At 41.9% G+C, this 280,919-nt stretch overlaps 4 protein-coding genes across 13 annotated transcripts; 3 read left to right on the forward strand and 1 right to left on the reverse strand.

Moving 5' to 3' along the window:
- Positions 1–2,866: 2,866 nt before the first annotated feature.
- Positions 2,867–24,220, reverse strand: DDX59 (DEAD-box helicase 59). 4 transcript variants are annotated; one of them, XM_026480699.4, is made up of 8 exons: positions 23,923–24,220; positions 21,907–22,724; positions 20,604–20,771; positions 17,133–17,222; positions 10,957–11,208; positions 9,702–9,854; positions 9,094–9,222; positions 2,867–3,367 (listed from the first exon to the last, which is right to left on the reverse strand). In XM_026480699.4, exons 2-8 carry the CDS (start codon positions 22,711–22,713, stop codon positions 3,104–3,106), a joined length of 1,863 nt encoding a protein of 620 aa, XP_026336484.2. In that variant the 5' UTR covers positions 22,714–22,724; positions 23,923–24,220; the 3' UTR covers positions 2,867–3,103. The 4 variants fall into 4 exon arrangements, with proteins under 4 accessions (XP_026336484.2, XP_026336485.2, XP_044233657.2 ...); XM_026480700.4 differs by having other exon boundaries at positions 24,018–24,205; XM_044377722.3 differs by having other exon boundaries at positions 21,907–22,829; positions 24,018–24,205.
- A 58,271-nt stretch (positions 24,221–82,491) lies between these two features.
- Positions 82,492–194,103, forward strand: CAMSAP2 (calmodulin regulated spectrin associated protein family member 2). Of its 7 annotated transcripts, none has more exons than XM_044377781.3 (19): positions 82,492–83,296; positions 103,234–103,493; positions 143,631–143,792; positions 155,182–155,265; positions 165,299–165,331; positions 168,132–168,273; positions 168,559–168,698; positions 176,014–176,107; positions 177,727–177,820; positions 180,940–181,019; positions 181,307–181,376; positions 181,777–183,761; positions 183,861–183,970; positions 186,061–186,197; positions 186,590–186,810; positions 187,790–187,889; positions 188,625–188,740; positions 190,499–190,617; positions 191,181–194,103. In XM_044377781.3, exons 1-19 carry the CDS (start codon positions 83,158–83,160, stop codon positions 191,484–191,486), a joined length of 4,392 nt encoding a protein of 1,463 aa, XP_044233716.1. In that variant the 5' UTR covers positions 82,492–83,157; the 3' UTR covers positions 191,487–194,103. The 7 variants fall into 7 exon arrangements, with proteins under 7 accessions (XP_044233716.1, XP_048081057.1, XP_044233714.1 ...); XM_048225100.2 differs by having other exon boundaries at positions 187,817–187,889; XM_044377779.3 differs by having other exon boundaries at positions 181,777–183,970.
- An 11,721-nt stretch (positions 194,104–205,824) lies between these two features.
- GPR25 (G protein-coupled receptor 25) lies at positions 205,825–207,306 on the forward strand. The gene has a single exon (XM_026480697.3). It carries the CDS (start codon positions 205,825–205,827, stop codon positions 207,304–207,306), a length of 1,482 nt encoding a protein of 493 aa, XP_026336482.2.
- A 24,439-nt stretch (positions 207,307–231,745) lies between these two features.
- Positions 231,746–244,755, forward strand: INAVA (innate immunity activator). Its single transcript, XM_026480696.3, has 9 exons — positions 231,746–231,894; positions 232,670–232,794; positions 233,330–233,446; positions 234,183–234,405; positions 239,009–239,062; positions 239,913–240,123; positions 240,346–240,519; positions 242,529–243,201; positions 244,517–244,755. Exons 1-9 carry the CDS (start codon positions 231,840–231,842, stop codon positions 244,607–244,609), a joined length of 1,725 nt encoding a protein of 574 aa, XP_026336481.2. The 5' UTR covers positions 231,746–231,839; the 3' UTR covers positions 244,610–244,755.
- The last annotated feature ends 36,164 nt before the right edge of the window (positions 244,756–280,919 follow it).

A 280,919-nucleotide genomic window follows, 5' to 3' on the forward strand; every position in this document is an offset into this window, starting at 1 on the left:
ATCTCGGGGTTGTGGGTTCAAGCCCCACATCGGGTGTGGAGATTATTTAATAAAAAAGAAAAGTTGGTTGAACGTCTGCCTTTGGCTCAGGTCATGATCCCGGGGTCCTGGGATGGAGTCTCGCATCAGGCTCCTTGTTCAGCTGGGGAGCCTGCTTCTCCCTCTGCTCCTCCCTCTGCTTATGCTCTCTGACAAATAAATAAATAAAAGCTTTAAAAAAAATAAAAGTCTGAAGCACAGAAAATATAGATTTTAGAAGGCCTCAGAGAAGTTTAAAGCAAACCCTCTCATCTTACAAATGAGCAAAGCTAAAGATTAGAGATAGTAATGAATTTCCCGTAATTAAAAAAAAAAAAACAGCTGTGGAGCTGTAACTAGAACCGAGTTACCTGCAAACAGTTTTAAGTTTTCATCTTTATGAGATGAAATGAGAAAAGTAAGGATGACATGTAAATTCTTCAAAGCTGAAATTTAAATTTTTTAAAAATTATTGTTTGTAAACGTTTTATGAATTAGTATTTGTAAACACCTTTAAAAAGTAAACATTTGTCTTATATTCACCTTATGTGCAATCCTGTCAAATTAACATCATCTTCACACTAACTTCGCAGAACAAGGGAACTGTGTTTACTTAATATCATTGGTTGGTTTTCATACTGTGGCCCTACAGCCTCTGGGGTCACTCTAAGTGTGCCTGGGAGACAACAAAGGAGTCCTATCTGTCCGGAGTCGGTTTACTTTTGGCTGCCAGGAAAGTCACCTTGAATGACACGTCACCTCTCGCATCAGGCCTGCCTACATTTATGGAGCAGGCTTTGTGTAGACTGTAGTGAGCAGAAAATGTAACGTGGCAATAAGAGGTGTGTTGATATTAATTCCATAGAAGGGGGCAAGCTGAGTAACATTCAGCCTGCCAAAAAAAAAAGTATAGTTTTATCGGGAAATATGACAGCTCATCGATCCAACTTCGATTTATAAAAGTAAATTAATCAGTGTGAGTCAGAGTTTAAATACATGGCAATGTTCTTTGTGAAGATGTGAGGAAGCCAAAAAAAAAAAAACTTTGGCTTTTTAAAAAAAATTCTGATTTAACCCTCATGATGAGCTTGTGCGTTTGCGGCTCGCTCCCCCACCACTGTCTCATTCACCTGCTGCCTTAAGGAAGAGAGAATTTCAGAGGGTGGTCAGTGATGGCCAAGGCAATAGCAAAGTTCAAAATGAGAGCGGGCAGAACTTCGGGTTGTAAGAAGGCAAATGAAGGACGCGAGTCGTGGTGGGAACAGAAGCCAGCCAGCCAGCAAATTAAGCCGACCAGTGCGGTTACATTATAGCCCAATACTATTTATTTTTGATTAAAGATAGTCTTTTAGGGCGCCTGGCTGGCTCAGTTGGTAGAGCACACAACTCTTGATCTTGGGGTTGTGAGGTCAAGCCCCATGTTTGGCATGGAGGTTACTTAAAACAAATGGTAGTGCCCATTGGTGATGGTTTAAAAAGTTCAATAAAGGGGCACCTGGGTGGCTCAGTCAGTTAAGCGGCTGCCTTTGGCTCAGGTCATGATACCAGGGTCCTGGGATCGAGTCCCGCATCAGGATCCTTGCTCAGTGGGGAGCCTGCTTCTCCCTCTGCCTGCCATTCCCCCTGCTTGACAAATAAATAAAATCTTTCAAAAAAAATTCAGTAAAGATTTTTAAAAATACGCAGTCTTCTAAATACGTTGAATTGCAAATCTCTCATAATTATACTGCTTTTATTTATACACAGTTTGAGTCTAATGGAAAAGTGCCCTTTCTCTAGTGAGTATTACGAACACTTTTAAGGTCTCTTTTATATGTTGAGCATCGTGCTAACGCTTTGATTTCAACTCTCAATGTACCTCTGCTACAACACTCTGGACCTTCATAGCTGCCTTTCATCCTTGAAACTGGACATACTTATCACTTGACAGCAAACTTAGAAACAGGGTGGAGAGAGCCAGAGTCTCGAGGGTTCATATTCTTTGGGGAACTTCTGACCCCATGCTTTCCTTTGGGTGGAGACAACATTAAAAAACTATCTACACATGGGGTGCCTGGATGGCTCAGATGGTTAAGCATCTGCCTTTGGCTCAGGTCATGATCTCCAGGTCGTGGGATGGAGCCCCATGTTGGGCTCCCAGCTCAGTGGGGAGTCTGCTTCTCCCTCTCCCTCTGCCTCTCCCCCTGCTTATGTGCCACTACCCCTCAAACGAATAAGTAAAATCTTAAAAAAAAAAAAAAGAAAGAAAGAAAGAAAGAAAGAAAGAAACTACCTACACAGACTCCAGTTAGTTATATGAATCTCTGTCACACCCTTTTGGGGAGGATGTTTTGGATATAAAGCTTAAGTGTCAATGTTTATGTAACATACTATCTAAATCCTGCAAGCAAACAGACACCAGCGGTTTTTAAAGAAATGAAAGTATTGATGCATCAAAGCAAAACATCCATTGTTTTCTTCTAGTATTTATCAGTTGAATTAGCAAACTGAAATTAACATAAAACTCTAAGTAGCAACATTAACATGACTTGACATTATTTTGATAAGACCATATTAAATATAACATAAACTTCTATTTACCAAGCTGAAGGGAAAACAACTAAGAATAAAAGAGATATTTCATATTTATCTTTTAAAAGAAGTACCGACCATTTCTTCCAGCTTCCATCATTTACTTTCTTCCTAACATTCATTTATTCAACAATAATCCAAGCACCGCTGGGCTTGCAGCACTGCGGGGACACTCAACAAAAGCACCACCATTCTGAGTCCGACTCCTTGCTGTGCAGGTTCCTGGTTCTCACAGCAGCTCCAAGGATATTTATTGAGGAAAAATTGAGGCTTTGTCTAGACAGAAAAAAATCTTATTTTATTTAGCAATTCATTTTCTGATTTTTTTTAATTTATGAGAATTAAAAGGGAAATAAATACAATACTGTGGTATAAATTTGAGATTCAATTTAAAAAATTTAAATTATGTTAAATTTTTTTGTTTCACGTACATGTCGCATTTACTCAAACCATATGGTTATACAGAAATTTCACTCATAATACACAATAAAAAATTGTTCCGTGGTATCACAAGTCATTTTTGAGAAGTACTTTTATCATGTTTTCTAATGATGTCCATAAGATTAGCTCCTGTAACCAGATCATTCTGTGTCTGTTTATCTTTCTGTTGTTCCTTTCTTTTCTGGTCATGAAGATAGGGGGAATTTAGTAACTGCGGGGGCAGAATGGATCCTGTGGGCTTCACTCTTTTTGCAATATCCCAGAAGAGTCTTTTTGAATTGTTATTGATGAAAGTAATCGCTGTTCCATGTTGGCCTAATCTCCCCACTCTTCCAACCTGAAATGAAATGCAAAGGACATTTTCAAAATGTTCATATAAAACCTTAATGTCTCTTGAAAGAAAATGTAGATTAGCATTTAAAGAGGCTTTGCTAAGATTAACATTCATTCACAAAGCATGTTTTTGAACTGGACATCTCAATGTACTTTGTGAAATCAATTTAGTAGACTGCCACCGGCATATTTTTAGTGAAATAGCTCAAACAGAAAATATCACAGTGACCACATATAATACAAGTATTGTTTGTGAAACTTGTGTTCCAGTTATGTATTGTGTGTGTGGGGGTGGGTGTATGTAGGGGTGGTAATGACATGAAGATGCTTCTTACTGTGGGTAGGTTAAGGTAAAATTTTTCAAAAGTTACTGCTTTTAGAGCAAGAGGACTATTTGCTTTAGAGTACCTCGGTGCCTTTGAAACGTGAGATTTAAGCAAGTTCATTTTTGCGTATTTATTTCGCATTTTGATAAAATTAAATGGACACAAATTGGTGATGGAAACACATGATAAGAAACAAAATTAACTTGTTTCCAAATATACTGAGAAACTCTTCAGAAGAAGGGGGTAAATATACAGTCATGGGCAATTTCTGCTCCTTAACTGAAATGTAGAATGTAAAGTCTAGATTCAGAGTATTTAAATTAGTTGCTGCCAATATATAGGACATTTTTAATGTAGTAAAAAAAAAAACAAAACAAAACATGGCCCTCTAGGGAATGAGACTGGGAACAAGTAAGGGAAGAAATGTTGTTTTATTTAATTATGTTACTGAATTTTTCCAATAAGACTAAAAATTAATACAAAGTATAGCTGTACTCACATACTGGGAAGAAAATATTTGCAAACCATGTATCTGGTAAAGGTTTTCTAAGAATATATAAATAACTTTTACAAGTCAACAATAAAAGGACAACCCAATTTAAAAATGGGCAAATAATTTAAACAAACACTTCTCCAAGGAAGATACACAAATGGCCTGTATGTACATGAAATGATGTTCATTAGTCATTAGGGAAAATGCAAATCACAACACAAAGGGGGGGGCCTGGGTGGCTCAGTCAGTTAAGCATCAGACTCTTGATTTCGGCTCAGGTCATGATCTCAGGGTCGTGAGATAGAGCCCTGCGTTGGGCTCAGCACCCAGCACAGAGTCGGCTTGTCCCTCTCCCTTCCCCTCTACCTACCCCCTGCATGCTCTCTCTAAAATAAATAAAAATAAAATCTTAAAAAAAAAAAACACAAGGAGATACCTCTTCACACGCATTAGGGTGGCTATAATTAGAAAGATAAATAGGGGGGCGCCTGGGTGGCACAGTGGTTAAGCGTCTGCCTTCGGCTCAGGGCGTGATCCCAGTGTTATGGGATCGAGCCCCACATCAGGCTCCTCCGCTATGAGCCTGCTTCTTCCTCTCCCACTCCCCCTGCTTGTGTTCCCTCTCTTGCTGGCTGTCTCTGTCTCTGTCGAATAAATAAATAAAATCTTAAAAAAAAAAAAAAGAAAGATAAATAGGTGTTGATAAAGATTTGGAGAAACTGGAACCCTCATATATCACTGGTGAGAATGTAAAATCGTGAAGCCACATTGGAAAAGAGTCTATCAGTTCCTCAAAATGTTATACACAGAATTATGACCCAGCAATTCCATTCCTAGGTGTATGCCCAACAGAAATGAAAATGAACAAATGTTGGCAAGGATGTACAGAAAAAGGAACCCTTGTGCTCTGTTAGTTGGAATGGTACAGCCTCTGTGGAAAACAGCATGGAGTTTCCTCAAAAAATTAAAAATGGAATTACCATATGATCTAGTAATTCCACTACTGGGTATTTACTCAAAAGAACAGAAAACACTAATTTGAAAAGATATATGCACTCCTATGTTTACTGCAGCATTATTTACAATAGCCAAATTATGAGTGTCCATCCATAGATGAATGGATAAAGAAGACGTGGTGTGTGTGTGTGTGTGTGTGTGTGTGTGTGTATAGGAGTATTAGTCATAAAAAAGAATGGAATCTTGCCGTTCATAACAACATGGATGACTCTAGACAGTATAATGCAAACTGAAATAAGTCAGTCAGAGAAAGACAAATACCATATGATTCCACTCATATGTGGAATTAAAAACAAAACAAATGAACAAATTAAAAAAGAGACAAACCAAAAAAGAGACTTTTAACTATAGAGAACAAACGTTATGGGGGGGGGGGTGAAATACGTGAAGGGAATTAAGAGTACATTTGTCATGATGAGCACTGAGTAATGCACTGAATTGCTGAATCACTATATTGCACACCTGACACTAATACAACACTATGTTAACTATACCAGAATTAAAAAAAAAAAGAAATGAAAACCTATGTCCACACACAAAAAATTGTACATGAATGCTCACAGCGGCATTATTCACAGTAAACAAAAAGTAGAAACATGCTAAATGTCTAGCAACTAATGAACAAAGAAAGGTGGTATATCTTTTCAATGCACTATTATGTAGCGATACAAAACGTACTGATACATGCTACCACATGAGTGAAACCTGAAAACACTGTGATCGGTGAAAAAAGCCAGAGAAGACTACACACCATATGATTCCATTTATATGAAATTTCTAGAAGAGATAAATCTATAAAGACAGAAAGTAAGAGTAGTGGGGTGTGTGTGTGTGTGTGTGTGTGTATGTGTGTGCGAGTGTGTGTGAGAGAGAGATGAAGAATGGGGAGTGATTGCTGATGCAATGGGTATGGGGTTTTCTTTCTGTGATAAAAATGTTCTAAAATTGACTGTAGTAATAGCTGCACAACTATATGAATATACTAAAAACCACTGAATTGTACACTTTCAAGTGATGAATTATATCAATTGAGACATAATTTATTCTGAGGTATTTTATATGGCGACGTAAGCTTTTTAAAAAAATAACTGCAATAGTCTACAAACTCTAAAAGATTTAACAAATTCAAAATTATTTCGCAGAGACTCCCTGCCCCTAAATTAAAAGCAGACACATGGGGCACCTGGGCGCCTATGTCAGTGAAGAGTCCAACTCGTGATCTCAGGGCTGAGATTAAGCCCCGCATCATCGAGCTCCATGCTCAGTGGGGAGTCTGCTCTCTCCCTCTCCTTCCGCCTCTCCCCCCACTCATGCATGCACCCTCTCTTTAAAATAAATAAATAAATCTTTAAAAGCAGACACATAAGAATACCTACTATAATTTAAAATACACATATCCTAGGTGCCTGGGTGGCTCAGTCAATTGAGCATCTGACTCTTGGTTTCAGCTCAGATCATGATCTCATGGGTCCTGAGAGTGAGCCCCCAGTAGGGCTCTGCACTCAGCGGGGAGTCTGCTTGTCTGTCTCCCTCTGCTCCTCCCCCCACTCATGCTCTCCCTTTCTCTCTCTCTCTCAAATAAACAAAATCTAAAATAAACAAATCAATAAATCTTAAAAAAATAAAATACATGTATCCTAAAAAAACCAAATATAAATAAAATAAAATAATAAAATACACATATCCTTTGACCTAGCAGGTCTCCTACACATTTCTCTTACAAATATACTGCATGAAAGGCATAACTATATAGGGGGATGTTCAGTGCAGCATTATTATTATTTTTCTAAATAGGCTCCATGCCCAGCATGGAGCTCAACATGGGGCTTGAACTCATGACCCTGAGATCAAGACCTGAGCTGAGATCAAGAGTCAGACGCTTAACTGACTGAGCCACCCAGGTGCCCCATGCAGCATTATTTAATAACAGAATATTGGAAACATTTGATTTCCATCAAACTATAAAGGATTTATTCAATACATTATGATAATCCATACAATAGATTACCATGCAGCAATGAAAAAAAATCAAGCCCAATTAAACAAGTAAAAACATTTAAAGAGTTTAAAACAGTGCCTGGCTATATATATGGTAAGCATTTCATATACATTAATATTTTTAAAATGGTACCTATTATGTATGCTAATAAGGAAAGATGCCTAATAAATATTTAATAAAGAAAGCAAGGCATAGACAGTTGGTGTAATACGGTCCCATTTATGTAGTAAGTGTAACAGGGTATGCACGTACAGGTGTATTTGTGCATAAATAGGCATTTATATTTTCTGCACCATTAACTGTCATGACTACTCAAAGGTAGGAGGGCTATCTTACAAAGACCTATTTCTCATTTTGGGGTGCCTCGGTGGCTCAGTCAGTTGGGCATCCAACTCAGTTTTGGCTCAGGCCATGATCTCAGGGTCGTGAGATCGAGCCCCATGTCGGCTCCGCTCAGCAGGGAATCTGTTATAGATTCTCTCTCCCCCTCTGCTCCTCCCCCTGCACGCACATGCGCATGTGTTCTCTCTCCCTAGAATACATAAACCTTAAAAAAAAAACCCATAAAATGAAGACTTATTTTTCATTTTATATCTTTTGTTATTTGCATTATTTCTCATTGTGTATATTCATACTTTAATTACTGAAGCAAGCAAGCAAACAATACCCTGGCTACAGAACTAGAAAAGCAGGATATGGGGCCATTCTGAGTAGAAACTCTACAAACTTTAACATCCCCTGAGGCCATTGCTCAGGGTACATTGTGAGTAACTGAGAGCCACAGGGCTGACCTTGGGATAGAAAGAAAAAGTTAAATAATTATAATCAGCATATTCTATTTAAGAAGCAAAGAAACTTCTTAAGTATCTTAATATTTTACATAACATAATAAAAAGTTATTATAAAAAAGTATCTTAATATTTTAGGAAGATTACCATCCAAAATCACTAAAAGTTTGAAAGAAAGTAAACTTCAGTGATTTGAGCAATCCCCTCCTGAGTGATAATCAACTCCCTGATGCACAGGTCCGTGGAGTGCACCAAGCAAGAGAGGCACTGCTAGATTGCTAAGTACAAATACAACCGACAATGCATTCAAGGCACTAAAAGCGATTCCGCGGGTGATCCAACTAAATGTGGCATTCAGAGGTAATTCTAAGAACATGACAGAAACCCTTTACTTGAAGAGTCTGTAAGTGATGCCGGAGAAGGAAGACGGGTAGCAGTCAGAAAGATAAGGTGACGCTAAGAGAAAGCTCTATTTCTGCTGGAAAGAAGAGCTGCTGTTATCTCTGGCAGCAAAATAAAGAAACAAAACTTTAATAGGTGAAAGTCTAGAACAAAGAAGGATATGAAGAAGAGATGAAGACAAGATTCCTAAAAAAAACCCAAATACTTTGGCGGATCAATTTTATTTTGGCTAGATATATTAACTTAAAACAAAGCCTTTTTTTTTTCCTGATTATAAAAGCCATTTAATATGCTTACTGAATAAGAAATACAAAGGAAGTAAAAATAAACGAAGAAACTACTTAAAAATTTTTTAAACTAACATTTTAGGTTATTATTTCTAATAATTTTTAACCCATTTTAGGCATATAGTTTTTTAAAACAAAATTTAGTTTATATCCATATATACATATTTTTAAAGATTTTATTTTTAAGTAATCTCTGCTCCCAACAGGGGGTTCGAACCCATAACCCTGAGATCAAGAGTCACGTGCTCTACCAAATGAGCCAGTTGGGCGCCCCATACATACATGTTTTAAAAACAAAATGATGTAAGAGCTTTTTTTATGTCTATGATAAAACTTTTTTTTTCCTTTTTAGTTACCGTTCTATTGACAATGCCTTGCCCAAGAAAACTCACGGTGGAAACATATAAAATCTCTTTACCTGATGCACGTACTCATCCATACTTGAAGGCATATCGAAATTGACAACCAGCTTGACGCTGATCAAGTCTAGGCCTCGTCCCAGGACTCCTGTGCTCACCACAACTTCATAGTCTCCTTCAAGTAATCCCTTCCCCACAAAGCAACACAATTCATTATTCAGAATTTATCTTATGTGGTTTTATATAATTCAGATATCTTTTCTTTTTTCAAATCTTTCTTCAATATTGTTGTTGCCGTTATCTTTTCAATATGCAACGGTCTTAGTATACCTGAGAAACGTATGTAGTTTAAGTTCTGCCTGGCCCCTCCCCATCCCCTGCATCAATTTTTTTCTATTAATATACTCTGGCAACCTTTTCCAAGGGTGAATTCCTGTTCTGCCCCAGTCTAAACTGACCCAATTTCAGAAATGGTGGATTCTGAATTAGGAATCTATTTAGTAGATTAATCCCGTAGGGAACAGGCTTATTGCTCCCTGAGCAAGACGAACAACCAGCTCACAAGTCACTGCCTGCCTGAAGTTCTTGCAGTCAGTAAGACAATGTCTGCTTTAGAAACCAGCTAGTAATATGGGGTCCCTGGAAAGGAGAATGCTGAGTGTCGAACCTTCAATATGTTTTTCCTTTCTGTTTGTGATTTCTCCGAATGTATAGATACGCTTTTTAGACCTGTGATTTTCTGCACTGCCTCGCTCAAGAGATCTGCTCCCAGCTTGCAGTCCACAAATACTAACACTGGAGGCTTGAAGAGTTTCTTATCCTGAAAAATGAAAAACATGTATTTAAAATTATTCATAGAACATAAATTACGATGAGAAGTTTTTCTGAAAGCATTAGTATAAGCTAGTTATCAATAGGTTTGTAGAGGAAAAATGAGTGTTAAAATGAGTGTTTTCTTTAAAATATGCAGGAACAGAAGCATAAAAGTCTACTGCCCTTACATTTCTCTATCATTTCACTATTACTGCAAAAATAATTTTAAAGCTTTGAGTGCAATTTTAAATTTTAAATACTGTTCATAAGTAAATACAAACTGTATTTAACTTAATACTTCATTTTTTTAATTAATTTTTTTAAGAGAGAGAGACCACATGCACGAGCTGGGGGAGAGGGAGAGGAAGAGAGAGAATCTTAAGCAGGCTTCACGCTGAGCGAGAGAGGAGCCCAACATGGGGCTCCATCTCAAAACCCTGAGATCATAACCTGATCTGAAATCGAGTCAAATGCTTAACTGACTGAGCCACCCAGGCTTTATACTTTATTTTTAAGTAACTGTGCTGACACATTATCACCCACTTAATAAATCTGTGTTTAAACAAATTACTGCTGGGACACCTGGGTGGCTCAGTCGGTTAAGCATCTGTCCTCGGCTCAGGTCATGATTCTAGTGTCCTGGGATCGAGCCCCACATCGGGCTCATTGCTCAGCAGGGAGCCTGCTTCTCCCTTTGTCTACCATTCCCCCTGCTTGTGCTCTCTCTCTCTGACAAATAAATAAATAAAATCTTACAGAAAATAAACAAGTTACTGCTAAAAAATTCTATTTCTCAAGGACAGAATGGCCAAGAAAGAACCTGTCTTTATCTGATACATAAAACTACTAAAAATTTTTGAAACAAAGAAATGTTATTTCGGAATAATCTTGATATTTCAATGTCTTTCCATGATACAGAAAATAAAGAGCAACCCTGCATCCACACAGCATTTATTTGATCCCCAAAGAATCCCAAAGGAAAGCAATTTATTATTAAATATCTATAGTAAATTCCCCAAAAGCTGCATCTAAAAATCACTGTCTTAAGAACCTTGAAAGAAAGATGCAAACACAATCTACAAAACAGGGTTGACTGCTTTCCTACTCACATTTAAGATTTCAAATAATTTCTTCTTTTTGGCTGGTTCTTCCACCCACAAAATAATCTGGCGCACGCTGGGACAGGGCAGGTTCTTCTCCCCAGTGACGATTCTCACGGGATTATGCAGAAGCTGGCTCGCTAGGTGCTCTATGCTAGCTGGAATTGTAGCTGAAACTAAAATGGTCTGACAGTCATTAGGAACGTTCTCCAAAATGTCAAGCACTTGTTGTTGAAAGCCCATCTTTAACATGGTATCAGCCTAAAATGAAATCATTTTAAAGTTAGTCCTACTTGACATAAAAACCCTGAGCCACTCAAGGAAAAAACAGATATGATTAAGAACCTAAAAAATCAAAAACTTTTACACAGAATATACCACACGATGTCCAAAGATAAAGAATAGGGAAAATATGTATTTATATAAAATTATATATTGTATAATTATATGTCTTTAGTGATATACAAAGATTTTTATGGCATTATTAATAGTGGCAACAAATATATAAACCCTAAATATCCATCAATAGGGGATTTGGTAAATACAATATGGTAGATCCATCCACATAATGCAACCCTATGCTATCATTAATTATGAGCGGAAAGTCCTTTATTAAGTGATAAGGAGTCATTACTAGAAGGAAAAAAGCAAAGTACAGAACACTGTGTATAATGTGATACCATTTGTATATACACTCAAGAAACTTAATTGCTAACTCTGGGGAAAAGGCTTGCAGGCTGTGGGAGGGAATGCAATTTAATTTTTCATTTTACAGCTTTTTGCAAAGCTTGGGGCTTTTTTTTCTACCATGGACATATATTTATAATAAAATATTAAATTAAAAAAATTTAATATTGAGGGCTTTCGCTTCTGTATATACTTCTGCACTGCTAGTTTTTAAAAACAATTTATGTATTACTAAGCAAACAGAAGAAAAAATTTTAAGTTAGTGTTGCTTTAAAAAAATGAAAGATAAAGGCTATCTTGATTTTTTAAATACAATCCAGGTGTCTATAATTTTGAAAACTAAGAGCATTTAGACTAAAGCATTGTATTTTTGTTGTTTTTTTTGTTTGTTTTTTGTTTAAGTAGGCTCCATGCCCAATGCGGGGCTTGAACTCATGGCTCTGAGATCCAGAGTCCGAAGCTCTACTGACAGAGCCAGCCAGGCACCCCTAAAGCATTGTATTTTTAAGTGTCCACTAACATGGAAGATTGAACACTAGTTTTAATATTATTCATTCCATGACATTTAAAAAATCTAGTCATGATGACCTAGGTTTGATCCTGGCTCTACCTATGACCTTAAATTAAGCATGCTAATGAATGGCTGTACGCCTCAGTTTTTCCTTTTACAAATGAGAATGATAATAGGAACTACCCCATAGGGCTGTCATGAGGATTAATGAGATGAAATACATAAAACACTAGGGAACATGCCCACAGCATGTAAGTCTCAATGTTTCAATTTACCTGAGACACAGAGCATGTGCGCATGCACACGGTAGTCTGTCTTGCAAACACCCCTGCTTTTTCCTCAATAATCCCACTAAAGCCCCCCTCATCTCAGGAGATGGCCTTGCTTCTCCTGGTTCAGAAAACAGGCCATCAGAAATAAATCTGCCCAGTTTCTCTTCTCACCCAAGCTTCCCTGCATCTAAAATGTTTACACTAAAATGCCCCAAATCCAGCTGCTTCTCTCCAGCTCACAGTTGAGACTCCTCTCATCCTGTCACCCCCACACCAGAAGCCATCTACCCCAAGCATCCCGAATCTTCTAGAACATAAAACATCTCTGTTACTCCTCTGCTTAACCCTTCCAGTAATTTCCCATCACACATAGAATAAAACCCAACTGGGGCGCCTGGGTGGCACAGCGGTTAAGTGTCTGCCTTCGGCTCAGGGCATGATCCCGGCATTATGGGATCGAGCCCCACATCAGGCTCCTCCGCTATGAGCCTGCTTCTTCCTCTCCCACTCCCCCTGCTTGTGTTCCCTCTCTCGCTGGCTGTCTCTCTCTCTCTGTCAAATCAATAAATAAAATCTTTAAAAAAAAAAAAAAACCCAACTGCTAAGCACAGCCCGAAGTCCTACGGTTTTCATCATCGCCTACCACTCCTCCATGTCAGGCCCCACCTGCTACACCAGCCTTCTTTCTGTCCCCAGCTACCCAACGCTCGCTCCCACATTAGCTCTTGCACATCGGCTCTTCTGTCTGAAGCAGTCTGTCCTCCAGATGGATCTTCGCTTGGCTGGCTCCTTCTTGTTCAGGTCTCAGCAGAAACGACACTCAGCGAGCTCTCCTCTGATACGAACCTAACTCCTCAGTTGTCTCTGTCACACGACCTGTGTACCAACATCTGTCATGGCTTATCTCACTTTCTCTTGTATCCTCAAAACCAAGGACAGTGTCTAGCACATAAAAAGCCCTAAAAATGCATCTGATGAACGAACAAGCATTCATTAATTCTAAGCACTGAGAAAGCACTATCTGTCAGGCAGCTTGCTAATCAGTGGGTCCCAAATCTCCCTAAAGACAAGAATCACCTAGAAGGAGTTTTTAAATATTCCTGGACTCCAACTCAGGCCTACTGAATCGGAATACCCAAGTAAGAGATCTGGTCTTCTACTGCATTCACTCAGCACACTGGGTGATTCTTACCATCAGGGAAACCTAGACCAACACTGTGCTGGACTGTGGGGATATAGCAGGGAACATAATACAAGAGAAAGGATACAGTCTCCACACAGGTCAACAGAGCAGAGAGGAAAGAAGGGCTGAAGTCTATCTGGGGGGCTGATGGAAGGTTTCAGAGCCATGGACACATAAAGAAGGAAAAGCACGTAGATGGGATGGGAGAAAAGTCTAGGCTAACGGACAGATATGCGGAAGACACAGAAGAGTGACAGAGCAGATTTTTCTAATCCTAAAGGAATTACCTTAGTCTCCATGACTGACCATTCTGGTATCTTCACCCTCCTCTCGAAACAGTGGTCTCTCTTTTCAGGGGTATTACTTGTTCTCTGTTCCTTCCTGGTCTCTCAGACTACTTCTCTGTTTACAGACTCATCTTCAAACTCCACAAGCAGACATTTAGCCCCGGTCCCTGTCCCTCTCTAACTTTCCTCCCTTGGAGAAACCAGTGTGGCTCATGGATGTTAATGCCCATTTCTCGTATCCATACAATATCTCCCCTTCATCCACCATTCACAAGAAATCCGACATTTCTAAAACCAAACTTAAATATTATTGTCAAGCCCCAACCCATACCCACTTGTCCTTTACTTAATATCAAAGGCACAACCAGAATCTATGAAGCCCCCTCAACCACCTTCTTCTTCATCTTCTCTCATACTCAGTCATCAGAAGATTCATGAATGATTTACGGCGATTCTCAGATGTACTCATGCCTCCCACTGCCTCCGCCCTGTCCCTGACCCTGCTCACCTCTTGCCTGGGTTGCCAGCCATTCTGTCCCACAGCTTCTTTCATCTTTAAATTCTCGTGCATGGAGCAACAGAATAACCTTGCTAAACCACCACTTTCCACATGTGACACCCCAACTCAATAATTTAGAAAGCCTCATTGTTTCCCACATCAAGTCCAAAATCCTCTGCCTTCCTTCCAAGGCCTCTATAATTTGACCCCACCCTAACTACCCAACTGCACTTCCTACCACTTCTCAGGAAGAATGTTTCAAGCTGGCTGGTCTCTCTGGGCTTGTGCTTGGCCTTTCTGGCTCTGCTTGTTAGCTTCTTCACCTGGAATACTTGATACGTTTTCTAGTTTTCTAAATCCTTTTCCATCTGTGGATGACCAGGTCACATCCCATTACAGCGGAGAAGCCATTTTTTACGGTGCCAATTCACGCATTCTCTCATTTCTCCTTCTTACCTTAATTGTCCCGAACAATTAGCGTATCATACACAGTCCCATTACTTTACTAACAGCTTATATCAGGAGTCAGCAGACTAAGGCTCTTGGGACAAACGCAGACCTTCACGTGTTTTTGTAAACAGAGCTTCATGGGAAAGCAGTCACACCCAATTATTTAACTACTATCTATGGTCGTACTGAGCAGTTGCAACAGAGACCATGTGGTCCCCAAAGCCTCAAATATTTACTATGTGGTCCTTCACAGAAAGAGTTTGCCACTCCCTGGCCTGCATCACACCTTTCAGTACTGTTGTATTTCAGTATAGATAATAATGTTCTTGCCTTTATTTCAAGTGTTATGTCTTTTTCCCCAGTAAGATTTCAGCACTTTGTAGGCTGGAATAATATTTAAAATTTCTTTGTGATGCCACCCCAACTGACCCAGGGTTGGTCAATCTGTACAGCACTTCTGTGCCAACGTCAGTTTCAGTACATGACCAATTATGTTGTTTAGCAGCTCATTTCCTTAAATGCTGAGGAGCTGGGACAGCGGCTGCACAGAGCAAGTACTCAGAACAGGTTTGCTGAATGAATACTCCTTCTGTATTCTGAGCACAGCACTGAGGTGCCCTGTGAAAGTTCGTTCATTGGCCAAAGTGAGAATGTTGTGGAGAGGAGCAAGCAGGAAGGGAACGTAACTTTAAAATCTGTATGAGGGTCATTTTTCAGGCTCACGGCATGGTGAGAACTTCGGAACACATGGGCTTATCAACAACGGGAAGCCCACCCGTACTTGCAGGATGGAAGTAAAGTCTGATGATAATCAGATGCAAAATCAGCTGAAACAAAAGGCACGCCAGGAAAATGCTGACTTGGCAGTCCTTTGTAAAGGACTGAAAAATAGTTCACAATAGCCAAGGTATGGGAACAACCCAAGTGTCCATCAGCAGATGAACAGATAAAGAAAATGAGGTGTATAAATATTCAGACTTAGAATTCCTTCATTTTTAGTAAGGTGGATGGACCTGGAAGACATTATACTCCAGTGAAGTAAGCTAGACAGAAAAAGACAAATACTATATGGTATCGCTTGTACGTGGAATCTAAAAAAGTTAAAAATAAGAAAATAAAAGTCAAATTCATAGAAATTAGGAGAAAAATTACTGCCAGGGGCTGCAGAGTGGGTAAAAGAGGAAGAGGTCTGGGGTTAAAGGGTAAAAACTTTCAGTTACAGAATAGATAAGGTCTGAAATCATAACACGGTTACCATAGTTGACACCACTGTATTGTAGAACTGAAATTTGCTAATGGAGTAGAATTTAAATGCTCTCTCTCACACACACACAAAGTAAATACATAAGAAAAAAAAACAAAAAACTGATAAAGGACTGAATAACATTACATTTATATAGGACCGTTCAGTCTATGAGGCACGTTCACAATCATTACTTCATCCTCGCCACAACTCTGGAAGATGAAATGACTTGCCCAGCGTCCCACAGTGGGCGGAGTAAAGGCTCAAATCCTAGTCTCACGGATCTTACTTGTGTGTCCTTTCCACATCCTCTGGTACCCACAGAAGGCGGGCCGCATTGCCATCACTGGTCAGCCCCTGGACCCCACATTTCTGATCACTGCTGAGCCCCTGCTCTGTCACGGCTGGTGGTGTATGTGTGAACATGGGCGTGCGATGCACGGCAGGCAGAACCGGCCTGCGCCTAGTCTGGGCGGACACGCGGCTTTCTGTCCTCATGCCTGTTCACATGGTGGCATATCATCAGATAATAACGCACTTATTCCACCTTACTAAGCAAACCGCAACTATAAAAATGCCTATATGCTCTATGTCACACTGAAAATCACAACCACGGACACCTATGTCCACATAGAAAAAAATACAGGTCATCCAACTAAGCATTAGCTACTTCCAAAATCCCTCTTAACAGTTACTTGCCACGGATACATTTATTTTTGTAGACAAATGATAGCCAGTGTCAAATGTTTAAAAAACTTATCACTGAGAATATAACAGGTGTTGGATTTGTGTTTTCTGTCACTTAGGAAAAGACAGCTGATTGTATTTATTAACGTGGTTTAATTAGTCGCACTATAGGTTAGCTGCAGTGCCACACAGAAAGCAGCTTAAGAATGACTACTGCAATTAAAAAAAAAAAAAAAAAATTTCCCTCAATTTTTTTCTTTTGGGAGAGAAAAATGCCTGAACACACGGTGAGATTATATAACTATAATATACTTTTCATAAATTATATAAAATTATGTGACTTACGTTCTAACCCACACCACTTACCTCATCTACTACTACAATGTTCATACCACGGAGCTCTACAGAGCTCTGTTTTATTATATCCAGAAGTCGCCCAGGAGTTGCTATGATAACCTGAAGAACAGAGAAAAAGAAAAAAAAATTAGATAATACTCCTTTCTTCTTTCTATCTATACTTACTGAGTGGCTAATATGTGCCAACCCCTGGGTTGAGTACTCAGAATTCAATGATGATTAAGTCATGCATAGTCTCAGCTCTCATGAATCTCATAACACAAAGAAAGGAATAGATAAATAAATGTTCATGAGGTCAGGATAGTATGCAATGAATGGAGGCATCTATCCAGTCCCAGCTAATATATAAGCTAAAATCTAAAGAAGCAGTGGGAGCTGGTGAGGAGAGGATGGAGGGAAAACATCCTAGAACCTTCTGAAGCTGGCAGGCCACTGAGGCTTCCACAGGGTGAAGAGGGGCGGGAAAGCCTTGGATGAGGCCTGAAACTAGGCAGAGGCCAGACCAGGATGGGCCTTGCAGGCAGGCCGGCCGCTATTTGGCTCTGTCAACAACTGCAAATCCCTCAACCTCTTTGGGCCTCTGCTGTTTTGCTTTTAAATTGAAAGGTTGGACTCAATGATTTCTAAAGTTGCTTAAGGCTCTTAACACTTCCATAATATATTAGTTGAAGCAGTGGTTAAAAGCAGGGCCTGTTTAGTCAAACTTCAGTAGGGATCTTAGCTCTAGCACTTAATCATGGTGTGAGTCTCTGTTCTCACATTCATAAAATGGAAATGATAATAATTACTGTGAGGATTAAATGAGACAGCGCCTGGTGTAAAGTATAGTAGAGTTACAAATGATCTAATAAATTCAATTGTATTCCACTTTCCAAGGACACACCAACACAATGGTGAGATCGCGGAGAATGATAAAATTTCAGGGTTGTGAGGATTTTTATCTACAGAAATACAGAGTTCCGCTTAGTTTCTTCATAAATACTGTAAACATTTAAATCTGTTTTAATAATTGTGAACTGAGTTCATCCCTTCTGTTCCTATTCCATTTTCCCCCCTCTGCTGGTTTGGAAATTATGAACGTTTTCCCCCATTCTTTTAGTATGGGAATTCCCTTGAATTTTAATCAACATGTATAAACTTAATAAAGTCTAAAGTAAGTAGACATACTTATCTTTTTTTTGAACAATCAAGGGCAAACAATTTAACACCAATCACAACAACTTACCCGCACTTACATGCTACAGTTGGCCAGTATTTTACTTCTATTTTTTTTAAACCCACAGATTTTTCATCATCACTTTTATTTAGTTAATGTTTGTTTACATTTACCCACACGCTTACTATTTTCTTTGTTCTCCATTCTTTCTTTGATACCACACCTTCCTTTCCAGAATCATCTTTTTTTTTTTTAAAGATTTTATTTATTTGACAGAGTGACAGCCAGCAAGAGAGGGAACACAGCAGGGGGAGGGGGAGAGGGAGAAGCAGGCTTCCCACTGAGCAGGGAGCCCGATGTGGGGCTCGATCCCAGAACGCTGGGACCATGACCTGAGCCAAAGGCAGACGCTTAATGACTGAGCCACCCAGGCGTCCCAGAATCATCTTCTCTATATGCTGAATACTTTAGTTTAGTGTGCTTTTAGATAAATCTACTGGTAATAAGCTCTCTCAGTTTTGTTTATCTGAAAAGGTCTCTATTTTGCCCTGGCTATTGAAAGATCACTTTGTTGGACAGATTTTTCAGTTATTTTTTTCTCAGAGGGTGTCTGTGAAAGACACGGCCTGGCATGGGGAACGGGAGAGGCAGCAGGCTGACAAGGGGGCCTCCGGAGAAAGGTGACACTGCACAGTAGGTTGCAGTCTAAGGGGGTAAAGAGGGTGCAGGGTGGAGTCTAGGAAGGAAGGCATCACTGTGGGGAAGGGAACAGAGATGAGGATGGGCAAATGGTTACATATAAGATGGTTGATCGAGTGAATAAATACATAACAGATAAGAGGTAGCAGGTATAAAATGCCAAAATGAATCTTGCTGTGTTGAATTAGAGTTGGAAGTATCAACATGAACTCATGGTCTACGATAAATGTAGATGTGGAAATACACACTTATGGAATATTCTCTCCTTCTATTACTCAGAGGTTCTAGAAGCAATGATAACAGCAGAGAGCAACAGCAATGAGCCCAACCAAGAGCCCAGATCTTGGTTTCTAAGTACCATCCTCTACCAAAAGGAATTATGGGCTCATGATTCCAGGGTTGAGCCAAGGAAAGAACAATGTAAGCATGAATGTCTTCCTCAGATAGAAAGAAACAAAGTGTTTCAAGAATGATGGGGATATAAAAAAGGACACAGAAACCAGTTTCACAGTGCTTCCACTGCTCAAACTGGAGACAACTAGAGAACAAAAACAAGTAACAGTGATAACAGATTATAATCCTTTAAATATAATACTTAATCATGAGTCATACTGATATATAGATATATATATATAGATATATATAGATATATATATATCTATATATATATAAAAGAATACATTGGAAATTTGGTAAAGCACAAGAAATCTACAGTATGAAACTACTCAAAATACTTAACTAAATACAAAGGGAAAAAATAAACTTTACAGTTACTTTACAGATATATCAACAGTAAAAGAACAAACAAAATGCATATCACCTAAAAGGATGCAATGAAAAGAACAAAACATCCCTTCCATGATATTCCTTTCAAAGATACGTAACTTGAATCTAACCAATTGAGGGACCTTCTTCAAAGTAAGCAGTTTATAATCCTTAAAGTATCAAGATCATGGGAAAAAAGGCAAAGACTGAAGAACTGTTCTAAGCTGAAGGAGATGAAAGAGACAGGACAGCTACATGTAAAATGTGGTTCTGAACTGGATTCTTGTGCTATTAAAAAGAAAAGTTGACGGGACGATTAGTAAAACATGAATGGGCTCTGAGGAGTCAATGACAGCCATGTGAACTCCTGAAGCATTCCAGCGTATCCATGTTAATTTCCTGATCCTGTAACTGTATTGTGGTTACGTGGGATAATGTTCTCATTTGTAGGAATCACACTGTAAAGTATATTAGCTATGGATCCTTAGATAAATGCCATCTTTCTGAGATTCAACTTCTCAACTGTGAAAGATGGGATATGCCCACCCACCCTCAAGAGCAAATGTGATGATTAATAGAGATAATGCACATTGAGAACATCCAACAGTACTTGGCATATGACAGGCACTCAATAAACTGTGTTCCTTTCCGATATAAAACAACCTTTAAAAAAATTATGACTTACTTGGCAAGAATTTAAAGGTCAACCTATAAAAACAAAAACAAAATTAAATAAAGGCTAACCTAAAATCACTCGTCCATGTCCCTTAAGGGCAAAAACAAAACACCACCACCAAAAACCCCAGCTCCCATACTGCTTATAATACTTTTCAAAGGCATTTTATCAAATTGGTGCTTACCTTCACATGTTGTCGCAAACGATAAAGCTGTGGGGGTAAGGGTAAGCCCCCTACCAGAAGCACGGTTTTCATGCGTGGCAGACCACTCATCAATTCTTTAGCTTGGCTCTCTATCTGAATGGCTAACTCTCTTGTTGGTGTAAGGATGAGGGCAGATGGAGTTTTGCTCTGCAAAGATGTGAAAAACAAGTCTAAAAATGCCAGCAATTAATTCCTGCAGATGTGGACTAAATCTTCAAAGTGATTCTGGGAGTGTTTCCATCAGCCCAACTGAATGTGAACCCTCCTGCCTGCTGCTCACTGCAGATTTTCTCTCCAAAACCACCATAAATTGAACCCTTCCTTATATAACAGATATACAGTGAAAGGTCAAAACTGGGGCCAGGGAAAAGCACCCGCAATAACCAGGGTGGGAAAACTGAAGGTCAAATGGACCCTGCAATCTCTAACCACGCTCCTCTGAAGAGAAAACCGTGAAGATCTGGTTAAAGCCTGGTATTCCACCCTTGATAACGCCCACCCCCCACCTCTCCTGTAGATTCACTTCTTTGTCCAAAGAACTTACTGTTATAAAAGTCCTATTTCCTGCCCTATCACTCTATTTTGGACATCCAGTGAGTTTTACTTATATTTTGAACATCTGATGCTTTCTTTTTTTCCTCACATTATCCTCTACAGTTCTTTAGTTTTCCAAATTTTCCTCCTTTACCTCTCGTCTCTTTGCCTACGTTTGGCACTGGTTTCCCTTCCTGCCCTACTTCAGACCTCAGAGACTCACTAGTACTTAGCAAATATGTCAGTGAAATTAATTATGTGTGGGGGTGCTTTGCACACTATACACTAACAAGTGAAGTAAGGTAGCATTATCTTAAGATGAACCATGAATCACACTTAAGTGTGTATTTTAAATTTTTAAATAACATTCCAACTTTGGTATAAATCAGTTTTTTAAACACGAAATCCAAGGAGGCTAAATTGACACAAAAATTGCAGGTCGTCCAGTCAGCAGGATTTTTTTTTCCCCCCAAAGCAAAAGTTTATTTCTCGAATAGAAAATTTGTTGAAAGAAAATATTTTGTAAGGAAAGCGATTTTTAAGACCTTCAATGAAAATATCTTTGGTTCAATCCGATGAAAGAAAAATTCCCTAAAATTCTTTTTCATACAAACTACTATCAGAAGCAAAATCACCAGGAGCGCTAATGACTGAAGTTATAGTTTCAGTTTGTGGTTTTAAGATAGTTAAGGATGAAACGTGGTATATGCCTGACTTGTTTCTGAGAGTAACGCGTGCGAACTCTTACCTCACATAAAGCTCGGGTGATAACAGGAAGAAGAAAAGCAGCTGTTTTTCCAGAGCCAGTATCAGCACTGGCCAGAATGTCTCTTCCCAGAAGTCCCACAGGGATCATCTGCATTTGGATGGGGGTTGGAACTTCATAGCCTGATTTCTTCAAGTTGTGATTCAAGGCCTCAGGGAAACCACAGTGCTCAAAGTCAATAATGGGCCTGGTGACATCTTGCCCTTGAACTACAATTCCTAGCTGCCGTTTAAGATTTTCAATCTGGTCTTCCTGAAGGTTCAAAATAAAGGGGTGCTCTTTATAGACATAAAAAGCATCAAGTGGAGGCTCTGGCCCTGAATCCACTTTCTGCGGATCACTGAGTTTTAATCTTTCTTCCTTTTCCTTTACTTGCAGAAGATGTTTTGCTTTACATTCCAAACTACACACATCTTCATCCGTCTTATCACAGATGTACTCTCCGTAACGACCACAAACAACACAGACAGGTTCCCCAGGTTCTGCCCAGCGCTGTGTTTTGGAAAATGACTTAACAGGCTCTTCAGAAAGATCGCTATCCTTTGCATCCTGCTCAGGTCCAACCAAACCAACCTCAGCCAACTGGCCAGCTGTACCGGGGAAAGGGCATGGTTCCGCGCTGTGCCTGTCTGATCGCGCGGCTTCTTTTGTAACTAACGCATTGGCCGCATCACCTCTGCCTTCATCCAGCTGCGGGTCTTCTGCATCTGGTTTAATTTTCTTAGCTGCACAACTTTTGCCATCATCATTAGCATTCCTCTTGATTTTTAGAGATCTTGGAACAAACATCCTCCAGTATTCTGTTGAGGAAATTATATAATGAGATTTATTTCGCCCTCAATAAAGTTCACATAGGAAGCACCATATGGTTATCCGGCAGTCAGCCTGGTGTCCCTGGGCTTTGCCTGAAAGGAATCGAAGAAGGCATCATGACACTACTTATAGCAAGCTTTTCTTTCATTCACAAATTTCCTCTGGTGGAAAAAAAAAGAGTCCTTTTCCTTGTACATGGGAGTGGTGAAACTGCGCACACCACTTCATGTAGCTTTGTGCATACAGCCTGCTTCTGTTTACTGACTACCTGCACTTTGAAATACCAAATATTATAGAAATTCTGGAGTAAATCCTCTTATTACATTTTCACAAAAGAAAGCAGGAGGTATCGATACTTCACAACTGGGATCTTCAAAATCAAAACCAGAAAGCATAGAGAAAAATGCTATTTTGATGTCATGAGTAACACTTATGTATTGCTATGTTCCAAGCACAGGGCTTAGTGCTTCACACGTGAACCTTATCTTCACAAGCTTGTATATAGTACCACCCCCGCAAAGGCATACATATACGTTATGCTGTATTACGTATCATGATTTTTCACATGAGGAACCTTGGGCAGCTAGATTAAGTGGCTTGTCCAAACTCACACCATTACTGTATTAGAACTCGGGCACTCTTGGGCTCTAGAGCGCAAACTCTCTACCACTGCTATGCCTATTTCCACCAAAAATGTTTTTGCAAAATGACTGTGGATTGTGAAAGGCTTTTTGGGGGACTATTAAATATACTAATAAGCATTTTTCTCAAAAAGAATTCAATTTTTCCAGAAAAATTCCAACAAGAAATGCAACCGAAGATCTAGAATTACGATCCTAATACTCTCCGGGATTACTCAGGGAACATCAAGGAGGTTGGGGGAGGGACGGCTCTATGTCAGCAGGAAGAGCCTGGAACTCAAGGTCCTCAAATGGCGAAACGGAACCGGCTCCTGCTGGGCGACCAGCCACTTCTCCCGCCGCGCGCTCCCGGACCCTCCCCTCGGGCGTTGCCCCTCACCCCCGCCCCGCGGCCCCCCACCCAGAGGCGCGTGCACGTCACGGCGCTGCTAGGAAACGGGGCGGGCGGGGCACCGGGTTCCGCCGGGAGGCCCCGGAGGGGGCGACTGCAAGGGTGGGAGGGGAACTGCCTACGGGGCGGGGGGTGGGAGGGGGTGTATCCTACCGCCGCGGCCTAGCGCCCCGCGTCCCAGAGGAGAGGGAGCACGACGGAAGGAGGCCCAAGCTGCTGGGCCCCGCGGCCCGCTCACTGGCGCAGACCTGGGGCCGCGTCCGCTCCCGCTGGGGGCCGGCTTCGCCCTCCAGGTGCTGGGCCGAGCTTCCTGCCGACAGGCCTGGACTCGCTTGGTCACACTACGGTTCGGAGGGGCCGTGCGGAGCGCAGAATCCACTTCGGGTTTTGGGAAAAGATCGCGGCGCGCCTTAGCGCGACGGGGAAGGCGGGGTACCGCGGGAGGCGGAGCTTGGCTGGGAGCTGGCGGGGGCGGGAAGCGAACGAGGGGGGCGGGGCCTGGGAAGTTCCGCGCCTTTCCACGCCCTCTTCCCGGCTCCTGGCAGCTGGTAAGTTTCGGAGCCTGGTTGGAGCTGGCCAGGTTCTGCAGGGCGGGGTAGGTTTGGGGATCCTCTTGGAAGAATTTACGTAATCGAGTGGGCCGGGACTGGTGAAAAACAGTCTGACGCCCGGAAAGACTGAAGCTGGTGCCGCGGGAGCCTGGTACATTTAGAAAGTGGGAAGTCTGAGTGTAAAAGGGAGGGGCAGAAGCCCCAGAGGCCTGAAAACCCATTAAGCTTTTAGCTCGCAGAAAAACTCTGAAATTAAACGGAATAAATTTAATCCGGTGCATTTGATATACCGAATAATATTTCCATACTACCACACCCCACCCAACACCAAAAAGAAGATAACACAAAGTCACGACTCTTGGTCCCTATGGATTTACATTTCTCTGTTTTGCTAGACTCTGGAGCCACGTGCCCCAAGCAGCTGATAGTTGAGAAGGGATTCGTTTCTTTGATTCATCCAAGTTAAGTGTAAGCAAGCTGTAGAACATTTATTTTTACTGCTATAATACTGTGTGTTGGTAAGACTGTTTTTGTATAGTTATTTATCCATTTTCCTGTGGACACTTGAGTTGTCTCCAGTATTTTGTACTTATTAGAGGCAAATTTACCATGAAGCTAATGAAACTTGAGCTTCAGAGCCCCTCAGTCCCATGGCTCCCTTCCATAGCCCTAAAAGAGGAGCCTTGTCAACATGTTCACATGGTCATATGTTTTTGTAAAATCTTCGAAAGAAGGATATTTAAGCCACAATGGATTAGGACCACTTTCTCTTTACACTCCAGCTTCCCCTCCTTCAACACTTCACAAGTTGGGTGGGTGATAGATAGCAGCAGGCATTTGGGGATTGAGCCAAACTGGGTTGAGTTGCAGATACATTTACTTGAGTTCAGTGGGAAGTCCTTTATGGGTTTGCAGTCTGTTATTATTAGCTATTGCTTTCCATCCTAGAGTAGGAAGATGTAGGGACAAATGTCATATCAGGATCTGAATGTGTCCTATAGCATCCAAAGCCAGAAGTATACACATGTTGGGAGAGACACATAGTTTGAAATGTAGGAAGCTAGAAGCTGGTCTGTAAAAATGTATTAGATCTCTAAAACTGTAAGCAGAGGATCGAGTTCTGACCAATGCTTAGTCAAATGAAGTTCTCTCCCATTAGGAATGTATCCATGATTATATGATTATAAATGCGCTTTACATTTTTTCTTTATTGATGGGAATTATACAAAGTGAAACTTAACCAGAATCCCTAAGTTTGTAGGTCAAAAACCTAGAACAGAACTACAGTGATTCTGTCCAGACTTTTTTTTTTTCACATCCCAAAGATTAATAATTTTAAAAAGCTGAATAAACCATGCTAAAAGAAAGACTTTGTTTTTTTACTCTGTCTATATAAACATTACAGAAATCGTTGTCCTATGAAGAGGGGATCAAAGAATACGCAGGAAAAAAAAAGGAAAAAGTCTCGAAGTGTGTAAACCAATTTAAAACATAGTATGTTACTTCCCTGGGTTTTGGCACGTTTGTAATTTGTTCTGATTTTTCTCCAATTATATAATCTCATGCCCCACAAAAAACAAATCTGCCCTGATAATTACAAGGCTGGTAGGAACATTCTGTGCACACCTCCTAGGGATGAGTTCATTTGAACTCAGGAGCGGCACTACTAGGTGAGAGAGTATGGAGTGTTCAGCTTTCAAAGATAACGCTGGGGGCACCAGAGTGGCTCAGTCGGTTAAGCATCTGACTCTCAATTTCATCTCAGGTTGTGATCTCAGGAGTCTGCTGGCGATTCTCTCTCTCCCTCTGCCCCTCCTTGCCATGCTCACGGTGCTCTCTCTCTCAAATAAATAAATAAATCTTTTAAAAACCTTTTTTAAAAAATGAAAGCTAATGCTGTAATGTTTTCAAAGTGATGGTACCAGCCTGTGCTGCCAGCAGCATTCATCAGCCCTTTCCTGTTACTCCACATTCTTTCCAAACCTTGTTCTTGTCAGATTTCTTAATTTTTGCTAGTCTACTAAAAATAAATCTCAGTGCCCTCAGGTTGAGCAAATTTCATATGCTGATTATCCATTCCTGTTTCTCTTCTTCTTCTAAGGGGTTTTCTTAGAAATACATTATTGATACCAATCTTTTGTCAGTTGTACGTGTTGCAAATATTTTCTCCCTGTTTATAGCATGTGTTTTTTCAAGTATTAAAATTTTTTTACTCTCTTTTGGAAAAAAAATCAAACTGACAGAAAAGCTTCAGGACTAATACAGTGAATTCCTGTATACATACCCTTCATATCAGTTCACAGTTTCCTGTATTTGTGTATAAAACAGACAATATATGCATCATTTTTGCTCATCTCTTTGAGAATAAGTTGCAGTATCTACCCCTGAAAACAAAAATATCCTTTTAGGTACCATTTTCAAATTTAGGTAGTTTAACCTTGATATAATACTTATATCTAATATGTAGTCCATATTGAAATTTGGCCAGTTGTTCCAATAACGTTCTTTAGAGCAATTTTTCCCCCAATCCAGGATCCAGTCCCAGAGCTTTTCACTTTCTTTATGGAGCCTTTCATGAATAAAAGTTCATAAGTTTAATGTCGTTGAATGTGTCAATCATTTCTTCTGTCGTTTGCAACTTTGGCATCTAAAAAAATCCTCGCCCTGCCAGGGGAGTGCGGGGGCAGGTGGGAGGGGAGGGATGAATATGTGAAGCATAGATGAATTTTCAGGCAGTGAAAGCATTCTGTACGATACTATAATGATGGATACATGTCATTATACATTTGTCCAAACCCATAGAATGTACACCACCAGGAGGGAACCCTAAATAACTATTGACTTTGGGTGAAAATGATGTACCAATGGAGATCCATCAGTAGTAGCAAGCATACCACTCCGGTGGGGGATGTGGATGATAGGAAAGGCTATGGATGAACGGGCAAGCCGGTTTATGGAAAACCTCTGTAGTGTCCTCTCAATTTTGCTGTGAACTTCAAACTGCTCTTAAAAAAAAAAAAAAAAAAAAAAAAAAAAAAAGCTTAGAAAAAATCTTTGTCTACCCTAAAGTCAGAAAGGTATTTCCTAGAATTGGGGGGGAAACTATAAGTTTTGGCTTTCACATTTAAGTCATTAGCCCATACAGAATTCGTTTTTGTTTGGTACGAAATAGGAATCCATTTCTTTATTTTCCAAATGGCCAGCCAATGTCCCAAATACCATGTATTGACTAGAATCCTTTCTCCAGTGATCTGCATTTCTGATCATATATCAAGTTTCCATGACATACAAGTCTGTTTCCAGACTCACTATTCTCTTCCAAGCTGTCTATCCCTGTGCTACCATTCTGTTTTACTTAATTACTTTGACTTCATAAGTTTTGCTATCCTTTTGAGCAAGTTTTTTTCCGGAGTGTGTTGGCTATTTTTGGTCCTCTGTTCTTCCATATACATTTTAGAATCAACTTCTCAGTTTCCACAAAGTTCTGATGTGATTGTGATTGGAAATGCATTTTGTATAGATCAACTTGAGGGGAGAATTGACATTTTTACAATATATCTCCCTAGGTCTCTCTAGTTAGTTAAGTTTTCCTTAATGATTTCCATAGAAATTTCTAATCTTCTCCAAAGATGCTTGCCTGTCTTTTGTCAGATACATTCCTGAATTTATTACTTTCTATTATTATTGTGAATGGTCTCCTTTTAGAAACATGTTTTTGAGGGCACCTAGGTGGTTCAGTTGGCTAAGTGTCTGACTCTTTTTTTTTTTTTTTAAGATTTCATTTATTCATTTGACAGAGAGAGAGAGACAGCCAGCTAAAGAGGGAACACAAGCAGGGAGAGTTAGAGAGGAAGAAGCAGGCTCCCAACAGAGCAGGGAGTCCGATGTGGGGCTTGATCCCAGGACCCGGGGATCACACCCTGAGCCCAAGGCAGACGCTTAATGACTGAGCCACCCAGGTGCCCCAAAGCGTCTGACTCTTGATCTCAGCTCAGGTCTTGAGCTCAGGTATTGAGCTCAGGGTTGTGAGTTCAAGCCCTGCATTGGGCTCTACGTTGGGTGTGGAACCTCTTTAAATCAATCAACCAATGACTAGATATCTAGATAGATAGATAAACAAATAGGGACCCCTGGGTGGTTCAGTTGGCTAAGCGTCTGACTCTTGATTTCTGCTCAGGTCATGATCTCAGTCAGGGTCATGAGATCTGAGCCCCATGTTAGGCTCTGTGCTCAGCATGCAGTATGCTTGAGAATTTTCTCTCTCCCTCCCTCTTTGCCCCTCCCCCTACTCCCACGCACTCTCTCTCTATAAAACAAATAAATAAAATCTTTAAAAAAATAACATGTTCTTGAATTGTTTGTTGGTTTATAAAATGAAATTTATATATTTTTAATGAATTTATATAATTACATTTTTACAAATTTTATAAGTCACCTTGCTAAATGCCCTTCACGTTCTAATAATTTTTAGTTTCGCTTTCTAAAAATAAGTAATTTTAAGTAATGATAGTTTTGTTTTTCTTTTCCTTTCTTTCTCTTACCTTACTGTGCCGGCTAGAACTCCATTACGGTTGAATAAATGTGATGTTAATGGACATTGGTATCTAGTTCCTGAAGTCACAAGCCTTTAAAAATAAGTAAACAGGGGCGCCTGGGTGGCACAGTGGTTAAGCGTCTGCCTTCGGCTCAGGGCGTGATCCTGGCGTTCTGGGATCGAGCCCCACATCAGGCTCCTCCGCTATGAGCCTGCTTCTTCCTCTCCCACTCCCCCTGCCTGTGTTCCCTCTCTCGCTGGCTGTCTCTATCTCTGTCGAATAAATAAAATCTTTAAATAAATAAATAAATAAACAAATGCCTTTAATTCACATGACTCCTCATTAAGAATGATGTGGGTTGAAGGTATCTCAAGTACACTTTAAGAGTTTTTCTTCTTCCCTGATCTATCAGTATGAAAAATCATAGGTTTTTCAAATTTTAACATCTTTGCATTCCTGAGATAAACCTCATTCGGCTATGACACATTATCTTTTATATACCTGACATTTTGTGTTAACATTTTGTTTAGGATTTTAAAATTTATGCTTATCGGTGAAATTGACCTATAATTTTTCGTTGTCCTACTTTCCATGGATACACAGTCATCAAACACTCATCTGGGGAATATTTACTCCCCCCTCCATTCTCTGGAATCTTTTATATAAGACTGAAATATTCAGGGGCTTCTGGCTGGCTCACTCAGTAGAACACCCGACTCTTGGTCTCTGGGTCATGAGTTGGAACCCCATGTTTGGTAATAAAACAAAAAAGGTTTTTTTTAAAGACTGAAATAATCTGCTGCAAGTTTGACAGAACTCCCTATAAATTATCTGGGCCTGGAGTTTATTTTGTGTATATGGAAAGATTGTTACCTTTAGATTTATTGTCTTTAGCAGTCATAGGACCAGACAGCATTTCTCAGGGGGTTCTTTAATCAGTTTTGTTAAGTTATATTTTTTAATGCCCCTTTCAACTGTTTTTATAGTTACTTTCACAAAGTTTCTCATTTTATTTTATCTTTTAAAAATATGAGTTTAGTATGTAATTATGCCTCTCTTTCATTCCTTTGACCTTACATTTTTTTAAAATTTTTTTAAAAGCTTTTATTTATTTACTTGAGAGAGAGAAAGAGAGAAAGCACAGAGGGAGAGGGAGAAGCAGACCTCCACTGAACAGGGAGGTGGAAGTGGGGCTCGATCCCAGGACCCTGGGATCATGACCTGAGCCAAAGGCAGATGCTTAACCAACTAAGCCACCCAGGCACCCCTCTCTCATTTTTTTCTTAATCAATTTCACCAGAAAGATCATCTTACTGTATAGTGTTTTTTTAAGAATCAACTTTTGACCTTGTTGGTCATCCTCTCTATTGTTTGTTTTTGTTTTACTGATATCTGTTCTTTTCTCTCTTTCCCTCCCACCTCCCTCTCTTTTCTCTCCTCCTCAGATTATTCTGTTGTTCTTTTAATAATCTCTCTCAATTAATGAGTTTAGTATATTTTTAACCTTTCTATTTTTGTAATATAGAAATTAAGGCTATAAGTTTTCCTCGAATTACTACTTTTTCTGCATCCCACAGTTTTGATCTATAGTATTTTTATCGAGTTCTGGTATTTTAAATTTTCTTTTCTTTTTTTTTTTTTTTTAAAGATTTTATTTATTTATTTGAGAGAGTAAGAGCCAGACCAGGGTGAAGGGCAGTGGGAGAAGCAGGCTCCCCACTGAGCAGGGAATCTGACGTGGGGCTTGATCCCGGGACTCCAGGATCATGACTTGAACCGAAGGCAGACACTTAACTGACTGAGCCACCCAGATGCTCCAATATTTTAAATTTTCAATTATTATTTCTTCTTTAAATTATGAGTTAGAGTATTTTCAATTCAAAATATAATTATATGTATATTTTTTAAATATATGTTTATTGGATTGTGGCCAGAGAATAAATATGACATCAGTTCTTCAAAGTAACTTGAGACTTGCTATGTGCTATGTGTCCATGGTCAATGTTTACAAATGTTCTAAGACAGAGAAGAATGTTTATTTCTAATAAATAGATAGGTGCAGTGATATATATCAAATAAATCAAGCTTAGGTGTTGTTCCGATTTTCTACATCTTTACTAAAGTTCATGTTCACATTTGTCAATCAGTAGGCCTCTCATCCATTCATAGATAAAAGAGATCAGTCGGTCTTCCATTACACTGGTGGATCTGTCTATTTTCCCCTGTAGCTTCTGCAATTTTAGCTGTGTGTATTTTGGGGCTGTTTTGTTTTAGAGTCAATATTTGTAAAGCAACTTCAGCACTAACATGTCATAGAATCTTAAATTTGAATGCATTCACCAGAGTACAACCACCACCCCTGACACTCTCCATGCCCAGACAGGAGGAATGGCTTCATAGCACCCTGCTACGCAACCACCTGACTTATTGAATACACTTATTTGTTTTTTAAAAAGATTTATTTATTTATTTATTTGAGAAAGAGAAAGGGAGAGAGCATGTAGCAGGGAGGGGCAGAGGGAGAGAGAGATTGTCTTAGGCAGACCCCGCACTCACTGCAGAGTCCAATGCAGCACTCCATCTCATAACCCCAAGATCACAACCTGAGCCGAAACCTAGAGTCGGTCACCTAACCGACTGTGCCACCCAGGTGCCCCTCATTGAATACTTTAAAAGGCAGTCAGCTTCCTACTAATAGGCAGCCCAGTTCTTCATTGGAAATGTGTGCTTGATTATAGTTACCATTTAATTAGACTCTAAGACCAGGCATTATGTAAAGCATTTTACAAACATTATCATGTTTAATTCTCAGGACAATCTTAAAAAGTAGGTACTTTATCCCCATTGTACTAATGAGGAAATAGAGGAATTAAGCAACTTGCTCAAGGTCACACAAGTAGTGGAACAGCAGGAATTTAAGCCTAGGTTTGTCAACTAAATCCACTAGACTACACTCCCAAGTTTGTTTTTTTAAAGTAATCTCTACACCCAACATGGGGCTCAAATTCAAGACCCTGAGATCAAGAGTCGAATGCTTTACTAACTGAGCCGGTCAGGTGCCCCTACACTCCTAAGTTTGTTTGTTTGTTTTGTTTTAAAGATTTTTTCACCTATATTTTAGGAGGGTGGTACAGAGAGCAAGGGATAATCTCAAGCAGACTCCCCATCGAGTGTGGAGCCCTCCACAGGGCTGAGATCATGACCTGAGCTGAAATCAAGAGTCAAACACTTAACCGACTGAGCCACCCAGGTGCCCTTATACTCCCAAGTTTTTAATGTTAGGTCTAAAATCATGTCACTCTAACCACCATTTCTAATGTTTCCAGCACTTCCCAATTCCTTGGAAATCTCAGAAGTAATTCCAGCTAATATGTGTTCCATAACCCTGCCCATCTTTCATCAGTTTCTCATAGAAGCTTTGGCCCTTTGCCATGTGCCTTTGTGTATTCTTATTGCTACTTTCAGAAAACCAGTCAATCTTTACATGTGGAATGCTTCATTCTTCATGCACAGTCTAGTAAGTTACAACTCATTTCTGCATGTGAGTTAGGCCTGCTGGATGAAGCCTAATATTTAACATCAAGTCCTTTGTCTTTCAGGGTCTATAAGTCAAACCTCAGAACCACGCAGGTCTCATATGTCTATTCTTTAATAAAGAGCTCAGATTCAGATTTCCTCTTAGGTCTCCTGGCGCACGGTCTGATTAATCTAAACTGCTGGTTCTGTTTTTTTCACAAAAAGTCTTCACCGACATGGTTTTATGATGGTCTTTTCATTGTGGGGCCGCAGAAAACCTTCCCTATAGTAGTTCACCTGGAAATCACAGATGGCATTACTAACACATTCCTGTTATGCATTATGCTTTATGGCAGGGAGGGACAGGAAAATATCCAGGGTGACTCAATTAGACAAGAGTTGTGGAATGCATACATCCTGCATAACCATTCTGAGAGTTTGCCTTAAGCTGCGTCTTAGAACAGGAAATGCTGCAAAAATGTGATCTGACCTGTATGTTATTCTCAAGGTGCTGTTGAGACACGTATAGAAACAATAATGCCTACCATTCTTTCATCCCAGGAATCTTTAGTCTCACACCTATTAGTTTATAGCTACTCCTTACTCTTTTAATATGTGAGGCTTGGAAAACCTGCCCAAGCTTAGGTCAAGGTGAGGAGAGTCGAGCACACGTCCATCACGCCTGGTTGCCACTGATCTTTTTTTCACTCGTAGCATCACCGTGGATCAGACCACGGACCCTACCACTTTCTGCCTTTGGTATCTGTTCCTGATAAGTCATGTGACGACACCTTCGATTCTAAAAATTGGATTATTTAATCATTCAACACATTTGTGGCATCTACCATGTGGCGGGCCTGGCAATATCATGATGAGCAAGAAAGACATAGTCTCTGTTCTCACCCAAGCTTACAGTAGGGAAGGGGAGACAATCTCAAGGTAGTAGGGGCTATGACAGGGAAAGTACAGGATGTCCTAGGAAGGTACAGGAATGGGATGGGGACATAACACGGACTTGGAGGACCAGGGGAAACTTCCCAGAAGAAATCTCTCCTCGAGTGAGATCTGAAGGCTGAAGAGGAAGTGGAACAATTAAAACAGGAAAGGGAAGAGAAGCAAAAGGCCCAAAGTGAGAGTATGGTCCATCCCAGGAATGAAAAGGAGTCCGGCGTCACTCTGATTAGGTTAGATTATGCTGCAGTATCAAATGACCCCAACTCAGTGGCATAACTACAAAGGTTTGTTTCTCATTTATGCTGCAATGTGGAGAAAAGATTGTAGGGGATGCTACGATATGGAGAAAAAAGTGTAGGAGGGTAAGGCTGAGATCAGAAGGCTAAGGCAGTAATTCAAGCTAGAAAAGATGGTAGGCTGAGCTAAGGGAGTGGCAGTGGAGATGCAGAGAAGTGGATAGAATCAAGAGATTTGTAGAAAGTAGAGTTAATAGCTCTTCCTGGTTGATTGGACATGGACGGCGAGAGAGAAGTCATAGTTGACACTCAAGTTCAATACATACTATGTAGCTTTATACTAATCACAAAACATATCTTGAAGATAAAAGCTTTTGTAGATGAACTTAATACAATAGCATGATATTTTATTACTGATAATTTTAGAAATATCTTCCTACTAATCTCAAACCCGTCATGGAGTTTACGGCCTCAGTGATCAACACTATTCTTTCTGCCAAGCTCCTGGTACACATACGTTCACAGAAGTACAGAATTCTTGACAGTGAAGCTTGCGGGATGCCAACTTAGGAGTTGCCTTGCTAAGAGTAGGTCTATTTTGCAATTCTACGTTCATCCTAGAACTTAAACTCACAACGATGTCATTGGGTGGTTAAGAAAAATAGACGGGTCTATAAAGTCTACTTTTGTAAACCTTAGCAAAGGGAAGTACATACAGGTTTTCCTAGGTTCAACACTGTAATGGCATCACACTCTGAAGACGCCATCTGAGAAGTACGACCAGCAGAATGATTAGAAACCTGCTGCCAATATGCATTGATTTTCCATAGGGGAAAAAATGTACTGGATTCTCCTTTTCAAGACTAGGCACGTTGCTGGGTCACTAAATTCTCAAAGAGAAGGAGAAGAGCATCTTAAGTTTTTCCAAGGCAACTCTACATTTCTCAGCAGTGGACAAATTGAGAGCACCGATTCAGATACAGACATTTTAAAATCTGGCAACAACCTCCTTTCCTTTCAGCTTCACTTGTCCAGCTTCTCCCACCCTGACCATTTCTCAAGCACACAGGGACCGATAGTCTGTTAATTTCTCTATTTTCTCCCAACATTTCTGCCATCTCTGTCTTCTATTTCCATCTTATCCAATTTAGATTCTGTATCATAAGGGTTAATTTCAGCATGCCTACGATAAGCCTGAGCTGCTTCACTGAGATCAGAAATGTACCGGAATTACACACACTCCTGTCAAGGCATGAAATGTGCTGATTAATAGTGTTGCTTTATAACCAAGAGTCTGAGAAGTTGGCTCCCTAGCATCCTCCAAAGATGACTTTATGAAGGTTTTTTTTTAAATCTCTCGGAACTCAAAGATTTTAACATATTTGACACATTTCAATTCATGTCACTAATTTTTCTTTCTGAGGCTGAAATTGTGCTGTCTTTGACATGAGAACCTCTTCAAACTGGCTTCTGGTCCTTCAGACACAATCAGTCCCAGTAGTCTTTGTTTCCTTGCTTTCTGGTATGACAGAGCCTAGTCCAGGCTCATCTTGGATATTTTTGCCCCAGAGCAGGAAGCTATTTCTGCCAGAAGTCTGGTTCCCTGGGTTCTCTTTAATGGAAAATGGTATTTAAAGGCCACAATCTAGGGGCACCTGGGTGGCTCAGTTGGTTAAATGTTGGATTCTTGACTCTGGCTCAGGTCATGATCTCAGGGTGGTGGGATGGAGCCCCACATCGAGCTCTGAGCTCGGCATGGAGTCTGCTTGTCCTTCTTCTGTCCTCCCCCCGCCCCCGTCCTGTTTTCTCTATCTTTAAAATAAATAAATAAAATCTTTAAAAAATAAAAATAAATAAAGGTCACAGTCTAGGCATTAGGAATGCTACTTGCTACTAACTTGATTATTGTCTTCTAAACCTTTTTAGTGGACAGAACTAAGTCTTTCTTTCTTTCTTTCTTTCTTTCTTTCTTTCTTTCTTTCTTTCTCTTTAGGAGAAAAAGATCATGAGTTCATTCAATTCAAATTTAGAATTACAAGATTTTTATTTACTTCTTTGATTTTATACTGGTACTGTTTTTATACTGAAAATCTTGGTTTCTAAGAATATTAAGGTAATTATTTATTTGTTCCATATAAAATAGTTTCAGAATAACAACCAAAATTATTACTGACCATACGACTACTGAAAACAGTTTAAAATGTCTTTCAAGTTTTAAAAAAATTTCACATCTATTCCACTAGGTATGTATAATCAAATTATTGTGTTTTAAAGCCGTGTGAAATAATTCCTTTCTGTATGGTTAAGACATGAAATCAGTGAACAGGTGGGCTCATTTGTTTCATTTTGCTTTTGGTTTTTAGGATTTGCTTTTCTCTTCCATTTTGATTCAGTACTGTTTTGTACTTATATAATACATTTACATGGTTTGAAATCAAATCTAAAAAATAGTGGATATTCTGAAAAGGTTAGCTTTTATCTTGGGTTCTTCTGCCCTATTCCTGCCTCCCTCACAGGTTACTTTTTAAAATTAATCAATTAATTAATTAATTACAGGTTACTTTTAAAATTAAAAAAATGTTGTCTACTTTACAGTTTTGAAAATATAAGCAAATATTTTATATATGTGCACAAATACATGCATCTGCCTTTTAGATAAAGAGAAGCTACAAATAGACACTTTTCTCTACTTTTTTTTGCTTAACAACATATCCTGGAGATCACTTCATAGCAGTACATAGAAATATTCTTTATTTTTTTCCCTTATTCCATTGGGCGCTTGCTTGATAGCTCTAGTTTCCTGTTGATAAATATTTGGGTTGTTTCCAGTTCTCTGCTATTTTAGCAATTTTAATAGTGGAGAACTGGATGCAATGTATAGCCTTCCAGACACTTTATTAAGCATTTACAAGTCTGATCATATTTCACTGAATCTGGAACTCCATTGATTATAAGAGGCACCATTATTTTATGTAATACTGAGAAAGAAAAACATCCTGTTGATTACTCATAAAATCTATCTCAGTTTCAGAGATTTAAAATGTGTGTGGGGGGGGAGTGTACATCTTAAAATTGATAAAATTAGAATCTCATGTAATCCTTACAGCAACCTTAAAGGAAGGTACAGCTCTCATGAGCTCCATGATGGAAGAGGCTTTTTCTTGCCTTTTGCTCTATTCCTAACCCCAAGAACTATGGGTGACACATAGCAGACAATACATATTTATTGAATGAATGAATGAATGAATGAATTACCATTTTATGAATAAGGAAACTTTGAGGTACAAAGTTGATCTAACTTGCCTGAGATCAAACAACTATTTACTGGCAGAACCTATATATGGCCAAAGAAAGTCACAGCTCCTCCCTGCAGCACTCCACCCTATGAATTTATGGTCACCAGCTACAACGGGGCCCTCGAGAAGTCTATTGATTTTCTCTCTTCCACTCATAGCAACAATTACTTTATTTTTTAAAAGATTTTATTTTGAAGTCATCTCTACACCCAACATGAGGCTCGAACCTACAAACCCAAGATCAAGAGTTGCTCCACCGACTGAGCCTGCCACGTGCCCTGCCAACAATTATTTTAAACCATCCCTCCCTCTAGGCCTCAAGGGTCGCCCAACTTCCGTTGTCTCGTTCCCTCCCTGTGAGTAGAGAACCTTCTCTTCTATTTCATAGATAACATGAAGACACCACATTAAAAACTGCTTCAGATTCATTTTTTAAAAAGATTTATTTATTTATTTGAGAGAGAGAAAGAGTACAGTGGGGAGGGGTGGAGGAAGAGAGAAAGAGAGTATCTGAGAATCTCAAGGAAACTCCCTGCCAAGTGGGGAGCCCAGCAGGCGGCTGGATCCCACAACCGCAAGATCATGACCTGAGGCAAAATCAAGAGTCAGTTGCCCAACTGACTGAGCCACCCAGACACCCCAGGAACTGCTGCAGATTCTTATCAAACACATAGCCTTCCTGTATCTACACTGATTCTTAACTCCTTTACTCTGTGCCAAAAGATGATGTAGCCCTCCTCCTACCAAAGGTTGATTCCTCCTCTGGGACTTTGGATCCCCGCCTTCCTGCCTTCCCCGAACCCTAAAATTAGTAGTTACCCCTATTCTGCCCTATAAATTCAGTCAAAATCAAACTTGGCTGCTTATAAAGAAGACCCTAATTAATTGTGACTTAAACAAGAGAGAAATTAATTTCTCTGTCATGTCTTTATTCAAATTTTTATTTGTCTGAATATGTAATAGTCATTATATAAAAGTTAAAGGTACAAATTGGAGTACAGTAGAAAGACAATATTCCTCCCCTTCCCTAGCTTTCTAGTTCCTCCTCTTGCAAGATTATAAATGAAGTTTAAAGCCACAGGACTGGAAATGGTCACTAGGGAGCATGTGTATGTTGAGAGAAGGACCCTAGGACAGAGACCTCTGGCACTCCACCATTTAAAAGCTGAGCAGGAAAATACCCTGCAAAAGGTTTGAGGATAAACTTCATTGAGAAAAAGAAAATGCAGAGATTGTTTTGACCTAGAAGCCAAAAGAAGAAAACATTTCACAAAAAAGAGAGTGTGTCCATAATGCTCGGAAATTCAAGACAAGAACAGAGAAGTGACCATTATGTCAGGCAACAGGAAAGTTGTTACTGACCTGGACAAGAGAAGCCTTGAGGGGAAATGGACTATGGAGAAAACACGAAGAAACAAGTTAAGTCAGTTATTAAGATTAGTTAGCTCATGACGTTTTGTTAAGAAGAGGACCAGAGAAACTGGACTAAGAATGAAGAGACAGATGGGGTCAAGATAATTTTTTTCTCTTGTAGGAGGTATTATGGCATATTGAGTTTGTGTGGAAATAAACCATTAGAAAGGGGGCAATTGATGATATATGTGAGAGAGGGAATGACTGCCAGAGCGAAGTCCTTGAAGATGGAAAAACGACACGGGATCCAGAACAGAAGGAGAAGGACACACACAAGGACACTGGATCCGCAGAATTAGGAGGTAACTCACATGGGCACATACGAAGGTAGGCTGTAGTCAGGGTGCTTATGATTGTAGTTTGAGTTGCCTGCTTTATTTTCTAATTTTTTATGACCATAATTTAGGAGATTTCAAAAGGCAGAAGGTGTGACATAGTCTTTCTAAAGAGTGGGAAAGAAAACATCCCAAGAAATACGCTAGCATTGTCAAGCAAGACGAAGCACCCAATTGAGATCTGGGGCCATGAATTTAAGGAAGTCTAGTGGACAGGGCAAGTAAGACCAGCTGAGTTGTAGTCTACCAATTCCCATTCCAGGTTTTTTGTTTTAAAGTAATTACTGATACAAATGTAAGTGTATTTGGGATGTGTTTATTACATTATTTGAAAATAATATTATTCTGGCCTCAATCTAAATAGTCAACAAAAAAGAATTCATTCGACTAACTGTGGTGCATGTATGCAATGGAAAATAATGCAACCACTGAAAATCATGTTGAATATTCAGTGACATGGGAGGATAGTAACGATCCCTTAAGGAAAAAAAAAAACAGGTTAAAAGTTATTTACTTGGTATGATCTGATTGTTTTGAAAAAGACAACATATGAATAAATATACAGAGAGGGAAAAAAGATGAGGAAGGATTCATGGTAAATATTAATAACAGTTGCATAAAGATAGACATACAAATCAGTGGAAAAGAATTGAAAGTCGAGAAAGAGATCCTTACATTTATGGTCGGTTGATTTTCAAGAAGGGTGCAAAGACAGTTCAATAGGGGAAAGAATAGTCGTTTCTAACAAATGGTGCTGAGACAACCAGATATCTACACGCAAAAGAATGAAATTGGATCCCTACTTCACACCATACACAGAATTAACTCAAAATGGATAGACACAAATGTAAAAGCTAGAAATTTACAACTCTTCGAAGAAAACATAGGAGTAATCTTTGTGGCACTGAGTTAGGCAAAACCTTCTTGGATATGACACAAAACCACAAGAGACAAAAGAAAAAAATAGATAAATTTAAAACTTTGTGCTAGAAATGATGCCATCAAGAAAGTGAAAAGACAGCCCACAGGATGGAAGAAATGATTTGTAATGCATATATCTAATAAGACATTTACATCCAGAATATATAAAGAAGCCTTAAAACTCAACAATAAAAAGATTTTAAAAAGGCGAAGGATTTGAATAGACATTTCTCCATAGAAGATATACAAATAGCCAATAAACACATGAAAAGATGTTCAACATCATTAATTATTAGGGAAATGCAAATCAAAGCTTCAATGAGATACCACTTCACACTATTTGGGATGGCTATTAAGAAAAAAAAAACAGACAATAACAAGTGTTGGCAAGGACGCAGAGAAATTGGAACCTTCATGCATTGCTGATGGGACTGTAGGTGGTGCACAGTCACTTTGGAAAACAGCCTGGCTGTTCCTGAAAATGTTAAACACAGAGTTACCATATGATCCAGAAATTCCACTCCAGATTCCAAGATAATTGAAAACAGGTGTTCAAACAAAAACTTGTTTGATATGATATTCATAGCAGCATTATTCATGACAAAGTGGAAACGACCCAATGTCCCTTATACACGGATAAACAAAGTATGGTATATCCATACAATGGAATATTATTTGGCAATAAGTAATTCAAGTATTGATATATGCTACAACTTGGATCTTGAAAACAGTAAGCTAAGACAAAAAGGTCAGTCACAAAATGCAATTCCATTTATATGAAATGTTCAGAATAAGCAAATCTAGAGAGACGGGAAAGCAGATTAACGGCTGCCTAGGGCTGAGTAGGGGGGATGTGTGGTAAAGAAAATGAGAAGTGACTGCTAATGAGGTTCTTCGGAGTGAAGAAATGTTCTAAAATTATATTGTGATGGTTCTTTTTTTTTTTTTTTAAGTAGGCTTCACGCCCAACATGGGGCTTAAACTCACGATCCTGAGATTAAGAGTCCCATGCTCTACCGACTGAGCCAGCCAGGTGCCCCCTTAAAATTCTATTGTCGTGATGGTTGGAAAACTCAGTGAGTATACTAAAAGACATTGAATTGTGCACTTGACATGGGTGAATCGCATGGTATGTGAGTCGCAATAAAGCTTTTAAAAGTGTTAATAGTATCTATTTCTGGATGGAGGGTTTATGCTTTGTTCATCTATATCCTCTGCAATGAACAAGGGTTTCTGGTTGTATTGGTTTAAATGGTTTAAATCTCAACATGGTAATTTCTTAGAATTAGGTATAGAGGTTCATGGGTTAAAGACCATCCATTCTTAAGTTAAGTAACTGTCCCTAGAAGAAAACTGCTCCATTCTCCCATGCCATTTCCCTCATCTTTTTACTGTTCTCCACTGTAAAATAGAGGAAGTAAGTTTTTTTTTTCCCCTTCAAATAATGGAATCTGTGGGTGTTTCTATTTTTCTCACTTTGTGTGGTGATTCATTTCAGGCTGGATGCCTTTCCATTTTTGACTTTTCATTGTTTGCTGCATTGCAAGAACCTTCTGCACTTTAAAGTCTTAATTTGGACAGTAATACATTCAATGTGATTTTGCAAATTGAGTTTAATACTTTAAGCCACTTTAGCAGATTGCATTCTTGTTCTTTCCTTCACCCCATGACCAGTTATCATTCGGTTATAATCCCTTAACAGTGAAAAATATCAACAACAATGAATGAATGTGGCAAATTTGTTAAAAACTTCAATTTGGTAGTATAATAATATACTGTGAGAATTAAATAGGTGTGTTTAAATAGATTATAAACAGTCTGAGAGATTGTATAAAAGTATTTTGAAAGTATTAGGGGTTTTCTCTCTATGAGAGCATATGTTAATAGGTTGATTAATTACTTTGTTGCAAGCAGCTGGATCGATCCGTATTTGACGATAACTGGGCTTAAGGAAAATAACTGTCAATTCATACTTGCTGAGAAGATATCTACTCAGCTGAAGGGCAATACTGCTTAAGCAGAAAAAAAGAATATATTATAATATCAAATGGCTCTCAGACATAGACCATGAAATTAGAAGTGACTACATTAAAACTGGAGAGGACACAGACCACAAAATCTGAGGCAATTCATTGAAAAGTCTTTCCAAAAGTGAAAAGCATTATAAAATACAAGACATTATTATTACTATTATTATTATTATTACATGAAGCAAGATGATGTATGTTCTTGAAGAGCATGAACATAAGCCCCTTGCAAAAAATTCCAAGTTTAAGATTTTTGCTTACGTCTTGGTTATGTTGCAGTCAATGTTCTTAAAAAAAAAAAAAAACAGCAGGAGTTCTACAGAGGTGTCTGGAAATTGGGAATGGGGGTGGCAGCCTTTATTTTTATACCAAGGGTCGATTTCATTTAAACACAGGGTCTGGAGCTAAAGAAAGAAATATTAAAAAAAAAAAAGAAAAAAGAAATTGGAAACCAATGCTGGTTTTCAGTGACCACATACACAAGTGTTTAAATCTTTTCAATATTAATTGACCAATTGAGACTTAACCTGAATTCCAAGGCGGAAAGGTGAAAGGCCTTTTTTGGCAAGCCATTCCCATAACTGCACTGGAAACGCTGTCAGAGTATGAGCTTCGGCCAGGCTTACATGATGTCAAGAGCCAAGGATGTCATTGTGTTTGCATCCCTTGGAGACAAGGCTTAAGCAGAGGAAAAGACAAGCGAGTAGAGAAGGTGTCGGGGATATGTTAATACAGCCGAATGCAAGATATACCTCTCCACTCAGGGTTATCATGTAATAATTATTTTGGAGGAAAAAGAATCACACTCAGGCCTTATCAGGGCTCCTTAGGAAGACTGTCTCCCTGTGTCCTGTCTGCCTCACCACTCTACTGTAATTTCTTGAGGGCAGAGACCCCAGATTTCTACTTTGGCATCACCAGAACCTTTGTAGTACTTGGCACATCAAAAATACGTGTTTGAATGACTTAACGAGGACTTAATCCTCTCGCAAGTTATCAGCTGGATGATTGAAATTTATTTTCCAGCTCAAGATAACTGCTGGCTTTCCGAGTAGCGAAAGCTGCTAGCAGGTGCCGTTTGCAGATTTGGGGGAGGGTAAGAGAACAACCAAAGGGAATGCCTGGCTCCTGATAGTCTTCATCTTAGTCATTTTTTGTCCCTGCACCTAGAGTTTCTATACTTTTTCTGAGGTTGACTCATACAAAAGCTTGCACTGCAAGCCTGGATAGCCTATTTCTCTGGAAGGTAATAGATTTAGATAAGTAGTACGTTTGGATTATTCTGAATATACAAACATGTCTGAATTAGGATTAGATTTTGAGAAATGTGAAGATGCTACATTTCTTGAGTCAGATAAAATTTTACTAAAAAAAGGGTTTTGTTTTTTTTTTTACTATGAATAGGGCTGGGGCATCTTTACCTCACTTGCTTTCTAAGTAGGCAGCTTTCAATTTGTAGATCTATAATTTCTTAATTTTAATTTTTCATCTCATTGTTTTAAAAAATCAGTATTTAGCTTACCTTTCAATTACTTAAAAAAAACACATTCATATGCCACGATCTGCATGTCTGTGTCCTCTTAAAATTCACGTGTTGACAACCTAATACGCAGTGTGATAGTATTAGGACGTGAGGGCTTTACAAGATGCTTGGGGCATGAGGGTAAAGTCCTCATGAGTGGGATTAACGTTCTTATAAAAGAGACTCTACCGAGATCCCTTGCCCCTTTCAGCATATAAGAATACAGCGAGAGGGCACAACCTATGAAGGAGACCCTCACCAGACCCTGAATCTGCTGGCGTGAGGATAACCTTGGACTTCTAGTCCCCAGAACTGTAAGAAATAGATTTCTGTTGTTCATAGTCTACCCAGGCTGTGGTATCATGTCATAGCAGCCGGATTGGACTAAGACACCATATCTTAACTGTGTTACCCAAGAGGATGTGGAATTGATTTCCTTTTACAATGTAAAAGTTGAAAAAAACACGATGTATTAATAATAATTTCACCTAGCCTTACTTATGTTCATCTTATTGGTAGATAGATTTCATGATGATAGGGAAAAAAAGAAAAGACAAGAAAAAAAACCAAACCCCTGTGAGTCACCTTTGGAAGATGCTAGGGAACTGTGATATAATAAGAAATATGTATTTGGGGGCACCTGGAGGGCTCAGTTGGTTAAGTGTCTGACTTTGGCTCAGGTCATGATCTCAGGGTCCTGGGATCGAGCCCCTCGTGGGCCTCCCTGCTTAGTGGGGAGTCTGCTTGTCTCTCTCCCTCTGCACCCCCCCTGCTTGTGCACGTGCTCTCTCTCTTTCATAAATAAATAAAATCTTAAAAAAAAAAAAAAAAAGAAATATGTATTTGGTCTCTGCACCAGGTTCCTGGCACAGAGCTCCTAAAATCCTAGAAATTTCCTGAGCAATAGGAGCAAGAGAAGTATCTTTTGCTATTTATAACAAGCCCATTTCAACCACACCTAAATTGATGTTCATGACGTGGCTTTGACAAACCCCTACCTATGGGATTTAGGAGGACTGGTTGTCAGGGGAACCAACCACTTGATTAGAGGGTCGGAACTTTCAGCACCACCTCCGGCCTCTGGGGATGAGAGAGAGGCAGGAGATGGACTTAATCATCAGTGGCCATTTAATCAAGTCTGCTCGCAGAAGGAAGCCGCCATTAAAAACCTAAACAACAAGGTTCAGAGCGCTCCTGGGTTGGTGAACACACCAGAATGCCGGGAAGGTGGTCCACCTCCCTCCCCACCCCTTGCCGTAGCTATGCACCTCTTCCCCTTAGCTGTTCCTCAGTTGTACCCTTTATAATAAAACAGTAACGGTGAAGGCTTCCCCGAGGTCTGGGAGCCATGATGGCAAACTATCAAACCTAAGGGGAGGCTGTGGGAACCCCTGATTTGCAGCCACTTGGTCAGAAACACAGGTACTGTAACCAAAGGAATGTGAGTTCGCTCCTTGGCGAGTCACAGATGGCAACGACACCTGGTGAGTTGTCGTGCAAAGGAAACTGCAGCAAAGAAGGAGATCACAGGGAATAACTTCCAAAGCTGTGACTCTCCAAACAGAGATAGAGGGCTTCCTTTTATCCGGGGTTAGGCTGAATATTTAAATAGGGGAGCCTTGTCATCGGATGTAGACGCAGGCATAAGCTTACACCTGAGCCCCAAGGAAACGTGCCTATTACGTACATTGGATGTTATGTAAATGAGGGTTGTGCTCTTCCTTGGGCGGAGATTTTAATACTATAATAAGTTAAAGGAAATTGTGGGTCATTCCAGAGGTCACTCCATGGTCCATCTGCACAGCACGAGTTGGGGGTTAGATCAAACTAGTCTGGGAGGTCTGGGCCACTAGAGCCCTTCCTCCTGGCTGTCGTTACTGCTTGAGAGAGAGTTTCGGTTTCGGTAATTGGATGTTATGCCCATAGGGTCCTTTGCCTGAGTAAAGAGATAAGGGCGAAAGAAGAGCTTTAAGGAAAAATGTGGGCCAAGGGTTGGTAGGTACATGCAAGTGAGTGATGAAGTTGAGTCTTGGGGTTTAGCTGGTGGTGGGACCTGAAATTTGAAACTAGCATGTGAGGTTGGGGGCAGTCTTGTGGGGCTGAGCTCCTAACCTTTCTGTGCTAACTCTGGGTAGTTAGTGACAGAATTTCCCCCCCCACATTTGGCCTTGTTGAGAGTAGAAAGAAATAGTATTTTTCTTTTAGGAACCAACTTACAATTCTAAAACGCAAAGCATCAAACAATTGTCTGTCTGTCCTGTTCAAACCATACGTGAATGCAACCATTAGTTGTTGAAGTTTCCCTTTATAGAGATATTCTAGTTAACATATGAAGCAGGCATAAAAGAATTAGCATATCACCGTGTGGGGACCTCTAACTGAAATAATGGACGTAAGCAAAGATCATCAATGGCTCTTAAAAAGCATTAGGTGAAAAACTGACAGAGAACTTGATATGCATGATTTCCTGGCTTTGCCTGAATCCATTGATCAATCTTAGCATCAAAGAAAGAGACAATCAAATATTTTGTGCCTCCTGATGAAACTATAAAACCACTCACAAAGTACTCAAGCCAACAAGTGGAACCTAAATCTGATTGAGCCTCAAGATGTTTCAATTTACAGAAAATATAAGAGACAGGAGTCTTTTAAACAACATTGCTGAGACGCAATTAGCAAAATTCAGATGTTGGAAAAACAGAAAAATGACAAGGAAAAGAAAGGGAGAGCAACAGAAACAGAGGAGGAACCCATAGTTTACAAGAGAAATATAAGTGGGGCGCCTGGGTGGCTCAGTCAGTTAAGCATCTGACTCTTGATCTCAGCTCAGGTCTTGATCTCAGGGTCGTGAGTTCAAGCCCCACATTGGGTACTTAAAAAAAGAGACATATAAGCTAATTGTAATATGCAACCCTTATTTGGTTCTTGATTTAAACAAACTGATTGTAAAAAACAAACAAACAAAAAAGCAAGATCTGCCAAGATGGCCGTCCCTACTAAAGGCAAAAACAAGATCACAATCCCACCCACTCTCATTAACTTGTTGGTATAAATCCTATCATTAAAGAGATGTACCTTTTATTTTGTTTGTTTATTTATTTATTTTTAAAGATTTTATTTATTTATTTGACAGAGAGAGAGACAGCCAATGAGAGAGGGGACACAAGTGGGGGAGTGGGAGAGGAAGAGGCAGGCTCCCAGGGGAGGAGCCTGAACTGGGGCTTGATCCCAGAACGCCGGGATCACGCCCTGAGCCGAAGGCAGGCGCTTAACGACTGCGCCACCCAGGCGCCCCTATTTTGTTTATTTTGAGAAGTTTTTTGGAAGGTGTACCTTTTAGTTAAACCTTCTTGTCTTGAGTACAATACTCCTAAAGGTCAGCATATAAAACCTTATCAGTCAGTGATTCTCAAACTTAACTGAGTTCATGAGCTCATTTTCCCAAGGACAGGCAGCAGTGAAAGACTGAAATCTTAAAGATGATGATTTTTTTTAAGTGCCCAGAAAAGGGGAAATAATGCAAAGAAACGGAAACTCCAAAATCCAATATCACGTCCTTCACAAATTCGCTGACTTCCTGGCCTCTAGACATTTAATTTTTTATACAGTCAATTCCAGATCATAGGCTAGTAGAGGTGGACAGCAGCGCGGCTTGGATTGAGATGGTGACATTTGGTTTTTTGTTTGTCTTGTCCTTGGGATTTTTTTTTCCCCAGTACGTTTTAATATGAATGACTGAGAGTTTCAAAAACCAAATATTTCAAATCAAACAGTGAAGCCATTTTGTACAGTTTTGACTCCGAAGTAACAAGAGAGCCTTCTGGCCTCCCAGCTTCATATGCCCCAGGATCACTTTTCAAATGAATGTGAATCTTGAAATCCAAATTAGAGGTGGAAAGGTATCAGTCCCTTCGACAGCGTCTCTAATAAATAATCATCCACTGTCTCTTTAAACACCTCCAAAAATAGGAAATCTCAGCCATATTCTGTATTTGATGAGGTTTGTGGTGAAGGGTTTTTTTTTTTAGTTTGTTTTTGTTAAGTTTTATTATTGTTGCAGAACAACAAGTCTGCCCATGTCCTGTGACAGCACTAGAATTCTTAAAGATCAGCTTTATCATCCCGCTAAGTCAGTGACTCTTACCTGGAATCTAGCGTATGTGAAAGCGGAATGAGGAGAATCCCCACCTCTTGGGCAACATCAGCACCTTAGAGCAGGAGAAGCTAGTAGTTTGGCAAAGCGTTAAATACTGTGATGCCCCATTGCGGTTAAAAATTTACTTCAGTGGTTAAAAAGAGAGAATACATACTCAAATTGTTTAAAAATGGCTATAGAGCCATTGTCTGAAGTCTTCCCCTGTGTAAACATTTCTTGCTCTTTGAAATGTTGGTTATGTGTATTAAAATATATTTAATATAATATATACTAAAGTATCTCATTTAAAAATATATAATAAATAAAATATAGCATATATATTATTAATATAAATATCCATGTGTGCAATAAGTATATATTGATATAAAAGAGTAGCCCAGCCCACTTTCCCTTTTAGGATTTGACATGGAAATTGTATACATCACTTCTACTCACATTTCATTGGTTAGAGCTTTGTCACATGGCTACGCATAGCGTAAGGGAGTTGGGAAACGTAGTGTTTATTCTGGGTAATGATGTACTTGGATAAAAACTCCCTTTCTCCGGAAGAAGGGGAGGATGTATGGTAGGACACTATTGACAGTCTATGTTCCCATAACTCTGAATAGAAGCTATCACCATATATCACGATGATAATGTGTCCTAAACTAAGAGTTTTAGTGAAATACCCAAATACAAGTAATATATATGTGATGGACATTTGTTCTTGGCTGCCTAACATCCATTCCCTCTACTTCCAATAATACTTCCAATTTTATTTGGGCTTCCATTCTTCCTCTCAGTCCATGTGGTTCTGTGGGTGTGCCTCCATTCTTGAATCCAGGGGTGACTTGTGACCTAACTAGCTTAGCTAGATGGAATATCACATTCCTTAGACAACAATGACTGGTTCAGGGATGGGCACATGATTTCATTTCAGCCACTTGAAGGGTAGACTCTCTTTTAATTCTGCAGCCATCTTGCTACATGAAGTGTGACAGTAAAACCATTCTTTTTTTTTTTTTTAAGCCCAGGACCCAGCCATGTTTGGAGTCTCCTCTACCCCGGGGCTTCTAAGCTACAAGATCCAGTAAACTCTCGTCTCCATTTTTGTTTTGCTTTATTTTTATCCTTACACTAGTTTGTAGTGAGTTTTCTGTAACTTGCAATAAAAACAATCCTAACTGATATATTTGAGATTATTTCTAAGTCTCCAAAATGTAAAATTATACAACGAAGAATTAAAATAATTTTGAAAAACCAAAGAAGATATCTGACTAGTTCATATATTTAAATGAATGAGCTATTATCATATAACAAAGATAGACACAAAGCATCATTGTTCTACACTGTAGTTCCAGAATTTGAAGCACTAGCTTGATTACAGGCTTCAAGAATTCTTTCTCATACATTATTAAATTCTAATATTACTGTGGACTCAAGAGCTTAAAAATTTGGTGATTATCTAGAAAGCAGCCTTAAATCTTTCTGGAATGAGGTGAAAGTATAAATAAGTTATAAATTGTATCAAGCACTTTCTTTCTCTTTCTAGTAGCTTCTCTTCTAGGCAATTAACTCTCCTTTTACACAGACTTCACATTCTTATCTTGTGGCTCTTAAAAAATGCCAACAATACTTCTTACCACTTAGAGTAAATAAATAATTCAGAACAAGATAATACCAAATGTGACCTAGAACTAATCACATCTCTTTCAAATCCCTTAAGAAATATCTTCAAAGGAAAATATTGAAGGGCAATTTTGTGGATTCCTGTATCATTTCTAATAATGTCAAAATAATAAGCATCACTCACGCTTCATTTTGTCTCTTTGGAAAAGTCCCATTTGATCAACAGGGTGGTGCTGGTGTTCAGTCACGTTACATGTTGCATGGCGGCTCCCGCAGGAGGCCAGATGAAAGAAGACAGGCTGAAAGTCTTCCAGCGCATCTCCTCTAAGGAGTGATTACATCAGAATTAGCCTAGAAATAAGGGATTTTATCTCATCTTAAAGATTGGCAGAGGAGGGAATTCCATTCCTTTTCAGTAACCCATGTCAGTACATAACAAGCTTCACAAGAAATTAATCAACTATGTTTTATCCAAATCCTTTGGGCTGAAATTCTTCTGTTCTGGAAACAAAAAGCTGCTGATGACTGTCATCAGTGTGCGAGCCCTTCATATATTTGGACACTGTAATTAAAAGCTCTTCTTTACGCTGACTACTTTAACTCCTTTAACCCAGTCATTTTCAACAGGGTGGGGAGGTGATTTTACCCCTAGGGGACGTTTGGCAATGTTTGCAGACTTTTTTGGTTGTCACAACTGGAGGGGAAGTGCTACCTACTGGTATGTAATGGGTAGAAACCAGGCATGCTGCTACACATCCTGCAATGCACAGGACGCTTCCGCACGCACGCACGCACACGCACGTACACAAACACACTACACTCCAATTATTGCGCAATGTTAATAATATCAAGATTGATAAACTTAACCTTTCTTTTTTTTTTAAGGGTCATTTATTTATTTAGGGGGGAGGGGCCGAGGGAGAGGGAGAAAGGTGTTTTGTTGGTTTTTTTTTAAAGATTATTTATTTATTTATTTATTTATTTGGGAGAGAGAGCGAGCATGAGCAGAAGAGAGGAGCAGAGGGAGAGGGAGAAGCAGACTCCCCGCTAAGCTGGGAGCCCGAAGCGGAGCTCCATCCCAGAACCCTGAGATCATGACCTGAGCCAAACGCAGACGCTTAATGGACTGCACCACCCAGGAGTCCCTCTACCTTTCTTGACACAGTCCTATTTTCCAGACCTTTAAATAATCATTTCAATTTTTTTCCAACCTCTACTCAAACTTACATGATCCCACTCAGATTTGAAGCTGTGAATTACAGGTGGGTCTGACTACTCCTGAGCGGTAAGGACAAATGGCTTCATAGTTCCTTCAGTCTGTGGTACTTGTTAGGAATAACCTGAAGGCACACGTCCTGTGTGAAGACTATAAACACGGAACTTCACTGGGGATATAAATGCCCACTTCGAATGTCTGTAGGCTTGTGATGAACTACAAGGGCCCACGCGAAGTTCTACTCAAATAAGATTATGGAAACATCCCAGCCTGGTGGAAACCGAGAGGGGCTGAGGGTGTGGGCAGGGGAAGGAAGATCTTCCTGAGCTGTGGCCAAAGCAATAACAGAGTGATGTAAAATGGAAGAAGGAGGTCCCTGGGGCTTGCTCTTGCAACTCTCAATGTAGGCAACCAGAGAGAGAGGCTGAGTAAGGCCTCCTAGCCACAGATACGTTTTACTGTGGCCTAGGGACACGTATTTAAGATAACTTTTGGTAAATTCTTAAACTTCTGTAACTTTTCCATTGTTTGTTTATTTGTAACCCCCTGTTTCTCAGTGTGGAGCAGTGAAAACCCTTAAAATGAAAAGGCTTGTGTGCTTGCTTCAAAAGTAACTGGAGTAGCCCCCTCTGAGGCCAACCTTGGGGGAAAAAAAGACTTCTGGAAGAAAAATTAGACTGGTCATGGCTAAGAAGAGAAGCAATCTGGGGGAAGTCCTGAGGTCTGCAAGAAGAAATTTGGGATCTATGAAGGACTAATGCTGGGGTTGGAAAAAGTGCTTCAAGTGTTCAAAGATGGACGCTGAGTTCTGTTTTACATAGAGCCTCACTCACGTAATACATGGTTTTCTGATTTTGATTAACATTTTGCTCCTAACTACTGCTCTTAAATTCAAATTATAGCTTTCCAGAGGATACAAAAACAAGAAGAAGAAATATGCTGAGGTTTGCATAGAGATCAAATAACCATTCCATTCTAAAACCATAGATTCTGCCATTTGTTGAGATTTCATGCCAGGTTTGACATTTCTCATGCTTGATGTCTACATACACATTTTCACATCGGAGAGCCTAAACAAAAATCAGTTGGTAGGCTTGAGTTCTGTAAGAATATATAAAATGTTCCCTGAGATTTTAGTTCCAACTACGTTTTTATGTTTACAGGACTCACAAAGACTTTATTTGCACACTATTCATTGAGCGTGAAAGATGATCTGGATAAATATGAAAAAGTAATTAATTTCAAATTTATGCAAGGGGAAGACGGCACTTAATGTCTCTCACATTCCCTCTACTTCCAACTCTAAGGAGATTCCAACTCTATCTGCCAGCCCGCTCAGGAGGCAGGAGGGACCTGGGCAATGGGAGTCAGAGGCCTGAGATGATGCTTTCTCAACTGTGGGCAGGACAGAAGCTGGGGGTCAAAGTAGGGTAGTCCTGATGCAAAGACCTGAGAATGGTGGTTCCTAGTACTTGGACCTCTTGATGGTGTCGTGATATAGTTGGCCTACCAGCAGGTTGATTTCTGCCCTGTGTAAATATGCATAGTCTCCATGACCCCAAGGAACTGGGTAGGAACCAAACTGAGGCCAGGAGAAGTTGAAGAGATCAGGAAGCAGAAGGGCTTCCTTTCTTCTTGAGGACGTGTCTGCCACTGTACCATCATCATACCATCAGAGACCACTTCCCTTCTACTCTCTGAGGGCCACTGATACTTAAGCTACAATGAGAACGAGAGAGCACAAATCACACAATCAGACTGAGTTCCCTTATGAACTAGAGCTGCTGGCAGAGACAGATAGCAATTGCACACCAAGAAAAAATTAATAAGGACCCAAAGGAGGTCTCTGTGCAACATAAAAGAGACACTCTGAAGATAAATTAAACCAAACCATGATTTTCATACTAAAAATTTAATAAAATGAAGGTCATTTTTGAGACTCAAGTTAATGGAAAATTCAGCAGAAGAAAGATCTCAGATGACAGGGCAAAAATACAAAAAGAAATCATAATAAACAGACAATCAAAAAAGATAGCAGATTTGGAATATAGACCCTAAAGGATTGGTTCTAGGTGGAGGAAAAGGAGCAGATGGAGGAGAAGTAATAGAAGAAAATATTTTGTGAAAATATTTTGAAAAATTTTTGTGTTAAAGAAATTCAAGAGGCTTTCTAAGTTCCAGGCATAATCAATGAGAAACATAGTCAGGCATATACTGGTAACAGTCTTCAACTTCAAGAGAAAGGGAAAATCTTGAGGTTCCGGGGGGAAAATGGATAAATTATAAAGAAAAGGAATCAGACAGGGAGGTGATTTATCTTCAACTTTGGAGGCAAAAAGACAGTGCAGAAAACTACAAAGTACTGAGAAAAAAGTATAGAAATCCAAGAATTCTAGACCCAGGCAAGTTATCACTTCCCTCTTAGTGTGGGAACACATTTGTAACTACACAAGGATTCAGACAGGATATCATAGACATACCACCAATTGAGGAAAAGACTTGAGAAAGAGCATTAAATAACAAATTAATCTGAGTAGAGCTAATATACACGGCATTAGCTATCTACGACTGTGTAACAAATTACCCTGAAACTTAGTGGCTTGAAACAACGTTAAGCATTTATTATCTCTCACGGTGTTTGTGGGTCAAGAGTGACTTAGCCAGGAGGCTGTGGCCTGAAGTCTCTTGAAGATGACGTAGGGCAGGGCTGCAGTTATCCGAAGGCTGAACTGGGGCTGCAGGATCTGCATCCAAACTGGGTCACTCACCTGGCCAGCAAGTTGCTTGGTATTGGTCAGAAGCATCAGTTCCTTTGCTCAGCTCCACTAGGACTGTGGAGTGTCCTCATGATATTGTGGCTGGCTTCCCCCAGAGCTATATATCCTCAAGAGAGAGCCAGGAGGAGCCTCAGAGGTCACATAGCATCATTCTGTTAATTAGAAACAAGTAACTAAATCCAGTCCACATTCAAAAATAGGGGAATTAGAAGTGTCAAAAAATCTGTGACTATATTTTAAAGGTACCACCTAGATGAAATAAAAACTAAGGGACATGCAAGGGAAACCTCATAAAAATTCAATTATGTTGAGAAATTTTAACATCCCCTTTTCAGAATTAGACAAAATAAACAAAAATATGTAAGGAAATTAGAGGAAATAAATCAATGCACTAGATTTAATAAACATACATAGACCATTATATTCCTCAAAAAAAAAGGACATATATCCTTTAATCCATGAAATAATGTTTTTAAAAAAGTGACTCAGGGTAAATTTTTTTTTTGGTAATAAAACTTTAAAGAAGGTAGAATTGCAAAAGAACTGACTACATAACAAAGACTATCCCAAACTAGCAAATATTATTGTAAACTGTTAAATACTAAAACCATGTTGATTACAATTAGAATGCAGCAGGGATGTTCACAATTCCAAGTATCATTCAGTGTTTTCTTTGAGGTGCTATTCAATGAGAAAAATAACATAAACATTGGAAAAGACAAGGTAAAGTTTTGCTATTGACTTGATTTGCATGCATGCACTCTCTCAAATAAATAAATAAAATCTTAAAAAAAAAATAATCAGTAGCTTTGCTCAATATTACCAATAAGTGCCAGAAAATGGAAATAGGAAAAAATGTCTTCCACAATAACAACTACATAAAATAACCAGTAATAAACTTAAAAGAAGGACACTCTCCCTCTCAACCACTGAAAGAAGTACTAGACAAAAAAGCAGCAAGGATATTGGAGATCTGAAAAACATAGTCGATCAACCAATGGAGCTAATTGAATACATAGAATATTTCACCCAATAATAGCAGAATGTACATTTTGTTTTCAAGTACCCATGGAACACTCACCAAGATAGACCGTATCTTGGGTCGTAAAACAAACCTTAGCCAACTTTAAATAACTGAAACCATATTAGAATCAGATTGAAGTCAGCAGCAGAAAAACAACAGGAAAACATGGGGAAATAGGGCAACATAATTCTAAACCCACCGGTCAAAGAAGAAGTCACAACCGAAATTTTAAAAAATACAAATAATAGAAAGAAAGTAAAAATATGTCCCACGTATATCAAAATATGTGGGATGCAGGTAAAGCAGTGCTGAGAGGAAAATTTATAGCACTAAAAAACACTTAACAGTAGAAGCAAATAAAGGTCTTAAATCAGTCATTTAAGTTCCTACCTCAAGAAACTTAAAAAAAAGAAGAGCAAAATAAATTTTCAACCAAGTAGACAGTAAGCTAAAAAACAAAACCAACAAGGGTGTCTGACTGGCTCAGTCAGTAGAGCATGTGACTCTTGATCTTGGGGTTGTAGAGTTCAAGCCCTACATTGGGCATAGAGCTTACTTTAAAAAAGGTTAATGAAATTGAAAATCAGAAAACAGAGAAAAATCAGTGAAAAAAATCTGATTCTTCAAAAAAAAAAATCAGTAATATTGATAATCTTTAGCAAGACTGACAAAGACTAAAAAAAGATGACATAAACCAGAGTAGCAAGGATGATACTACAAATCCTACAGGGAGTACCATAAATAGCTTTGTATCCATAAATTGGACAATTTAAAAGAAACGGACCAATTTCTTAAAAAATCATCAAATTCCAAAACCAATCAAGATGGAAGAGACAAAATAAATCATTCTATAGCCATTTAAAAATTGAAGTTTTAATTTAAAATTTCCCCCCAAAGAAATCCTCAGGCCCGGATGGCTCCACTGAAGACTTTTATCAAATATTTAAGGAATTAACCAGTTTTAGACAATTTCAGAAGGAATACCTCCCAACTCATGTCATGAGGCCAGTATTAGAGATAAAAATTTGAACAAAATATTAGCAAATTGAATCCAAGATGTTATTTAAAAAATTATATACCATAACCAAGTGGGATTTATTTTAGGTATGCAAGGTTGGTTCAACATTTGAGAATTAATACATGTAATCCATTGTATCAACAGGCTAAAGAAGAAAAATCATATTATCATTATGATCACATCATTTAATAAAGAAAAGACATTTGACCAAGTCCAATACCCATTCATGATGAAAAATAAAATAAAACCAATTCTCAGCAAGATAGAAATAGAGGAGAATTGTCTCAGCTTAATAAGGAACATCTGCCAAATCCTATAATTAAAATGATACTTAATGGTGAAAGACCAAATGCTTTCTCCTTAAGACTGGGAATAGGAAGGATGTCTACTTTCACCGCTATTATTCAACATAGTACTGGCAAATCTAGTCACTGCTAGAGGACAAGAAAAAAATTAAAAAACATACAAACTAGAAAGGAAGAAATAAAACTATCCCTGTTTGCAGATAACATGATTGTCTATACAGAAAATCCCAAGAAATCTCCAAAAACAAACAAAGAAATAAAAAACCTCCTACAACAGAGTTCAGCAGGATCGTATGATACGAGGTCAATACACTAAAACCAATCTCATTTCTACGTGCTAACAATGAACATGAAAATGAAGTTTGAAACACAGTACCATTTGCAATCACTCCGAAGAAAATGAGATCATTAGATATATATTTAGCAAAATATGCACATGGTCTGTATTTTGAAAATTATAAAATGCTGATAATATAAATCAAATGAAGCGGCATACTGTGTTCATGGACAGGGAGACTAAACACAGTAAAGATGTTGCTTCTCCCCAGATTGATGTATAACTTTAATGCAATTCCTTTTTTAAAAAATATTTTATTTCTTTATTTGAGAGAGAGAGAGTGAGAGAGAAAGAGAGAGCACAAGCGGGGGGAGGGGCAGAGGGAGAAGCAGGCTCTCTGCTGAGCAGGGAGCTGATGTAGAGCTTGTTCCCCGGACTCCGGTCACGACCTGAGCCGAAGGCAGATGCCCAATCTTGAGCCACCCTGGCGCCCATTTAATGCAATTCTTATCAAAATCCCAGCAAGTGTTTTGCAACCATAGACAAGCTTATTCTAATATTTCTATAGAAAGGAACAGGTCCTAGAATAGCGGAATCACTCTGCCTGATAGTAAGGCTTGTAATAGAGCTACAGTAACTACGAGAGTATGGTATTGGAGGGAAAGACACAGAGTTCAATGGTCCAAAATAAAGAGCCCAGAAATGGACTCACGCAAATATGCTCAAGTGAGTCTTGACAAAGATGCAAAATAAATTCAATGGAGGAAGAATAGCCTTTTCAATAAATGATGCCGGAACAGACAGACACACAACGGGAAAAAATAATCTGGACCTAAATATCACACGTGATGCAAAAGTTACCTTAAGATAGATTTCAAACTCGCATGTAAATTTTAAAACTAAAAAACTTTTTGAAAAATATTGGGAAAAGTCTTTGGGATTTAGGGGTGACCAGGTTCTTATGCTTAACACCAAAAACATGAGCCATAAAAGGAAAAGTGAATGAAATGGACCTCATCAGAATTTTAAAAACTTTTGCTCTCAGTGCGCCTGGGTGGCTCAGTCGGTCAGGCAACTGACTCTTGATTTTGGCTCAGGTCATGATCTCAGGATCGTGGGATTGAGCTCAGCATCGGGCTCCGTGCTCAGCCCAGTCTGCTTGAGATTCTCCCTCTGCCCCTCTCACTTGTGCTTGCTCTCTCTCTTTCTAAAATACTGCTCAGCAATAAATAGGAATGAACTATTGATTCATGCAAACAACCTGGGTAAAACTCTAGGGAATTATGCTGAGGGGAAAAGAGCCAATTCCAAAAGGTTACATACTGTATAATTCCATGTATATTTCATTTTTGAAACGACAAAATTACAGAAATAGAGAACAGCTTAGTGGTTGCCGGAGGTTAGGGAAAAGGGAGTAGATGGGTATCTGTGGTTATAAAAGTGAAATATGAAGGCTCTTTGTTGCGATAGAATTGTTCAGTATCTCCCCCCCCCAGTTTTATTGAGTATCTGGACTATGATAGTAGATATGTGAACTTAACATATATAATAACATTATATATGACAAAACACACACACACACACACACACAAATAAGTAAATACAGGTAAAACTGGGGAAATCCGAATACAGTTGGTGGATTGTACAACATCAATGCCCTGGTTCTGATACTGCACTATAGTTCTGCACTATGTTACAGGGAATCTGGGTAAAAGGCACACAAGATCTCTCTGTATTATTTCTTATAATTGCATGCGAACCCATAACTATCTCAATTAAAATTTCAATGTAAAATAACTTCTGAATTTTTTTCAGTATCTCAAACAGCACTAAACATGAGAGGAAGTAAGTACCATTTGTTATTGGAGATATGTAGCTATTTGTTTTTTCAAAAGACGTAGGGCCTGAATGAAGAAAAATAAAAGTCTTATTGAAGGACTTAAAACAAGATCTGAACAAAAGGAAAGATTTACCACATTCTTGGAATGGGAAGACATTTTTAAAATGGCCACCCTCTCAAAAGTAAGATACAAGTTCAGTGCAATTCCAATTTGAATTCAACTGGATTTTTTAAATGGGTGTGAGAGAATGTTAGATCAAAATATCTTAGAGCTCGTATGGAAGAATAAAGCTCAAGAACAAAAAAATAAACATATAAAAACAAAGAAGAGTGACAGAGAACATGCTTCATGAGCTATCAGAATGCGAACATAAGGCCACTGCCATCAAATTTCTGTGGCATTGGTGTGGGACCAGACAATCAAGTCAGCAGAACATCAGAGTCCAGAAATAGACCTCAGGGCATGTGTGAATTTAATGCAAGACAAAGGCGGCATTTCCATTTGGAGAAAGAGAATAGTTTATTACCATCTGGTGCTGGTGTGACTGGTTATCCATCTGGAAAAAAAATACAGGCATACCCTGTGTCATACTATACAAATTATAAATCAATGAAAATTGTGGGAAAATAGCCAGGCAACAACATATGAACTTAGAGTAAAAGATCTTCTCAACTAAGATTGGAGATCAAATTCTGGTTTTCAAAAAGACACGTTTGGTAATATAAAAAATAAAAACCTTTTGAACGGCAAACTATGGCAAATATAAACCCAACAAGTAAATAAATGATGGAGTACGAAAATACAGTGTTTACGACTAGAACAGGGCTCGTGTCTATAATATGTAAAGAACTATAACAAATTGAGAAGGAGCCCCCCCAACACACACACGCACACACACATACACACACACCCTAAATGGGCAGAGTGTGTTCATAGAAGAGCAAATACAAAATGCCAAAAAACATATGCGAAGATGCTCACACTCACTAGGAGTCAGAGAAATGCAAATTAAAGTAACAATAAAATGCTCTCTTCATTCAATAGATTGTCAAAAGTTAAAAGGAGTGATAGTAACTATTTCTGGTTGGGACTGGGAGAAAGAATTACTCTCATACACTTCTGGTGGAAATGTAGTCTTTTGGAACGGAATCTGGCAATATTGATTAAAATTAAAACTACATACATGTCTTCAACCCCATAATCCTTTTGGAAATCTATTTCCTGGAAATAAAAGTCCCCAGGGTATATGTACCATGATGTTCACTGCAGCAGCGTCCATAGTGACAAATACTGAAACAAAGTCAATGTCCATTGAGAGAGGACTGGGCAGGTATATAACATGCGTTCACACTGTGAAATACTATGCGGCCATAAAGACGAACACATTAGCATTCTGCCATTCAACAGAAAGAGATTTTGGTAAGGATTGCAGGAGAAAATTAAGATAGGAAAGCAGCATATATATAATATACTCTCATTTTTGTAAAGCAAAAAGTGATTTTTAAATCTATGTATCTGTGTATAGTTATATGAGTCTGGAGAAAAACACAAAAAAATATGTATCGTATTGTTCCCTGGAGGAGAAAGGGGGTTGGGCAGAGGAATAGGGGAGTAGGGGAAGAGACAGAGAGAATGTAAATAAATAAATAGATAAGATAGAAAGTCTAAACAAAATGAGCATACCTTCGTATATATGGAGTAAAGTCTGCCATGTAAAATAGTGTGTGTGTGTGTGTGTGTGTGTGTGTGTGTGAGAGCGAGTATGCATAAGTTAGAAAATATTGTTGTAGATAAATATCCGCGAACTTGCAGAGAAATCTATGTTACGCTGTCAAATGAAAAAAGTAAGTTGGAATACACAGACTGAGGGTCCTTAAAAAAATTTCGATGCAGTATTAAAACTCTAAAATCTCTAACTGTATGGAGTTTGGTTATATCTCTATGATAACAGATGAAGAAATCCCAGTGTATCTGAATATATTGTTGTATGTGTGTTAACAAAATATTAAAGTTGGTTACCCCAGGGGAGCGGCAGTGAATAAATAGTAGTGGGAGCAGAGGTGGAAACAGAGGGGATAATTAGCTTTACTGGGGGTTTTTTTGTTGTTAAGATTTTATTTTTTTAAGTAATCTCTACACCCAACATAGGGATCGAATTTACACCCCGAGATCAAGAGTCGTATGCTCTACAGAATGAGCCACCCAGGCACCCCAGCTTTATCTTTTATATATGTTTCTTCTATGTTATTTCATTTGTTATTAGAACTATAGGCTACCGCTGTAATGTTCAAAAAAATCAAATAAAGAATTAAAAAAAAAAGTAAACCCCAAGTTTTCCCACATGGCATCTCAAGTGTATGCTACAATCCACGTAGAGAGCGCATAGCAAAGAGGAATACACTAAATGTTCATTTTGGAGACAGTAGACAGGCATTATTTGCTTAAAATGGATTTGCTGTACGGAACACGACTTTAAAGAGAAAACAACACCCAAATTTAGGCGCATGAATAGTTATCTAAGCTCATTTTGGAAGATTATTAGATAGTAACTGACAGGAAATGAAGCATCACAATGATCCCTAATGCAGAGCAGGAAAGATGTAGATTGACTCCATGGGGCTGGAAATATGCTACCAATGGTGCAAAGAGATAAAACTGCAATCATTAACTGCTACAAGCACTAGCTAGAGTTAAGTTCGGGCAGCCACTGCTCAAACAAGCCAACAAGCCAAAGTTAGTATTTAAAGTAGTTTGCTGAGGCTCATAAGCAGGCCAGGAGAGTCCTAGACAAACTGTAATGCTGAAATTGTAACTGTGTTCTCTTTCCTCACGCCTTCCTCTTCCTTGGATGCCCATCGCCCATCTCACGGGGTCTGGAATGAGATTTTGTCTCAAAATTTCAACCAAAGCCTCAAAGCTGTGGACAATGGGTGATGAGTGTACCTATATTTAAGAGACATACTAGACACATCTGTGCAGGACTAATAGGCAACCAATCTGATCTGTAATAATCAATACCATCCCCCTATTTCCAACCTTGATAGAAGAAGAGATTCATTAATGAGACTCTTAGTAGTAAGAGAATCCATGTGACTAGAGAGTTTTTAACATGCTTCCCCTCCTACCTCCAAACCAAAAGAAGGGATCCCAATGGACCCCTTCCCTACAAGAGGGAAGATTGGTATCTGATTTTCCAGTTGCAAGTTTTGCTACCATAATGGAACATAGCATTTTTGGGAGAAAACGTCTCTAGGAAGTTGGGTCATACAAGATGAAAGTAGTGACTGGTGCCTAAATCTCCCCTGGAAAAGTCGTAGAGTGGAGAGCCTAGCTAGAGGTGCCCATGGAGTCAGGACAAAGAGAAAAGGCAGCAGTGACAGCGTTCTGCTGTTCTGGGGAATGGTCATTCATTCTAGAGTAAGGATTTGCAATGCTTCCTATGGACCAAGTGGATACTATGACAAGTATTTGGGGAAGGATTTCCTTGAAAGAATCTCATCTAAGAGAACTGTCTGCCTGGGTCAGAAGATCCCACCAGAGAAGCTGTGGGTGATATACCAGAGGATGGAGCTGATACAGGCTGGGCCACAGTGCTGGGTCAGGATATCCAGGGGGAGTTCCAAAGACCCCACTAATGTGCTCTGTGAAAGGGCCAGCATTGGATGCCTGCCATGCATAAAATAGCCAAAACAGAATTTCAAACATTAGATGTGAGAAACAGCCTTTGCTTCTTTTCCTCTAATCCCTTCTGCCCCACTGTCTCCGATCCTACAGAAGCCAAGAGCAGTGGTGGGGAGGAGGTAAAAAAGAACAGACCAGTCCTTCACCCACTGGTGGTTCCCAAACCATGGGTCTGGCCTGAGCTGAGAGCAAGAGAGGAACCCCTAACTTGGACGAGGGATTGGAATATTTACTTAGATTTAGCAAAAGCCTTAAATTTGCCCTGAACACTATGGACCCTGCTCAGGCTAACAACAGTCAGAGCTAATACAAGAGCTCCTCATTTTTCCTGTGCCCCTACGAGTATCTTCTTGCTTTCAGAATCAATACTTTATTCTCCGTTCTCTAATACTTATGTCTAACATGATCTTTCTGGAAGCAACATCTGATTCCATTCCTCTTTTGTTTAAATATGTTCTGTGGCCCCTGTGACCCACAGGCCCACCTCAGTGGCCACTCTTCCAAATGGTGTTGTGTTTCAGTTAAGCCAAGATTTCCCAAGTGCATGCAGAAGACATTAGGTTATTTTAATTATCTGTCATATGGATGAATTATTTCATTTTAATGATCACGTGCTAGGATGAATGATGTGTGCTATAGGAAAATAACACTAGCACATCAAAACCATGACTTCGTGGATATCACTGCTTACAAGGAGGCTAAAGCAGACAGCACCATGGTAACCTGCCTATCACAGATATCAGAAATTACGGACCTGGTGTTCAGGTGCCAAGTATCAAAGCTTTTACACCAGAGGAAAACAAATGAGTGTTCTCACTGTTTTATACACATATATGCATTTACCAGCATATACATGACAACCTAGGAGAAGTACGTAAAGAAACTGTTCAAATTGTCTATAACTTTAGGAGATAATGGCTGACAACGGTCACTACCAAATACTGAAAGACATGAATCTTCAGATTTGGACATCACAAAGGAGTACTAAGAAGGTAAATAAAAATCCATAGAGACACACAATAGTGTAATTGCAGCATACCCTATCATAGAAAAGTAATCAAAGGAAAAAGGAAATTATACAGAAGAATGACAATTAGACTAACAGCAAACATCTCACCAGCAGTAGAAACCTTCATGCAGGGGAACAGGATTTTCAAGCTGCTGCAAAGAACAATGAACCGGAAATTCTCTTTCCAGGTAACTACTGTCGGAGTGTAAGGATGAAATCAAGAATTTCTTTTCCAAGCAAAAATAGATGGAATTTATCAATCCAAGAGCTTCACTGAAAAATCTATTATTAAGCGATGTCCTTCCGACCAAAGGCAAATAATCCCAGAAAGAGGACCTACAATGCACAAAAAGGAATGGTGAGCAAAGACATTGGTAAACAGTGGTTAAGTCTACACAGATACTATTTTGTAATCAACAGCAATAATAAGAATAATAACTAATTTGGGAGAATAAAACAGTGTGCAAATGAAGTCTTGGACAACATTAACTTGGCGAATGGAAAAGAACAATCATGGCTAATAGATTCTAAGGTGCCTACGTTCAGGAGGATGGTAAAACACGGGTAACCCTTAGACTTTGTTATGTAAGGTATGTATGTTGAAATTTTAACCCTAACCACTAAAATAAAAGAAAGAGATATAGGTCTCAAAACAGGAGAGAGGGGGAAAGGAAATTGTATAACCTCAACCAATTCAAAATAAAACATAAAAGGAGGAGGAAAAGACATAGATAAAGCAGAGTAAATAGGAGGCACAAAATAAGACGGTAGAAATTAATCTAAATGGAAATGGAAACAAACCGCTCAATTAGAAGATACAGATTGTCAAATGAGACTTCAGAAATCAACTGGATACGGCTTATAAGTGTTGGGCAAGGTGACGTGGAGACATACATCATGCTGTAAACCAAATGGTGTGTCCCTCCAAAATTCACACGTTGAAGTCCAGCCTCCAGTAGAAAGAATAAGGTTAGATGAAGTTATAAAGGTGGGGCCCTGATGTGATAGGATTAGTATCCTTATAAGATATATCCTTATAAGATATAGTATAAGAAGAGACACCAGAGAGCTTTTTCTCTCTCTCTCTTTGTACGTGTTTGTGTGTTTGTATGCACACACCAGGGAAGGGCCATGTGACAGGACAGCAAGAAAGCTGCTGTCTGCAAGCCAGGGAGGGGGTTCTCATGAGACACTGAACCAACTGGAGTTTTTTTGATCATGGAATTCTAGCCTCCAAATCTGTGAAAAAAAATATTTTTGTTGTTTAGACCGGTCAATAGTGTTTTATTATGGCAGCCAGAGCAGACTAATTATACCACTAGCAGCTGCACGTGATGAAAAATTAAAGCACTGTTCGTTGCGGAGACTTAGAGGCGGAGAATGGTGGATGGTGCATGATCTTCCTGTCCTTCATTATCCCACAGGGAGTTGTGCTAAGTGGGGACATTGTAAAAGTGTCCCTTAAAAAAATCCAAAGAGAGGGACTCCCTCTTTATCATTCTACATGTTTCCAGGGAAGCTGGAAGGAGAGACAAGGAACAGCTGGTGGACTATATAACTATGGGAACTTCTTTTTTATTAAAAAAAAATTTTTTTTAAGTAATCTCTGTATCCAACGTGGGGCTCAAACTCAATCCCCAGATCAAGAGTCGCATGTTCTACTGACTGAGCCAGCCAGGCATCCTGGGAAAGTTTTAAAAAGATTTTATTCATTTGAGAGAGAGAGAGAGAATGGGGCGGGGAAGGGCAGAGGGAGAGGGAGAAGCAGAGTCCCCGCTGAATGCGGAGCTTGACACCGGCTCTATCCCAGGACTCCGAGATCACGACCTGAGCCAAAGGCAGACACCCAACCTATTGAGCCACCCAGGCGCCCCCTGGGAGCTTCTGGAAGAAATGGCTGTATTAGGAAGGTATTCCTGAGATGCTGGTATCAGCCTGTCCTTCCACTGAGCTGTTTCACTGAGCTATCTTCACATTAAGCTACCAAATATGCGGAGGGAATGAGCCTCAAGGATAACCTATTTGTCTCTTATCAATAAGCAAGAAACTTAAAATATAAGGACACCAAAAGTTTGAAAAGGTAAGATGGGAAAAGATATGCCAGGTAAATGCTAACAAAGAGAAAGTTCCACAATCAAGCCAAAAAGCATTATTAAGGACAAGGAGGATAATTATCCAACGATAAAAAGTAACAATTTCCAGAAAGCTATAATAACTCTAAGCTTGTGTGCACCTAATATCATCATCTCAGATTATACAAAGCACAATTATCCAAACTACAAGGAGAAACTGAGAAATCAACAAACGGGGGAAATTTTAATATTCCTCTCTCCCTAATTGGTATTTAAACAGAGAAAATTTAGAGAAAATACCGATATTTGAAAAACACACGTAACAAACTTAATGATTAATCAAATGGACGTATAAATAACCTTGCAACAAATAATTGTGGGGCATCGCAATCAGGTGGAGGCTGTAATGTGGATGGTGAAAGAATTCACCCAAGGCAGGACAAAAGCGATAGAAGTTTATTGAATAGATCGCTATAGGCAGGACAGCAAAGGAGAGAGTGTCTGCGACGAGGGGGTGGTGAGGGATCACAGCTATAGGGCGGAGTGAGGGAGTACGGGGACGTGTGGAATTTTCTCTTTCTCGGTCATCTTAGGAACTGTGCCTGGTTGTAACTGGTCAGTTAGGGCCTATGGTTATTCCGAGGTGAGTTGCTTACGGAGCCGGTTTGCATTCAGCTTGGTGGTCCCTGTGGGCCCTCCTGCCTGATCAAGTTTCCATTGCTTGAGCCTGTTGCCTAAAGGTGGTCTCTCCAATAACTAGATAAATTTCATTCTTTGCAAGTATACATGGAGTGTATATAAACTACATCGCATAGGAGGCCACAATAAAAATCTGAACAAATATCAAATAATCAACATCATACATAGGACGTGCTCTCTGAACATAATGCAGTTAAGTACATATCATTAACAAAACTAACAAAAAAGGACAGTAGAAATCTCAGACATTTGGAAATTTAAAAACACACACCTACAAATCGGGCAGAATTTTTGATAGATTTTGGGTGTCATTGTTCGTTGCATGTTTAAAATGTTTCTTAATAAAAACACACTCTTAAATAATTCCAGTGTCAATTGACAGACAATTCTTATAACTGGAAAGCAATGAATTTTTACACATAAGAATTGGTGGGCCAACGACCGAGGGGTTTTTAGAAGAAAGTTTATGGCCTTAAATGTCACATTAAAAAAGAAGAAAGAAGGGTGCCTGGGTGGCTCAGTCCATTAGGCGTCTGCCTTTGGCCCAGGTCATGATCCCAGGGTCGCATCAGGCTTCTCCCTTTCCCTCTGCCCCTCCCCCCTGCTCCCTCTTTCTCTCTCTCTCTCTCTCTCTCTCGAATAAATAAATAAAATCTTCTTAAAAATTACTAAAATAAAAATTAAAAAAAGAGAAAAGTGCAAGTTAGTGAGCTGGAATCAATAAATGAAGAGAACAGTGTAAACCCAAAGAAAGTAGAAAGAAGGAAATAAAGCACAAGGATTAACAACATAAAAGACAGAGAATAGATTAATAAAAACAGAAGTTGGTTTTTAAAAAAGATTAACCAGATAGTCATTCTTCTGGCAAAACTGATTAGGTAAATAAGAGAAAAAGAACAAAGAAGTGTATTGGGAACAAGAAAAGGAGACATAACTGCAAATAAAGCAGAGATTGAAATAATGAGAAAATGCTATGAGGAAGTATATACAAATTTGAAAACACACATGAAATGGAAAATTTTCCCAGAAAAATTTTACTCATCAAAACTGTCTTGAGAGAAATAGAGAGTCTGACTAGATTTTAACCTTTAACTACATTGATTCAAAGGTTAAAGTTCTTCTTATAAAACCACTGTCAGAGGACACCTGGGTAGTTTCGTCAGTTAAGCGTCCGCCTTCAGCTCGGGTCATGATCGCAGGGTCCTGGGATAAGCCCTGGGTCGGGCTCCCTGCTCAGTGCGGAGTCTGCTTTTCCCTTTCCCTCTACCCATCCCCCAGGCTCATGTGCTCTCTCTCTCAAATAAATATATAAAATCTTTATTTATTTTTTTTATTATGTTCAATTAGCCAACATATAGCACATCATTCGTTTTTGATGTAGTGTTCAGTGATTCATTAGTCGAGTATAAATATAATCTCAAAAAAAAAAAAAAACCCAGCAACATCGTCGGGGCACCTGGGTGGTGCAGGTGGTTACGCACCCGACTCTTGGTATCAGCTCAGGTCTCGATCTCAGGGTCATGAGATGGTGCCCCACGTGGGGCTCCCCGCTCAGCATGGAATCTGCTTGAGATTCTCTTTCTCCCTTTCCCTCTGTCCCTCCTACTCATGTGCACGTGCTCTCTCACGCTCTCTCTCAAGTAAATACATCATTAAAAAAATAAAATAACATAAAATCAAGCAGTGCTTTCTGAAGTTGCTTCACTAGGGTAAAAGTGAAGACAGAGCAGTATTTAATGAAAACGAGGGAATGATGGAGGAAATTCAAACAGGCTGGGGTGGAGAATGGGGATAGAGAGAAAGGACTCTGCTGAGGGAACAGGAGGAGGTAGGAATCAGAGGCAAAAGGAAAAGAATTTAGAAGAATTATGCCCAGGACCAACAATAAAGAGAGTAAGTTGAAAAGTAATAGAGCGGATAATTCTTTCTGTAATTCTAGAAACTACTTTGAAAGGCAGATTAAGATGCCAGATGTGATTTAATTTCCCTCAGGCCGTGGAATTATACAGTTACTAATGTCTTCTTCTACACCCTTATTTCAAAACGGGGAAACTGAGTCCCAGTTAAGTAAGTTGGCCTGTGGTTCAGTGCAGAGCTGGAAGTAGAACCCATCCCCTGAGGACACCTTGATGTGGTGTCCCATACCCTTTGTGGGTGGTCAGGTCACCATCTCCGGATCCTGGGATGGAGCCCTGCATCCTGGAGATGCTCTCCCACTTCACTGCATGGCCTCATATCACCTGGGGCCGCAGGTGGCTGGAACCCAGGGGTGGGTGGCAGTGCGGGGTGTGAGAGAGCCCCACAGGGATGTCACCCGGGGAAGGAACACAAAAAATGATGGCAACCAAGTGACATAAACAGTTAACTTGTTATGCCTCTAAGATCTTCCTCTTGGGTTTAAAACCTTTTAAAATGGGGGCATGCTGCTTCTGCTTCCGGTATTTTAATAGACAGGTGATATGGGGAATATAAAAACAGGGAGTGGAGAACTGTTGTATGAATCCATTCTTACACTATTTTTATGTCTGCTTTTCCAGCAGAACGTTCTCTGTAACACATTCCTTAAAATCACGTAGAGAAAGTATCGAAGAAGAATCTTCTCTAATTAGGCCCTAAAATAAGATTGCAGCCCACAAAGGAAGAACCGGCCTACACACAGCTCCGCTGCAATTACTGTGATTTCCTTTCTTTTCTTTTTTTTAAATTTAAAGTGAATTATATCAAATTTAAATAGTAAACTGTGGGGGGTTTGCGGGGTAGATTTTACTTATTTATTTATTTGAGAGAGAGAGAATGAGCAGTGGTGAAGGGCAGGTGGGGGGTTGTGGAGAGGGAGAAGCAGACTCCCTCTTGAGCATCTCCAGGATGCAGGGCTCTATCCCAGGACCCGGAGATCATGACCTGAGCCGAAAGGCAGACGGTTAACCGACTGAGCCACCCAGGTGCCCCATAAACTGTGGTTTTTAATGGTTGGTTGACTTTTCTAGGCAGGAGGTAGTTAGAGAAAACCAACAAGCAAAAATCAAATTGGTTGTGTGATACATTAAGTTTGAAGTTTCTTAGTTTTGTTGAACTGTCAATGCACATATTACCTAATGAGATATATGGGCTGGAGAGACCTCACTAACAGCTCTAGGAACCTTGTGTTTAGCTGGTGACAGACTGGAGCATTAAGTGACTGACGAGACTCATAAATGCTTCTTTGTTCACAGAGTCGTGCTGCAGTGAGGGCGCTGTCCCGCCTGGCACTTGTCATTTAAACCTCTCTTGGCTGAGATTTATAACTTGGCTGTAGCACTTTATTCATCATACAACTTTGTGTCAAGGGATTAGGGTGTTTGGTTGGTTGGTTTTGTTTGTTTTTTACAAATTCTGAAAACAACACATGCCAAGTAAAACAAACCACACAGGTTATGGAGAAACCGATTTTCTTCCTTCATGAATTATGTTCTCACCTTTTAAGATGTTTGGGATGCATGCAATGAGAAGAATGGGTGTTTCAGTAAGATCTTTGATCAAAAACCAGTCATACTCTTTGGCAAGTATTTGTTACATGGTGTAGTTTTAGTTCTAGAATTTGGACTCTAGAAAGAGCTAAGGCATTCGCTTGGAAAAAGTGTGGTAATGTGTTTCCTTTTAGAGAATGTTCTCTAAGAAAAAGGATCTGGAATCCTCCTGAATCAGTTAAAAAACACCTTGTAGTGAAAGCCGCATAATGTTTTCTAAAATTAATGTATTTTTTAAAAAAGGTGACAGCAAAATAATTTTTTGTGTGTTATATGAAACTGTGCCTAGCCACAGAAGTGTCACAGAACTCAAAGATTGAACAAAGCCTCAGAGATCACTTGGCCCATCTTTCTTCCAGGCAGGACTGTCCCTTTCATTGTTTTACTCAGCACTTTCTCTAGTCCCTTTGGAATGTCTAAAGCAACACAGTACAGTCCTTTGAATTACAGTTGTTATTTTAACATTTCTTCAACCGGAGCAACACTGAGTAGAAATGGTTTTTCTAAACTGAATGTTGCTTCTAATCTTCTTTAGATTTAAATTTAAGGCAGTGGCACTCTTTTATAATATTGGAATTCTGGGGGCGCTTGGGTGGCACAGCGGTTAAGCGTCTGCCTTCGGCTCAGGGCGTGATCCCGGCGTTACGGGATCGAGCCCCACATCAGGCTCCTCTGCTATGAGCCTGCTTCTTCCTCTCCCACTCCCCCTGCCTGTGTTCCCTCTCTCGCTGGCTGTCTCTATCTCTGTCGAATAAATAAATAAAATCTTTAAAAAAAAAATATTGGAATTCCGTTTGGGGGTGGGTGTTAACCTGCTATGCAATTTATAGACTAAGCATTAGTTCAAACATTTTCTGTGATTAGTTTATTACGTTTCAGAGGAGATAGTTCTGTGTAGAGTCATGTTATCATGAGGTCATTATATTTTGAGTTTTTATTGCTTTATCACATACAATTATGCCACAAAATAATATACTATCCATTTAGATGTTCAGTTGGAAGTGTCTGGTAGAAAACAGTTTATTAAAAGAAAGAAATCAAGACACAAAACATATTATAGCTGATGGATCCCAGAGAGTATTTGCCAAGAGAGTTACTTAAAAAAAAAGAGGTGCCCTTTTTTAGGCAGGGACTCAAACTGAGACTCTCCCCCTCAAATTTCAGCCCCTGTTCTCAAATTTGTGTAAAAAAGTGGGCATAATTATAACAGCAAATGAAGTAACCCAAATGTCTCTCAAGATGGTGACACTAATTCTGTGGAATATTAGGTAGTGGATAAAAGGAGTGTGTTGAGCTGGGGACGTCTCCAACAAGCATATCAAAGAACAATACATACATCATGATTCCAGTTACTAAAAGAAACAAACCTCCACCTCTACCTCCACTCCCCCCACAAAAAGTAAGAGGCAATTAAAATGCTTTATTTGTGTGAGTGACAGGAACAAATAAACAAATTGAAAATCTGATTATTACTTAAACTATAAACTACATCCTGTCTTTTATAATTATTGCTCTTTCTTGGAGAGAGAATCCTCCAGGTGAATTCCGCTGCCACGTTGTGAGGACACTCAAGCAACCCATGGAGAGACCCACTTAGTGAGGAACTGAGGCCAAAAGAGTTCTAAGTAGAATGGACAATTCTACTTTGGTAAGAAATTTTACCAAAATCTCAAAATGCAAACTTTCTGAAAAGTGAGGCAAATAGCCTTTACTTCTGTGTTTTCAGCTGTTCAACCTGTCTCTGTCAGCAAATTTGCTTCTTGGCAAAAGACATTTAGAACTGTGGATCCATTCTCTTGGTTCTGTTTACTAATAAAAAAAACCAAGTATCTATTAGACTATTTAGAATCACTGTTTTTATATTGTAGTTGATTTTAAATATTCCCTAAGCTATAAAGAAAATAGCTACTTCCTGAACAGTTCACTTGAAATCCCGTGGTTCCCCGCCACAATGGGCACAAAATGAGTATACGTTTTAGGGGATGGGAGTATCTGTTTATCACATATAAGTCTGCACCATGGAAATGAATATTTCTTAGAGGGGGTAATATGTAACCATCAAAGCTGGGTTTTTCTTTTTTTTTTTAATTTTATTTATTTATTTTACAGAGATAGAGACAGCCAGCGAGAGAGGGAACACAAGCAGGGGGAGTGGGAGAGGAAGAAGCAGGCTCCCAGAGGAGGAGCCGGATGTGGGGCTCGATCCCGTAACGCCGGGATCACGCCCTGAGCTGAAGGCAGACGCTTAACCGCTGTGCCACCCAGGCGCCCCAAAGCTGTTTTTTTCTTACCAAAGATCCAGAGTGGTTTATACAACCCTTCCCATTACTCTCTGATTGGAAAGAGAGAAGTAGAGAGAGAGAGAGAGAGAAGGAGAGAGAGTGAGAGGATAGGGAGGGGAAGAGGATAAGGACAGGAGGGTAGAGATGTGAGGTTGAAAGGAGAAAGTGTGTTGAGGGGGTTGGAGAAGCAATGCAGAAAGGAACATTTGCTATAATGTCATTGGGGAGAGCAAATCACTGCCCAGTTACCATCTCCAGGAAGTCTTTTGTGACCATTCCCTCAATGCATTGTCATATCCTCTTTACTACTGCTGCGTAATGAATTAACCCAAAACTAACTCACACGGGCTTCTAAGGGTCAGGAGTCTAAGAGAGGTCTAGGAGTCACTATGAATCAGCCTCCCAGGAAGCTATTGGCTTCTTCTGATGGCCTGCCAGGGACTGGAGGATCAGCTTCCAAAATGGCTCACTCACATGACTGCTAGCAGGCAGCCTCCGTTGTTCCCCAAGTGGACCTTTTCCTAAGCTGCTTGAGTGTCCTTACAACATGGCGGCAGGATTTCCCCAGAAGTAGAGATCTAAGAGAGAATAAGCAGAAAGTCGCAATGCCTTTTATGAACTTGTCTCCAGTGACTAGGTTATAGACCTGTCCTTTGCGCTTTTTTTCTTATTCTTTAGAATTGAGTCCCTTTTCCCAAGGGAAGGGGAATCAAGCTCTATCTTTTGGATGGAAACTCAAAGAATTTGTAAACATAGTTTAAACAACCATATCACCTACTCTCTCTGGGCTGCAAAGGGGTCCTACTCTCTGCTCTCTTGTGTGGTATGGTAGCCACTGTATTTACAGCACTTGTGACTCTGTCATTCTTTCATTTGATTCATAGTAAAAATTACTAGTAGAAATAACACACACACACAGAGACAATGAGCTGGACTGTATACAGTCAAAGCTGTAATAAACAAAAAGCTGCTTGGAGAATCACATCTTTTTAACAAAACTGGAAATATAAAAATGTGACTCAGGGAAATCGAACCTGTTAAAAATAATGGCCACAAAAGAAAACTTACAGTAGCAGGTTGCTGTTAGAACTTGATATGAGCAAAAGAGTCATAAAAAAAATTAAATGTTGGTTGTAAATTTACATGGAAGAGAACCAATTCCAGTGAAAATAATCTCAGTCGAACAGCAAAAGAAAATGAAAAAGCAAAACAAAGCAAAACCAGGAATAGTTTAACTACAGAGTAGAGAAAGTTGATCAAAGAATGAAATTAGCGTAATGACACTCTCTCCGGAAACACTGTCTTCACAATCAACATTGTTGGTATAATTCTGATTAAAATGCTTGTGTTAGTACATACAGTAAAAATGTTCTTGAGATCAAAACAGTGGAAGGTCAGTATCTCTGCAGACAAAATGCCCGTGACAGGGGCGCCTGGCTGGCTCAGTCCACGGAGCATCTGACTTTTGATCTCAGGGTCATGGGTTTGAGCCCTATGTTGGGTGTAGAGCTGATTTAAAACAACAACAACAACATCATGCCTGTGCCAATTTGTGTGTTACCTCATGTATACATTAAATAACCTGTCGGTCGAGTGGTCTTGGAGGAATAGCTTTTTAAAGTTTAACATCTAAGGCGGAACCTAGAAAAGAAAAGATTGACAGAATTCAGTAGGGAAAAAACAAGTACATTCAAAAAACGCTATAATTAACATTAAAAGAAAAATGATAGCTTGGAAAAATGACTGTGTTGGATACATAAAGAATTCATATATTTAGTGTGTATCTCTCACAAATCAATGAGAAGATGAACAGCCTAAAAATAAATGGGAAATTCGTCTCATAAGAGAAAAACAAGCACATAAAATTATGACAGAAAGTTTAACATCATTAGTCATTAGAGAAATAAAAAGTAAACAACAATGTATACTCCAGCATTGCTAGTATGAATGAAAATGGGTACAACTTTTCTGAAGGGCAGTGTCACATATATACAAAAAGACTGACAAAAATGACTTGGCAATTCACAGGTATTTACCCAGCTCTGGGGCACCTGGGTGGTGCAGGTTAAGCATCGGACTCTTGATATCAGCTTAGGTCACGATCTCAGGATCCTGAGGTGGAGCCCTAAGTCGGGCTCTGTGCTGAGTGAGGAACCTGTTAGGATTCTCTCTCTCGGGCGCCTGTGTGGCTCAGCCGTTAAGCGTCTGCCTTCGGCTCAGGTCATGATTCCAGCCTTCTGGGATCGAGCCCCGCATCAGGCTCCCTGTTCGGCGGGAAGCCTGCCTCTCCCTCTCCCACTCCCCTTGCTTATATTCCCTCTCTCGCTGTCTCTCTCTGTCAAATAAATAAATAAAATCTTAAAAAAAAATCCTCTCTCTCTCCCTCTGCCCCTCCCTCCACTTGTGCTCTCTCTTTCTCTCCCTCACTAAAAAAAAAAAAAAGAATTTATCCATATCTAAGCATAATCAGTAAAGTAGGCAAAGATATATGTTTTGACAGCAGTATTAATAAAAATAAAAAATATAGAAATAGCAAAAATATTCTATAATAGGGGGGCTTGGTTAAAATTAAAAAAACACATCCATATGATGAAATTCTATGATGCGTTAAGTTGATGTTTTAGATGAATATTTATTAATATCAAGGGATATTAATAATAGTATTATGTAAAACAAGTTATAAATGGGGTGTACAATATAAGCTCCTTTTGGTACAAAATGAATGAAAGGATATACAAAGCATATCTCTGGGTGGTGAAATTATAGGTGTTTATTATTTTTTTTTTAAGATTTTATTTATTTGAGAGAGGAGGAGAGCAAAGCAAGAGAGAGAAAGCACGGACGGGGGTGGGGTGGGGGGAGGGGATGGAGGGAGAGGGAGAAGCAGGCTCCCCACTGAGCAGCACCCTGGGATCATGACCTGATCTGAAAGTAGACCCTTAACCAATTGAGCGACCCAGGTGCCCCGGTGTTTATTTTTTCATTTGCTTTTTTGTATTTTTTAAAGTAATGAATGTGGATTAGTTTTATCACAAGAAAAAAAATTGTGAGTTTTAAGTATAAAAAATGCACTCAATTGCAATTAGAAGAATGTTTTCTAATTTTTTTTAAAAAAGGTTTTATTTGAGAGGGAGAGGGGGCATGAGCAGGGGGAAGGGGCAGAGGGAGAAGGAGTAACAGACTCTCCATTGAGCAGGGCGCCCCATCCTCGGCAGGACCCTGGGATCATGACCTGAGCAGAAGGCAAATGCTTAACGACTGAGCCACCCAGGCGCCCCGCTTTTTTGTTTTGATGTAGGTTTCCTTAAGTTATCTATAGTATTTTCCTGCTTTTTAATGAAAAAAAATAACATACTTAAAAAAAAAGTGCAAGCCAGGATTTGGGAACAGGCTGTGGTTACTACCACGTCCTTCCGATCCCCGCCCCCACATCTTTGCTCCCATTTCCCACTCCCACTCTAAAAAGTTAACCGAACTAACTAAGTGGCCCATGGAAGATAAATAATAAAATTTATATCCAGTGAAATAAAAATTTAAATGGTGTACTTGCTTGAACCCTTCTATGTGATTACTAACATAAACCTCACGAGACTTGATGGGGAGGTAATCGTTTCTATTTGCACACGTCCAGGTGGTTCCTAGCATTTCCAGTTTTGGTTACAAAAAATAAAATATCCTGTTTTATTTGAATTCTGAATTGTGTCTACTAATGTAATATAACAAAAAATGTTTTAAAATACAGTAAGAAATAGGTTTAAGCAGATTTTAAGTGGATTAGTAAAAGAGCCAGAGTATTGTTTCTATTTTTAAAGAAACCTCTTTTATTTTGGAATCGTGGAGGACTATCTCAGCACATTTTTCACTCACTAGACCATTTGTTGCTTTTCTTTCCTTTCCAATTCCAGCTTTCATTTTGAGTCACCTAAAAGTAAAGTGTTTCTTATGGCAAAAATAATGTTCTGATGTATCTAAGTTCCATAAAGAATATCATTTTGGATGCCACAAGCTTTTGCCTTTTCTAATTTCCAATGTCAAGCTGTAATTTTTCCTCTTCGAGTTTTATCCAGAACCTTTAAATTAACAACATAAGAAACTAAACAGGAAGTTACATTTCCCTGATCTAGAAAGTTAGGAGGAAGATGGGGAACAGATGAGAAAACTAATCAGGAGAAGAAAGCCACCATATTTTGTTTCCATTAATCAAAATTATATATTCAAAATTCTGCTAGTATCCTGACTGAAAAGATCAAACATCAGAAACGAGTAGTGTGTTTTTTCCAGCTGTTTGTAGGTCATAATGAAAGGAATGATCGTTTCCTATGTATACTGATTATTCCAAATCTATTTAGAAAGAGATTCACAAAAGTTTAAGCATAGCTCCTAACTAGAGCTTTAAAGGAAGATTTGATTTATATATTTAGTGACCAAAAAAAAAAAAAAAAAACCAAACCCAAAAAACCAAACAAACCCCAACAACTTAGCCCATATGCCATGACTTTTCAAATACCAACATATTTGAAATTACAATAATAACTGTTTCCATAGCAAATGTGATACACAAAAACAACAGATTTTGGCTTTTTCTGAATGCTATTTGGAGCCAGTTTTGTTTAAGAAGCTAATCTAGACTAACTTACTTAGTTCAGTTGATTAGAGCAGTGGCCTCCAGACTTTGGGATTTCACAAAGCAACCAAGTTTCCCAAATGAACGCATAAATAAATAAACTGGAGAGTAAAGAACATAGGGTTATCAACTTTTTATTTTACCAATGAGGATACATAAAAGCTCAACCATCACCAATGATAACTATTATTTCACAAGAGAAAGGACATTTTAACAGAAAAAAAAGCAAGAAGGCAATAACCTTATAACAAAAAATAATCCTTAAGAGAAAAAAAATTGGTTTTATGAAAAAATCACTACATTTTCTATGTATAATTTCTAATAAACCGTAATAGACTAGTAGTATTCAGGAACCACTGGGAATCACTATAGTATTAAGAAGATCAACACTTCATTTTTAATTGCCATATAAGCTAGTTAAATTCTATTGATCTGTTTCAAGGCCCTAGAATGTGTTTTAATATGGTTTTTTTTTTTTTTTTGGTTATTGTTGCCAGTTAATTCACTGATTCTTTCAACTGTTCAACAAATACTTTATGTGGTCTATTATATATTAGGCACTGAAGGCGATTATAAAGCAAAATAAGATTGCCTCTTCTCTTATGGTGCACAGAAAAAACTATAATTCAAGACAAAACATACCATATAAGGGCACAAATAGATCAGGGAAACCTGGAGGAAGGGGGCAGTGGGGAGGCATAGGTGGCATCTGAGGTTTATTGTAAGGTGACATTTCAATGGTTTATGCTGGTCTCGTGGAGGGCATTATGGAGGACAGTTAATAAAATTACCCAAACCAATAAGTCTCGTGAAGGATTAAATATGTTGACAATCTTGAGTCATTTGGCTTGATGTGAATAGGAGAGTACTGGGGAAATATAAATAGGCCATTTTGCAGAAGACCTTCAAAGTCAAGGCAAATGTTTAGACTATATCTAAAAGGCAAGGCATCACCACTAAGCAGGTGAGTGGGGATGGAAAAACTCTTGAACTTGAAATGAAGAGCCATGAGTTTGAGTGTCAACTCTATTCTTCCCATGAAAGCTTGAGAAATTCTCTTAATCCCTCTGAGCTTCCTTTCTCCATCCGTAAAATGAGATTAATTCCTATGTTACATGCTACTTTATAATTAAATAAGATCCAGTATGTAAAAAGTCTAGCACAGTCTTGGACGTACAGTCTGAAATCATTAAAGTTTGTTGACTGTGACTATTGTTGAAGCATCAAAATTCAGGTTTAGGAAGATTATTGTGTTAGTCTGTGGGTTCAAAAAGAGAAGCTAGAGAACAAACCAATGGTTGCCAGGGGGGAGGGGGATGGGGGGATGGACAAAATGGGAGAAGGGGAGTGGGAGGTACAGGCTTCCAGTCAAGGAATGAATAAGTCACAAGGATGAAAGGTACAGTATAGGGAATCTAGTCAATGTTATTGTAATAGCGACCTATGGTGACAGCGGTAGCTATACGATAGTAAGCATAGCATAACTAATAGACTTATTGAATCACTATGTGATATACCTGAAACTAATGTAACATTGTGTGTCAACTGTGCTTCAATTAAAAAAAAAACCAAAAAACTAAAGAGAGAAACAGAAACCGAGTGGGAGGGAAAGAGAGGAAACGAGAAATTCATGGGACTAGAAACGAGTAAACGGAAGTGAGAGATATGAGCGCTCCAGGATGACACATTTAAGCATGGAATTGTGTCATTTGTAGAATTTGGGAGACTGTGACTAGAAGCCCAGTGAGAGGACAGTGTGAGGAGTTTGGTTTTGATTACTGAATGTGAGGTCCTAGGGCTGTATCTGGGTGGAAATGGCCAGCAGGAGAGGAGTCAGAGTCAGGAGTCAGAAGCTGAGATATAGATGAGGGAATCACCTGGATAGGGGTGAGATTGAACCCATGAAGACACTGTTGTAATGCCAGGAGCTGGAGTATTGAGGTAGCAGGGGACCAGGGACTGAGTTTTGAGTAGCTCCTCTACTGGGTGGGTGAACAAACAAAGGAGATTGAAGGGCATCAAAGAGGGGATTCAAAAAGTGAGAAAGACCAGATGTTTCCAGGAGGGCCATGGAAACCGAGAGAGAAAAGGTAGTTTTAGAACAAAGGGGCACTCATAAGTGCCACATGCTCCAGAGGCCAAAGACACAAGAGCGGAAGAGTCAAAACAAGGAGCTCATTAAGGACTTTTTTTTTTTTTAAGATTTTATTTATTTATTCGACAGAGATAGAGACAGCCAGCGAGAGAGGGAACACAAGCAGGGGGAGTGGGAGAAGAAGAAGCAGGCTCCCAGCAGAGGAGCCTGATGTGGGACTCGATCCCAGAACGCCGGGATCACGCCCTGAGCCGAAGGCAACCGCTTAACGACTGAGCCACCCAGGCGCCCCCCAGGACTTTTGTGAGAACAGTTTCAGGAGTGCGGCAGGTGCAGAAATCACACTGCCGAAAGGAGTGAAGAAGTTAGTTAAAGTATATATATTAATTTATATTTTGAATAAGTAAAGATGCTTATGAATCAAAAGCTACCAAATGCGTAAAAGGAGAAAATTAGGTCTCTTGACTGCTCCTCCAATTTCTTGTGCATCTTTCGAGGAATATCTAGGGATATGCCATAAATATAATGATTCTTAAACACCATACTAAAACATACTGCTCTGCATCTTTCTCTTTTTCCCTTGACCACATGACGTCTTTGAGATCCTCCCCTCGATGCCTATGTGATCCTTCTGTGAAGCATAATTTGTTGGATCGGTCCTTTCCTCTGCTGATAGACATCAGGTTTTTTCCATCAAGAAGTTGATAAAAAGAACAAAGTTTTCCTGGTTGATTAGGTGACACTCTAAAACTCTACATCTGGATGACTTAAGTGGCAGGACTCCTATACTTACCAACAAAAAATGACATCCATCCCCTTCTTTCATCCCAGTTTTGATTTGGTTCCTGCCTTCACGGGAGGATTCCATTTCCTGCGCTGTAACCTCCCCTAGCCTTTCCACACAATCCCATCATAAGGTTTTCCGGAAATAAAAAAGTAACTCCTGCTCAAAAGATTTAAATCCTGAACACTAGGCATCTGACTGATTTAGCCTTTAGTTACAATCGCATAAAAAGTATACAGATGGCAGCCTCCCGTTGAAGACTGTTGGTGTTGGAAGTATCTTAGAAGTTGCCCAATTCCACCCCTTTGTTTTATAGCAGTGGAAACCAGAGAGCAGTGACATATGTTCCCTCAAATCATGTGGCAAAACAGTAATGGAACCCAGGGTCTTTACTCCCAAACCAGGGTTTGACCTCAGACCAGACCTTGGATTGAGTAGGGAATAAATAAAGGAAATGTCTTTGGGATCTGGGAAAATATAATGCTGTACCTGGGAACATGAGAGCCAGGTTTCACTTTTCAGGTTAGACTGATTCACAGTATGACTTTGGGAATCATGTGTCCTCCCTGTGTTTTAATTGCTCCAGCTACATTTTTGGCCTCCTACCACACAGGCCTTGCAGAAATTATTGTGAAGGTTGAAGAGGTAATCCTTATAAAATTCTGTTAGCTATTCAGATGAAAGCCGCACCTGTGTCTAGAGCTGATATTTTGTCGGACATGTAGCCCAGACTCTTCTATATCGTATTGATTTATCAGATGCTGTGAAACTTCAGCCAACCAAACATCTTATTGTCACCAGCTAAGCCCCCCCCCCCCCCCTTGGTCATCCTTAACCTGGTTGATTCAAAGTTTACTTATTCTAGTTCCTTGAGTTTCAAAATAACACAAGGTCTTCACCATTTACTGAAATCCTCTGTTTCACCATTTACTGAAATGCCTCAGTTTCTCCATTTGCCAAATGAAGATACGGGGTTGAGGAGTTGCGGTAAGGATTGAATACATGTAAAACAGGGCCTGATACATACAAAGTGCTCAGTAAGAGTTCGCTACTATTAGTGTAACCTTTGAAAGTGGATGATAGTATATGTAAACATGCATTCAATTAAAAAAATAACTGCAGCGCTCAATGGTTTCTTTGTTTCTCTGTTTTTGAGGGGACACACTGAAGATTTCTATAGGTGAAATAACAAGGCTTCTAGCCTACGGAGAGAGAGACATGACAACGAAGAGCTAGGCCGGTCAGGCCCTCGGATCCCTAAGTTCTCTCATTAAAAATTTGCTTCCTCAGCTGTCTTGTTCAACGTTGCATCCTCAGCACCCAGGTGCTCAATCAATATTAGCTAATGAATGAATGAATATATTTATGAATCTATCCAAAGACAGAGAAACAGAGGACACCCACAAAGAAGGAAGTCTGGTTTACATTGTAGATTTTCCAGGAGAAAGGAAATATGGAGAAGGAGAACTATATATGTAGGAATTGTGTAACTGTTGCCTGATGGATAGTGAGTCTCTGCCTGGAGATAAAAAAAATAGAGAAATAGCTGTGTAGTTGGATAAGCTGGCCCAGAGAATCACTGGATTTTGTTTTTGTTTTTAGTGAAGTCAGATATCTTAAGAAGGTAGTGGAGAGCGTTTCTTTTGCCAGTGGTATTCTACAGACAATCATTTTAAAAAGAGATCATTCTGAAGGTGTCACAAAGAACACCCTATTAGAGTGTCTGTCTCCCTGAAAATGAATACTTCTTCTTTGTACTCAGGGTGTTTCTCTGTTAATAATAGCCTCCTACTATGACCCCAAGTTTCACAGCCTCCCTGAAAGTAAAAGCTGCTCTTTGTGTAGGCATTTTTTTTCCCCATTCCTAAACACACGCCTCCCCAACTGGGGTCATTGTAATGCCATTGCTACTAAATGCATCACTACTGAATCAGAGGACAAGTCAGAGCAACTGTCTTTGTTTTCTTCTCTTCCTCATCATGTTTATTTAGGTTGAAATGGTTTTCAATAAAATTCAACACGCATTTACCCAGCATCCATTGGGGACAAAGCACTCTGCTAGGTCACACATGCAACATAAAGTCAGTTAGGCATGGTTTCTGGCCTTGAGAATCTTGTATTGGCTTGCAGATTATTTTAACGATGGGCGAAATGTTTCAGTATCTCTCTTCAACCTTCCAGGCTATAGGTTTCTCTTAATTTGACACTTTGCTCTAGAACTCAGTTGAAGGTGAATTTGAGTACATCGGGTTTAACAGAAGTCCTGAAAAAATCTTCCTGATCCCTCCACCTAGATGTTTTCCCCGCACTTTTTAACTCTTATAGCACTTACCTCTTTTACATTGTATTGGATTTATTTATGAACATGACGGCCTCCATAATCTAGGGAAGGAATGGGCACAGGGAAAGCTGCCTGAGGAGTGGAGCCAGAAGACTTGTCCTTGTTTGTGAAGGCAGACCTCGATATTAACCAACCATGAAATCTTGGCCATGCATCTTAATTTCTATGACCCTCAGTCCTGCATCAAGAATTGCTAGATAATAATGCCTATTTCACAGAATGGATATGAAAATTAGGTAGTCATATGAATGTGCTTTGTAAACTATTATTCATATGTTAATTTTATTACTCCCTATGACCTAGCAAAGGGCCTTGCCTCTGAGGAATACTTTCTTAATATTCATTAAATTATTGAAAAATGACATTAACCACCTTGTGGTGTATTCTCACTCACATTCTTTTCCTAGCCCACACTGTTAGCAAGACTTACATCTGTAGTGCCCTGGTAGGTTCAGGGTAGGGTAATTGCAGGGATTCAACAGGATCAAAAGGGCCTGCTTGCTGGCGGAGCTAGGGTCCAATGCCCTTCCCCTCACACTTCATATGTCTTGCTTCTGTCTTAAGGGCAGGTAATATCAGGGAGGCCCATGTAGTACAAACATGGGCTTTGAAGTGAGACCATCCTAGGTTCAAATCTTGGATCTGCCAGTTTACTAGTTGTGTGATATAAGGTAATTTAAATTTTTTTCTGAGCTTTTGTTTTCTCATCTGAAAAATGAAGATAACACACGATTTTTCAATAATTAAAATTAGACGCTTTAAATGAGAAATTGTGAGGAATTAGTAGGTACATCACCTTAAGTGTTAACTACAATGACACCCATGCTTGGTCCCTAAAAGTTAATTGAGCATCTACTATAGGCTGAGCAGTAAACAGGTGCTGGGGATAGACCTTGTCACCAGTAGGAAAGACAGATGATTAACTGATGATACAGTGTGGCAAATGCTATGCCAGAAGTAAGAACAGGGTGCTCTGGGAACAGTAGAGGAACCTATGCTACAGCACTGACTGGGGTGTGTCAGGAGCTGTCTGGGAAGGCTTCTTGGAGGAAGTGATTACTATAAAGTAGGAGTAAGCCAGGTGGACATGGGTACCATACTTAGGAAGAACGCAGAGATCTTGTAGAAAACATGCCCTTTCGGGAAAATGGAGAGCGGCTGTGATAAAATAAAGCCATACAGGTTTGTAGATACCAGATCATGGTAAGTGGCAGTTTGCTGTGTGAAAGAATTTACGTTTTATTTGGAGGAAACGGGGAGGCATTGGTGGATGCGCTCCCTCACTTAGTGAGAACGCTTAAATGGAGAGCATTGAGTCAAGAAAAGTATCTTGATGTAATGAAATTAATAACAGGTTTGGGGCTTCGCAGGTTCTCAGTCCTGGTTAAGCCCCCGTGTGTGTGACTCAATCAACTCCATCAACTCAATTCATGTACTTTCGTGGTCAATCAACGATAACACCTAACCCGTGAGCTACTTCGAGTTCTAAATAGGCTTTATGCACATCAGCCTCGCAGCGAAGTGTGTGTCCCACAGCAAGCATTTTAATAAATATCAGTTCTCTCTGCTTAACCGCTGTGTAGCTGAAATACGAGAGCTATTGCTAGGCCCTTCTCTCCCCTCCCTCCCTTCCCTTTCCTCTTTCAGCAGTGTAAGCAGCAGCAGCCAAACGCCAGGAACGAGGAGGATGTCCACTTAGCCGAGCACTCCCAAGTGATGATTAAAAAACAGCCGCACCGGAGCCCGGTCGCGGGCGGGGAGCGAGGCTGGGCATGCTCAGAGGGCCGGGCGGGCGGCCGCGATTTCGGCGGCCGGAGGGAAGCGGGGCGGGGGCGCAGGCCGGAGCGGCGCCGGGGCGCATGCTCAGTGCCCGCATCTGCTCACTCCATCCAGTGCGGCAGCCGGAAAACCGCAGCGGCGGCGGCGGCTGACGGGGAGCGACCGAGCCGCGCGGCAGAAGGGGGGAAAAATACAAGGGCAGACCTGATAAGGGCAGGACTGAGAGCGTGGGATTTACGGCCTCTCGCGGGCCGCCGCCTTCGCCGTCCGCAGGGAGGAAGGCCCGAGAGGCGGCGGCAGCGACGGCGGCCGGAGAAGGAGGAGACGGCGACGGGAGGGGAGCGCAGAGGAGGGGCCGGGCCGCCGGCGGCCTGGGAGCCGCAGTGATTTTGACGTTTTCCTCCGCTCCGTCTCCGGCGGCCCCCGACCGGGCTGCGCTGGGGGGCGGGGGGCGTCCCCGTCCCGCGCGCCCGGCTCGTCCCTTCACCCGTCGGGGCCTGTGGGGGTCTCCCCGCTCCGAGGGAAGGGAAGCGGGAGGCGGGGGCGTGCGGGCACCGCGATGGCGGGGACATTTTCCACAACGTGATTGTTAAAGCCTCCCCCCCCTTAAAATTCCGGGCCCTTCTAGCCTCCCCCCTCCCCCCAAGCCCGTGTGACTAAACGGAGACAAAGGGGAGGCGGCCTCGCTCACACGCGCGCTCGCGGGGCGGGTGGCTCGGCGGGGCGCCGGCGCGGGGCGGACGGACGGACGGACGGACGCTGCGCCGTCACATTCCTATGCCCGGGAGGAGCGGCGGCGGCTCCCGCGGGAGGCGGCAGGCTCGCGGCGCGGACAGCTGAGCTTCTCCTCCCTCGTCGCCGCCCGGGCGGGCCTCGCCCCGGCCCCGATGGTTTGAGCTCTTCCCTCCTCCCCTCCCGACCCCCGCGGCGGCGAGGCCACACCATGTGAAGGTTAGAGCCCGGACATCCCGAGGAGCCGCCGTGAAAGATGGGGGATGCTGCAGACCCCAGGGAGATGAGAAAGACGTTCATTGTTCCAGCCATCAAGCCCTTTGACCACTATGATTTCTCCAGGGCCAAAATCGCCTGCAATCTGGCCTGGCTGGTGGCCAAAGCCTTTGGAACAGGTAAGTGGTGTCTTCCCTTCTCTCTTCCTCCTTAGGATGTACACATGCCGGTTTTTTGTTTGCGATCATAGGATCCCCCTCGGTGAGTGTCTTCTCGCACAGGTTTAGGGAGATGATGGGGGACTGGGAAGACAAGAAAGAAAGGAGAAATAAAGCAGCTTTGGTCTTAAATCAGGTGCCCTCGGTCAGGTGGGATTTACCCAGATTTCTTTTATTGGATAGCAAACGTTTTCAGTAAGCTATTTTATCATGTTTTTACATAGGGTGGTTTTATTTTGTGGTATTTTCCTCGTTGTGTTGCATACATTTCCCCCTCAGTCATAATTGTGACTACACCACCAAGAAATTTGAGTTGGTTTCTTTATTATTGGCAGAAGGTGGATGGCACATAGTAGTATAAAGATTTTTGACAATTGTAATGATGGCTGCTGTTCAGGCTCCCTAGAATGTAAGGTGGCCTGTGTCGAAGTACAGTGTTAATTTTTGTTGTCATTCTTAAAGCCTGTATCATCCTTCCATACACATTCCAGGCTCTATTAAGGCAGTTATTTAAAACCAATATTTAGCTTGCTGATTGTGGGATGCCATTTTCATTTCCTGTTATCAGTGAGACGTATTCCTTTTGCGAAACGTATTTTGGCTTCATAAATTAAGAGAAATAGTGCCTACTATGGGATTTTTTTTTAAATAGTTTTTTTGAGGGCATGTGCTGTTGACACAGATTGTACAGTGCAGTAGCAATTAAACATTCTCTCCGTTACCCAGTCTTTGCAAAATAACAGGAAAAGGGCCTCCTGTTGTAATTCCTTAGCTGTTGCTTTAGGAGCCCATGTTGTAGAGCTCTGAAAAAAATTAGAGAGCTTTTCATAGGAAGATGCTGGGGTAAGGAAATCTTGTTTGATAACTTTAAGAATCATTTTGTAAGATTTCTGTGCCCTAGTTAATAAGTTTTAGGTGTGTAAAATATTTTTATAAAAGTTTCTTAGTACTTGCAGACTTTTCTCCACATGTTAAATGTAAGGGTTTTGTTTGTTTGTTTTTGTGGGAGGAGAATGGCTTATTTCCACTTTAAAGACTGAAAATGTGGGAGTTAATGGTTTAATTCATTCTTCTTAAACATCATCCAGTAGCTGAATATTGTCAGAGCTGCGCATGTTAGTTAACTAGCAAATGCATCTCAGGTTTGGAAAATTATTTGAGTTAGTTTGAGGAAAATTTTAACATGATTTTGTGTTTATGACAACTTTTGTTTTATTTAAATTCTCGTATTTTGATATTGAAGTAGAAAGATGTTAAGGTTTTAAAACTAGCATCAGGAGTAAGGATAATTAAAAGTCATTTTGAAATAATTTACATTTTAAAGATTTATTTGGAACGAAATGTGTGGAGTGACACAGGAGGAAACACAAAGTGTCAGTGTATTTTTATTTTCTGGCACCACTGATATCAGCAGTGAGAGTAATAGATGTATTTTGGTTTTAACATAAGCAGCATACTGAAGCTAATATCCATTTGGAGGAGAAATGAAAGCTATTTAAGTATTTTGAAAAGATAGAGGGAAATTTACGTAATGACCTATGTGGAAAAGCGATGCGTACAAAATGGAAGGAAGAGGGAACAACACAAATATTTTCTTCTGAACCTGAGAGGATGCTTATAGTACAAGATGTCAAAATGTTGCCCTTGATTCACAAAGGCTACTCACCAGAAAATGGCCTACTTTCTGGATATGTGTGAGGCAAGTTTGCTAGATTCTGGACCACTTGAGGAACACATATTGAACACACTTGAAGAAAGAAAGTGAAAGGAATCTAGTATCAGTGGAATCTGTTGTGTGCCGGGCACTGTGCTAGATGCATTGCATTAAATTGTAGATTAGGAATTCACAGCAACGTTGTGATGTAGGTAGTTTGTTCCCCATTTCCCCCAGTGCACAGAGAGGTTAAATAACTACGATCACACTTTTAGTAAGGGCGGAGGTAAGTGTTTTCATTTGACTGACTCCCAAGGGTATGGCATCGGTGGAGGCAAGGCATACCTGTTATAAACTCAGTACTTTATTTTTTTTTTTTAAAGATTTTATTTATTTATTTGACAGAGAAAGAGACAGCCAGCGAGAGAGGGAACACAAGCAGGGGGAGTGGGAGAGGAAGAAGCAGGCTCACAGCAGAAGAGCCTGATGTTGGGGCTCGATCCCATAACGCCGGGATCACGCCCTGAGCCGAAGGCAGACGCTTAACCGCTGTGCCACCCAGGCGCCCCTAAACTCAGTATTTTAAATACGTTGCTTCATTTATTCCTACGGCAACCCTCGAGGTAGATACTGTTCTCACTTTGCAGGTGAGGGAACAGGTTCAGAGCTTTTAATTTGTTTAAGATGAAACATCTGACAAGTGGTGGATTCTGCATGCCAGCTCAGGTCTTTATGACTCTGAAGACTGCTCTTTGCGCCAGTCTGCAGAGTGTGAAAAATGTGCACATAGTACATGTTAGAAGTCTTATTTATTTATTTTCTTTGAAGAGTGGGCAGATCTTGACACACTCTCAGATGGTTTAGATGAATATTGTTGGTACTTGGTTACATTCGCCTTGGCAACAGTTGGAATGAATAAAAAGATCATATTCAAAATGCAGTGAGAACCAAACTTAGAAGACCTTAAGAGGGTAACTTAGTAACAGAACTTAATATGTTATTGAGAATGTTATGTTTGTACATTTTATTATTTAATCAACAACCTTTCAAAGGTTCTTTTCACTCCACATTTATATGGAGTGAATAGAGAAAAAGTTTCATTTCTTTTGATGTAAATGTTCTTAATTTGCTGCGGACACTTAAGCAGCAAATGTTAATAGACAACGTATTTCAAAGGTATTACCTAATTCAGTTAATCATTCAAAAAATTAACCCAACTTTAAGTTGTGATTTACGAAAATCACCTTATAAAAAAATAAAGATTTATTTATGTATTTGAGAGAATCAGAGCGCCTGCAATGGGGGGAGGGGCAGAGGGAGAGGAGAGAGAGTCCCAAGCAGACTCCCTGCTGAGTGCAGAGTTTCATGAAGGGCTGGATCCCAGGACCCTGAGATCATGACCTGAACTGAAATCAGGAGCTGGAAGCCCAATCGACTGAGCCTCCAGGTGCCCCATCTCTCTATCATTTTAAATGAATTTTTCAATACATACAATTGTAAAATTTACTACTTCTTAATATATCAGGAGTTAGAAAGTTTCTCAGAGAAAAACTAAATCAGTACCTGAAGACCCTATGTATGATCGTTAAAGGAATGATTTTAGTGGGGGCACCTGGGTGGCTCATTTGGTTGGGCTTCTGATTCCTGATTTCAGCTCAGGTCATGATCTCAGGGTTCTGAGATCAAGCCCTGCACCTCGAGCTCCCTGCTCAGCAGGCAGTCTGCTTGTCTCCCTTGCCCTCTGTTCCTCCCCCTGCTTGCGGTGCGTTCGCTCTTTCTCTTTCTCTTAAATAAATAAATCTTAAAATAAGTAAAATGATAGCTAGAAATCAATGATGGGCGTAGAATGAAGTTATTGAACCATACAAAATAAATCACTAGTATTGCAATACCTAGAAAGCAGATGGAGTATTTACTTTATTCAAAGTCTTACATCGGAAGCTTTGAGTCTTGTTCTTCTCATTACACTAAAAATATTCCAAATAGCCCAAATCTTAATAGTTGATTTTGTAGAAGAATGCAGATACAGTTTTGATCAAACGAAGAATAAGTTTGTTTAGATGAATTTTAATAAACAGATGCTCACTACTTTAAGCAAATCGCAAAAGAGGAAGTTGAGCTATGCTGTCTCTACTGTATTTGAACAGCTTAACCCATTTAAGCAATGATATTGCTGAGTTTGCTTTCAGTGTTCTCCTTTAAATCTTTTAGGGAAAATGGTGGGTACAAAACGTCTTTATGAAATTCTTGAATTCGGAGTTCTTAACATGGAATTTAAGGCCCACTTCCTAGTGTTAATATATCACTTCAGCTTTATCGACTATTATTCTCTTTTTAAAAAATCCTTCTCCTCTTCATACCATTTAGTTTAGTAATATAAAATCATTTACTATTATAAATACACCTTGTTACATTTCTTTGTATGTCTGAACACATTTTGCTGTCAAAATCCTACGTTACCTCTGACTTAGGCATGTGGGAAGGTTGTGATGACAATGGGTAGCATTGTGGGTGAGAAAGACTAATAGAGAGGCGAGTTTGGGAAGTTATTGCCGGAGTTCAGGCAAGAAAGATATCAAGAAAGCTTATTGTAGAGTGGAAATGATAATAAAGCTGCTTATATTTATTAAGTCCTTGCTGTGTATCAAGCACTTTGCGTGTCATATCATTTTAATTCTCATGGCAGCCTTAAGAGGTGGAAACTATTAATCATTCCAATTTTACTGATGAGGAAAATGAAGCTCAGAGGTTTAGGAACTCATCCAAAGCCACTCAGTTTATGGAGCTGGGATGTGAACTTGTGAAATCTGACTTCAGTCTATTCTCTTAACCACTGTACTATATGGGTAGAAGTGAAATTAATGGAAAAGAGGCAAAAGATAGAAAAAATGTTGCAGAGTTATAATCCCTAGTATTTCTAAATGACTGAATTTGGGGTACATGGGAAATGGTTGAAATAAAAAGGTAATATATAAAAGGATGAGGTCATCTGAGGTTTTAAGGAGGATGAGGTTACCTGAGCTTTTGAGATTTAGTTACTGAGAGGATGAATTACTATGCCATTGGCAGAGGTAGAGAAAGCAGCACGTTGTAATGGGAAGTCAGCTTTGTTTTGGAAGCCTTGGACATGATGTATTGGCCAAATATCTAATCTGAGAAGTTCAATGAAGTTGATAGGTAAAAATGTAGGTGTGGAGTATGATTGGGAAGTTGAGGCTAGAAATAATAATTTCAGGGTCTTCTGTACATAAAATGCAACTGAAATTGGAGTAGATGTGAGGGTGACAGAATTTAGGGTTATGAACACTTACAGTGTTTTGGGGGAAGCGCTGGGGGAAGGAGACAATTAAAGCAGTTAGAGACTTAGGAAGGGAATTAAGAAAGTGTAATAATACTGAGGCCCTGGAAGGAAAAATTTCGAGAGGGTGTTCTTATTCACAGTGTCAAATGCTGTGGGTTTTTATTTTATTTTTATTTTCTCAAAGAGTTTATTTTTTTAAAGGAATCTCTATAGCCAACATGGGGTCAGACTCTCAATCCCAGGATCAAGAGTTACATGTTCTACAGACTGAGCTAGCCAGGCACCCCTACGGGTTTTTAAACGATGCCATTCTTTTAAAGGAGTTCATGCTCTAGTAAGGGAGATGTGATACATGTATGACTATAGTAAAGTTCAGGAAATCTATAAGGGCCGTGTAACTGGAACAGTGACATGCAGAGGGAGGGAGCAGTAGCAGGGGGGCGGAGAGAGGACACTCTCAGCCTCAGTGAACTGTGAAGGAAGACCTCTGAAGTGGAGGTGGTCAATGACCACGAAGGGAGTCAGGCTGAATGGAAAGTAGGCATTGTGGGGGGGGAGATAGTTTGTGTGCAGGCATGGAGTTCTGAAACCGAGGTAGCGTTAGTGGAACAACACAGACCAATAAGGTTAGAGGAGGTTTATGTGATGAAGTAGGGGGAGATCCAGCTTGAAAGGTAAATTGTTCCAAGAGCCGGTTAAGGCGTTTGGCATTTATTTTGTAGATAAATTATTCTAAGCACATTGGATTAAAAAAAAAAACGCTATGACAAATTTATTGAACACATACTTTTGCTAAGTAGAGTTTTGAATATTTTATATTATTTTTTTAATTCCAAGAACAATCCATTTTATTTCTTCCATTATAACTCTAAATCAAGGTTTCCCAGCCACAGAACTATTGTCTGGCTAATTCTTTCTTGTGGAGGGCCATCCTGTGCATTGTAGAATTTTAGCAGCATCCCTGGCCTCCACTCACTAGTTGACGGTAGTATTCTCCACCCTCACTTCCACTCCAACTGTGACAACCAAAAATGTCTCCAGACCTTGCCTATGTCTCCTGGGGAGCAAAATGAGAACCATTGCTATAAAGATTATAAGATACACCTGCAATTTAGAAAGGGGTTTTGTACATTAAAGTCCAAGTTAATTGTAAGACATCCTGATTTCAAAAGTATTCAAATGGAAGATAAGAATTTAGGAAATTAGGTGGTTTGCCCTTTTTGTTAATGAGGAAACAAAGGGGTTAAATAACTTTCCTTTGTCATCCAGCTTCTAAGTGGTAGAACCCCAATTGGAGTCTACTCCTTTATGATACTAAAATTTAACCTTTGTATTATATGCTTTCTGTAGTTCATTGCAATTTTATGGTATAGTATTGGAAGTGAAGACATAAAGAACGCATGAAAACCTTTCAAATATAAGTCTTAAATTTATTTTTGCAGAATTTAAAAGTATGCTTTATTTTTCTTATATTTGATAAATTAGTACAGGGATAGAAAATATATTTAGCACTGGTGTGTCATTTCAGAGTCTCCTCCCACCCCCAGTGAATCTAGTTTTCCATGTAGACTAGGTTATGGACCTTTTCTATAGGTAAATTACAAATAATAATACTTAAATATTACACATTTATTAGTAGTGACAAGCTTAGTGCTTTAGCTGAGATAACAGTTGTTTTCATTTATGACATTTAGCACTTTGCCTCCTAAGCCTTGCATAGTTTTTCCTTTTCTTCTTAAACATTGACTCTTCATCAACGTAATATTTTAAAGGCCTGCCCAGTAGTATCTTTCCAGGTCTTCTACTACTTGCTCCTTTTTTTTTCTGGGGCATTTTCCTGAAGTACTCTTTGTTCCCCTACTTGCTGAATAGTCATGAAAATAAACATTTGTGCACTGCTTTGAGTTCTTTAGAAGAAAAATAAATTGCAAAGTGTTAGAATTTATCAGTCTCACACTTAGGCTACCTTTAGATATTCTGTTTCCCATTGTAGAATGGGATTATATTTCTTATAATTTCAAAGACTTCTTTTTATTAAAAATATTTTTCACTACAAACTAGACAAAATAAAACAGAGACTAGGCATATAGCAATAGAGAGGCCACGGAGCTCTTTCTGTAACCCTTAAGCTGTACTCTGCTGTGTTATGCCTAGTAAGGTTTATGAGGTATCTCTGTCCTATTTTCTTGAGATAAAGAGATGGAATTTCAGTAAATGGAAATATGCATTCATCTCCCCGCTCCATATTTCACAAACATAGGCTCCTGGGAATGTATGTGTGTGATCTTAAAAAGTTATTTTGAATGTGCTCTCTCCTTCACACCATTTTCTGTCTCTAAAATAGGAATTGCATGCAGATTCTAAGTACTTTAGGCTCTTGGAATAAAAGGCATTTGATGAAACTTTTGAAATATTTTAAAAGACATTTGTCCTCAGCAAATGTAAGTTTCAAAGTACAGTTGAACCTTGAACAACATGGATTTGAACTGCATGGATCCATGTATACATGTATTTTGTTTTTCAAGAATTATATTGGAAAATTTTTGTGAGGTTTGTGATCATTTGAAAAAACTTGTAGATGAACTGTGTAACCTGGAAATACTAAAAAAAGAATTAAGAAAAGTTAGATATTGTGAGAATACAGTATATAATAAATATAACATGCAAAATGTGTTATCAGCTGTGTTATTAGTAAGGCTTCTGGTTGACAGGCTATTAGTAGTCAGGTTTTTGGGGAGTCAGAAGTTATATGCAGATTTTTTGACTGCATGGGGGCTGGAGTTGGCACTCCTAACCACCTGGTTTGTTTGACAGTCAACAGTAGATGGTTTCATTTTTTTCTGCTGGCATTTTCTACTGCTCTCAAGATTCTCTTTTTTAGCTGTCTTCTTGTCTTCCCTTCTCTTTTTTGATGACATTCAAATAAAGGGGTTGCTGACCTTGTTAATTTTTCTCTAATTCATAGTTTTGTAGAACTTTATGTAATGTAACATTTTAAAAGAGCAGAAATATTCTTTTTTTTTTTTTTAGCCTCCTCCATTTTTTTTTACATAGGTGCTAGAAGTTGTGATTATAAGATCTTGAAAATTTACTTTTTGACACAAAAATATTTTTTGAATAGGTGAGACAGGCACAGATTGAAAACTCAAAATATATATAATGATAAATCTAGTGAAAAGTCTCCTTCCCATCTGGACCTAGAGCTACTCAGTTTGTTTTAAGCTAGGTGACATCATTGGAAGTCTGTTTTTTAAAAGATCTCTTGGAGTACGTTAAAAATGGTTACAAGAAGGGGGGGCTGGGTGGCTCAGTTGGTTAAGCTTCCTACTCTTGGTTTCGGCTCAGGGTCATGAGATTAAGCCTAAGATTCTCTCTCTCCCTCTTCCTCTGCTTTCCTATCCCCACTCTCTCTCTCTCACTCTTAACGTAAAATTAATCTTTTTAATTTTTTTTATGTGTATTTTACCACATTAAAGAAAAAGGATCTCTTGGAAGTAGAAAATGTATTGGAGGGAGACCAAGGGTTACAAAGAGGGAAATAATTAGGATGCCATAGTCCGGGTGAGAGATGATGACACCTTGAATTTGGATGGTAGCAGTGGATATGAAAAGAAGTGGATGAATGTGAAAGGTAAGACTTGGTGATTGATTGGACAAGTAGAAGCAAAGATGAGATTGTGGGGAGTGTTGATTGCTTCTGTTTGCTGAGAAAGGGAACAATGGAAGAGAGGTTGTGTGTGTATGTGTGAGAGAACAGCGTTGGATTTGAGGAATATCTAAAATGGTGGTGTGTGCATCAGGCCCTTGAAAATTCATATGTGGAATTTAGAAGACCTCTGGGATGTGACACAAATGGCTATAAAAAAAAGTGAGTAACTGCCAGTCACTTTAAAGGAAAGTATGGAAGAGAGAAGGGGACCCAAGACAGGAGAGCTAGCGAAGGAGCTGGATGGAGAGTAGACAGAGAGGACGAAAGAGGGCAGACGAGTGTGGAATCTCAAGCATAGGGAAGAGAACATGAGATGGAGGAGAATAAGGTACAGCTAAGACAGATTAAGCAGGAAGTCTCATAATATTCTATCGGATTTAGCAATGATGAAATTATTTGACTTGGCTGAGAACGTGTTGAGGGGAATGTAGAGGCAGAACCATGACCAGAGTAGGTTGAAAGTTAATGGGAGATCATGTCAGAGTATCTTCACTTGTAGTAGCAGAAAATTCATCTCAAATTGGCTTACAGAGAATTTATTGGCTTATATAACTGAAAAAGTTCTGAGGTAAGATGAGCTTTTGATCTGATTTGATCAAGGATCCAGTTCCATTTCTTTGTGATTCTCTTAGCTATGCCCTTCTTCATGTGTGAGTTTCATTCTCCCACTGTCTTCTGTCATGGAAACAAATGGCTGTAGTAGTTCCAGGCCTCATATCCACGTATCACAGTATTCGGAGCTCTTTCCTAATCACTGAATGAAGTTCTGTACTCTTCTCTTTTTTCTTTCTCTTTAAACAAACAAAGCCATTTGACTTTAGAAAATACCAAATACATGCAGTGACAATAAACTTTCATGTACTCTTCACCCAACCTCATGACCATCAACTCATAGCCAATCTTGATTTATCAGTTACACTGATTTTTTTTTTTTCTGGCCACACTGATCATATGAAGCAAATCCCAGACATTGTATCATTTCATTTATAAACATATTAGTATATATCTCCAAAAGTCAGGAATTCTCTTTTTAAACATAACCATGGTACTGCCATCATCACGACACTGTCACAGCACTCTGTATTACCAGTATTAGGATTTCTCTGTCTCATTAATCTTTGCTTTTATTTATTTTTGTGTTTTACAGTTCATTTGTTCCAGTCAGTATCCAAATAAGGGTCATATTTTGTAATTGATATGTCTAAGTTTTTTTTAAATATATAGGCTCCTCCTCCATGTCATTTTGTCTTGCTTGCATTTATTTACTGGAGGAACCAGAGTATTTGTCCTTTAAAATCCTTCAAAATTTCCTGCAGTCTGGATCTCTGTGGTATCGTTTAACAGGTTTCTTATAAACTGGCAGTGAGATCTAGAGTATTATGTAGGTGAATGTTTGTTTGTTTACTTGTTTATTGGCATACTTCACAGGTGGTGCGTATTTCTACCAGCAGGCCCTTAATGTCTAGTTAGCTCTCTGTCATGATTTCATTTATTAGCTGGAAAGCTCCTTTAAAAAGAAACTTCTCTTTGTTAAGTATATGGTTACCTTATGTGGGAAATTACCTTAATGAATGGTAGCCTCCAAGTATACTACCAGGCGAACTACTCCAGAGGTCACAGAAAAGAACGGCTCACAGACCAAATTAAAGTGCTTAAATCTTATGGTTTGTTAAATCAATTTACAGTGAGAAGCAAAGAGAAAGAGATGAGGTAAGTTAAAACACTGAAGATAGGAGCGCAAGTAGGGGGAAAGAACCATGCTCCCTGAATCCTGCAGTGGACAGAGTTTGTATGTCCGTCTCTTTCTGCTGCATCAGCCTTCCCTAATGATGATGGTGTGGTCACAAGGACCAGAGTTGAAGTTTGAACAAGGAGGCCCATAGTGACACATAGGCCAGTGATATACACTTGCTCTATCAGAGAGACACAGGGAATAAGAATGCCTGCCACGGCTGTAGCTTACCAATAAGCCTGATGAATAGCCATGGGTTTTGTGTTACTTGGTCAGAGGACAAATAGGCTGGAATGGGTATCACCAGTGGGTGGCCAAATTAAGGACTCAGGGATATTAAGTATTCATGTATATTTACTCTTCATTGCCTCTTTTTTTGTTTAGTCTCATGCATATTCAATATATCATGAATATTTAGTGTCATATATATTTCATGATTATATCATGAATATTAAGTGCCTAGATACCTCATGAATATTAGGTATCTTTTGGGGTGTTTTTCATCCCTTTAAATTTAGCGTACACATTACTAACCCCTTACCTTTATTTAACACATTCTTTGGATTCTGTATTTAACAAACTTCTTGTTTACTAGTACTTATCTGTACTTTCACCTATGTTTTACAAACCAAAACTTATTCTTTTATAATTGAATAGACTAGAAAGTAAAAAATATTGCACTGAGGTACAGGGAAAGAAGGCCAAATGCTATGTTGTTCCCTTCATTGGGGAGGGGAATTGTACCAAACTGAGTGGATCACTGGCCCCCAAGAAACTGAAAGGGTAAAGAATGGTGAGAAAGAACATTCTGAATAGTGACCAGAATATACAAGGGCAAAGGTTCTGTATTGGAGGGGTGTGTGATTGTCAGGAACCGAATGTGACTAGCAGGGATGTCTAATACAAGGTGGTGGGTAGGGACAGGATCTTTTTTTTTTTTTTTTTTTTTTTAAAGATATTTATTTATTAGAGAGCACAAGCAGAAGGAGGGGAGGAGAGAGAGGGAGAAGCAGACTCCCTGTTGAGCAGGGAGCCCAATATGGAGCTTGATCCCCGGACCCCGGGATCATGACCTGAGACAAGGCAGATGCTTCACCAACTGAGCCACCCAGGCGCCCTGAGGGTTTTAATCCTTAACGGTGCTGAAAGTCATTGAAAACCCTAGGGTTTCATGGTGATGTGTGACATGATCAAATCTGATTATGGGAAATAAGCAAATTCTGGCTGTAGTAGAGAATGGTTTGAAACAGGGAAAGGAGTGGTTGTGTGAAGATGATTGGGAGTAAATGAAGTAATTCCAGTGAGAAGCACTGATAGGCTGGACCTGGGAGATGTGAGTTGAGACTGTGAGAAGGGGATGGATTTTATCTGGGTGTTGAGGGAGAGGGAGGCATTAAGGATGACTCCTAGGTTTCTGGCTTGTGCAACTAGATGGATGGTGGTGTCATTCATCGATGTGGGGAATACTGGAAGATGATCAGGTTTGGGGGAAAAGACTGATTTGGAGCATTTTTAGGTTTCATAACTTTTTCAATATAACTTCAAACATGTAAGAATGGTACAAAGAACTCCCCAGTACCCTTTAGCCAGATTTACCAGTTTTTAACATTTCGTCCCATTTATCATTTTCCCTCTTTCCCACCCTCCCACATAAACGCGTATGTATGCATACATATATACATATTTTCTGAACTATTTGAGAATGCATGAGAGACCTTGTGTTCCCTATGCCTAAATAGTTCAGTCTGTCCCCTAAAATGAAGGATCAGTTTCTTATATATAATCTCAGTAAAATTATAAAAATCAGGAAACTTAACTTTGATACGATATTATCTAATCCACAGTCCAGATTCAAATTTGCTGATTGTCTTAATGTCATTATTGATTTTTTTTTTTTTTTTTCTTCCCTCCATTCCAAGATCCAGTCCAGGATCAATGCATTGCAGCTAGTTGACTTATCTCTTTACTCTCCTTTAACCTGGAATAGTTCTTTGGTCTGTCTTTGTCTTTCATGATACTGACACTTTTAAAGATTGAGCACCCTGAGCTGCGAGCTGAGCTGGGCCTCTGGCTCCTTCCCTGGGCATTGCTTTAGCCCTTGCCAAACTTCCTTTACCCTGTGGTACAAGCAGCCAGTTTTCTGCAGGAGCTGACTGGGCTGCTTCCCCTCTTGTGTTAATACCCAGCTCTGGAGTGTGGGCCCTTATATAGCAGCTGCCCCCTCTGCTTTTGGTCTGAATGAGTGGGATGATGAGGAGATCCTGGCATGGGTGCTGGCGCTGGCAGCGTCCCAACAAGAATACCCAGACACTATGAAGTGAAACAAAGTGCACAGAGACCTACCTGCTCCCACACAAGGACTGATGGAGATCTAGACACTGGAGACCATTTCCCAACCCACTCCTCCTCTTGCTCTTTTCTTTGGCTTTCTTTTTTCTTGTCCTTTTCCGTTCTCTCACTTCCCTTCCTTGGCTGACCCACCTTGCACCCCTTCACGTCACTGCTACCATCGCCACCTGTCTTTCCATCAACAGATACACCCTGTTGCCCCCTTATACAGCTCCATCCCTGCATTGTACAGGGGAGGTGGGCAAGAGTGCCTGGGAAGCACCCAGAGACGAACCAGTGACATCTAGGCAGCCCCAGAGGAGAGCTGTTTAGCCAGAGGGAATTTCCTTACCCTCTGTTCTTCCTAATATTGAACAACTTGACATCCTCCCTAATATATAATGATGCTAGGGAGTGGCTGGGGCAGAGGGAGAGGAAAAAAGTAGAGATTCCTCTTCTCAGTACCCCATAAGGTATGAGCCTGCAGTGTTGATTTTTTCTTTTATTAAAATTTTTGTCTTATAAATACAGTAGACCAGGTATTTTATAGAATGTCAATTTGGATTTGTCTAAAGTATCTTCATGATTAAAGTTATGCAAATCTGGCAGAACTACCACAGAAGAGATGCTGTATCCTCAGTAAATCATATCAGGAGACACATAAAGTTTGTTTTGGTATTGGTGATATTAACTTTGATCCCTTGGTTAAAGTGGTATCTGCCACGTTTCTGCACCATAAAATTATTATTCCATTTTTAATTAATAATTTATGGGGAGATAAATTGAAATATCCTGTTTATCAAACTTCTATCCACCATTTTAACATACAATAATGATTCTTGCCTAAGTCAGTTATTACTATTGATTATTACTATTATTTTTTCCCATTTATTAGTTGGTGTTCTACAACAAGAAAGAGGTTTTTCTTCTCTTTTGCTTATTTTTTCATTTATATCAGGATGGACTCATTGATTCTTGTTTTATTCAATGGTTTATAATCCTTTATTATCATATATTTTGATGTTCATATTGTCCCAGATTTGGCCAGTGGTATCTCCTTTCATCTGGATCCTGTATCTTTCTAACGTGGCCCCATTATTTGTTGGCATTTTCTTTCTTTTTGGCACACATGCACACCGGCCCCTCTCCCCCGCCAAAAACATACAAATACACTCTTCGCTCATATTGTACTTTGTCTTTTCCAGCTCTGGAAACCACCTTTTCTTTCCTTTTAGTGAGAAATCAAGATATAGATGCCAGGCTAAATACTACTGGGGGTTTGCAGTCAGAGCTAGGAAACACGTGCATACATAACATAAAGTACATCTATTTCTTTCTCTGTATATAGACAGATATAAAACACCATGTGTTCATACTGACAATTTGCATTTTAGTCCAACACCACGGAGTTCATTCTAGTCTTTCTAGTTCATTTCTAGTCCCTTCCTGTATTTGTAACTCCCCTTGTCATGAGAAACTTGGCACCCATTTTGAATTTGGGGTTTCTTTGTGACATCCAAGTGAAGAGTTGAGTAGGCTAGCTGGCTTATAAGGATCTGGGACTCAGAAGAGGGGCTTTAGTCTCACAGGGTAGTGGGAGGAGTGGAGGAGGTAATTTAAGCTCAGGAATGCCGAACAGCACTTAACACATCATTTGGTAAGTGAAAGGGTAGAGGGAGTTGACTTTTTTTTAAAGATTTTATTTATTTATATGACAGAGAGAAAGAGCACAGGCAGGGGGAGCGGCAGGCAGAGGGAGAGGGAGAAGCAGGGGCTGGATCGCAGGACCCTGGGATCATGACCTGAGCCAAAGGCAGATGTCCAACCAACCAACTGAGCCACCCAGGCACCCCAGGGAGTTCATTTTTAATTGGCATCTCATTTGAAGGCAAAGCTGCTCTGTGTTTAGGTACTTAACGTTGTTTTAGTAAACATTTTGAGTGCCTGCTGTGTTCCAGGCACCGTTTTAGGTGCTAGTGACACAGGACAGAGAAGTATCCTGCTCTCCTTGAGGTTACATTGTAGTGGGAAGAGGCAGAAATAAACATACATATTATAGGATAGTAGTAACTGTTATATAGAGGATTAAAATAGGATGACTATTTTAATAGTCAGGGAAGGTATATCTGAGGAGGTGACATTTAGCTGAGATCTGAATGGAATGAGCTATCCATGTGAAGGTTAGAGGGGGAGCTTTAGAAGCAGAAGGAAGAGTTAGTGCACAGGCCAAAAGGCACAAACTAGGCATGCTGTAGCAGCAGAAAGACTTGGATGTCTGGAACATAGTGGGCCACTGGAGGAGGGGAGAGGGGGAGGAGAAGGAGGAGGAAGAGGAGGCTGAGGCACATCTGCAGGCTATGGAGAAACTTGAACTCAGAGAAATTAATTACTGCACACAAAATCCCGTAGCAAGTAACTGGTAAAATTCAGACGACTCTTTTTAAATCCAAAGCCCGTACTTTGAAAAAGCCCTAATTTTTCCCACTATGTCATGCTGCCTCCTAATGGTAGTGAATGTAGGTTAACTGAAAAGAGGTTTGGTTTTGAAGGTTTTACTACTTTGCATAAGTAAAGAGTGGCCTGGGGAGATAACTCTAAAGTTTTTAAAGACAGGTACAAGGAGTAAATTATGACTAGCGCAGAATCTGGGAGTTGAGGGAAGGTTTACTAGTGTCCTTTCAGGACAAGGCTAATGACTAGTATATTTTTTAAATAACATTTTCATTCATTGATCAGATATGTATTGAGTGCTTACCATGTACTAGGCATTAAGTTAGGAGCTGGGGATTTATATCCTCTTGAATAAGACAGGCATGGGCCTTGCCCTTTAGTCATGTGTAAGGGTACATCTTTGTCAACAGTGGGCTTTTAAAATTTTTTCCATTTTTGTAGGTAAAAAATGACTCATTATAACTTTTTCTGATACTGGTACTGTTGGTTTTTTTTGTGTGTGTTATTGACTATTTTCAGGTCTTTGTTAATTTCAAGTTCTATGTCTTATTTTCAGTTGGAGTTTTTGAAACTCACTAGTTCTCTCTCAGTAATTGTTTTTGGAGAAAATTTTTTAGGTTTGGAAAATAAGGTAATGTTCCCATGACTGAGTATGGTGTTATTTCTGAAATGCATTCCCCTCTTACCTCTCTACCCTTTATTGTTTTAAAGAAATCTGTATCATTTGCTGGTATATGTATGCAACTAGTAACTAACCCATCTTTATAGAAAATTGCCTTGAGCAATTCACTGTCTACTCCCTTTACTTGTACTTCAAGCATTTCAGGTGATTATTAACTTCAAAACTTAGATCTAGTCAGGATTTATAATAACGTGATTAAGGTAGGTTCTGCTTAAGTCCTGGTACACAAGAAAAACTTGTCTCTTATCCTTTGCAATTCTAGGAGTGGTGTTCCACTCATCCATTCCTTACGTATTAATTTCTTAACTTTTGTATTCTGGAGGTGAGGGAGAGGGTGAAACCTCTTATCTTTGATTTTGTCTGTTTTCTAAAATGCTGTTTCAGTTCATTTGTTTCACAGCGTGATACGATTTCAAACTTAAAGTAGTTTTGGATAGTTGGCAAAATGAAGCGTGGTTAGTGCTTAAGACTTGTTTTTGCAAGTGCCCTACTTTATAATACTCAATATGCAGTTTTGCATTCTTTTAGGGGGTGGGAAAATCTGTTTTAGGCTTTTTTTTTTTTTTGGTCATATTTGTGAAACGTTCTTTGGCTTGTTATGGATCCTTTCCCTTTTCCTTGCTTTAGGATCTTTTTAAAACTTGCACTTTCCTAACTTAGGTTTGTGGGTATACCATAAGAAAACAGAAATAGTCCCTCAGCTGCAGGTCTTCCACCTTCTAGCCTGTGATCTTGGCAAACCATTGTTACTTTTTAAGCTATTTAGCTAGGTGTTTTGGAGCTAGGCCTCTGCATTTATCAGCTATGTGCCCTTGGCAAGATAACCTTTCTTGGGTTCCTTTCTTTAAGATGGGGACAAGAGAATTGTTAATATTGAATGACAGAAGGCATGTTTAGGACAGTGTCTTGGCACATAAAGGTCCTTAGTACGTATTAGTATATTCCTAATATATATTCGCGTTTTATCTGATTTGCCACTTTCACCTAGTTGTTACAAAGATCAGTGTGAGAATGGATATAAAAGCAGTAAACGAATGTTAGGTGGATGTACAGGTATGGAGAGAAGTTTGTAATCCTGATAATTAGCAGTCACTTTTCCTTGCATAGCTAATGTTCGGATACCAAGTCACCTATATTAGTCATTTTTTTATTATTACATAGAATAAAAATCCATTAGGCCTTCATTTTACAATAATCTTAAAATCAAATAATTTCTCTTTTGAGTTGTTGTACTAAATAACTTCTATATAGTTCCTATGATACTAAATTTGATTTACCGATACCATATTCTGTAGTTTATACCTGTGCTTATATATCATGCTGAGGCAGCTGTTAAGTTTAAGCCTGGCTCACTACTGGTTAAGGTAGCTATGAAGGAAGAAAAGTGTTTTCAATTATTAAATGAGAATGATATTTTTAGATGTCACCAGAATCCCAAATTGATATATCCACTCTTGACCTCTTTCCAGAGTCCTATATCCCCAGCTGCTTTTTGGATATTTTTGCTGTCATTTCAAATCAGCATATCTAAAACTGAGTTTATGATCTTGCTTCCAGAATTAATGTTTCCTCTGATTTTCTTTTTTCTATTAATGTTACCAGTGTTTCCCAGGTAACCCAGGCCTAATGGTCTTTGCCATCTTCACCTCCTCCCTCCTGGTCCTTTTGTGTTTGTATCTTCTTGGTTTTCACTACTGTTTTCCAATTTCATTTCCTTATCTTTATAATCTGTGTCTGATTTTTACCACTGTCAGTACTGAAGACCATATTAATTGTCCCCAAACATCATTTTTTTTTTAAGATTTTATTTATTAGAGAGAGTGAGTGTATGAGCAGGGGGAGGAGCATAGGGACAAGCAGACTCCCCACTGAGCAGGGAGCCTGACGTGGGGGCTCCATCCCAGGACCCTGAGGTCATGACCTGAGCCGAAGTCAGGTGCTTAACCAACTGAGCCACCCAGGTGTCCCCCCCTCCCCCCAACATCATTCTTAATGTGTTACTCTTCTTCTTTTAAACAGTAAGCAATTCCTTGCTAGTTATTGTATAAAGCCTTCATATTTAAAAGAGATACTACTTTTGTCTTATCCCCAACCTCCCATTCCAGCTTTCCTGCTCACTCTTATCCTACATGAACCCTTTTCTCCACCCAAATTGTTCAGTTTGGTGTCTCTTCACATCTTCTCTTCCTCTCTTTTTCTCCCTGGCTCTCCACTTCTGTTTAGATACTCTTTTTTTTTTTTTTTAGCTAAATAAATTCTGCCTATTAAAGAGGAAGTCATCTCAGCCTACTATGATGCTTCTTGCTTTGACCTTTAAGCACGTAATTGTTCATTTCGCACTTAATTTCTTTCGTTTCGTGCCCAATTATTCGTTGTTTCTGAATTGCTTAATTTTATTTCTCTGTCTAGTCTTTTTGTAGATTATTGGCTCCTTGAAGATAGGGATTATTTCTAATTCTCTGAATTTCTCCAGAACCATGATGGTATATAAAATGAACATGCAATCATTACTATAATATTGTTTGATGAAAAAATATTTCTTTAAAGATTTATTTATTTTAGAGAGAGAAAGAGAGAGGGCGCGTGTATGCACATGTGTGGAAGGAGGGGCAGAGGGAGAGACTCTTCCAGCAGACTCCCCACTGAGTGTGGGGCTCAGTCTCATGACGCATGAGATCATTACCTGAGCCGAAACCAAGAGTCAGATACTTATAACCCACTGAGCCATCCAAGCACCCCTGATGAAAATATTTTTCTAAATAATAAAAGCTCTTCAAAAACTTTAGGGTGGAAGTTGCTAAGGAGTATATTAATATTTTGTGAATACATTTTAAAATGCTCACTTTGATTAGTACTGTGGCTTATTTTGAGCTTATATTACAGCTGCCTATTCAGAAGCCTCCTAAAATCAGTGGCTGGGGATGTCTGGCTGTGAAACCTCACTTTTAAAGAGAAGGCAGGCAAGGGCCTGGCTAGGTGTCAGGCCCGAGCTATCAGGTTCTATGATTATAGCTCCATGTTACTTCTAATTTAGATGCCTGCCTTTCCTTTTGGAAGAAAAACCTCTTTCTTATCTTGGCTTTGATTAAGAGCGCAGACCCCAGGTAAAGAGAAGGGAGGAAGAGGAAGAGATACAAGGTAGAAAAGACAAGAAAACTTGTAAAACAGAAGTTTTTTGTTTGTTGTGCTTTTTGGGTAATCTGGCTGCCATCCGATACAAAAGCAGCTCCTAAGATTGATTTAGAAGTGAACATTGGGAGAATGAAGCTTGCGTTCTTCAAGGGAAATGGCTAGCAGAAAAGAAACTGAGAAGAATTTGGTTTCTTTCTCATGTCCCATTTGTAAACCCTCCTTTCTGTGTCTTCATGCAGTGTGTCAGGTGGGTGTCCAGGAGGGCTTCTTGATGTAGGATGGTGAGTGGTAAGGCGGAGGTAACAGTGATTTACGAGGTTAAGGGATTTTTAACAGTAGTCCTCCCCTAAACTGTAGCTGTAACTGCCCCTAAATAGCTTCAGCAGGCTAAGCAAGAGGGGCGAGAGACCGGGGACCCTGAGACAGAGGACAGAAGAGTTAAGCAGTTTCTGTTTTGCAAGTGCTTCGCTGTACAGCTTTGGGCAGATGATTTTATGCTGTCAGTTGGCAGTGGCTCGCATTCCCCTGCAGTAGCTGTTACAGTGCATTTCCTGGTTGGCTGCTTGAATGTGAGGGGATTCACTGAAATTAGTTTTTAGGAATCTTTTAGCACATTCTGTGGATTTGAGTATGTATGTGGGAATACTTTCCCGAGAGTCACTGGACTTAGAAAACTTTTCTCTGTTTGCTTTGTAGTCCCTTCTTAGAATATACTTGGGACAGTATCTTCTGTAAAGGAAATTTCTATCTCCTTTATTCCACATTATCTGCCAAGCTCTAATAAATTACCTTTTTAGCTAAAGGGTTATTATTTTTAAAAGGGCTCTTCTGTGACATAATAATTATTAAATAAATTGTGTTTCTTTTATAAACATATTCTAAGGATTTTTTTCCCCTTAATCTTTTTAGAAAATGTGCCAGAGGAACTTCGAGAACCATTTTACACTGATCAGTATGATCAGGAACACATCAAACCACCTGTTGTTAATTTGCTTCTGTCGGCTGAACTATACTGTCGTGCTGGGAGTCTCATTCTCAAGAGTGATGCTGCGAAACCCCTTTTGGGCCATGATGCTGTAATTCAGGCTTTAGCACAGAAAGGTCTTTATGTTACCGACCAAGAAAAACTGGTAACTGAACGAGATCTCCACAAGAAACCCATACAGATGGTGAGTCTTTATTTATCCAAGATTACTTTGTTTGAAGTGCATACCTTTGAGTGTGAATTGTATTATAAAATGGAGTGAAATATGTTTTGAAATTGGATTGTCATCTCTGCCTAGAGTTTAAAGACTATCATTTTCTTCTAAACCTCATTTCCACACGAAGGAAGATTTTAATAAACTATTTTGGAATGTTTGGTGCCATTCTAATACCCAGGAGAAACATTTACATTGTTTCTAGCTACTTTAAAGTGATTTTTATTTAATTTAAAAACTTATTTTTTCTATCATAGAGACTATCTAGAAGAGAAAGTGTATCCTTGATTTTATTCTCATGAGGAAAGAGATGAGATTTTTAAGTGTTCATTTACATGCTTGACTGACCTCTTGGTAAATTTCGGCATATCATATATTTTAGTTTATTTAATAACTATAAATTATTCTGTGAATGAAGGGCTCTGAGCTGGCCTGTGACAAGCATGCAGGAGCTTTGTCATGCTAGTCTCTGGAGACAGATCCAAAGTTTAGGTTCATTGTATGCTGCTTCAGTCTGGTGTACTACTTTAGCTTAAGGTCACAAAATGCTGAGCATCATCAAGAATGGTATTAGAAGGAAAAACAGATTTGTACATTTGATTAAATCATGCTCTTACATCAGACTAGTTGGAGAAGGGGAGAGATATATGTAGAAGAATATATTTAGAAATATATGAAATTATGAAGTTGAAGAAGGATGAACAAAAATTAGTTTACCAAATCTAGTACTAAATGATGTGATGACCTACTTTCTGCCTGTTTTCCTTCTTTAAAAAAAAAAAAAAACACAACTATTTTGTTATGAGAAATAGAGAATAATATCTCAAGAAAAATTTAATGCATTTATAGATTTATAATAGAATTATTAAGGATAACTAAGAATGTTTATTATCAGATATGAGATTTTCAGCTTTCATTGATGGCTTTAAATTCACCTTATGATTACCCTCTGATTTTTGTATGTCTGTGTTGGAAACATATCATATATTGCGAACACTTTGCCAGCACCAGGGGTGAGCAGAATTCTACTTAGGTGTCCTAGCAGTATCTCACGTTCAACCTCTCTCCAATCACTGCACTTGATTGGATGCTCCTGCTATGATTATTTCCACTTCCATTACTTCAAGGCCAAGTAGATCCTTATAAAGCACATCAATGACTTTGTGAATCTATGTTTGCTTAGTAGCTGCTCTTTCAGATACAGTTAGATCTGTTGGGTAACCTATTACCTATTTTAGGTCCTCTTTAATAAGAAAAAAACAACATTTTCTGGATTATTTTCCTAGTGCAGTTTAGTGCATGTAAAGATAAAACATGAAGATACTTGTAGAATTAATTTAAAAATGAGGGGTTTGGAAGACTGCTAGTTACATTACTATAGAGTTTCTTTCACACTGTATTTGATCCTGGTGATAGCGGTGAACACATTTAAATTCGATTGTAGGAAATGGTATTTGAAGACTGTGATTTAGGTGATACAGAATTGCTCTTTGTCTGGTTCTGACTTCTTTGGGTTTTTAGAACACTTCATGTTTGACTACATCATCTTGACCCTTTGCAGTGTCACATTTATTGACCTGTGTTTTAAGTGTATACTTTCAGCTTTTGTCACAATTTGATTTAAAGCTTCTCAATTGCTGTGAAATTTTGATTGGTGACATTGTAATATTATATTACAATTTTTCTAAACCTATGTGAGAAAATTTATCAGAGTCCTTAAAAACTTTGTTCCTTAAACTGTTTTGTTTGGTTTTAGAGTTAATAAGAGTAGTAAGCTTCACTTTTCTTTTTCGTCTTTTTGGGAAGTAAAATGAAAAATAGTGTGTTTAGTTGCACTGAATATATTGATTTCCAGTCCTACCCCCTGCTTTTATCTCTAAATTGTCTTAGTACTTTTGGGGTCTTTATTCCTTTTGGGAAAGTCACATGGTGATAACAAAAGTATCAACATAAGTATAAGCCAGGTTTGACTAAGCAGATTTTATTAATTTTGGGGTGGGTGGGGATTGGGAGGAATGCCTGTTTTTTGTTTGTTTTTTTAAATTGAGAACACATGTTGGAGAACATATGCTTTTTTATCATAGTGCTTTTACAGGCATGTTTTGAGAGTATAGCCTTTAAAATATTTTCTTCTGTATTTATATCAATGGGAAAATATTTTAGACACTGTGCTTTAAAGACAATTAGTAATTATAATGTATTAAGGTTCATTAAGTACATTATCTGTAGGATTGTGAGAAGGGATTGTAGTTATGGTCTGCCTATTTAATATTACAAATATGTGAGTAAAAGATAAATGCAGGTAATACACAGTTATGGTGCTGAAATGCATACTGTTCCGAGAACTAAGCTTAATGTGTGCTTCAGTCAGCATTAAGTGTATGACTGAGTAGTTACCAGAGGAAGTGTTGTATACGTTAAAATCACAGGGGAACATCTTTCAACTGAAAGTATGCTGTAGCCCAGATCACGTTATCTATCAAATTATTTGTGAAAATAGTACTGGTATCTAGGATGATGTGAAAATTAAGGGACTTGTAGCAAATGGAGTCAGATACTGAAAAAAATAGCTTAAGTGTACAGAGAAGATTTCGAACTTTGTTCCATAGCGAAATGAATTTGCATGCGTATTACATTCAGTATCACCAGGATAGGCTGGGAGATTTGATCAGTGTCATAAAATCTTAAATTCATAGAATTTTATAGCCAGAAAGAACTTTAGAAATCAGAAACCAGTATGTATAAAACTTTCCAGTGTTGAGGAACTTGGGGGAACATGAGTACCTGGGAACTTTGAATAGATTCTCCAGTCCTCTTGTCAGAACTATGACATTAGTACCTTTAGAAGAGGAGTTTGGATATGTATTTTTCAACAGGTGTTCTGGGTGATTTTTATGATCAAGAATGTATGGGAAATTTGATCTGATCCAGAGTCATTTTATGTATGTGATAATTATTTAGAAAGGTTAAGTGATTTGCCAAAGGTAGAAGTGTTACACACTAGCAAAACTAAAATTAGAATCTGAATGCGCTAGAATTGTTGCTTTCTAATTTACAGTGCTATTATCTGAAGCAAATTTATGCACTTAAATATGCAAAGTCATGTTTACTTAGCTGTCTAAACTGTAGTCTAGTTACGAATTAAACTCTTGGTTGTGAATCAGCTTTCCATCCATGTTTGCATATATGGGAAATAAGAGTTGATATTTGTAAAAGTCAGTTATTTAAGTAAAGTGTGTGTCTGTAGTATGTGTGGTTTGAAATAGATTGATTTTCATATGATTGCAAAATAACATTTTTAAATCAAATCTTGTTTTGGGACGATCATTATTATATAAACAAAAAATTTATTTTGATGTGCTTTCTTTTAATGACTACCAAAAAAAGATTGAATATCCTGTTTGTTTAATGGAAATTAAAGTGGGCTGTTAGGTCATTTGATAACTAAGGCATAAAATGTTCTCTCATGAAGTGTCAGTATTGCTTATGGATGTTCTCGGATATTCAGAAAATATAAGCGAAAAAGTTGTACATTTGTGCTACTGGCCAGTAAACTGCTTTGTTATAATGGAGGGCCAGTAAAGCTGTGGTTAAAACATAGATGATGGAAATGTTTTTTTACTCTCAAGAAGGATGTTCCTACATGTAAAGAAGTGTTACTTCATTTTATCACATTTGATCTCAGGGTTGTAAGTTTGAGAGCCCCATGTTGGGTGTAGAGATTACTTAAAAATAAAATCTTTAAAAAAAAAAAAATCCCATGTTCCTTAACCACCACATTGTATTTTTTTTTTTTTTTTTTTTTGTCTTTGAGTAATAGGAAGGTAATTGGAATAGGATAACAGGAATAGGTAATAGGAAAATGGGAAGTGGAGAGGTAGAAGGAAGAGAAATGGCATGCTACCAGGAAATCTGCCTGGTGGTTTGAAATCTTGGTAATTTGTCCGCACTTCTTTTCGGAGCAATTTACCCATAGTTCCTGTCTTGAAGGTTCTGTTAATTTCGTGTGCTACGAGTAACGGTAGCCTTTGACTTGTTTGTTAATAGATGATGAGCGGAGTTATGACAGAGTCTGTCTGGGTGGATATGAGTTTCTTGATTTTAAGAATGTACAAGGTAATTCCCTTGTTTCCCTTATTTTTGCTGGATATATGAAAGGTGTTGACAACAGAGAAGCTGATCTCAAGAACATTGTGCTGTTCCTTTTTTCTTTGTCTTCCTTGCTGACCTTCTCCAATATATTGGTCTTGTTTGGCCGCTATTCTTAGGGATTTCCACGGTGCCATCATCTTACTTAAAAAATTTCCCCCCTATTTAAGAAGATTAAAAATTGCATGTTAGAGGAAGAGAATTATATAAATGTAAGCATTGCAGTAGTAGTTGAGATATTAATTTCTGGTCACCCTTGTATAATAATGCCTTGCAGAGTTACAAGCAGCACTTGTCTGTAGAGGGTTTTTACCCATGGTGCTGGATCTCAATTTTCTCTATCCTATTAATCATGTACCTAATTTGGATTCCATTATTTCTAGGTAACATATACACCTTAGTTATCAATTCATGTTATCTTTTGATATTTTACAACCATGTTTATTATATTTGTAATAATTTATTTAGAACTCCAGGCTTACTTTCTCATAGGAATATAACTTGATGACTGGTGTTTATTTTGCCAGATGATCTCACAGAAACCTTTTTATATTTATAATAAAACTGAACTCAGGCCTTTTTTTTTTTTTTTTTTTTTTTTTTTTTACTTATTTAGTTTATAGAACTTCTGTGTACTGTGTATTTTCTGCTGTGATTAAAGAGTTTCTACCCTTCAGGGTCTTGCTTTCTACTGGGGATTATAGAAAAATAACCAAATTATAATGCATGTCTTTTAGGTGTACAGAGGCACCAAACTTAGTCCTACTCTTATGCTGAGTTTTGAAGGAATATACCAGGGAGGCAAAGACGGACATGTTATAAGGTAGTGTATATGAAAGTATAACAGGATGTTAAAAGGGAGTGTGAGAGCATTGTGATGTGCGTAGGGAAAAACAAGGAGTTTGGTTGTAGCTTTAGAATTAAGTATGTGTTAGGGAGCAATGAGAAATGAGACCAGAGAGTTAGATGGGAACAGGGCATGAATGACCTTTTATGTCATGCCAAGTGTGTACTTTATCCTGAAATGATAGAGAGCCACCTGTATAGGGTTTTAAACTAGAGGGGATACCATCAGGTTTGTGTTACAGAAAGTCAGTTGGGTGGTATTGTGAAAGAGATAGCACTTAGGAGGCTGTTAAAATAGCCAGGGACCTGAAGCAGAGGCCGTTGACATGCAGAAGAGAGTTCGTTTGGGAGAAGCATTTTTGAGATAGAGTTGAGGTGATTTTTGACTCATCAGAGCTGGGAAATGAAGCTAGAATAGGACTGGCAAAAAGATTTTATCCCTTATGCCAACTCTGATTAATAGGTGGTTAACTACTAGAAGCTGGGGAAAAAAATAGCTTCTTGGTTTCACTCTGTTCTTCTGGGAGACTCGGGGTCTAGATGTTAGCTTCCCCATTCTCTGTTGCTCCTGGTGCTTGTGAACCCTGATATTTTTATTTAATAATGATAAAAAACTAAAACCCCAAATAAGTAAAGGGTCAGCTTTATAGTTTAAAAATCTTGAACTGTGGGGCGCCTGGGTGGCACAGCGGTTAAGCGTCTGCCTTCGGCTCAGGGCGTGATCCCGGCGTTATGGGATCGAGCCCCACATCAGGCTCCTCTGCTATGAGCCTGCTTCTTCCTCTCTCACTCCCCCTACTTGTGTTCCCTCTCTCGCTGGCTGTCTCTATCTCTGTCAAATAAATAAATAAAATCTTTTAAAAAAAATAAAAATAAAAATCTTGAACTGATATTCTTAAATCTCTTTTTTTTAAATGTTTTTTTATTATATTATGTTAGTCACCATACAGTACATCCCTGGTTTCAGATGTAAAGCTCGATGCTTCGTTAGTTGCGTATAACACCCAGTGCACCATGCAATACGTGCCCTCCTCACTACCCATCACCAGTCCATCCCATTCCCCCACCCCCCTCCCCTCTGAAGCCCTCAGTTTGTTTCTCAGAGTCCATAGTCTCTCATGCTTCATAAATCTCTTATTTTTGATGAGAAAGATAAAGTTGACTCTGTCTTATCCTAAGTTTCTCTTTTCTTCTTAGTTCCTTTTGGAAAAAAAGAGTTGTATATAAGTGAAAGTGGGTCTCTGTGTAGAGAAATGAAATACTCATTTTGTTAGAATGTCCTGTTTTTTAGTTTGTTATTCTTATATTTATCACAAAGATGGATGGGAATTCCTTGATATAATAAACTTAGTTCTACTTTGTACACTAGGTGAGGCATTGATGATGAAGTAGATGATCTTTGCCCTGAAGATGCTCTTGGAGGACGTTAGGGGTTATATGGGATCAAAGAGTTGCAGTGTGGAGACTTGTCTAGACTTGTGGGGATGAAATGAGGTATGAGCAGAATTAAGCATACTTGACAAATGTTAGTTTTTAATGCAATATAGGAGAGAGGTCGTAGTGTTCCTGTTGTATATAGGTGAGGAAACTGACATCCCCAAAAGGTGCATCAATTTGCCCAAGGCCAAACAGGTGATGAAACATGATGCTAGGATTTAAACTTGTATCTGCTGCCTCCAAAGCCATGCTTAGCCCATTTACACCAGATGGTTTTTCAAAAAATCTAGCTAAGCAAACAAATAGGAAAAAAAGTGAGATTGTATGTGGAATCTAAAAACAAACAAAAAAACCCAACAACAACAAAAAAACCAAGCATATAAAGATACAGAGGACAGATTGGTGGTTGCCGGAGGCAGCAGGTAGGTGTGGGCCAAAGGGTTGAAGAGGATCAGAAGGCACAAACTTAGAGTTATAAGTAAGTCATGGGGATGTAATGTAAAACATGGTGACTACAGTTAATAATACTACAATGCATATTTGAAACTTGCTGAGATAGTAAATCTTAAAAGTTCTCCTCACAAGAAAAAAATTCTGTAACTGTGTATTGTAACAGGTGTTAACTAAACTTACTGTGACCATTTCACAATATATTGTCATTATGTTATGCACCTGAAACTAATATGTCAATTATACCTCAGTTAAGAAAATAATATTTCTATGGTGCTTAATCGTTTATGATGCATTTACACTTTTTTTTTTTTTAACACCCAGAAAAGATAAATAGGGTAGTTGTTATCATCTCCTTTTGACAAGTGAGGAAACCTTATGGATAGATTTATTTAATAAGATACTTATTTAGTTTCTTCTGACGGGTATAGAAAGAGGCAGTGAATAGATCATGATTAAATAGCTAGTTAGTGACAGAGCAGAGGTGGTTCCCAGATCTTCCTGACTCCTAACCCAGTGCTTATTCTACAGATACATTGCGCTGCCATCCTTTTTCCTGTCCTTGTGGGTTATGATCTGCATTGATTCTTGGGGAGACCCACAGAGAATGTCAGCATGAAGTAGGATGTCACATGGAGAGTGTGCAGCAATGAAGGGGAATCCCAAGAATAAGAATAGTAGGGAGAAGAGGGAATTGTTTTGGTCACCGACTGAGGGTCCTGTCTTAGACTGTTCAGGTAACAAAATACCGCAGATTGAGTAATTTATAAATAAATTTATTTTTCAGTTTTGGAAGCTAGAAAGTCCAAGATCAAGGATCAGCATGGTTGGGTTCTGGTGAAGGCCTCCTTCTGGGTTGTAGACTACCAGTTTCTCATTGTGTCCTCACATGGTGGAAAGGGCAGGGATTTCTCTGGAGCCTCTTTTATAAGGGCATTAATCCCATTCATGAGGGTATAGCCCTCACGACCTAATCATCTGCCAGAGGCCCTGTCTCCTGATACCATCACCTTGGGCATTAGAATTCTAACATACGAATTCTGGGGGAGCACAAACATCCAGACCATCGCAGGTGCTCTTTTCTCGGGTAAGGGATGCAGCTCATTTAGTGACCACTAACATATAAAGTTACAGATTTAAAGAAATAGAGTGATTCACTTTGCAAAATAGTGTTTTAATTTAAAAAATATTTTCGGTTTCATTTTCACAATTTCCCTGGTTTAAAATAAATCCTGGTTTAAAAAAATAGGACTTATAATAACTAAGTTTTTAAGAATACATGTGAAATGAAAAATGTTTATTATAATGTTCAGTGTATGTTTGTTTTTGTTCTTACATAAAATCTAGGTTCTCCTGTATCTGTTGAAAACATATTTTATATTTCTTTTTTCTAGCTTTATTGCCAAAAATTGCATATATTTATGGTGTACAGTGTAATGTTTTAGTGTACATATTCATTGTATATATTTATCATATTGAACCAAGTATTGTGTCTTGTACAGTAAGGGCTCAGTAAATGAAGTGTTAATTTCTGGCCAGAAAAATGAGCTATTTTAGACAAATTGAGGTGGTGGACAGTTTCTTATTTCCCCAGAGACCATTTGTATGCATCTTACCGTGCTGCTGGCCATTGCTGATTTATCCAAAGGTTGAGATACCTGATGCATGGTGGGCTAATTGGACTGTTTACTGAGAATCTGAAAACCCAACGGAGAGTGAATCACAGCACAGTGATAGTAGGTGATTGGAGCCACCCTGTCTTACCAAGGTGGTACCCTAGGTGGAAGTCTGTGAACTCCGAGGCTGAGGGAGCTGGCGCTGCTCAGTTTCTGTCCTTCCTAAGCTTAGTGGTTCAGCTCTTCCATAGATGCTGTAAACCACTCTAGTGCCCTCCCAATAAGCCCCAATTTTTGTTTAAGTTAGCATAGCTAATTCAGCATTTATATTCTGTTGCTTGCTATTAAAAGAACTGTAGCTAAACATTAAATAAAGAAAAAGCCGTCCATTAATTCCCCCCCCCCCTCGCCGAGGACACATTTTAGCTGTAAAGTTTAACAGCTGAAAGACCCTGGCAATCATTTGGTCTGGAGTTCTGAAATTCTTTTGACTGTGACTCATGGAAGTACATACTGCAAATGTATTTACCACACCTGGTTTACTTAGTACACATATATTATAGAAATGAAAGTATTTATCATTTTAACTTGATTTTTGTTCTATTCTAGTTGGAAAAAATATTAGTTATGACTGAATTGACTTCATATATGACCCATGAGTGGGTTATAAGCCCACATTAAAAACCAATTTAGTTAAATTGCTTTATTTTCTAGAGAAGAGCAGTAAATGATGGTGTTGGTATTGAAAACTAAGTACACACCCATGTTTTTCTTAAAAATGTATTTTAATATGCAATTACCAGTAGCTTCTATCTGTTTTAATGAAAAGAACTGTGGGAATAGAGTTTGTATGTGGACTTGCCTCCTTAAGATTTATTTTATCTAAAATTTCTGTGGTATACTGCTGTCAGATGAATTTTCCTGAAATGACACTTTGATAGCTGTCTTATTTCCCAATTCAAAAAATTTTAATCATTTTATTTGACTTGAATACACTACAGTTTCATGTGCAATTCCTTTTTTTTTTGGTTTGGCTTTTCAGAGTTCACCTCTAATGATGATGGAAAAAGTTGCTTCAAACTTTGTCTATAAAATAGATAACTTTTTCAAATGTTTTTTTGTTTTTTTTATGAGGTATAATTGACATATTACATAATGGTTTGTGTTTGTGTGTATTGTGAAATAACCACAGTAAGTCTAGTTAACACGCGTCACCATACGTATTTACATACTTTTCTTTTTCTTGTGATGAGGGCTTTTAAGATTTACTCTTAGAACTTTTAAATTTACAGTGCAGTACTATTAACTCTAGTCACCATGCTGCGTATTACATCCCCATGACTTATTTAAGTCATGTAAGTTTATACCTTTTGAACCCCTTCACCCATTTCACCTACTCCCCACCCTCCACCTCTGGCAACTACCTACTTGTTATCTGTATCTGTGAGCTTGTTTTTTTGTTATTGTTTAGGTGTCACATATGAGTGAGATTGTATGATATTCGTCCTTCTCTGACTGATTTCACTTAGCATATGCCCTCAGAGTTCATCCACGTTGTCAGAGTTGGCAAGATTTCATTCTTTTTTTATGGTTGAATAATATTCTGAGTGTGTGTCTGTGTGTGTTTTCACATTTCACACTTTCTTTATCCATTGATGGACACTTAGGTTGTCTCCATATTTTGGTTATTGTAATATTTACAATATTGATGCTGTAATGAACATGGGAGGGCATATATCTTTTCCAGTTAATGTTTTGATAACTCACTTTGGAATAATGAAAGTTTTATATTCTTTTTGTTTGTAATCTTCATAACTCATTCAACGTAGCAAAAGCTAAGATACTTAAGAAGTTGTCTGATATTACAGACCTGCCAGCAGTAATTTTTGTTGTTTACTGAAGATGAATTAAACATCTATTAACTAGGGCTTTTCATCTTTTTTAAAACAACAAAAAAAGATAACCATTCATTGTAGATTACTAAACTTCTTCAGTAGGTGGTACAGTAGAAGGTGGTTTATATTTATATAGGATACATAATTATTGCTATATAATTATATATACACACATATATAATTAGAGCACAAAGATTGAGATGTTTTGGTAGGTTTGATACAGAAATGTAAATTTTTCTAATTTGCACAGTTACAGTCCATTGCTGTGGAGCAGTGGGTGGTCACAGCAGTTGTCTGTAGCCATCTATACCCCCAGTCTGTGTTGAACAGATTGATCTCCCACCTCAACCCTATGATACCAACCCATTTTTGCAGCTTGGTAGATGATAGCAGTTTAATAAATTGTTTTTAACTCACGTCAGTGATATGATTTAAAGAAAGAAAATAGATGGTCATTAAAACAAAAGACTTTAGAAAGTGTTCCATTTGGACACTTGCTTGTGTTCATACACCTGGATAAATGAGCTTCTATAACAAAAAAAAAATCTTTGTTAGTCGGATTCCTTGTGAACCTGTAGTGTTCTGTGGTTGGAAAGGGGGTTACAGTGAGCTGTTACAGAGTGAGATATGTTACAGAGCTGTCCCAGGGGTCCATCTTTCTTTTCAGGAAGTTCTTTTAATAAACTTGCTGGGATGTAAGAATGCCGATTATTGTTTTCCTGAATTTATACATTTTACTTTGTTGGTAAGCAAACAAGTAAACAAATTTTAAAAAGGTAACTTTAGAGAATGGTAAGGACTATGAAGAAAGTAAAAGCAGGATAATGGGATCGAGTGATCCGAGGCGATCGTGTGCTATTCTCTTTAGTTAGAATGGTTAGGGGCATCCTTACACGGAGTGTATTTGAGCAGAGATGTACATGAGGAGGAGCCAGTCAGGCAAAAATAAAGGGGTAAGAGCATAGCTGACAGAACAAACTCAAGGCCCTGAATTGGTGGGTCATCCACAAAATAAATAAACTTCATGTCTGGATGATAAGATTCCTAACAAGAATTTCCTGGAGGGAACATTTTCAGGAATTAAAGTTTCAGGGTTACATTTATTTACCAAAAATTATATAATTTGTACAATATGAAATGCTGATTTCTTTCAGTAAATATTTGTTGAAAATTTTTTTGGGCCTGGGGAATGGGATGCAGTAATGAGAAGATAGACCAAGCCTTTGCTTTCATAGAAGTAATATTTTAGTAGTAAAGACAAACAGTAAAAAGCTAAACAGATCATGACAATTTCAGACAGTGGCAAATGCTGTGAAGAAGATAAATCAGAAAGAAGGGGCTAGAGGGAGTGGAACGTGCTATTTTCATAGGATGTGGTTAGGGAAGTCCTGTCTAGAGAGCTGACATTTGAACTGAGACCCAAACACTAGAAGGACAAGCATGTGAAATCTGGGAAAAGAACATTCCAGGCAAAAGGAACAGTAAGGTTAGCGGCCTTGATGTAGGAGTGAGTTTGGTACGTTTCAGGAACTGAAGGCCACTGAGGTTAGCCATGAACAAGATTGATAGGGAGAGTAGATAGAGATAAAGATTGTAGCCAAAGCAGATAGAGCCCTGTAGACCATGATAAGAAGTTTGAATTTTATTCTGTGCATGGAAATCACTGGAGGATTTTAAGTAGGGCAAGGAGTTTGATTTGGTTTACTTTTTAAAAAGTAAGTGCTTTCAGGTTGCTTTGTAGATAGCGGATGTAGAAGGTGAGGTGGGGGGAAGTGGGGTGGGGTGAGGCAGCTGAAGAATCAGGAATTATATTTTAGACCTGTTGGGTTATCAATGTCTTCTGGCTGTCAAGTAGTTGAATATATGAGTGTGAAGTTCAGAAGTCCTGTGTAGAGACTTAAATTTGAGCGTCATCAGCGTTTGAAGTCCATGGGCCTGAATGAAAGCACTTAGGAAAAGAAGGTGGGTAGATAATCATTAAAAGCCATTATAGTAATTATAGTGTAGCAGAGAAGCTTCCCTTCTTAGGGTGTCAGTGTTTTAGTATAGTAACGTCATAGTAAGACAAAATAATTTGAGAAAAGACTGGACAACATATGTGTGATAACTTCAGTAAGTACAAAGTGCTATATATTAATATAAGATCAGTATTTCTTGCGTGGTGAAACAGTAAATTATTAGGTAAGGACATTCAAAAGCTTCTTCCTAATATCAAAAAGTTCTACCAAACTTTTTTGAAAAAATTAGTTGTTTTGGGTGTTAAAAATACAAGAAGTTGGGTGCTCTTATCACAGTGTTTGGTCAGGGAGCTCAGAAATGATTGTCTTGTTCTTTGACTAAGACCTCAGGTTGGTTTATGAGAAATACTTGAAAGAAAAGGCAGAAAAAAGCAAAGCAAGGCAAATCATTTTAGCGTCAGCTCAGGTTTGGTTCTTAGCCCCCAGTGCAGAATTTTGGTAAGCTACGCTGAACCAAGTAAAAGGGCTCTTTTTGTCCTCCATTACATTGGCCTAGAACCAAGTAGTAAGAAGATGTCCTTTATGTTCCTGTAACAGCCAGATGTGGGACTTAACTATTCCAGTAGGGTCAATGGCTATCCTGCCTGTTTCAGAGGAAAAAAAAAAACTTGAGAGTAGAAGGGAGAAGCCTGGGTGAGCATGCAGGGAGGGCAGGAGAAAATAGAGAACTGGTCAGTGGTGGGAAGAGTGAGAGAAGTTGGGTTAGAAGCAGAAGGAGGGACAGGCAGTGAAAACTAAAGGTGGGGAAAGGAGGAGCTGGAGTGAGGAGAAGACCAGGTCCAGGTAGGTGCTGCTCTATAGCCCTGTTACTTGGAAAACCTTTAAAGGAGAGAGAAAGAACTTGCATTTCTCATAGATCCTCTTAGTATCTTACTGGTCATAGGAAAGAGAGAACAAGAGAAGGGTGACTGGCCTTTTCTCTTGAGGGAGCAGGTCCTGGGCTCATGAACACTGCAGCCACATGGACAGATGACAGACAAGAGGCCACGCATGACTTGGTGCTGACCTTAATATTTAAATACACCATCCCTGCAAAACGTGGGGGCCCAGTCAGTGTTTTGGAGTCTGTTTCTTACCACTATTTCTTTCTCGGGTATGTAGTAAGGGGAAGGATGGGGTTGCTCAGAAGAGAGTATTTCCTTTTCCTTAAGCCAAAACTTTGTGATTAAAAGGATTCAGATTTTCAATTTTGTCTATATGATGAAGCCTCTTCAAAAACACACTTAAAGTTAGTTGGAAGACACATGGTGAGACATCTTATATAATATAATATCTCCACTTTTTAAAAAAATTTTATTTTTATATTTTGAGAGAGAGACAGAAAAGGAGAGAGCATGAGGAGGGAGAGAAGCAGACTCCCCTCTGAACAGGGAGCCCAACGTGGGGCTTGATCCCAGGACTTCGAGATCATGACCTGAGCTGAAGGCAAACGCTTAACTGACTGAGCCACCCAGGTGCCCCAGTCTCCACTTTTTCTTTTAGTGTTTTATTTTTATTGAGATATAACTGATACACACACACACACACACACACACACACATTTTAGGTGTACATCATAATGATTTGATGTATGTATATATTGTGAAGTGATTACCATGTTCAGTTTTATCTCCATTATTGAGACTTTTGTTTCTCTGATAAGTGAAGAAAGATGGTGCTGATATACTACAAGTACCAAACAGCTTTACCTGTTAGAGCCTGTTTTTGGAAACTTCATTTTTTGGAAAAGGTGGATTATACATTTTAGTGTGTGTGTGTGTGTGTGTGTGTGTGTGTGTTGGAGTCAAGGTAAATGTCCTCAAATCAAATTCTTAATAGGGAAAAAACGTCAACTACTTTATAGTTGTTCCTCCTAAGCAAGGCTAATGGAAAGTGTGCTTTTTATTACAGAATCAGTTTCACAAAGACAGGGCCACGATGATCATGTTTGTCGTATTTCCAGCATCTGGCCCAGAGAAGATTCTGAATCGGTGAAGGATTAAGAGATGTTAGTGAATATTTAAATTGAGAATTAAGTGTATTTTGAAAGGGAAGTCATTTATAATTACAAGAGAGTAGCGAATATTTGGTTTTGATTTTTGTTTTCCTACAGATTTGAGTAGAGTGAGCTGTCATTATTCCTAAAGTACATACTTATTAAGCTTCCAGTAGTAGCTGTTCTGGAGGAGGCTCCTGAACTCATGGAATTTATAATAGAATCTGATTAAGTGGTTAAGTTGTTAGCTTTCTACTTTTTCATTTTAACATAATAAGTGTCTCTGCTTTCAAATAATCATGGGGAATAGAGTATGTAGACTTTTGGTTTCTGTTAGCTCACTTGCTGACTCCCCTTTGCTTTTTATGTTCAACTGTGGTGTTAAAATGTAACAATTATAGGTATGTCTAATCACCTTGATGTACACTTAAATTTCTTATACTTTTATGTCAATTATACTTCAGTAAAGCTGAAATTTAAAAAAAATAAAATTTAATAATTTTGTTTCATATTTACACCTGTATTTTTATCAGTTTTCTTGAAGTGAAACATGCTTATTAATACTAAGGATGTATTTTAGAAACTAAATCCAATAGATTTTAGATTTTTGCTCATATTCTTTAATTATGTAATTGCATTGAATTGACCTAGAAATATTTCAGTTATAAAAGTTGATTCAGAGTTTTATTGCATTTGGCCAGAGCCATTTTTTGTCAGAGTAGATAAAATTTAGAGAGTAGCAAATGATCTATGGCTTCCGCTCAGGTGCCCTGCACAAAATGATGAACGATGCCAGCCAGCTTCTTTACCTCAGAAGTCTGAGCAAATCATGGGAGGAATTTACTTGCTAGCAAGTTTGGAAATAAAGCAGAATCCTGAGGTAGAGCTAGGGCTGGAGGAGCCATGGCAAACTATGTTGCTAGCTCTTAAGGCTTCATAACCATCTTTCCATACTAATAAATACAGATACATACAGTCATTTCTGAAGGCTTCGCAATACCCCGAGGCAAGAAAATACCACAATTTATTTGCCTAATCCTTCGTTGATGGATGTTTTGGAACTTTTTGCACCAAAGGGTTTTTTTTTTTTTTTTTAAGATTGTATTTATTTATTCAACAGAGATAGAGACAGCCAGCGAGAGAGGGAACACAAGCAGGGGGAGTGGGAGAGGAAGAAGCAGGCTCATAGAGGAAGAGCCTGATGTGGGGCTCGATCCCATAACGACGGGATCACGCCCTGAGGCGAAGGCAGACGCTTAACCCCTGTGCCACCCAGGCACCCCCACCAAAGGGTTTTTTTTTTTTTTTTAAAAGATTTTATTTATTTATTTGACAGAGATAGAGACAGCCAGCGAGAGAGGGAACACAAGCAGGGGGAGTGGGAGAGGAAGAAGCAGGCTCATAACGGAGGAGCCTGATGTGGGGCTCGATCCCACAATGTCAGGACCACGCCCTGAGCCGAAGGCAGACGCTTAACCGCTGTGCCACCCAGGCGCCCCCCCCACCAAAGGGTTTTTAAGCAAAACAATGACATGATCAGAGTTACATTTTAAAAATATAGAAATAATGAGGCTACATTACCTAGACTAAGCAAGCTGAGTATATATTGTAGTGACCTTTATGAGATAGGGAAAAGAGGAGAGGAGGGAATTGAAGTGCGGGAAATGGCCATGGTAGAGTGAGTAGGTAATTTAGTTGGGGACAGCTTTAAGTTTCAGATGCCTTACCACCATCCACTAAGAAGAGATGCCCAATGAAGTGTGGGCTGAAGATAGAGATTTGGGAATCACCTGAGTAGTAATGGTAGTTGAAGCCATGGGATTGAGATGCCATGGGGGGGATGTTTTAGAATAAAAAGAGAAGGCCATGAATAGCAGCACAAATATTTTAGTAATGCGTAGGAAATACTGTGGAGAACAGTCAGAAGTGTAGGATAAAGAATTGAACAACTCTGAGTAGTACCAGAGTCTTTTTGATCTATATGATATCTATTTTCTTCTGAATTTTTCTGCCAGTTTGCTAGTTAATAATTTTTTGGTCTTGTATCTCAGGGAAAATATCTTAAGAGTCTGTTTAATAAATACAGAACATCATGATATATTTAGGGGGCTCCCATAGATTTTTCTAAAGTAGTTTTAAAATAAAAACTAAAAGCACCTTTTAATATAAAATTTTGAGGTATACAGGTTTAGAAATTCTTTGGATATTGTGACATTTTAATTAATTGTAATACCGTGCCTTGGTACCACTTGTCTAAAATAAGCTTTTCCTTGGGCGCCTGGGTGGCTCAGTAGGTTAAGTGTCCAACTCTTGATTTCTGCTCAGGTATGATCTCAGGGTTGTGAAATCGAGCCCTGCATTGGGCTCTGCACTGAGAGTGGAGCCGGCTTAACATTGTCTCTCTCCCTCTCCCTCTGTCCCCCCAACCCTGGCTCATGCGCCTACACACACACACTCTCTCTCTCTCTCAAAAATTTCAAAAAATAAATAAGTAAAATAAGCTTTTTCTTTCCATCTTTAATAGAGTTTATGCCATAGCAGTAGCTTCCATGTAATTATAATATTACTGGAAAAGGCCTGAAAATGCAAGGAATACTAATTTTTTTCAGTCTTTCTTTTGTTAAATAGCATTTTAATTAATAGCATCATTTAATGAATTTTTAGTGATCTAAATTAGAATTTAGGTTTAATAATGCCAATAGTTAATGATTCATTAGTGAATTAATGTTTTAATGGATTTATATATATCATGGTCTACCAAAATTATAGAGGTGCCATTTTATGTGGCAGTACTTGTCTGTTTGAAAAAGTCAATGCTAGTAAGGTGTTGCCAGCCGAGGGGATAAAAAAATTTGACAGTCCTGATGTCTTTACATTTTTTTTCACCTTAGAGTTCACAGAGTGAATCTTTGACAGTTTATTGTAGGTAGGAGCATTTCTTGAGAATTATGTCAACAGGTTATTTTGGGGGGCAAGGAAAACAATTGCTTCATTGCTGATGAGCATCCATTTAAAGCACACAGGTTCATAAATTTGAACTTTTTTCAAGTGTGCATACATTTCCCTGCCAGTTAGCTGGTGAGGTACCTCCTAGATCTTCAGCTCTTTATTTTTTCTGATAGCTGCAGCTTTGTGGGCTCTGGTCAGTGTCTATGTGTAGAGGCCATGCAGCCGGCTTAGGGAAAGTGTGATCTTTTAGTTCCACACTGTGGCGTGTTAATCTGGGCACTGCTTGCCAACAGGCATTTGTCTAGAAGGAAGTGGGTCCCTTCAGATACTTGGTCGGTTGGAGAAAAGGTATTCCTACTTCTTACTGTGCTGTTTGAGTTTCTGCCATAGCTGTGTTCAAATGTTGTGAAACTCCCTGTTGTTATTCAGTTTTAAATTGGCTTGTATATTCTACAAACCTAGGATGAGTAGCTACTTTTAAGGGAGGCATCATGACCCTCCTTTTTCTCTTTCTCATAGATAGTGTTGGGAAATGAAGCCCGACTGGGTGGTAGAGCCAAATTAGAGAACAGCTATGATTGTGTCGCAACCTTATGTTTCTTTTTTTTCTGGTAAAGTGAGTACTGTCAGGAGCATTTTTCATACACACCCAGCTGAAAGAAATCTGCTGACAAACTTCCTTTCAGGCAATTTTTTCATTGTTAAGGGGAGCCTTTACTGATGCTTATTTTTATATGATAAAGCATATTTCAGTGTATTTTACGTAGCTTGTTTTAGATTTTGAGATTTGAAGCAATTTTTGACTCAGCATCACATATGCTTGGGAAACTTTCAAATCTGGAAAGCTGTAACGTACAAACATACTTTGAAGTACCCCATATGTGACTGGTTAAAATACACTAGGGATGTCATATTGGTTAGCAAATGAAAGAACATAGCTGTCATTTTACATTGTTGGCATAAAGTAGCAGCAATTATGTTGAGTGGTGGTGGACAAGCCTGAGCTGCCATATATAAACTATCATAAAAATAAATCTTGCCCAGGTCACTATGGTTAGGACATTTGGAAAATATATATGTCTATACTTAAATCTTGATTTGTTGGATATAATAGTCTATTTTATTTTTTTCCATAAAAACCTGGTTTTATTTTCTTGGTGGTTATTGTTTTTTTCCTGCATACATGTCTTTGATGGCTCATTGGCAACTCCTTTCTTAATGGACCAGGCACATGAAGGTGATACTATAGAAATCTCCTGATTATTGTTCCTTAAAGTATTAATTGATACAACATTTGTTTGGGAAAGCATAAAAATAAATGATGACAATGAAGTTTGAAGATTATCTTTAAACAATAGACAATTCTGTAGGTTAATCCCATTGTCATACACTGTATAATACCTTAAGTATAAAAACACTGTAAACCTTTATATCAGTAGAACTTTTTAGAATACTTTGATGTACACCTTATGCGATGGTTGCCTTGTGAGGTGAGAAATAGGTAAGGTATTATCCACATTTAACAGAGGAGGATGAAACTCAGTGAAGTCTGAATGACTTCCTAAGGCCAGATCTTTCTTTTTAAAAATCAACTTTGTTGAGGCATAATTTAAAGATAATAAAATATATGTATTTGAAGTAAATAGTTTTGAGTTTTGACAAAGGTATGTATTCATGTAAGTACTAGTCCAGTTAAGATATAAAATGTTTTTATCACCCCCCAAAATTCCCTTGTATCTCTTTGCTGTCAGCCCCTCACCCCACTCTAGGCATCCATTAATCTCCTTTCTGTCACTATAGATTAGTTTTGCCTGTGCTAGAATTTTATGTAGATGAAAGCATAATGCATGAACTCTTTTTATTATTTTTTTGAGAGAGAGAGAGGGAGAGCACATGTGCTCCAAGTGGAGGGGGGAGGGGCAGAGGCAGAGGGAGAGAGAGAATCTTAAGCAGGTTCTACACCCAGCGTGGAGCCTGATACGGGGCTTGATCCCAGGACCTTGAGATCATGACCTGAGCCAAAACCAAGAGTTGGATGCTTAAGCAACTAAGCCACCCAGGTGCCCTACATGAACTCTTTTTGAATTGGATTCCTTTGCTCATATTTTTGAGATTCATGCATATTGTTATGTATAGTTTTTCCCTTTTTATTGTTTTGTATTATTCCATTGTATGAATACCACAATGTGTTTATTCATTCACCTGTTGTTGTTGGACATTGATGTTTCCAGGTTTTGGCCTATTATAAATAAAGCAACTATGAATGAACATTTGTGTACATTTTTGTGAGGACATACATTTTCATTTCTCTTGGGTAAATACCTGGAAGTTGAATTGGAGGGCCGTATTTGTGTAAGTGTATTTAACTTTTAAGTAGCTGTCAAGCAGTTTCCCAAAGTGATGGTTGTACTTTTTATTTTGCCACCAGCAATGTCTGAAAGTTCTGATTGCTCCATATCCTTGCCAACAGTTTTGGTATCATCAATCTTTTTAATTTTAGCCATTCTAGTGTGAATTAATATCTCCTTGTGATTTTAATTTGTATTTCCCTGATAATGTAACTTAGTGTTTTTCTCCTATACTTATTGATGTCATTATCAGTGATCACTGATGTATGTCATTCATACATCTTTGGTGAAGTGTCTGTTTAAGTCTTTTTCTCATGTTCTTATTGGGTTTTTTATTTTATTACTGTAAGAGTTCTTTGTATATTCTGACTACAAGGCCTTTGTCAAATACATATATTGCAAATATTTTCTCCTAGTCTGTGGTTTCCCTTTTCATTTTCTTAATGGTGTCTTTCAAGCGATTTTAAATTTTGATGGAGGCCAATTAATTTTTTTCTTTGATAGTTAGTACTTCTTATGTACTAAAAAATCTTTACCTACATTGTGGTTGTGAAGAATTTGTTCTCTTTTTTTTCTCCTAAATGTTCATAGTTTAAGCTTTTACATTTAGGTCTATGATTCATTTTGTATTTACTTTTATTTATTTTTGTATAATGAGAGGGAAGAGTTAAGGCTTATTATTATTATTATTATTATTTTAAACAAGGATATCTAGTGGGTGAAGGCTATTCTTTCTCTACTGACTTATTTTGATATGTGTGTCTGTGCCATTGATTTATATGTTTTTTTAAATGTTTTTTTATTATATTATGTTAGTCACCATACAGTACATCCCTGGTTTCTGATGTAAAGTTCAATGATTCATTAGTTGCGTTTAACACCCAGTGCATCATGCAATACGTGCCCTCCTTACTACCCATCACCAGTCTATCCCATTCCCCCACCCCCCTCCCCTCTGAAGCCCACAGTTTGTTTCTCAGAGTCCTTAGTCTCTCATGCTTCATTCCCCCTTCTGATTACCCCCCCTTCTTTATCCCTTTCTTCCCCTACCAATCTTCCTAGTTCTTATGTTCCATAGATGAGAGAAATTATATGATAATTGTCTTTCTTTGTGATTTATGTTTATTAGACCAGTACCACAAAGTACTACTTCGTATTGTAGTTTCATAATAAGTCTTAAAATTTGGTAGTGTAAGTCATCCAAATTTGTTGTTCTTTATCAAAATTGTTTTAGGCATTTTAGGTTCTTTGTGTTTACATATACATTTTAGAATCACTTGTCAGTTTCTACAAAACTTGCTGGGATTGAGATTGGAATTGTGTTGAATCTAGATCATTTTGGGAAGAATTGATATTTTAGCGAAATCGGGTTTTCCAGTGTAAACATGGTATCTGTTCCCATTTACTCAGCTTTTCTTTAATTTATTTCAATAGTGTTTTAGTTTTTAGTATATGAGTCTCATACATATTTTATTAAATTTTACTCTGTTTCGTATTTTTTATTTTGATTTTAAATGGAATTGGTTTTAAATTTCCAGTTCATTGCTCATATGGAGAAATGCAATTGAATTTTGAACATTGATTTTTGTATCTTGTAACCTTGCTAAATGCATATTCCTTAGTAGGTTTTTTGTGGATATGTCCAGATCTCTACATACACAATCATGTTGCTTGTGAATAAACAGTTTTACTTTTTCCTTTCTAGTACGTATGTCTTTTCTCCCCTTCCGTTATTGCACTAAGACTTCCAAAAATGTTAAACAAATGTGGTGAGATCAAACATCCTCGCCTGTTTCTGATCTTATGGGGAACAGATTTGGTTCTCATTGAGTATGATGTTATCTGTAGGATTTTGAAGATTCCCTTTATGAAGTTTAGAAGTTCCCTTTTATTCCTAGTTTGCTAAGAATTGTATGAATGTATATGTTTCAAATCATGAGTAGGTGTTGTATATTGTCACATGCTTTTTTGGGGGGGTCTTTTGAGATGATCATATGGCTTTCCTTACTTGTTCATATATGAATTACATTGATTGATTTTCAAATATTAAACTCATCTTGAATTACTGGAATTAAACTCATTTGGCCATGATGTATTATTTTATGTATTGGTGGATTTATCTTGCTAATATTTTCTCGAGGATATTTGCAGCCACATTCATGAAAGATGTTTTTCCTTTCCTTCTAATTTCTTTGATTTCAGTATGAAGGTAATACTGACTTTATATAATGAGTTACAAAGTGTTCCTTCCTTTTCTATTTTCTGAAAACTTTGTCTAAGTTTGGTATCATTTCTTCCTTAAATGTTGGATATAGAACTCACCAGTGAAGCCATCAGGGTTACATGCTTTCTTTGTTTTTTAATTACAGATTTGTTTTTAAAAATTGATTTACAGCTATAAAGATGTTTTGTTTCTTGTGTTAATTTAGGTTGTTTTGTAGTCTTTCAAGGAATTTGTTTATTTCATCTAAATTTGTCAAGTTTGAGGCACTTGGGTGGCTCAGTCAGTTAAGCTTCTGTCTTTGGCTCAGGTCATGATCCCAGGGTCCTGGGGTAGAGCCCCACATCGGGCTTCCTACTCACTGGGGAGCCCATTTCTCCCTCTCCTGCTCCCCGTGCTTGTGCTCTGTCTGTGTCAAATAAATAAATAAAATCTTTAAAAATAAATAAATAAATAAATAAATAAATTTGTCAGATTTATTGGCACTAGGTTGTTCATAATGTTCCCTAATTATCCTTTTAATATCTGTAAAACATGAAGTGATGTCCCCTTGTTCTTTCCTGACATTATTATTTGGGTGGAGGTTTATCAATTCTGTTAACTCTTTTCCAAGTACCAGCTTCTCATTTTATTTTTTAGTATTGTTTTGGTTGTTTTCTATATTGCTGATTTTTGCTCTTACCTTTATTTCCTTCCTTCCTTCTTTTTTTTTCTTACCTTCTTATTTTGATTTAATTTGCTCCTTTTTCTAACTTCTTAAGAATGGCATCTTATGTAATTGATTTTTAAACTATCCTTCTTTTCTAATATAAACACTTAAAGTCATGAATTGCCCTCTCAGTTCTGCAGATTTTGACGTGGTGCTGAACGCAAGTGACTGGTGTTTCATTACTGTTCAGTTCAAAATACTTTCTAAATTCTCTTGTGATTTCTTCTTTACTCATTGATTATTTAGAAGTATCTTCTTTAATTTCCAGATATCTGGATATTTTGTAGATATCTTTTTTTGTTATTGATTTCTAATTTATGTTTCTTGTGGTTAGAGAGCATACTTTGTATGATTTCAGCCCTTTCAAATTTCCTGAGACTGTTTTTGGCCCAGCAATTTGATCTATCTGGATGAGCATTCATGTGCACTTGAAAGGTATGTGTATTGTGCTCTTCTTGGCTGTAGTGTCCTATAAATAAATATCAGGTCATTTTGCTTAATAGTAATGCTTTTCAGGTCTTCTCTATCCCTTCTGACTTTTTGTTCCCTTGCTCTCATAATTCTTGAAAAAGGAGTATTGAAAGCTCCAAATAATTGTGGACTTCTCTATTTCTCTTTTTAATTCAGTCCATTTTTCTTTTTGCATTTTTTACCTTAAGATTTTCTTTCTCTCTTTTCAGAAATTTGACTATGAGATGCCTATGTGTGGTTTTCTTTATATATTTTTTTTCTTTATATATATATTTTTTCTTTATATATATATACGTATATATATATACATATATATATATACATATATATGTATATATATATACGTATACATATATACGTATATATATATACGTATATATATATATTTTCTGCCAAGGGTTCACTGAAACGTTTGGTTTTGTGGGTTGGTATCTTTCATTAATTTTAGAAAAATCTTTTTTTGGCTACTGTCTTTTAAAATATTTCTTCTACTGTACTTTTCTGTTTCTTCTTTTTCTGGTACTTGTGTTAGTTTAGACTTAGACCAGTAGTGTGCAGCAGAAATATAATGTGAGCCACACATGTAATTTTAAGCTGCCTAGTAGCTGCAGTAAAAAAAAAAAAATAATAATAATAAAAACAAGGGAAATTGATTTTAAGACTATATTTTGTTTAACCCAACATATGAAAATGTTATTTGAACAGTTCTTCTATTTAAAAATTATTAATGAGTATTTTTTATTCTTATTTTTGTATTAAGTCTTCAAAACCCAGTGCGTATTTTATACTTATCAGTTCATGGGTATTGTAAACATCACCATTATTTCTCCCTTTTGTCCTTTGTACTTGAACATGTTTTATATACCCCAGAATCTTTTTTTTTTTTTTTGAAAGAGTTTTAAAAAACGAGAGAAGCAAAGTCTTTCATATTTGTACATATATAAACTTTTTTGGTGCTCTTCATTTCTTTGATGAGATTTTAGTTTCTGTTTCGTATTCTCTTCCTTCACCTTGAAGAACTTCCTTTAACATTTTTTGTAGTATCTATCTGCTGATGTCAGCTTTTCTCAGTGTTTCCTTATTTATCTAAAGATGTCTTTATTCTTCCTCCATTTTTGAAGGATATGTTAGCTAGTTATAGAATTTTGGGTTGACAGCTTTTTCTTTCAGAACAGTAAAGATAGCATTCTGTCTCCTGGTTCACCTTGTTTCTCGAGAAGTCAGATGTTATTCTTACTAGTGTTCCTCTGTATGTACTGTGTCATTATCATTAGTTACTTTTAAGATTTCTTTCTTCATTATTGTACAGTCTGGTTATGATGTGCCTTAGTGAGCTTTTCTGTTTGGGATTTTTTTGAACTACTTGAATTTGTGAGTTTGTAGCTTTTACCAAAATTGGAAGAATTTCAGCCCTTATTTCTTTGAATATATCTACCTGTCCCCTGACCACCTTTTTTGGACTACATTTACATAATTGCTTGCTGTTGTCCCATAGGTCGCTAAGGCTCTGTTCTTTTTTGTTGTTGTTTTATGCTTTTTTTTCTTTTGGTGCTTTAGTTTGGATAGTTTCTCTTGGCTGTGTCTTCAAGCTTACTTCAGTGCTTCTGTTGCTGTTAAGTTCATCCAATGAATCTCTAATTTCTCATACATTTTTAAGCTATAAAGATTCCATTTGTTTTTTTATAACTTACATTTCTTTCCTCTATATGTTCATGTTCTATGATATTCTAAAGTCTTTGGCAATTCTGTTATCTTTGTCATGTCTGTCTGACTCTGAATTATGAGATGATTACTGGTATGTCTAGTAGTTTTTCTTATTTAATGGTAGACATTGTAATTATCACATTTATGAGTGTCTGATTTCCCCCCTCCTTTATAGTTTTGAATTTTGGTAAGCTTCTTGTGAACCTATAATTATTTTAAGATAAAAAAAATTTAAACTTTGTTTTTCTAGGCAGTTAAGTTACTTGCAAATCAGCATGGATGCTTTTGAGACTTGTTTTGGAGCTTTGTTAGTGCGGGTGTAGAGTAGCCTCATTCTAGGGCTGTTTTAAACCTACTACTCAAATGTTACCATCTAGGGTCCCTTATGAAACCCTGGATATTCAGTGTGGTCTCTCCATTCTTGCTGGTTGCAATTTGGATGATTCCAAGCCCAAGTGAACTGTGGGAATTATTCTACTTATATCTCCTTTGTAGTTGTTTTTTCCCTGGTAGATGATTTTTGTCTAGCCTCGTAGAATCTTACCTTGCTCATGTGCAGGTCAGTATTCAACCAAATGGGACCCCATACAGATTTCTCTGTGTAGCTTCCTCCTCTCTGGTACTCTTCCCCATAAGTTTTAGCAGCCTGACCCCTCTGTCTCCCAAACTGCAGTCTTGTCTCTTCAACTCAGTGAGACCACCATGGGGAGGGTGGATTTCCTTTTTCTGTTCAGTGTTTCAGAAAGTGCTTTCAGGCATAAAGGTGAAATGATTGTAGAGCTCTCATTATTTCCTTTCACTCAGGGATCACAGCCCTTTGTTGTCTGTAGTCTAGTGTCTGAGAATAGTTGTTTTATATATAGATTGTCCAGTTTTTGAGTTGTTTGTGGCAGGGGGGCAAGTCTGGTACCATTTACTCCTTCATAGTCAGAAGTAATTGTATTTTAGAGAACGAGAGATAATATTTGTACATTATTAGGTATAGATACTGCTCTGTGCCCTTTATATTAATCCATTTTAACTCTAACAATTCTTTTGAGGTTGGTAGTGTTATTATCTCCTATTTTGTAAATGAAGAAAATGGAGCTCAGAGGTGTTAAGTGCACTATTCTGAGTCACAGAGTTGGTGGAGTGAAGGTTTTCCCCAGGCAGCTTGACTCCAGAGCCTACACACTTAATCAGTGCTTTGTGTTTCCTCCATGCTCTGGGGCGCTAGACCTGGAGGATCCATCTTGGAATAGAGTTCTGGGAGCTAACTGAATCAGGTGGGTTGTCTAAAGGAAACTAGTCAGAAGAGACATGATCCAGGAGGTGAATATGAGTTGTCATTGAGGAAGGGAACCAAATGTTAGAGTAATATTAAATACAAGGCTTGAGAAGATAAGGATAAAGCTATTAGTGGGAGACAAAGCAAGATCAAGGATCAGTGCCAGGTACAAGCAGGATGAGACAGAATGGTTCAGAACAAGATACAGGTTTCTTTGGGGTTGAAAATGTAGTCCTTCATTCAACACTGTTGTGTGTTAGGCCCTTTGTAAACTAGACAAGGCACCTGTTTACATCAAGTATGCATTCTGGAGTAGCAGAGGTAGGAGAAGCAGAGGGTAGGAGGGAGAGTAGGAGAAGCAGAAATATGAGTGAATTAGATAACATCAGGTAGTGCTAACTGCCATGAAGAAAATAAAGCAGGATGATTTGATAATAATTTAATTGGGAGGCAGGCAGAATCTTTAGGGAAGATCTCTTTGAGGAGATGATATTTTGGCTGGAACCAGAAGAAAAAAGAAACAAACGAATTAGTCATGAAAAGATTAGATGGCAGAGCCATGTAGTCCAGAAGAGCCAGTAAGTGCAGAATTCCTAGGCCAGAATAGGCTTGTCAGAAAAAAACATCATGGCTCTAATAAATGAGATCTGAGAGGTAGTCAGGAAGCAATTGTGTTGGATCTAATGAATTGTGATCAGATTTTTATTCCACGTGCTGTGGGAAATCATTGAAAGTTTCTTTATTTTTTATTTTTTTTTTACAAGATTTTATTTATTTGAGAGAAAGAGCACAAACGGGGGAGGGGCAAGAGGGAGAGAGAAGCAGACTCCCCACTGAGCAGGGAGCCCAACTTGGGGCCTCCATCCCTGGACCCTGGAACCGTGACCCAAGCCCAAGGTAGACGCTTAACCAACTGAGCCACCTAGGTGCTCCGGAAGGTTCTTTAAAATATAGAGGTGATGTGATCTGATTTGTGTTTTAAAAAGATCACTCACACTGCTCTGAAGAGGATGTGGTGATTACTACACTATTATTTATTTTAATTTTTCTTTTTTTTTTTTTTAAAGATTTTATTTATTTATTTGACAGAGGCAGCCAGTAAGGGAAGGAACACAAGCAGGGGGAGTGGGAGAGGAAGAAGCAGGCTCCCAGAGGAGCCTGATGTGGGACTCGATCCCAGGACTCTGGGATCACGCCCTGGGCCGAAGGCAGATGTTTTAATGACTGAGCCACCCAGCTGCCCCTATTTATTTTAATTTTTAAGTAGGCTCCATGCCTAACGTGGGGCTTGAACTCATGAACCTGAGATCAGGGAAGTTGCACATTCTAGTGACTGAGCCAGCCAGGCACCCCACTGTTTTTTTATTTTAACAGTGCCATATAATCCGGTTTCTTCTTTTTAAGAGTGAGAACTTTAATTTAGTTAGAACTTCAAATATTCATAAGAAAGGTAAATTGGGAAAATTCAGCCACCCATTACATTAAATAATTTAGTACTTCAGTTTAATATATTTTAGCAGTCTTCTACAAGTATAAGGGAGATAGTTTGTGTTACATGTTTAACATGTAGGTCAAGCGGATGTATTTACATTTATAATGTATTTACATTATCATAATCAGTGTTTTAAGAGGTTTATTGAAATACTACTCAGCAGTAAAAAAGTAACAAAACTATTGCTACATACAACAGTTTACCTGAATCTCCATAGATCTATGCCGAGTTTAAAAAGTCACCCAGAAAGTTTCATACTGTATGATTCCATTTGTGTAACATTCTTTAAATGACAAAATTATAGAAATGGAGAGCAGATTGGTGGTTGCCAGGGTTTAAAGAGAGGGAAGGGCAGGAGGGAAATATATGTGGCTAGCAAAGGGCAGTGGAGAGAGATTCTAGTGATGATAAGTTCTATAGTTTCATTGTATCAGTGTCAGTATCCTGACTCTGATACTGTGCTATGGGTTTGCAAGATGTTACCATTGGGGGAAACTGGGTAAAGGATATATGGAATCTCTGTGTTTCTTACAATTGCTTGTGAACCTATGGTTATCTCAAAATAAAAAGTTTAATTACAGAAATGTTTAAAGAGTCGATGTTCGAGATTAAAAGGGAATGCTACAGTTTGGAGCAGAAATGATTTCAGTGTCTTTTGGTGAACGCTTCACTGCCAATGAGGCAGAATTGTAGTGATTGAGTTACTTTGTAGAGTAGGACAGATGGGGTTTGCAACAATTAGCTGTTTGTCGTTGGACTAGTTCTGAAACTCTAAGCTACAGTTTCTTATTGGTAGTAAGGAATGAAAATATTGTCCACCTTCTATGATTGTGAGGATTAAATAGAATAGTGCTTGTGAAGCATCTAATGTAGTACTTGACCTATAATAAGAGATCAGTAAACTTTAGTAATTATGATGGGTTTATATTGCCCGACTTGTATTCCTAGGGGTTTTTAAGAGTTATTAGTATATAAATTATTAAAAATAATATATTTAACTATGTATTATATAAAAAATGGTTACTTAAAAGTCCAGGATGAGATGGCTTTACAGGTGAATTCTATCAAACATTTAAAGAAGAGTGAATGCCTATTCTTCTCAAACTATTCCAAAAAAATGGAAGTGAAAGAAATGTTTCCAAATTCATTTTATGAGGCCAGCATACTCTAGTACCAAAATCAGACAAACACCCTGCTAAAAAAGGAGAATTACAGACCAGTATCCCTGATTAAACATAGATGTTAAAATTCTCAACCAAATGTTGGCAAAATGACTTAAAAAATACATTAAAAGGATCATTCACCATGACCAAGTGGGATTTATTCCAGGGAAGCACGGATGGCTCAGTAAATGCAAATCAACCAATGTGATACATCACATTAACAAAATGAAGGATAAAAATCATGATTATTTCAATAGATACAGAAAAAGCATTTGAGAAAATTAAACATCCATTCATGTTTAAAACTCTCAACAAAGTGGACATAGAAGGAACATACCTCAACATAATAGAGGCCATATGACTTGTAGCTAACATACTAATGTAATATTATATGTCAACTATACTTTAAAAAATTGTGTTATATATTTGAAGGTTGTTGAGAGAGAAAATCTTAGAAGTTCTCACAAAAAAATTGTTACTTGTATATGATAAAGCAAAATGATAACAAAGGAATATGATTTCTCTTCACTTGATCCTAAAATTTCTTTCTTCCTATCTGTCTGTCTGTCTATCAGAGGGAGAGAGAGCATGCATAAGCAGGGGGAGTGGCAGGCAGAGGGAGAAGCAGGCTCCCTGCTGAGCAAGGAGCCTCTGTGGGACTCTGATCCCAGGACCCTGGGATCCTGACCTACCTGAAGGCAGACACTTAACAGACTGAGCCACCCAGGCGTCCCCATCCTAAAATTTCTTAAGAAATACTTGGAAGGGTTGCTGCATTTGGATGTTACTGATGCCAGGACAGTATTCTGACTTAAAAACACTTGTGTCTTGCTTTCCATGTTTATGGTATCAGTAAAGTGGCTTATATTTGCTTTGAAACCCTAATTGAAGGCATTTCATTCTTAAAGGTTTTTTTCTTATCCTTTTTTTTTTTTTTTTTTTTTTTTTTTTTTTGCTTTTTGGTTTATTGAAACTTTCTCAGGTGCTGTATCTGATTGTAGCAACAGGACTGGCAAGTGTTGCTTAATTAGAACTATATTAAGGCTGTGTATTTTTCAGTAGCCATCTAATGACTTCTTTACTGAACAAATAAACATTCGAAGTACACTCCTTATGAGGTAGGGCTTGGGAAGAAAGCCACCAACAACATAGGACTCAAAAAGGTAAACAGAAACAACTTATTCTATGGATGTATTAGCAGCTCCAGTTTGAGCCAGCCATCCCTCAGAGTTTGCTCTGTAACGTAATTTTGGGATAGGAATATCAATACAAGATCTGTAAATTCATCTCTAGACCTTAGCTGACTTAGGTATAGCATATATAAGAATGTTGTAGAAAATGTACTTACCGATTTCTGTGGAAAATAAATATGAGCTTTGTTTCTAAATTATTATTCTGAAGTTTTTCTGCTAAAAAGTTAAAAAATATTTGACACTAACATTCTGCCATATTTGCTTTTATTTTCTCTCCTCCCTTTCCCTGCCTCCCCCCCCCCCCACCCCATTCTCTTTGCTGGCGCACACACGCGCGCACACACACACAATCACTTCAGAATCTTATGAAAACAAGAACATTTTTCTGCGTAATTACAGTACCATGATCACACCAAGAAATTAAATGTTGTTACAATAATATTATCTAACATGTAGTCCATATTTATATTTCTGCAATTATTGTACCTAAAATGTTCTTTATAGTTTTTTTCTTTTCCTTTCTCAAACCAGGAAACAATCAAAGATCATTTACTACTTTTTGTTAACCAATGTGTTTTTGTTGTCTTTAAGTCTAGAACAGTTGCCTCTCCCTACCTTAGTTCATTATTATTTCATGACATTGACATTTCTGAAGAATGCAAACAACTTAGCTTGTAGACTATACCCTAACCCCCTCTTGTCTGGTTGATTCCTCCTAATTAGATTCAGATTAAAAATTTTTGCCACAAATGCTGCATAGGTGATGTTGTATACTTTCCATTGAATTTCATCAGGAGGCATATCATGGCAGATGGTTCCATTATTGGTGATACTAAGTTTGACCATATTTTCCTTTGTAATTAGGAAGCCTTGTGTGGAGTGATACTTTGACATTGTTTGCATATTGTTTCCCATTAATGCTCCACCTAGTGGTTTCAGCATCTGTTGATGATCTGTGCTGAATTAATTACAGCATTGGTGGTTGGAATATGGTGATTTTTAAAGTGCTCTCATTCCTTCTACATTTCTTACTTGGCATTGTTCTATAAAGAAAAGCTTTCTCTTTCTTTCCCCTGTAATGACTATCACCATGGACTTATGGATTCTTTTTGTTTTTAATTCCTTGTAATATAACTCATTATTGTCATTAATCTTTTTTATATTCAGTTGGGCCCATATTTGGCCAGAGGGAGCCCCATGCACACTGGCTTCTATAACGTTTTGACATCTCTCCATCAGTCTTTTTTTTTTTTTTTTAAGTTTTTATTTATTTATTTGACAGACAGCCAGCGAGAGAGGGAACACAAGCAGGGGGAGTAGGAGAAGAAGAAGCAGGCTCCCAGCAGAGCAGGGAGCCAGATGCGGGGCTCAATCCTAGGACCCTGGGATCACGCCCTGAGCTGAAGGTAGACCCTTAACGACTGAGACACCCAGGCGCCCCGCTCCATCAGTCTTTGAATACTTTTTTTCTTTCTGACACAACTGTATATTCCAGGCTCACTTTATACTTTTTCTGTCTCTGACTTGGATTCAGCCATTTTCTAAAGAGCCTTGGTTTTATTTTAATGGAGGAAATGTTATTTAGATACCAAGATCTGGGCACAGATGTATTTATTGCTACTTTAGTAGTTATTGCTTCTAGGCCCTTTTGTCAAGTTAGGGCTAGGAAAAATACATGTATATAATCATGAGTTCTTACTGATTACCTGTAATTCAAAACTGGAATCATAGAGTTTTTCCATATTTGAATCTTAAAATAAGCGTCTGCCCCCAGGACTCCTTCCCAGAGAGGTGCGTCCCCATCCTAATGCAGCTCTTGGCTAGGGACAGTTGCACTGCCTCCTGTGCCCATCTTAATATGGCTCTGCTGGCTGAGATCCACCTCCATCAGCAGTATCTCAGCAGTATCTCAGCATCCTATTCTGGACAAAAACCATGTTATTTTTAGAGCACAAAATGCTTTGTACTATTATTGTCATCCCATTTTACAGATAAGAATATTGAAGCACAGAGAAATTGAGGACTTTGCTCAAAACCACATAGTAGATGGCATAGTCAAGGTTGAACCTAGGTTCTCCACTTAAATAGTCCTTGCTCTTAATCTACACTACTAGACCATAGGGTTTAAATAAGAAGTAGTGGAAGATGTGACCTGAAAGAGTGATTATTTTAAGATCATGAAGAACTTCATTAATCAAATAATTTTGGACTTGTTTGGTAGGCCCTGGGAAGTCACGGAAGGTTTTTGCTTGTAGAATGTTGTGATTAGAGATGTGCTGTAGAAGGTTAATTTCTTGTGGCTGTGGGGACTATTGGAGGTAAGATTCCTGTTAGGATGCTATTCTTGGGCCTCTCTCTGGGGATCTAAAGAATCACCATCTCTAAGGTTTGGGGCTAGGGATTTTGTTATTTTTATGATCAGCTAGATTTAGAACCACTGTGATAGACTATTTTCTTTGTTTACCATATGTATTTGGTTACTGTTATGCAGTTCCTATATGTGTCTACCCAGTAGATCCTCATTTCAATACACTTGTCATTAGAGTTTGGACATATTTCAGATGAAGTTGGTAGAATTGCTCAGGAGACATAGTATCTTTCATTGGTCAGGAACTCTTAATAGACATTTGAGCTGTACTATTTTTTGTATATATTCCTTTTGCAATAAAGCTTAGTATCAGTTTGATTCAACATTATCTTGAAAATAGTTCTCCATTGGGTAGTATGATTGTCAGATTTACCAGATGTAAATGACAGGATATAAACCAGATGCCCATGCAACCCTTATAGAAACAGATTTAAGAGAACTCTCAACTGTTTTGTGGTGTGTTTTATTTGTTAAATTTAGGCAGAATTAATATTGAAACTCAGGAGAGGGATGTTTTGAATCCCATGGCCATCACCTCCCTTGTCGGTATTGCCATTTTCACATTATCTGGTGATAGCAGAGCAACAGTGATGCTCTTTGGTCCTCTGTTTAATACAGGTTGGGTACAACATCAGTAGGTCATGAACAGCGGGCCGTAATTCTCCTGTGGGTTACAACTAAAATCTTTGTTGGTCAATGTATACTCCTGACTTTGTTTCTAAGGCCAACCCACTTTTAATAGGCTGGATTTTTGCTGTGCTGAGATTTCCTTACACCAGAAGACAGAGATGATTAGAAGTGTCTATTTTTTCTGGAAAATTTCTATTTTCATACCAACTATAGAAATCTCTAAGATTCTAGCTACTTCAGGGAGAAGGGTGATTTACTTTTCTAGACAGTGGGTATTTTAGATATTGTTGAAAATAAATTAACACTTATTTCCATAAGTTTGCATTCTGCATACCTTTAAGCAGGAGATACCTATATATTGATGGTAGAAAGAAAAATAAGTATGCTAAATTTTGTTTTCCTTTCACAGATTTTTATTTCCAATTTCTTATGGCTTCCAACTAATCTGGATAAAAAATAGTTTATTTTTAAAGATCATTTATGATCTTTCTTAGATATTACTTAAAATACCCCACTATCTAGAAAAAGAAATCACCCTTCACCTTGAAGTATTTATAAAGATACTTCACAAACATATAGGTAATGGCTTATTTAGAACCAGAAATGGTGATATATGAGGTATTTATACTGGAAAAGTGGGAGGAGAGCATCACAAATTAATCTGATTTTTTTGAGTAACAGCTTGCGATATAGTTGACATACCATATAATTCACCCATTTGAAGTGTACAATGTAATGGTTTTTAGTATATTCAGAATTGTACAGACATCTCCACTACCAATTTTAGAAAATTTTTATCACACTGAAAAGAGACCCTACACCCTTTACCATCACCATCCTATCTCCCTATCTCCCACCCCCAACCCTAAGCAACTGCTTTTGTACTTTCAATCTGTTTATATTGCCCATTTTGGACATTTCATATAAATGGAATAATATGTGTTTTTGTGTGTGTGTGGGATTGGCATCCTTACTTAGCATATTGTTTTCAAGGTTCTTCTGTGTTGTATATATCACTCTTTATTGCTGAATTGTATTCCATTGTATGGATTATCTATATTTTGTTCATTCATCAGTTGATGGACATTTGGGTTGTTTCTACCTTTTTGGCTATTATGAATATTTGTGTACAGATTTTGTGTGGATATATGGTTTTATTTCTCTTGAATATATATACCTAAAAGTAGAATTGTAGGACCAAATGGTAACTGTTTCATTTTTTGCGGAACTGCCAAACTGTTCCGCACAGCAGCTGCATCATTTTACATTTTCACTAGCAGGGTATAAGGGTTCTGATTTCTCCACATTCTTGCCAACAGTTGTTATTATGTGACTTTTTAATTATAGCCTTTCTAATGGGTGTGTAGTGGTATTTCAGTGAGTTTAGTGCTATTTTACTTTTATCTCCATGTAAACTAAAGATAAAGTAAACATACAGTAAACCTGTTTTGAAAATAAATAATATGCAAGGTATACTTTTCTGAATTGGAATTTGACAGACCACAGTCTGATATGTACATGCTGTGCATATCATTTTAGCAGAATAATTCAAATTCTTCATGATTGATTTGTTAAGTCTTAGATCCCTCCTGTATCCCTCTAGGACTGCTTGGATGTGGTAGGTGCTAGAGCCGCTGTACCACAGTAGGCCAGGAAGGACCTGGGTTCTTTTTAGGAATATTTTTTTAGTTCTGTGTCTAAATCTGATACAAGAGTAATAAGAGGCATACAATACTAGAACTTCTGTCTTACTGATTTATGAGGCTTAATTAAACACTTCTTTATGTCATAGCTTTAACTTTATTTCTAATGCATAAATGTAACTTATTTTATCTAGACTCCACTGATTGGAAGTAACAAAAAGATAACTTTTGTAACACAGATATAGAACCTACTATTTATTGGCCTTTGTATGATACTTTAAGCTCTGTTAAGTAAGTTCATTAGGATTCTGTATCCTTTCCTTTTTAATTGGAACTGCTTTTTATTCTGTAAGCAGTCTTTATACTGCTGCTCTTAGATGGCCCATTCTGCTCTGCCCCCTGGCGGTCTCGATGTACAACTGTTGCTTCTGCCGCTGCTGCCTTGCCTCCTCCTACCATATGCAGACTCAAAAGAGTGGGGTATTTGCAGCAACATGACCGGGACTGGAGGAGATTATGCTAAGTGAAATAAGACAAGCAGAGAAAGTCAATTTTCATATGGTTTCACTCATTTATGGAACATAAGAAATAGCAGGAAGATCACTAGGAGAAGGAAGGGAAGAATGAAGGGGAGGTAAACAGAAGGGGGAATGAACCATGAGAGACTATGGACTCTGGGAAACAAACTGAGGGCGTCAGAGGGGAGAGGGGGTGGGGGACTGGGATAGGCCGGTGATGGGTATTGAGGGCACGTGTTGCATGGTGCACTGGGTGTTATATGCAAATAATGAATCATGGAACTTTACATCAAAAACTAAGGATATAATGTATGGTGACTAACATAACAGAATAAAAAATTATTAAAAAATAAAAAATAAAATTTAAAAAGGAAAAAAAAAGAGTGGGGTATCGGGATGAGTCTGCAGTATTCGTGTTAGGTGGTATGGGCTCTAGAGCCAAACTTCTAGGTTTGAATCCCAACATCACTACCTCCTTGCTGAGTAACCTTGAACAGGTTACACAGCTTTCTCATCTGTAAAATAAGTATAATAATAGTCCCTTTCATAGGTTTTATTAAATGAGGGTAATACAAATGCTGAAAACATTATATGGCACATAGTACTCTGTATTAGCTGTTATCGTTATTCTGATCTCATGTTTTACGTAAGAAATTACATATGTATATTTTATTTAGAGATATAAATTATACTGATTGTAGCTTAGAGGGTTTTTTTAACTATTGATCTTTTCTAGATTCATTGTGTATATACTTTTCTATTTGTAGCTTTAAATGCAGCTTTATTTACATTATGTATTAAGTTTTTTATTTGTAGCTTTTCCCTTTCTTTGTTTCACATAATTTTTTTTTTTTTTTTAGATTTTATTTATTTATTTGACAGAGAGAGACAGCCAGCGAGAGAGGGAATACAAGCAGGGGGAGTGGGAGAGGAAGAAGCAGGCTCCCAGCGTAGGAGCCTGATGTGGGGCTCGATCCCGGAATGCTGGGATCATGCCCTGAGCCAAAGGCAGACGGTTAACGACTGACCCACCCAGGCGCCCCTGTTTCACATAATTTTTAATTTACCTCTATCTCATATTGTAAAGTTAAAGAGTAAAAAAAAAAATACTAAAATTTGAAAGTCTTTATTTACTTATATATTTTGAAAGTTTTTAGTTTAAAAGTGGCTGAATATCATATAGAAATAACTGTAAGGACAGGAGTGGAATTTTTTAAAATTTGTTTTTGAATTTGTAGAAGTGATCAGTGAATTGAGAATGTTTTTGTTTTGAAAATGTATTACTAATTAGTTATACTTAGTGTTTACTATCTTAATTTTTGAAGTAAATGATAGATTTTATATGCATTTTTTTGCATACTATAACAAGGTAGTTTCTAAGTTTTTTTTTTGCAGCTTTTCCTGTTTTATATATGTTCTATGTGTATATCCATACATGTATGTGTATACATATATGTATGCATATATATGGGTATGTGTCTTGAACATTATTGTGTGCAGTGTTGTTTTTTCCACTCAGTATTGTATTGTGCATATTTTCTCCTACTGTTAAATAGTTTAAGGTACCATAAATTACTCATTATGTTTGTAACATTGTTTCCTTCCTTTTTGTTATATATAATGTTATAATGGTCACTTTCATTCACATAGTTATTATTTCCTCTCAAATTATATCTGTAGAATAAATTGCCGAGAGGAAGAATCTTGATAAAGAGTGCATGAATGGTTTTATAGCTCTTGAAATGTTTTCCCACATTTTTATTCAAGAGTTAGGCTAAAATTTTTTAATTCTCTTAAATACTGATTTCTTTTTTTTTTTTTTTTTTTTTTTTAAGATTTTACTTATTTATTTGACAGAGATAGAGACAGCCAGCGAGAGAGGGAACACAAGCAGGGGGAGTGGGAGAGGAAGAAGCAGGCTCATAGCGGAGGAGCCTGATGTGGGGCTCGATCCCGTAACGCCGGGATCACGCCCTGAGCCGAAGGCAGATGCTTAACCACTGTGCCACCCAGGCGCCCCTAAATACTGATTTCTAAGAGCTTTCCTCCTTAAAACATTGTGCTAGGAACTAAGATAAAAAAGATGGGATCTCTGCTCTCTAGGACCAGTGTTTATTAATAGAGAGGACACAAACAGATAAATGACTTGAGTGAAAGGAAATGCTAGAATTGATACGGTGTGCCACTTCGAGTCTGAAGGAGTAACTGGGCTATCTGGGGAATAGCAGTCTGGAAAAGACTTCTCAGATAAGGTAGAATATGAAAATATGACCTGAATTTGAAACAGTTATTGATGTTTATTTTTCTTTCTTGTATATGATGTTTATTTATCATTTCTAAAACATATTTCTTGCCTAACTAAATGACTTGATTTCTGCCAACTGCTTGATACAGTAGAAAGAGCACATTAGGTTTGGACAAACTATTTGTCTGAGCTTCAGCTTCCTCACATATAAATGTAAATGATACTTCCTTTAGAGAGTTGTGAGGGTTATAGTAAGTGTATATTATCTCCAGCTTTATTTCAGAAAAGATTTGAAAATTTATTAACGAAGTACTCAGCATGGTATCTGGCACATAAGTTAGACTTAATAAGTAGGAGTCACCATTGGTTTTATGATTATCGTTATTAAGATAAAGTATCTGCCTTTCTATAAATAGTGCTGACTTTTTGATAGGCTAGTCTATCACCTCCTAGTCAAAACTCTCTTTCTTAAGCTTCAGTGTAAAGTTAGCTCTTCATTCCTTATGGTGACCCACAGACTAGCTTCTTTCTTTCTTTCTTTTTTTAATTTTTAATTTTTTTGGAGCTTGTGTGAGCAGGGAGGGCAGAGGGAGAAGGAGAGAGAATCTTAAGCACGCTCCAGTCTCATGACCCTGAGATCATGATCTGAGCCAAAATCAAGAGTCGAATGGTTAACCAACTGAGCCACCCAGACACCCTGCTTCTTTCCTTCTTTCCAGTTCTTGCTAGTTGCCAGGTACCATGTTAGGTATAGGAAGTACGAAGATAACTAAGATCATGTCCTTGCCCTCGAGTCGTTCTGTCTCACTAGGGAAATAGTGTTGTGTACAGGTGACTGTACTATGGTGAAATAAGTCAGTGATGCTCAATCCTGGTTTCTGGGGAGCTTTTTAAAAATACCAGTGCCCAATGCCCTACTTCACATAAGTCAGAATTTAATGCAAGTACAAACACTATTTTGTAGGAACCTGTACTCATTCTGTAGGAAAAATGAGGCATTTTGATTGGAAAATGACTTGGAAAAAACCTTTACAATGAAGGTGACAATCAGGCCAATGTCGGGACTTAGTCTATATTGTAAGGAAGATGACAACAGCAAGGGCATGGAAACCTGAAAATTGGTGACAGGTTTGAGGAACAGCAGTCTTCTGTGGCTGTTTTGAAAGAAGTGTGGTTGGGGGAAAGAAATGGTAAGTTATTAGGCTAAACTGATAGGGACCAACTGTTAAAGAACTTCACCTCTCTTAAGGAGTTTAGACTTTTATAAAGTAAATGAGGTAGACTTCATGAGAGAATGATATTATGAAATCTCTGATTTGGAAAAATGACTAGTCCCTAGTTTATAATGTCTTCAAAAACAAATTCTAGATAGATTTAAAGTAATAGAAAAAAATAGATGACAATATTTCCATGTTCTTGGGGTGGGAAAGCCTTTTGTAAACATGGGGCAAATTCTGAAGGAGAACGCTGAGATTGACAGATATTACCAAGAATATGTTTAGCATGTCCCTATAGCTTACCGTACTCTAAACAAAGTTTAAAATTCAAAGGCAAACTAGGAAAGTGTATTTGCTATCAGAATGACACAGAGCTAATGTTCCTAATATAGTAAAAGCTCTAACAAATCAAGAAATAAAGAAAGATGAACATCCCAAAGAGAAAAGTAGGCAAAAGATATCAGTAGGCAGTTTTCCAAGGAAAAAATACAAATTCCTTGTTTAACATGTAAAAAGATGGTCATTCTCATTCAGAAAAATGCAAAGTCAAACGAGTGGGGGTTTTTTGTAACCTTTCAGACAGATACATATGATAAAAGTGAAAGATATCAAATGCTGGCAAAAAATGTGGGGAGACAGGCACAGTGATAACATTCTTGGCAGGAGATAAAGGTTGCCACAAACTTTCTAGGAAGCAGATTAATGGTTATTTATGGAAACTTAAAATGTGGCTGTTCTTGGGCCCAGTACCCCCACAGTAAAGAATTATTTCTGGAGAAATATAATGTTGTAGCATTGTTTGTAATGCCAGAGAATAGTAAACAATGTGAATGTTTACTGTTTGGTGTGCATTAAATTATTTTGTAAGAATACATATCAGACTGTACCCATTGCTAGGGAAGGAGGACTAGGAGAGAGGTAGTTTCTACTTTATGTACTTTGTAATGTTTGGAACTTTTAAGAATCACCATAGAACAAGCAAACTTTTGTGTTTAAAAACAAGCAAACATGTGAAACATCAACCAACAAAAAAGGCAAAGGAACGATTGGAAGTCTTGGGCTGCTGGGTGAACGGGATGAGGAAGCTGAAGCCAGGAGAATCAGTTAGTTCTTTGTCTCCTTCAAGTGTGAGAAATGTGGCAATCAGTAGATTTGAGAGGTATTTTAGAAGTAGAATCCATAAACTTCTACGTGGATGTGAAGCCTTAGGCAAGAGCATAGTCAAAGATCAGAAATTGACTAGTACCATTAATAATCAGCGCACCAGACATAGCATTTTGAAGTTTGTAAATTGTATTGCTGAGTAAATGATTACAACATTATTAAAAATATGAAAAACAGGAAAAGGAACATTCTCTGAGTAGAAAATAATGAGTATCTTAAAGATCCTCAATAATTATTTCAACAATAAATTAGTTTGGTTCAGTTAGCTCATCTCTCATTTGTGCTTTCTTATTAAGGCTTGTCTTCTGTACTCTTTAGTTCTGTTACTCTTTGTTAGGAGTTATTAATATTTTAAAATATATAAACAGCAGTTTTTAAGTGTAATTTTTAAACTCTGTGTTCTTGTTTTCTATTTGCAGAGTGCTCATTTGGCCATGATAGATACCCTAATGATGGCTTACACCGTAGAAATGGTCAGTATAGAGAAAGTAATTGCGTGTGCTCAACAGTATTCAGCTTTTTTTCAAGCCACGGATCTGCCCTATGATATTGAGGATGCTGTCATGTACTGGATTAATAAGGTAGGAATATACTCACTTGAGTAAAAATGAGTCTTATAACCAGAAAAAGTGAAGTCCTCTATTATGCATGGCTACTCCGCTACAGATTGCAGGTTTTCTCTGCCCAAAATCCTTATGTCGAAATCTTAACCCCCCGATGTGATGATATTAGGAAGTGAGGCTTCTGGGAGGTGATTAGGTTATAATGGGATTAATGCCCTTATAAAAGAGGCCCCAGAGAGCTCCCTTGCTCCTTCTGCCATGTGATGTCACAGCAGGGAGATGGCCAGGAAGCAGGCCCTCACCAGACACCAAATCTGCTGGTCCCTTGGTCTTGGAATGTCCTGCATCCAGAACTATGAGAAATAAATTTCTGGATGGAACTAGAGGATATTATGCTAAACAAAATAAGTCAGAGAAAGAGAATTATCATATGATTTCATTCATATGTGGAATTTAAGAAACAAAATAGATGAACATAGGGAAAGGGAAGGAAAAATAAGATAAAAACAGAAGGAGACAAACCGTAAGAGACTCTTGACTATGGGAAACCAACTGAGGGTTGCGGGAGGGGAGTTGGGTGGGGGGATGGGGTAACTGGGTGAGGGACATTAAGGTGCTCATTTGATGTAATGAGCACTGGGTGTTATATGCAATGGATGAATCACTCAATTCTATCCCTGAAACTAATAATACACTATATTAACTAAATTGAATTTAAATAAAAAAAGAAAAAAGAAATTTCTGTTGTTTATAAGCCACCTATTCTGTGGTTATTGCTGTTACGGGAGCCTGAACAGACTAAGGCACACTCCGTTACTGTTTTTGTTTTAAATCAAAATGAAAGCTAAAGTTGTTTAAGTTACTTAAAATTTCCCATTACCTTTTGACTAAGAAAAAAATTCTGTTAAAATGATTAAAATAGATTTCTATATAGTCTGCAATATCTGTAATGACATTTAATAATGATTTAGTTCATAATAGATAATTATAAAATTCCCAGCATTCGGAGTAGGATATTATACACTGTGAGTGTTGAGTAAATATTTTTTGAATCCAAGAACAAAGTAATTTTGTCCTGTTTCCTATTATGAGTCTTAGATTTGCTTGACTAAGTTGCATAAGATTGTATCAATTGCAGATTCCTCTTGGAAATTTTTATGGAACTGTGATTAGTTATTTGTGCTCTGAAGATGCTTAAATTGCAATTTATCACTCCCTTTGGCAGACTGAGTAGTTAATTCTTCTTGATTTGCATTCATTTGCAACTATTACTCCAGAAAAAGTGAAACATTATCCATGAGCAAGACCTGAACAGATCTAACAAAGTTATATCTTCAGGTATCCTTTCTTGAATGCTTGCCTAACAAGAAGCTATAAATGTAAAAACTTCATTTATCATCATTATCAATATCAACGTAGAAGGCCCATTTAATACTCTGCCCCTGGAGTTCCTTTTTTTTTTTCTTCATCTTTAGCCATCTTTTTCTGCACTCCTCCTTAGCTATGGAGAATTATGGTCACATCCTAGACCTGTTCATCATGAGGATATAACCTTCATATCCTCTTGCAGGCATCTCATTCTTAAATAATCCCTTCACTTACTCTAATACCCCCTACTCTTAACAGTGTTCAGCTTCATCATGAGTTCCAAACCATTGAGCCTGTTCATTCCTATAGGCTCAGTTGATGTTTTCTTTTTTGAACTAGATTCTTGCAAGTACTGTCGGTTATTCTGCCTCCTATCCCTCCCTGTGATATATCCAATAAAACCCTGGTTGAGCACAGTTACCCACCTTCTCTCTAGGGTGAACCTATGGAGATAAATATTGCTAGAGAAATTTGCACAAGGAAGCCAGTTTCATTTTAAATTTATAAGTACAAACTTCAAGTGGACCTTCAGTGCTTTGCCAGGCCAAGAAGTGTGTCCCTAAGAAGTTCACTTTCCCACGTTTCAAGACGATTTCATCCTTTCTTCTCTAGTCCTCAGACTTTCCATAACCCATCCCTTGTTACTGTCAGTTGAGGACCTTGCTTCATCCTTTTTTGAGACCAGAGATGGGGAGCCATCAGGTGGGAATTTTCTCTTCTTGCCACCAAATCTGTAAACCTTTCAGTGCTCCTTAGCTTGCTTTCTTTCCTGCTGTTAAGGTGGAGAAAGTCTCCCCCTCCCACATCCTATCAAAGGGCAGTTTCTCTTTACTTACTGCTCTGGAACTCTTTCTTCCTTTGTCGTGGTCGTTGATCCTCTGTTTCAGTTCTTATCAAGCTTTCATGTGTGAATGAGTCACCTGGGAACGTGTTAAAATGAAGGATCTGACTTGATGGGTCTGGGGTGTGGGTGGAGAGCCTGCATTTCTAAGGAGCGTCAGGTGGTGCTAGTGCTGCTGGTGTGTGGACCCCTCGGTGTTTTTCCCTCACTCTCCTGCATCATCCAGTTCTCCCTCCCTGCTGGCTCATTCTCACAAGAATACAGACTTACTGTAGTATTTCCCATCCTGATAAACAACATTTCCCCATCCAGGTACAATCCCACTCCTCCATACACAGAACCTCTGGCTTCCATTTTGACAAGTCCAGTAATACTTCTCTATACTCATCCTAAATTCAGTCTTTACTTGTAAATCATGTGTGACCCTTCTGAAGTTTCAGCGGAGAACCGGCGGTGTTGGTAGGACTCAAGCGCCACACCGTGTCCTCTGCAGCAGGCGGCTTCTTCAGTGCGCTGGCACTTGTTCCCCTCTGTGCTCCTTGGAGTCTTTCCCGCGCTGCATAGCTCAGGGCTCAGCCAAGGGTTTGAGTGCAGTTTATACATGGAGCTGGGGTCTCCCTCGTAGTGATTCCTTCTTTCCCAGGGTACTCTTCCTCAAAGTCTAGCCATTCTCACAGTCTCAGATTTCTCCCTCAGTTCCTCATTCCAACAAGACTCGTTTTCTGCTTGAGTTCAGGCCACCGTGCATTGTGTGGATTGAGGAGAAAGCCATAGAGACATAGATCGCCCTCAGCATGTTCCTTTCTTTCAAAGGTCATGTCCTTTCCCATTTCTGCCTGCTTTTGGTTGTTCTCCAGTACCTTCAACAATTGCTTTTTATATTTTGTCCGATTTATAATTGCGGTTCTGGCAAGCTTACTGTAATATATGCTATTCCACTATTACCAGAACCAGAACTCTGTAAGAGTATCTTCTTACATTGTAACTTGCATCATGTCATTCCTTTGTTAAAAACTCATAGGGGCTTCAGTTTACACTTAAAATGCAGAATGTGCCATGGCCTACAGAGTACCATCTAATCTGGCCCTGTGTACTTCTCCATCCTCGGCTCATGGCCCCTGCTCTCCTTTCTCACTGCTCTCACTTCATTCCAGCTGTATGCCTCACCCCGGGCCTCTGATCTTGATGTCCCCTGTTCCTGGGCAGCTCATCTCTCAAGGTTTTGTGTGGCTTCCATTCCATCATTTCTCAGTTTACATCGTACTTTTTCCTCACAACCTTATTTGAAGTGGGCACCTGTCATGTCTTATTTTCTGCTATAACATTTCATTTCTTTACATCATAGCCTTTTGAGAGTTTGTAATTACTTAATCACTTAAACAAACTATAATAATCTATGTGAGGACAGGTCAGTGCCCATCTTTTTTTAGTCTTGGTGCCTAGACTAGTGCAGTGCTTGGCAAAGAGAGGATGTTTAATAAATCAAAGAGGTAGGTAAAGTTGCAGAATTAAGCTAGGCCTGTTAGAACTTTTGGATTCTCTAGAAGGATAAAGAAATCACTTAAATGGGAATGCTTAGCACCATTATGCAGTCATATCCACCCTATTCAGTTTTTAGATAAAGGTTGAAACCATTTGATTCAACCTGAACCTCCCAGTGTATTTTTTTCTTGCTCCAGTCTACCAATACCAGCTTCATTATTTATTCTCTCATCGTGACTTCACTTCGCTCTTGCCTCTCAGATTTAGTATGTATTTGCTCCTTTTGGCTCTTATTTTGGTTCACCCTAACCTAAGTTGCCATTTTTTCTGGATAATAAACCCATAGGTATAAAAAACCTATCATAGAAAAATGGGAATAACATGGCTAACTTCAGTATAATTGGCTAAAAATGAATTTGAACTTAAAAACAAGCAAAACCACAGAAGACAAGATTGTACTAAATGACTAAATCATGCAGGGGTACACAGACGTTATGAACATATGAACCTTACATTATTTGGCCCTACCTCTCTTTCCAGTTTCATCTTGTAACGCCTCCTTTGAGTTCAACATGTTTCAGCCATACTGTTTTTTCATTTCCTCAAACATACTGAATTTTCCCTGACCACAGGGCCTTTGCTTATATTGTTTATTCTTGTCTGGAATGCTGTTTTTTCTATTTTTATCATGGCCAGCTTTTTATCCTTAGATCACAGCTTAAGTTACGTCTCTGATATATCCAGCCTTCCTAAAATAGGTCCCCCTGTCCCTGTTCTATTCTTCTCACATCTTTATTTACAGCTCTTTTAATGAATTGCATTTTTTTTTTTTTTTTTTTTTTTTTGTCTTTTGCCCCTGTTTTTGGTTCTGTGAGTATAGGGACCATTCTGGATTTATGTATCATTGTATCTCTAGTCTCCTGATACAATGTTTGGCATATAACTAGCATTCAGTAAGTAGCTGTTTGAATGTGTGAATAAATAAATGAATGAATAGTGGTTTAAAATGTTGATATGTGACCAGTCTGCTTTTTGAACAGAATTAGATAAAAACTTTTTAAAACATCATGAAGATATTTCCAAACTGATAGATTAATTACAACTACATGATAATGAATTAGAGAGTATTTCTTTTTAATTAATTTTTTTTAAATTAAAAAAATTTTTTTTAAGATTTTATTTACTTATTTGTCAGAGAGAGAACAGGCAGGGGGAGCAGCAGGCAGAGGGAGAAGCAAGCTCCACACTGAGCAAGGACCCCGATGTGGGACTCAATCCCAGGACCCTGGAATCATGACCTGAGCTGAAGGCAGACACTTAACCGACTAAGCAACCCAGGTGTCCCTGAAAGTATTTCTTTTTTTAACTTAAAAAAAAAAAAAAAGGAAAGAAAGAAAGAAGAGAAAGAAAAGAAAGAAAACACACACACAAACCCCCAAAGCAACAGAATAAGATAAATGTTCCCAGTTAGAAAACTGGCTTTAGGGGCGCCTGGGTGGCACAGCGGTTAAGCGTCTGCCTTAGGCTAAGGGCGTGATCCTGGCGTTATGGGATCGAGCCCCACATCAGGCTCTTCCGCTATGAGCCTGTTTCTTCTTCTCCCACTCCCCCTGCTTGTGTTCCCTCTCTCGCTGGCTGTCTCTATCTCTGTCGAATAAATAAAATCTTTAAAAAAAAAAAAGAAAAGAAAACTGGTTTTAGTCCTGTCCCCCCTCTGTGCCTCACCCTCCCCCCACACAATTGTAAATTGACCAAAATGCTTCAAGATGCACATAAGTTATAAAACTGCCTTATAACATATATATCACCAAGACAGAAAATATTTGTGATTTTGGCAACATGTCGGATTAAGACTAAGCTCTCCTGGTTATAAACACCTAGACATGTTTGATAAAATGTAATTAGAAAAGTTTATATTACACAGCTGTGTTTTAAAGACAAGGATGTTCTCAGGTGCAGAAACAAAGTGGGGACTGAAAGTTTTGCTGGCCTTCTCAGTGGGCTACCAAGCCTAGACTGGAGTTTTAAAGTCACTTGGACACAAGATAACGTTAGCCTTAGTTTTGCCTGCTGTGGGGAGTTGGAACTGGAACCTGTTTAGACCAACCAAGCTAAGACACATGAAAAGTTGTACCCTCAGTAAAAGGGAGGCGTCAGCTGTGCTTTTAAGTGCCAGAAGACCCAACTATAAGTAGCTTAAAGGATTTATTATCTCACATAGCAGCATGTCTGGAGGTAGGGCATATCCAAGGTTAGTTAATTTAGGGGCTCAACAGTGTCAACAAGAATGCAGGAGCTTTCCATCTTTTCTCTTCTGTTATTCTTAACTGTATATGATATTTCCATTCATGGTTGTATAATGGCAGCAGTGTATAATGATTCCAGGGATCATATGTAATTATAATAATGTCTAGCAAAGATGAGAGGGTCTTCTGGACTCTTCTGTTCACAAGGAAAACTTTCCTTCAGCTGGTCCTCCCACCAGGAGGTCCCATTGACGAAGATTGGTTCTCATGCCTGTACCTAAACCACCTTCTAGCAGGAAGAATGAGGCTCTCGTGATTATTAGGCTGATTGTGAGTCTCTGTCTAGGTCTGGGAAAGAGGCCTCCTGGACTGACCACGTAGGAGCATGAGCACCCAACTGATGAGCAAGGAAAAAAGGGAGAAAGCAACACATTAACAGAATACTAGTACCAGGCCAGTGATCTCTTTCTGACACCTGTCAGAGAAGCAAATTTAAAAATACTCTGAAAGTTCACTTCCATATCCAAAGCCATGAGTCTTTCAGGCGGTGGGAGAGGGAGAACCTTCGCTGCAGATGCGGAAGTGCTGACAATCAAAAATTATGAAACACGTGAAGAAGTGGGCTAGCACGTATAAGAGTTAGTAAACTAACAAATGAGAACTTGAGAAAGTAGAACGGTCTGAAAAAGACTACAAAAATAAATGTTTAAATGACCAAAAATATAACATGGAATAACATTTGTAGGAAAGAATAAGGCACTGTGGGAGGGAAGAGGTGGGGGATGGACTAGATAGGTGATGAGTATTGAAGAGGGCACCTGTTGTGATGAGCACTGGGTGTTGTATGTGAGTGATGAATCACTGAATTCTACTCCTGAAACCAATATTGCACTGTATGTTAACTAAAATTAAAAAACAAACAAAAAAAAAACCACCATGGAGGGCATAATGGAAAAAAAACCAGATGTAACTTTAGGAATGCAAAATTTTAGTCATTGAAAATCACAAAAGTCTAAAATGGAAGATTTGACCTAGTTAAAGAGGGAATTAGTTAACAGAGGAAATTACCCAGAATGAAGCCCTGAGAGGTGAGATGGAATATATGAAATCAAGCTTCATAGATAGGTCTGCAGGCCTAATCGGAATTCCAAAAAGAGATTTTTAGAGAGAAGTGGGGGAGAGAGAGTATGTTTGAAGAGATACAAAATTTTTTCTTTTTCTTTTTTTTTTTTTTTTTTAAGATTTTATTTATTTGTTAGAGAAAGAGAGCAAGAGCAGGGGGAGGGGAGGGGCAGAGAGAGAGGGAGAAGCAGATGCGGGGCTCCATCTCAGGACCCTGAGATCATGACCCGAGCCAAAGGCAGATGCTTAACTAACTGAGCCACCCAGATGCCCCAAGATATAAAATTTTCTACAGCAAAGATAAAAACTTTCAAATTCAGGAAGCACAGTGAGTTCCAACCAGGATAAATTAAAATAAATCCACACTGACACATGTATAGTAATAAATCTGCAGAACTCCAAAAATAAAAGACAGAGTCTCTTAAAAGAATGGCAGTTAGACTACAGTAGACTTTTTAACAGTAATGTTCGCAACCAGAAGACAGTGCAGCAAAATCTACAAAGTGTTGAAGAAAAATAACAATGAACCTAGGGTTCTAGACCTTTTATTCAAGATTAAAGGTGAAATCAAGATTTGTTCAAAGAAAGGCAGTACATCACTTCCGTTGCAGAAAGAACTAAAAAGGTGGTACTGCAGTAAGAAGGAAATTGAACCTTAAAGAGGTGGGATATAGGAAGGAATGATGAAAAGCAAAATCAGACATGTGAGTAAGTGTAAATAAGTATTACAAAAAATCATAGTGTCTAATTTTGAGACCCGTAAGAAGAAAGAACTATAATTCTAGGTGAAATAACATGGAGATGGAAGAAAGCTATTTGATTTAAAGCGTTTGTAAGGTTTTTGTATTGTTCAAGAGGAAAGTAAAATATTGACTAACTTTAAACTTACATTAAAGCAAGGACACACATTACTATTTTGTATTTTAATTTATTTCTAATTAATTTATTATTTTTTTTAAGTAATCTTGTACACCCGGCCTGGGGCTGGAACTCACAACCCTGAGATCAAGAGTCATGTGCTCTACCGACTGAGCCCACTAGGAGCCCTACTATTTTATATTTAAAAAAAAAAAAAAAGCTAGTGTATATTTTTAAATTAGTATTTTAAATTTAATACATCATTTTAGCAAATTTATTTTTACCTAATTCATATTGCTAAATCTAATTATTTGTTATATTCTCTAGCTCACTCATCCTCAACACTGGTTCAGGTGGTGATCTACCTCGAAGTCATCATGAGCTCTGTGTACCTTCCTTTAACTTTCATCCTTGAGTTGCACAAAAAATACCGTGATTCAGCTTCAGCGGTAGAACTTAGTAGCCAGCATTTGGGAACTGGTTTGAGAGTCACTAAGCTAATTACTTCATTTCTCTGTGTTGGGTACCCAAGTAGGTTAATAGCATAGCATGTCTTGTCACGTCTACAACATGTCACGAAGTTTTCTCTTATTCTCCCTATTAGGATAGTTTATGAATTATCAACATGTAAAATTTTCTTATAATCATGATTTTGGTATTTAGGATGGTTGGTACCATTACGTCAACTTACAGTATTTTATTAGGGTTTGTTAAAGCGCTTCCAGACATTCAGCCATCTGGTGTTGCTTTGGGGATATATTGTTTATAAGCAAAGACTGTAGTTCTGTCTATGGTGTATGTGCTGTGTATCATGTACTTTACTTGGTACCTTTTATACATTATCTCTTTTATTCTCTGTATTATCTCAGCTACTTATTTAATTGCTTATCTATTATTATTTCAGTATTAGCCAGTTTCTGTGGGTTATAAAACCAGGCACTGCTTAGCTACATCGTCTATCTCAGAGTCCGTGACAAGGCTGCAGACAAGGTGTTGGCCAGGCCTGCTGTGTTATCTGGAAGTGTAACTACAGGAGGATCCACTTCCAAGTTCATGTGGTTGTTGGCAGGTTCAGTGCAGGCAGTTGGACTGAGGGCCTCAGTTTCTTACTGTCTCTGGGATGGGGACAAGGCTGGCAGTTCCCTGCTGTGTGGGCCTCTCAGTAGGGCAGCTCACAGCTTGCTTCATCAAGCAAGAGGGAAATTAGAATGTTATGTAACATGATCATTGACGTGATATCCCATCACCTTAGTTGTATTCTGTTGGTTAGAAGCAAATTAGGTCCTGCCCACACTCAAGGGGATCAATGGGGACCATTTTAGAGCCATAATACCCCAAACCTCCTTATGAAGTAGCTTTTATTCAAACTAGCATCTGAGGCTGAGAGGCATCAAAAAATTATTAAGGTCATAGCTTGTAAGTGCAGGTTTTGATTCAGACCCAGGTCTTTTCTAATTCTGCTGTCTCTTAGAGTATATTATACAACCAAATTGATGATCTAAGAGATTAACTAGGAAATCTTAGAGTGCTTCAGATTCACATACCAAAATAAATCTGTTGATTAAATCCCTTATAACCCGTTAGAAATATCATGAATAGAGAAGACTCTTAGTGATTATTGTTAATTAAATTTATCATAAATTGGGTGCCTGGGTGGCTCAGTCAGTTAAGCGTCTGCCGTCAGCTTAGGTCATGATCCCAGGGTCCTGGGATAGATCAGGGAGCCTGCTTCTCCCTCTGCCTCTCTCTCTGTCTCTCATGAATAAATGAATTAAATCTTTTAAAAAATTTATAAATTAAAAGTCTCCATTTGTTTTTAGCCACTAAACTGAATTTTAGGCAATAGAAGAGTTCAGAAAATTATGGGTTTAATTTAGGGTTATGGTGGTTGATAATGGCTTAATGTTTTCCAGAGTGCTATAATTAAACAATCTGAACATTTATTTTTCATTACCAGAGTGACCTTAAAATCATTAGCTCAAAATCCAGAATTTTTTTAACTATTCTTAAGAAATATTTTATGTACTATGTAGACTGTTTCTTAACCTTTTTGGATTATGGGTGTTTTGAATAATCTAATAGGAGATAAATTAGACCTTCTTCTAAAAAAGTTCTCATAGGGAGAATTTTTTCATCTATTTTAGCTGTGGCCTTATGACCACGATAAAACCCACTCATGATTCAGGGGCATGTCTATGATTAAGAACTTGATTTAAAGTGTTTTCTATTATATGGTGTACACACACACACACACACACAGAGGAATATTATTTAGCCATTAAAAAAGGAAATCTTGCCCTTTGCAACAGCATGGATAGATCTAAAGAGGATAATGCTAAGTGAAATAAGTCAGAGAAAGACAAATACTGTATGATTTCACTTATGTGGGATTTAAGAAACAGAATAAACAAAGGAAAAAAGGACACAAACCAAAAAACAGACTTTTAACTATAGAGAACAAACATGATTATCAGAGGGGAGAAGGTTTGGGGGGATAGTTGAAATAGGTGAAGGGGATGAAGCGAGTATCTTGATGAGCACTGATCTTACACAGAATTGTTAAATCACTATATTGGGCGCCTGAAACTAACACAGCATTGTATGTTAGCTATACTGGAATTGAAATAATAAAATAAAAAATGCTTCACGCCATTAAGAAAAAACACCTAAAGTGGGGGCACCTGGGTGGCTCAGTCGTTAAGCATCTGCCTTTGGCTCAGGGTGTGATCCCAGAATCCTGGAATCGAGCCCCGCATCAGGCTCCCTCCTCCGCTGGGAGCCTGCTTCTTCCTTTCCCACTCCTCCTGCTTGTGTTCCCTCTCTCACTGGCTGTCACTCCCTCTGTCAAATAAATAAAATCTTAAAAAAAAAAAAACAAAAAAACGGAAGTGTTTTCTATTGATAATGAAAACATTAATTTTAAGGAAAATAATTTCTATTTACAAGTCCTAAAATAGATAATAAAATTTTTATTAAAAGTTTGTTGGGGTGCCTGGGTGGCTCAGTCGGTTAAGCATCTGCCTTCGGATTAGGTCATGATCTGAGGGTCCTGGGATCAAGCCCTGCATCCGCCTTCCTGCTCAGCGGGGATCCTGCTTCTCCCTCTCCTTCTGTTGCTCACCCTGCTTGTGCTCTCTCACATTCTCTCTCTCTCTCTCTCTCAAATAAATAAAATTTAAAAAAAATTAAAAATTAAAATAGTTTGTTTCCTAAGTATTAAAATTGGAAATTATTGAGTACCTTTTTTCTCTAGAACTCTAACCAGCTCCTGACATACTATAGTAAGTATTCAAGAAATTTTTAAATTAACTTTAGAATATCAAATAAAACACCTGTAAAATACATTTTTTCTGGTCGGGAAAGTGAAATTTTCTCATTTGAGTGGTACTGATATTTGACATCAAAGATCTGACCACAGGCATTTTATGGTGCATGTTATTTTATTGTCATATTTGAATATAAATTCAAATTAATGTTTTTATATTTTAAGGTAAATGAACATTTGAAAGACATTATGGAACAAGAACAGAAATTGAAAGAACATCACACAGTTGAAGCTCCAGGAGGTCAAAAGGTATATATTTCAAAGAAAAAAAGTGCCTTTATGAATAGACTATGTAGGTTCATATATATGTATTGTTTGGGAAATACATACATTAATTAATAGATATATTCATTAAACTATTTTTTGGTGGTGGTAACTGTGTCCTAGAAAGCATGTCATAGGTGCCAAGTAAGTAGAAGTACAAAATGAAGGTTAATTGGATGAAGGTGTTTAGGAAAAACTGTTGATGATTAGAACTCAATTTCTAGAATACTTTTGGCGAAAATAATGGCTTTGCCTTTGGTAAAATGTATGAAACAACAAGCAAACGTTTTCAGTGTATCAGCCTTATAATGACTTGTAGTGAGACCAGCCTTTAAAATATATTCCGGGAATTGTAAGTTGTACATATGGTTATTCTATGAAGAAGGAAGAAACATTAATATAGATTCATTCTTTAAAAATTCTTGTGGCTTTTCGAGTTTTCTTCTTTGAAAATTTGTGTTTTTGTTATATACTAAGACCAGAAGTGTATTTCCTGCGCTATAGTATATCACGTTTTTAAAAATGTATCCTAGTGCAAGCTCTTTAAACATGTTCTATAGCATTTGAATTGAGGTGAAAGAAATGGTAAGTATTGAGAGATCTTATTTTCCAGTTGGGTTAAAGTTTCTTTATTATTATACAGTTTTTCTATTCATTTTGGTCACCTGGTCACCGATACCTCTATAAGAAGAGAAAGAGAAAAAAGGAAGGAAAGGGAAAGGGGTTTTGTGTATTATTAACTTCAATAGAAAACTTGTGGGAGACCACCTGAAATTTTGTCTTAATTTGTTATTTTGGGATCACAGTGATTTCCCTCATTAGCTTACTGACCAGCTGCTGAAAATACTGTCCATACTTGATTCTTTATCCTAACTTTGTTGACATCTTTCCCCTAAATTAGGTACATCAGAGTGGAAATCTTTTTTTTTTCCCATCACCCCAGATCACATGTTCCATTTCCCTGACTTCCACCAGCTTCTGTCCCTGTCTCTTCCCTCCTTCCCCCAGTCCTTTCCTATTAATTTCCCTTCTTTTCTCTTTCTCATCCTGTAGGAGTTGAAACCTTTGCTCCCACTTTTGCTCCTGGCTCTAATCAGGAATAAGCTAAAACGGTATCATCCTAAGTTATAACACTGATGGCCTTTTTCCATAGAAATCTTGTTTATTAAATATAATGATTAAATTCTGTAGTATTGCATACATATCATGAACTAAATGTGGATTTTATTTGGTGACAATAAACATAATTTTATGGAATAAAAAATGCCATTTATATTCCAAACAGAGTAAGTGACCTTTATGAAAAGCTACATATATAGAATCTGGACACTATTTGTATTATATACCACTTCAATGTTTAAATAGCACTTAGTCTCATGCAGTTGCACATATTAACTCACAACCAATATTTGTTGCGTGAATCATTGACTAAAGGAAGAAATGAATGTGACTCATTTTTAAATATTTGGATTAATACATATTTTTATTTTCAAATGAATTTTCTTTTTTCCAATTGTTAGAATCTTTGTGAAAATTTCATAGACTATGCTAATTTTACATAGTCTTGCTGCAAAGTGCAGGTGTCATCATTATGAAGAACCACTCTGTGACAGCGTAAACTAGGGAAAGAAATCTATTCCCTAACAATGAGATTTTTGGCATTCGAACTGGTTGGTTTGGCTGGAAATTTAATCACTTCATTCTTGATTTTTATTCCCAATAAAGCAAAATTCTTGATCCTTTTCTCCTTTTAGGGATGAGAGGTAGAATGACTTGTTCTTTCTTATTACTATGTAAATGGCAAGAAGTTGCCACGCCTCCCACCTGCTCAAGCTTGCTGGCTTAGTGACCCAGATGCTAGCCTTGTTGTCTGTGATTTATCCCCCTATAGACAGAGCCCATGATTTGGATGATACCTTTTGTACTGGCCCACCTATTCTCAACTTAGATGTCCAGTAAAATCTGTTTAATGAAACTTTTTACAGCCATCTTCTTGGTGTAAAATATATGCATATGTTGAGGGATACTTGCACTGTATTTCTTTTTTTTTTTTTTTTTTTTTTACCACCTCTTCAGACTTTAGTTTAGTGAGCTAACATTTCCTCATTACCAAAAATACTGCATAATTGTCCATGTAATTTCTCCTTCTTTTTTTTTTTTTTTTGGTCTGCAGGTTTATTCCTGTTCATTTTTTTAAAACATATATTTGTTTCAGGGGTACAGGACTGTGATTCATCAGTCTTACACAATGCCCAGCGCTCACCACAACACATACTTTCCCCAGTGTCCATCACCCAGTCACCCCATCCCCCACCCCCTCTTCTCCAGCAAACCTCAGTTTGTTTCCTATGATTGAGAGTCTCTTATGGTTTTTCTCCCTCTCTGGTTTCATCTTGTTTCATTTTTTCCTCTCCTCCCCTATGATCCTCTGTCTTGTTTCTTAAATTCCGCATATCAGTAAGATCATATGATAATTGTCTTTCTCTGATTGACTATTTCACTTAGCATGATACCCTCTAGTTCCATCCACATCGTTGCAAATGATAAGATTTTGATTTTTGATGGCTGCATAATATTTCATTGTATATATATACACCACATCTTCTTTCCATTCATCTGTCAATGGACATCTGGGCTCTTTCCACAGTATGGCTGTTGTGGACATTGCTGCTATAAACATTGGGGTGCAGGTGCCCCTTCAGATCACTACATTTCTGTCTTTGGGGTAAATACCCAGCAGTGTAATTTCTGGGTCATAGGGTAGCTCTATTTTCAACTTTTTGAGGAACCTCCATACTGTTTTCCAGAGTGGCTGTACCAGCTTGCATTCCCACTGACAGTGTGGGAGGGTTTCCCTTTCTCCGCATCCTCGCCAACATCTGTCATTTCCTGACTTGTTAATTTTAGCCATTCTGACTGGTGTGAGGTGGTATCTCATTGTGGTTTTGAGTTCTATTTCCCTGCTGCTGAGTGATGTTGAGCGCTTTTTCATGTGTCTGTTGGCCATTTGTATGTCTTCTTTGGAGAAATGTCTGTTCATGTCTTCTGCCCATTTCTTGATTGGATTATTTGTTTTTTGGATGTTGAGTTTTATAAGTTCTTTATAGGTTTTGGATACTAGCCCTTTATCTGATAGGTCATTACTTGCACTGTATATTGTTAGTGCTGGACCAAAATTAGAATTCCAAAGGTATTTCTTTAGATTTATTAGATCTGATGATGTATTTCTGTTTGTTGAATTGATTGGTGTCCTAAAAGGAAGACATTTTAAGTAGTACCATGTCCTAGGAAAATGTTTTGATTAAGCAGTTTACTAATGTTATTTTCTCAGGATTTTTTTTCAAGTTGCTCTTTTTGCTTCTAATATTCCTTTTTATTCTAAAGTAGGATGCCCAGTTAAATGTGAATTTCAGAGAAACCCCAAAAATTTTTGGTGTAAGTTGCATGAGCATCTCATATTTTTATTTGCTAAATCTGGCAACCCTACTTAAAAGATCTCTAAAATTATAGCCAATGACATTGAGTCCAACATTCATTCTTTCAAGGAATTTGTAGAAAGTGCTATGGTAAAATGAATGTGGACTTAAAGTCAGAATAGTTCTGCCACTAACTAGCTTCATAACCTTTACCAAGGCACTTGACCTCTCTGGGCCTCATTTTCTTTATGTGTAAAAATTTAAAAGTTGAATTAAATGGCTTCTAAATTCTATGACTAAAATGATTCTCAAATTTTCCTTTCTTAATATATTGGTAAAAGTAAGGGATTCAAAGCAAAAAGTTAGTGAAAATAGTAAGTAGTTGGTTATTATAAACTTTCATGTGTGTAAATATATAATATATATTATACATAATGTGTATATATACATGTGTGTATATATAAACTATATAAACTATAAACTAACAAAAAGTTAGTGAAAATAGTAAGTAGTTGGTTATTATAAACTTTCATGTGTGTAAATATATAATATATATTATACATAATGTGTATATATACATGTGTGTATATACACACACATATATATGTATATATACATATATATGTGTGTATATATATGTATATATATCTTGAAGATTTATGATAACCGTGGGAGTGAAATATCTACGAAGGTTTTCTAGACGATGTGGAACTTGAGCAGGGCCTTAGTAGGTTTTATGGTATTTGCAAAGTAGGGCACTAGGTCATAGGGGATAGCATGAGTGGAGACATGAAGTTACAAGTAAAAGACATATTTGGGCATTAGTAAGTAGATAGTTTTGAAATAACTGCAAATTCATGGGTAGGTATTCTTAAGTTTGCAGTAGTAACTATATAGAGTAAAGTTTGTTTCTTACGATATTAAAGATAAATGTCTATTCAGTGTAATATTTGCCACTTTTAAAATAGAAATACTGGTGAGATATTTTACAGAGGGTTGGGAATTGGATGAAGGAATTACCTTTGGAGAAAGGATATTAACTGAGCTCTAATTGCTTTTCATTTAAAGGTATAGTCTCAAAACAGACTACACTTTTCCCAGTGAGACAGTAGGTGAATGCTTATACATCTTAGCTTGATAACCTCAGCGAATTTCCATTTTTGCCAAAGTTCCTTAGCAATTAAAAACTACGACCAACTTTCTGTTTTAAATTCTGTTTCTTCAAACAGTATCTGAGATGCTATTTGAAAGATTCTTTTTTTAATAACATCAATTTTTTAAAAGTGTTTATTGAATCCAGTTTTGTTTATTTTTAAGTAAGCTCTGTGCCCAGTGTGGGACTTGAACTCATGACCCCGAGATCAAGAGTTGCATGCTCTACCAACTGAGCCAACTAGGTGTCCCAAAAGAAAGATTCTGAAGTCAAATACATTCGGGAAATGCTGCTTTGTTTGTGCCCCTTTAAAAATGTTACAGCGCATTTTAGCACTCTGAAGGCCCAGCTAAGAAACCTGTCTAGCTGTTTCTCAAACATATTTAATCTTTGACCTCTTTTGTGAATGACATGTACTAACATCCTGTAGAATGAGTGTTATTTGGAACATGCTTTGAGAAACATTGATTTGTAACTTATAATTTTGTAATTGTCGGTTTCATATATATGTGAGAAACATTTAATGTTCTAATACAGGACATCATTTTCAGATACATCATTTGCATTGACTCTTAGATTTACCTGGTTTCTTTTTCATACCATTATTTCAAATAATTGTGAAGACTTGACCTGCCTAGATTAGATCATTTTAAAAGAATTCTACCCCTAAGATTCTGTTCTGTAATTACAGTTTATTCTTCTGTGGACTTTTGTGGTCAGTGCAGATTCATTTCTTTCTTTATACCTATTGCCAATATACCTTTTCTCTTCCGTAGTCATTTACTCACCCTTACTGGTAAAGTAACTTCCCAATCCAGAATATGCCCCTTTTGTATTATCAACTCATTTAGTATGAGGAACTTGGCATTTTAAACATTTTTAAAGTTCAGAGATGGTGCCATGATTTTTTTTTCTCCAAGCAATATTTTATAAAGATGACTTGCCCTGGAGAGACTTAAATATTAGATGTCCTAGTACTGTGATTTTCATCTTTGCTTAAGAGGGCTGTAAAAATTAGATTTCGTTAACAGCTCTATAGATCTTATGCATTTGGACACAGACTCTACAAGGATTTGGATTGGTATAGACTTAATAAGGCTTTTTAAGAATATTTATTTTGAAATACTTTAGACTTATAAAAAAATTTCAAGATAGAAAAAGAGCCCTATATACTTCTTACCCAGATTCATCAGTTTAACATTTTGCCACATTTACTTTCTGTTTGTGTGTGTGTGTGTGTGTGTGTGTGTGTGTGTGTGTATGTACACAGATATATATATCACACACAAACACATATGTATGTAAATGTTTCTGAAACATTTGAAAGAGGGTTGCATATACCATATCCCTTTACCCCTTAACTTAAATGTGTATTTCCTAAGAACAAAGCTGTTTATTTGTATAACCAAAGTACAGGTGACTTAATGTCAGCATAATTCTTTGATCAGTCTTATAGCCTGTATTTCAGTTTTGTCACTTGTCCCAGTTGTACTCAATTGTACGTTGTAATATTTTTTTTCAGTACAAGATCCAATCCAAGATCATGTGATATATTTAGTTTCATATCTCTAGTCTTCTTTAAACTGGAATAGTTCCTTAGCTTTTCTTTTTTGCTCATGACCTTGACATTTTAAAAGAATACAGGTCATTTTAATCCCTTAATTTGTTTTTTTCTGGTATTTACTTACAATTAAATTAAGGTTGTGCTTTTTAGACTAGAATTGTGTCCTTCTCACAGTATATATCCGGAGGCACATGATATCCATTTGCCCCAACTAGGTGATGTTAATTTTGATCAGTTGGTTAAGATATTGTTTGGTTTCTTAACTTCATGGTTATTATTTTTACTTTTATAATAAGTAATTTGAGAGGACACTGATATTTACAGTTGACCCTTGAACAATGTGGTGATTAGGGTGCTAACCACCCATGCAGCTGGAAATCTGGTTATAACTTTCGACTCCCCAGAAACTTAACTACTAATAACTTACTGTTGACTGGAAGCCTTACCAATAACATAAATAGTTAATTAACATGTATTTTGTATGTTATATGTATTTTATACTGTATTCTTACAGTAAAGCTAGAGAAAATGGTATTAAGAAAGTCATAAGGAAGAGAAAATATGTTTCCAAGACTATAAAAAAAAAACCCTATATTTATCTGTATTTATATTAAAAAAAAAACAAAAACCCTACGTGTAAATGACCTGCGCGGTTCAAGCCTGTATTGTTCAGGGGTTGTAACTGTACTTATTTGCCCAATCCTACAATACTATAAGATAGTTTCAGAGTTGCTATGTGTATACCAATATGAAAAAGAAACCTACTAAGGAGTTTAAGATTTGTTTGCAGTCCTTTTTAATTTTTTTTGTTTTACCTTTTTAATGCTTTTATGTTCTAGTTTTATTGAGATATAGTTGACATACAGAACCGAATAAGTTTAAGGTGTACAACATAATTATTTGACTTAACACATACCGTGAAATGATTACCACCATAAGTTTAGTTAACGTCCATCATCTCATATAGATATAATATAATTCCTTTTTCTTCAGGTTGATAATATATGGTCAAAATGCTGTGTTCTAAAATTACTTGGGTCCCCCACCACCATTTCATTGTAGTTCTCTTATTCCTTTGAAATGTATTTGATTTTATTGGTTTCTGTTTTCATTTAGTTTTTGTGGGCTTTTTTGCTCCATCCTTGTTGATTTAATTTCATCTTTTGAATATGTAAAACATTAATATAATTCCAAAAGTCAAAACTACGCAAAAGTTATACTCAGAGAGGAATCAGTCCCTCCCCTTATCTCTTCTACCTCTTTCCTGTCCTTCACTCCCCGCCAACCCTTGTAGGTAACTTGTTGGTTTATCCTTCTTGTTTTTGTTTTTATAGAAGTAAACAAACACTCACGTTTGTTTTTTCTCCTTTAACAAAATATAGTTAATCTTTCACAGTTTTTGTTTTTGTATATCCTGGAAATAACTCCACATAGTCCCTAGATATCGTCCTCATTCTTTTTCGTAGCGCATAGTACTCTGTTGTGTATATACCATAGTTTCTTCAACCACTTTCCTGTGGGCATTTAAGTAATTTCCACTATCTTGCAATTACAAATAATGCTACAAAGAATAATATCCTTTTGTATTCTTGAATTTTCAGGGTAAATTCCATAGAAATTGGATTGCTAGATTGGAGGGTAAATGCCTATATAGTTTCAGTAGCTAGTGCCAAAATCTTCTTCAAAGGAGTTTGTACCATTTTACATTCCTATCAGCAATTCAGGACCTACAGCAGTTAAGAGATTCTTAAGTCTAATGGGTTATGAAGTGACAGGTCACACTATGATTAACTCCTTAAAGAATTCTAACTTCGTGAGGTCTCCAGTAAACACCAGGTCAAACCAGCATCCTCCCAGAGTGTCTTGAGAGCACCTAGAAGAAGTTCAGGAATTATCCCAAATCCCAGAGTGATTGTGGATACCCAGAGGAAGACATAGAACTGTTCGGGGAGTATTAATGGCAAGACCTAAAACAACTAACCAAAATTTAGGATGAGTCAGACATGTGTGATGAAGACAGTAGAAAGCAATACTAGAAATTAGAATTATTCCAGAAAATCTGAACTGCCCAGGGTGGTCTTTGTCATCAGTAAGGACTTAATAAAAAAATTTCCGCCAGTCATCTGTGGCCTTGTAAAAACATTTTGGTCTCATAATTACATCTTAAAACAGGATTTGAGGTTGCAGTTTGCCTAGTTGTTCTCTGAAACTTTAAAGGAGAGGGGAGTTGCTGTTCTCTTCAGAAATACAGGTATCCTTCAGCACGGAGCTTTTGCTATATATTTGAGCTTATGGAAGCATGAGTTTATAAGCATGAATAGCATAGATATGTATTTGTTCTTTTAGTATATTTACTTTTTTTAGTCCTATTTCCTTCAACTAGGCAATCTATATCATTTTCCTTTTTCGTCAAATAGGATTGCTATCACTAAAATAGGTCAGCGGAGAGGTGGGAGGAGGGCCAGAGCATCTGAATTAGTAAAAAGTCCTATTGAATATTTTCCAAGATACATAGAGGTATAGATATAGAGAACCATAAGAGACTCCTTTGCATATCTCCTGTTTTAATAGTTCACAATAAATTTCTTGTTATCAGTTTGTGTATAATGAATTTTTCTAGTCTCAAAAACAAGAAAACCCCTGTTTTTGAAATTTCTATTATACATTGGGATCCTGACACATTCTCAGTGGCTTCCCTTGCTCCTGTTTTTGTACTTTCTATGGTTATCATAACTGCAGCTGCCCAAAACTTCTGGTTAAATGAGAAATTAAAATACAACAAAATTATGAAGGTTATTCTTCCTGATGCAATAAGGAAAACTTATTGGACATGTTATCTCTTTATGGAAAGTTGGTATTTTTCTGATTCTTGAAGTTCTTGGAAATACCTTATTTATATTATTTTCCAAATAATCTTATTTTTAGTTAATTTTGTGTAAGAAAAACTTTTTTAAGAAAGATTTTAAAGTAATCTCTACACCCAACCTGGGGCTTGAACTCACAACCCCAAGATCAAGAGTTACACAGTCTACTTACTGAGCCAGCCAGGCACCCCTATAGAATAAACTTTCTACATAAAAGTTGAGTATGAATTTTAACTCAGACCGCATTTAGTTTGGTTCGTTCATTCGGGGCTGTTACAAATAGTGCTAGGAAATACAAAGATAATCACAAATTATTCATATTAACTGAAATTATGAGTTTATTCATCATTTTAAAGAAGTAAAGTTATTGTCTTTGGGATACCTCTAGATAGTAGTATTAATAGCACTTATATTCTCTTTATGTAAGTAGCTACATGCTTTAGAGACTCGGTAAAAATCTTAGTAAGAATTACCAAATACCCCATTAAGTAAAAGAAATTCTTCATATAGTTGAAAGAAATGATTATCTTGTTCAAATCTACAATGCTGTTTGCTTTATTCGTACGCTTATTGATACAGTCTTTCTTTTCTCTTTGGAAAGAAACACTGCCATATCAGACTTGGTTTACTAATGTCTAAGCATTATAATGACTGCAAATCCAGCCCTGGAATCTTTCTACTTCCCTTTTGTGATACAGATTTATTTTTTAATATGATGTGTGATTCTAGAACTTGGAAATAAAATTCTTCACTGCCAAAGTATACAGAATATCCTGAGTATCTGCAAAAAATTGAATTGTTGTGTTGGGAGAGGAGATGAGGGGAGGAGAAGGTGGAGGTCTTTATCATTAGGATCCTATATATTTGAAAATATTAATTAACATTAAAAAATACTATGAGAACTATAAACTTGGAACTCCGCTATCAAGAGCTTTACTGTCACTTGTTAATCGCAAATCATTCTGATGAATTTTCCCTTTACCTTTTGCTTTCCCTTTTTTCCCCGCTGCTTCCTCTGAAGTCTCCTTCCAAATGGTTTTGGAAACTGGTTCCAGTAAGTTTGCCCAGCTACTTCAATTTGCTCTCCAGAATTGTAATTGTAGAATGGTATTTATGTTTTGCTGGTATAGTCATTTCATATAATTCTGTTAGTTGCTGCATTGAGATTGAGTTTTAAGGTATTTGATCATAATATAAAATAAAAAGATAAAAATAATGTAGCCAAAATTTGGATTAGAAGCTTTAAAAATAGTTTAAAGCATAAGCATTCTTTTGTTGGTCCTGTTGATATTTACAGACTGTCAGTAACTAGGTTAAAAACAGGTATGGATAGAGATTCTTATTAGTTTTAATAACTTTAGGAAAAGTACATATGAATTGCATATGTAAATTACTTGTATTTTTAAATCTTTTTTAAGGAATCATTTCCTGAGTTGTAGGGTATACTTTTTGTGTGATAAAAAAGTGACATTTTCTTAGTGGCCATCCTGGTATTGGACCTAACCTATATTTGGTTCTGATTTGACCTGAAGGGTTGTTCTTTAAGGATTAAATCTGGGTAGTTAGACCACTTAAGAAGTATTTTATACACTCAGAAATAAATATATAATTTAGAAATACACCATAGTTTTGGAAGATAGAAAATATGATGCCCCTTTTAAATACCAGATTTCTCAGTTTGTAGAAAGAACAGGGAATGTTTCCATACAGCAAGTTTATAAAACCATATAATAAGATCAAGTATAAAAGGTGACAACTTTCATGAACTGCAAATGGGAGTTGTACATGACTTCAGGATTAAAAGTTGATTTACCTGATACATCTTTTAGGATATAATCTTCAGGAAAATGTTTTAGCATGCCGCTCATTAATCCCCGATAGTCTATTCTAAACCATCTACATTTATTGCTAAAGCCTCATAAGGGTCTGTGTGTGTGTATGTATGTGTGTGTGTGTGTGCGCGCGCGCGCACGCCTTGTATAGAAGTGCTACTGGGCAGAGAGCAGTAGGACAAATCACAGTTCAGTTCTTTGTGCCATGACGCTGGGCACTCAGATCAGTCCAGTTCAGATTATAGGCTGAGAACAGGCTATTCCTAGAGATCTGGGAAGGTCGGGAATGAGCCCAGCCAGCCAATGTAGAGGATTTCTAAGAGGGAGACTATTTTGTTTTTAGCTGGCCAGAGAAAGAAGTGTAAGGATCTAGAACTATGGCTTACCAAATGGGAGAAGGGTAACTTAAGGCTAGAAGATGCTACTGGTTGATTTCTTCTTTCTCACCCTTCCCTTCACCTCTTCTCTGCTCTTTTTTCATGGTTGAATTTTAAACTCTACTAGCAGCAAAGTAAGGAGGGCTTCTAAGGATATTAAAATCAGTAATCAATTAAAGAATTTATATAGTGCATGAACGTAATTTTTTCTGAATATAGGTACTCTTGAGTTTGGAACATATCATTAAATACAGATGTCTAATGTGCACTGATTAAAAAGAACAAGCTGAATATCTTCAAGAGGAAAAAATGTTCCATGAATCTTGTTCCTGGGTAGCCAGAGAGAAATAGGAATAAATATTTCCTTCTTCATTAATGCATATACTTTTCTGAGGGATATCATTTAAAGGAAGTTTAATTTCACCACCACATAGTAAATGTTCTCTTTCATTAAATTATTTTTCTGTTTTTATTCCCACAGAAGTATTTTATTTCATAATTACATTTTAATTATAAAATATAGATAACCAGTTCAGATGGAGTTAGAAGAAAAATTAGTTTTGATTACTTTAAAAAATCTAAATATCAGTAACCAATATAATCACAAATTTTTTAATAAAATACTTCAGTACGCATTTTCATTACGTCTTCAGCATTATTTTCTTGGCTTTAGGAGAGCTAACAGCTAATAACAGACCAACCTTTAGTTATTGCTTGCTGTGTGCCCAGCAGCGTGCTTAGCACTTTATGGGCGTCGCCTTACTTAATCCTTCAGTGGTCCTATCAAGTAGGTACTATTATTACCCCCATTTTACAGATGGGGAAACTGAGAAACGAGAGTTTAAGTTATTTGTCCAAGATCACAGAGCTAGTAAGTGGCAGAACCAGGATTTGAGCCCAGGTAATCTGACTTAAGAGCATGTCTCATTTTTAGAGAACTGTCTTATAAATTTGTATCTGGTCACACCAAGCAGACTTTAAAAAACAAAGATTTCTTTTGTTTTTCTGAGGGGGAGCAGAAATCCTTATATTTGCTCTGTTATTAGTGGAGGAAACCTCAGTTGGGTTGGTTTTTTCAATTTCACTAAGTTGTGACATTGTATTTACGTTATTTTAACATGCAAATGGTTTGGTGATATTCTAGTTCCTCAAAGAGATATTTCTTATTGCCAAATTTCCTGTAAGAATAGTATTCTTATACCTGCTCCCCAATTTTGAGAACTCATAATTCTTTATGCTCAAGTAGTACTCTTGCTCTTCACATGAGAACTTGTGGTCTAAATTAAGTCCAACATTAAAATAAATGAATTCTTTATCAGCAAAAGAACAGAACTGATGCTTTGGATACAAAATGTTCAGAAGCCATTTGTGATGCTTTTATATTTAAATATTTAGCCTAAATGTCATTTCATGTAAATTGGCAATATAATTTTATATTAAGTACTTTGAAACGATAATGCTGTTGCTCTGTATTTTACTTTGGTAAAGTAATGTCTAGTATTATTTAGAAAAGAAGGATGTTGCTGAATAGTTCTCATTTCTCTTGGCATATATTACTGGTACATTAGAATCTACAGTGCTGGTTTTTCCCTGTATGTTGTTTAGTATTTATTTTCATCTTGCTCTCTTTTTTTTTTTTTTGTAGGCTCGTTACAGGAAGGAGCAAACATTGCTCAAGCAACTGCCTTGCATTCCATTGGTAGAAAATTTGTTGAAAGATGGCACAGATGGCTGTGCTTTAGCTGCTCTTATTCATTTTTACTGTCCTGGTGTTGTCAGATTAGAGGGTAAGTGTTCAGTGACAAGTATACTTGGTGACAAGTATTGACACAACAGTACTTAATAAGTAATGAAGGCTTAAAAAAAAATTTTTTTTATGTATAATCCTGAGGAAGATAGTTGAGTAAAGTAGTGCTAAGTCTTTCTGTGTAGCAGCTCCTATATTTGTATTTGTGTGTAAAACAGAGTCCATGTAATTGTGTATTTGTACTAAGCCACTAATTATAAAATGCATGCGAAATGTATATTATCAAATTAACCTAGTTATCACCTTGCTCTTTTCCTGTTTGAAGATATTTGTTTGAAAGAAACCATGTCTTTGGCTGATAGCCTGTATAATCTGCAGCTGATTCAAGAATTTTGCCAAGAATATTTGAACCAGTGTTGCCACTTCACCCTGGAAGATATGCTGTATGCTGCTTCATCCATAAAGGTAAATTAAATAATTCTTGGTGTTTTCGTTTTGTTTTGTTTTGCTTTCAGTTTTTTGAAAAAAAAATAAAGCTAGATATATAAATGGCATAGTCACTGTAAGCTTACAAATTAACTGTAATGTCAGTCAAAAGAGCATTTGAAAAAAGTTTTATTTTTCTGCATATTTTAGGTTTTAATACACTGTTAGCTACAGGTTTCTTTTACAATACAAAGCTAAATTTAAAAGTTGTGGTACAAAACTGACGTGTTATCCTAAAATTAGCAAAATAGAGGATAAGCCACTACATGTTTCTGAATCTTAGATGTTATGATAATATGCTGGGAAAATAAAGGAAGATCTGATCACTTCCAGCATTCAGCAGGACCCTGGAATATGGGAAGAAGGAATCTTAAGGTCCCAGGACTTGAGACAAAACCTAGGGAAAGAAAGGGGGAAGGAAAATGTTAAAATAGTCTGGAAATGAACCTTTTAAAAAGGAATTCAATTTCATGAATTTGTCCCCTTGCTTCAGAGTATCACACACTGCCTGTGAGCTGTCGGCCACTGCTTGCTGCATTCTTTCAAGAAGTAGTTATTGAGCATCTAGTCGTGTTCGGGGTGGTTGGGATAACTAAGTGAACAAAACCAAGCTCCTGCTTTGGTGGATCTTACCTTGTAGTGGTGAAGAGAGACATGTCACGAGTAACTGCTTCTGAGCTGCAAGTTAAAAAGCAGCCGCTTGTTCCCGAATTTTGTGATGTGACCTCATACCTCGGTATTCCCAGCAGCTCATAGCTACAAAGTTCCTTTATATCTCTTACAGACCTGCCTAAAGTTTACCAGTTCTGCTGTAGGGTTTTAAGAATAGGTAATCTTATAATAGATTTTTTTTTTAAGTCTGGCTGAGAGGAACAACTTTGTATCATTCTACTCACAGTTCCAGTGTCAACTTTAATAGAAACTGCTAATGGACCCTTCTTACCATGATACTAGTGCCTTGTGGTTCTCGACATTTTTACTCTCTGATCTCTTTTTCCTTCACTCATTTCTGGATCACCACAGGTAGAAGACAGAGCCAAAGGTAAAGGCCTTTCCAAAATAAGCCGCTATTCCTATTGACCCAAAATGGACCCACTCCCCACTATGTGACACATCAGAAGAAAAACACTGATGTATTTTGAAGGCTTCTACCTTGCCATTTTTATCAAAATGGAAGATAGGAAATAACTATTTCCATATATATCTTGTTCATGCCTTTTTTGGCACTTGCCTGTTAAAAAACTTAAATACTACCTCTGTCATCTCAAGGAATTCATTTCATTAAATGCGTTGAGACATAAGATCGAGTACATTTATTTAAGTTGCTTACCTTGGAATTGCAATAAACATTATATAGCCCTAATGTTTAAATCTACTTAGTCTGGGCATGATCTAGATATAAAGACATTTTCTTAAATCAGGCATATTTAAAATAGATAACTGACAGATACATCTGTCAAAATGGCTAGAATCAAAAAGAAAAATAACAAATGTTGGTGAGGATGTGGCGAAAAAAGGAACCCTCTTGCACTGTTGGTGGAAATGCAAACTGGTGCAGCAGCCACTGTGGAAAACAGTATAGAGGGTCCTCAAAAAAATTAAAAATAGAATTCAGTAATTCCACTACTGGGTATTTACCCAAAGAAAATGAAAACACTAATTCGAAAAGATACATGCACCCCTATGTTTATTGTAGTATTATTTACAATAGCCGAGATATGGAAGCAAGCCAAGTGTCCATCCACAGATGAATGGATAAAGATGTGGGGTGTGTGTGTACACACACACACACACACACACACACACACAAATATTACTCAGCCATAAAAAAGAATGAGATCTTGCCATTTGTAACAACATGGATAGACCTAGAGGGTATAGTGCTAAGTGAAATCAGTCAGAGAAAGACAAATACCATATGATTTCACTCATATGTGGAATTTAAGAAACAAAACAAATCGAACGAACAAAGAGACCAAAAAAACAAAAAAACCCAGGCTCTTAAATACAGAGAACAAACTAGTAGGTTGTCAGAGGGGAGGTGGGTAGAAAGATAGGTGAGGTAAAGGGAATTAAAAAAAAACCAGGTGTCTACAGAAAAGGCTTTGGTCACTTTCTGTATTATTTACTAAATTACTAGAACCACGACTTTGACTTCCACTGAATATTTTAAGACTAATAGTTGGAAACAATTCATCTCAGGAGGGACACAATAGAAATGTTTTGTAATATAGTAGAGCTGTTTAAAAGAAGAAGGTGTAGGTATTTTTTTACTGATCCGGAAAGCTCTCCAAGATGTTATTAAGTGAAGAAAGTAGGTAGCAAACATTATAGCATGATGTAATTTATATATTAAAAACAGTTTTTTTCTATTTGTATGCAAATCTGTGCATAGAAAAAGGTTGATTAGAAGGATAAACACAAAACTTGTTAACAGTGGTTTCTTCTGAGTGTTAGGTATTAGGATTTGGGGGAGAGTAGTTAAAGCATACTTTATATTCCATGTTCTGTATATCTGTATTCTTCTGTATTGTTTATATTGTTTAAGAATGTTAATATATAGTTGCATGACTGTCTTAACTAAAAGGAAAGAAAGCTTTTAAATGAAATTTATTTGATATCATGCCTGGAATGTAGTAACAGATTTATTGCTGTTTCATCATCATAAATCCAGAAAGAAATGATCTTTGTAAGCTTTGGTTACTTGGGAAAACTCTCTCTTACTATGCTGACATCTTGTGGCCAAACATAGTATCTTACCAAAGTATTTTTTTCCAGCTTTATTGGATATAATTGACATCCAACATTGTATAAGTTTAAAGTGTGCAAAATGATTCCCACCAGGGATTAGCTGACACCTCTACCATATCACATATTTACCATTTCTTTTTTGTGGTGATCTCTTTCAGCAACTTTTGAGTATACAATACAGTATTTTGTTAACTATAATCATTAGATTCCCAGTTATTTACTTATAACTGGAAGTTTTTACCCCTTGACCAAAATCTCCCCATTTCCTCAGCCTCTCAGTCCCTGGTAAATACCACTCTATCCTCTGTTTCTGTGAGTTCAGCTTTTTTAGATTCCACACATAAGTGAAATCATACAGAATTTGTCTTTCTCTGACTTATTTTACTTAGCATAATGCCCTCAGGGTCCATTAGTGTTGTTGCAAATGGCAGGATTTCCTTCTTTCTCCTGGCTGAATAATATTCCACTGTATATATGCACCACATCTTGTCTGTCCATTCATCTATTGACAGATACTTGGGCTGTTTCCATATGTATCTTGGCTATTGTGAATAATGCGGCAGTGAACACAGGAATGCAGATTTCTCTTCAATCCTGTTTTTAGTTTCTTCATATAAATATTCAAAAGTGGAATTGCTAGATCCATGTGGTAATTCTGTTTTTAATTTTTTGAGGAATTGCATACTATTTTCCATAGTGGCTGTACCAGTTTATATTCCCACCAACAACGTACAAGGGTCCTCTTTTCTCCACATCCTCGCCAACACTTGTTTCTCTTATTTTTGATGATAGCCATTCTAACAGGTGTGAGGTGATATCTCATTGTGGTTGTGATTTGCATTTCTCTGATGTTTACTGATATCAAACAACAGGGTCCTTAAAATATTAATGTATCAATTGATAATTTAGTTGAGCCCTTTAGTTGAGTGTTACTGTTTTTCCAAAAGATATAGACAGCTTTCAGTTAACTATACTAGTAGAGTGGAACATAGGACCAATACTTTAAATAAAATTTTATACTTTGGCTTTTGAAAATATCTTATGGAGAGAAGTATAAAGAAAAATTATAAATCATGATGATCGTATTACCAGAAACATTCCCTGCCCCGTCAGCAGTTTGGTATTTTGCCAACTGATCTTTTTTGTTACACATTTTTTCATTCATTTATACATTCATTCAATAAGTATGTATTGGCCATCTATTATGTACCAGGCACTGTTTTAAAAACTGAAGATATATGGATATGACGCCTGGGTGGCTCAGTCAGTTAAGTGTCTGCCTTTGGCTCAGGTCACGATCCCAGGGTCCTGGGATTGAGTCCTGCATTGGGCTTCTTGCTCAGTGGGCAGCTTGCTTCTCCCTCTGCCTGTTACTGCCCCTGCTTGTGTGCTCTCTCTAATAAATAAAATATTAATAATTTAAAAAAACCTGAAGATATAATGATGAGCACCAGCTTTGTCCTTCTAGACTTAATAGTCTGATGGGTAAAATGAGGAACTCTGGAGAATGTGGTATTGAATGAACTGGAGAAATTAAAAAGGGACACAATCATGTACCCTCTACGCTCTTGTAGCCCATAGTCAGTTTCCCAAAAGCAGTGGAAGTGGGGGGAGGGGTGTTGCATTTTGAAAAGTTTGTTTGGCCTATACTAGTCAAATAAAAAGCTATTGTGTTCTAAACAAGAAATGGAAACAGTTTCAATCAGAGTAATTATAAAAGATGGAAAGAAGTGGGTGGATTCCAGAAATACTTAGGATGCAGAATTTGCAGGCTTTGGTGATGAACTGGATAGGTTTCCGGTGTGCACACTGTGGATAGTGATGCCTGCCATTCAGTGATGTAAAACTGGAATAAGGTCGGATTTGTGGGGAAGATCACTAGTTCAATTTCGGACATTTGAGGTGCCTTTGAAATATCCAAGAGAAAACTCTCTCTAGGCCACTGCATATGTAAGTACAGTCAATACATTTGGTAGCTGATGGGCATGGACGGCAGTTTTCAATGAGGGGAGACATCAGGAGTATCAAATGCTGCTGAGAGCTCAAGTAAGATGAAGACTGAAAAATCTGTTTGATTTAGCAATAAATGTAAGTCCTTGGTGACTTGAGCAAGTGCTGAATTGGAGGAATGATGTGCCTGGATGCCAGACTGGAGTGGATTAGGGAGCCAGAAGACTGAGAGGAGATTGTTAGCATAGGCCTACCTTAGGGAAGTTTATGAAGAGGTAAGAAGATGGGAGTGGGAAGAAACTGGAGAATGGTGAATTACTGAGTGAAGGTTTCATTCTGTTTTTGTTTTTTTTTTTTAAGATTTTTTTATTTATTTATTCGACAGAGATAGAGACAGCTAGCAAGAGAGGAACACAAGCAGGGGGAGTGGGAGAGGAAGAAGCAGGCTCATAGCAGAGGAGCCTGATGTGGGGCTCGATCCCATAACGCCGGGATCATGCCCTGAGCCGAAGGCAGACGCTTAACCGCTGTGCCACCCAGGCGCCCCTCGTTCTGTTTTTCATATGGGAGATTTGAGCAGTTTAAAAGCTAAGTAGGGGGCACCTGGGTGGCTCAGTGGTTAAGCGTCTGCCTTCGGCTCAGGATGTGATCCCAGAGTCCTGGGATCGAGCCCCACATTAGGCTCCTCCACTGGGAGCCTGCTTCTTCCTCTCCCACTCCCCCTGCTTGTGTTCCCTCTCTCGCTGGCTGTCTCTCTCTGTCAAATAAATAAATAAATGAAATCTTTAATAAGTAAATAAATAAATAAAAGCTAAGTAGGAAGGATTCAGTTGAAGGGAAGAGTATATAGGAGAAAGAAACATAATTAAGAATATAAAGTTTCTGAGGGTAAGCAGGGGTAGGATCCAACACACAGCCTTTGGGATTGTGAGCATTCTCATTTCCTTTCTAAAAAAAAAAATCACAAATTATAACGACTGCTTAAAATATATGTATTGTCTATAAACGTTGGACTATTCTGGGAGTTTACAGTTAAAAGCAAATGCTGAAAGTAGGAAACCTACCAAATTCTGTTCACCATTATGCCTTATCTTCTATAACATTCCAGACTCCTACATTCAAACACCTACCTGACAAGTCCACTTAAATGTCTAATGAATATCTCAAAGCTTAACTCAGGATTTCTTCCACTGCCTATTTATCCCAGTCTTTTCCATTTCATTAAATGGTACTGTCAGTTGCTAAAGACAAAACCCTGAGTTACTCTTGATTTTTCTCTTTCACTTTCTACATACACAATAGCCTTCTGGAACTATCCGGTAAAAGATGAATATTTGAAAGTCACCAGCTTAAATATGAGAAAACAGAGTAGATGAACTCTGAGAGTATATAAAGCTTTGAGGATTATTCATAATTAACAGGTAGGAGTGGGGCGCCTGGGTGGCTCCGTCGTTTTAGCATCCAGCTCTTGATTTTGTCTCAGGTCATGATCTCAGGGTTGTGAGATGGAGCCGCTGGACAGGCTCCTCGCTCAGCAGGGAGTCTGCTTGAGGTTCTTTCCCTCTGCCCTTCCCCTACTCATGGCTTGCTCTAAAATAAATAAATAAATCTTAAAAAAAACAAAACAGGAGGAAGGCATGGCATTGGAAAACACCCATATTTCCAATGATAATTTTGAAACCTAAAATTTAATATGAAATAAGACCTTGCTCATTGAATATTAATTTGATAATAATTTTATTAGATGCCAAATTCAAAGGCGTATTATTTTAAGTAATTATAAAACATTTTGTATAGTGCTAATTTTTAAACTTACCAGATGCCTGCAGTTAAAGTAATTCTTCATGTTTATAGCTTTTATGATGTATGCATCCTAAAATATAAGCTTATAGTAGAAATGTGCTTTTGAGGACCCTCAGTCTTTTCTTATAATTTTAAGCTGTTTTAAAATTTATTCACATTTTCAAATATAAATCATAAAAGACAAATGACATTGTTAACCTATAACTTTTCAAAGGTTGATATAATAAATTATATAATGTTTCTGTATGTACATTTCAAAATTATTAGTAATTAGCCATAACAGTGTAGTCTTTTTGTTATTTAGTGCCTGGATTACTGTTGAGTTTAGCATCATCAAGCACATAGATACCTGATTAAGTTTTGGAGAAATTTCTAGGGATCTGGAAAGACTTTTTTTTTTTTTTTTTTTTTTTTTTTTTTTAAATAACAGCCACTCTTCAGAGTGTCAAAGGCTGTTTAAGTTGTTTGTATCGACTTTGGACAAAGAGTGCCTTATATATTATCTCAGAGTTCTACAGTTAGAGGTACCCACGCCTGTCACATAAATTGGACTACCATTCTGGAAATACAGAGAAAAGCAGCACAGAGGTCTTGAATAGCTGTTATAAATGTTACCGAGAAGCATTAATATTCTATCCCAGATTTAATAGCCTAGAGTAGATACACTCCAGTGATGAAGGAATATGACTTAAACCTCTATTTAATAGGTAAAACAGTAAAATTGTATTTATCATTACTTTCTGGTCAAGTCTTACCTGATTTTTCTCCTTTCCTTAACTCTCTTACACAGAGTAATTATTTGGTGTTCATGGCAGAGCTCTTCTGGTGGTTCGAAGTTGTGAAGCCCTCGTTCGTGCAGCCTCGTGTTGTTCGTCCACAAGGAGGTAGTAGGTGTTCCTGGAAACAAAATGGAGAGTTTATCGAACCTCCCCTGGTTATTATGTTCAAGGGAATCCTATTATTGTTATAAAACAGCTATTAGCCTTGATAAATTCTGAATATTTTAATATTTAAAGCTGCTAAATTCTCTGTGAGACATGATGTAGGAGAGAACAGCTCTGAATTTGAAGCCTTATGTTGTGGAATTTCTAGCTTCAACTCTTAGCCTACTTTCTTCTCTTTGCATCTTTTACCCCCATCTCTAGCTTTTATTCCCTGTTAGATGCTGAGTTTTTATTACTGTTACCCAGAATCCACTTAAATGATGGCTTGGCTTTAATCTACAACTTGAATTTACCACTAAACCAACCATAAGAAGGTTTATATACATATTTTTAAGCCCCATATGTTTTATGATTATTACATATCATGTTCTATTGATTGCACATAAGAAAACTAATACAAAATAAAGGGGTTACTGTAAAGACCCCTAGAAATAAAGAACAAAAAATCTTCCTGCATTTTCTCTAAAACAAATTTTCCTTTGGCTTCCATTATGAAACCAGAGGTTTATTTCTATTGGGGGAAAAAGGATTCTAAATTGTAAGTTTAGCTCCACTAAAGAACTTCTCTTCCAGCATAACTACGGGACCAGTTCCTTCTACTGCCAGTGGCTGTCTTGCCAAACACAAAACACGATTATTGTGCATCCCAGCTACTTAGCTGCTTTCCTTGGCTCCACATTTTGGTATTTTTCTCACCATTACCCTTATTTCTTCTCTATCTCCTCCCTCTCAGAAAAATTTAAAAGATCAGGAAGGAGGAAAAAATGTGTAGTCAAGGGAAAGGCATGTCACTGTAGTGAGTAGAATGAGCTTGCTTCCAGTGTGCCCACTGCATCTGAGGCAAAGTTCTGGGAACTGTGCAATAAAGAGTATTTCATCTGTTCCATCTCGAAGCTGCTTAGGGCAGATTCTGATTACTGAACATAATGTATCAAAGAATACCTACAAAGAAGTTAAGATCCTTCCGTAAGGCCCTGTAATAAAGTCAGGTGTCTTCAGTAATTATCATAACCAATATTTGTACAGTTTTTTACAATTAATATAGAATTTTCACTTACATTGTGTTCTGTGATTTTTTTTTTTTGCCCACTATTCAAAATATTCAACAGCTATTACATTAGATCTCAAAGGCAAAACGTACATGGAGTCTTCCCCAGAGTTATTTACAAAAATATAAATTCTGGGGTGGGGGGTTAATTATTGACCAGTGAAATTCTGTCTTAATTGATTACCAAAATACCAACTATTTCATAAAGAAACAAAAATTACCATATGTAACTGAAGTTCTGTGAAAGCTTTAGTAAAATTAGACACTTGGATTTCTTTTTAAATATCTGTATTTATTTTATGTTAGGCCTTCTCCCTTCTTTCCCCCCAGTTAGCCTTAATCAAGTGAATTTTTTAAGCCAGAACTTCAAGAAGGGTTTTAAATTTTACCCTTGAAAATTATTTAAGAAGAAAATTTTCATTATGCTACAATAAAGGAAAATGGAAATTCTTGAAATAGTGGTGGAAATATGCTAAATACATAATTTTGAGGCTTTTATCTTTTATTGTAGCTGAACCTGTGAACGATATGCCTTCAATTTCTGTGTTGAATGCGGCCAAAACAAACATCTTGGACAGTTCGTGTAGTTCTGACTTCACTTCAAGGTAGAGTCCAGAATGACCTCATTTTCACTGTTTCCATTTCCATTTGCTAATGAAATCAAAATAAAATTCTGTTAGTTTTTAAAATTTCTGTTGGACTTTGAACTAAATAAGTTTTAACTAGCTTATGGTATGTATTACACAGCTTGTTTTAACTTAACTGTAATAGAATTTACACAGAAAGGAATGTTTCATAAACAGGCTTTAATGAATCACACTCAGAAGTGGGAGAATACATTCTGAGCTTAAAACCAAACTTTTGCTGTAGAACTTGTTTGTCATTGAGAATTGCTAAGTGATAGGCCTCGAGGTGGGGGGAATTTTAAGTTCCTGTTTAGGTTTTTTAATTTTTTTTTTTCTTTAATCTTTGAGGTAGTTTCCCCTGCTGTTTGTTTGTTGGTTAGTGTAACTAACCAAAGATCACAATAGAATGTTTCTTGTAATACTGAATCTTTATGTCTGATGCTTTAGTTCTTAATATCAGGAACTGAATTGAAAGCAAAGAAAAATTTAATATTGGGATAATCCTGACTTCTGCCCAAACATATGATAGACACATTAGTTTGTTTAAAAATGTTTTTCAGCAGATCCTGTATTTTTTTAGGTATATTTATTAGAACCTAAAATTTATATTGACTATGGACTCCCTCATTTATGTTTTTTTTTTTAAGTTTAAAATTGTATTTTGCGGTGTTTTAGAAATCCAAGCAGATCCATTAAAATTTTTAAAAATGATGAACAAGCAATTGAAAGTACTTTATGAATTCTTGGCTTAACATAAAACTATGAACTTGTACTGAGCTGTCACCCACTTCACACATTTAAGAAGTTTTCTCTCTCAAGTGGGTGCTAATGGGTGTGAAACTGGAACCTTGACAGAGCCCTTATAGTACTCTTACTGCCTTCATAGGGCTTCTTACCTCTGAACTGGCTGATGTCTGTAAAATACTTCCTACAGATTAAGAAAGCATTTTCCTTCCCTTACCCTCTGGTTTACTGTTACGGATTGTCTTACTACACCCATTCAGTTTTCTATTCTGTAATATGCCTGAGATTTTACAAAAAGAGGTTCAGTTAGGATATGGCTGATCTAGGAGCTTCTCTATATTTTTTCCCACGGGAAACTTTTTTCTACGTATTAATTTTCTTGGTGTTTTCCTGGGTTGATTACATAGTGACATTTCGTTCCTTGAAAATTCAGAAAACATTCAGTATTCTAGGTTATGACTCTTGTACTATTAAATCTTTAAAATCTCTGAAACTTTCTGCCTCAATGCTAGATTATCCCACAACTATTAATTCTAGGAACCTTATTTGGAGACTGTTCACATTTCTGACCCTGGAAAATGTCTTAAGGCCCTCTGGAAGACTCCTCTGTGTTTCTCAGATATCTCAGTGGCTGCCCTTACTCATTTTCCCTAGCAGATGGATGTCTAAATTATTTTCCTTGAAGAGACACTGTATAGCTGTCATTCTAGGATCCTACTAATCCTCTCATTTCTGTAAGTCTCCAGGTGGTCCACTGGAGTTCTCTCATTGTAGAACATTTCAGGAAGGAGTCAAAAGTTTCCACTCTTCCTGAGAAAAATGCAGTCACATGTACAAATGTGAGTGCCCCTAAATAATGAAGTTATGAGGGGAAAACAAAGGAAGAAGACAGGCCGAGCAAAAAACATTTGTAGCAGCTAATCCACACACTTGACTACTAACCTGCTGAGCAGTTAGACCAGATCAAAATTTTCTATGCAAATGTGAAAGTGAGGCAATTAATAGGAATTTAAAATACTTTAGCCATTATCTGGAGAAGAAGAGAGTGAATATATTTTAATTTCTAACTTATGTATCTTCAGGATTAGCCTCCTATCATAGATGTAAGGGAGAATACAAACAGGGGCAGTGATTTTAGAGGGAGGGATAACAGAAACAAACATGACGGGGCAGGTGAGTATTCCCTGATAGTCCTCTGAGAGAGAATGTGATGGGCAGTTTAGGGGTAAAGGCAAACGGAAGCAGATAAGCATTTGCTTTGGAGACAACAAGGTCATACAAGTTCTTCAAGTATTGTTGCTTTTAGAAGAGCTCACTGATGAAGCTTTCATTAAATAGTAAGAATACAATATTGTTTCATTTGAATTTTTTGATCGACTTGTTCATGTTCTCAGTTTATAATAGCCAAAAGATAATGTGATTTGAAGGGGGACTACAGAAGTCATTACATACATCCTGTTCCCCAGTTGATTCTCAGCTGATTGGGGGTGGGGACGTGTAACATTGGCACTTGACTATAAGGTAGGCTACAACAGACTTGAAACTTGAAGAAAAATTAAATTTGGCCCAAATGGCATGATAATTTGAGAAATAGACTACCTAATCCCCTGCATTAATTCGAATGAGGTGGAATTAAGAAATAGGAAAGTTTCATATCTTTATAGGCATTGAGGTCTTCAAGGTGCAGCTCAATATATTAATATTAGGGGCGCCTGGGTGGCACAGCGGTTAAGCGTCTGCCTTCGGCTCAGGGTGTGATCCCGGCGTTATGGGATCGAGCCCCACATCAGGCTCCTCTGCTATGAGCCTGCTTCTTCCTCTCCCACTCCCCCTGCTTGTGTTCCCTCTCTCGCTGGCTGTCTCTATCTCTGTCAAATAAATAAAGTAAAATCTTTAAAAATATATATATATATATTAATATTAATTTTGATGTAACTGTTAGAGATGTATAGACACAGGTCTGTGAACAGGGAGGCGGCCAGGATCTTTTACAAGGGTTTATTATACCTGTAGTTTCTAGAGATTAAATATTTCCAGCTGATGACTTTAACTTACCTATTTCTCAGTATTTCTGTTTGTAAAATGAAAATATGCCATATCTTATCTCACAAGGATGTTGAGGTGTGTATGAAAATATTTCTCTTTGACTAAAAGACATAAAATACATAGACATACATATACTTAACAGCCATTTTTGGTTTAAACAATATATTGTGTTTCCTTTTTTTTTTGTTTGTTTAATTTAGGGTGGAGAGTCAGAGGTGGTAATGTTTCTAATTTCAGCCATTCTGTGTAAAGTTTATATTAAAGAACTAAAACATAATAAAACATTTTACATTTATTTTACCTTGCAGTGGGGAAGGAGCTGCATTTACACACACTCATCATTTGCCTTCTAGATATTCACGCCCCCAAGCTCATTCTTCAGCTTCAGGTAATATTTTTGAAAAAACCTAGGTTAACTGGGAAATGATTGAGAATAAATGTATATAAAAATGGCCAGGTTTTTTTTTTTTTTTTTGGAAAAGTGTTATATATACACTAAAATGTTGATCTGTTTCTCTGTGCTTGCTTTTCTTAATAAAATGATCTTTATTTCTCCATATATACCTACTTACTTTTTAGTGCTCTTAATGAATCCTGAAATATTTGAAATCTGTTAAGCTGTAAGTTAAAATTTTTTACATACTTTCAATGACTTTTTCTTTTTCACATTTGAAGGAGGAATTAGAAGGTCTTCATCTATGTCCTATGTTGATGGTTTCATAGGGACATGGCCCAAAGAGAAAAGGTAAACAAAGGGAATTATTTTTAGTATATTCACATTATAAATGTGAGAATAAATGCTATTTATTGAATTGCTATATTGTACAGCTGCAACTAATATAACATGGTCACCTATACTTTAGTAATTAAAAAAAAGAGAAAGAAATGCTGATTCTCTATTTTGTTGGTAGCCAAATTGCAGTTAGTACCTCACTTTGAAAAGGGCAATGTAGGCAGATGACTGAGAGTTCAAAGGGGCTAAAGTTAAAGGTAGTCCAGTAGCCCTACGCTTACCTTGAGCACAACAGGATTATGAGAAATGGGAAAAGAAGGGAAGTATAATTTTAAATAATTGTTAAAGGGTATCAAATCATTTCTTTTCTGGGCATGTTTAAGGTTTTTCATTTTCTCTAAATGTTTTTTAGATCATCAGTGCATGGAGTTTCGTTTGATATTTCTTTTGATAAAGAAAATACTGTACACAGATCCACTCCAAACCGAGGAATCACTCGTTCTATTAGTAATGAAGGACTTACTCTGAACAATAATCGTGTATCTAAAAATATTAGGAAAAATTTGTCCTTTAAGCCAGTAAATGGAGAAGAGGAAGCAGAAAGCATTGAAGAAGAACTTAATATAGACTCTCACAGTGGCCTCAAATCTTACACTCCCCTTAATACAAATGAACTAAATTCCAACGAGAATATTCATTATAAGCTTCCAAATGGAGCTCTACAAAATAGAGTACTTCTAGATGAGTTTGGCAATCAGATCGAGACACCAAGCATCGAGGAAGCGTTACAAATAATTCATGACACTGAAAAATCTCCCCATACCTCTCAGCCAGACCACATTGCTAACGGCTTCTTTCTTCATAACCAGGAAATGAGTATCCTAAATTCAAACATCAAGCTGAATCAGTCTAGTCCTGATAACATAAATGATACAAAAGGTGCCTTGAGTCCCATAACTGATAATACTGAAGTAGACACTGGAATTCATGTTCCTTCAGAAGATATCCCTGAAACTATGGATGAAGATTCTTCTTTGAGAGATTATACTGTAAGCCTAGACTCTGACATGGACGATGCATCGAAATTTCTTCAGGATTATGATAATCGAACCAGCAACCCCAGAGAAGCTTTGAGCCCTTGTCCGAGTACTGTAAGTACCAAGTCTCAACCAGGCAGCAGTGCGTCTTCTAGTTCTGGGGTGAAAATGACCAGCTTTGCCGAACAGAAATTCAGGAAACTGAATCATACCGATGGGAAAAGTAGCGGGAGCAGTTCTCAGAAAACTACCCCAGAGGGCTCTGAACTTAATATTCCGCACGTGGTTGCTTGGGGACAAATCCCAGAAGAAGCAGGCCTTCCACAAGGCCGGGACACTACCCAGCTGTTGGCCTCTGAAATGGTGCATCTTAGGATGAAACTGGAAGAAAAGAGGCGCGCTATAGAAGCCCAGAAGAAGAAGATGGAGGCCGCTTTCACTAAGCAGAGGCAGAAGATGGGAAGGACAGCATTTCTTACTGTGGTGAAAAAGAGAGGGGATGGCATTTCCCCTCTTCGAGAGGAAGCAGCCGGTGCAGAAGATGAGAAAGTGTATACTGATCGAGCAAAAGAAAAGGATTCACAAAAGGCTAACGGACAGAGGAGTAAGTCTCTGGCGGATCTGAAGGAAGGCATGGAGAATCCTCAGGCCAAATGGCTGAAGTCTCCAACCACACCCGTTGACCCAGAGAAGCAGTGGAACCTGGCGAGCCCCTCGGAGGAGACTTTAAATGAGGGAGAGATCTTAGAATATACAAAGTCCATTGAAAAGTTAAATTCCTCTCTCCATTTTCTACAACAAGAAATGCAGCGCTTGTCACTTCAGCAGGAGATGTTAATGCAGATGAGGGAGCAACAGTCCTGGGTGATCTCACCTCCGCAGCCCTCTCCACAAAAACAGATCCGCGACTTTAAACCTTCCAGGCAGGCAGGCCTGTCGTCAGCCATTGCACCCTTTTCGTCAGATGCCCCCCGTCCTACCCATCCGTCCCCGCAGTCTTCCAACAGGAAGAGCACATCTGTTTCTGTTAAAAATCAAAGGACTCCTAGGCCAAATGAATTAAAAATAACGCCTCTGACTCGAACGCTGACGCCCCCTCGGTCTGTGGATAGTCTTCCTCGGTTACGGAGGTTTTCACCAAGTCAAGTTCCTATTCAGACTAGGTCATTTGTGTGTTTTGGGGATGATGGAGAGCCTCAGTTAAAGGAATCCAAACCTAAGGAAGAAATTAAAAAGGAGGAACTGGAAGCCAAAGGGCAGCATGTACATAACCCGGAAGAAAAGGAGATCAAGCCTCTTGAGTCAACAGTTTCTGAGGTCCTGTCCCAGCCCATCACAGAGACCATCCGACTGACACCAAGTGAGGACCAGCTGAACCCGCCCGCAGAGCCTCCTCCTAAACCTGTTTTTCCACCCGCTGCTCCTAAAAATGTTAATCTGATTGAAGTTTCGCTCTCAGATCTGAAACCACCTGAAAAGGCTGATGTAGCTGTTGAAAAATACGATGGAGAAAGTGATAAGGAACAATTTGATGATGACCAGAAAGTGTGCTGTGGATTCTTTTTTAAGGTAATACCAGTCTTCGTCATTTTGGGCATCATCAGTAGATGGGTTTGGTTTTAGTTAATGTGCACGCCTTTCAGTAGTAGTCCCTTTTGTTATGAGCCTGCCGCTAACCCTGAAATACATTTCGGGGCTCCCCTTGGTGGACTGCAGTAACATCCAAGCACACTGAACAAATCTTTCCTTCACCAAGGTCACGGTACATGTTTAGATGCGCTGTTTTGCTCCTCTGCCTCTCTTGCTTGCTTTCATAAAAGCCTTTTAAAAAACGTTGAGCTGTTTGGATCTCTTCAAAGAGTTGACTGTCAGTTTGTAAAAAGCACATAATTTGGCATCGTGTGTAAGTATATTTTAGATTTTTTTAAATTTTCAACATCTTTCCTTAATGTTTTGTTAAAAAATTTTTTAAGGGACGCCTGAGTGGCTCAGTTGGTTAAGTGTCTGCTTTCGGCTCAGGTCATGATTTCAGGGTCCTGGGATTAAGTCCCGCATCGGGCTCCCTGCTCAGCACGGAGCCTCCTTCTCCCTCTGCCTCTGCCTCCCCCTGCTTATGCTCTCTCTCTGACAAATAAATAAAAGTCTTAAAAAAAACTTTCAAAAAATTGACCAGACATAATCTTGCAAGGTGAAACATTTAAAAATAACATACAGATAGCTCCTTTAAAAGCACTGGATAAAGGTCTAACATATGATTCCTAATCTCAGTCTTGATATTAGATATAACGTACTATAGCCAGCCAACATAAATATTGAACAATATCACCTCTTGATGGTCAAGATCTTAAAATTTATCATAGATATTAGAAAAACAAGAAAAGCTTAATTAAAAATTTTTCTAATTATCCATTTTATTCATCTTTATGTTTTCCTGTATTTTCCAAATTACCTTTAGGAAAGAATATTTTTTTAATAATCAGAAACATGTGGGTGTGTTACTCATATTTCTTTTTTGAATTAAGGAACTAAAGTAAGATCATCTCTAATCCTGTCTAGCTCCACAATTTGGAACACAGAGGAAAAAGACAGTACTCAACAGCATCAGTTTATAATTTAAGATTTTAAATTGAAACCACAGTTCTACTGGAATAAAAACCCAGGAATATCAAAGTGATTACAGTCGATAGTTTTACTTTTTGTCATTTAATACTGGAAATTTGTAATTTATTTTAAAGTTGATCTCAGGGTGATTGTCCTTTAGCCCCTTTTAAAGTTTAGAAATTTGAATGTGAGTCATGTTTTGTCTCTTAACCATGTAAAATGACTAATTTTTAATAGAATGCTACTGTAGACATGAATAGATACAGTTTACTAATTTTAGAGACCCCAGCTACCTCTGTTTCTTGCAAAGAAAGGAGAACGGAAGGGAGAGAATGCTTCAGGGCGAAACAGGCGGCACATCTACGCCCTCGTGTCCACTCTGTCATGCAGCAGTGGTTTCGTTTATGGGATATAACCATGTAGCTAATTTTTGGGTACTTTTACTTGAGTTTTCTTTATTGAGCATGTATTTTAAATACAATTTTAATGAATTTTAAAAAATAAGTAATCTCCACACCCAGCGTGGGGCTCAAACTCATGACACTAACATCAAGAGTCACGTGCTCTTCTGACTGAGCCAGCCAGATGCCCTAGTGTGAATGCAATTTTTTAAAATTGAGGGAAAACTCCTTACTTTTAAGCTATTTATTAAGGTCCAAAAAACCTCCGCCCTTCTTTTTTCCTTTTTATGGTTGTTCTTTCCTAGGTTTTGAAAACATATTAAGTTTAAGTGCCCTTTGGCAGTTGATAGAACTGTTACCACTTTAATTCACTTTTTTAAAAAAAAGATTTGAGAGAGAGCACAAGAGGGGGGAGGGTCAGAGGGAACAGCAGACTCCCTGCTGAGTGACCTGAGCTGAAGGCAGACAGACGCTTAACCAATGGAGCCATGCAGGCCTAGGCGTCCCTGATTCATTTCTTCCTTCATAATTTCTGGAACAAAATGGAATAAGGATGACTAGATAGTTCGTATTTTCAGTTATAAATGTGACCACAATTGAAAATGAGAGTATTGGTGCCCACAACATTTCACGTTTTTCAATGAAATCCATGCTTAGGATGATCAAAAAGCAGAAAATGATATGGCAATGAAACGGGCAGCTTTGCTGGAGAAGCGACTGCGGAGGGAGAAGGAGACTCAGCTTCGGAAACAGCAGCTGGAAGCAGAGATGGAACATAAGAAAGAGGAAACAAGGTAAAGGCTACAGCTGGGCCGGCCCTGGATCTGAGCGCCGAGGGTGCGCTGCCGGGCTGTGATTTCTCAGGGGTGCTTAACAGCCTGTTCAGACGTTTGCAGCGTATGGAGACAACTGAATTAATGCTGATTTCTGGTGCTTTCTACAAGTTAACTTTCCCAAAGTATTGGTCGCTTGTACATTTTAAAGGCATTTTAAAGTAACGTTCTCTAGAAACATTAATCTTAAATCTTCACTGGTTTTTACACACGTATTTTTTAAAAGCAGTCAAACCATTTTTTCCCAAGGTACTGAAATGTAATAATTCTCTCTTCTTGTATCAAAGCCATACTCCCCAGTGTCTGGTTTCTTTAGTGTGCAGAATAAGAAATGCAACCATTTGGTTTCTTAGGCGTAAAACTGAGGAAGAGCGTCAGAAGAAGGAAGATGAGAGAGCACGCAGAGAATTTATCAGACAGGAGTATATGAGGCGAAAACAACTGAAACTAATGGAAGACATGGATACAGTAATTAAACCCCGTCCTCAAATAGCAAAACAAAAAAAACAGCGCCCAAAATCTATTCACAGAGATCATATCGAGTCTCCCAAAACACCAATAAAAGGTCCTCCAGGTAACACAGCTTATTATGAAGAGTCTGTTCATAAAAACACCAGCCTGGTTTGTCATACTAACTCAACTGCGCTTTGGTATGCTAAATTGGGTACACGATTTGAGATGATGCATGCTCCTAATTTGGAAAACCAAAATGAGCAAATTTTTTTTTTTTTTGACTTAAGTGTGTTATGTGTGCATGCATATATTCAGTAGAGCCGTGTGAGGGCTAACGCAGCCAGTATAAATACTAACCTAGCAGGGAGCTCTGCCCTCAGATGTAATCGCTCTGAATTGTTCATACCCTTTCCATACTTGTCCATTTAAGGGTAAACATTGTGTGCATGGAAATACATAAACATAATAGTCAAATAAGGAATACAAAAGCAAGAGTTCATGAGTCCCTCCTTTAAGACAAGAAATGGTCAAATGTCCAGATCTATAATTTTTGGAGTTGAGAGAATGTATCCTAAAACTCACACATACTCACTTTTTTAAAAAATATAAATTTTATTAAAACTAAACCCCATGGAAAATTTTAGAAAATTCCTATAGTTACTCCAAAATTGAGGAAAAATAACAACATAACATTGACTGTTTAAAGAGAACTCTGCCTTTTCTAGACAACAAAATTTTTTGATACCTAGTACTGGCTAAATTAATTAGTAAATTAATTTCCCACATAGGAATCAGATATTCCTAAATATATTTTATTCTTTTTGTTAATTTTAGTTAACTTTTTTCTTACAGTTACAATATCAATGTCTCATATTATCACTTTCCTTTTGGAATAAATCCTAACAGCAATTAGTTTTATTATTTCTTAAAAGTAGGTATACTGCTAATTTTAAATTGTGCATATATGCATGCAAGCATATTATGTGTTTAGATTAAAAAAGAAAAACTACGGAAGCTCAGTTTTCATATGCTGGTGTTATCTAATGAACAGACTCTTTTCTAGTTGCTCCTTTTAAATTTCTAATTTTGTTTTCATTCAGGATCACGAATTTATCGTGTTTTTTCAGTCTCTAGCCTTTCTTTGGCATCACTGAACACAGGTGATAACGAGAGTGTGCACTCAGGCAAGAGGACACCAAGGTAAGTCCGTAAGGTGAACATTTTTCACGGAAAAGAATGTTTCCAACAATTATGTTGTATTTTATAATAAATGAATCATAACACAGATTTTTATAGTTTAGCTAACTGGGACTGTTTGTGTTTCTGTTAAAAGAAATTTACGTATAAAGAGGCTATTCATATTTGGTTTTTTATCTTTTAGGATTTTAGGGTTCCTGACATTGATAAGATACTTTTCATAAACTATAAGACATTAACAGGAATTGCTGATACAGTTGTGGTAAAATCATAGTGTGCAGAAGTAGCACATTGTCTATATAAGTGCCAGCCTCTCTACTTTTTTTCCCCTAGAATAATTCCCAAGTAGGCTAACTTGGGAAAGATCCCTTTTGTACTGTCTCTGTGTAGATTAGAAACTGAAAGTCCTATTTCATTACATCACACTATAATACCCATATAGAAAGAGAATGTTTGTAGTGACAGGCATGAGTTTTGAGTTCTGATCTTTGTATCACCATCCTTTTGTAGTAATTGCCAGTTTTCATGTGGAAAAACATTCATCCTCTCAGTGAGCAAGGATGTATGGAGTGCCTGTTGCGTCCAGGCACCTGGATATTTAACTTGAATAAGGCAGTTACACCATCTTCTGATTTTTAAGCTTCTAGCTCTGTTTTGGTTGGCACTTTCACATGTACCCCTTCTACCCCCAAATATTCTTCTGTTTGAGACATAAAAAATGTTTTATTTACCATTTAGATCCGAGTCTGTAGAAGGCTTCTTGTCTCCAAGTCGTTGTGGCAGTCGAAACGGGGAGAAGGACTGGGAAAATGCATCAACAACTTCTTCGGTGGCTTCTGGAACAGAATACACAGGTCAGGGTCTGTATTTTTAGAGAGACGTTTTAATTTAACACAGTCATGAGAACAAATACAGGCTATCCTAACGAAAGTTTCATGGGCTCTTCTCTCAGTCTAGACATGGGGGAGGTCTGATCAAGAACACGGAGTGCAGATGGTCCCTTTCAGGGAGGGCAGTTCCAGTGATACGGTTGCACCTAGGGAGGTAGTTGACTTGTCCCAGATGAATTGAGATCAATTTCTTAACAAAAGTAGCAGTACCACTTAACACCTCATCCCTCTGCTACTTTAAGATGCTGACCATATCTGTGTTGTGGTTTGGGTCTGAAGAAGTTTTAGAGAGGTTCTGTCAGGAATACATAGGTCCTGAGTACCGAGAAAAGGCTAGAATCCACAAAGGCCCCTCTAACATTGGGATTTCAGGTATCTAGAGTTGTGCTTCTTTAAAATGTATTAAGCTGGGCGGAGGGGGGGGGGCACCTGGCAGGCTCTATTAGTGGAACGTGCAACTCAATCTAGGGGTGGTTTGACCCCCATGGTGGGCACAGAGCCTACTAAAAAAACAACAACAACAAAGTGTTAAGGGGCTCTAAAAGATAAGAGGACTGCATTGGATCTGGGAAGGCATCCAGCCTCACATCAGATCCTCTTCCAGCCTTTGTCTGGGTGGGCATTACTGAAATAAAAGCAAATTGCAGAATAGAATGTAAGACACTTGTAAAGAAATGAAGCAGGAGAGAAAATGAGAAGGGATGTGAGCAGCCACTGGGATCTAAAGTGGGGGGCACAGGAGAGCATGTAGGCGGGAGCAGGGGGCAGTGGAGACTGCCTCCGACCTCATGTGACCTACGGAGGCCTGAGGAGGTTAGAACTTGCTAAATTCCCATGTGTACTTTACTCCGCCTGTAGCCAGTTGGATAGCCGTTAGTGCTGGGGATTGGATGGTATTTCCTTGTTTTTCCCTCTGCTTCTCTATATAAGTTCACCTAACAAGCATCTGTGCCAGGCACTGTCTCAAACCTAGAGCTCCAGAGTCGCAGCGGTGTGCTAGACTAGCTCCTACCCTAGGCCTCTTGAAACTGTTAAACTTCCAGGAATTGTGCAAGCTGCAGAGCCATTGGTACCTGGATACTAGCCACGGTGGGAGTGATTTAGATCACAGAAGGAGGTAAATGCTGCCAATCAGGGCCAATTTTCCCCCAGAAAACTGGTTTCTCAGCTCACTATGGAGGGTAAGGACAGTCCTTGCCTTCCAGGACGGCGTTCGGTTAGTACGAAGTAGAGTCTGCACTGTCCTGCCTTCCCAGTAGGAGTGTTCCAGGAAAATGGCAGAAGGTGCTTCTGTTGCTTTGCAGACCGAGGAGCAGAACTGGTTAAAGGAAACAAATGGTTAAAAAACTCAGATATGTGGATGAAGAAAAAGATGAAGCTTTTTCTTGTCTTTTTAAAAGCTAGAATTACTCATGGGCCCATTCTGCTTTAAGTTCACCAGTAACCTTAGCAGACTTGAGAAAGAAGGTGAAGCAGACAGTGTGGCAATTATGACACCGTCTGATTTCCAGCACTACTGTCTCGGAGCATCCGTGGGAACACCCTGAAGATGTATCCCTGTGTGGATAAAACAATGTTCTGATTGGAGTATAGCCACTCAGAGGCTTTCAGGCACAGATTTTGACTTTTTCCTCAATATAGGAACAATTATATCATTTAAACATAGTAGTATTTCTGACTTAGGAATGGTATTTTTATTTTGCTGCTAAATTCTTACCACAGGACCAAAGCTCTACAAAGAACCCAGTGCAAAATCCAATAAGCACATAATACAAAATGCTTTAGCTCATTGCTGTTTGGCTGGAAAAGTAAATGAAGGTCAGAAGAAAAAGATACTGGAGGTAAGCATGTTTGCATGAGGATTAAATCTGACAGCATTCTAAAATTGTAGGGGTCTTCTCTGCTACCAATTCAAGAGAAAATACCCTGCATCTCCTCCTAGGATTTCAACAATATATAAACTTTCAAATAGAGTTTTAGAAGACTACGGACTTAATTAAGACTAAGATAGACTTAGATAATAATATAAAATTATAGGTTCTTTTCTTGCCCAGAGCTAATTGTTTATAACGTAATTTTCCTTTTTTAAAATGAGGCTGTATCACAAAGTTGAAAATCAGTGCCTGGTTTGTTAATGGTTGGTTGACTAACATCCAGATTTAGCAGATATTTCATCCTGCACGATGATAATATCCACACAGAGCCAACAAAACCTCAGAAGTGAAGTGTTCGCATACATTAATTAAAGCGTCCTTTCATAATACACATTTTATTCTGGTTCTTCAGAATTTATATTTGAAATCATGTCATAATATTTGACCAAGATTGGTTTATATCTGTTATGTAAATTTTATACAGTGAAATGTTTAAGAGTTTTTATTGTTTTTTGTTTTTTATTCTGAAGGAAATGGAGAAGTCAGATGCCAACAACTTTTTAATCTTGTTCCGGGATTCAGGCTGCCAATTCAGGTCTTTGTATACTTACTGCCCAGAAACTGAAGAAATTAATAAATTGACTGGGATAGGCCCTAAATCTATCACTAAAAAAATGATTGAGGGACTTTACAAATATAATTCTGACAGGAAACAGTTTAGCCACATACCTGCTAAAACTTTATCTGCCAGTGTCGATGCGATTACCATTCATAGTCATTTATGGCAGACCAAGAGACCAGTAACACCCAAAAAACTTCTACCCACTAAAGCATAGGAGTTGGGAAATACTTGCTTCAGAACATTCGTGGTAAATTTGCACTTCATCTTTCCTGCCTATAGAAGATCTTTCTAATTGCCAACAAGACTTTTATTAATTGAAACTGAACATTAAGCTCTGTTGTCATGAACAACTGGAATGTAAGCCACAGTATTTTGGAGTGCAGAAGATTCTCACCTAGGTGGTAAGTCCAAGTGATGAAGGAAACATTCGGATTTGCAAACGGAGATGTTCGTGGTCGGGTTCACCTGCTTGACCTTAGACACATTGAAGCACTGAATTCTCATGGACACTAGTTGGACTTATGGTTGAAATACAGCTGAGATTACAAATTAGGTGTTTTATTTGTTCCTTTTTTTTTAACTTTTTAATGTACATGCTTGTCTTCAGATGGTTTATTTTGCTGTTTTTCTCTCCTGGGGGGTTATTCTGAGATACCTTTGTATTTTGTTTCATGTGAAGACCACGAGTGTAGGAAATGCGCCTTCAGAGGTAACTTGCACCTTTCTTATGATGCTAAGAGAAACACTAGTGTTTAGTTTTACAATAACCCTCATGTTTTAATGGTGTTAGAGCATTTGCAAGAATTATTCTAAGTATTTACAATTCTGTATTTATTATTCACTCAAGTATTAACATTTCTCTATTAAATAAGAGGAGGTATTGTAAAGAGCTGCTAGTAGGTTCGCTTTAAACCACATGAGCTTAACCAAGAATATGTTATAAGAAGTTGCTGATTAAATCAGTGCTGTTTTTACACCACTTCTGGCCAACTCAGAATAATTTAGATTGTTCTTTTAACACAAAAGGCTTTCTATCTCTTTTAAAGTAAGTCACTTTATAAGCTGGCAGGAGTGAAGGACACTTTGAGAGTAGTCTTTCAGTCTGAAGATGTAAGACTTCCTGCCACATGGTCTCAAGAGGTCTTTACATTATATTTATAACTGATATAAAAGTTATATTTAGAATTTTTAAACATGTACAAAGGGCTACATTTTAATTTTAAAATAGCTTCACATTATTTTACTTATATTGAGTTTTTCTTTTTTTATCCTTTTCAAGTGGAACAGCTTAAAGTACACACTTGAAATCTTCTCTACATGATCTTTATTCCTTTAACAATGTATATCAGAGGGTTAGTTGGGGAAAAACTTCATTCTCAGGAAAAGACTTGAATGATTATGTGACCCTGTTATGTTTCAGTGTTGTGACAACTGTGTAAACGTAGAGGGGAGAGACAGTATTGTTTCATAAATGAGATGCGGGGTTGGTTTTCTTTTGTGGGAAGTAGAGACTAAAATATATACATTTCTCTGAGTTGTTTAGAGAAATAACTAATATCTCATATGATGTATTTACTTATTTTAAAAGAGAATAGGAATGAGATGTCCCTGAACTGTACTTTTCTATTATTATAAGGCCTTTAGGCATCAGTGCACCTGGGTTATCAACATTTTCTCAAATGCTGTCAATATTTTACTGTAATTTATGTTCTTATATTTATGTATATTTGTTAAAACTGTAAAAAAAAATTTCACAGATTTTTTTCCAATACCTGTGCAAGATATACGTGTAGCTCAAAACTATTTGTGATCTGCTGTTTGCATGTAAGAGACCAGGATATGTAACTCTTATATTTTAAGTGTATACATACTGTGTATATAATATATGACTATTAAGAATGGGGACTTGCACATTTTACCTTTCAGACAACAGTTTCTATCACAGAAGGAGATGACTGTCAGATACATGTTTAGATTAAGCCTAGTTTAAAAAAAATAGTAAATCTAATCAAAATATGGTAAATAGTCAAAAGGAGAATTAAGAAGCACTTTACATTACTAAATTTGTTCTTTTCAATCAAATTTCCCTTATCGAATCAGCCTTCTTTGTGATATTACTTGGCCATTAAATTTTTTTAAATTGGATGCAAGACAATGGAGGAACTATTTAAAGCTAAGACCACCCTTTCTTAAATTTATGTGTGTCCAACAATGGATGTCCATAATGTCTAAAGGTAGAATGTGAACATTGCCACAAAAGTTCATTCCTCTCAGTATATTTTACTTTATCAATATAGAAGGAATATGGATATATTTCTTTAAGTCTGCAGATTTTTTTTATTATGGTGCAGCTTTTTAAAAAAAAATTATGTTTTAAAAATTCTACAAATGAAAATTATGGCATTTCATAAAGTCTGGAGATCTCCATCAACCTTATTGAAACACACTGGTGCTTTCATCGTTAGAGGTCAAATTATGATGATGATTCAGTTAAGTTTGCCAAACACTTGTCGTGGTTTCCAGTGCAGCCTGTCAAATTCTGTTTGACGCAGCTTTGGAAAGCTTTTAATTCCTCTTGACTTTTCAGTTTTGTTTTAGAATGACTGTTACAGTTTTTATTTGGCTGTTTAAAGCCAAATTCAGCTTTTTAATTATGGTTTCATGGACACTGTTGGGCAATGTCCAGTGTATGATGTGCTTACCTGTCCACTCTAGAGCATTGCTTACAGGTTTTTAAAGATGCTGTGCTGTAAAATACTGTCATATTTGCTATTTCCTGGTACAGTGTAGTTTTTCCCCTTTCATTTGAATAAAAGCATGGCACCAAATGACTCCTTTTCTGTTTCTTGAATTGTGTTTTTTCCCTAATACTTGAACTTGGGTGAACTCATCATATAGTTTTCCTACCTCTTAACATGTGTTTAAATGTAACAAACAGTTTGAATATTCACAAGAGGAAACTTTTGATAGTAGTAGACATCATCTGAATACTGACTTAGACTTCTTAACATTGCCTTAACTTTCTGTGCTTAGCTCAGACTATCTACATAGTGGTGTATAAGTGTTTGTGCTCATGATACATTCATTCTGTCCATGTTAAATCCCTTTTGGTGAATGATTGATTAAAAGGTGCCAGAATTAACACTTTATACCTTTGAAATTGAATGGCGAATGAACTTACTGATCTACAGTAGCCAAAACAGTTCTTGATTTACTGTTTCACTTTGATTTTGCAGATTATATTCATTCAGTCCAGAGCAATTAAGATCTAATAACAAAACAGCACAATCTTCATACACAATCACATGCCTGAAGCAGTATCTGCTGTTGCCAAATACAAGTGGGGTTCTCTCCCTTTAGATCCTCTGATGGGGTGCCCCAGCTTCAAACAGAGCTGTACTTCCACGGTATTTTATAGTGCTGTAATTTTCAGAAATATATTTAACTGTAAGACTCATGCAGCATTAGAGAAGTCTACACAAACCACGGTACCCTAGAACCCACTCATAATTCGACAGTGTGTTCCCTGATCCGGCTGCTTGATAGTTCTCAAGTAAGCAGGGGGAGGGATGCTTTCTGGGCAGCTCGGTCAGTTACGGGTCTGCCTTTGGCTCGGGTCATGGTCCCGGGGTCCTGCGATCAAGTCCTGCATCAACTCCTTATCAGGGAGCCTGCTTCTCCCCCTGCTTGTGCTGTGTTGCTCTGACAAATAAGATCTTAAACAAAAAACAAAAACTAGGCAGAGGAAAATGTTCTGTAGTGAATAGGAACATTTTTATTTTGTAACCTTGCACACGGAGAAATAATAAAGAATAACATCCAGCGAAAGAAAGGTAATACTCTGACCTAGGAATCAGGCATTGGAAAAACACATCTATAAACTGAGTGTGAAGTTCGCTTATCCCTCAGAAGTATATCGATGCTTAAAATATAGATCTTATCTAGGGCACCTGGGTGGCTCAATCGGTTAAACATCCGACTCTTGGTTTCGAGTCAGGTCCTGATCTCAGGGTCGTGAGACTGAGCCTGGTGTCAGGCTCTGCACTCAGCGTGGAGTCTGCTTGTCCCTCTGCCACTCCCCCTGCTCACGAGCTCACTCTCTCTAAATAAAATCTTTAAGAAATATATAGAGATCTGTATCTCCTTAAATGGCAGTTTTGCTTTTAAAAGAAACAATTCTGTATCATTTGTCTGGGTTGGTACTTCCCAACCACTCTTCACATAAGGCTATCTAGAATCTAGTTTCGGGCGTCTGCTTTTGGCATCTGGGGTACAGGCCTTCTAGCACCTCGGTATTCCAAGTCCAGGTGCGCAGACAGTGAGAAGTAGTTTGTGCACGTGTTTAATGTCACTGTGGTGTCTAACTCAAGTTACCTCTATCCACAGTGGCTTCTAGTTAGGTCAGAAAAAGAAAAAAAAAACGAGTTCTTTCACTTTCCATTGAAGAAGATAAAAGCAAACAAGTTAAAAAAAAAAAAAAAAGTTTTAAGACCCGCTCAGGCTTTTGTTCTTTTAACATGGTAGGCACAGCCACTGTGGTACTTAAAATACGGATGTCTCCTGCTCAACCTCAGTCTGTTGTCCTAGGCGGCCGACCTGTTCCTTCAGTAGCACCTGTCGGCGTTAGAAGCACGCCAGGGCAAGAAGACGCGCAGGACAGCGCGTGTGGGCAGCGCCGCTAGGTCACAATTCAGCTGCCGTGATTCCCGGCCCCACCCGGTCAGTCATACTTCACGGTTTGCACGTCTATGTGAGAAAGCAACTGTGGCTGTCAACCCTCAAGCAGTAGAAACCCTTCACTTTAATAAACTGCTTTATGCCCGTCTGCGAAGAGATACGGAGCCCTCCGTTTCACAGGTGGGGATGATCAAGCCTCACGGGGCAGCCGCGGCCGGGGCACGGCGCTAGGACGCGGCAGCATCGCGGCCAGAGTCGAGACCCGACTCCACGCCCCTTCGCTGTGCTTCACAGTGCACGTCTTCCACTGCTGTGGCTGTTGTGGAATAAAACTGCCTGAAGTCTGATCATTGTGCTGGTTAGTAACACATTCACCATCGATGGACAACTGAGAACTTGTCGTTAAAGTGGATTTTGTTCTCTTGCCTAACAACTGTAACCAGCATCAACACAACAATGGCTAAGGTCAGACTCGTGGGTCCCCATCCTCGTAAACATCTAGAGTCCTAAGAGAAGAGGGATCTCCATCCAGTACAGATGTGGTAGAAAGAAATGAATTCTGCTAACGGGTTGATCAAATTTACCCAGGAAACAGTAATCAGGTGCAAGAGACTAGGTCACAAAGACTCGGGGGCTCTTTTATCAAGGAGCCGCCCGTCTTGAGGCCAATGCGGTTAGACCTTTACAAGCATCTGATAAACTCTACTCTCCAACAGAGGTGTGGGCCCGAAGCACGGGGCACATGAGCCCCTGATGAACAGCTAAGAGGTTCTTGTTAAGCGTGCTCACGCTTACCCAAACTGACTTTATAAAGAACGTAAGACTGTGTTGCATCGTCAGCCGATAAAGGGTCCATCCTAGTTTTCTTCAGACTTGAGTTTGGAATTGCAGAGACATCGTTCTGGTGATAGAGCATTGAAGGCCTACTTTATAGGATTGTCGACATCTGACAAAGCTAGCTGACTGTACGCTGTGTCCTCTTCCCTTTCGTAGCCAGAGACAGCTGCATTGCCCTGTGTTTGCTGCTCTGCTGTCCCCTCCTACCACGTAGAGAAAAGCCAAGTTTGCAGTCTCATCAGAGGGCTGCCGTGGAACACGTGGGAGGACCACGGATACATCTGTGCACATTAGGCAGGTCATGCTTGGATTCTTTCTCCTGACATTCGGGACCTAAGTACAGTAGGTATTCAAAAATGATCTGTCAAATGAATAAGTGTAAGGAGGACTGCTTAGTCCAGATTCGAAGTCACACCCAAAACTTCATGTTCTGCTAGGCCACCACTGATTCCTACTGTAGATATTTTTGCCCTAAGAATACAAGCCCCACATTGAGTTACCTGGTCTGACTCCCTGTGCTTTACACAGACCATCCCCCCGGGACCCAGGTGCAGCTTGAAAATTCAGACCATCGGTGACCGTGGTGCAGTGGTGGTCCGATTCCCCCACCTTCTCTTCTAGCTCCTCGTGGGCCCCCCACCCCCAAATCCTGGGCCAATCCCAAGGCTCAGTTCTTCATGCCCTGCTCAACCTCTACCTCCCTTCTAAGGCAGCCTTCAATACCAGCTCCGAGCGGGACCTCTGCGCAGAGCCTCCATCTCCAGCCCGAAAGCCCCCTGCGGCCCCCACTCCCGCGCCTGACTGCCGTCTCGGCCTCTCACCTGGAAGGTCCACTGTCCCCAACGCAACCTGTTTTTTTCTTTTTTTTAAAGATTTTTATTTATTTGACAGAGAGCATAAGCAGGGGGAGCAGCAGACAGAGGGAGAGGGAGAAGCAGACTCCCTGCTGAGCAAGGAGCCCGACTCCATCCCAGGACCCTGGGATCATGACCTGAGCTGAACGCAGACACTTAACTGACTGAGCCGCCCAGGCATCCCTCTTTCTTTTCTTTTCTTTTTTTTTTAAGATTTTCCCCAACTCAACCGGTTTAAAAACCAAGTGTCGACCTCCTAGTAAAACCAACTCCTTCCTGGTATAAACCTAGCTACCACGGCTGGAACCTTGACGGTCTTCTCTTATCCTTCCTCTGTCCAACACGGAGGGCACCTCCTTCTACCTGCACGACCACCAGATCCTGTCCGTGTTCACGCTTTCCAGCCGTCCCTCATCCTTACTGCCACCAGCCTCGTGCCCAGGCGCCACAAGCCCCTGCTCAAACTGCCAGAGCTTCCAACTCGTCCTTCCCTAATTCCACTTCTCCCCCACAAACAGCGCTGCCCATTGGTACTTGATTTTCCTAAAGCACTGCATTCGCCCTGTCCCCCCACTAGTCAAAAACTCCCCGGGGCCTTATCACGGCCGTGGAAAACTCAGACCCCTGAGCTCAGCATTTAAAGCGCTCACAGGCTTGCCGCAACTTGGCTTTCAGCAACATCGGAACATCTGATAGCCGAACATCCAGCAGGCATACCAAAGCTCAGGAAAATTTGACGTTTCAAAATAACTCATCGCAGTAATCATGAAAAAAATCAAACTGTAAGGACTTTCTTATATTTATCTTACAGTTCCTTGTTTTTGTTTTCGGTTGCAGAGAGGATGGGGCTGCGGTGTTGTGGTGATTTGTGACCTTCTGGTGCTTGGGACCGCTTACTCCTGTCCTTCACGTCCCTCCTTCCTGTAACACAGACCTCTTCAGAGGGGCTGGCCTGCTTTGACCTTGCTAGAACGCAGGATAGCACAATCGGCCTCACGTCAGATATTTGTACATCACAGCTCATTCTCTCCAATAATGTGTGAGCTGCTTGAGAGGAAGCGCTGTGTCCATAATGTTGCCCCAGCGAGGGCTTGCCCCGTGGTAGCAAGGGGCTGTTGGCACAGTCAGTCTGAATTGAAGGTGACCTTAGAAACTGGTTTCACTGATCCGTGTCAGAATCGCGGCAGCGTGTGGGGGAGTCCCCATCAACCCACAGGGAACACTGCCGAATTCCTGCTGCAAATTACGGAAAATTCGCACTAACTTTCCCATAAGCAACTTTCTGTAAGATCACTGAAAAGTAATTGCAAGTCCTAGTTTAGAAGCTTCTGTGGGCAGAATAATTACAAAGAGAAAAATGCTACTTCCTTTCCAAACAAATTCTGGGGCCATTTTTATATCGAGGGACTTCCCTACTGCCTTTTAAGTTTCTGATGGGTTTGTTCTGGCCTCGAAAAGAACCTCTGAGCTGTGCAAACCTGCAATGGAGGACAGATGGGAGCCTTACTTTCCTTGAAAGCCACACTCTTGCCCTCACCCTCCACTTCCATCCTAACTCCTCCCCCAGGCCTCCTAAAGGCCAACAACCAAGTCTGGGGTACATCCCAAGACAATCACACAGCTGCGGGCCATGGGCTTTCGCACTGACTCAGCCCTCAGCAGTGTGGGCTGAAGCCCAAAGGCTCGTGGCTAACTCAGGTGCTGTCTTTTCCCAGCCACCCCATATTTAGCACCCGAAAGTTTCGGAAATGATCGAACATCTGAAACATTCTGCGAGGCCTCTGGCATCCAGGGTGGGGCCCCTTCCCTTGTGTGTGCCCTCCCCTAGGTGGTGAGGCTGCAGGGCAGGGGGCAAGAACTGTCGTTGCCTTCCTTAGTCTACGGCTCCCTGCCTACTGACCCACCCACCCACACAGAGGGTCCCCTCTGGGGCTCAGGGGTTGTGGTCTACAGGAAACCTCATCTTGGCAACCAGTCAGTAATAGTGAATAAAACAGAAGACTCCCCATTCCCAATTCAGTACTTATCAAGAAGGGGTGTGGACACACAAGGACACATGGTTCTGTGAGGTTTTCCTCCCACTCAGGTCGCCATTACTGCTAACCTCCCCGTCGACCGCAACTGAACTGGCGGAATGCCACCTGTGTGCTTGTCAGCAGTTTGTCTGCAGCCTTGTCGCCCTGTGAAATTCACTATCTGTGACACCAGGTCCAGTGAACTCAGGTTGTCCAAGACTTGAAAAGCCCCCAGATGGGGATAATCTCTTTCTGGATTCCGAGTGCAATTCCAAAACCATTTACTGCTCACCCACTATGTGCAGAGAAAGCCTCATATCCTGGAGGGGAGGAGGGGCGGCGCAAGCAGGGGAGTCCGGCGGCAAGACAGGTGGAAAGGAGCAGTCCTCCATGATGCAGCCCTGGCCAGGAGCGCTGGGGGTGCAGGTGCAGAGCCCGTAGAGAAGGGACGGCGTCTACTGGATGCCTGCTCCCCCCCACTCGGGGACAGGGCCTTCACTGCATTGGGGCTAACAGGATCTCCACAACACCCAATCAGGTAGATGCAGTCACACCCATTTTAAGAGGTGGGCACTGGAGCCCAAGATCACACCGCTGTCAAGCTATAAAGCTGAATCAGAAGCCAGACTCCTGTCATTAATAATCTGACTAAAATTCTGTTCATTCACTGACCACAAGCAGACACAATCACATACAAGATACGTATTTAATAAACTCGGCATCTGTACAGGGAGAATGGGGTTTTTAAAATATATATATTTTTAACCTAATAGTGTTGGGAAAGTTGGATAGAAATCTAAAAAAAAAAAAAATTACTACACTTTGGGTGGATTAAAAAAGACACTAAAAAATTATTATTATTTTTTAAAGATTTTATTTATTTATTTGACAGAGATAGAGACAGTCAGCGAGAGAGGGAACACAAGCAGGGGGAGTGGGAGAGGAAGAAGCAGGCTCATGGCGGAGGAGCCTGATGTGGGGCTCGATCCCAGAACGCCGGGATCACGCCCTGAGCCGAAGGCAGACGCTTAACGACTGCGCTACCCAGGCGCCCCTAAAAAATTATTTTTTAACAAGAATACAGTTAAATGTTTTTAGACCATTAAAGAAAAAGTAACACTCTAAACTCTGGAATTGCTAAGACCGATAAACTTGACTATATGAAAATATGAAACCAAAAATAAAGGGAAAGAACCAAGAAGAAAGTCTGGAAGAATATTTGAATTATATGGGACATATAAAAAATACAGCAGATAAATGTATGAAGGACATGATGAGACATTCACATAAGAATTAAGTACGAAGACTTTCAATCTTATACTCAAAAAAATGTACATTAAAATGAGGAACCATTTGACCTCATTACCTATTAAAGTGGAAAAAATATATCTTACTGATGAATATTTCTGACAAGATTGCATTGAACCCAAAAACTCTCATGATGCCGGACACTAGTCATTATAAGCATCCGTATGGAGCCACTTTCATAGCCCTTGACCTTCACAAGGGCATTTATAAGAAGAGCGTGAAAGAAAAAGTTCGTAAGTGCAGTTATTTGTTACAAATTTCTATGACGGCAAAAAAAAATACTGGAGAAATCCGAAATGTTCAAAATCAAATTATTAGAAACATTAGAAATATAAGTATTAGGCAACATAGAAAAATGTGGATTTATATGGCATTAATTGAGACAGACTATGAAATAGCACATTCTAATTACTAAAGACTCTGAAACTGTTGTGTTAAAAAAAATATGTAGAGAACCTCTGAAATGGAATGTGAAAAAAAATAGAAAATCCAAGAATAATGGGAGTACAAATAGATTCTGTCCTCTGGTTGGAAAGAAATTCACCGAAATGCTACATATGGCCGTGCCGCCGCGCCGGGACTGGGTGGACATACCCTATTCTACAGTCTACAATCTGCTTATATGGCCTTTATGATGAAAAAACCAAATATAATGTTCACAATGTTTCCTAAAAGGTTAAGATCATGTGTACAGAAAAATTAAAACTGGGGGAAGAAGCTGTAAGAACTTACATATATAGCTCATAAAGGGACAGAAATAAAATAAACCCATTCCTAAATATTAGATATTTATTAAGTGTCTCCTCTGTTCTCAGGCTTGTGCCAGTCGTGGTGAGGGACAGAGAGAAGCTCTATGGGCAGGGCAAGGCTGACCCACATAACAAAGTCGGTCCAGAGAGAGGATCTCGGGGTCAGAGAAGGCTCCTGGGGGCGAGATGGGGAAAGCGGGAAGACCACCTCTGCTCTGCTCTGTTGGCACCTGTCAGAGGGTGCCAAGATTCTCGGGGAGCAGGATGAGTGTTCTAGTAGTTGACGTGGTTCTAATCCTGGGGGGAAGAGGAGAGAGAGCAGAATCGTAGAGTGGACCTTCCTTGGTCACTGAAAGTTGGATAGAATCTATCCAGCTCTGGCCTCTGAGGCTTCCTCCCATCCAGACAGGTTCACAAAGGCCCACAGGGCTCGGCTGTGGCACAGAGAATCCACCATGTGCTCTGGGCCACACGCTTCCCTTGGTATGAGACCACAGCCCCAGGAAGCAAGAATCTCTGTGTTTTTAATAAACAACCTACTTCTCTTTCCCCTTCAACCCCCTCCCTAGGCTTCCCTCTCAGTCCCTTGCCCCATTCTTCTTTTTCACCTGGCGGTTTCCTGGCTGTTCACCTCTAGCTTTCACAATCACTCATGCGCTCCGTGCCCCAGACTGACGTGTGCCCGAGGGGAAGTGAAGTCCAGAGGCACCGGGCCTGTCCCCGATCGCCCCCAGGCTCTGGCAAGCAAGCACTGCCCCTGCTAGCCTTCTAGGGAAGGAGGCTGCAACCCCCTACCCCCCACCCCAGGATTGTGTGTCACTCATCAGACATGAGAAAAACTGCTCTGAATCTCCAGCAGCCCCTACAGGTTCCCACCGTCCGGCTGGGTCTTCAGAGGAAACTCAAGCCTGAGGGCTGGGATGCCCATGGACGGACGGGCCAGAAACCATTCATTACCCGGCCTCTCCTCTGGCGTGCCTGTCCGCCTCTTGTAACTGGCCGGGGGGAAACAATCTTGACAAGAATGGCCTGGACATGGGCATGCCCAACTCTCCTTAAGCTTTCCCACTCCCTGGGGATGCCCATGGACCACAAGGACCTCAAGCTAGAGTGACCTTATGACGCAGTTTGCCCAGAACAGTCCTGGTTTATGGCCCAAGCTAATTACCATAGACCCTCTTGCTCTCAGAAGTACCCGGTTTGGATCATACATTATTTCATCACTCGACCTCGAACCAACAGGAAACAGAGCACCTACATGCACAGGCCTGTCTGTGCTCGCTGAGCCCAGTGAATGGGACGGCATTCACAGAGTTCCCAAACACAGCCACCCTAGGCCCATCACCGACTCCTCCCTGCTGAGACCCACAATGTCACAATGATCTCTTGATCCTCACCCTTCTGTCCCCACTGCCAGGAATCTATTTCAGATGCTCCCGATCCCCCCACAAATAATTACAACAGCCTACTCTGGGTCTCCTTGGCCTGACCCTCTACCCTGCCCAAGCCACAGTTCTGCCGGCGACCTTTTCAAAACAGATAGAGGTCACGCCCTCCGACAAATGTTCAGTGGCTCTCCACCAGCTCCAGAATGAAATCAAGATCGTGCTGGGACCTGCTCCCTGCTACCTTTCCTGCTTCCTCTCCTGCCACCCGCTTCCCACCCTGGGCTCTGGTCACACTGGGCCCACGTCCTGCTGCTCTAATTCAGCCTCCAGCTCCTCCCTGGACCTGCACTCAACGGTCATCTCCTGGAAGGTCTTCTCTGATGTACTCTTCCCATCAGAAGTAACTGCTCTTTCCTCTAACCTCCAGAGGACTTTCGCCTTCATCAGTTTGACTTCTGGCACGCTGGCCGTCGTGTATGCTGCATCTGTGTCTGTCCCCCTGCCCCAAAAGCGAGCCTCTAGGGTCAAGAATGGCCTCTCTCTCACAATGCTGGAAACACTGCCTGCCCCACGAAGGAGCTCATTGTTAAGGGAACTCAATCAAAATTGGTAACCCACCTCAAGTTCTCAACACCAGAGTGCCCACCAGGGTCAGTCACTCATTCCCGGTGACGGCGTGGTGGGCTCTGGGCGGGCACACACACAGAAACGTTGGTCCCAACACAGTATCTCCTGGGAGGGATGTCTGCTAAGAATTCGGACCCAGAACAAAAGCAAAAATTAACCATCAGAACCACACCAAAATAAAGAGCTTTGCACAGCAAAGGAAACCATCAACAAAATGAAACGGCGACCTACTGAACGGCGGAAGATATTTGCAAATGACGTATCCCATAAGGAGTTAATATCCAAAATACACAAAGAACTTAGACAGCTCAACACCAAAAAACCACAAATAATCCAATTTAGAGAATGGGCAGAGAACCTGAGCAGACATTTTTCCAAAGAAGACATCCAGACGGCCAACAGACACATTACAAGATGCTCAACGTCACTCATCATCAAGGAATTGCAAAATTAAAACCACCACGAGGGATCACCTCACACCAGTGAGAACGGCTAGTATCAAACAGACAAGAAATAACAAGTGTTGGCGAGGATGTGGTGGGAAGGGAACCTCTGTGCATTGTTAGCGGGAAGAGAAACAGGTGCAACCATTGTGGAAAACAGCATGGAGGTTCCTCAATAAAAACAGAAATACCATACATTTGGGTATCTACCCAAAGAAAATGAAAACATTAATTCAAAAAAAAAAAAAACTGCACCCGTGTGTTCATTACAGCATTGTTTACAATAGCCAAGATATGGAAGCAACCTATGCTCACTGATAGATAAACAGACAAAGGAAATGTGCATATATGTGCTCTCTATTCTATATATGCCCTAATTATATATATTATATCCATATAATATATATAATGGAATATTAATCAGCCATAAAAAAGGACCAAGATCCTGCCAAGCGAAATTTTCAGAGAAAAGCAAATGTCATTTGATTTCACTCATATATATAATCTAAAAACACCAAAATGAATAAGCAACAAAAATAGACTCATAAATACAGAGAACTGGTGGTTGCCAGAGAGGAGGAGAGTTGGAGGGTGGGGAAAACAGGTGTAGGGGATTAAGAGGTACAAACTTCTAGTTATAAAACAATTCCCAGAAATGAAAAGTACAGCCTAGGGAGTATAGTCAATACTGTAACCATGTTGCATGGTACCATGCAGACATTAACTATACTTATGGTGGTAAGCACTATGTAATATATAGAATTATCAAATCCCTATGTTATACACCTGAAACTAATATAATATTGTATGTCGATACTTCAATATATAAAATTAAAAAAAAAAAGGATCTGGACCTAACTGGAGTCGCCCAGAGTCCTTGCTGTAGAAACAGCGCACCAAAATAAAAGGCTTTTGCACAGCAAAGGAAACCATCAACAAAATGAAAAGGCAACCTACCGAATACCAGAAGAAAGGGTACCTTCTGGAGGAAGGGCAAGCTTTCTTTCACCCATCCTCTCAGGGGCCACGACCCCCTGCAAGGTCAGGCGTCGTTCCCATCCTTTCACGAATCCTCCCCTGACTCGGTCAGTAAGGGATCTCACCCTCCACTAAACTTCTGACTCCTCATTAAAAACTAAACTGCTGCTAAATGAGGTACCATCTTGAGTCATCTTCTGCCCTGAGTTTACATCTGTGTTTGACTTAATAGGTAGATTGGACCAGATGAGGGCAGATAGAGAAGAGCTGGGATTAAATCCCAGGCCCCTCTCCTTTTCTGTCTGGATACGTCTTTCTCTCTAGCTTAAAACCTTCCCGTGTGGCTCCAAGAGGACCTGATTTGGTCAGAAAAGCCACTCTTTGAGTTAGGACATTTAGCCTGGCGCTTCCGGAAGCTAACAACAGCTGGAGAGCTCTGTTGGCCAATTCCTGATTAGGAGGTAGGCCCCCAAGTGCGGGCTCCCCCATTCACCCCGACCCCGTTGTGCACCCCACAGCAGAAACCCTTTTTCCTAGAGAACAGGTGAACCCGCTGCAGGCTGAGACAACCCTACCCGCCCCCCCAACAAAACCCTCAGCCGGGGTTCTAGCCCCTCACCTCTAATAAAACTAGAGAAAACAACCGCGCAGAGCCTGGGCAGGAGCCCAGTGAGGGATGCAAACAGACAGGGGCTCTCGGGCACCCGCCACCTCTTGCAACCTGACGTCAGACGGCTCCCAGTGGGAGGCAGGGCAGGTCTCCCAGCCGCAAGGACCTTTCCTCAAAGAACCCTCGAAGCCTCCTCGGCCGGCTCGGGTCCCGGCCCTTCCCCGGGACCAGCCCCAAAACGTAGGCCTCTACCCCAGGAGCCTGCCCCTCCCACACCACCCCCTCCTCCCTCACCTTCCTGCCCACCCATTTGCCTCGGTCTGGGTGGCAGGAAGGGAGGTGCTGGGCACCGGCCGTGAAGAGCAACCCCCCCACCCCTTGCTCAGAGCTCTCGCCGCCCGCACCCAGGCAGCGTCCCGCACAGGCCTCGCGGCCCCGGCCATGCGTCCCCCCACCGAGCCCTGGATCCCCAGCCCGCGGACGGCGTCCTGGGACTACTCGGGGTCCGGCGACCTGGAGGAGCTGGAGCCGTGCCCGGTCCGGGACCTGCCCTACGGCTACGCCTACGTGCCCGTGCTGTACCTGGCGGCCTTCGTGGTGGGCCTGCTGGGCAACTCCTTCGTGGTGTGGCTGCTGGCGGGGCGGCGCGGCCCGCGGCGGCTCGTGGACACCTTCGTGCTGCACCTGGCCGCCGCCGACCTGGGCCTCGTGCTCACGCTGCCGCTCTGGGCGGTGGCGGCGGCGCGCGGCGGCCGCTGGCCCTTCGGCGAGGGCCTCTGCAAGCTCAGCGGCTTCGCGCTGGCCGGCACGCGCTGCGCAGGCGCGCTGCTGCTGGCGGGCCTGAGCGTGGACCGCTACCTGGCCGTGGTGAAGCTGCTCGAGGCGCGGCCGCTGCGCACCCCGCGCTGCGCGCTGGCCGCCTGCTGCGGCGTGTGGGCGGCGGCGCTCCTGGCCGGCCTGCCCTCCCTGGCCTACCGGCGGCTGCAGCCCCTCCCCGGCGGCCGGGGCAGCCAGTGCGGCGAGGAGCCCTCCGACGCCTTCCAGGTGCTGAGCCTGCTGCTGCTGCTGCTCACCTGCGTGCTGCCCCTGGGCGTCAGCCTGGTCTGCTACTGCCTCATCTCGCGCCGCCTGCGCCGGCCGCCGCACCCGGGCCGGGCCCGGAGGAACTCGCTGCGCATCATCTTCGCCGTCGAGGGCGCGTTCGTGGGCTCCTGGCTGCCCTTCGGCGTCCTGCGGGCCGTCTTCCATCTGGCGCGTCTGGGGGCGCTGCCGCTGCCCTGCGGCCTGCTGCTGGCGCTGCGCTGGGGCCTCAGCATCGCCACCTGCCTGGCCTTCGTCAACAGCTGCGCCAACCCGCTCATCTACCTGCTGCTGGACCGCTCGTTCCGCGCCCGCGCCTGGCGCGGGGTCTGCGGGCGCGCTGATCGCCCCGGGCGCAGGGGCAGCTCGGCGTCCTCGCTCTCCAGGGACGACAGCTCCGTGTTCCGGAGCCCGCCGGGCAGCTCGGAGCGAGCCCGAACGGCGAACGCTGGCCCGGCCCTGCCGTAGCTGTCCCCGGGCCCGGCGGAGGTGGCGGCCCCCGAGCCCGCGGGGGAGGGAGGCCCGGGGGGCGGCGTGGGGGAGACTCCCCAGACGTGCCTTCTCTGCTGCCCGCAGCCTGCTTGGCCGGCACTGCCTGGACTCCCTCCTTCATTAGCTTTCTCAGAACCTCAGCGCTTTTGGAACTCCCGCCCCCAAACCAGCCTGCTGAGAACAGCTGTTCACTCAGCCCAGTGGGCAGGGGGGCTAATTTTCTCCAGTGCAATAAAGGTCGTATGAGATGGAGCAGACAGCAGTCTGGACACCCACAGTTTCGCCAAGTAGAAGAAAGGGAAGTGGTTTCCTTCTCTGCCCCATTGGGAATAGCGCTGGCCCGAATACCAAACTCAGGCCCCCCCAAAAGCTACTGTTGTCTCCGGCTGTGCTTTCTCTGAACCCCTACAGTAGCCACTGTCTTCTGAGAAATACCTTCTCGAAGTCAGACCCTCTGCCCTCTCACTCTCCAAAAAATTCTATAGAATATGGGAATTGACAGCCCTTTTATATTAGTGATCTTTGTAGCTGTCTATGCTGTATCATTAGTCACTATCAGCTCAGATTTGCATTTTCAAAGCTCACCAAAGCCATAGGAACCAGCCCCAGGGTGCGCTGCCCTGTTTATTCCCTCTGATAATTTCCCCGAAAGTGCTAGGCCTACCCTACTTTGTATCTTCTCCCCATTCCCATGAAGTGGACGGACTCACCCTGGAAATTATATTGGCCCTTTCCTCTGGACAGAAGATTCTGAAATCTTTCACCAGGCGTTCGGATTCTCTATCACTCAGGGACACCAGAATCATCTGTCAGTTCACCTTTCTCAATAAAAACTGTTGCTAGCCTGAGCTTGACAATCATGTCTTTCTTTACTTGATCAGTGGGAGTGAAATGAGTGTCAGGAGGAAAATCCAATACTGGGTCAGACAAAATTCAACCCAGTAGTTGAGGTTAACCTCAGTGATCAGGATTTAGTGTGATGTCAGGGACCTAGACAGTTAGCTACACCATTGCAGGTGCAGTGATCCTACAGAAAGGCAGCAAATCCTTTGCTTTTATTATTTTTAAGAACGTTTCACATTTTGAAGGTTACAGAGAAAAAAGATGTAAGGGCACCTGCCAGTCAGGTGTCACTTCAAAGAGGAAATGAGTCACTGTGATTTTTTGAATATGTACTGGGCATTTTTTCCTATCCTTTTTGAGACCATCTATCCATTTTCTGACTCTGTGACTTACCCTTTGAGGTTTCTGGAGGGTTTGGGAATTCGGTGTTTATACTTTTGATTTAAGAGGATTTGGCTTAAAGGAATGTCAGTCCTTGCAGGGAAAGGAATGTAATTCTCCTTGAGAACCACCTCCCAGCCAGATCTCCACCAGGCCCATCATAAAGTTGCAGGCTTTGGTGGTAGCAACCACTGAGATCAGCACTTCAGTGCTAGGTTGGGTCTGAATCCTGGGCATTCGTTCTCAAGCTGCGTAACCCCCTACCTAACACCACTGCGTTTGTCTCTAGCATTTGGGGCTGCTGGATTCGAGTGGACTGAATGTCCCAGCCCACCGTGACCCCACCTGTCAGCTGCCCCTTGTAGGTGAGGCTGTTAAGAAAGGTTAAGCACATTCCTCCCACCCATAGAGGCAAGACTTGCAGCCTGTGGGGTCCCTGGTTCCAGTAGGACAAATTTCAGACACGCTTATGATTTAAGAGCTCAAGTCTATTATGGCTCTTCTACCCTCACCATTGCTCTCGGAGGCAAGAAATGCTTCACTGGGGTGCCTGGCTGGCTCAGTCAAGGAGCATGTGACTCTTGTTCTTGGGGTCGTGGGTTCGAGCCCCATGTTGGGTGAAGAGATGACTTAATAAATAAATCTTGAAAAAAAATTATTCTGTGTCGTATGGCGGGCATGCAGGATAGGGAAGCTAGCTCTCACGTGGGTTGGGATGTGGAGAAACCTCAGCTTACAGACTGGGCACTTCTGACTGAGGCTTCCCCTCTACTCCCACCAATTTACTTCTCCTGACTTACTGACTAATGGAGCTCCCTGAAGACAGAGCGGAAGAAGGCTTCTCCGTGCCCGGGTGGGCTTTCATAGCCCTCCTGGAGTACTTACTGAAACTCAGCATTTCCCGCCCGCTGCAGAACTCCGGCTGATGTGATGACGTGATGGAAACTTCCCTCCCTTTGTTTGAGTAGGTCACTCAATTAGTCTCCCTTGTGTCCCTTGGAAATTTTCTTTTATACTCACCCAAGAGTGAACGAGGACCAGTAAACTTCCAGGTGTGTTCAACTGAGAAAGACGAGGCACAGGTTCCGGAAATCTCTGGTTAAAGAGCACTCCCGCATATCTTGCTGGCAGGAGTGTTAAAGGGCAGAATCTTTTAGAAAGCAATTTGTCAATCCATACCTAGAGCCTTAAAAAATATTCATATCCCATCCCTCCAACAGGTTCATTCCCTGTGACCCCATGTCTGCCACTCTCTTCTAAGACAATAATACTAAATAAGAAAAATTTGATGTCTAAAGTTCTAAAACTGTAAAGACTTAGCCTGAAAGGGAACAACTTGAATGTCTGGTGGTGTAATGCCCTCATTAATATAATGGGCTGTTGTTATGCAAATTTTAAGACAATGCTTAAAGGAGAGATTGGAAAATGTCCATGATAAAAGAAAAGAAGGTAACAAAATTGCACGTGTTAAACACCCACTCACTTCAAGCTCAATAATTGTTAGATGGGTTTTGGTAAAGCAAAACATTCCATGCCACGACATCCTATGGATAAAAACCATCTCGTGCTCTTTTCTTTCTCCAGCACAAGTGTGAAGCATCATAGGTATGGTTCTTCTCTCTTGATGCTAACGAGGGAAATGCCATCTGTCTTACTTCTTTGTTCATTGTTCGTCTCTCCCATCAGATATGGGCTCCATAGGTGAAGGGTTTGTCTGCTTTATTCAGTGCCCGGGACCCTGCCTGGCGTGCAGCAGGCACTCATGAACTACCTGTCAAAGGAAAGATCATCATAATATGATATATTGTGAAGAGCAGGAGGAAGGATATGACATTTTGTGTATGTTTGATAAAAGGGCACAGAAGAGAGTCTAGAGGAAATTCAATAAATGTGAGCAGTGATTGTGTTAGAGTAAGGGAATTATAAATCCCATCCCCCCTCCATCTCTTTATTCTCGGAATTTGTGTAATTTTTTTTTAAGGGCAGTTATCAAAGGGCTGTGAAACTGCCGAAGCGCTGGGGCTACCGGGCCTGGGTCCTGCCTCCCGCAGCCACCACTAGCTGCCCGTCCTGGGGTGTCTCTCTGTTGCGTGAGCCTTGCTTTCTTCATCTGAAGGATGGAGATGATTAGGTCTGCTTGAGCTGCCTGGTAGATCAAAAGAAATCATGTTCTTGAAAGTACTTTGTAAGCCGAGGTGTTTTAGACAAACAAACCACAGGAGCCCCGCCTTGGGATTATCTCGGTCCAGGCCAGGCTGCCCCGTACCCATCCCCCTCGACACCCCCTCTCCTGCCCTCACCCTCGCCCTCACTGTGGAGGCGAGAAGGGTGGGGCTCCTCTGGGTTTTTTAAAAGGTCAGCACCGCTATACTCACATTAAAAAAACAGATTAGAAAAAAAAAAGATCAGCATCTGGTCAAACGCTGGGCACATTTGCCATGTGTGATTCTGACTTTATTCTTGTGACTAATTCTGTGCTTTTTTTCCTCACCTCCCTTGACCCCCAGGGTTCTTTCTCAGGGCACAGTGTGGGAACCCAGCGCCCCCCCCGGGTGATGAGTGATCTGAGGAGTTCAGAAGAATGGCAGAGCTGGCAAAGCTACACTTGGTGATATGACTCAGCCCCCGTGTCACTCCGGGGGTAAAGTGAGGACTCTGGACACTTGTGAGGGCTTCTCACGTGGTCGACCTTATCAAGTCTAAATCCCTCCCTTACCGGGGCTGAGTGACCCGCAGGAAGCTTCTTACCACCCCCTGCCCTGCACCGAGCCCCCCAGCCTCAGGCAAATGCGGCAAATGATAGGAAGACCCATAGCCCCCAGACCGGGGAATGCTTGGAAAGTGAGAGGAAAAGAGGAAGCAGAGATGTGCAATCGCTCTTCCTCTTCATTCTCACCAAGGTCAAGCATGGGCGCTGGGTGTGGAATGACATCTTCCGTGAAAGTAGACACTGTCTGAGATTCACACTACATCACAGAGCTTCAGAGCTAGAAACCATGTGTCCGTTCTAAGAAGAGGACACTGAGGATCAGAGATGGGAAGTCACTTGTTTAAGGTAATAATGACACCACTTATGTCTGTGTCACACGCCACAAATGTTTAAAAAGCACACACCCATGATTTCATCAATTCTCATGACCCCACAGCAAGCGGAATGATTAGCTTCATTTTACTGACGCTGAAACTGACAAGTATCAAGGTCACAGAGAAGCAAACGTTGCCACGCAAACCTTTGTCGAAGCCTCCTGATCTCTCTTCTCCTCCTACCCCTTCCCGTGTGACATCCAAATATGGTGTCTCATAGGCACCACAGGCCAAACAGGCACTCTCTCCATTCTGAGCCCAGCTCACGCTAGGCGACTCCCTGGCCCAGGCCCGCTCTTGAAAATTTTAAGAATTTCCAAGACACCTACCATAAAATCTCACTTATATGTGGAATCTAAAAAAATAAGATAAATGCATAAACAGACAAAAAGCAGACTCAGACTCGAAATACCGAGAACAAACTGGTGGTTGCCTGAGGGAAAGGGGGATGGGCAAAATGGGTGCAGGGGAGTGGGCGATCCAGGCTTCCGGTTAGGGAACGAATAAGCGAATAAGTCACGTGAATAAAACGTACAGCACCTGGAAGCTAGTCGATGATATTGCACTTGTGTTGTGTGGTGACAGATGGCAGCTACGCTTGTGGTGGGCACAGCGTAACGTAGTTGTTAAATCACTATGTTGTACACCTGAAACGAATGTCCCATTAGTGTGTCAACTCTACTCAAAAAAAAATTAAAAACGTTTTTGAGAGTTTTCTTCTTGTTATTAAAGTAACATCAGTTCTTTGTTAATATAAAGTGGAAATTACCGGAAAATACAAAGGAAACGATGAAAAACACCTATCATTCCACCATGAAACGATATCTTAGAATATTTTTCTATGTATGTAATAGTACACACGAGTACATTTTCTTTCAACTAAGTTGGGGATAATCTACACGAGACCATAGACTGAGTCTGTTGTGTTCCCAAGTGTATAACCAGTGCCCGGCACAAAATTGGTCCTCAGTAACTGTATGTTGAATGTATACGGTATACATTATTTTGGCACTCGCTTTTTTTTTTTTTTTTTAATTAAGTAGGCTCTACACTCAGCATGGGGCTTGAACTCATGACCCAAGATCAGGAGTCGCATGCTCTATCAACTGAGCCGCCAGGCGCCCCATATACGTTATTTTGTAGCCTGCTTTCTTCACTTAGCAATATGCCATATTTTATCACATCATTAGATATTTTTCTAAAACATGTTTTTAAGGTTACATTATATCATTATACGAAATACAATTTCATTTAGGTAACCAAGCCCTTAATCTTTTTTTTTAAGCTTATTTATTTTTTAAAGTAATCTCTACACCCAACATGGGATGTGAACTCATGGCCCTGAGATCAAGAATTGCACACTCTTCCAACTGAGCCAGCCAGGCAGCCCCAAGTCCCTAATCTTGTTTCAATTTTTCACCCTTATAAATAATTCTATGATGAACATCCTTGTACAAAGATTTTTGTAGCCATTTCTAATTCATTTTTTAGGACAAATTCCTAGAAGTGAAAAGTATTCATCAAAGATTATAAACAGTTTAAGACTTTGGGTACATTGTGCCAAATGGTTGGAGAACACCCTTAACAAACACCACCAGGAATTATTATTTTTAAAAATATTCGTCAATTTGGTATCTGCCCAACTTTAAAAGAACACAAGATTTCCATCTTATTATATTATTTCAAAGACTTTTTAGATATAATAGGTGATTACAACATCCCTCTGAAGTAGATGTTAAAATGATAGCTAATATTTATTGAGCACAGACTATATGAGAGGCACGGAGCTAAAGGTTTTATACGTATTATCTTATTAATCCTCAACAACAATTTTATGGGGTATAGAATTTATTGTCCCTGTTCTAGAGATTTAAGAGTTGAGTCTTGGAGAGTTTATGTAACTTGTGCAAATATCTTCCCTAAAGAACTTGTATTATTATCCCCATTTTACAGATGAAGGAGCTGAAATACCACGAGCTCTGTTGCCTTGCCAGGCTCACACACACATGGCAGAATTTAAATCCCATGCACCCTGGCCCACAGCTCAAGTCATCTTCCATCTTCCACTGCTTTACTAGCACCTGCCTTACCTCGTTTATCACTCATCAGGACTAAACCAAATGGCACACTGAGGTCAAGACCACCATTACTGCATAGAATTACCCTGCTTCTGTTTTCAAAAGATCAATGGTTAAATGATGGCTAATTTTATGTGTCAACTTGACTGGGGGTCACAAAGTGCCCAGACATTTGGTCAAATGTTATTCTGAGTATGTCGATAGGCATGCCTGAGATTAATATGTGAACCAATAGACTGAGTAAAGAAGATTGCACTCCCAAATGTGGCTGGTGGGGGGAGGGGGAGGTGCAAGGCAGGGGGCTCCATCCATCAAAGGCCTGAACACAACAAAAAGGCTGTGTAAGAGGGAATCCACTCTCTGCCTGAGTGTCTGAGTTGTGACATCAGTCTTCTTCCTTTGGACTCAGACTGGGATTGGAATTTACATCATCGACTCTCTCCTGAGTCTCCAGCTTGCCAACTGCCGATCTTGGGACTTTTCAGCCTCTGTAATGGTGTGGGCTAATTTCTTATAATAAATATCTTCAGATAGAGAGATGGATGGATTTAGATATGTGTATACACACACATATTATAATCCATATAATAATCTATATAATCTATCTCTCTATCTATATAATAGATATATTTCTTTCTTCTATTGGTTCTGTTTCTTTGGAGAACCCGGACTAACATAATCAGGGTCCCCTCACTAAGGAGAGCTTGGGCATCAGAATGAGAGGATGAATGGGGCTCTTTGCAGGTGTGTTGAGGTAGGGGATCAAAATGGGGAGAAACAGCACCCCCCCCCCACATTGCTGGGTAGTCCTAACTGGCAAGTTAGGCAGTGAAAGCAGAGGGGCTTGGCTTCGGTGGGTAGCAAAGCCTGAAGTACAGATCTGAGACAACGGCTGCTGGTGTCTGGGGGGAGGCTGTGGTTTGCCCCAGGGAGATGTGCTAGACACAGGGTGATTAATCTCGCGCACCCTGCTCTGAAAATGACTGTCTTCACATGTGCCTGCTTTCATCTCCTCTCCAATCCAATATGTCTCTTCGCCTCAGCTCCCAACCACCCTAAAACAAGCCTTGTGCTGTCCCCACACTGGATCCTATGCACACAAAGTCACAGCACAGTAGAGGACACAGGGCTTGCTGAATTCTGTCTTTTTAAGCAAAGTCTTGGGTGTTATCTTTTTTTTTTTTAAGATTTTTTTTATTTATTTGACAGAGATAGAGACAGCCAGCGAGAGAGGGAACACAAGCAGGGGGAGTGGGAGAGGAAGAAGCAGGCTCATAGCGGAGGAGCCTGATGTGGGGCTCAATCCCAGAACACCGGGATCACGCCCTGAGTCGAAGGCAGACGCTTAACCGCTGTGCCACCCAGGCGCCCCGGGTGTTATCTTTCTTTAAAAAAAAATAACCTATTGTTCCAAATCTTCTTGGGTTTCATTTTTAAATTCTAATTCCATAAAGAGAGAAAAATGTCATATTAAGAGTTAAATAACTCCAGACCCTCCACCCTTATTGCAGTAATTTTCACGTTGGCACATTCTCTTTCCAACATTTCTCTATCGCGGTCATATTTTACATGGCTGGTCATGACATGTTCTGTTCTTTTTTCCCTCAGAATATACTATACCATTTTTCTGTGCCACTATATAGATGTCATAATGGTCACTTTTGAAGGTTTCCCTCTCCCTGTGGATAAACCGTGGCGTAGCTGACCGGTCCTCCCTATTAGACTTTCACGTTGTTCAGGAGCTTTTGCTTTGATAAATACACTGCAGCGAGCATCCTTCCCATCTCGCTCAGGACTGGTTTTGAATGTTCCGAACCGAACAAAACTCCCTGCCACCTGCTCCCCCTCCCGTAGGCTCTTCTTCTCCGCTGCCCTGCATGATTCTATCACCTCCGATGGTCTGTCCCCCCCCCCCCCCCACCTCAAGCGCAAGAGCTGTGGACACATAAGCCATGTGTTCTGGAAGCCCTTCGAAAAGCAGCACAGCACGCGAATGTAATGACATGCACATCAGTAATTATTTATTATTATTTTAGACCCTAACGGACCAACTGTGAGAAACAGCCTAACACAGGACCTTAATGCCTAAGCTGGGGCCACAGCCTGGGTTCAAGTCCCAGCTCTGCATCTCACTTCTTTGTTACCCAGGTAAGGTATTCAGCCTTTTCCGCTTCAAAATCCTTATTTGTAAAATGGGAAGAATGCTTCTGATCTCAGTGGGCCCGTGAAACAATTAAACGTGCTACTATATGAAGGGGTTAGGACTATGTGACACAGATGAAGCATTCGATGTTTGCTATCATCATTGGGAGTAAAATAAATGATACTAACTATTTGTTAGGTGGAATTGAATTATACCACGGCTTTGGATTTCTCTTCTCAAATTCATTGATTCAACACATTTCTATTTTGCATTTGCTATGTGTCGGTTAGTCAACAAGGCTGTGGAGCTACAGAAATTAAAAAGATTCCCGGTTCCCCTGAAGAACCACTGCTGACGACTTAAGTCTCCATCCCACACACACAAAAGAAGGAAAGTGTGGGCTTACGGGCGTAAAAGAAATAAAAGTCGTGCAGACCTTTAATTTTGGGTAAAGTGAGATTTTTCTTCTCCTCTTTCTTAAAACTCAAAATTATACAAAGAACTCTGTACTATGTGAATACATCACTTTTGTATATCATTGATTTCCAGAGACTTGGTGGATCACAGGGTCCCTTGCGTGAAAGTCTGTGAGTAGACCCTGGTCGTTTGGTCTTTCAGGGCGGGGACTGGCCTGCAGAGCCCGGGGCATTCCCTGGCATGAGTGGGACCGGCAGCCTTCCACGCAGCAGCAGCTCTGCTGACGTGCCGTGTCCGGCAGGGGGCGGTCAGGCTGCTGCAGACAAGGGCCCAGCCCTGGGTGGGGGTGCGATGAGGGAACCGCTCTGGTCCACAGTCCCATGAGTACACGCCCAGCCTGTTCTCCAGAGACAGATCACATGTATTGCTTTAAAAAATATTTTAAGGGGCGCCTGGGTGGCTCAGTCGTTAAGCGTCTGCCTTCGGCTCAGGGCATGATCCCGGTGGTCTGGGATCGAGCCCCACATCAGGCTCCTCTGCTGGGAGGCTGCTTCTTCCTCTCCCACTCCCCCTGCTTGTGTTCCCTCTCTCGCTGTCTCTCTCTCTCTCTGTTAAATAAATAAATAAAATCTTAAATATTTAAAAAAAGGCACCCACCAAAAGGCTGGAAGCATATATCCATCAATTAAAAGTCAAACAATCATGGCAAAACAAGCCTCACACACACCAAGGCAACAACTCAACCGTGCCTCCATTACCGCAAACGAGGCAAGACAAACACGTAACATCAAGTCAGAAAGTAAAACTCATTCCTCGGCGCACTTAATAAATGCTTTTTGAGGGACGCCTGGGTGGCACAGCGGTTAAGCATCTGCCTTTGGCTCAGGGCGTGATCCCGGCGTTCTGGGATCGAGCCCCACATCAGGCTCCTCCGCTATGAGCCTGCTTCTTCCTCTCCCACTCCCCCTGCTTGTGTTCCCTCTCTCGCTGGCTGTCTCTATCTCTGTCGAATAAATAAATAAAATCTTAAAAAAAAAATAAAATAAAAAAATAAATGCTTTTTGACACTTAAGAACCTGCTTCTCTGTGGTCCAGTCCCAAGAGAGACCCACACGTACAGGGTCTGGGTACTCTCAGAGGTCAAAGTCTTGAACAACTCCTGAGCAGAGCCTGCCCCCGCCCCCGGCAGGCTGCATGCACAGGGATGTTATTTTAAAATATAATAAATCAACAGGGACATCTTTGGGGGGTTTTCCTATATGATAACCTGGATTTGGAAGGTAGGTCCATAAGAAGGCGAATGCCCACACCATATGAACTTTACTGCTTTTTAAGAAGAAATTATTTTAAACAGAAACAGAAAATCACTTTTTGCAACCTCGAAGACAATAACTGATTCAGGCAACGATCACTGGTGGATGCCGAAGCCACGAGGCGAGAGCTGGGCCACTAAAGATGCTCACAGAGCATCCCCAGGGACTGGTTCCCAGTGAGAGGGGAGAAAACACAACGTGACAAACATGGCGGTCAGGAGCAAGTTAGCGACAACACGAGGAGGCAAGCAGATAAAACAGAATGTAGGTCATTTCATGAGACAACTGACCTGATTTCAACAAGTCACTGACATGATTAAAAAAAATCAGGGTGAGGGGAGGGGACCCACACAAGAAAAAAGAGCCAAATTCCATGTGTAGACCTTACTTGAATCCAGATAAACACAGACCAACTTTAAAAGACAGTGTTGGGACAATTGGGGAACTTTGACCGTGACTTGGTATTAGGTGATATTAAAGGGCTATTGTGGGGGCGCCTGGGTGGCGCAGTCCTTAAGGAACTGCCTTTGGCTCAGGGCGTGATCCCAGAGTTCTGGGATTGAGCCCCACATCAGGCTCCTCCGCTAGGAGGCTGCTTCTTCCTCTCCCACTCCCCCTGCTTGTGTTCCCTCTCTCACTGGCTGTTTCTCTCTCTGTGTCAAATAAATAAATAAAATCTTTTTAAAAAAGATAAATAAAGGGCTATTGTGATAATGATCATATGATTCTGTAAAAAAAGTGTCCAGTGTTTTTTTCAGAGATGCTTTCTGAAACATTTAGAAGTTGTGTGCCGCCATGTCTGGGACTTCTTTAAAATATTTTGCTAAAGAAAAGATAAACTAAGGAAATATAGGGAAATGTTGATAAATTACTAAGTCTAGGTGATGGATAAATGAGAGTTCATTATACTAGACTCTCTCCTTTTATTTATGTTGGAAAACATTCATAATACAAAGTTTTAAACTATTAATTTAAACTATTAATTTTAAATTGCAGAAATTACATAGCAATAAAGAATATATTTTCACAGCAAAAAGTCCACACAGAAATGATAAAGTTCAACTCCTCTTCGTCCCCCAGTCCCTAGGCCAGCCCCCTTCCCAGAAGTAATCACAGTTGGTATTTGGGTGTATAGAGATTGCTTTTCAATTTCTTGGCTGTGCCTGCTGGAATCCCAGCTCTTAGCAGTGGGCAAGGATAGAAAGTAAACATCACCCACTTTTCAGCATCCAAGACATATTTGAAGTTTCTTGGGCAATCTGAGTGGCTTCTCCTCCCTGGTTTCTTAGGGGGTTTTTGCCCATCACGAACACCCAGCTAAACTTTGTCTCAAGATCCGCCATCAGACCTTGCATGGTGTCTTTCAGCCATTCCACAGAACCAACTCCAACCACTAAGCCCCCTCTCTCTGCCCCCCCCCCACAGAGCTATCAAAGCACCTAGAACACTTTAGCGCATGAATTTATGAACAAGTGGATGGAAAAGCACTGACCAGTCACAGAGGGGTTGGGACAAGAGCTTTGGGGTGGGAGGTGTGAAGAGGTCACACAGAGCTGGGTTTATGGACCATTTCAATTGATTTCAAAGAGCATTGTACCTCAAGGTAAACCATTCTCCTTTCTCTTCCTTTCTCATCACATTGAGTATTTTAAGAGGAGACAGAAGTGTGAGGTATGAATTTGTTTCTAGTTAATCCATGCCAAGGCCCCAGACCCAGGGCTGGTCACAGGAGGAGGGTGGCCTTTTGAAGCCTCGAGCTGCTAAACCACAGGAAGTGAAACTTGGTCACCAGTAAACAGGTTTGGGCTACTGAAGATGAAATTATCATGCAGAAGTTTCTCTCTTTCTTTCTTTCTTTCTTTCTTTCTTTCTTTCTTTCTTTCTTTCTTCCTTTTTCTCCTGAGAGTTGGGTGTGAGGAAGATGAACTTATTTTTCTTTTAAGACTAGGAATATGGAAAAAAAACATCTTTAAAAAAAAGTCACTACCAGGATGCCTGGGTGGCTCAGTCAGTTAAGCATCTGCCTCCAGCTCAGGTCATGAATCCAAGGTCCTGGGATCAAGCCCCGCATCGGGCTCCCTGCTCGGTGGAAAGCCTACTTCTCTCTCTGCCTGCTGCTCCCCCTGTTTGTGCTCTCTCTCTCTTCTGTCAAATAAATAAATAAAATCTTTAAAAATAAATAAATAAAATTCAAAAAATTAAAAAATCACTACCTTTTCCCAGGTGCCTGGCTGGCTTAGCCCATGGAGCATGTGACTCTTGATCTCGAGGTCATGAGCTGCAACCCCGCTTTGGGTGGAGAGATTACTCGATAATTACATAATGCTAAAAACTGTCTTACCTACATGATTTCACGATCCTCCCCACAGCCAACCAGTGGGTCCACCATCCCCATTTTACAGATGAAGAAACCGAGGCTAATTTGAGTCCAAAACACATACTTTTTACGTCTCTCCTAAATTATGTCCCTGAGCTGGTCAATAACCACCTATCAGGTAAAATGAGGAAAAGGCCCCAAGGAGGTCAGATGCTACTTTGGGGGGCACCTCTATCTCCAGGCCTTTGAGAAAAGCAACCGGTTATGGGATTTCTAAGAATCTAGCCCTGATCAGAGCAGCAGACACCCCCACCCTCACCCTCCACCTTTCCCTCTACCTCCCCTGCCAGCTGCTCAAACTCATGACCTGAGGTGTTTCTCAGACAGGGACCTGGGGGCCAGGGGTCTGCTCCCAGGGGCCTGGGACTTCTCCACCACACATAACCCTGCCAGGGAAGAAATGCGGCGGAAACCAGGCTGACAAAGTCTTAAGACGCGCCATCTGACTTCAAGCAGATATGGGCTTCGTGGGCACTGGAAGGGGGGGTGAAGAGAGCTGGGAGCAGAGGTCCTATCTGTCCTATCTGTCGGGGTGCTGGTCTCTGCCATATTTGAAAGCCCCCCCAAAATCACTGCTTTCTCTGCTCTGGTATTTAGCTTTTTATCTTTGCAGTTTTATTGTTTTTAACATAATTCACTCTTTTCTTAAATTTTCAAATTCTCAGGGCACCTGGGTGGTTCAGTCGGTTAAGCGTCTGCCTTCAGCTCAGGCCACGATCCCAGGGTCCTGGGATCAAGCCTGGTGTTGGGCTCTCTCCCTGGAAGGGTGTCTGCTTCTCCCTCTCCCTCTGTCCCTAACCCCCCTCTCCTGCTTGCTCTCTCGTTCTCTCTCTCAACTAAGTAAATAAATAAATACACTTAAAAAAAAATTTTTTTAAAGTTTCAAATTCTCTGGGTCTCTAGAAACAGAAGAGAGAATGGCTGGAGACCAGAGCCTGAGGGTATGCTGGGCAGTGATCCCAGAGCCAGGGAAGGTAGACTGGCGGCTTGGGGCTTGCAGGGAAGGAGGGGGCAGTTCAGCCCTCGGGGGAGGAGAGGTCCACGGCTTCCACCAGCTGGGCTATAGGAAGCAAGGAAGTCTCAGGCTAGATTAGAGCCTAGGACAACTCCACTCCACCCTCCGTCACTTTCACTCTCAGGACTTTTTTCCCTCCGGGGCACAGGGAAGAAGGACCAGAACATCAGATCCAAGAGCGATCAACTCTCGCCCCCTGGTGGTCCCACTAGGGAGAGCAAGCTACAACTAAGGCTTGAGCAGTAGGGGAAGAGGGGAGGATGGCGTCTCAGAGGCCAATGCTCTGTACTGGAGGTGCTCAGACACATGTGGCCTGTGGAATCCTATGGGAACCCTGGTGGCTAGGATGGAGAAGGTGGAGAGGAAGGGGCAGGAAGAACGAGAGAAGGCAAAGGAAAAATTAAAGGGAAGACAGAGAAGGTGGGGAGGGTAAGGGGCAGCACTCTAAACAAGGTGGAGAGGATCTGGTGGCATTCAGAAACCAGCTGAGAATTGCTGGCCTGCAGGATGCTGGTGTGTCCTGGGGCAGTGGGCTCCTTTTCCATCTCCTGCAACTCAGGAGTCTGAGCCCCGATGATGGGTCCGCCCTGCATTCCAAGCAGCTCTCGAAACTCAGTGTCCTGGCCCCATGTGCTCTTCCCTTGAGGCAGCTGAGTGAAACCCCCTGGCCTGACCCCCTAAGGTGGTCGTATGGATTTCCCATAGCTACTCACCTGCCTGCAGCCAGCCTGCGCCCAGTCCAGAGGGTTCTGGCCCACACAGGCAGATGCCAACAGGCAGTGCCCCTCCTGTCCCTGCCCCCATCTGTGAGCTGCAGGATGCGGTCAGGAGAGGAAACAGGGCCTCGGGCTCCGAGTCATTCTGGGGTTTCCAAAAAGCTTCTTGCTGAGGGCATCGACAGGGCACTGTCTGGGCCACTGAGAATCCACTCTTTCTCTTCACCCAGCCCACAGAGGAAGGGGGGAGGGGAGGGAGGACAAGGTGAGCGAGCCTCATCTCTGCTAGGCCCAAGAGCCTGAGGACACCTGAGTCAGCAGGACCAGGGCAGCTCCCATGGGCAGGGAGGGTTTTGGGGCACCCCCCCCCTGCAGTATGTGGGGGAGGGCTGTTCCCAGCATAGACCTGCAGCTGCCTAGCCACCACGAGGCTTTCAGAAGCTAAGCTATGGGGTTCCCAGCTTATTCCCCCTTCTCCTCTCCAGCAAGAACTCAGAATGTTTTTCCCAAGACCCCTCCACCACTTCCCAAGACTAACCATCTGATGGAGAAGAACTGTGGCCCCCTCCCACCGAAGTGAGAAGGACAGAAACCTGTTGGGTGCTTGGTGGCCTCTCCCAGTGAGCACCCCTCCCCCTCCTTCCATAGTCTGAGCTAGTTGGTTCCCGTGAGGGCTCTGGTTTCTGCTTCCAGAACACCTGCTTCCCCAGCCCTGGCTTCTTTAGACCCTGCTCAAACCAGTCCCAGGCTCTGTGCTCAGAGCCATGTGGCAGCAACTCAAGCTACAGCCTAAGGAGTGCAGATACATTTTGCTCCTTTTGAATTTTTTAATAAAAGAATCAAATGTGTACAAAGCAGAAGATTTCATATAAATATTTGGAGTTCTAGCTTTTGTTTTAAAAATAGAAGCCCTTTTCTTGTGACCTTTGCAGTGATGGCTGCCCTGAGATAGAGCCTCAGTGTTGGAATTTGCCATAGTCTCCACCATGCCCTTTTGTCCACCACACACACACGCCAAGGCCGGGTCCACAAATCAATCTGATTCTGTTCTGGGCCTGCTGGAATGGCCAAAACTGCTATTTTCTCAAGCAGAATCCTGAAGGTTCAGGGGAGCTCCAGGGAGCAGGGCATCCAGCTGCTCTAGGCCGCAGGGGTCTCACGTAGCCTGGGCTCCTGCTTCCTGGCCATGGGTGGTATGCGGTTACGTCGAGGCTAGAAACTTGGGCCTGAGCATCCCCCCTCGCAGCCCTGCTGAGGTCTCACTACCGCTCCAGAGCACTGCATGAATAGTGTTCAGGGTCCTGGCTGCTCAGGACGCGCACTAATTTCCTTCACATTCCCAGGTCATCACACCTCTTTTTCCTGGCCTCCAAAAGCCACACCTCTGCCCTTGAACCTCAGGACCCCGGCATTGTCTCAGGAGGCTTAGGGCTAAGACCTTCAGGAAGCTTCTGCTTTCCTTCCAGAGAAGAGGGAGGGGTGAATGGGAAGGGAGAAAGAATACAAATCAATGTTTCAACAAACTGTCCCGTTTCATGAGTAATATAATAATGCTTACCTGCAAAGGCACTTTACCTTCTGTCTACCCCTTAAATGTTCCCAGAATTCCACGCCCCCCCCCACTCCCTGTCCTTTTCTCATTTGACACACCCTTCCTGGGTGATTTCACCCACTCCCAGAGCAGCAGCTCTGTAGCGGCTCCCAAGCCCCTTTCTCCAACCTCCCTTGTGCTTTAGAGCCCTCTCCCCATCCCCCACCAGGCTGCTCACTGGACATCACTTCAATGTCCTCAGGTGAACACATCTTATGCTGAAGCTGGGAACCCCTTGACTCATCCCCCTTCCTACCTGCCATGTCTTTAGTCAGTCAGCTGTGAAGTCAAGCAAGGTCCATCTCCAAACAGCTCTGTTTCTAAACTCTCCCCACTCCATTTGCTCATTCCTCAAAGTGACCTAAAAGTGAGTCAGCCTAGGTTCTGGACTGACAGTTTTCAGTAGTGTGATGGATAATTTTATGTGTCAACATGGCTAGGCCTGTGGTACTCATATATTTGGACAAACATTATTCTAGATGTTTCTTCGAAGGTATTTTTATTTTAAAGATTTTATTTTTAAGCAGTCTCTCCACTCAACATGGAGCTCAAACCCATAAGCCCGAGATCAAAAGTCACACACTCTACCAACGGAGCCAGCCTGGCACCCCTCTGTGAAGGTATTTTTAAATGAGATTAACATTTAAAGGAACAGTAGACTCAGAGTAAAATGGGTGAGCCTCACCCAAACAGTTGAAGGTCTTAATAGGAAAAAAGACTGACCTCCTCTGATGAAGGAATTCTGTAAGCAGAGTGCCTTTGGACTCGAACCGTAATCTTCTCTGGGTCTTCAGCATGTCAGGCCACCCTGCAGATTTTGGACTTGTCAGCATTTCCAATAGTGTGAAACAATTCCTTAAAATAAATCTTTCTTTTTCCATCTCTCTCTCTCTCCTTCTCATACACACACACGCACACACACACACACAAACACACACACACACGTATATCCTATTGATTCTGCTTCTCTGGAGAACCTTGACTAATACAAGTAGCCTCTCTTCAGTTTCAGGATAAAAGTCTTAAATCTTAGCTAGCCCACACAGCTCTTCAGTCAACTTAGCTCATACAGTACCTTTGTATAAATGAGAGAAAGTCACTGCCTCTAGGCATGACCAAGGCATACAATTTGGTGGGCAGAACACGGGTGAGTCCTCCCTCTTAGTATGGTACACAACCTGGACAACCGTACAAAGCTACTCTGCTTCCTGAGGAGCCTCTGCCCACCACTTTAGCCGTGGCTTTCTTTGTTTTCATTCTTTTCCCTCTTCCTCATCCTACACCCTAAGTTCCTTGCAGCTCCCAGAACCTACTGCGCTTCTTTGCCATTATGCTTTTGTATATCGCGTCATCGCTGCCTCAAGATCCTCCTTACATCTCCCAAATGCCCTTGGCACTGCCTTCTCCCGCTTTGCGACCCTCCGTCTGGCCCAGCCTCCTCTCCTCTTCTCTCTCTCTGTCTCTGTCTCTCGGCCCTGGGTTCCAGCCCTTACTTCATCGATACTATTGCTACTTGATTACTCGCCTCAACTGGGGAAGCATCCGGGGAAGAATGTGAACTGTGATCCACCGTGCTGAGCACTAGTAGGTGCTCATTAAGTTCCCTGCACAGCCGAAAGCGGGAAGAGTTGAGTGAATGAATGGATGGCTGGAGGCGCACGAGGCTAGCGCTAACAGTAGGAGGCGCTCACCAGGAGCGGGCTCCTCTCCTTGCCGGGCCTGAGTTCCACCAGCCGGCGCCCAGGAGGAGGACTGGGCTGGGGCCGGAGGAGGGGGAGGCAATGCCGGCTGCGCCAGCGCGCTGCTGCGGTGCACAGCGAGGGAGAAGGAGGGGAAGGGGCCTGCGAGGGAGGGGCGCGGCGCCCTCTTGCCGGCTTCTCTCATTCTTTCACCCCGGGGTCTCCAGGAATGGAAACGGCCCCCGGCCAGGCGGGAGCGCGCGGATGAAAGGCGGCCCTCGGCCGGAGAGCGGAGCCTCCTCCCGCCCGGGCGGCGGAAACTGGCAGCGCCGGGGGTGTCCCGCCACGCCCGCGTCCCAAAGCGGGAGAAGGGGGCAGCTCGCCCCCTCGGACGGGGGTCCCCCAAGGATACTCATTCCTGCTGGCATCTTACCACCCCGACACGGGGCCCCGCCCCGACTCCTGGCTCGGAATCTCGAATCCCTTCTTGAGTCTTTCCCCTCTTTCCTCTGGACCTTGGTATGCCCCAGGGGACAGATGTCTTGGGATCTTTAACATTTGGGATGCTGCAAATGCCGAAGTTAAATGAAATACCTCCCGGGAGGGAAGGCCGGGGGGAGACTCGGGGAGAGAGGAGATGGCCTGGACAAACAGGTCCTGAAGCTGCGAGGCAGGAACGGGGGGCGCGGGGACAGGCGGGCGGCGCCAGAGCTCCATGGGACAGGTAAGGGGGAAAACTTAGGGGGACGCAGCGCGGGTGAACTGGGGGGTTCAAGCTCCTGAACCCATGGTCTTCGGCCTTAGCGGAGCTGGCCCTACAAGGAATGGAGTAATTTACAAAAGGGGTGGGAATTTCAAGTTCCTACCCAAAGTGCACATTTCCGACTCCTCAGCCCCTCTCCTTCGACCTTCCCCATGCCTGTGGATCCCCTGGCCAGGTTCCGGGAAGCCAGAAAGCAGCCAAACAAAAGGAGCAAAGTCTGGGGCCGCCTGGATGCGGAGGGCGCGGTGGGGGAGGGGAGCAGGGTGGACCGGACAAAGGGGCTTTTTTAAGGAGAGCCTAGAGGTCTGACTTCAGGGCGCATTCCAGGCTCGAGTGGAGTTCTTCTGTCTAGCCCACTCCACCAGCGCCTGCTGGAGGCGAACACCTTTCCCAGTGGGAAGAGAGAAGAGCGGAGAAAGGAAACAGTTCAGGAGCCCTCTCCCACCCGCCTTCGCCTGGAAGGTCCCGGGCTACTAGGCTTCTTTCTGCTCTGTTGACTCCCGCGGCTGACCATTCCTTTGTTAATTCATTAAGTGGGATTTTAGGAGTGCCTGAGACCGGACTCGGCTGGGTGCTGGTGGCAATGTCAGGACGGTAGGATGGGGCCCTTGCTTTAAACAACTTCCAATATCATGTATTAGAAGAAACTTAAGGAATGGACTTTTAAAAAATGTTGAAGTGGATGGCTACAGAGTGTGGAAGTTTCCTGATTGGGGGTTTGTCCTTGGGAAGTGAAAACCCGAAAGAGATAGAGTTTTTCTCCTTTCAACAATCAGATTCCAAGTACTCTCTGTTCAAGGAAACCACTTCCTCACCACCAAGTCGTGGTCTTGGTGTTGATGCTTCTGGGGTTTGGGGCAGGGCATTCATCAGTCCCCCAGCTCCCTAGGCCGGCTGGGAGGGAGGCACTGAACCCCAAAGTTCCCAGCCAGTTTCTGGGGTTCCCACCTCCCTTTTGGTATTTTGAGTTGACAGGCATGGCAGACAGTGAGATCTGTCCCATTGGAGCTGCGGTTCTTGGGAGAGTTGGTTTGCTATTCCCATCCCAAACCTCATCTTCTGCTGGTCAGGAAATGCTGCATGTGAATTTGAGGGAATGAGGGGGTTTTGAGAATTCCAGGGACTCAATGCAGTGAGTGGATTATCTGTGTTTCTCTCCTCTGAGCTCAGAAATGGGGGGGTTACCTGATGGCGGGGTTCTTAACTGGGTCCTGAGCACCAAAGCATCTATGGATAGAATTCAGAGGATTTGTGAACTTAGATGGGAAAAAAAATATTTCTATTTCACACCAACCTTTAACAAAAATTTAGCATTGCCTTCAGTTACAAAGGCAAGAAACCATAGGCAGTACCTGTGACTTTGCCCTTAATAAAATTCACAGTGTTACATCACATTGCAGTCGTCATAACTGTGTTGAAGTATTGTTCACATTCATCACTTCTATGAAATTACCCACTGCTGGATCCTGTTTAATGTTAATAAAGAGGCATATATATTACCATGTTTTTCTGTTTTTAGAACTGTATTTCAATATAATTGGTTCTCGTAATGATTCTCTTAATTTCATTTTGTGCATTAAAATACATGCTGTCAGCTGGTTCTAGAAACTTCCATCAACCCCCACCTGGAGCTGGGGGATGGGCAAGGTGGAGGAAGGGGACCAGTTACACTGAGTCAATCTCTCTGTGCTTGTCATTGAAAGAATGTGACAAGGCTATTGGGGGATGGGGAGGACTAGGGGGAGGGAAGGGCTGCAGGCTCTTTGGGAGACCAGACTGAAAGCTGGCTCCACATCACAGGAGGGGTCGCCCCCTGTTGGGGCCCCTCAGTCTCAGCTTGGGGAGAGAAGGAGGTGGTCAGCCCGGAAGGCTAGCGCTGTTTGGAAAGAGGGTGTGCACAGGAATGTAAAGGTGAGCGGGGTCTGTGTAGGGGCTGGGATGGGACATCAGTGACGCAGCTCAGCCCCACAGGAGATGTTTGGTGGAGCAGACTTCTTCCACCATCCCAGCCCTGGGGAATGGGGAAGGGGATGGGGTTTGGAGGTATGGGGCTGGAGGAGGGAAGCAATCCAGAGAGATGTGGAGGTGCCGAAACCCCAGGGTTAAGGGGCACAGTGGGAGTAGCAGAGAGTGGGAGAAAGGGAGGTGGTGGGTTGAAATGTTGAGGGGTGTCGTCCTTAATCTTCAGTATGTCTCTGTGTTGTCTGTGGCGTAACAACAGGTGGCCTTAGCCCTTGCCTCTCCCAATGAAATGCGCCAAGTTCTGAACTGTTTTTGGTTTGCTTGAGGATCAATGTGGTGGGAGACCTGGAGGCTTGCCCCTCATGTTTGGGGAGTGGGCTTAGATGCTGGGGTCACAGTGGCTCTCCTGTGGAGCAGGGTCCAGGACTGGGGTTCAGCATAGTCCTCCAGGGACCCTATTGAGGGATGGATGTAAGTAATAGGTAGGCCTTGGTGATCCTGGGGCGAAATGTCTAGGATGGAAAGAGAACACCACCCTTGCTTTCTTTAGGACCCTAGAGCCTTCCCATAGGGAGTTCCCTAATTACTGCCTTGCCTGAAGCTTTCTTAAGCCTGATTTGGGAGAGACAAAACTCAGGCCTTGGTTTCCATTTCAGTGTGTGGAAAGAGCAATGACCTATTCTTGTCACTTTGTCAATTTCCTGCTGGTATCCCCATGGACAGCGGACTTTCACCCTACTTCTGGGGTCTTGCAAGCCTTGATTTCTGGAAAGGGAAACTGAGGGTCAGGAGGGCAATTGTGCACCTAACAGCTCACCACATTGCATTATTGTCCCTCGAGGCCATGAAGATGTGACCCCTGTTGCCTTCTTCTGGGGTTCCTCCATGGGGAGCCCCTTTCTCCCTACTCACCACACACACACACACACACACACACACGCCCCCCCGCCCCCCCGGAAGTGCAGAGGCCCAGGAGCTGCCTGCTGGCAACAGCCACAGCAGGATTAGTTCAGGGAAGGACTTGCTCACCTGCTCCTCCCCTCTGACTCAAGTCATAACAAGTACCTGGTTCCCCTGGCCCGGCAGGCAGCCTAGGAGGAAAGGCAGGCAGGCAGGCAGGCGGGACCAGAGGGAGGGGCGGCCGTCGGCAGCAGGCAGCGAGTGGAGAGCTGGAGCTAGGTCAGAGAGAGCACAGGGGGGCTGGCCACTGGCCTGGGACACCCTGAGGCGGCATGCGAAACCCCTCAGCCCCCTGACCTGGGAACCGGGGGTGTTTCTGGAATCCTGGACTAAACCCCAGAAGCAGGTGAGGGCAGGGCAGGGTGGAGCAGGTCTTTGGGGCTGAGGGGCAGGCTGGCGGTGGGGGGGGGGGGGGCGGCCTGCAGTAGCCGTCACCAACACTCCCTTCCTCCTTGTGTCTCGGGCACAGGATGATCGGGGGTGCTGGTGGGCCCAGATGAGGAGCCCCTTGCCGTAGTTTTGCTGTAGTTCCCAGGCCTTAGTCTCTACTGGAGAAAGGGAGAGGCCCAGGAGTGGCTTTGGGGGCACACTGTGATGGGGGAGGGTCCTCAGTGGCTCAGCCTGAAGGACGCTGCGCTGGTGTTTCCCTTCCTCCCTCTTCGCTCCTTCTTTTCTCCTCTGCCTTTTTCCCAGGGACCTTGTTCAGTCAGGTGGACTGCTTCCTAGGACCCAGGACTGGGGCTTGCCGCAGGGGGCTAGAGGGCAGGGAGGGATTCCTGCGTTGGGAAGGGGTTGGGCATGGGCCCCGGAACTGCCTTTATCTGAAAGCAATGCCTGATACATCAGGCTCCAGAGACTTCTGTCCTGCTGGTGGAGGTGGGAGCTGCGCAGGGTCCCCACGGTGAGGAGGGCGACGGCTACACGACCGTGTGGAGTTCCTGCCCAGCCCGACATTGTCCACAGGGGTCCAGAGCAGGGAGCCGGAAAGGGCTTTCCCTAGACACTGTCTAGTCTTTGTGCCTATGAGGGAAGAAGGCCCAGCCAGGCCGGAACTAAGACTTGACCCTCCCAACTTTAGGTCCTGTGCTCTTTGCTCTACTTGGAGCCTTGAGTTAGCCCGGAGTGTGCCCAGCATGAGATTGGGGCCACTGTGAATGCCAGGGCCAACCCCTTGACCCTGGCAGTGAACGCTGGAGGAGAGGGGGTGTGTCAGGGGGCTCTCCTCTCACACCCACCCCTCTGTTCCAGTGACCCCATGCCCGGCAACAGTCAAGGAGGGAAGCAGGGCTGAGTTATCACAACTTCTCAAGGGAACGCCTTCGTGGTTAATAATTAATTAGCAAGTGTGACTAATTAATGGCTTCACTCCCACATTACCTCCTTCCTTATCCAAAGCAAAATGCGTTCACGGTGCTAGCTGAGAGGGCCTTGCTTCCTAGCTCTGGCAGGGCCCTGCCCCTAGCTGCTGGGGAGGGTTAGAGGGTACCTGTGGCGGGTGGGGGCTGGGTGAACTGCCTGCCCCTCGGGCCAGCTCTCATCTCTGGAGGGATGAGGGTTCGGGAGCGATGGGCCATGCACTGGTAGCTCTCCCACTAAGTGCCCTGTTCTGGTTTCCAGAACATGGGCCAGTCTCTCTCTTCAGCATGTTTGCAAAGGCCCCACATAAACTTTTCTTCTTTCTTTCTTTTTTTAAATCCTATCATCCATTCTCTAGACTTTCCTGGAGATTTGGAATTCCAAAGTGCAGGTCCATATTGTTTCCAGGGCTATGTTTTTAGTGCTGCTCATGGTACTTCGGTGGGCTCTGTGGTTTACGGAGGTCTGTAAACGTGCTCCATCATTCCGGCTCTTCCAGTCTCAAGAGGCAGAGGTCCTCCTGGGGACCGGGCTGTCAGCAGTCCTCTCTCCCTCTCCTTGCCTTGCTTTCCCAAGGCCTGCCTTCCTCGCCGTTGGCTGAGGGTGGAGGGGCGGCGCCCACCGCCTCCACCCTGTGGCCCTGTGCCGTGGGGAGGCAGGATAAGCTCCAGACAGAAACTCAGAAGGACTTTTGGACTGTTGCTCAATGGGCTGACTCAGTGAGGAGGTGGCTGGGCTCTCCTTCCAGACCGCCTGCCTCGGCTCCACCCGCCCCTCCCCACCCCTGCTCCAGCCCACAGCTGCCAGGCCCTGGCCAGCCAGGACCCTGAGCAGAGGTGTGGGTTCGGCGAGGAACGAGAGGGCGAGCATCAGGTGTTGTTTTGGCCACTGGTGCCCAGCCGGGCCGATACACACTGTGATTGAACTTGTGCCACCCGAGTGCTCTCAAGCCCCAGGGAGCCAGAGGAGTGGGTGGTCTCAGCTCCTCCTTGTCCTCGGGCAGCTTCCGCTCTAGTCACAAGTCCCACCCTGCCCGTGACCCTCACACACACACACACACACACACACACACACACACACTGGGTCTCCTAGACATAGTGGCTTGGGAAATATTTCAGGGCTCTGGGACAGCTCTCTGGCACCTGCCTTTGGATGAATACCCTGGTCCAGAAGGCAGGGCAGCACGGGCTTTGAGGACCCTGGAGCAGGGGCTTGGCTGAATACCCAGTCCCCGCCCACTTCTTGAAGTGCTGTCTGTCACCCACTGGGGCAGCAGGACAGGCTTCATGCCTCCTGGGTTCTCGAGCTGAGGATAGCCCCATGGGGACAGTTGTGCCCCAAGAAGACATCTCCCCCTCTGCTTTCCTTTCCTCCTTGCTTTGTCCTCCCACCCATTTTTCTTATCATTTTCCTTTTTTTTTTCCTTTTCCTCCTCTTTCTTGCTCTTTTCCTCACCCTTCTCCGCAGTCTCAGTGGTCCCTGTGGCCACTCGGAAGGAGGCAGCAGGAGGCTAGGGTGGGCCCAGAGACCCCACCCCCCCACGAGAACAGGTTTGCTGGTGAGGCCCACCGAGTCTTCTCTGCAGCACCCCCAGCACTGAGAACCTCCCCCACCCCAGACTATCCCAGAAACCTGGCCCTCACTTCTCCCCCTGCCCTCAAACATCGGATCCTAACTTAAGCTCTGTGTGGAAACAAGGGGTTTCACCTACAGCTGGTTTTATTGTTCTCTCAAAAGCTGGGGAACCTGCAGGCCACCGCCACATCCCGGCTCAGGTTGGGAACGGTGTTACCCCTTCCTACGCTGCTCCCCCTCCTCCCAGAAATCCACCATGGAGAGTAAGGATGAGGTCAGCGACACCGACAGTGGCATCATCCTGCAGTCTGGTGAGTGGTTTGGGAAATCCCGCCCTGTGGGCCCCTAGCCCTGACTCTCCGAGGCCCCAGGCCCCAGGGCTGGCCAGGCTGAGTGGCTAGAAGATGAGTCGGGGGAGGTGGGAGGGGTGGGAGAGGCCTCTGCTGGGGGCTAGATACCCGAGGGGCTGCAGTTTTCCTGGATCGTCTGGCCTGGAGGTCTGATCCTATCTGGATCAGGTCTCTGCAACTCTGGCCCCTGTGATTACTAAGAAGTAGAAAAATTTTATCTGGCTACTAGAAAGGTCCTATCTCTCTGGTTGGCCTGAGTCTGTGGGCCTAGTCTGGTCTCATCTGACAGACGAGAAGAAAGAAGCAGCACATATGTGAGTAAGAGAGAGAAAGAGAGAGAGGGAGAGAGGAGGAGGAGGAGAAGGAGGAAGAAGTAGTAGAGGCAGAAGTGAATTGTACAGGTGGGGGGTGGGAAGGGAAGAACAACTCCGACCAGCAGCCCTCCCATCACCGCACATCGCCCAGGGCAGGGGTGGGGGTGCAGCCCTTCCCTGCGAGCTGCCTTGTTGCCACCTCGGACAGCCAGGAGATGTGTTTGTGGTTATGACACAGGCCGCAGCAGCTGACCTGTAATCTGTGGGCAGGGACGAGGCTATGTGTGTACACGCGTGTGTGTGTGTGTGTGTTTGCGCACATGTGAGCACATTCCCCCCCACAACCCCGGGGATAGTTAATAAGTGTCTGGGAGGGTCTTCCCCACCTCAGCTTCCCTGAGCCATGCCCTGCCGCCCCCTAGGCCCCGACAGCCCTGTCTCCCCCATGAAGGAGCTGACCCACGCGGTGCGCAAACAGCAGAGGGCCCTGGAAGAGCGGCTCGAGGCGCGTCTGGAGGAGCTGAAGAGACTCTGCCTCCGGGAGGCGGTGAGAGCCTCAGCCGGCCCCCCAGCCCCCCTGCAAACTTGCGGTTAACCTGAGGAGCCCTAGAGCCACATGTTGGGATGTTGGAGCTGAGGGAAGGGGACCCCATTTGCGAGAGAATTCTGGAAACCAGATGGGGGTGTGGTGCCTGGAGTCCCTGTGTGTGCAGCATTTGACCTGGACATGGGACGCCTCAGGGACAGAAGGAATCAGCCCAGTGGGGCCCCGGGCACAGGGAGTGAAGGACAGAGGGGCTGGAGAGGGAGTAGACAGGTGCGTGTGGGACTGTAACCAGGGCCAGAGTAGATCTCTGAAGCAGGTGAGATCTGAAGTTTGAAGGAAGAGAGGAGGGAAGGTAGGGGGTGCCCTGAAGAGGCCGGGGAGAGCGCCCGGGGGGATGGGGTGGGGTGGGGAGTGGGCAGGGGCCTCGGGGGAAGGGCAGACACAGGCAGTGCAGAGCCCGGGGGCTTGGCCGTTTCTGCTTGGCCAAGGGCTGGGCAGGTGGAGAGGGGCCTGGCTGACTTTGTTTCCACCGCAGGAGCTGACGGGTATCTTGCCAGCCGAGTATCCCCTCAAACCAGGGGAAAAGGCCCCTAAGGTCCGCCGCAGGATTGGAGCAGCTTACAAACTGGACGAGCGGGCTTTGCACAGAGAGGTGAGGGACTTGAGCAGGCCGTGTCTCCCCCTTCAAGTGTTGATCACCGAGCCAGGGCCTCACCAACTGGTGGGGCAGCTCCTGAGCACCGTGCCCTCTCCCGGGCCGTGGCGGTCTCCACTCCACCCCGTCACACCCAGTCAGGGTGCTTGGCTCCATGGTGATGAGGGGCTCCCACTAACCTGTAGCCCAAATGGCCGTGGGGAAGGTGCCACCCCAGGAACCGGGAGAGCTGGGAACTCGAGAGGACACTGGGTTTGGTCGCCAGTAGGCAGATCAGTTAAGAGCTCAGCCACCAGCCCAGAGAGGCAATGGCCTGTTTCAACAGCTTATTCTGGCTCCTAGGGTTGTCCTTCTCATCATGGCAGGCAGGCAGGCAGGCAGGCAGGCAGGCAGGCAGTGGGGGTGGCTTGGGCCCTAGGATGCCTTCCCCATGGTGTGAAAGGTGGCAAGTTTCCCCTGGGCTTGCCTGACCAACCCCTGGGGTCAGGAGGGAAAGTGTCCCCCTTTGGTTCCCACTCTGCCTGGCTCAGGGGGCAGGCTGGTGGGTGGATCCCCCTGCCTGCTTCTCAGGCCGACAAGGTTGCTCTCGGGCACCTCCCACCACCCCACCCTCTGGCCCATGGCCACGGTCACAGCTGTCTTCTTCCCGGGCTTAGGTTCAGGATCCAGGGCGTGGGTTCGGGACCCTTCTCCGTGTCCCCTAGTGAGCCCCCTACCTCTCCCCCCTCCTCAGGACCCCCTGAGCAGCCTGGAGCGGGAGCTGGCCCTGCAGCTGCAGATAGCGGAGGCAGCCCGACGCCTGTGCCGGGAGGAGAACCTCAGCAGACAGGCCCGGCGGCAGCGCAAGCATGCCATGCTGCAGGAGGAGAAGAAGCTGAGGGAGCTGGAGCGCTGCCTGGGTGAGCAGCGGCGCACCAGTGGGCCCCCTTCTGCCGCTGCCCTGCCCCTGGGCCGAGGTGAGCCAGCTGCGCCGAGAGTCCTGCCCTGGGCCATGCGCGAGCTTATGTGGAATGATGGCAGGTGGCGTGGCTCGGGGCTGCTGCATCTGCCTTTGTGCCCAGCACTGTGTTTAATGTTCCAAATTAAGCTTTAGCTAGGACACCTGCCTCTTCGGTCCGCCTCTACCCCATCCTGGCCCTCTGCAGCCCCCACACGCCCTGGCAAAGGGCTCCTCCATCCCCTGAGAGCCTTGCCCCCGTCTCCTTAGAAAGCATCCCATTTCTTCCTCATCCTCCGCAAAATCCACTGCCCTCAAGAAGGCCTCCTGGGCAGAAAGGTGCTCCCCAGGCTGACTCGGACCTTATTCCTAGGGTCTGCTCAGCGGCAGTAGCCAGGGCTGCCCTCCTGCCCTCCAGGCCCCAGGGGCTGGCGGATGTGGTCAGGAAGCGTGAGGCCTCTGTGAGCCTTGGGCTCTGAGCTGAAGTGCTGCCCCGGGGCCTGTGTCAGGCTGCTCAGAGGCCTGCTGCTGCTACTACGGCTGCTCTCCGAATCACTTCAGGGGCGCATAGCTGCTTGTGGGGTGTTTAGGGTGAAATCCAGCACCATGAATGCCACATGCCACCATCGCTTCAGTATCTAGAACCACCCTGGTCACCAGGAGTCCTCCACTTCTGTTCTCCACTCTTATTGGGCCTCTGGTCTAGTCCCTGAGCCCCATGGCCCAGAGACTTGGGCCTGTGGGGTACCTGGGAAGGTGTCCCCATTATTGGACATCCGTGTATCTAGTTCCAATTACCTTCCAACAAGTGGTTCCGAGCCCTTCGATGTGGCTCTTGTTCTCCCCGGACCCAAACCCAGCTTGTTAGGTCGACTTACAGCCCTCCCTGCCAGTTCCCAGGGCATCATGCCCACGGCTTGCCCCGACCCCAGGCCTCTCGTGGGGCCCAGACCCCCCCTGCTGCAGGGGAGTGAACTGGGGTGGGGTGGGGAGCAGTGGCCTGGGGCAGAACTGGATGCCAAGGCCTTGATCTGGGCTTGGAGAACTGTTTACTCCTCCCACCGTCAGGCTCCTACCCCTGCACTGTGGGTTGGTTTTTCCCTGAGGCTGCTCTCCTCCCCTGGTTGGGGACGCTTGTGTTTAGAGTCTCCCAGGCCCAGTGGCCCATGCCTTGGACAAGGGGACGCTCTCAACACAGATTGCGGGAGCCCCACTGCCACACGCTGTCTCTAACGTAGGGGGGAAGGGCATAACCAGATCACCTCCAGCAGAAGCAGAGAATGAGGGAGGAGAGGCCTCCATGTGACAGCTGACCCAGTAAACACAGGACATGGTGCACCTGACCCAGGCTCAGATGGCCAGACTTCTCTGGGTTGCCCGGCTCTGGCCTGGCTTGGAAGCAAGACAGTACTCCTGGTCTGCAAGACTGAGATGGAAAAGATGTTCTCCATCCTCCCTCCACGCTGACAGGCTCGCCACGACTTGACAGTTCCCCCCCCCCCCCCCCGGCACTGCCCCCTTGGAAGGAAGCTATGGGCTTGGGCATGAAAGTCGCTGAGGGCTCACTTGCTCTGTGCTGGTGGAGAGCCGGCAGGAGAGGGAGAAGTGCCCCTGACCCGGTTTGTCTCAGCGCCACCCCCCCCGTGCCCCCTCCAGCTGGTACTGCTCAGCAGCCTCTCTGCTCACCAGCCTGCAGATGTTGGGGTGGCGGGGCAGGGGAGTGTCACTCTGCTGCTGCCACTGCTACCAGTGACGCTTCTTGTGGGGGCTGTGAGTAGGTCAGGACCTGCCTGGGGCTTTGGTTAACCCTCCGTGGGAGACAGGAGGCTCTGAAAACTTCTCGGCGCCCTCAGCTCAGGGGAAGACAGAGCTGTAGAGAAGAAACGGGGCAGAGCAGCTGCCTTTCACCCTCCAGACCAGAGACAGTCCCCACGCTCTCCCCCTTCAAACCCTACCTTGACCGTGGGCCTGAGGTTCTGGGCTCTGATGTCCTCCCTTGGGCGCACAGGAGGCCGTGGCTCCAGCCCGTAATTCCTGCTCTGTGGCTCCCCACCCAGCCGTGCTCTCTCCGGAAGGAGGAAGTAGAAAGGGATTAATAACTAGTAGCTGAAAGGTGTTTTGAATTAAAAAGAAAAAGCAAACGAATAAACAACAACAAAAAGAGAAAGAAAGAAAAAGAAAAGGAAAGGAAAGAAGGAAAGGAAAGGAAAGGAAAGAAAAGGAAAGAAAAGAAAAGAAAAAAAAAGAAAGAGGAAGAAAGAAAGAAAAGAAAAGAAAAAGCCCCCCCCCCCCCCGCCCCCTGGGTCTCCACACAAGGCTTATTTGATTTAGGATAATTACTAATTATGCCAGGTGGGAGTAATTAGCTATACCCTGCAGGTGGCGGGGAGCGGTCAGGTGTTACACTAATTTACCATAGTGAACTTGAGGAGAAATTCCCCGCACCACGCACCTCTAATTGTAGTAGGTGCTCAGAGTGCGTTTGTTGACTGACCACACGTGCCTTAAGCAATGCTGTCTACTAGAATTTCATGTTCTGTATCTGTCCAATATGGTAGCCGCTAGAGGGGCTCCTGAGCATTTGAAATGTGCCTGGTGCGATCGAGGACCTGAATTTTTAATTTTATTTCGTTTTAATTAACATAACCCCAGGTAGCTAGCGGCGACCTGCTGAACAGTGCAGCCTTTGAGAATGCTCAGTTTGTGGGTATGATCTCTACAGTTACCTCCCCACCTGGGGAATCCCGTGGCCACTGCTAGACCCAGGGCAGGGCAAGGTTGATCCAGGGCTGGGTCGGAGCAGTGTGGCTGCGACAGGGAGCAGCCCTCAGGAGCGGCTCGTGTTTGGTGGCAGACAGACGTGCCCCACCCGTGCCTTACCTCTCCAAAGGCAGTGGGTCTCCAGATTACCCTCTTTGCAGTGCACTTTTTTTGGCCAATGATCTGCTTGTTTTTGTGAAGATTAGGGATGATCGGACACGATGTCTTTCTTCCCAGACCACATAGTCAAACCGAAGCACATGACTCTAACCCCAGCCGCGTCACTGGGCCATGATAGTACCAGTCCCACAATTTCTTCAACTTGACATCTGTGAAAAACAAAACTCTCTATTCTCCAGGGTTTTGTAAAAGATCAGAGGCAGAGAACCAGGATTCAATGAAAGGGTGTCTCCTCATTTGAACCCCAAAGCGAAGGCTAGTAGGAGCCAAGCACAGCGTGAAAGAGCTCGCCACTTGGAGTGGGCCCAGCTCCTTGGGCAGTATGCCCTACAGGGTTTAAGAACCACTCTGGGTAGAGTTTTTATTTCATTTAAGTTGTGGAGCAAAGGCTGACAAACTTCTGTAAAGGCTCGGAGAGTAAATATTGTACGGGCTTCATGGGCTATACAGTCTCTGTCACAGCCACCCAACTCTGCCCTTGTGGCTCGAAAGCAGCCAGACATTACGTAAACCAATCTGTAGCTGTGTTTCAGTAAAACTTTATTTATAAAAACAGTTCACTGGATTTGGCCCAAGGACCCCCAGTTTGCTAATCCCGGTTATAACGGATTTCAAGATGGCTGGAATTGTTTACTTTTCTTAGAACTTTCTGGATAATGACTTATGCATTAGATGCCACTAATAGGAGGGCCGATAAATGGTAGTGGTGATGAGCCAGACTTGGTCCGACTGTCTGGGCATGAATTCTGACTCGGTCATGTTTTGGTAGATTGACCTAAACCATGTTCCTCAATTCCTTCTAGCTTCGGTTTTTTTTAGCTGTTACATGATGATCATAGTATTTACCTTCCATGGTGGTTGTGACCATCACCTGAATTAATATATATGAAGAACTCAGAAAAGTATTGGCACAATAGAAATTCTAGCTATTATTAATGTCCCCTCATCATCATTATCAAACATAGTTGAAAACACTTTGTGAATTCCATCCAGGTCTCTTTAGGAGGATTCTCAAGGTCTGAAGTTTCAGTTTGTTCAAGGGCAGTGGGAAATAGAAGTTCCTTCGGATTTCTTGGGTCACAGCTGCTGCTAGGCCATGCAGAAATGTCATACTCTCATTTCCTTCAAGTGACCTGCCATATCACCAATTGAGGAACCTTCCATATCCAGCCAGACCAATGTGAATTGATCCCACAGCTCAGATTCCCGCTTTGCACTGCTCTTGGGGCTGGTAATGCAGGATTTCTCAGATTTGGGGTCCTTGAATTGTATTTATGATCTCAGAAGACTGGAAAAGTTAGGAAAATAATTTTCATCCCAAGGGCCTTCCAAAATGACACTTTGCCTTTCCCTTCCACCGCCAGGAAACCCTGCCAGTGGAAGCCCTGGCTTTTTTGACAGATGGGGAAACTGAGGCCCAGAGCATTGAAATTGCTTATTCAAGGTTGCATAGCTAATGGCAGAGCCAGGATTAAAATCAGGTCTCCTGTCTTCTCGCTCCTAACTCCTGATTTTTTTTTCTACTTCCAAGTCATAAACTCATATCCAATGTAGTATTTAGTACACAGTTGGTATTTCCTGATAAGGGATGTTATCAGGAAGGGGTGGGGTCAATGCTGCTGGCTAACCCAGATCTGTAGGTTGATTTCCTCACCTCCTTCTCTCCCCTTTGACTTTCCCAGAGCTCAGTGCCTCAGATGACAGCTCCCTATCAGATGGGCTGCTCTTGGAAGAAGGTGAGAGGGGTAGTTTAGGAACTTTTGTCAGGGCTGGGCTTCTGGAAGACGGGGGGCTTTGGCAGAGTTCACTAGTGAGGACTTCAGTGGAAAGTGGAGACTTAGTGAACTAGTGAAGGCAGGGGTGCCGGGCTGGGCTCAGGGTCTCCACTCCTGCTTGATGCTAATTTCTATGTGCCCCTGCACATGTTCTTTTGAGGGTGGGGATGCGCTGACCCTTTCCCATTCTAGAAGTTCAATCATTTTGACAGGGAAGGAAAAAAAGTGAATTCTAGCAGAGCCTGTAAGATCTGGGATGTCCATGTCTTTGCCCTGGGACATTATTTCAACATGCAGCTGTCAGACCCTAAGAGCCATCTGGCCACAATCATTGCCCTTTTTGACTAGAGGGTAGCACTAGGGAAGGAAACACAGTCAATAGATTAAAAAACCCTGTTTATAAACCCTAAGGATGCTGGGGGTCAAGGTGGACCAAGAGGATAGCGCAGTCCTGCCTAGGGGAGTGCCCAGGTCAATAAGGGAATAGCACACATGGGCACGGCATGAACAAGAAAAATCAGTAAGCAGGAAGTTAGCTGCAGACACGGTAGTAAGAGCAAAGGTTAGAAGGTGGAATAATGTGAGCTAAGGAGAGTCAATCTGGGGAGGCTTCTTGGAAGAGGCAGGTGTGAAACAGCTGTGAGAGAGAAGTCCCAAAGGAGAAGAAAACATCTTCGAGTGTCTGGGCCTGGAGCCACAGCCTGGAGCAGCCAGACAAGCAGCCGCGGGAGGGAGAGCAAGGCACGGGCCACGGAGGTTCTTGGGCCAGTTTTCCAGCCCCCGCCTTCACCAGGTTCTTTTGCCCCTGCAGAGGAATCCCAAGTGTCAAAACCTCCCCCGGAGTCCCCAGCTCCACCTTCCCGGCCTCTCCCACCCCAGAGCCTCGAGGGCTTGCAGCCAGCAGGACCTGAGACTGCGGGCCTGGAGCGGGCCCCAATCCAGAACAGCCCCTGGAAGGAGACCAGCCTGGACCACCCCTACGAGAAGCCCAGAAAGTCTTCTGAGCCCAATAGCGAGTCCAGGTCAGGATGGGGAGAAAGGCAGGTGGGGAGTAGGCGGGAGCTGTGCTTGGGTGGGGCAGGAGTACAACAGGGTAAGGCACGGGAGACTGCCTCTCTCCTTAACTGTGATGGTGGGAGGTATGAGTTTTGGGGTCCCCTTCCACTATGCCCCCTTCCTCTGCACAACTCGAGCCCCTCAATGGAGGCATTCTTGCCCCTGACCCGTCTCTAATCCTTTTGCAGCAGCCCAGCCACCACGCCACAGGATGGGCCCAGTACGTCCAGCCTGTGGCTGCTGGAGCCTGCCTCCTACCACGTGGCTCCCGTCCGCAGTATTGCTGGCCAGTGGCACGGCCGCACCAGCGCCCCCGCGACCCCCGAGATACAGGGGAGGAGGGGCCCGTCGCAGTCTCTGAGGTAAGAGGTCACCCCGTAGATGCAGGGGGAGGTGGCACCCACTAGGGACAGCTTGCATTTGGAGGGTGGTGGCTTCTAGGATATAGGTGGGACTGTGGGTGATACGTGGCTGGTGCTGTGGCTTCTCCATGGGATCCCTTCTTGGGGCAGCTCTCAGTAGAGGCCGTGCCACCCACAGTCAGCAAAACCAGAGGCACGTCATTCGTGAAGCAAGCTGTTTTCTGCACAACACAATTCATGTTTTCTCCCCTTAGCCATATTCTCTGATGGCAAGAGAATATGGAACTTGGTAGATACTTCGGCAATTGCCTACGATTGTTTTGTTATCGGTCACTGGCAATGGGTGGTTCACTTTCTCAATTGATGTGCAGTCGATTCTCACTATTTGCGGTAGTTTTATGTCCCATAAAGTCACTGCAAACACTAAATTAGCAATACTGAACCATTGCTCCCTGGGAAAATATTGGGTTAGGCTCCTGAGAGCTTCGGGGCACAACACTTTTGTCAACTGATCAATACATATCCTTGTTTAATGTGTGTTTCTGTTTAAAGACACCTCATTTAATATACATTATTGACTCATTAACACTGAATTCCTGGCCGATAGCACTCTAGGTCATGCTGGAATAAAGCTCATCTCGTATGTATATTCCGCAGAAGGCACACCCATAGCCTTTCTCCACTTAAGCACACCAGACTGCAGCACTATGCTTTGGGGCCGTTTTAAACAGGGATGTCACCAAGAGAAAGCACAAAAATACGAAACACGGGACACTAAATCGACCGTGGAGAGGATACTCGTTTATTGTATGAAAGTCGAAACGAGAAGTCAGAGCACTGCCTTGTTCTGTCTCAGTTGAGAACGTGCCTGGTGGGCTTCTCACAGTTTTCACCATTCTGTGCACGTCCGCAAATGACCACAAGTGTTGTGAGTGTTGATTTGAGGTTACAAATACATTTTCGCTGTGGGAGATTTTGCAAAGACAGAATCCGCAAATAATGAGAATCAATTGCGTGTTGTTTTCCAAGTGTTTTCCCAATTTTCTTGGTGATAGTCTCAGTGACAGAGCTAGGCCAGGCAGTGTTGGCTGCACCACACGAAAGCCCTGGGCACGATTGCTGGGTTCTTCTGTCCCTTTACATGTGCTTGTCAGGCAGCGCTGGACGGGCCGGGGGCGGGGGGGGGAGGGGGTGCGCAGCTTGGGACAACTGCTCTCCAGTCAAGCAATGAATCTTATATTTTATGTACTTCCAGGGCTAGGTGACAAACAGTGCCTTTGTGCAGATCTGTAAAAGGCGCCCCCCTCTGGGCAGACACAGCCCCACCACAGGGCATATTAACCCTCGAGGGCTGGATTTCAGCCCCTGTGAGTCCTGGGCGGCTGCCCTTCTGAAGGGCCAACCTACAGGCAGCTCCCCTGTATTAGTTTGGTGGTGCAAAATACCCCAGAGTGGGTGGCTTAAATGACAGAATTTCACTGTCCCACAGTTCTGGAGGCTGGAAGTCCAAGATCAGGGTAGGGTTGGTTTCTTCTAAGGCGTCTCTCCTTGGCTTGTGGATGACCGGCCATCTACTTCCCTGACACGGTGTGCGCCACACACAGCTTTACAGGTGCAGCTTAGATACCCGACCATGGCTCCCCGAACAGATTCTGCCGCTGTCATGCCGCGGGACGCAGGGTCCCTCACGTGGCTGAAGATAGGGGACATCGCAGGGGCATCCTTGCCACAAACCGCAGAAGTGTGAATGCAGCAGGAGGGATATGGTGCATGGCGCATGAGGGCCGGGAGGGTGTCTGGGTGTTTATTTGGGGGGAGGTCTGACCCAAGACCCAGGCCTGTGAGCCATGCCTCCTCTGCCGAGACAAAGCGAGCGGCGGCCTCACGGGTTTATCTTCACCCCCCAACCTCCACCCCCACCCCAGGCCCAAGGGAAGAGCCTTGGCCTCCTGGACTCCCAGCCTCAGGGAGCCCCCCCACACTCAGTGCGTCTCCCCTTCCTCCCCCAGGACGGATTCCTTCCGGGCGGGTCCCGAGGGCCGAGGTCGCAGCGCCTTCCCCCGCCGCCGCCCCACTCACTACACGGTGACGGTGCCCGACTCCTGCTTCCCCCCGACCAAGCCCCCGCTGCCGCACCCCGCCTACCACTCCTGCTCGGAGGACAGCGGCTCCGACGTCTCCAGCATCTCGCACCCCACGTCGCCGGGCAGCAGCAGCCCCGACATCTCCTTCCTGCGGCCGCTGGCCCCGCCCGAGCCGCCTCGCCACCGCGGGGCCTGGGGCCCGGCCGGCTCGCTCTACCCCAAGCTGCTGCTGCCTCCCGGCCACCCGGCGGCCGGGCGCTACGTGCTGCTGGCCGAGAGCCCCCTGCCGCCGCCGGCCGAGTGGGAGCTGGGCCGCGCAGCCCTGGGCCGCGCCTACGAGGACGACGCCGCGCTGCTGCGCTGGCAGCGCCTGGTGGCGGCCCGCGGCCGCGTGGTGCGCACGCCGTCGCTGAAGGACAGCCCCGCGGGCCGCGCGCTCAGCAAGGCGGCGGTGTCCGAGGAGCTCAAGTCGTGGCACGAGCGCGCGCGCCTCCGGAGCGGCCGCCCGCACTCGCTGGACCGCCAGGGCGCCTTCCGCGTCCGCAGCCTGCCGCCCGGGAGAGAGGGCTTTGGGCGAGCCCCGGGGGCCCGGACACAGGTACGGGAGCGGCTCCGGGGTCCCGGGCCGTCAGCGGGGACGGGCTGCAATTCTAGCGCGCCCCGGAGCAGAGGCGCGGTATGCCGACAGGGTGGTGGCTGCCGCCATCCCCAGCTCGGGAGGACCCACGGCAGAACCACTCCCCCGGGGCCTTTGGAAGGCCCTCGGGACTCCCCTGGGGCCCCTCCTAATGTTGCCTCTGGCTCAAGAGCACATACCCACGTACCGGGTGGAGGTGATCCTGGCAGAGAGCGGAGACTTTTTTCCTTAGGGCTCCATAGATGATCCGCAAAGCAGATAAGCCTCTATTCATAATCGGAAATCCCATCCGAATTAACCCCCCAGATTTCCTGACCTGAAGGCTCAGGACAAAGGGAGTCTGAAAACGTGTTTGCGAAAGCCAGGACCTGTGAGTGCCTGTGGTTAACTTCCTCTGGACAGCCCTCCACACCTCTGGGCTGAGAAGCAGGGTGGCTGATGGTTAAGGGCACAGACTCCGAAGTTAGGCTAGGGGGTTCAAATCTCAGCCCTGCTACTCGGAAGTGATAATGATTGGCCAGCTGTCTATCTCGGCGGGCCATGACCTTTAAGGGAGTTATTACGTGTGAAATGATCAGAATCGTGTATAGTAAGTGCTAGTAAGTGGTATTACTCTCTGTCAGGGACCAGATTGGTAAGATAGAGCACTCTGACGTGAGGTAAGGGTGTCCACTCTGGATTCAATGGCCCAGTTTCTTCATTCCGGAAGTGGGGGTAACACAGGAGTCCTGTCTTCTTTCTCCCTGGTACGGAGGGCTCTGCAGGGGGTGTGCTGCAGAAGCTACCAACAGGCTGCTTCTCTGAGACCCATGATTCCTAGTAGGCCCAGCTGCACGTCCCTCCCCCACCCACCAGGTCTCTGGGCTGCAGCTGGCATCCCGGCTGGGCAGCAGCCTGGCCCTGGTCCCAGGCCGCACCCTCCAGCTGCCGTGCTTTTGCTTTTCCCTTCCTGCCAGCTTGGACCTGTCCTCAGCCCAGGCCCAGCCCATCCCAACCTGCCCGACAGGGAGGGTGACAAGAAGGGAGCCCAGGAAAGGCGGGGAGGAGGAGGTCAGGGTGCCTGTCACACCCCAAAGAAAGCTGGAGTGGAAAATAGATAAGGGTGGCCCCTGGGGGACATAGAGCCTGCTGGGACGGGGGCCGGGGTGGAGTGGCTGGGCCCATGTCGCTGCCAGTCAGCGTCCTTAAGGGACGGGGATGGTGTGCCTGCATTTGCTGTCTGGACATTTCTACCTGGTTTGCTCACAGATCTCTCCTTGCTTCCTGACCCTGGCAGGTGGCCACAGTGTATGTGCCCCGGAGATCACCCGAAGGGGCCCCCGTGCAAGTCTTTGTGCCTGAGAATGGCGAGATCATCAGCCAGGTGTAACCAAGGCCAGGTGTCACCGCGTGGCTCAAATGCCTCGGCCCAGCTGCCAGAAAATGCCAGAAAAGACTGTTGGACAGCAGGGCTGGAGCCAAGCCCTTCCACCCTTGAGTGCCTTCTTCAGCTCCTTTACCCCCATCGCAGGTCGATGAGCCGGGGCTGAGCCTTTTTTTTTTTTAATGTTTTTTTTTTTTTTTTCCAGAAACCGTGGCCTTAGGATTTATATTTGTGATTTGTCCTCAAGATCCCTATAATATGATGATGCTTTATTCCCCAGAGCTTGGTTTATTGGACTTGAGGCCTTGCCTGTCTGACTGACAGGATTTGTCTCCTTCTGCAAGCGGCGTGACGCATGAGGCAGAGGGGGCCGCGCTGGGATTCCTCACAGACTCTACCCTCTGGCTCCGAGAATGTCCCCAGAGAACAGCGCCTGTCTCACTGCAGCTGGAGGCATACTAGTGTGCCTCTCCGGCCCCGCAATTTCCCAGCTCTCTGGGTACTGTAGGGGTGTCTGGGCAGGGGGAGAATCTTCTTCCCCTTTATAACGTGCTCTGTGATGCACACATGAGGTGGTAAAGATCATACGTCCTGATGGAGTATTGTCTTCCTGGATGGACCCCTCTCTTTTCCTCACCCCATAACACCCCCCCGAGGGGCCCTAGTCACTCACCATATGCTCTCTGTGCCCCTGTGGGCTCCCACATCTCCTCAGACCTCTGAGCCTTGAATTGGAGGCTTTGCCAGCTTGTAGCATTAGGAAGACCGGGCTGGCGGCTGGCCTGTGGTGGTGTTTGGTGGAGGCCGGCTCATACTTTGACCACCTTCTCTGGGCATCGTGACGACTTGCAACCCCACCCTTCCTTCTATCCCTTTTTCATTATAGTCCTAAAAAGCAATGCCTTCCAGATATTTTTGGAAAGGTACCATGTTTGTGGCATGTTCTCATAAGAGGGGGTAGTGGTCACTGCCCCGCCGCTCCTCACCCAGCTGTTCTTCTGCCCTGACACTGGGTTTCCTTGAAAGAGGGCACATCCTTATTTTTACAAATATGGGAATACTCACTCTTAAGGGTGTTCATTAATTGTCCCATGTGCTAAGACTCAAGTAGGCCTGAAAATGGCCTGTGCGAAGACCATCCCACAGTCCCTGGGTTCTCATCTTTGGGCTTCTTTGCCCTCAGAGCTCCTACTTTGAGGAGAAAACACAGAATGGAGGCGAGGTGGGGCTAGGGAGAGCGGAGTTCTGATTCTGCCCATGCAGAGCCCTTTCCCCTCTGAGTGCCCTGGAGTGGACAGAAACTACAAATATAGCTTACACCTCCAAGAACTTTGATGTCTGACCCCAAAGAACACAGTTCTCCCTACTGGACAGAAGGCAGTGTGGCCGACTGCACAAGGTTGCCGAGGGAGAAACTTAGGTGGCCCCTCAGAGGAATCTGGGGGAGGAGAGGAGAGCCTGAGGGCAAGCATTTCTGTCACTATGCTCTGACCCCATCCTGCAGCTCCCCCACTTCTTGGGTGGACGCTGGTCCCCTTACGTTCGAATGTCCTACTTTGAATTCTGTTCTCTTTCATTTTGTCTCGAAGCCCCTTTCACTGGTGTACAGCCATCTCCCCTCCCCGTGTCCTCCCAGGAGCCCAGAGCTCCTTTGGCTGAGCCCGGAGACATCCAAGCACCCCCCCAACATGAGCGTCCTTTATGTTAACTTATTGGTCCTGTATGATGCCTGGTACTTGGCGGCGGGGCTGGAAGTGTGTGGGTTTTAGTGCCAAATATGTCAATAAAGTCCGTTCTTTGTGATTGGTCCAGCTGACAACGAAGGTTCTTTTGTGGCAAGTTTCTGAGCAGAGGTTTTGCCCCGGATTCCTGCCTGGAGTGGCAGAGTTTCCTGGTCCCCAGCTGGTCCAGCCAGGTTCCTGGGGAGCAGTGGGAGGGCTGGGGTGGTAGAGGGAGGCTCTCGGGTTCTTTGCCTCCCTGACAGGATGAAATGAGGACCAATCCCCGCCAAAGCTCCCTAGGTCTCCAGGGCTTGAGGGGACAGGCTCTGGGAGTCACCTTCTCAATGGCAGGGGACTTTGTGGCAGCTTCAGGAGGTCTGAAGGCTTCCTGCGAGCCAGCCTGGGCCGTGGTCAGGGATGTGGGGGGCGAAGAGTCTCCTTGAAGCTGTTCTTGGAGCTCTGGACTGCCTAGAGTGGAGGTTCCCATGAGAAGCAACCCCTTCAAAGCTGGACAACTGGGGAGCTTCCTGGCGTTCCCTACAAGGTCTCGTCCCCCATATCTGGGCAGGATTGCCAATGGCCCCTCCTTCCACCTGAGGACCAGGGGGTGGAGAGGGGTGGAGGAAAGCTCCAGCTTGGACCACCTCCACCCCTGCCCTGCAGGGGCCGCTACAGGACCTGGGAGCGCAGCGCCCCCTGGAGCCACAAAGCCCAGGAGCAGCGTGAGCCCCGGATCTGAGGTGCCTGGTGTGTCAGGTAAAATGGTCCCTGCCTGCCTGTCCCCCTCCACAGCAGACAAAAGGCAGGTGGCTGCGGGTAGGGGCGACTCCAGGCTGGCCCTGGGTGCTGAGCCCTGGGGACAGTGGGAATCTGTGGGCTTTAGGGGCTTGGCTTTCTTAGGCCTGATGGGGGGTGCTCCATTCCAGGTGGAGGTGGGTGGGGGAAGGGAAGGTGACTCCAGGGGTCTCTGGAAGACAGAGCACCCTGATGGTGGACCTGAGCGTCTTCAACTGCACTGAACTGCTGATAATGGGGTGCTTGATCCTGTATCATAAACAGCTGGATGCCTTAGGCCCAGGGAAGCTGACCGGGTGCTGGGAGTGCCGAGGGGACCGCCTGTCAGAGGAAGAAACTCCCGGCAACAGGACTGGCGGGGACCAGCTAACACACGGGGAAACAAAAGAAAGCAGGGGGCAGGGCCTTCTGATGAGGCTCGTCTCAGAACAGCCAGCAATGGGATACGCGAGTTTGGGGACCCATACGCAAAGTGCCAGGCAGTGGTCTCCTGGTCCACAAGCAGGTGTCCCTGGGCAGTGTCTGGGAGGGGCAGACATTTAGGGGCTCTTAGCTCCCCTACCGCAGGGCAGAATGGGATTAGGAATTGGAGAACGGGGACAGAAGCCTCTGGTACAAGGGAGCTTTAGGATTTTAGCAGCAAGACTCCCAGAGGCAATTCGGCCCAGAGGCAGAGGGAGGGACACGGCTGGTGCCTGAGTCTGTATTTTAGACAGTAGTCATGAGGCTTCTGGGAGACCACCCCCGAATATGAAATTTGTCCATACAGGGAGAGGCCTGAATGGAAGAGTTGTAGGCAAGTCAGGATGAATCAGGGCCCTTCCGAGGGTCCCCTTTCTTCCCAGGGGGAGGGAAAGGGAAGCCGATGGTGGGGCCAGGCACTGGCATCGCTCAGCCAATTCCTTTTCTCATAAATGGCCTGCCTCCTGCAGCTTCACCTCTCGGTGGAGAAGCTGCCTCCCCGGGAAGGAGCATCTGACACGCGCCCTGCCTCCCGTCCGCATCACCAGCGGCAGGCGGCTGCCCCACGTCTGCAGATGAATCTATCTCCTAACAAGCAAAAATCCAACAGAGTAACTTTCTCGCAATCGACTGGCCAAGTCTCTTGGAATCCTAACTTAATGGGTGAGCAGCTGGCCCTGGCCCGGGCTGTGTTTCAACTCACTGCAGGCTCAGAGGGGGTGGTGATTGCCCAGCCCTGGCTTGAGATGGCACCTCGTGGACACGAGTCGGCCCCCTTCTGGCTGCCCCCTTCACGGCTCTAGGCTCTGCATACTTGTCCATTTGCAGACCTGCCTCCATGAGCGGCCTGGAGCTGGGCAGGGAAGAGGACACTGGGGCTTTGAATTAAACCTCACCCCGCTCATAGTGGTTCAGGGTAGCCAACTCCCCTACCCCCTGCCACATTCCATTTCCATACCTATCTATTCTCAGCTGAACAGCCAGAGTAATCTTGTTAAACAAAAGTCAGACTATGCCATTCTTTTACTCGAAGCCTACTCGCCGCCCCCCCCGCCCCCACCCCGCGTTCAAAGCAAAAGCTGGAATCCTTACAGTAGTCCTTGCCATGGGCCTTGCGAGGCCCTCATGACCCATCCCATTACTGCTCTGCTTTGTCTCCGCCATTCTCTCTGCTCCTCCCACTCCAGGCCCACACTCCTTGCTGTTCCATGACCGTGCCGGCATGATCCTGCCTCTGGGCCTTTGCATTTGCTGTTCCTTTGGCCTAGAATGCTCTTTCCCTCGATATCTGTATGGTTTGGTCCTCACTTGAAGGAGTGGCCCTTGAAGACTACTCAAATTTGAGGAACAAGATTTTCTTTGATCTCCTGTGTATATACACAAACCTATATGAGCAAATGCAAAAAGAATACCTTGAGAACCACAGTAACAGTAGTTTCTGTGAAGGAACCGCTTGGTACGGAAGCTCTACGTCTGTAAGCTCGGCTTAGCAGAGAGCCTTTTACATAAACGGTGCTCAATTAAATGTATGCCTGAGAATGAATTTACTGACCTCCTGCTCTGTGCCAGGGATTATCCTAATTTTTACATGAATGAATGAATTCAAGCCTCATTACAATCATACATACTGTGATTATCATCGCCACGTTAAGATGACAGAACTGAAGCTGGGGGACATTTAATCTGCTCAAGATTGCTCCTGACATGCCTTCCTTCATTGAATTATCACAACAATAATAAATACGATCACCTTTGCCATTGTATAGATGAGGAGGCAAGAGTTGAGAGAGTTTACTTGGCTAAAGCCCACAAGGCCAATAAACTAGAAGAGCCGAGCTTTGAACTCAGGCAGACGGGTGTTTCATTGCCGTGCCCCATCCCCAGAGTGGCCTGAGCGCAGGTCTGGTTGCTTCTGGCCCCTGCATTGCTACCGTCTCCAACCTCTTGATTCATCCCCTCTTGACACTCCTTGGGGTGGACAGGCTCTGTTCTTAGCATTACTCCCCAGCCTCTGCGTCTGCACCTGGGTCCCGACTCGGGGAGGCTTCCCCAGAGGCCTCTACCAGCCCCATTGACAAGGAAGCTTCCAGGGCTGATGTGAGCTTTCAAGTTCATTCACATTCAGGATTTCAAAGCCTGTCTAGGACAGCTCCAATAATGTGTGGCCACTGGTGGTGACTTCAAGATCTCTCTCTTTACAATTGCCTTTCCATCCCTGGCCATGCATGATGCAAAAGAACTCTTACCTGAGAACCCCCCCACTCCCCATGATTGCCTCTCTCAGTCTTAAGCTTCAGAGATCCACACTAGGTCATTGGCCTGGAGAGGTTGGTTCTTGGAGCTGGGACACCCACCCAGTATCTGATGGTTTCTGAGCCTACTTGGCAGAGCGTAGGGATAGAATGGCCCTGCTTTCCTAGTCCATCTGACAGAATCAGCCCAACTCCTCCCAACTACATCCGTTTGCAGGATTGCGCCAGTCAGAAAGAGATGCCTGTGAGTTCATTTTGGAATTTCTAGAACAAGGACAAGAGGTAAGGAAATCCTCTGAACCGTTTTGAGAGCTGAGGAGGAAAGCAGAAAAAAATGAGGACTCGTGCTTCCTTGGGATTTGAATACTAGGCCTGGCTTGGAAGTTACCTGAAATTCAGTCTTTTTTTTTTTTTTTCTTTTTGAGAGGGAGGGAGAGAAAGAAGGTGGCGAAGGGCAGAGGAAGAGGAAGAGAGAGAATCTTAAGCAGGCTCCATGCCCAGCGCGGAGCCCCACATAGGGCTCTATCTCAGAACCCTGAGATCTAAGCTGAAATCAAGAGTCAGACGCTTAGCTGACTGAGCCACCTAGGCGCCCCAAAATTCAGCCCATTTTTGCCTTCTGACCTGGGAAATCTTTGGTTGAGTCAGCAGACAGGCTCTGTGCAAAAGAATCTTCCTTATGGACCCTTAGCTTCCCTGTCCCCAGAGGGTTCTGAGGGGGCCAGAACAGAAGATGGGGGAACTGTGTTAAGGAAATCAAGCGAGCTATATCTATCCTGGCTAACTCTAACCCTAACCTTAACCCTAACCCATCCCAGCTGCTCTGAGGTCTGGCCTGACCGTGGCGGGCGGGGTCTGGGGGTACAGGCTGCCGGTCCCTCCTGTAGGAGGAGTTAAGGGCTGAGGCCTGGCTCACAGGCGGGGAGTTTCTGTGTTCTTTCCTAGTCTCAGTCGGACAAGCTGAAGTTCCTGAGGGCTGTGGACACTTTGTGCAGTGCTGTTCACGCCCAGGCAAATGGCAATATGAATGATTACTTTCCCAAAACCATTCTGGCCAAGAAAATTGAGGTGAGAAAGACCCCCAAGCTCTTCTGGGAGTTGGTCATCCAGGGATGAGGATGACCAAGTCCCAGAGCCAAGAGCCGGCACCTCTCTCTGAGGGAAATTCTTGTTTCTTCCTGGCCCTTCTAGATATTAATCCTTGAAGAATCCACCGAGGTCTTGGTCAGCAATGTGTGGCAGCAAGCCATGCTCTGCATCGTGGCCCTGAGGTTCCTTCCTTGCTGTTACCTCCTCTGAGCCCTTGGGTCTCTGATGCGGAGAACATTTGGGTTGGGAGGAAGGGCAAGGTTTGGGGACTAGAGTTTTGGGCTGTGGGTGGCAGGGCCCCATGATTGCCACCTCATCTACCAGCATCCAGGGGTGGTGGAGGTACCCCCAGTTTCATTATTAGAAGCCTGTTAGGACATCTGGGATAGGGAAGGCTTCCCAAGAAGCCAGGGACCTCCTTCCCTGGCAAGGAGGCCATTGAAGAGTGTTTGGGGGCTCAGGTCCGCACTCAGAAAAGACAGCCGAGGTTTTACCCTAGGGTCCTAGAAGCCTAACCCAGCTTGTCACTAATATCCTCCAAAGCTCTCTTGTCATTCCTCCCTTCTCACCCCAGCCAGGTGAATCCACCCTTCCACATATCCCAGAAACTGGACTTGGTAAATGCCTGCATCTCTAGCACATTCTCTCTGCCACTCATCATGCCCAGTCCAGACCGGAAGGAAAGTGCTAGTCTCTACCTCCAGGTAATCCCCCCCATCGCCTCCTGGTGGAGGTCTCCATGGGAGAGGATTTGTCTTCAGAGGCTTCCTCTGTCCTCTTAGCTCCTGGGCCCCCCTACCCACCTCTCTGACCCCTCCTTCAGGAGCTCAGAGCCCCAGGGTCATCATGCTTCCCAGGAGTAACCTCTCTGCCCATCCTCACCTGTCTCCCACACTAGGTCCTCTCTCACAAAGGCTCTCGTTTCTCCAATTCCGTGGCAGACTCAGTCTTAAGATGAGACAATATGATGATAAAACCCATAGATTTTATGGAATAACTGACCAGTGGGCTGCCAAATCTCAAGAACTTTCAGTTTTAAAAAATAGAACTTTCCTTAATCTAACAGAATGAATCCCTAATGGTGAGAATCTCATGGGGACTGTATTTGTTGGCAAGAACCGCCCGATGCCTACATTTTACTATTTGGCCTACAATTTGGGGTGGCCCTGGTCCAGTCTTCAGTGAAATCAAGAAAGGTCAGCACTTGGGAAGATCAGAGTGTGGCGGCGGAGCTGAACTGGCCCCCGGGTTACTTCCTCCTGAGGAACATGGGGCACGTGGGGGAGTGCCCCAGGGAGCCAAGCTGACACGGTGGCTGTCGGTCCTCCTACACTCCACGCTTCCTCCCTTGTCAGACGATGCAAGCCTTAGATGACATGTTACAAGCTCTTGTAATGGAGGACATGGACCCCAACATGCCCACCCTGCAGAAGTTCCTGGAGGTAAGTGGCTGTAGAAATCAGTCACACTGGAGCCCTCTATTAAATCTGGTCTTTTGGGAGGAAAGACAGGGAATATTAAGATGGTCTGAGGGTGTTTCTAGCCCAGAGGCCATCGGTTCTCAAACCTCTGTGAGCGTCACAATGACTTGGAGACCACTTCCTGCATCGCCCTCTCTCTGTCTTTAGAGCCTTTCAAATATTCTTAGTTATGATACATTGTCTTCTCTTTGGGGTGAATTTGAATAGGGGCAATAGCCGAGTCACTTGAAACCAACTTTCATCAACAAGTTGGTAATGAATCAGGATAAGACAATTTTGGATAAAACATTATGTGTGATTACCAATATGGAGACAGGATCAATTGGATATCTTAAAAAAATTTTTGATGAGGGCCATATCTAGAGAGGAAACATAGCCATATTGGGATTAGTGACATGGTTTTTATGGACGGTATCATTTCTGGTATGTTTGTTGAGAAGCATTTCTGTGCCTTAGAGGCACCTTCCCTGTAAATGGACTAGTAAACGCACTATTATAATTTGAGTTTATGGGGAACAGACTCAGAGCTTTGGTTCTCCATCAGGGTGGAGTCCTCAGGAAATCCACTACTGGGGTCCTTGTTATCCAAAAGTAAGTGGTGCTCCCCAAGGGCACACTTGATATTGTTTCCAAAATTTCATCTATCGATTTATCTTGATAAATGAAATTAAAATGATAAAAATAAGATTTTTATATGCAACAGCATTTACATTATATTTGCTACTTTGAGGTAATTCTGAAACAAAAAAAAATCACGTGTGGCTATTTTAGACATAATTTTTCCTGCAAAAATTATATGATCGCATAATACATCATTTATTTCATATTTGACTTTGCACAGCGGGATCAGAAGGAGGGTTAATTTTGAAAAAATATTTAAGGTCGATTTAGTTTTGCTGAGGGCCCCTCTCTCTCTTTTTCTTGCCTTTGTTTTTTTCATATTTTTATTAAGGCATGATTTACATACATTATAATGCGCCCTTCCTAGTGCCTAGTTCTGCTGTTTTTGACAAATGCAGTCCTATCTACACGACTACAGTCAAGCTACAGAGCAGTTCTACCAGCCCCTCGAGTCCCCGCATGACTCTGTAGCCCACCCCTCTGCCCACCCAATCCCCTGACAGTGATGATCTTTTTTTCTTTTTGGCATATGAGCTGCCGAAGCGAGCACCTGTTCGTCTTTTCGGCAGCTGGGGAGGTAGATTCAAAGCAAGGAGGGATGAGGGCAGTGTTCCCGCAGAAGGCATGGGTGGTGTCCCTATGCTGCCTTTCCAGATCATCTTGCCTTGGTTAACACTGGCGGAGAAAGTGCACGAACAGACCCGGGCCTTGGGCACCGTTGCCCGGATGCTGAGGTTTATTTGCAATTTCCCTGAGCTGTCGGTGAGTGCCTGGGGTGGGAGGGAAGGCTGACCCATGGGCCTTGCCTCTCCGAACACCGGGCACCTGACTGAGCCTGAGGCTCACCCAGAACTCCTTATTTATTTGTTTGCTTGTTTAGCATGAGTACCTTTTCTGCTTCTATGGGATATTGCCCTTAGCTAGTAAACTCTAATTGTCTGGACACCTCTCAGTCTTGGCGGGAGACCTTGGCCTGGAGAGCTGGGATGGGCCCGTAGCTTTCCACTGGCTAACATATCAGACGCGTCTGGCTGCCCCATTTTCCTGGGTGTCGATTGGGAAGGTTCCCCAACTCCAGGACAGAGTGTGGAGTTGGTGGGGTGAGGGGCCGCACACCAGCACATAACTTAGTGATGTGGGAAGAAAGGGGAGGCTGGAGGGGGACGATGGTCACGGCAGGGAGAAGCTTCTTCCGGGATGGTGGAGAGGTAACAGTTTCCCCTCCCGGCAGCACATGATGGAGTTCTCGCTGAGCGGGAAGCTTATTGGCATCTTGGGCCTGCTCTGCATGAACGCCAGCTATGAGATCAGCACAGGGGCCTCGGAGGCATTGCATTACCTGTTCAAAATCCTTGTGCTTCATCGAAGTAAGTGACACGAGCCTGGGCTGTCGCGTGGCTGCAGCTGTGGGGACCCACTGAGTGGCAGGCGCAAACCAGCTCCGGTCCCTGAGTGCCTGCCTTGTGTCGGGCGCACCGGAGGGCGGGGCACGGGGGTAAACGGGCTTCATCTAAATGAACTTCAGACCCATTGCTGAGGCGATGCCCTGTTTTAAAGATTCTAGAAGATCCTTGGAAAAACGGGGGAGCGGGGTTCGCAGCCACCTGTGAGATCCCATCGCTACTCCTGGGTATATGACTGAGAAAATGAGCGTCCTTTCTCAGGGAACAGACCAGGGAATCTTGGGTCTAGACCTTCTCCGCCCCAGAGAAAACAGAGATACAGACAGCCATGCACACTTACAGAGAGGTGCTGGAGGAGTTTGCAAGTATGCCCTCATGGGAGTTTCAGAAGCCTTGGCTTTTTATGATCCAATAAAATGTACTTCCTGTTTTGCTCAGCTGTAGGGGTGAGGGGTGGGGACAGTCCACACGGTGGCTTGGGTACAGGAACAGCAGGACCAGTGGACCAGACCACCTCCCCAACTACAGTCCCCCTCCACCCATCAGCCTGGCACTACGGAACCCTCCCCCATTTGGCTGGGCAAACATTACTGCACCTGTTGAACCCTGTTGATCTCTGAGGTTTGGAGGGGAAGTGAGGGAGGGTGTGTTCCTTTCTCCCTGGTAAGGCCCTGCCCCTTAATTGTTGTTTTTGGATTGGAGGTATGAAACAGAAGACAGAGGTCATCCTGAAGGACTTGCAGAAGCATTTCCGGGGAGGATGGTTTGCCAACATACAGAGCCTCACAATGGTAACCCTTGCCCTCCACCGTGTGTGGGGTGCCCAGACGGGGAGTGTCCTCAGGGGAGAAAGACGGCTGAGTATCGATTACAGAGGGCCTGGCTGGGGCCACAGAGGAATACTCCCCCACCCAGGGAACTGCCCTCAAAGTTCAAGGTCTCATGGATAGCATGCCAGAAGGATAAGGCCCACTCCCCTAGTTTCACTTGAGTTGACTGAAGTTGGAGGTCATTGAGAGAGTTTGTAAAATAAGGACCCAGTCAACCCTATCCCCCACCCCCAGATTGTGCTCCTGTACCTTTACCTGTGGCCTAGCTTTAATTCTGTTCGTTCAGCAATATGTATTGCTGATCTCAGCAATGGCGTCCCCAAGCTTAGTCTACTTCAGCCATTCCAGCCAGATAGCCAAGAATCATTCTTCCATCTTTCCTCCCCCTCGCTTTCCACATCCAGTTCAGTCCCAGGTCTGTCCATTCTCATCCTGAATGGGATGAGAGTCCATCCACTCTGCCCCGGCCCCACCATAGCTATGCTGCTAGGTCCACCATCAATCTCTTGCCCGCGTTATTGCAGCAGCCACCTGCCGATCGCCCTGTTCCTGACCGTGCTCTCATCACACCATTTTCTGCACTGTCGTCAGAGAATTATTTCTTAAATGCACATACTATCATATTATTCCTTTTCAGCCTTTGCACTGACTCTCCATTGTTCTTATCCTAAAGGCCAGATTTCACACAGCCAGTGAGGCCCGGCCCGATGTGGCTCCTGCCTAACTCCCTCGCCTCATCTTGTCTAGATTCCCCTTCCCCACACAGTCCAGGTCCCTTTCAGGACACAGTGGTTGGACTGAACTCCTGTCTCTCCAGACCTTTGCACAGTCTGTTCCCTGCCTGGAATTCTTTCCCCCCATTTTCACCAAAGTATGGACTTCAGAGGTACTTCTTCCAGGAAGCCTTGTCTAATCTTGCAAGTCTAGCTTCGGTGTCCCCACTGTGTCCCTTACTGGCATTTCTCATATGGCCTCATGACTGCCTATTTGCCTGCCCTGACTCGACGGTAAGTTCCCTGAGGGCAAAGGCAGGGGGTGTCTTGTGTGCGGGCTTCCCCAGCTCCCAGCATAGCACCAGGCACAGAGTTGGGACTCTCTTTCTTGTGTGAGTTAATGAGCTTCGCTGGGGTGTGTAGATCCAGAGACATGAGGCATACCTGGTTTAGACCATAGCAGTCACTCCTTGGTTTGGACTGCTGTCAACTCACTACACATCAGAACTCATTTCCAAATGGGATCACCTAATTACATTCCAAATTCAAAATAGAAATGCCTTTTGCATTGTTCTCTGTACCGTATTGTCTGGACCCTTGTTCTTACCTGGGGGACTTCAGAGCTGGTGACCCTCTGGAGCCTGGCCTCACACCATGGAAGAAGCAGATGCTGGCCAGGGGCTGCCTCCACTGGACCTAGGTTGACTGGTCTCTTTGGAGTCTGGAGGTCTTGTGCGGTCGCAGGGTGGGGTGCTGACATTGCAGAGACAGCTGGTGCTCTTCTTTCTTCAGTTCTTCAGGAAATACCTGACCCCTGAAGAGAGAGCAGATGTGATAATGGTGTCAATGGAGGCCATGACCAGCGCCAACAGGCATGACGTCTGTGCAGCTTCCAAGATGCTAAAGATGACCCTGAAGTACTCTATGCCAGAAATTGGGAAGGTACTAGCTCTGAGGGCTTAGTGGTTCAAGGTCAATTTAAGGATTCTTCCTCACTGTTTTGGATCTTGTTCTGTTTTCTTTCCTACTGGTTGGGGTTTAAGGAATTGAAATCCTTTAACTCAGAGGAGGAGAAGTTAAATGAGGAGTTGTTTGCAATTGTGCAAAAGGCCCTTCTGTGGGAAAGGGTGACCTGCTGGCCTCCACGTCCACCAGAAATGTAAGAATAGGGCCAAAGCTATAGCAGGAGACTACTGTGGGGTCCTAGGACCGAGAGAGAACTGTTTTCCCTTCTGCTTCCAAACAGTACGTTAGGTCTGTGGATGCCTTCTTCATTCAGGTGGGAGAATGCACAGTCAAGACAGAGATTAGTCTATCAATCTCATATATCAATATTTCATATATACATATGAATTTATGAGACGTTGACATGAATCAGATGGAATACAGAGACTCTTGTCAGAGTCTGGTTCTCAGTCAAATTAAGATAGCATAATTTATCTTTGTCCCTTAATATCCCATATTTAAGGGTCTCATGGATTGATAGATTGATAGATTCACTCTCATCTCAATGGCCTAACCTACTCCTCTATCTTGCTCTATCTACAGTAGGTCCAGTTATTGTCCTGAGTCTTACCCTTGCCACACTCTCTGGCCTGGAGAGCCATCTGAATGCCTCAGAACAGACGGGGAATGAGCTCTTAGAGCTGAAGGCCAGCCCAGAGGTCAACCACTGCAACCTCCCACTCAATGCCTGTAACCCCTTCTGGAGCATTCCTGACCCTTGAGCAGCCAGACCTCTTGAAACCACTTCCGGGAAGCTCACTACCTTAAACCCATAGCTCATTCGAATGTGTGGATCACTTTCATTATTAGAAAGTTCTACCTTCCTGTGAACTGAAATCTTCGTCCCCACAGTTTCTAGTCTGTGGCCCAAGTTTGCTTTTTGGAGTTAGGCAGAAATCAATTAATATTCAGGTTTTGCTTAAACTAGGTGCCACGCACTCAGCTAGCCTTGTTCACATGTTATTTTACTGAATTCTTACAACAGGTCTGCGACAGGTTTTCTTTTCTTTTCTTTTTTTTTTTTAAAGATTTTATTTTATTTATTCGACAGAGATAGAGACAGCCAGTGAGAGAGGGAACACAAGCAGGGGAAGTGGGAGAGGAAGAAGCAGGCTCATAGCAGAAGAGCCTGATGTGGGGCTCGATCCCATAACGCCGGGATCACGCCCTGAGCCGAAGGCAGACGCTTAACCGCTGTGCCACCCAGGAGCCCCTGCGACAGGTTTTCTTTTTAGAAACGGGGAAAAGGCTCCAGGAGGCTAAGAGCCTTAGTAACTGAAGTTTCTTGAGCACTTATTATGTGACAGACACTGTTCCAACCAATGAGGATGTATTAGCTCAGAGCCATTGAGGTGGGTAAAGTTGTTTTCATTTTCTATATGAGGAAGTAATGCATAGAGAGGATGAAAAACTTGCCCAAGGTCACACAACTGGTAAGCAAGGAAGTGAGGTTCAAATTCAGGCAGTGTGACTCCAGGGCTCGTGCTATTCACCACTAGGCACACTGCTGAGTCCACACGGCTAGCAAACTGGGACACCTACCCTCCCCCCATAATAGCTTTATGTCTCCTGTTCCCACATCTCCAAGCTACTCAACCCCAGACACTTGCTTCATTCCTCATGACATGGTTTCCAGGCATGACTCAAGTCACCCTTCCCTGCTGCTCTTCATTTTGTCCCTCTAAAAATACGGGGGACAGGACAGCCCCCAGCCACACAGGTGTGGCCCGAACAGAGTGGGACAGTGACTGCTGGGGACAGGCTCACATCGGTGTGTGCCCACACACTTTATATGGGTGCCTAGTTACGTGCCTTCTGATGAGCTGGTGCTCTGTCCAGAATGAACCTTGCTCCTCCTTCCCCCACTTCAGGTGCCAGAAATCATCCAGTACATTTGCCACAATATGAACAGCATCACTGAAACCACAGCGCAAGGGACCATAAAGAGGATTCTTTACCTGCTGGCTCAGACCTACACCAATGAAGTGATTCTGACGCTATTTGAGATGGAAGATCAGTCACAAAGGTAGGTGACTATCAATTCCACCGACCAGCCCCCAACAGTCTTCTGATTTGCTTATTCTTCAAATGTACCCAATTTTCAATACAAGTAAGTTCCTTACTTATCTGGGGGAAGGGTGACTGTCGAAGTAATATGGGCTTATTGCAGCATATTTGAAAGCATGCAAAATTTTGAAAAAGCAAAAAAAAAAAATTTAAATTGGTTATCACCAACTATAATTTATAATTTGTCTACCTTTTATTTTCATTTTTTGAAAAGATTTATTTATTTGAGAAAGAGAGAGAGAGACAGAAAGCATGCATGAGTGGGGGAAGGGGCAGAAGAAGAGGGAAAGAGACAATCTCAAGCAGATTCCCCACTGAGTGCAAAGCCTGATGCGGGGCTTGATCCCATGATCCTGAGATTATGACCTGAGCCGAAATTGAGTCAGATGCTCAACCAACTGAACTACCCAGGCATCCCTAATTTGTCTACTTCTTAAAAATGGTTTTTAAAGATGTATTATCAAGGGGCGCCTGGGTGGCACAGCGGTTAAGTGTCTGCCTTCGGCTCAGGGCGTGATCCTGGCGTTATGGGATCGAGCCCCACATCAGGCTCCTCCGCTATGAGCCTGCTTCTTCCTCTCCCACTCCCCCTGCTTGTGTTCCCTCTCTCGCTGGCTGTCTCTATCTCTGTCAAATAAATAAATAAAATCTTTTAAAAAATGTATTATCAAGCTCATACTGTACATACCAATTTGCATATTTTTTCATTTAACATTTTATCATAGCATTTTCCTAAGTTAAAACCTTTTTGTAAACATATTTTTAATGGCTGCCTGATATTATATATTATATAATACAGTATTATATTCTATGAATCCACTACACTATAATTTCCTTTTTTGAACTTAAAAGATTTTTTAATTTACATGCAGTAAACGTCACCCTTTTGCTGTATAGTTCTGTAAGTTTTCTCAAACGTATAGTCAAAATCATCACCCCCATTATCAAGATACAGAGCATTTCCATCACCCTCCAAAATTCCCTTGTACTACTCTTCTGGAGTCAACTCCCTTCTCCACACCCAACCCCGGGAAACACTGATCTGTTCTTTATCTCTATCATTGTGCCTTTCCCAGAATAGGGTAAATAGAGTCATACAGCACAAATCATACAGTACAAAATAGAAACATGCTTTTGAGCCTGGCTCCTTTCACCCTGCATAAGGCATTTGGGATTCATCCAGGTTGTTGTATGTATCAAAAGCTGAGCAGTCCATTGTATGGATATCCCACAGGGTTTTTGTTTTTTTTTTTAAATCCGTTTACCTTTTGGGTGGTTTCCAGTTTTTGGTAATTATAATAATGCTGCTATAAATATTTGTATACAGGTTTTTGTGTGAACATCAGCTTTCATTTTTCTGGGATAAATTCCTAGGGACTGCATTGCTGGGCAATATGGGAAGTATATATTTAACTTTAAAAGAAACAGCCAGACTATTTCTCATGTGTAGCTTTCTTTCCCATTCCCACCAGCAACATAGGAAAGTTCTGGTTGCTCCCATCCTTGTTCACAATTGGTATTTTCATTGGAAAAAAAAAATTAGTCATTCTACCAAGTGTGTAGTGGCACCTCATTGTCGTTTTCATCTACATTGTCCTAATTTAATTGCAGCAAATGATGTCGAGCATGATTTCATGTGTTTCTCTGCCATCCGTAGAACTTCTTTGTTCAAGTAGCCACATCTTATACTCATTTCTTAATTGAGATGTTTGTTTTCTTTTCTTTTTTTTTTTTTAAAGATTTTATTTATTTATTTGACAGAGAGAGAGACAGCCAGCGAGAGAGGGAACACAAGCAGGGGGAGTGGGAGAGGAAGAAGCAGGCTCCCAGCGGAGGAGCCTGATGTGGGGCTCGATCCCATAACGCCGGGATCACGCCCTGAGCCGAAGGCAGATGCTTAACCGCTGTGCCACCCAGGCGCCCCGAGATGTTTGTTTTCTTATCCTTGATTTGGAGAGTTCTTTCTATAACCGGGACACAAGCCTGTCATATATATGATTTTCAAATATTTCCCTCATTTTGTGGATTATTTTTCATTTTTTTAAGTGTCTTTATGTATTGTGTTTAAGGTTGCAGATTTTTTCCCTTGTTTTCTTCTAGGAGTTTTCGTGTGTTATATTTAAGTGTATGATTCATTTTTGGTTAATTTAGGTGTGAGGGACTGAGTCTAGGGTCAGCTTGTTGCATATAAATATCTGCATCTAGAGTTTTATTTGTTGAGAGTTTTTAAACTATAGATTCAATTCATTCAGCAGTTATAGAGCCATTCAGATTATCTATGTCCTCTTCAGTGAGTATTCATGTATTTCAAGGAATTGGCCCATTTCATCTAAGTTACCTTATTTATGATCAAGGGGTAGGTCATAGTATTCTTTTATTATCTCTGAATGTCCATAATGAATTTCCCTCTTTCATTACTGGTATTGGCAATTTGTGTCTTCTCTTTGTTTTTGTTTCAGTCTGACTAGCAGTTTGTTACTATTATTTCTGACATTCAGCTTTTATTGATTTCCCCCTATGTTTCTGCTTCCATTTTTATTTATTTCTGCTCTTATTTCCTTTGTTCTATTTGTTTTGAGTTTAATTTGCTCATCTTTTTATAGTTTAAGGTGGAAATATAGATTACTGATTTGAGAACTTTTTTTTAAACAAACATTTTAATACTATGAATTTCCCTCTAAGCATAGCTTTAGCTGCATCCAACAATTTTTGATATATTTTCATTCAGTTCAAAAATCTTTTCTCAGATTCTACTTAGAAGTGTTTAATTTGCAAATACTTGATAATTTTCCAGATATCTTTCTGTTATTGATCTCTAGTGTAAGTCCATATGGGCAGAAAACATACTTTGTATGATTTCTATTCTTTAAGATTTGTTAAGGTTATTTTTATAGCTCATAACGACCACATATATTTTGCTCTGAAAGAATATGTATTCTGTTGCTGTTGGGTGGAGTGTTCTATAAATTAGGTGAAGTTTGTTGATAGTGTTGTTCAAGACTTTTATATCCTTGCTGATTTTGTCTATTTAGTCTATCAGTTATGGAGAAAGGAGTGTTGAAATCTCTAAGTATAATTATGGATTTGTCTGTTTGTTCCTTCGCTCCTACCACTTCCTGCTTCATATATTTTTTTAGGTGTATACACATTTAGGATTGCTACATCTTGATGAACTGACTCTCTTATCATTAATGTCCCTGTTCCTACCTAGTAATATTCATTGTCCTGAACTTTATTTTGTTTAATAGTCATATGACCAGTTTTTCTTTCCTTTGATTTACCTTTTCATGGTACATCTTTTTTCATTCTTTTATTATTATATCTATAATGGGTTTTTTGTATACAGCATATAGTTGGGTCTTGTATTTTTATCTGATTTAACTATCTCTACCTTTCAGTTGGTATGTTTAGACATTACATTTAATACACTTAATGATGTGGTTAGATTTTTTCAGTTTTATTGAGATATAATTGACATACATCATTGTAGAAATTTAAGGTGTACAACATAACAGTTTGATGTACATATATTGTGAAATGATTACTGCAATAAGTTTGGTTAGCCTCCATCACCTCGTACAGATCAAATAAAAAGAGAAAGCAAAAAAATATTTTTTTCTTTGTGATAACTCAGGATTTACACTTTTAATGACTTTCACATATATTATACAGCAGTGTTAGCTATAGTCATCATGCTATACATTATTACATCCCTAGTATTTATTTATCTTGTCACTGGAAGTTTATATCTTTTGGCTACCTTTTTCCAATCCCACCTCAGCCTCACCACCTCTGCTAACCATAAAACTGATCTTTTTTTCTATGAGCTCTTTGTTGTTTTGTTTCTTTTTTTTAAAGACTCCACATACAAGTGAGATCATATGATATTTGTCTTTGACTTATTTCATTTAGCATAATGCCCTCAAGGTCCACTCTGTTGTCACAAATGACAGGATTTTCTCATTTTTTATGGCAAAGTATATTCTATTGTGTGTGTATATTTACATATTTAATATATATATATGTCTATATTAAGTCTACCACTTTATGATTTGTTTTCTGTTTGTCTCCTCTGTTTTTGGTTCCAATGTTTTAGGATTTTAGTGGGTCTTAGGATCCTTAACATACCTAAATTTTTATAGTCTATGTAAAGTTGATATTTTACAACTTCAAGAAAATGTAGAAGCTTTAAGCATATAGGTTCCCTTTCCTTCCCTACTTTATCTTATAGTTGTGATATGTATTACATCTAGCACACCAAAAAATGTTATCATTTTTGCTTTCAATAATCATACCTATATTTAAACTTGAGAGAAAAATAGTCTGTTACATTCACCCAAATATTTACCATTCTTGTTGCTCTTCCTTCATTATTGAAAAACATCCTGTAGCATGTCATTCAGAACAGGTCTGCAGGTGACAAATTCCCTTAGTCTTTTTCATCTGGGAGTGTCTATTTCACCTTAATTTCTAAAGAATATTTTCACTGAATATAGAATTCTAGATTGATGGCTTTTTTCCCCCTTATCACTTTAAATGGGTCATTCCATTGTCTTCTGGACTGTATAGTCTCTGCTGAGAACTCTGCGATAATTCAAGCAATTTTTCCTGTATGGAATGTGTTTTTTTTTTCCTGGCTGCTTTCAAGATTTTTTAAAAAATCTTACTTTTGATAAGTTTGATTATGTTGTGTCTGAGCATGGTTTGTTTGAGTTTATGCTATTTGAGATTCACTGAACTTCTCGAGTTTGTCTTATACCAAATTTGGGGGGAGTTTTGGCCATTATTTCTTCAGATACAATTTCTGCACCATATCTTTCTTCTAAGATTCTAATGACATGAATGTTAGACTTTTTGATGTTGTCTCAAAAGGCCCTGTTAATTTTTTTCTAATTTGTTTTTCAGATTGTGTAATTTTTGTTAATGTAGCTGCAAGTTCACAAACTCTTTTCTCTATTATTTCCAGTTTCCTAGGTCCCAGTTAATTTTCGTTTCAGGTATTTTATTTTTCAATTCTAAAATTTCTTTTTGGCTTTTTTCCCCCCAATAGCTTTTATTTCTTTTCTGAGAACATCTATCTTTTCATTCATCTCAACAGTGTTCATCTTTACCTCATGGAGCATATATAAAATGTCTCAAGTCTTTATCTGGAAAAAAAAATATCTTCAACTGCTCCTTTCAACACCTCAGGATTGGCATCTGTTGATTTTTTTTTTCCTTGAGAATTGATCGCATTATCCTTTTCTTTGTATGTCAAGTAATTTTGGATTATAGTCTGGACATTTTTAATATGATGTTGTAAGGCTCTTGGTCTTATTAAATTCTCCTGAAGAATATTGATTTTTTTTTTAAAAGCAATCAACCCAGTGTACGGTTTAGACTGCAAGTTCTGCCTCACCTTCTGTTGGATGTAATTTCAGTGTCTGTTAAGTTTTTAAAGTCTTTGCTCTGCTGCTTTGTGTCTGTATTACAGGTGAGCTTCTCAAGGGTCATTTGGGTCTACCCAGTGCATGTGCAGCTCAGGAGTGATCCCAGAACTTATATGTTGGCTCATTTACAGAATTAGGAATTCCTCTCTCTCTCTCTCTCTCTCTCTCTCTCTCTCTCTCTCTCTCCTACTTTCTGGCTTCCAGGAACACTTTTTCCAAGTCCTTTATCTAGACAGCTGGGTTTTCTCTCACAATTTTACTGCTTGTGCCAATACAATTGCACAACTGGGACCATGTTTAGGGCAGTAAAATGAGAAACGAGAAAATGGGGTTTCTCCCTTCCACATGCACATACTCTCTGGGTCATAAGTCCTTGGTGTTATTACAGTTGCCACCTGCACTCCCACTACACAGCGGGCTTCTGGCGCCATCCTCAGGACAGTGTTGGGAGAGAAAAGAGACAAAGAAGGATCCCACCCATACTCTCATAAAGCCACAAGTCCTGGGGTCCTGTTTTCCCAGGACTTCTGGCAGAATGACAGAGTTTTACTGAGAGATTTTGTTTCATGTTCCTGCTGCATAGTTTAACACTGGAGCTAGCTTTGGGTCAAAGTTGGGAGATAAAAGAGAAAAAAAATCTGGGAAACTCATCCAGTAAGTGTTGTTTTTCAGATTGTTGCGTTCTTCCCCCAATCCACCTGCTATTAATAATTTTCAAAATCTTCAAATAGTTGCTTTCATACTTGATCAGTGTTTTTAGCATCAATCAGGGGAAGTGATTGAAGGGAATGTGCTTGCTCTGTCCTGGGCAACACAGCACCAAAAGGAAAGAATTTCTTTGTAAAGAAATTAAGAAAATTAAGAGAACCTTAATCTTAGGGAAATGAAGATTGCTTGTTAATGACTAATAAGTATGGGGTAGGTAATGAGAGCTTGGACAAGGCGATAGAGAGGACACCACAGGAGGCTCTCCTGACTGATCTGCAACTTTGAAGTGTAGCTAGAGATATTTTCTCATATCAGGCTCACAGGCCAAGTGAACATCTTTGGATTTACCTATGTGTGAGATGATAGAGAACACAGAGGTCTGGAGGTGAGGACAAAGTGAAAGGAGTGAAAGGAGAAAAAGAGAAGGACTAGAACACTGGGCAATGGAGCCTGGAGTCCCTTTCCCTGGAAGCCCTGTGGAATCTATGGAGGGTGACCACGTCGGTGGGTTTCTGCCTCTACAGAGGGGTTCACAAGCCCTGGGAAATCCTGGCATCATTCCCCAAAGGCTATGAAGTGATCATGGAATTTCTGCTGCAGAAAATGACTCCACACCAGAAACCAAAGGGCCAGGAGCCCAGCCACGGGATAGAGATCTCTCCGTTGATTGTATGGAGGGGCCCATGGAGGGGAGTGGGTGCTGGGGGAGGGGGGCTTCCTGGGGCCCTGTCCCATGCTGTCCTGAGCTCTTGGAGCCTCTCCCTTTTTCATATTCATGTTTGGTTGAACATTCTAATGGCAGAATCTTGTGGTTGGAGGGAGGGTTTTCTAGTTGTCTCTGCCTTGTAGGGAGACAGAAGAACTAGCTTCTCCTTCTCCCTGGGTGAGCTTAGGTAAGACAAACACCCCAGCACCCCCTTAACTCTGAAGGTCTATGAGAGAATAAAATAACCACGACTATGATGAGAGCATTTAAAAATAATAACATTCTAGAAATTGCCCTTCATTTTCTTGGCTCACACTAATTTAGTTTTGATTTGCCCTGGCAGCATGGGCTTTTCTGGGCCAGCCCATCATCCTGATAGGTTATGGGCAGAGATTTCATGGTGACAGGACCTGAGAGTTGGAATAGAAAGATGACAATGCCCCCGCTCTCCTCCCCACCCTCAGGCCACCAGGGCCATCCATGAGCTCCTGCTGGAACCGAGTCGGCGGATGGAGGTGCAGACCTTCTTTTCCTCCCTGTTTATGGCCCTGCTGTTCCGGATCTCCTTCCTCGTGCTTGAAGGGGACACGGAAAACCAGGATCAGCAGCGTGTAACCGAATGGGTAGACCCTGTCAGGTACCTTTGGCCTCTGGGCCAGAGTTCCAGTGCTTGTGGCTCCAGGGCCCATCCAGCAGCCATGCCTAGTCATTCCCCTGCCACTTGCCTGCCCTAGTCCCAGCCTGCTGGTTCTAGACACCCTTCTCACATCTCCCATGTAGGGCACAGAGTGTGTTCAGCATACATCATTTCAACAAGTCTTACTGGACTATTTAAGAAAGAGTATTTCTGACTTACTGGGCTGATGCCAAGATTCAGTACCAAAGTGAAATCAGTAGAATGGATAAGACCGTGCACCCGAGCTCCACTCCCTACCCTTCTGCTGGCTCCCTGCACCACCTCAGGGACCCCATAGCTCTCTTAGCCCTGGTGTCTCATTTGTAAAATGTTAGCCAGGGTCTAAAGGCTGTCCCACTACCAACAGTTCATGATTTGTGTAGACAGGCAGGCTGCAGGTGAGGGAGAGGAGCACAGATGGTGGGATGACTTCCTGTCTGCTTTCTGCCTTCTCTCCAGTTCCAGCATGGAGGCCCTGAAGACCCTGATGCGAAGTACTGGGTATGGGGACTATGTGTCTTATGTTCAGAAACTTGGGGGCTGGGAGCTGCTCACCAGTCCTGAAAGACACTATGAGGGGGTCACCCTGCTGGCCAGGTAGGCCTTGCCCCCGTCCCTGGCCAGATGACCTCCCATCTTGTTGGCTCTCTCCTGGGGCCCACGCCTGATCCTGAGCATTCTGCTGTCATCGGCAGGACAATGGTCATCAAGAATTGTTGGCACAACCGCCCCATCTTCAGCCTCATCATCAGGATGCTCCAAGAACAGGATTACACAAATCACTTACCGGCCTTCGTGTTCATGACTGAAGTGAGTGGTTCTTGGTGGGAGGAGGGAGGGTAAGTGTGGTTCCTCTGGAAGGCAGCTGTACCCAAGGGACACCTCCAGGGGTGGCTGGTGGAGGAAGGGGTGGCCAAATTTACTGTGGCTCCCTGCCTTACAGAAGGGTCGGGGGACACTATTAGTGACAATTAGGTTACCTTGAGTCACAGGCTTGGAATGTATCTGGTGTAATTCCTCTTGAATCTTAAGGCAGCTCAACTCTGTCCTGACTATATGGGAAGACATAGCTCTTTCCTTCAGCCACCTTGACCTTCACCAGCCTTTTAAAAGGAATCTTTGCTCAGTACCACTGATTGACTCAATGTATTTCAGCCTTTCGACAGAAAAAAAAATGTAGAAAATTTAGAACATATGAAAAAGAACTTTAAAAGTTATAAAACCATTAATAGTCACAATACCCAGGGGAAACCACTTTTAGGTTTTGGCCTGAATGGGTGTGTGTGTCTGTCTTTATCATATTCTAATATGATGTCATTCTCTAATACTCTGTATCCTGCTCTCTTCAAGCATCTTCAAACATAAATTTTAATGGTGATGTAATAATTCATCACAAAGATGTTCTATAATTTATTGGACATTTTGTTTCCAATTTTACACTATTACAAATATCACTGTAGCGGACACCTCTGTGCAAAAGACTGCCTGTATTTCAGGTTATTTCTTTAAATATTATTTCTTTAAATATTGAATATATTCAAAAATTATGAATGTCTTCTATAGTTTTTTACATTAATGCCAAATTACTTTCCAGTAAAGTTGTACCAAATTATACTTCCACCAGCAGTGTCTGGGGAAGTTTTGGGATTTCTGGCTCACCGTAGCTTTAAATAGGCTCCCTTTAAAATTCAAGGCACCTGATTATTATTATTATTTTTAAACGGAGGATTACTTTGACCATCTCAGAGAATAAAGCAGTGCTAATACTGGAATCTAAGCAGATATTCCCCTAGCGTGTCATAATGTGTCCTGACGCGGGTTGTACGGCATCGTCTTGCTGGAAGGTACCCACGGCCGTGAGCGAGTATGTGCGTGTTGGTAGGGGGTGCTGGTATATGCATTCGAGGATGTAGGCTGTGTTGGCAGAACGCCTGGTAGGGATGTGCGGATGTGGGAATGTCGGTGCAGGGTGCACAGCTCTGCATGGAGGAGGGTGGCTTAGCTCAGTGGGTGTCTAGCATTAGTGGACCTCATGTCACTAGGGAAGCTGTTTAAATGCCGATTCCCGGGCCCCATCCCCAGAGTCGTGGATTCAGTGGCTCCGGAGTAAGGTCCAGAAGTCTCTGTTTTCCGTAAACACCCCCGAGGTGTTTGTAGTACAGGTAGTCCTCGGACCCAGTTTTGAGAAACAGTACAGGGTGCAAGCTGCCGGCGGCTGGGGGGCGGGGAGCCCCACAAGACAGGACACTCTCTGTAGGGCAGTAGGTCTGATCTCTGGCTGCCCATTAGAATCCTCCCAGGAGCTTTAAAATACACTAATGCCAAACCACAACTTCACTCCCTCTCCCGACTCCCTGCCTTGAAATTCTATTTGAATTGGTCTGGGATGAAGTCCAGGCATCGGTTTATTTTAGAAGTTCCCACGTTTAAAGCTGTATTCCAGAAATACAGCTAGGATTGAGACCCACTCTAGAAGCTTCCCCAAACACCATAATGCCCAACTGAAACAAACGGTCATGTGAATGGCAATTACTCATCGGCCACCCTTACCGGATTTTCGGGTCCAGAAGAGTGGAGGGAGGTGTCAGCAGGCTGGGGAGGAGGCTGGGACTGCACCGGAGTGAGGAGCCGGGGGAAACCCCACTCTCAGACCTTCACCAGAGAGCCGCTTTTAAAGTGGAGAACCAACGGGGTTTTATGTACCAGCTAAGACAGCTGAGCACAATGTATAAACAAGAGACCGCAGCTGGGAAAGCTTTCTAGGATGTCACAGCCCTTTGCAACTTCCCTGTTTCGTTACCCTCGGCCGTTCCCCTGTGATGATCCCAGGTAGAAACGTTGAACACAGACAGGGCCGTGCACTTTTCTTCGGGGCGCTCAAGGACCAGGGGAGCTCAGTGACTCTGATTTTCACTGCAATTCTCTGAAAAAGGCGTTACTGTCTCTGTTTTGTAGAGGGTGAAACTGAAGCTCAGAGAGTTTGAGAAACTTGCTCGGCTAGCACGAAAATTAGGTGGGTCCCCTGGGGCTGCCAATCAAAGACAAGTGGAAAGGGCTGCTCCATCCTCGGAAACGTGTTTGCCAGTGGGATCGCACACGCAAATGCAGACGTATGTTTGTACGTGCATGTGCGTACACACAAAAGCAAGCGCCTCTGGTTTACCTGTATCTGATCAGCTTTTGTCTTTTACAATTTGATTTCAAATGACATATAGACCCATACAAATTTGACATGAACGTACAAATGAAATCACATGTGCTTTTTTTTTTTTTTTTTTTTTTTTTTACTGTATCAGTTCTACCTGCCACCTCCTCCTCTCCCAGAGATTTCAGAGGCAAGCAACCAAATATGTATCCTTCCAGATTTTTCTCCATGGTCAAATAATCTGTACACAGCTATCTGTAAATAGCTGGGTGCACTTCTTTAATCTTCCACAGCTCCCCTCATCAAAGATGCCTGAGGATCACCTGCAGTATGAGTGAATGACTTCCGGAATGATAGAGTGTGAAGTTACCTTTCAACTAAGCTTTGGCCTCTTTACCTGTCCTTCCAAATCCTTAAGAACGTTTCTTTATAAATAAATCGGAACCTAGATTCGAAGTCACTGGGGGGTTTTGTTCTCCTTGTCAGTCATTTCAGTTTTCTCGGTCTCTCTTTGCCAGCTGCTCCGCTGCTCGGGGGTGGCGGCCGTAGTGGATGAAGGCGCCATCCGCATTCTGGCAGACTGGTTCCAGTACGAGGAGCCCGCCACGGTGAAGCTCTTGCTGCAGGTCGTAGGGATCTTTGCAAAGCACGGGAACATGGTAAGGGGCGGGGCAGGGGGGGGGGACGGTATGCTCTTAAGAGATCTTGTCACCCAGGGAAGCAACTGAAAAGCCCAGAGGTCCAGTGTGTCATTACAGATGGGGTGGACCACACTCTTGGGATCGGACCCAGGGAACCCTCATGAAGCCAGGCCACTGGCTACGGGGGTCAAGGACCTGAGCCATTCATGCGCCAAAGAGAAGGTTTTTCATGGGTCATTTCAGAGTAAAGTCCAAGCCAATTCCAAGAACTCAGGCCATCCAGGTGTCCTAGAGATTGGCATCATCCCCAGGATGCTCAGGGCCGTGGAGCTGAGAACTTCTGGGTGTAGTGGGAGGACGGCTCTCCTCTGCCTTCTCCTCTTTTCCTGTGAGGACAGAAGGTCGTCCAGGGCAGCTCCCTCTGACTGCCGCCCATTTACGGGCCGGTCCCAGTCCCAGGATGAAAAGAGGGAGGTCAAGCGTGGCAGCGCTGGCTCATGTTCGTGGATCCGCTTGAATCTCAGTGCGAGTCCCTTGTCGCATGAGTAGTTCCCCGGAAGCCTCCTTTCCTGAGTAGTGGTCCCTCTGCAGGTGCGACAGCTCCACATGCTCCAGCCCTACGTGCTGAACTGCTGCTACTCCCTGGACAGCGACATTGTGATGGAGACGTTCACGGTGCTCAAGTGTCTCGCCGAGCACCTCAGCTGGCAGCACTCCTCCTCCTTCTTTGTTCAGCTCACCTTCACGCTCGGGCCCTTCTTTGAGAAGGTGAAGCCCTCTGCGGGGTCATTTCCCTTCTCTGGGTGTCCAAGGGAGTGGGCAGAATTATCCAGAAAGGCCCCTGAAGCCTGAAAGTGAGGCCATTCTGTAGAGGTCTGCTTGGGTATGCCCTCTTGGGTCATGGCTGTAAAAGGCGTGAGATGTATTGAGAGCAGGCGGCAGTGACAAGGGAGAATGGGGGTGCTGTGCGATCACAACAGATCACTGGGGGGAAGGGAGTGTGCGTAGGAGCGCGTGGTGGGAGCGGGGAGCTCGGGGGCTACCCGTCCCTCCTGGGTGGACGGAAGTGGAGGTGTCTTCCCCATGTGTGTGTGTCTCTTCTCCCGCAGGAGTCAGAACACCTGCGCTTGGCAGCCTTCGAGACCTACAGGGCTCTGTTGGCCAAGGTCAAGAGGAGAATGCTTGTCTTCCCCTTGAGGCACCAGGTCCTCAACTTGATAGTCCTCCTTGTGGCCCACCTGGAGGATGTGAATGTCAGCGTGGCTCAGGTGAGAGGCCAGGCCCTGGAGCCTGGTCTTCTGTCGCCGGTTGTCACGGGAGGTAAATGCTAACAGGTGTTGAGCGCCAAGGAGGGGGCTGTCGTGAGATTGGAAGATGCTGGGGGAGTTGCTTTGTCTCTGACGTTGGAGAGTTGTAGGGAGGGGCCAGATGGGACCAGATGCTTGCACCAGGGTTTTCTCTCCGTCCTGGCTCTCTCCAGCTGGCCACCAGCACATAGTGGAATGCCCTGGGTGGGAAGACTCCCAGGAGGAAAACCCTAGCATCTGGCACAGTGCCTCTCTCTGGTTCTCTGCCCTTGGCATCATGGCCTTCCTTCCAGGTTGCTCCCTGCAGGCTCCTTTGCACTGAATTGAGAACATCCCCCCCCCACCCCCCACCAGCAGCAGAGAGGTTCCCATGAGGCAGTGTCATGACAGGACAGAGAGAGCCCGGGGTTGGTCCATGTTGTGGGGGGCCAGGGATGTGAACGGCAGCTGGGGAAAGTTGAAAAGTGGCTGATGCAGTTTGTCACAGGACGCTGGGTTTCCAGACGAGGTTACTTTGCTATGGCAAGGCCTCTGATGGGCACAGGTGGCGAAGTTGCTGGAAGTCTGTGGGGAAATCGGTTTCAGAGAGACTGTTTTCGGGGATGGGAAGCCATGTGGTGGGTGCATGAGGCTAGGAGATGGATAGTTTCATTTCATTCAGTGCCGTACCACAGCACCTGGGAACATCATTACAACCAGGCATCTTGCTCATTAGCGGGAAACAGGTGTAGGCACAGCCAAGCTGCCTCGAGGACCCTGCCTCTCTCCTCGCCCCTGGGTCCCACTGGGTTCACCGGAGCCTTCCCTCCCTTCAGGACTGGACTCATTGCCATTTGTCTCCCTTCCTTGTGCCCTTCTGCGTGTTCTCCCAGCCCCCTCCCCATAACTCCTCATGCCGCGTCTTCCTGTCTCTCCAGATCTGCCGGCCTGCCCTCTGCCACACGGCCGCCATCCTGGGCTGGTCAAGGCTCAAAGTGATATTTGCCGAGAAAGATGTATGGACTATCCTCAGAGCCCTGGTAAGGTGGCAGCTTACTGACCATTCTGCTCCTATGCAGGGAGGGTGGGGGGGCCAGCAGTCTGCTTCCTGAAGCATCTGGGCTTTGCTGCAGTTCAATAATGAGGAGCTCAGTGAGCAGCCACTTTGTGCCCAGTACCTCGACCTGGTTCCTGCCCTCCCACTGCTCCCTGTCTAAGCTGCCGAGCTAGAAACACAACCAGACAAATTTAGAATACTGTGGTGAGGACTAAAAGAGAGGAATGTACTTCATAGCACAAAGGAAGGGTGCCCAGCCCAGTCTGGGAGTTGAAGGAAGGCTTTCTGGAGGAAGTGCCATCTGGGAAGAGGGGAAATGGAAAGCAAGGTGTCACTTAGGCCAAGAGAAGGGATCAGGGGTGCAGGCCGAGGTGCTGCCATACACGGGATGTGGTGCAGAGCACTCACTCTGTTCCAGGGACTTTGCCTATGTCATCTTATATAATTTGATCCTGAGAAATAAGGGCAGAAGAGCCCGGTGTGGGGGGAGCTGTCAGTGGCTTGGAATGATGTGAGCAGGGGCAGGGAACTCAAATGCCTACAAGGCCACAAAGGGAACGTTAAAGAGAGAAGCAGACGGGGTGGCCCTGGAGGGGAATCGAAGATCCCGGGGTCCCGTGAAGGCAGTGCCTCTCAGCGTGGTCAGGACCCTACACAGCCTTGTTCTGTTCTCAGCAGGGTCTGATACTGCATAACCTTGTTCTGGTACATTCTCAGTAACACCGCCTTCATCCTGAAAGGAAATTCACAGATGATAGCCTCCACCTGTACAGATTTCCAAAGTAAATATAATCCCCAACTCCAAAGGAGAAATGAAAGTAATTTTAAATAAAATAGCATGTAAATATGTCTGTAGTGCAATATAACATACATGACATGGCTACATGACGTGACATGATATAACATTACGTAATGTAACAGAACATAACGTAAATAGTAGATGTGAGTATGTGGCGCCCGTTCCTCTGGAAGACAAGGTGAAGTAGTTGACTCCTTGACCGTCTCTGTGGAATCTCTGTGACTTGACCTATTACAAATGCAGAATGGTACCAGACTGCTGTGTTGGGGACTCAAACACCACGAGAAGTGTGGCCCTTGGCGCTATGACGTTCAGAGTAATGGACAATATTTGGTGAAGGTCTACGTGAAATGAAGTACAGTCTTTCTTTGCTTCATATTGTAGATGGATCCCTAGGAAACCCCAGTGTGTATTTGAACTGTGAAAAAATAAATTCTGTGTCTATATAAAAGACAGGGTCAGGTTCTGAGCACAGATAATTAGAAATAGATTTTGATACAAATATGCAGGGGGCCTTCGAAATTAGTGTACTCCCTCTCATCACTTTGACAACCAAAAACATCCCCCCCCGGTTCGATAACTCCCCTGGGACTGTACAGTCCCCAGCGGAAAGGGTTGAGAACCAAGTGAGTCTATGAGATACAGTGGGCTCAGTAATGCTCGATTTTCCACTTTGTTAAGACAAGCAGGAAATCCTGATTTTAGGTGAAATTTACCAGATTTTTCTTGGCAAATCATTTACGGTGTTTAAAGCTTTGTGTGGAGCAAATGAAAAAAAATCTGCAGGTTGGTTTTGGCTCATGAACAGGAGGTGTGCAGTCCTGGCACGGGAAGCAGGAAGCATCAGTTCCAAGTTTCCCATGAAGGAAAATAGGAAGGGAAACCAGGCCAAGAAATAGAATGGGAACAAGAGGAGAGGAGGATGGTGGTCACTTAGGAAAGAGATAGTTTCAGGAAGCGATGAGCGGTCAGCAGTGCATGGTGACCGTCGTGTGAGTCCAGGGAGATAAAGACTGGATGTGCATGTTGGGTTTGGACCCTGGGAGCCAGATCTGATTCAGCGGCATGGTGCAAGGAGACCAGGGTACAAGTAATCCAGGGGTTTCTCAGGGTAACTTCAAACCTGGGGGAGGTGAGCAGTGGGTGGGGCTCCGTCTCACAGACCCTTCAAACGGAGCAGTCAGGCTTCTGTTGGTTTGGAATGTTAGGTTTCCAGTTAGGATTTTTATTTGAAGAAAAGATGTTCTACCAAAAAAGTCTGACAAATCACAGACGTAGCCTCCTCATTTAAGAACTTGGGCTGCAGTGTAAAGGGGGAGTAGGAGAGTCCCTGGGAAGGACACTCAGGGAATGGGGTTAGGTTTTTTGCAAAAGCAGGACACGTCATCCCCCAGAACCTTCAAGGCAGGCAATCTGGATGGACGCAGAAGTGGGTGCGTGCCGAGGCAGGGAAAGGAAGGTATTAAAACACTTAATTACATGTGGCCCTGCTAGGCTCTGTTTAAATAGAAGGGTGTAGACATGATTGGTTCTATTGTAGCCTAGAGCAGATGACCTTGAGATTGAAGATTTTAAGCCAAGATGTACTAAACAGTATTGAAACAACTGGGTTCACTCCTCTATGGTTGGGAGTAGGAGGAATGTGTGAGCAAAAGATTGGGGGTAAATCTATTCAGGTTTTGTGCGTTCCACAGGGAAATTGATCCCCCTGTCAATCCAGGAAGGCTTCATGGAGGAAACAAGACTACAGGAGCTGGGGTGGGAGGGGATGGAAATGTAGAATTTTTAAAAAATAATTAATTTTTTAAGTAATCTCTATACTCAACGGGGGGCTGAAACTCATGACCCCAAGATCAAGAGTCACATGCTCCATCAGTGAGCCAGCGAGGTGCCCCTAGAATGTTTTGACGGGGCTTCGCACTGAGATGATGTCTCTGGACTGGCTGAGGGGGGCAGAAGAACTGGCAGTGGGCACCTTACCCAATCTGGCTCCTCTTCTCACAGCTGGAGCAGGAGGCAGAGAAGGCCCCGTGGTTCCTGAAGCAGTGTATGCCCCTCCTTAAGAGCCCACAGGCCCCTATCCGCCAGACAGCAGTACGGTTTGCAGGTACCACTGTCCCTCTTCTTGGAGCCACTGTGTCCTTGTCCTAGCATCCTTCAAACAGCCCGGGGACCGGGGACACGAGGATATAAGAGCCCGAGGTAACATTGGAGGGTGAAGGGGCTCCTTGCCCAGGACTGTTCCCACCGTAGTCTGTGTAGTCTCCACCCATCCCTCGGTCTCCACCTGTTCCCCCCACCCTCCCCGCCCCGCAGCAGGCTCCGGGTTGGGTCGGGTGACCTTTCCTACAGCGGAATGGGCCAAGTCCTGGTGGGCCAGGCCAGCAAAACTCCCGACGGGCGGGGTGTCAGCGTGTCGGTGCTGCTCTGACGCTCGGAGGCTGGGGAGGACTGCTTCAGGTCGCCCCAAGGAACAGTGTCTTTAGAACAGAGGGATCCCCTCCCTCTCCCCCAGCCCAATTTGCCGATGACCCTCAGGAACAGGGGAAGCAACTTCTACGTGTGGGAAAAGTCTAGACAAGGCCAGGTAGGGGGAGCGAAAGATGGAAAGAAGGACGTGTGTATTTGGGGAGGAGACACGAGAGCAGGGGCAGCCAGGGCCCTGTGGTCCCTTGTGGGGCCCCTGAGGTGCTCTGTGCGCTCCCGTAGGCCAGATCATCCAAACCTTAGATGCAGAAGAGGCCAGTGATATCGAGGAAGTATATACAGGTGAGTGGCAACCCAGTCGCACCTCCTTGCAGCTTCTAAGGGTACTGGTGTCAGCGGGGAAGTCGCAGAAATGAGGGGAAATGGGCACGCGGCTCACGAAAATGATCCCTGGAAAGAACGAAGTGGGGCGTTGGCCAGAGCCCTCCCGCTCCTCCTGTTCCCTCACTGACCCTCACCCCTGGTGAGCTCCAGGCCGGTCAGCAGCCAGGACAGTTCCTGGAACTCTTGAGAGAGAGTCTCACCTGGGGGACACAGGGGTTCCCAGCCCCTTCTCGTGAAGCCGCTAGTACTGCTCCTGCGATAGACCGTGTGTTCTCCGCCATCCCCAACCCCCGCCGCGCCCCCCAACGCCATGCTCTTCCCTTTTCCTCCGTCTTGTCTCAAGCACCCTATTCCCGCCTCTGCCGCGTCCCCTGCTGCTGCCCGAACCCCTGGCTGCAGCTCTCTGGGAAGTCCGAGGACGTCACTCACAGCTATTCCCTGCAGAAGAGGAGGGCAGAGGCGGGCAGGAGGGGGGTGGCGGAGGGGGCCGGGAAGGTTGGTTGTGGAGGCAGTTGAAGAAGCGGCCGGGCTCACGTCTCGCTGAGCCCGGGGCCAGTGTGTCCTCCTGCTCGTGACTGAGCAGGGCGGCCTCCCAGCAGGAGTTCTGGCTCGTTTTTTAAAAGCCGCCAGTCCCCATCCCGCTGCGCCGCCCGTCTGCCAGCCGTCCCGCTGGGCCCGCCGGTGGGGCCCAGAGCCGGCGCCCAGCCCAGCAGCCTCGCTCTGTTCCGAGCAGCTTAGTGGTCCCCGTGTTGCAGCCCTCAGGTCCCTGCAGGAAGACCCCGACCCCACGGTCAGCTGCCTCGCCACTCAGACCTTCTACATCCTGGAAGCCAAGGACAAGCTGCCGGTCGGCACCCCTACGTCCTGCTTCTGCGGCAGGAGGCCTCGAAAGATCTCCTGAGCCTGTGTCCTTGGGGCCTGGCCAGGGCGGATGTGACTGTGACAACAGCGACGGGCTCCTGCGCCTGGCCCTAGAAGTGGATGTGTGCCCTGCAGACCGTTCGTAATAAAAGGGAGAAGCGTGAACTTGTTGTGGATTTGGAGTTTCCTGGCCTTTCCACTTTGTTCTGCGGGGCAGAGCCGTTCACCGTGGGCTGCCTCCTCCGGGCGAGCCTCTGGCCTCTCCCAGCCCCGCAGCCACCCCACCCCCCCGTGCCCTTCCCCCACGTAGCCAGGTGATCTGAGGCCCGAGCGTGAGACTCTGAGCATCAGCTTGAACTACAGACTGGCACGAAGGGGGACGCGGGGACACGTGAGGTGTTCTCGACTCCAGCTGTTCTGGGCAGGCTTCCGGGTGGTGAGCGAGAGTCCCCCCCAGCAGGTGCACGCGGGGCGGCGATTTACTGAAGGGCGTTTGTCAGCTCATGAAACATTCCGGGAGACAAGAGAGTTTGGATACCGCCTGTCAGGCACAGGGTGGCTCTGTAAAAACACCGGTGTGGCTGTCCCTTGGCGCAGCCCAAACCGCAGCCCAGGTGCCAACACTCAGGCCTGGACCGCAGAAGCCCGGCCACCGTGTGTCCAGAGAGCCGGACGTCTCCTCCTCCCGCGCCCACGGTCGCGCTGGCAGAGGACTATCTCCCGGGGCCCCTGCTGGAGTCCGTCTAGCCCAGGGCCGTCCGACAGTCCCTCAAGTTTTTCCTCAGGTCTACGCGGGGTCATATGCTACTGTCACCCCCCCACCCCCACCGGCCTCTTAGTCAGCCAGGCCCCAAAACTCTGGGGACAGGGACAGTAACCAATGTCCTAAAACGTAGCCCCCCCCCTCCCCCCGCCATGGTCAAACCTGCTCTGACCTGGACGGAGCTCGGGCCACGGTGACGCAGACACTCGGGCTTGGTCGGGCTCCTGTCCTGTGGTGCCCAGCCTCTGTCGCCTGCATGCAAGCCCCCAGGAACACGTGGAGGTCTCCCCTCAGTCGCCCTCTGCACCCCCGCACGCCTCGTTTCCTGTGTTGGCCGCGCTCCTGTCAGCACCAGCCCCACCTGGGTGCGGCAGCTGGCGTCGCTTGGTCACAAACACACCTCAGAGGCAGGCGTTGGCCAGAGGGCTCTTCTCACGCGCTCTCCTTGGCCTGGTCTCGGGCCGCTCATCAGCGGCTGGTGGCCTTATCAGCTGCTCCTTTCGTAGACGGAGTGAGTGGGGGATAGCACGAGACAACGGTGCACGCGTGTTCCCTTCCCTGGCCTCCGAGGCACAATCAGGCCAAGTATGTCGGCATAGGACCCACTTCAGGCATTCTGGTGCCCCCCCACAGATCACCCCCCCACATTGGTCAAGCCAAGTGTAAGAGGCATGATGGGAAGAGACCACAGGGGGGAAGGAATCTCTGTCTTGGAAGGATCATGTCCAACTCTCTTGGCTCCTCTGGGCCTCAGTTCCTCTCATCTATAAACTGAGAGGGTTGGAAAAAACCATCTTTGATGATGCCACCCAGGTTGACAATGACTGACCCCCATCAAATTCCAAGAGGTGCTATTACAACCTAAACAGTATTTCTCTCCACACGGGTTTGTTTCCGAATTTCCTATAATGAGCAGATATTACTGTTATAATTTGGGGGGAAACCAAATCCCACAAAAGAACAAAAGAACAAGGTCCTTTAACTCAGTGTTCCTGCCTCTCTACCCCTCAGGGCTTTGGCATCTTCAGGGTGCCATGTTCTGTGGCAAACCCTTTGCAGGGCAAGGGGAGGGACACAGTCGCAAAGTAGAAGCAGTTGGCGGGAGTCGGTTGCAGGGCCCTGCTCCTCACAAGGTCAAAGGCACCTGGGCCTCTATTTTCTGGTTTTACCCACAAATCCCACAGGCCTGCAGCTGGCCACGCCCAACTGTCACTTCTCACGGTCAACAGTGGGCTCTGTCTCGTTGGGTGGGATCCTATGTAAAAGAAGGGCCTGTGGGGAGCCAGGGTGGGACCAGACCAGGCAGGAGGGTGGGGCAGGGAGAGCGGCCTGGGTAAGGCTCAGTCAGCCAGCCAAGAACAACCGCCCTCAGAAGCCACCCCTGCTTCCCCGGGCAGGGAGGCTCCAGCACCTGCTGGAGGGCCTTGGGGGGATTAGGGCAACTCCGCCCACCTGTGTCCCCCTCTGCAGCTCAGGGTCCCCTTTCACTTGCTAAGACCCTTCTGTGTGAGGACCGGGAGCCTCCTGGGTGGAACCTCCCTCGGGGAGCCTCCCACCTGCAACCCACCGTGAGGTCTGCCTCTGACAGCCCCAGAGAACTCGCCGGCTGGGTCACCTGTCAGCAGCCAACAGCCGTAGGTCTAGCTGAGCAGAAAGGACTGTGTAGGCTGCCAGAGCACCTTGGTTTCATATTTGGAAAACACAGCAGAGAGAGACCCTGTTGTCTTCACATTACAAAGATCAGAAAGTAAAGCTTTCAAGATGGTCTTGGCTGGTGACGAAGATGCAGATGGTCACCCAGAGGTCATGATGTCCAGGGATGGGCTGGAATGTCTGGGAGTTGGGGGGTGTGAGCTGTGGTTATCCAAGGGGAAGGTGACAGCTCCATACAGGAAAGCTTCGTTATTTAATGACATTTCATCACTCACGACCCGCAAACATGCCTATTCTTCCCTTACTTCCTTCACTCACTCATGCACCCAGAGTCTGTTCAGCATGGAGGGAATAGGGAAATAACCAGAATAAAATCATTAGCCTAAGAAAGAAAAGAGGGTGGGTTTTATGGTATGGGAATTATATCTCAATAAAACTTTTATTAAACATGTTTTCTTTCTTTTTTTTTTAAGATTTTATTTATTTATTTATTTATTTATTTGACAGAGGTAGAGACAGCCAGCAAGAGAGGGAACACAAGCAGGGGGAGTGGGAGAGGAAGCAGCAGGCTCCCAGCCGAGGAGCCCAATGTGGGACTCGATCCCAGAACACCGGGATCACGCCCTGAGCCGAAGGCAGACGCTTCATGACTGAGCCACCCAGGCGCCCCTAAAAATGTTTTCTTGAGAGCGAAACCTGACAAACTGGATACTTGCCCACAGAGCTAACATTGGGCCACTGGCACCACAAGACCTCGGAGACACGGTGAATTCTGAATGAAGCACAATCTAAAATTGTATGGGAGCCATGGGTTCCTGAGAAACAGTGGTAACAGGTCAAGTACACTGAGTTATAGCCTGAGAGTAGCTCAGTGGTCCAGGAACAATCCCGTGTCTTCCGGGGAAGAGCACACTGTAGGTTTGCTTGGCACCCTCTTAGACCTATTTTTATGTTGAAAATAATGAGACTAGTAGGCGGAGACAGAGCATTTTCAGGGCCTTAGGGAAAAAAAAGGAATAGGAGTTTTTAAAGACTGAAAAGCACTGATCTAGAAACAAAAATCAAGACCACTGTGGAGCTGTTTCCTTCTATGAACTTTTCATATTTCTGTCTTCTCTTCCTAAGTGGCAAGGGAAGGAAATATGTCTGGTATGCATCACGCACGGGGTCTTCCAGCCTCTGGAGAAGGCAGTTGGTATGTTCGTGAAAGGAAATGGGTGCTGTGGTTGGGCAGGTCTGGGTTCCAGTCCTGGCTCTGTCCTCACCAGCGCTGATCCTGGACACGTCATTCCCTGAGACTTTTCCCATTTCAGAAAATGAAAACACTACCTATCACACAGGG

This window comes from Ursus arctos, unplaced genomic scaffold, assembly GCF_023065955.2.
Source record: "Ursus arctos isolate Adak ecotype North America unplaced genomic scaffold, UrsArc2.0 scaffold_2, whole genome shotgun sequence".
Classification (NCBI taxonomy): domain Eukaryota; kingdom Metazoa; phylum Chordata; class Mammalia; order Carnivora; family Ursidae; genus Ursus; species Ursus arctos.

Excerpts from the sequence above, each read along its gene's own strand:
- DDX59 (XM_026480699.4), bottom strand. The coding sequence starts at position 22,713 with ATGTTTGTTCCAAGATCTCTAAAAATCAAGAGGAATGCTAATGATGAT. Across the intron at positions 17,223-20,603 it reads GTTTGCGACAACATGTGAAG|GTTATCATAGCAACTCCTGG; the intron begins GTAAGCACCAAT and ends TCTGTTCTTCAG. Across the intron at positions 9,223-9,701 it reads AAAGGAAAAACATATTGAAG|GGATTACTTGAAGGAGACTA; the intron begins GTTCGACACTCA and ends TTTGTGGGGAAG.
- CAMSAP2 (XM_044377779.3), top strand. The coding sequence starts at position 83,158 with ATGGGGGATGCTGCAGACCCCAGGGAGATGAGAAAGACGTTCATTGTT. Across the intron at positions 165,332-168,131 it reads GGTTTTGGAAACTGGTTCCA|GCTCGTTACAGGAAGGAGCA; the intron begins GTAAGTTTGCCC and ends TTTTTTTTGTAG. Across the intron at positions 186,198-186,589 it reads CATAAGAAAGAGGAAACAAG|GCGTAAAACTGAGGAAGAGC; the intron begins GTAAAGGCTACA and ends TTGGTTTCTTAG.
- GPR25 (XM_026480697.3), top strand. The coding sequence starts at position 205,825 with ATGCAAACAGACAGGGGCTCTCGGGCACCCGCCACCTCTTGCAACCTG.
- INAVA (XM_026480696.3), top strand. The coding sequence starts at position 231,840 with ATGGAGAGTAAGGATGAGGTCAGCGACACCGACAGTGGCATCATCCTG. Across the intron at positions 233,447-234,182 it reads AGCGGGCTTTGCACAGAGAG|GACCCCCTGAGCAGCCTGGA; the intron begins GTGAGGGACTTG and ends CCCCCTCCTCAG. Across the intron at positions 240,520-242,528 it reads GGCCCGTCGCAGTCTCTGAG|GACGGATTCCTTCCGGGCGG; the intron begins GTAAGAGGTCAC and ends TTCCTCCCCCAG.